The sequence below is a fragment of the Triturus cristatus genome, chromosome 9, assembly GCF_964204655.1.
Source record: "Triturus cristatus chromosome 9, aTriCri1.1, whole genome shotgun sequence".
In the NCBI taxonomy this organism is placed as follows: Eukaryota; Metazoa; Chordata; class Amphibia; order Caudata; family Salamandridae; genus Triturus; species Triturus cristatus.
Window position 1 is genome coordinate 70505225 of NC_140592.1, and position 288358 is coordinate 70793582.

The window sequence follows — 288358 nt, forward strand, 5'->3', positions numbered from 1 at the left end:
TTATTAATTCCATTCAGACAATATAATTTGAATATAAAGCAGCCAAAATGCTTCATAACCAGTTGGGCGAACAACACTAACCCAGGGAGTAATGCAATTCCTTATCAGTATTATGACCTGCGTCAGTCGCCCTAAGTCTGCATATCCACTTTGCCTCCTTTTGTCTGACCAAAAGTTCCCTATTGCCCCCTCTGTTGTTAATAGGGACATGGTCTATTCCATGAAACCAGAATGTATCATTATTTACATGTGCAAGTCTGTAGTGTTCACTCAAGGGATATCTCCGGTTTTTGTTTACAATAGCCCTACGATGCTCCTGTATTCGGATTTTTAAGGGGCGGATTGTACTCCCTACGTAAATGATGTCACAATTACAGCCTATTACGTAAACAACATGAGTAGTATTGCAATTGATAAAATGCATTATATCATACTTAACACAGGTATTATAGCAGAAGTTAAGAGTTTTATTTTTCCCATGTGGACACATATTACACGTTCCACAGGTGAAAAAGCCTTTGGGTTTAATTGGCAACCACGTATCTCTTGGATTGGTAACATAGCTAGGACATAGGAAGTTCCGCAATGATCTACCTCTTCTGTACGTTATGGACGTCCATAACGTACAGAAGAGGTAGATCATTGCGGAACTGGCCGCATCATGAAAATAAATGTTGTCTTGGTCCCCTGTCCTGAAAAGGTTTTTGTAAAAGGACATAAGGGGGCTGGTTAGGGATATCTGGACCCCCTAGCCCTTGTAGGGAAGGGCCCCAGAATGCTCCCTGTGCCCAAAGTTTTTAAAAAACAGATTTGGAGTGGTCCTGAGGGAGGTCTGTGAAAGTCTTGAGGGACTGCAAAGGGAATCTCTCGTGACCGGGAAAATGAATTGTCAAAAATAAAAAAAATTGTGGGGTAGCTCTCCATGGGGGGGGGGAGTGTTGCACTTTTGGTTAAAATGTCTGTTAAAACATAACAATTAACTAAAAAAAAACACTACGATTTGCCACTTATAGTTTACTGAGCTAACTAAAAGTTGTGCTCCCACCATGCTCTGCTTATGACCTCACAGATTGCATCACTTATAACATGTTCAATAGCATCATTGGTGACATCACTATTGCCATCTCAAAGGACATCATTGATGACAACTGAGCATGGTGGGGGCACAAGTACTATTTAACTCAGTAAAATATAACTGGTGAATTTTCGTTTTTTTTGTTTAAAATGTTATGTATTAACTGACATTTTAACCTAACTATGCTATCATTTTAACATATAATATTCATTTATAATATTCTTGTTATTTATACATGTTTATGTATTTATTATTGATGTTTAGATTGCCAATATGTTTGATATTTTTGTTTAAGTTGTCTTTAATTTGTTATATTGTGCACTCAATATTGTTGGGTTTTATATTATTTTTGTTGTAGATATTATATATATTCAAATATTTTCTACGTTGATATTTTGTACTCATTGTTATTGCATTTTCTGTTCAATGTATCTAAAGTCGATATTAATGTTCTTAATATTCCTGTAACAAAATGTTGTATCCCTATAATTTGTGGCCAATATTCTGTAATAGATGTGTGATGGTTGTGCCACTGCCTGCCTAGTTATAACCCACTTCCGGAGCTGTGCAAATGCTGCCCCCAAAACCATGGACCTACCTTGTCTAGCTCTGCTGCTGACTCTCCCATCAGGGTCTCACGCGCAGGAGCCAGGCACTGTGACTGCAGTGTTGACTGGCAGTGGGACTGGGACATTGCTTTATGTTCTGCTCAGTTTTCATCATTTTTATTGGTTCGAGTTGCTCTCAAAAACACCATTTCACATTATTTCCTGAAAATTCCCAAGGTTCCTCCCTCACTGTGCCTTAAAAGGCGCCATTTTTTAATAAGAATACTGCAAATAAATTCTGAGAAAATATGTTACATTCTTTAAAATCTCACCGTATTGTGCTGTTTTAAAAAATATTGTGAGGGGGAACTGCACCCCTTTTGTGCATCCACCCTGGGATGGGGGTGTACTTTTAGGCTAAAAAGCTAGTGGCATGGATGTTACTTGGGGGCTCCGGGAACCATATTTGATTTATGTAATTCCAACTCCTTGACAATCCCATTGCCCTCAGGAGCAAGTAGGTGACTGGGTAGGACAAACAATCACCCCGTTCAGGTCATTTAGGGCTCGATTGCCAGTCTGCCAGTCCGAGGACCGCCAGACTGGTGGTGGCGCAGCCGTGACGGTCCAGCCACCACCACACCAGAGGTCCGACCACCCAATTACGACTTGGGTGGTCGGACTGCCCTGAGACCGCCGCTGCCGCCAGGGAACCGTCCTTCCCTAGAGGTGGCGTGGCGGTCCTGAGGCCGCAATATGCTTGGACGAACTGCCGTGGTCTTGCCAAGCAGATTATACGTTTCTTCTCCAGCAGGGTTTTCATGGCTGTTGCACTGCCATGAAACCCCTGGCAGAGAGGAAACAAAGGGGCCCAACAGATGTGCATCGCCGCGCCACCGCTACGACAAAAGTTGTAATTAGGCTCTTAGTATGTACTACCTCTTCCATTACTTTAGCATTTTAGTGAATTGGCATATGTCCTTCGTGGGCCTTTTGAAGAAAGCAACAGGGTTTTTCTCTTACAGCAAAAAGGGGGGAAATTTAGAGAAAGACAAACACCAAGATGCAGACCTCTTAGGTTTCCCAGGTCCATGCTAGAGTAGCTCATCCAGGCCTAATTTTTGTTATATGCGTTCTGGGACTAGATGTAGTCCTTATTTTATAACAGGCTCGACCAGACAACAATTCACAGAATGCAAAGAAAACCACCTAGACTGGGTGAGTTACTCATGAATGGAACAACTGGGTAATGTATTCATGGAAACTGAGGTGGTATTGGAGCCTCTGTATAACACCTAAGGTAGGGATACTCATATATATGCATAAATACAAACAAAATGACTCATGTTACCATCTGCTTTCATTTGGATTTTTTTAAATCACTTTATCACACTTCGCAAGTTTTGAGAAGTCATTTTAGGAGTGCTCATAGGGACTCTGAGATCTGTTTTTCATTTGTGGTGTATGAAACATGAGAAAACGAGCTTTCAAGAAATGCAGGCTAACTTTATTCTGTCGTCCATTTTCTGTGATGCCGCAGAGTAACACGTGGGTCTAGCCGCAGTTTATTCTGTGTCATAATAAAGTCTTGTAGACTTTCACTGGCTGAGAAATGATTTCCTGTGACTACTCCAGCAGAGTGTACCTTCTTAAGGACAAAGCCACTGTCCCAGTGCAAATAACATACTATGAATCATGATTCCTCAATCAGCAGTAATACAGCAAATCAAAGCTAGGGCAATGAGGAGAAGTAAGTAGTATGGCATAATAACCGGCAGTAACTGGTTACTGCCGGTTATTATGCCATACTACTTACTTCTCCTCATTGCCCTAGCTTTGATTTGCTGTATTACTGCTGATTGAGGAATCATGATTCACAGTTGATGCCATTTCTCTTATGGAAATCGCTTGTGCTTTCTTTGGTAATTGGAATAGAGAGCCCTGACGAAGTTTTCTCTGGCAAAGAATCGGGAACGAAACGCGTTGGCTGTGTGCCAGTTCTGAGAGATTTATTGAATAAAATAACTTTTAGTATGGAATAACTGACTTACGCTGCTTCATTGACTTCGGAACGAGTGCACCTTCCAATCTCTTCTTCGATTTTGGCTTTCACTTAACACCCTTGGACGGCGGGTGTGGAAAGAGTTTGCACCATCATATGAATTGGTAGTATATATGGACTGGAAGTGCTTGGCCTTGGTCTGCCGTTTGTTCTTTTCTCTTAGTACAAATAACATACTATGTAACATTTCTTGCACGGAGGGCAAATGTTGTGAACACTGGTGCTCCATGTATTAGAATAGTGAGAAAATCCTCAAATGTATTTCTTTACCAGCTGTTGCTTTTGCTGTATTTCTATTGGTTGTGAGGGTGTGAAATGTATGAAATAAATGTATGAAACTATTGTTTAAAGCCCTATAAAAGCGTGAGATTTCTTCTAGTTGGGAGCCCATCTTTCTCCTTTCTCCTGGATTTCTAGCAGAATTTTACTGAGTTCCTCTTTGTATGCCTTATGATTTGTTCGCTTATTGTACTAATTGATTTATGACTGCTCTTATGAATTTCAGTAATTGATATTCCTCGAGTGAAACCTTTTAACGTTAGTTCTTGTCTGTCGTTCTTAAACCATAAATGTTTTTATCTTAATACTTAGGGGCATATTTATGAAATCGTGACGCAGCGCAGCAAGTCATCGAGATGCGCTGGCCAGCATCACTGGCAAAGGGCATGAATGCACCGTATTTGTCCAATACTGCACATTCCTGTTCTTTCCCCTTGAGCTGGTGCTATTTTGGCAGCCTAGGGTCAACGCAGGCATGGTGCCTGGGTTGTAGGCAGGATTGTTTTTGTACAGGAAGGGACAAAATCAATCCTAAGAGGCGCTTTCCTCTTTCTATGGAAGAGCAAAAACAAGGAGAAATAAAGATATTGCCCCTCGTTACGCCTCACCTGGGGAGGCATATTTTTTTGGGCACATTCTCAGGTTTTCTACGTTTGGTGAATCTGGGAATGCATCAAAAACCATGGGGTCGATTCACAGAACTAACTTCAGACAAAATCCTAAACTTACTACTTTTGGTATTCACAGAAGTTAGGATTTTGTCTTAAGTTTGTCTTAAGACAAACTTAAGACAGATTTAAGACAAAATCCTAACTTAAGTCTGTCTTAAGTCTGTCTTAAGTTTGTCTTAAGTCTGTCTTAAGTTTGTCTTAAGTCTGTCTTAAGTTTGTCTTAAGTTTGTCTTAAGACAAATTTAAGACAAAATCCTAACTTCTGTGAATACCAAAAGTAGGAAGTTTAGGATTTTGTCTTAAATTAGTTCTGTGAATCGGGCCCCATGGGAGCATCGTGGGAACACCCACACAACGCACAGGGGTGCCCTACCTTGTGCAGAGTAAAGCATCGCAGCAATTTGAGCTCCGTTGCAATACCTCATATTTTTAAAGCCATTCAAAGCCACGCAAAGTGGCTTTGCGTGACTTCCAAAATATGACTTTAAGTTCACGTCGCTCTTGCACCACCTTGCTTGGTGCAAGAGCGATGGAAACCGGGTCCTAAATAAGGCCCACAATGTGTAAGGCTTAATTAACAAGAGAGACGGACTCAGGGGGAAGCACTAAAGTCCAACGCAGGCTACACCACTTCCGCTCCAAGCCACTGGTGCGCAGAAGAGGGCACATGGCATTTCAGTCCGGGTGCCCACAGGACTGCAGTGCAGATATAATAGAGATGCCAACTGGCCCTACTACATCATGTAGAGACCCCTTCGCCAGTCCTGGATTTTAGGCAACAGCACTCTGTATGCTGTGACATGTATGCCCACGGTTTTAACCGCATTAGAGAAACTACAAGCCCCAGAATCCAACGGTCTGGTGACTAAGATACAGGACTAGCTGAAGGCAAACCGCGTGGAGTGAAACCATTGTCAACTATGCTGATTTCTCAGGGTTTGGTAGGCGTGCACCAGCAGAGGAAGACCAGTTCTATTTACAAGAATGTCGAAAAATATCGACATTTTTAAATAAATATAAAAATTGCACCTACAAAGTGAGTGTGGGCTAATTTTACGCGCCCATTGAGGAGTACTGCCGCCGGAGTTGTTGCTGGAGAAACGAGGTTTAAAAAGTTGAGAAGTGTCATCCTTTGTTATATAATAATAGGGAGTTTGTAAGTATGCGTTGTCCCCTCTCGCTTGTTGCATTTCTTCCTCGGCCCGTACTGTCCTTGCTCGAAGGGCCGTATTTGCAGTGGAACAATGTCCCATTCCCCGAGAGCTGGCCAGGCTCCAGCAGCTGGCAGGACTCAGCAGCACAAAGGGCAGGAGCAGCCTCAAGCAGGGGGCTGAGGGGCTGGGCACCCCACATCCATGCGAGGGGTGCTGGCATGCGCGCCATCTCTTTCTCTCCCGGACCCCTGCGAGGAATATCCCCAGCCATGCCTATTCCCCCCTCAGAGCCCCTGATGCCTCTGTGACGGGAGGTCGGAAGCCCATTCTCTTGGTATCTCCCAGCACGCTCCTCCCGCCCACTGGCAGACTTGGTACAACCCTTTGTGGGCTGCTGTTACCCAGGAGCTCGCGCTCAGTGGTGCTTCAGCCCGTGCAGCCGCCGCCGCTGCTGCTGGAAGTTACCAAGGCGCAGAGAGGGGAGCCCAGCCTGGCAGGGACCCAGGGGGGATGAGCACCCTCTGCTTGCCCGCCGCCAGGACCCGGGCTCCCTAGATGGGTACGAGCCGCATGGAGAAGATGAGGAGGAACAAGGTGATGGTGCTGGCCACATGTCTCGGCTCCTTCATACTGGTGATCTTCTACTTCCAGAGCCATCTGAACCCAGGTAAGTTGCTGCCACGCATCTGTTCGCCCGGGGCATTCCAGTCAATGATACCGCAGGGCACTAGCTCCTGGCATGGGCATGGGAGAGCCGTACCGCCAGTACCTCTCCACGCCTTGGCACGGGCAAGGGGCAGCACATACTCCACCACCCCTACTTGGCATGGGTAAAGGGCTCGAGCACTGTGTGCACGTAGGCACAGACGAGGAACAGTCTAACGTATCTATATGCCTGGCACGTGCAAGGGGCAGCAGCAGTAGTGGGCACCCCTGCCACGTGTGAAGGGCAGCGGCACTTCTGAGCGTGCCTTGCATGGGTAAGAGACGGCACTCACTCTGGGTTTCCCAGCGGGCAGGAGTTAGTAAGGGCAGTGCTTTAAACGAGCAGCTACTGTCCGGTACTGAGTACCTGCACTTCTTTAATTAGGAAGGAAGAGTGGCGGCACTTCTCAGGAGCATACAGGTACTCTGAATAGTGAGTGCCCGCACTTCTACATTTCCATTTAAAGCACTAAGGGACACCAACACATATGGACGTCCATAGCCCAGGCACAAGGCAGCGGGTTTCTGGGCTCTCCTGCTGTGTAAGTGTCAGCAGCATGTCCGGGCACCGCGGCCGAGCGCGGGAACAAACTACTCCCAGGTATTTGGAGAAGGATGGACGGACAGCAGCACTTTGGTAGGCAAGCCTAGCACTGGTTTATAAACCAGCACCCCTGGCGTTGGTCATGAAAGGCAGCATCCATGGGTACCCTGGCAGGGGGCTACGGGGTGTCTGCGCATCACTTCTAGACAGCCTTGACACGTGTGAGGGATAGCAGCACCTCTGTGGACACCCCCTGGCATGGGCATGAGCAGCAGGCAGCACAGTGTGCTGTATTGTAACATTTGTATAGCGCCTACCACTCCTATGTGAGGTGCTCAAGCACTTACCCGCACTGATAGAAAGCTTCATCGTGTACGGTGTGTAGTTGGAGCGGTGGTGTTTTTGTTTTGAGCCTATGTGGGAAGTGTTTTCACGTTCTGCAGCTGGATAGCCCCGGCATTGGAAACGTGTAGCCATTTCTTAGGACATGGCTGGCATAAGGAGGGGCATCAGGGCAGCATTGCCTCTACTGGCACCCCTTGGGAGAGCAAGGGCAGAACACATCTGACCAGCCCTGACATTGGCAAGCTGGTGATTGTTTAAACATGACTGGCAGAGGGACGGGCACCCCTGGGTGAGGAAGGACAGTGGTGCCTCTGGAACCCTGGTACTGGTAAGAGGCACAGGCATCTCTGGACACCTCTGGCATGGGTAAGGGGCAGTAGCTTCGGAATGGGCAAGGGGCATCAGGCTGCCTGGCTTGCCAGGAGTGGGTACGGTGCAGCGGCACCTCTGGCACCAGAGGGAAGGGGGGGTTACGAAGGAAAGGCAGCCCTGGCCCGCTTAAGGGAGCGCCCTGCCGGACACTGTTATACAATGGGCCTTTTGGGGGGGGGCTCCATTGACAAGCCAGCCCACACTGCTCGATTCTGACTGTGTAAATAATATATATATAGATGCTCTGAAAATGAGTTTTCTGCATACATAATGTACATCATTGGGTTAAAGAAGTTTTCTACTTAATGCCCTAGCGCGAGTAGCAATGCCCCCACGCCCCGACTCCAGTGATCTTTCCCTCCACCGCCTTGGCTTTTAAGTTTACTATAATCAAAAAACAATCCACACTTTTCTTTGGATAAAACTCTTCGATTAATTTTTTGTAGTGAAACATGGAATTTGGACTGGTAGAAAAACTGAAACTGTGGCTCTCCGAAGATTTAAAGTGCTGTGTAAGGAATACAAATTCAGGGAATCCTCTCACCGTCCTTGTGGGTTGGGGGGAGTGCTACAGACACTGTTAGTCAGTAAAATGTCTCCATTGGCCCACCCCCATTGCATTCCAGCGAAGGGGCAAGCGATAAATGCGTTTCCATTGTTGACTTGCGCAGCAGAATAAATCACACGGCGGCCGCCGCCTCCCCACGCGGGGCCGTTTGTTTCTGTTTGGCTGAGTCCAGAGGTTAATGTCTCGGAGGCTGCCCGGTTTCTGGTCACTAAACTGTGTCCGCCTGACAGCGTCTCTCTTTACTTTTGTTTGAATGATTTAAAAAAGTTAGGTTTTGAAAAAATGCGTTTCAGGGGGTAAAGGAATGGCGTTGGTGCAGCTGTCTTGCGCCCTGCCCTGGAAGAGTCGACCTACGCGCTCTTGTAAAGGGCACCCAGCCGTTAAGCTATTTAGCGCAGAACCAACGTTTTTAATCTTCATGGTTCCTTTGCGTCACATGGTGTGATCTTAGGCAAATCACTTCACCTCACTCCGGTTCTTTACATTTCTAGTTATGAGTTGACAACGCAGCTGTCAGCTAGACATAGTGTTGCAAATTCTTTAGATTATATATAGAGAGTGGACTTTAGCTCCGGCCAGATGAGTATTTCTCTCCCACTTCATGCTATTGGAAGTTTGACGTTTCTTTCCCCTTTCTATGGAGTGCTTGCATTGCAGTGCATGAAAGCTGAATAGCTATTTCATATCTCAAAAGTACACTGAAGCATGGCACATAACATTCTTTATTTCAAAGATGCCGTGTATCCAGAAAGCAACCTCCTTTTTTTTGTTTTTTCGCTGCAGCAGGATTCTTTTACTAATATTTTAGTCTGTACTGAAAATGCAAGCCAGTCCTCTGGGCTTTTCCAATGTTTGTTGGCTTTTGCTGTGCACGAAGGAGCCACTTCAGGCCAGAACACTGGGCAAGATCCTGTAAGTGTCACTGGGGTCATCGTGTGAAGAGAACAATAGTTCACTTTACCCAGTTCTACCTCACCAATAACAAGGATCCCAGAGGTTTCATTGTCTGCTTCAAGGGTGTACTCTTAGACCTATTGTGACGTCATTTTCAAGATGAGTCCTTTATGATTTACTAAAGAAAACAACACAAGTTGCACCACTTCGAGTATCCAATATAGTATGAATTAGTCCAAATCCATCAGGTTTCTTTTCAAAGCAATCTTCTTTATTTCAATTTGTCATGTACACATTAAAACATCAAAAACAGCCAAAGCAGCCGACGCGTTTCGTCCACCTCGGGACTTCTTCAGGGCTGCAACAAATTTAATAAAAATACATGAAATAAATACCACACATAGGAGTTAAGCACAGAACAAATAGAACAATACAATACACAGCCATCAAAAGGCCCAAATTTAAAACAAGGGGGTTCACATTTCCATCAATGATAAAAATGGACATTCATTTATCGATGTCAACCAACATAGATTCATTGGATCTATGGAATCTTACAAATGTGCTATTCATCTAATGACAACATATAGTCGACCTCACAATGTCACAGTGATTTATTTACAAAAACAGATAATTTTATTCACATGTGGTGATTTAATTAAAAAGGACCTTTAACAATGAACATAAGAGGATATAACAGTTTCTTTATATAATTAGTGTGTCATCATTTAAGTATTTAGTTATTTTGGGGTAACCTCACTACGCTTCATGAAGAGTGAATCGGGGGCCTGTCTTATTGCTAAATTTTAACTAATAGTTAGCCCTCATCATGTCAAGATGTAAACAAATATCTGCATGTTTTTCTGGGGTGCAGGGAAAGGAAGCAACAGAATTAAACAGCGAGAAGGGTAATATAATTGATACCCACCAAAACGAATTGCTGTGTTAATCTTAGTATTTTAAATGTGTTTCTCTGGGTCAATAATCATGTCACCGGAAGCATCATTAGGTGTCACTAAGAGAAAGCCAGAAACCGGGTCAAAGATAAAAACAAACTACTGAGTACAAGAACAACATTTCTCCAAATTAGTCAGGGAAAAAATGCGTACTCACTTTAAAATGGTGTGTGTCTTAATCTCAATTGTGTAAGTAGAATCAATTGTTCTCTAAGTAGCTAGGTCTGTTCTTGTCCTTCAGCATAGGTACTCTTTAAAATTCTATCCAACGATGTAAGTAGCAGTGTCGCTATTTTGTGATGCCTCTGGCCTTTTGGCCTCTGGCATCACAAAATAGCGACACTGCTACTTACATCGTTGGATAGAATTTTAAAGAGTACCTATGCTGAAGGACAAGAACAGACCTAGCTACTTAGAGAACAATTGATTCTACTTACACAATTGAGATTAAGACACACACCATTTTAAAGTGAGTACGCATTTTTTCCCTGACTAATTTGGAGAAATGTTGTTCTTGTACTCAGTAGTTTGTTTTTATCTTTGACCCGGTTTCTGGCTTTCTCTTAGTGACACCTAATGATGCTTCCGGTGACATGATTATTGACCCAGAGAAACACATTTAAAATACTAAGATTAACACAGCAATTCGTTTTGGTGGGTATCAATTATATTACCCTTCTCGCTGTTTAATTCTGTTGCTTCCTTTCCCTGCACCCCTGAAAAAATGCAGATATTTGTTTACATCTTGACATGATGAGGGCTAACTATTAGTTAAAATTTAGCAATAAGACAGGCCCCCGATTCACTCTTCATGAAGCGTAGTGAGGTTACCCCAAAATAACTAAATACTTAAATGATGACACACTAATTATATAAAGAAACTGTCATTTCCTCTTATGTTCATTGTTAACCCCTTCAGTGCCCGCCCCTTTCCCCGCCCAGTGCCGGCCGTTGCATTAGCGGGCGGGGTCTATGACGAGCTGGACTCGTCATGGGCACAGCGCCACCGCGGCCCATGACGAGTCCAGCTCGTCATGGGCACTGAAGGGGTTAAAGGTCCTTTTTAATTAAATCACCACATGTGAATAAAATTATCTGTTTTTGTAAATAAATCACTGTGACATTGTGAGGTCGACTATATGTTGTCATTAGATGAATAGCACATTTGTAAGATTCCATAGATCCAATGAATCTTTGTTGGTTGACATCGATAAATGAATGTCCATTTTTATCATTGATGGAAATGTGAACCCCCTTGTTTTAAATTTGGGCCTTTTGATGGCTGTGTATTGTATTGTTCTATTTGTTCTGTGCTTAACTCCTATGTGTGGTATTTATTTCATGTATTTTTATTAAATTTGTTGCAGCCCTGAAGAAGTCCCGAGGTGGACGAAACGCGTCGGCTGCTTTGGCTGTTTTTGATGTTTTAATGTGTACATGACAAATTGAAATAAAGAAGATTGCTTTGAAAAGAAACCTGATGGATTTGGACTAATTCATACTATATTGGATACTCGGAGTGGTGCAACTTGTGTTGTTTTCTTTACCTTCATTCCAGAATTTGGAATAGCACAGTTTTAGCGGGTGCTTTTCGAGTTTGCACACTCACGGTGAATAAGAATATCACCACTGGATAGGATGGGATAATCCAAAATTCGGTGCTGTCCCAGAGGGATACCGCTAGCTTTGTTTTCTTTTCCTTTATGATTTACTATTAATATATCAATTTGACCTTTTGTGTTCCAATGTGGAAAGATTTCCCTAGACTTGCATCTCCAAGTGGATTTCAAACTTTTCACATCAGTGGATTCTTGACATAAGGGCAGTATGTAAAGCAGTGCTTCTGTTGCACTCTTCTTACATGCCTTTGTGAACTGTCGCTAAACCATCTAAAATTGCAGAGATCCTGAAATATTGATATACATTAACTACAAACAACAAGCATTGGAAAAGCCAATAGGTATCACCTATGCGAGCTACTAGATTTGTTAATGTTTTAGCTATGTTGCAAAGTATGGGGTTGTTGTGCAGCATGGATGAAAATGTGAAAAAAAAGCTCTATGAAGTGGCCAGCGCCGGTCGTGTCATACTGCATTTTCTTAATTGCTGGTGGGATGGTGAGGCAGGAGGCTTGTCGGAGGGATTGAAGAGGTGCAACACAAAGCTTGTTGATGTATCCCACAAGTTATAAAAATTAAAGTGCTAAGATGTGGCCTGTGCAGGCTGCATCATAGCGCTTAAAAAAAAATCAGCCTTGCTGCTCAGCAGCTGCGCTGAGACCTATTTGCTTTGCCAATGCTTGTTTTTCTCTGGCGGGATAGGAGGCTGGGAGGGTGGAAGCAACAATACAGGAGGGGGTGGGATTGGGAAGCAGCAACACAGGATGAGGTGAGAGGGTAGGAGGGCCAAGCTGCAATGCTGGAAGGGGCAGGAGGGTAGGAGGGTGGAATGGACAAGCAACAACATGGGATGGGGTGTGAGGGGCAAGCAATAACACAGGATGGGGCATGAGGGGACAAGCAACAATGCAGGATGGGACAAGGGTGTTTTACGGTGCGGGCAACAATGCTGAACTGAGCAGGAGGGAGCAAGCAACAATGCAGGACGGGGTAGGAGGGTGCAAGCAACAGGACATATCGGGGTGAAAGGGGACAAGCAAGAACACGGAGAGGGGTGGGAGGAGCAAAACAACCCAGAGAGGGATGGGACGGGACAAGCAAGAACACGGAGAGAGGTGGGAGGAGCACAACAACACACAGAGGGATGGGAGGGGACAAGCAAGAACACGGAGAGGGGTGGGAGGAGCAAAACAACACAGAGTGGGATGGAAGGGGACAAGCAAGAACACGGAGAGGGGTGGGAGGGGCAAAACAACACAGAGAGGGACGGGAAGGGACAAGCAACAACACAGAGCTGGGTGAGAGGGGGCAAGCAACAACACAAAGTGGAATGGGAGGGGACAAGCAAGAACACGGAGAGGTGTGGGAGGGGTAAAACAACACCGAGAGGGACGGGAGGGGACAAGCAAGAACACGGAGAGGGGTGGGAGGGACAAAACAACACAGAGGGACGGGAAGGGACAAGCAACAACACAGAGCTGGGTGAGAGGGGGCAAGCAACAACACAAAGTGGAATGGGAGGGGACAAGCAAGAACACGGAGAGGTGTGGGAGGGGTAAAACAACACCGAGAGGGACGGGAGGGGACAAGCAAGAACACGGAGAGGGGTGGGAGGGACAAAACAACACAGAGGGACGGGAAGGGACAAGCAACAACACAGAGCTGGGTGAGAGTGGGCAAGCAACAACGCAAAGTGGGATGGAAGGGGACAAGCAAGAACACAGAGAGGTGTGGAAGGGGTAAAACAACACAGAGGGATGGGAGGGGACAAGCAAGAACACGGAGAGGGGTGGAAGGGGCAAAACAACACAGAGAGGGACGGGAGGGGACAAGCAAGAACACGGAGAGGGGTGGGAGGAGCAAAACAACCCAGAGAGGGATGGGAGGGGACAAGCAAGAACACGGAGAGGGGTGGGAGGGGCAAAACAACACAGAGAGGAACAGGAAGGGACAAGCAACAACACAGAGCTGGGTGAGAGTGGGTAAGCAACAACACAAAGTGGGATGGGAGGGGCAAGCAACAACAAGGAGAGGCACAAGAGGGTTGGGGCAAGAAATAACACTGAGATGAATGAGAGCATAGAAGTGGCAAAGCAACAGCACAGAGAACAGTGGGCGGGGGAAGCAACAACAAAGAGAGTTAAAGCAACAACATGGACAGGGACAGGTGGATGTAGGCGCAAACAACAGAGAGAGAGAGAGAGAGAGAAGGGGTTAGAAGCACATGAGGGAAACAGCCTGCAAAAGCCCTTTTACGCTCTCCTCTGCAGTGCTTTGAGGCTGCTAAATGTGGCATGCTGGCCAACACATAAACATTAAATAAACAACTTACAGTTGCCCACGAATAGGTCATTCGGTTTACAGAGAGATAAAGGTGATTAGAGTTTGACATTGGAGTCGCCGATAATAATACCTTGTCCTTGTCTTTCATCTGCTGCTTCAAACCGCACGTCTAAGGAAGGGAGACCTGAGCCGGTGATGCTTGCGGGCAGCCTTCGCTCAGTGAGCCATTGGAGAGCCTTCGCTCAGTGAGCCATTGGAGAGCCTTCGCTCAGTGAGCCATTGGAGAGCCTTCGCTCAGTGAGCCATTGGAGAGCCTTCGCTCAGTGAGCCATTGGAGAGCCTTCGCTCAGTGAGCCATTGGAGAGCCTTTGCTCAGTGAGCAATTGGAAAGCCTTCGCTCAGTGAGACATTGGAGAGCCTTCGCTCACTGAGCCACCGGAGAGCCTTCGCTCACTGAGCCATCGGAGAGCCTTCGCTCACTGAGCCACCGGAGAGCCATCGCTCACTGAGCCACCGGAGAGCCATCGCTCACTGAGCCACCGGAGAGCCATCGCTCACTGAGCCACCGGAGAGCCATCGCTCACTGAGCCATCGGAGAGCCATCGCTCACTGAGCCATTGGAAAGCCTTCGCTCAGTGAGCCGTTGCAGAGCCTTCGGTCAGTGAGCCATTGGAGAGCCTTCGCTCTGTGAGACATTGGAGAGCCTTCGCTCACTGAGCTACCGGAGAGCCTTCACTCACTGAACCACCGGAGAGCCATCGCTCATTAAGTCACCGGAGAGCCATCGCTCACTGAGCCACCGGAGAGCCATCGCTCACTGAGCCACCGGAGAGCCATCGCTCACTGAGCCACCGGAGAGCCATCGCTCACTGAGCCATCGGAGAGCCATCGCTCACTGAGCCATCAGAGAGCCATCGCTCACTGAGCCATCGGAGAGCCATCGCTCACTGAGCCATCGGAGAGCCTTCGCTCACTGAGCCATCAGAGAGCCTTCGCTCACTGAGCCATCGGAGAGCCTACGCTCACTGACCCATCGGCGAGCCTTCGCTCACTGAGGCATCGGAGAGCCATCGCTCACTGAGCCATCGGAGAGCCTTCGCTCACTGAGCCATCTCATCGGATCGCCCGAGTATACAGATCCTGATTAACAAAGAAAATGTTCTGACACAGGACTGACTTACACCTGTAAGCAGGAGTAACTTGCGTCTGACTCAGTAAGACTGTGTTTGAGAAATCTCATACACGTCTGATATATTATACACCCACTCGGGACTGAGTTAAAGCTTGCAGCTGGAGCGGAAGCTGTGGGAATGAGTACCCATCACCCGAGATCTCAGAGGCGAGCAGGAAGAAGGGCAAACTGGAGAAAATACGTTTTTTAAATGAGAGAAGATCGCATTTTTACACTGCATTTAAAAATCTCGACTTTTCTTAATCTTAATCAGGCACATTGCAGACATTGCTACAAAAAAGCAAGTTCGTGCTACGAAAACAGTCATATGTGCTTTTTATAGTACATTCCTTACATATAGGATTGTCTTCAGGCAGTCGTATGTTGCACGTGTTTTGAAACGGAACGTTAGTGATAGCCCAGCCGTCATTACTTTAAGAAGAGACGTGGTGTAACTTAAAGGAGTTGTAAGTAATGCATGTTTTCAAACCCCCCCCTTAAGTGTTGAACAATAATGCCAGCTCCAGCCTCCAGGGTACATCAGCGCGGCGAGGGGTCTCCTTGGGGATCCCGCAGACCCTCTGCTGGGATCAGAAATATCCCACGTAGCCTTTACAGTGACATGAATTGAACGCGCTCTGCCCCCCCCCCCCCCCCCCACCCCCCGCCTGCTCTCTGCTCGGACTTGCAGCAGCGCTCGAGCGGAATGCCTCGCATTCCTTCTGACACTCACTCGCCTGGGACCTTCAGCAGTTTATTTTCTCCTCAGCAGCAGCTTACTGGCAGTGGACGTGGCCTCTTAGGTAGTTTTAGGATTTATGACTCCTTGCCTATAAGCTTTTTGTATGAATAACCGAAATCAAGCATCTCAGCAGCAACATGAGCGTGACCCCTAGCAGCATCCGTAGCAGGCACTAGAACCAGGGGGCAGATGGTCCATGCCAGGGAGTTTACCACAGGATGCATCTAGTATGGACCTTGGAACTAGGCATGTGCAAAATAGCAACAACACGAAATAGTTGCACACTGTTGCAAAAATGTACGTTCAATTTGGGGAAACTAAGTGGCATCTCTCACGAAAAATGGACGTGAAGGCACACCCTCAACCTCCCACCTCTGGCTCTCTGTCCACAGATGAGCGCTTTTCAAACTCCCCACGCACACATACAAAGCCTTACACAACATTGGACCATGCACGCCACCAACCGCATAAACTTCCACAAACCCAGCAGGCAGGTCTGCTCAGCCGCACTCCTACTCGCAGACACCCTCTGTCTGCATATGCAGTACCAGATCTGGGAGTCTTGCCAGTGGTGTAACGAAACTTCAGGGGGACCCCCTGCAAAGCACATGGAGGGGGCCCCCCTCCCCCGGCGGCGCGGCCCACCATCTACCACTTTGCCCTACCACCCAGCAATCTGGCATATTTTGATTTCAAACCTCCAACATTTAAATGAAATGCCTCTATATTGTCTTTCTCTAAGTTCTAATGAGAAAGTGGGAAACACTCTTAACATACAAGCTATGCCATTTGTAACCATACTGTCAAAAGCAGATTATTTAACTGAGGCAGCAGTCAGAACAATGCCAAGGAGCGGTCTTATTGTCTCAGGAACTGCAGCAATCAGAACAATGCCAAGGAAGGATCCTATTGTCTCAGGAACTGCCTATGGTTGAAGAACAAAGAACAACTATGAAGGGTCTGAAATAGAATTGACAATACCTTGAAACTTTGAAAGATCAACCCAAACCTGCAATTCCATAAAAACTCGACTGACAATATACATGAGAAGCACACAAGCTATAACTCAGTATCCTGCGAAAGTCAAGAGAAATAGACTGGTGAATTATCTGCATGCCACACACTAGCGACTGTCAAGGGTTGTGCATGATAATAACGTGAACTGAGGAAGCAATGTCAATCATAATTTCTTTGCAGTAAGCACTGCAAAACAGGCAGGCAAACAAGGCTGAGGAAGAAAACTGTTTGGATGCTTCAGAACATTGATGCAGATGTTTGTCTGTTTTAATTCATCATTTCTGTAGTGTAAACAATGCTAAACACAAGATTTAAGGTACACATATTATAGACAAGTGCAAGCAACACCATAAATAACACTGCATGTAGAATAAAAACAAACCATATCACCAAGTACCTAATGACAGTCCATACAAACTGTAGTTGGTAAAGCAAAAGAAAAAGTGCAAATACTCTCAAACTGCAAAATAAAGCAATCACCAGTCCAGCAATATACAAAAATCAAGCATGTTTTGTAAAACAATACAACTTTCTTCTTGCATCAATGTGAAAATACTTTCAAAGTGCATGGTAAAAACAAGTCCAGCAGCTTCCCTCACAAGGACTGACCTGAACCACCAGACTGGGCCTTACTTCATAACAAACAGCGGCCTCAGACCTCAGTGTGTCAACACTGGCGGTATTTACAATTTACTAAGAGTATAAACAGGCCTACTAAATTACAGATTCACCATTGCCTCCAAATGGCTCTATCGTCACGTGTGACACCGCCAGCCAGGCCTGGATTTTAAGCCAACAGCGCCTTGCATTCTGGGAGTTGTGCTGTGACCATCTAAGTAAGGGGTTAAACATTCCAGCATGCAAAGTGTTGTTGGATAAAAGCTACGAATGGACACGACATGGTGCCAATGCCACTTCGCAGCTATGTTTTATACAAGCACAAGAGGATGTTTCATTTCCTCAACACAAGCTGCAGAAGTCTGGCGTCAAATAGCAAACACGTTGTGCGGAGAACCCAGAAACGTGCTGTGTTTAGCCCCCCTGTATGGACCGGAGGTGTCATTCTCTAAGAGACCCAGTGGTAAAAGCCCACAGTTGTCTCTAATGCATGTTAGTGCCAGGCAGTGGTCGAAGTGGGGGAAAAAAGTAGGGGAACTGTGGGAGGAGAATCAGAGGGCGGGAATAACCAATGGATTGGGTCAGTGGGCGGAGTGAGAGGTGTGGCAGAAAGAGCAAAATATCCCAATGTTTAGTATTCGTTTCCCATTCCACTAACCGGTTACAGCTTATTACATTATTTAATTTAACCAATAGATACACATGTTTATTTAAGGTTAAATATGTGTTATTGACATTAAAATACATTCACAAAGTGGGATACGTTTCCAATCACAGAATGTCCCAAATATCCTTAGAAGTGGAATCGCAAGCCATTTGTCTCCCAGCCATGGAGTTTCTGTCATCAGCACATCTCCCTTTTTCCACAAGAGCAGTTCAAACATGAATGGCAAAATATCCTAGTTTGCAAATGTTTTCCACATAACTATGGCTTTGCCATATTTGCCACATAATACATCATCTGCTGCATAATCTGACGATTTTAACTCATACATTGTTTACAGCTCAAACACATCAAAAGTTACTAAAAAATGTGACTTGTGCTGCTGTGAAGTGGAGGGCCCTTTGCAAAGGTTGACTGGTCACCTTTCTCATTGCTGCAGTTGTATGTTCCACTAGTACTAAAATGGAAAAATCTTTGCAGAGACTGTTAGCATGTGCAAAAATTTCAAAATAATAAAGTAACAGAAAATTGACAGCACCACTAATACCAGTGCAGGGTGTCAGAGCACTTTACATCACACATATTACACAGAGACAATCATTCATATGTGTGTAAATCACTGTGTAGGAAATGTTACATAAAACAAAGGACTACAAGGTGTAGGAGTCACATGACAACCATACTAGTCGCATCATAGTTTAATAGTGATTGTTCTGCAGAAACACAAACTCAGAATTAAAAACATAATACCATGGTTGGGGGTTCTCTTTAATAATCAGAATTGATTTCTACTCAAATGAACCCTTTTTTGCAACATTAGGATAATCGAGGACTGGGGAAAAAAACATAACGCTCTAACTTATACCTTGGAGTTTGCATGCAGCTCTTACATGACAGTTAATAGCTCACTGTTCTAGGTTAGCATTTTAACTTATTAACTGCAAGTAACAATAGGGTCTCTCTGACAAAAGCAGTAACCCACTGACCTATTCACATTATGTGCACTTTGTGATCTGCATGGCACATGTTCTTAGCAGCATGCACATTACACCTCTGCCATTCCTTTTCATGAGTCAAACCTTCCACTAGACAAAACACCATCTCTCTCTACTAAGCACATTAATCACTGGAGTTATCAAAACATTTTAATTGTTGCCCAAAAATGTTGGAGGTCAGGAAGGAGGCAGCAAGTACTTTAAAAACCATATTATACTTACAAACACGATGCCCCCACCTGAAGTTAGCGCCCGGTGCGGTCGCACTGACTTAGAGCCACCCTGCTCAAGGGTCCTGTGACCTCAGTGACAGAGTCACCGCCACTCTATGGTGTGCTGCTTCATAGGTCTCTCCCCAAGACCGGAGGTGAACTTCATGGATAGTGGTGGACAGGCCTTCAAGGTTAATCCACACTTGCCACCGCTATGGTCCACCTGCTGGTGCTAAGACACCAGGGCTTTTAAGATCTTGCGGCGCTTTCTAAGGTGTAGCACAGGAATGTGCTCCCTCAGGAGAGTGGTCTGGGGGCCTGGTCATTAAGGCTGAACCTGGTTCACCAGTTCCACTTCAGCAGCTCTGACCATAGCGCCACATCCTCTCCCCCACTGAACACCATACTGCCCCACTTAGAGAAACTTGCACTGCACTGACCCGCTATAAACACCTGGATGTGACTCCATTCTAATTACGCACTAGACAAGAGCAATATGCTGCCTAAAAAAAATTAACAACATCCTAGAAAAAGCAAACACTCATAGGGAATGCAAGATTAAGTAAAGCATGTTAAATGTAAGCAGCAACAACATGGTTACCTTTTTCCTTTTACACTCATTATTCTGAAATTAGTGAGTGCTTTTGCATGAAAAGGTAAGGCCATGACTACAGGGCCCGGAAGGGACCCGTTTCAGTGCCCATTGCTTATATCCTTTCAAAACATACGCAGTATGGTTTAACCCCTTCCCCGCTCATGACGGAACCGTTCCGTCATGAGCCACGGTTGCCGTGTGCTCATGACGGAACGGTTCCGTCATGACACGCCCGTTGGCGGCCGCTCCGCCTACGCGGCGCTGTTTCCCCGCCTGTGCGGGGGGACAACGCAAATGGGCGGAGTCATGACGGAACCATTCCGTCATGAGCACAGCTCAACTGTGGCTCATGACGGAGCAGCTCCGTCATGAGCACAGGCCCACCGCGCTGCCCCCCTGCCCCCCCCAGCACTGCAGCGGAATGTCCGCAGCAGCGAAGGGGTTAAAAAGACCACGGGGCATTTCAGCAACAACCGGCGATTAATTATCGCTAAGCGCACTTAGCGCTAGGATAATTATCGTCGGCTAGCGTGGATTTTTATCGCTTAGATAGCGTGCTATTAGCAACGCTTATCTCAAAAGCAATAAAAATCCTAGCGCTAACTGCCTAACGTGAGATTATCGCTGGAAACCCAGCGATAATCTCACGAAATGTGGCGTTAGCTTGTTGATCGGGACTCACAAACTTATCCATGATATCCTCCTTCCATAGGATATCATGGCTAAGTCAGTCCTGAAGCAGGCGTAAGGAAAGTAGCGATAACAGGGGTTATCGCTACTTTTCCTGCCGCTATGCTTCATAGCGTGGGGCGTGATGATAGGAGAAATGTCGCTTAGCGACATTTCTCCTGTCATGTCAGGTCAGGAACGCCCACTTTGCATCTCATTAGAGATGCAAAGCTGGGCGTTAAGATTTCGTGCGCTAAAGCAAGTTTTCACGCGTTAGCGTGACCTTGCTAATTAGGCGATAAAATTATCGCCGCTTTTCGGCCGAAAACGGCCGCAAAAGCGGCGATAATTTTCTATCGCCTCGTTGCTGATATGCCCCCCAATTCGTAAACACACAGTGGCTGTACACATTTTGTTTTCCAATTCACCCATCAAGCAGGTATTTCAGTACCTCCAGGCAAGGTGCACTTTCCCATACAGGGAAAACTATGTTGTTCAAAGAGAGAGGCGAAAACAAAAGTAGCGCTTCACTGGGAAACACTGTAAAGTGGCGCTAATGTGTTTAGGTGTGAATAAATCAATCTGGCCACCTTGAAACCACTCTCTCTTGCTTTAATTAGTTATTTTTCACATTTGGAATGTTTTATTTCTCTCCACCCGAGGCTGCACTTGTGTCAGAAAAAGACAACGTTTTCAGCAAAAAAAATAATCTTTTTTTGTATCCATTTCACAGTGGGCAAATAAACGAAAGGAGAAAAGAGAGGGTTATACCCGTTTCTTGAAGCCTCGGTTTTCACTAACTGAGGAGCGAGACAGAATGAGAGGGAAGACTCGAAGGCTTAGAGGCCGTCACCGTGGTGTGCGCGCACAGTTTAATTTATTGGGACTTGGGGAGGCCGTGCGCGCAGAAGCACCATTTGCGAAGACTCAAGAGGCTTGCTTGCAGGCACGCCGTCTCCCTCCGCTGAGAGTTAGGGGGCCCCTGGAGCATGGGGGCCCCCCCGCACCGCGGGGGCTGTGGGGGCCTGTGTTACGCCCCTGAGTCTTGCATTCTCCTACCTCGCTCCTGAAGCCTGGAGCACCGTGGCCCTGCACCTCAGAGCCTCCCCCTCAGGTCTTGAATCCCACAGGAAGCTGAGGACCTGGCTCTTCACCTAACCCCGGCCCTGGCTCGGCCCAAACAGCTCCTGAGTCAGCACCAGGACACTCTCCCTGCACATCAGAGCATCCTTCTCAGTTCTTGAATCCCACAGGAAGCTGAGGACCTGGCTCTTCACCTAACCCCGGCCCTGGCTCGGCCAAAACACCTCCTGCTTCCCGCAGGATATACCCCCGGGTAAGTTGTGTGCTATACAGATACATATAACATAATAGAGCGTACCACACCATCAATACTAAAAGGAGAAAATGTGTCCCACAAGACATTTTCTGCTCCCGCAAGATATGTTCTCCTAAAATCAGTGTCCAGTGGGAAATAATTTGCAAAATTGTGCATCTCTGAATGGTCGAACAATTTGCAACATGCAAAGGTCCCAACTTTTGTAAATTTCTTAATCAAAATAAAGTGTTTTGTATGGGCCAACACAGAAACACACAGGAAAACGGCAAACCGAGACACTAGTTTTAACACACTTAACAGACTCGGTTCTGGACGGAAGAGGAATTGTACTTAAGTGTAAATCGTATATTCCAAGTTTTTTTTTTTTTTACATTTCAGGTCATATGACGTGCACAGGATAGGCAGCAACAAATATTTATTTCTAATCACTGCTTGTCCGCTGTAAGTGCTACACCTTTAGAATATAATTTATCAGTGCACTGTAATGACCAAATTGTACAATGTGCCCATTAACTTGTAAAAAAAATTCTCTGTGCTCTTTTAACATACAAAGTCATCATATGTCAAGAATGACAGTCTGCGGAATACAAAACTGCTAGAACCTCACACTGCTCTGATACAACATATAGGCTCTCGTTACGAGTGGCCCTGTCTTGGATGCAATGTATGCATGCGGTATTTGTATTGCACACTATAGCCAAAAGGCAGCAGAGCGCTGTTCAAGGTCAAAGGCAATCGCACAGTCAATGAGTGACAGGAGTGATAGCTGGATTCTGCAAGAAGAGGTGTGCGAGCGACTGGAGCGGTAACTGGGTTCTGCAAGCAGAATTGCACTGGTGATTTGAGCGGTAGCTGGGTTATGAGAGCAGAAGTGTACGAGTGATGAGAGCGGTAGCTGGGTTCTGCAAGCGAAGTGTACCAGTGATAGGAGCAGTAGCTGGGTTCTGCAAGCGAAGTGTACCAGTGATAGGAGCAGTAGCTGGGTTCTGCAAGCAGAAGTGTACCAGTGATAGGAGCAGTAGCTGGGTTCTGCAAGCAGAAGTGTATGAGTGACTGGAGCGGTAGCTGGGTTCTGCAAGCAGAAGTGTACGAGTGACTGGAGCGGTAGCTGGGTTCTGCAAGCAGAAGTGTACGAGTGACTGGAGCGGTAGATGGGTTCTGCGAGCAGAAGTGTACGAGTGATAGGGGCGGTAGCTGGGTTCTTCAAGCAGAAGTGTACGAGTGACTGGAGCGGTAGCTGGGTTCTGCGAGCAGAAGTGTATGAGTGATAGGGGCAGTAGCTGGGTTCTGCAAGCAGAAGTGTACGAGTGACTGGAGCAGTAGCTGGGTTCTGCGAGCAGAAGTGTACGAGTGATAGTGGCGGCAGCTTGGTTCTGCAAGCAGAAGTGTAAGAGTGACTGGAGCGGTAGCTGGGTTCTGCGAGCAGAAGTGTAGGAGTGACTGGACTTGTAGCTGGGTTCTGCGAGCAGAGGTGTATGAGTGACCGGAGCGGTAGCTGGGTTCTGCGAGCAGAAGTGTACGAGTGACTGGAGAGGTAGCTGGGTTCTGCGAGCAGAAGTGTACGAGTGATAGGGGTGGGAGCTGGGTTTTGCAAGCAGAAGTGTACGAGTGACTGGAGCTGTAGCTGGGTTCTGCGAGCAGAGGTGTACGAGTGACAGGAGCGGTAGCTGGGTTCTGCAAGCCGAAGTGTACAAGTGACAGGAGTGGTAGCTGGATTCTTTGACCATAAGTGTACGAGTGACAGGAGCGGTAGCTGGGTCTGCGAGTAAGAGTGTACGGTTACCACATTGTGATACTACAATAATTATCACACCACATTAAATCCAACACTAAAGTGTTCATAAGATATCAGGTGCGATACTAGTTTCCTATTCAGAGTTTTGCCTACAAAAATTGGATATAACAAGCAGTTTTTTGTGCTTACTGTATCAAAATCCTCTGGCCCCAATATTAACAGGACGTTTTTTTGAGTTTAAGAGCTTTATTAAATAATGTAATGACATAGGTACAATATATGTCCATGCAACTGCAACAAAAGTCAGTATATTAGCAACTGAATTTCACCAGTAAGTTTCGACAGGTTTGACTTTGTTGACATGTACATTGGGGAAAATTACTAGATTACTAGATTTGTGGAGAACTGAGACTTCTAGTGTGTGCAGTAGTTACACATACACATAACGGAACTTGACATGTCACACATAATGAGTGCCTTTGTTGAATATCACCTTGTTCACAGCATCACTTGTTGCACCACACACGAGCATCCTACAGACAACATAGCATAAATCCAGCTTTAGAAACACCTTTTGATATTAAAAAAGCACGGCGCTCACGCATCTCCATCTGCTGGGAAATGCGCATGTCTAAGTAATTTGCAAAGTCTTCTAGCCTAAAGCCTTAGATGTTAATATATCACCTGAACTCAGTTCCCATAGGACACCGTCACAAGCTGATTCGGATGCTGGTCTGCAATGGTAATTCTGTAAATGGCGCCTAAAATCACCTGGTTGCCAAAAGGGCTATGATGCCATAGTAAAGGCAGAATGTGCGCTATAGAAATACCAGTAACTCAAAGTTCACACAGAGACGGGGTCGGGCTGGCCTATAGGCAGGGCCACTGGAATTATGCGGCAAGGGAGAGTCAAATTATGCGGCAGGATTGAGTAAATTATGCAGCAAGAAAAGCCCAATGATGCATTATGTGGCACATTTTCTGATAGTATTGCTTGATTATATTGTCATTTTTAAGCTGTCTGGGCATTATGTGTACCTCATCAGTACCAGTTTAACACCCAAAGATAGCAATAAGCTACAGAAAGGTGGCCAGTCAACCTTTGCTAAGGGCCGATTAAAAATAAATAAAGAAGTAGTTGCAAAACAATGCCCGACATTGTCCGCCCCGTATGTTTTTACTAACTTTTGGAGCACATGAGCTAAAACAAAATTCGTTTTTTGCTAAAATCTACAGATTATCCATCAGATGATGGATTATGTGGCAAATGCAGCAAATCTATAATAATGCAAAATTTGTTGCGGCAACACAATCGCATAATTCCATGAGTCCTGCCAATTGGGCAATCAGGCAGGGCCTGATGGGCTGGTCTGACATATCCGTGTGTGGGCTGTTTTCTTTTTTAGCATTTTTTTCCGATTGTATGGCCATTTAGGCTATTTTTTTTTACTGTTGATTTTCCTGATATTACAACTTTTTCAAAACTATATGCTATGCTAAAGTGGGCCATCTTTACTTCGGTGCCCCAGCCTATTTTTTGTGCCAGTGAGACCCTGTGCGATGAGGATGATTTTTGTATGGGATGAACAAGGGGAGGTTGGGTTCAAAATTGCAACTGACAACACCCACGCTGGCAGTCACCGGCCAAAGATGGTTTGATGATTGGCAGGAAAAAAAAAACTATGTACCGAACTACAGAGACTTCTGTAACTTGGCATAAGGGCCTTCTGTCAACGAAAGCCTCATGAGTTCTAGCTCTATCACATGTAACTGGACTTTCCCGGTCTGTATTCTATGTATACATTGTTTATACCAAACTACATCGTAAATTCGTGTTGCCATGCTTGCACCTTGGCCTCACAAATCCCAGAGGACACACACTCTAGTGTAAGAGTTCAGCAGGCCCTGTAATGTCCCTCGAGCAGACCAGAGAGGGTTCTTGCTCCTTTGCATACAAGACAAAGGTCCAATGTTTCATATGAAATGCACTAATTGTTCACCAGGCGAGCTACTTCTAGGCGCTAGTCCCTGCACTCACCACTAAACAGATTACAGTGCTCCGAAAGCCCTCTAAACCCTGTACTATGCTCTTTAAATTACAAATAAATCATTGAAATTAGTGGAAAGCGGTGATAACATAGCAAACGCCTTTTTGAATGGTTATGGCTTTGAGTGCGGTGTGGTGTGTTATGCAATGAGGTCATGCGACTCTTTTTTTATATCTTTACCTGTTTACTTTCCATTTGACGCACTCAAAGGATGTGGTTTAGCAGACTAATGTGGTGGAGGAAGTTGGCTGGCCAGAAAGGCTGTGCTTGCACAATGAAAAGGTAAACATTAATGTGCTCAAGTGACTTACCGCCCCGTCACCTTCACAAGTCACAGTCAGCGCTTTTTTCACCCCCAGATGTACAGGCACCACCGGTTGACACCATTCACATGCAGGACCCAAAGTTCACCCCTGGTTTACAGACCCTGCACTTGGCCCACCAGTTCACAACGCTTATCACCATGGCCAGGTGCAGCAGGTATTAACACCTGATGCTCACTAATGCCGACATTTTCTGTAGCACACACCACAAACTAACTTATGTGTAATGCTCTGTTTTATTCAGATCACCAAAACGAAAAGCTGAGTCACCCCCACTAAGGCTCGAACCTGTGGCCTAATCTCTGCAGGAGACTCCCAGTGCAATGAGTTATCTTTCACTGTGTTCCTTCCGTGGCCCCTGCTATCGCTAGCGTCATGTGTGCGTTTTTAATACTTTCTTCCTTCTGGCGTAGTTTTGCCTGTGTTTTAATAGGTTTTGGTTGCACTTATGCCCAGACTGTCCAGTTTTAAGCCTCTCTTTTCCTCCAGCCCACCTCCTTTTTCCCTATTACTGACATGATGATGGATTCCTTGTTTGTTTTTGGCGTTTTTTAGGTCTCGGCTCTCGACAGCACGCATGTGTGGTCTCAAATCGAGACATGCTGTATCTACTTTGTGGGCCTACATCCCGCCCATAGGCTTCCTATTTGCTGGCATCATTGTCGCTCTATTTTGTGTTCTCCCCATTTGTCAAGGGCATGCATACGTCATGCCTCTTCCGGGGTTTAGCCCTCCCCTAGTGCACCGCACAACTACTGTTAAACATACGGGGCGGACAATGTCGGGCATTGTTTTGCAACTACTTCTTTGTTTATTTTTAATCGGTGACCTGTCCCACCACACATTAGGACTGCTGGTGCTTTCATTAGCTTGGAGTTCCTCCGCAGCCAGACTTCTCTCTGTTTTACCTTCACCGGGTTGCACTGGTTTGCTTGTGATTGTTCTCCTTGCTAATGATACTTTGCTTCTCTTACTTCTGTGTGATTGCCTTTTGGTTTACTCCTGCCGAGTGCTGATGGGCAGACTAATCCCACTAAACCCACGTGTCTTCTGCAGTTTTGGAATGCTTTTTTTGCTGGTTCATGTGATGCACAAATTTCAGTTTGTTGTCGTAACATCCGCACAGAGTATGAGCCACTTTCGGTAGATTTCAAATATGGACACTTTACCAACCCTTCCAACTGTGGAAGGCGATACGTTTCAAAGGGTTTTTATTCTGTAAGAATGGGTCTGCATGGTATTTGGGTGGGGTGGGGCAGGGAAGGCATCACGGTCTAGTTTATTGTAGTGGTGTGATGGGGGCTTGTGCCTGCGCATGAGAGTTGCTGCTTGCGCGCTCTTGTTTCGGCTGAATGTCGTGTCCTCCCCGAGTCACTGGCACTTTCTGGTCTCAGTGTGTTGGTTTCATGCCTTTCGTGTTTATTGTTGTTAAATGCGAGGCTCTCTCTGGGTGCTCTTCACAAGGGACTGAATAGTGACGTGCAATCTCAAATACCACTAGGGTTTACTTGAAGCCCCATCATGTTCTTTCTTAAAATAAGGCTTGAATGCCCGTCCCTGGAGATCGCACTCCCTGTCGGATCAGATCATAATTTTGGTTAGAGAACTGTAAGATTTGCCAATAAACGCATCTATAAAACATTGCCATTTGTATTAAACTTCATACGAGGTGAGCGTTGATAGTGTTCCGCTACTTTTTATAAAGACTTCCCAGGCAGAGCGCTGAAGATTCCCACAGGGATGCGTGATTCGCTCACCACGTCCATATTTGTGCTTTACATTCTGGAACTTAGTTTTTAGCGATATTGAAAAAACAAGACTCAGAGCACAAAAAAAAAAAAAAACGGACCGCATGAGACCCTCAAGCGTGGACCTGGGGCACTTGAGCAGGTCGTGTCTAACCCTCCGACCTTACTTGATAGGAAGTGTAGATACCCTGTACATTGCAGCTACTTCCAACAACGCCCTCCATCAGCACCCACTACCTCCATTGGCCACAGAGCCACTCCTTGTTATATTCTAACCAGTACCATCCCGTTTGTGATTATGACAGGCTAAAGCTATTCACTAATCACCCTTGCAAGTTTGTTTGACTTTACTGACTTGATAACATGTTGTTGGATTTAAAGGTTTTATGTTTATAAAGTAAAGATGTGTACGCACATACGCTTTCTTACTGCTGCACGAAAACTACTGGTCCATTGTCGAAGGTATCATCCACTATATAATATTTTTCTTTATGCCTTATAAGTTCACCACTCACAATGCAAACCTCATTTCTGAATCCTTTTTAGAACACTCTTCTTTGAGGGGAGAGTTCAACAAAAGGGCCCTCCTCTCAGTCTCCGTATTGGTTTAGCCGAACATGTTGGTTCATTATGGTATTTTCTTTCGAGGACAGCTCACAGCAACACAAACAAAGTCGCCCAACTATTCCCAAACACTTCCAAAGAGCCAGACGTATTGGCCTTCTCACTTCATGTTTAGGAAAGGTGAGGACATGGATGGATGCGAACCCAAAGCAGCCCTGGCAATTTTGACGGACCAACCTCCCTGCTGCTTTTGTTACTAAGGGCCGATATAGCAGCACCGATGCATAATCAGCCCCCATTACCATAAATGACCCCCACCTGAGAAAAAACCCTGCCAGCGCCCCGGGTGAATGCCAGATGCACGCTATGGCAAGTCCTGCCATGGGTGAGGCCATCGGCTTGGCCAATGCTTGTTTAAGTGGCAGGGAATCCTGAAGTTGTATGAATTGCACCTGAAAGTCTAATGGCAGCTGCCTTGTAGCACCGGCATCCATCCAGATTTGGGCAATTGCCTAAAACTCAGAGTTGCATCTTTTTGTCAGTTCTTTGCTTCCCATGATAATTGTCATAATGTACACTGTCTACTTGACCTTTGTTGAATGTATTTTACATTATTCTAGTTAATGTCACATAGATTATTAGGACTGGCGATCAAAGGTAGTTTAGTTACTACAATGACATGTTACAACATAATAGTTGCCAACATGATTGACCCAGTTTGTGTTGCCTGCTTTAAAATAGAAAACTCACTCATTTAAACACATGGAAAATACCCTCACCAATGCATGCCGGAGAGGACTCCGACCTCGAATCTGGGGAACTGGGTTCGAGTCTCGGCAATGACACTGAGCATCCTGTGATTCTGGGCAAATCACTTAATCGCCCCGTGCCTATGGAAAAAATGAATGCGAACTCATGTAATGCAACTGGTGCTATGTAAAGCGCTCCGATACCCGATGCGGGTCAAGTTCGTGCTATATCAAACTCTGTAAAAATAATAATATGACAGTAGTACAGCTCTGTTGGTTTTTGTGCCTACTGCAGCAATCTTTTTACAACCTGCACACCTTTTTTTAACTTTCCCAAAGGGTGGACTTTACTTTTCACCTCGAAACGTGAAAGACCGCGGTAGTGTAGGCTGTAGTAAAACAAGTTAGTTAGTAATCAATATTTGTCACTCATCCTTCTACAATAAAATACCCCTTTACTACTTCAAGGGCCAAATACCAGTGCAGTGTGTGGTGGATGTACATTCATGGAGTGTGGATCACACACATTTCTGCCAGTTGTATCAGTGTCTGCATGAAAGGTTGGGAAGCTCTCACACCCCGTTCGGATCTGTTTGACTGCTGTTGTCCTTGTAAGTGGGCTCCAGATGGGCACCTGCCAAGAGCCGAACAAATGGAAGCTTGCGACTCACACATCAATATTGGCTGAAGACCCTCACTAGGATAATTTATTTAGCATGGATGACTTTTACCTCTAGGCGCCTGCCTCCTCTGCAGAACCTCCCCAGAAAGAAAAACCTAGAACTACTAACTGTACATTTAAGCAAACCCCCAATGCTTACATCACAACATGAGATAATGCCTATGTTTTGGGTAGTATGCCGTCCTCCGCTGATCCAAATTACTGACTTCTCAATCAATCAGGAATTATAAGGCTCGGCAAATCACCCTTGGGGATCTCACTTCTGCGAGTCACAAGTTCATGCAGTCTTTCATGCAGTAAATCCAGTAAGCAGACCCCTGCAAGGCATCATGGGGAAACCTCCTAGGCACACAAACCAGAGACACATCACCAGGACCAAAGGAAAGGGAGAGCCTGTGAAATTTCCTCACCATGTCCGTGATCTGGTCCCTGTTTCCCAGGTACCACGTTATCTGCAGTGTTCCCAGTGACTTGAAGAAGGGCGATTTGGGATTGTGGCATGCTAAGACTGGATTCTGAGTATTGGCCTTGAGGCTAATGTCCATATGTATCGCAGGGGGCGAAGGGAGTTAGACTTCTTCGGAGATGGAGGACTTGTTTAGTGACTTGATAGCAGTGTTGAATGTCATGAGTCAAGAGTGGCCCACCTTGGAGTGTCGGCTTGTGGAGAGAGGGTCATGGAGACGGCTGCTTCACTTGGAGTCGAGATATTGAGTTTCAGGAAGTTTCTATTGTCTTCAGCGTTTTTTAAAGGATGTCCAGTTTTCCAAGACATGTTATTGATCATGTTTTTTGGTGATGTGTAGGAAGAAGCATCTCATTGGTGGAAGGCCAGAGGTAGAGGAACGCCTTAGCTGACCCCCTCAGCTGACTCCATGGGTGGTCTTTTGAGGTTCAGAAAGGAAGGCTACCAGTCGAAGTTGTTATGAACAGGAAGATCCAATACCGGAGTGATCATAATGCGATTAAACCAGTATTGAATAAATTGGATTGTTACCATTGATTTATTTTGACGCTTTTTGGATATGAAAAATGAAAACTTCTTAGGTTCTTCTAAGCCCAATACTGTACAATGCTTCTGTTACTTATTTAAACAGTGTTAGTGGTCATTGGCTGAACATGTCTTGTAGCTGGATCAAACCTCTGGCTCGGCTCAGCTTTTACATTTGTCTTTCCCACCATCTCTAGAGACAGGCTGGTATCTCAGCTACCACAATTTTCTTGCGTTGATACCGCACACAGGAAGTCCTGCCTTGGAACAACATGGCTACAGTAAGCTCAGCCATTCTGCTTTTCATAGTTAATGTAATCACTTGGACCCAAAAGAGTCATGGTGGGGTCCAAAGAAACAGATGGCTCCAGCCCAAAAACATTTCATAAGAGTTCACGCTTATAAAATGAACCCAGAAGGAACTGAGAGAGAAAGAAAGACAATTGGTTGGGATCTTCTACCGGACAAGTAGATGTCCTACAATGTATTTAGATATTTAGATAGTGACTTTTCCAATCCTCCATTTTCATGAGAGTTCAAAATATGCACAGTGAGTGGCGAGAGACATGTTTCAGCGAGGTCAATGTCAATATCCAGGTTTTTTTTTTTTGCAGAGTTTTATATAGCACGAACTAGACCTGAATCCAATCGGGTATCAGAGCGCTTTACATAGCACCAGTTACGTTACATGAGGACACATATTCATTTTTGTTAGGCACGGGGAGATTAAGTGATTTGGCCAGAATCACAGGATGTTTGGCGTCATTACTGAGACCCGAACCCAGTTCCCCGGGCCGAGGTCGAGCGCCCTAGCCGTTAGGCCAACTCCTCTCCCCAATTCTATAAAATTCACAGTACTGGCCATTATCTGGTTTCTTAGCAATTTTGGCTGAACTGGGACATGGAAACATGAGGTAAATTTTAATGAGTCCCTCTCTTTGGACAAGTTTGGAAGCAAGGACTAGAGCTTGTGCCTCCCGGTCCTTATCTGTTGATTGAGCAACTGTTTGTCTATAACTCTATTTCCTGGAGTGTACAGAGATGATTAAAATTGTTGTGGATACTGTTCAGTGGCGTAACAACTTATGGGGGCCCCCCCTGCAAAGTACATGTCAGCTCCCCCCCACTCTCCGGACCCAGTCAGAAGCTCTCAGGCCATAAGCCTGGCACCCATGCACAGTGCTAGAGGGGGCCCCCAGGAGCTCAGAACCCCCTCAGGGGCTGTTATGCCACTGATACTTGTTATATTATAGTGGGAATTCTGCCGTATATATTCTTTAAGAGTTAACACTTCCTAGGACTGTGTAACAGTGGACCCTTAAATCCTATATTGCCTGGCTGAAGAAATTGTTCAAATACCCTGAATTGTAGCCCAAGTAATTTGAGCAATTCTATCTGAAGGGGAGGAAGACAGATAATTATTGACAGGAAACAGGGCAAGGCAGGATCCCTCTCTGCCTTGGCCAACACCTACCTGAGTGCAGTGCCCTTCTTTTTCACATTTTGCCACATTCCCCCACTTTTCCTCCCAAGTCAGCTGCACGATATTGCTCTTGTGAATTTGTTTGTTGGCCAACTTCTTCCTCCATCATTTTCCTGACCCCCATCTACCAGTCCTGTCTTCATCAGATGAAGAGACCTTGCACTTTATGCATTTATTTTGAACAGGGACAGCACCTTATTGTGATTATCACCACATCATGTGAAGCTTAAGAAAGGGACTGCCGGAATTTAAACTTACATTTTAAATCAGGAGTCATTTTTTTCCCAGACGAAATTTTCCCAATTTTTCTTTACTTGCGTATTATAACAATATTTTAACAATGGCTGAGAAATCATTGCTGTTTTCCCAAAATATTAAAACCGTAACCCTGATATATATGGATGAATGTTGGTAAAACGATATGAAATTATTATGCACAGCAACGTACAATGCACTGCGCGGACAGCAGTGCCATTCAAAGATGGCCACCATGTTGTGTCATTTGAAGACGAGTATTGACACCTTTCTTTTTACTCTCAATTTAGCAAACCGTTGAAGGTGTTCTTCTGAAGTAGGATGGAGGCATTTTTAAAGATCCCACAACAATCCCACTTCACTTATCAGAGCAGAAAGACCCCATTAAATCAGTAAGCAACATCTCCCAGGCTTTAGCAAACGGTTCATCATCTGGTATACTTGGGGCCACTGGAATTGTGCGGCAGGAGAGGGCCAAATGATGTGGCTGGGTTGAGTAAATTATGAAACAAGAAAAGGCATATTATGCGTCAATATGCAGCTCATTTTGTATTAGTATTACTTCATTTTTTCATCATTTCTAAACTTGGTCACACTTTTTGGGCCTTATATGCATTACATTAGAACCAATTTAACACTCAAATATATAAATAAGCAGCAGAAAGGTGACCTGTCCAACTTTGCAAAGGTTCTTTCACTGCTCTGAAACATGTGTCGTCGCATTTTTAGTAACTTTTAAACCGTTTGAGCTAGAAAGAACTTTTATTTTTGTTAAAATCTGCAGATTTTGCGTGATGGATTATGGGACAAAAATTAGCAAATCTATAACTAGGCGAAAATCGCAACAGATGCACAGACGCATAATTCCAGGACCTGGATATACTAAAGCTAACTTTTGGGTACGAGACACTAGAGGAGTGTCTCTAACATGTTCAGAGACTGTCTTCAATGACAAGATTGACATTTTTGACCCAGATATATTCGTCACGTGACAGTTTATTTCTGACCACTTATCAAGAGTTCACCTTTGCCTAGACAGGGGTCAAAGCAGAAGTGAGTAGAGAGTTTTGTGAGGACAAATCTCTGATAGGTTAGTTACCAGTCATTAGCCAATCCGCATTAGGCATTCTGGTATTGCACGGTGTCGGTGAGCTGCTCTACAATTGGTGGCGTGGCTGTACTCTGTAGCCAATCGACTGAGAATATTGCCGTGTGCAATTAAATCATAATTCGTAATACGTAAAGGCTACTCCAGGCACGTCACGCTGTGTCACACGGCCGCTTTATCAGAGGTTAGCATCGGGTTCGAGTAATGACTGAAGACGTGACCAGCCTTTCTCTTTTGCTGGGTTGTTTTTGTGTTTTTTAATGAGGTGCAAAGTGGCGACGATGCGGATTTGACACTTCGTTAACTTTGTTTTGTGTCCGCTTCATCCGGTTGCTGCAGCCAGGCTTTTTGCCCGGAATGACATCTCGGATTAGTTTTTGCGTGGGTGCCAACGACAGGCAGGAGTTGGCAACAATTAAAAGTTATCTACTGTTCCTACTTGGCGTAAACTGTTATTATTTGCGCTGAGCTTTGCAAACAGATATCCGTAAATGTTGCCAGCAAAAGGATTGACTATGCCTGTTACTAGAGAACTTTGTACAACTAAGACTGCAAGTCCTACGCAAAGCCGGTAGTTTTCCTTAGTGCTGTGATATGTATAGAGACAAGTCACAGCTACAGAGTACATCTGTGATCGGCAAAATTACTCCCACAATATTTTAAGATGTATCCTTTGTTTGGGATATCTAAGGTCCCAAAGGTGCAGACTGAGATGTAAGAAACTTGTAGATTTTTAATTTTTGGTCCGTACGGGAAAATATGGATTTTCAAATTTTTCACCACTTTTTCCACATTGATTCTTTTTTGCATTTGGAGAACTCCGTGGTCCGATACCACCAGATTATATGGGATTGATTGACGCACACTCACACGGAGTGCAAGAAACACAGCAGTGCATGTTAGATGCATCTGTGCCACACTTGCTCCCAGCCACAGATGACTCTGCATTGCGTACACTGCACAGCATTGACATATCCGCCAATGGGCAACCATATCTACTCTACTCTGAAACCAGTGGCACATGCCGCACGCCCAATACGTGAATGAGATTTTGTCGTATTGTAACCCGATTCCATGTGGAAAGGCACCAGTGAAGCAGTCCATAGTGCTTCAAGGCCACAGTAATGTCAGATGTGCGCTCTACGTGCAACCACCTGACAAGGTGCAAATTGCGTATAATTGCTGAAAATCCGCTAGCCTGTTTGCAATTAAATTAATGTAAGCCAATGGGCGTGTCCTCTATTCTAGCAGTGCACAGCACAGTGTGTGTTGGGGAGGCCAGAACTATTTCATACAGGAAGTCCTAACTTAAGTCTTGGTGGCACCACTCACAGTAGCAATGGCTGAGCGGTCACGGTGTCCACAGGTGGAAAAGCTGCAGCACTGGTGGCATGTTTCTTGCCAATAGTGAATCAATCTTATGTCCATCCTACAGGACCCTGGAACCAGCATAGATGGAGGTTGATTACCAAGGCTTTTTTCTCGTCATCACATTGATGCATCACACTAGCATTGTAAGTTTCACACTAGAATTGTATATAGAAGCGCTCATTGACTTCCGCTAGGAGAGGCAGCGTGAGCTTTGAATGGTGAGGAGCCCTGCGGTCCTACACAGTCCAAGCTGTACATGGTAACATGGAAGGTGCTGGTGGGATCGCCCAGGATAACACAATCACTTTCAGACTAGGCAGAGCCAGGATGCACCCTTGACCTGGTAACAGCATCTGGTGAACAGTCAAAGGCTGACAAGTCCAACATGATGAAGATAGCAGGCTGGCACTTGCCCGGTTCTACAAGGAGGCATTCTAGAGCACCTTGAAAGTCCAATGCAGTGAAAGTTTTGGACCAGTCAACCTTTCTTTAAATCTCCCGATGGATCTTAATTGGACGCCTTGGAGATGTTCCAGTGGAAGGCACCCCTATCATCGAAACCTGCTTTCTATGATTCGTAGTAGTGCCAATGTGCTCCAACAGTAGTGTTCAACAACAGTTTAAAATCAGATTTCACCCATCCAGAAAAATAAATGTTCAAATCTAAATGCACCTTTAAATCTCAGAGGGACCAGAGCTCCTGTGGGGTATTGTCCAATTAAGAGCAAGAAAAAATTGCTAAGGGTTCATAATGTACAGCATCTGCCAAAAAAGTTATACTGTCCCGGGAGATAGATAAAGGGTCATTTCGTCATACAATGTAATGGTAAAATGAGTGCCCTCTTATATGGTGTTTACAATATACTGAATTCTAGCCAACCACTGTTGGTACCATTAACCAACTCAAAGATACGCTTCAGCCTCAGAAGGATGAAAATCTGGGTCAACCCACAGGGATTCAAAGCGTCTCACAGGTATCAGAGGAACACATATTTACAGATCAACTGTACCGTTCTGCGACTGAGTTTAGTGTTTTTGCAGCCTTCGGTGGAGATGTGTGGAAATCTATGAGTGGGTGTAGAGGCATGCCAAGCTTCTGCAGGGAAAGCTGTAGTGATTATGTGGTTTAGTGGTAATAAAAGGCTTTTGGATGAAAAAGCAGACACATCATACTCTGGTAAACCACCCTGCTCCACCCCACCCAACAGATACTATAAAGTCCCCGTCTGACCTGCCCGGACCAGTTTATGCTGCTTTCTTTGACTCAACTTTCCTTTATGAAGTGTGCACAGTTGTTAGATTTCTGTCTGAAGAAATAATGATCCGACTTGTTGGAGACAGGACCTTTTCAAGTTGTCTTAGTCTATTGCTCAGACGTTTTGACAGAAAACAATATTTTTCTAGTCTTATTGTGGACAGGTCTTGCCTCGAGGGTAGGGCTCGGGCCCCTTTGTAAGTACACATCTCTGCGCATGGACTCCCATTTCTTCCCAGAACAAGCATGTTCTTTTTGCACACATCAGAAAAATGTACCAGTCTTGTCGGACAAAAAGTCGCTTGTGGTGCCATATTTCACTAGCCTTGTGTCTGTGGCACTGTTAAGGGCAAGAGTCCATATCATCCCAGCACAAGACATTTCTTAAAATAAGTTACTTTGAGATGCACCACCCACAGAGGATAAGAGGAGATGTAAGGGTGTCTCCAACATGCTGTGCCTCTTAGGAGATTGGCTTCGAGTGGGCACCATACCTTCCAGGGGCAGAGCCCCGGCAACTCATAAACCTGCTCATCTATGCACCAGTCCCCCATGCACCATTCACCTTCTAGGAGGGAGAACCCAGTTACCCAGGGGGTAGCTCTAGGAAGTCTAGACCTTTGGATGGCAGTGTACTCCATGGTAAAGCTGAGTTTGTTTAGCTCCACTGTGCTACTGTGCAAAGCTATTATTCGCTCAGTCTACCCTTTCTTTCCAAACTACAGTAATAAACTGTTTGTATATTTGGGGTCTACATGTCTGCCCAATACGGTGCATTGTCAAAAACGCGCCTGGTTCTCCATTTGCAGGTGGCACGCTTTTTCCACCCTCATACCCCAGAGGTCCTGATCCTTGGGTAAGAAGCACTCGCCTCACACACACAACATCATGGTAGGGAAGCCACTGCCCTGGAAGTACTGAGGGCCTCCATCTCTGTTCCTCCGTGCTACCCGACTCAACCTCCGAGAGGAAGGAGGTTGGCCTGCCCTGTCACTTGCCTGCTTTCCAGTAAAGCATCCAAAAACACTGCCAAGGACAGAAAAGTATGGATCTTGAGGGCATCCTTCTGCGGGGTGGCGTGCAGAGCAGAGGTGCTGAAGGTAGGTTAGTGGAGGGATATGTATGAGTGAGTATTGAATAGATAAGAGCTTGTAGAAGACTCATAGAGCTAGACATTGAAGGGCATGAGATGCATAGTAAGTACTATAGAGTAGTGTACTTAAAGAGAAGTAGATGTGAGAGGAAGGCCTGCAGAGAATGCTTTGCAAACTCCAGGGCCTAGGTGGTCCTTTCAATTGAAATTAGTAAGGCAAGGGAGGTAAAGTGTAAGAGTTTGTTTGTAGCACAGAGAGTTTTGATCCAGTTAGGAATTAGTTGTAGGTAAGGACCACCAGGCCCACTTAGTGTTCCCATTTTCCTGCTGCTCTTTCACCATAAACCCTACTCTTACGGTCTTCGGCCCTTTATTTGCTCCTACTGTAGGTCTGCTTCTTGTGTCTGTTGCCAGTTCTTTCTGTAACGGGTTCCATCCCCACCACCTCTCCTGGAGGAAACTTGTAGGAGACTCTAAATTATTCACCAACATTTGTCAGCCCATCCCATGCAGCAAACATTCCCTATACTGCGCGAGTGACCACATACCAGGGCGGTGTTCATACATCGGGGGAACACACCTTTCAAACCACTTTGGAAGGGCAAGGGAATCTTTCACCCATTTATAGCGCTCAGAAGCCCTCCACTCCTGTTTAGCCCTGTGGTGACTGCTTGCTATTGTTGTCTGTTAAAGTATTCTTCTGTGTCCATATCCTTTAAGTTTCAAAACCCAGAGCATACACTGCTGCTGACGGTGGAGCTTGGGTAACTAGGCTGGTTGCAAATATGCTGTGAGACATTGGCATTGCTATGTGTGGTAAGTGGCAGGCCCAGAGCTGCAGAAACCTTGGTCGTTTGGTATTCAGGAGTGTGGATGAAACTGAAACCCAGGGCTGTGAGCTTTTCTTTAAGATTGTAAAGTTGTTTGTGGCAGGGAGGAACACCTTGCTTTTTAGTTCTTGCCTATTAGTGCATGAATGTGTTTTCTGACTTCTATTGTGGGCTTACGAAGTACATTAAAGGACTTGGAGCCCACCCATTGCTTACCATTGGTTGGCTAACCTGTCACTCTTATTTGCCTGCTTCTTATTCATGTTCCAGCTTGTTAATGTTGTGTTTGTCCTACCCATTGAGTATTGCCTTTTCACCACCACTTTTGATTGGCTGGCTACTTTGCTTCCACTGCTTGCTTTTCAAGGACTACTTTTTCTTTTAGGTGAAGCACTCCATGAGAGTGCATGTGTTTTCCAGCTGTCTCCTTCTTGTAAATCTCTCACCTGTGTTGCCTGCTGTTGTCCATGTTCTTCTCCCTCTCTGTTGCGCTCACCCTCGTGTACTTCCCCCTTCCTCTCTCACCTATGTGGTCCCCCACCTGCTCAACAGTGCTCTCTCACCCGTTGCTTCCCCTCCCCACTCTTTCTGTCTATTTTGCTTCCCACACCCATGCCCTCCTCTCTCACCCTTGTCTTCTCCTCCCAAACTGATACTCGCCCGTTATCTGATCGCCCATGTGCTTCTCCTCACCCCTCCGCGTCGCTCTCTCCCAATGCTTCTTCTCCCCCACCCATGAATCCCTTGGTGCGTCCCCCACCCACTTAAAAACAAAAAACATTTGCTCATCATTTTTTTTTTTAGTTACCAATCCAACTCGGATCAGTAAATAAACAGAAAAAAGGCACTTTGTAGGCACGCATGCGTGGTGCCAAGCCTACAAAATGAGGTGGGTGGATATGTCAAAGTAATTTTTGTTTGCTTTAGCCATGCTGCACAGCATCGGGGATCAGCATCCCTAGTCAGCTGTGAAGCCATAACGAAAAAGAGGGCTGCAGAAACAAGAAAGCAGCAACTTCCTGAAGCATTTGTAAAGCAAATGGGTTTCACCTTTGGAACCTATTGGCTCTGCTAATTTTTTTTGGTTGTGTTGTACAGCGTTAGGACACTGTTCAGGAATGTCAAAAGAAAATATTTTTAAAGGGCACGATGGCAGTCAAATCATTCCATTGATAAGGAAGTATGTCTGAATACATGCGCACAAGAGTAAATGAGGGAGATGTCTGGAAAACACATGCACTCTCATGGAGGCACCATCTGCTTTGGTGGCATATAATAAAGAAAGGTACCTTTATAATAGTGGAGAACGAAAAAGAGTATCACAGGGGTCAGTAGAGGGTGACTGTTCTCTTTAAATTAACTCTTTCCCAGGCTTGTTCGGCAAACGTCAGCGGGGAGCAGTAATTCTCCAGTGCAGTGGCTTGGTGACGACTGGACCAGGATATACACTTCCCAATGAGCAAAGCGCGTTACAAGGAATCAAAATGGCGCCATTTGTTGCCAGTTACTTGCAAGAACTCGGGTCTCTGCCCGTGGACATGTTTCCCTCAAATTGTCATGTCCTGTTCTTGTAAACTAATGCCACTTCCGTGAAATGGGAAGCTTTCGAGAGAGTCCACACTCAGTATCACGAAAGAGACAGAGGCTGCCGCTGCCTCAAAAGCCAAACGTCTAAAGTCTCTGCAAGAATTTCGGTTTTCAAGAGGGTCCAGCGCCAGGATACCCGTGGGGTGATAGAGCGCTTTATAAATGCTGTTTACATTACATTACATAACCGGGAAACCTCAATGTCCTCCAAACCCTAAATATGAGGTGTCTTTGTGTTGAAGGTTGCATGGATGGATGCCCATGTGGAACACTTCATCTCTAAGACTGGATTCTTGGAAGCTGGACCTCCAGGGACACATTTATTCCACGGCCTGTCTTTTTTTACAGTAAGGGGTAAACACGTTAATATATAATTTGTAATACATCCTATAAAAGAATCATGCAATGCAGCGAGTAATGTTGAACAGGGCGATCATTTACCATGAGTCTAATTTCTTAAAGAATTTGGCTCGGATATGTGTTACCTAAAATCTTTAATTGTTTGAATAGTACCAAGCTCTTTTCATGGGTCTCTATTATGAACTTTTAACATAGTTTAACTTGTCTTGAAATTTCTCTACAGAAAAATAAAAGTATTGTAAGTTGTGGGGTGAGTTATTTTCTAAATGTAACACAACCACTTTTTATTCTTTACCATCCGTGTGTCTGTTGCTAACCAGGAGATCTACGCACTCACCTACCGTGACTTACCTGCTTGGCGGCAATTCAACCAACAGCAAAGCCTTTGATTGGTGCAAAGCAGCTTGGCCAAGTGCCACCGAGTCTTCGCAACAGTGTGGGTTGGGCTCAACCTAGAGGTGAGGTCTGGCCCCTAGCGGCGCCATTCAAATGTAGCACCCTAAAAAGACCTGGAGGAATGCCATTCATGGCGGCACGTTAAGCCATTTAGTAGTGAGCGGCAAGTGTCAAATCAAAGATGGCGCATTCCGAGCTGAGGCGTGGTTCATATATTCATTCAAGAAAGGAGCACATTCAGAAGAAGGTAATCCTTTCTTACTAAAGAAAGATGCTCTCACCCAACTAAAAAGCAGTGCCCTAGCAGTGATGGGTCCCTGTTCACTTCCAGTTGTTGTGTGTCACAGACCCCACTTGCTTAGAACTTGTGCTGCCAGATTATCAACATTCATATTTTAATTTGTAAAAAAATAAGTGCCAGGGCCCTGACCAGGAAGCCACTGCACCTTGCCCCACCCATTGCCCCATCATCGCTGCCAATGATGTACCAAAACAACTACTAACCACCTCTCTCGCCTGCATGTGCGACATTTCAGATTATTCCAGGTCCCGAAAGCTTAAGGAATGGCTGGGGAGGCAGGTGTTAGTGATTTTTTAAATGTATATTGTATTAATAAACAACCAATGTTCTGCTCTAAATTAGATGAGCAGTGCCACATGTGGCAGACTGTCATAAGGGCGGTGTTGACAATTAAGTGCCGGTGTCGAGTGCTGGTTCAGAGCACCAGAAACCACTGGCTCAAATTAAGCACTGCCAACATAGTGCCACCTTTTGTGAAGGGGCAAGCCAAGCGAGTTGCAGAACATTTATTCCCTTCAAATGTACACCAATTTCCTGTCTCAGCCAGGTAGCAGCTCTTAAAGCAGAAACAAACCACATGGAGAGAATGGTTCATTCTGAATGGTAAGCTGCCCGTTTCGATGGAGCATGACACACAAGCAACTTAAAGATAATAGTCTCTCTGTGGCAAATATGATGAATTTATAATAAATGTGAACCCCTTCATGGGCTTCGGTCTCAGTCTTATTTGCTTGCTCCTGTTTTGTCAGTGCGTGCTGGCTTCAGTTTGCCTTCACTTTCAATTTGTGTGTTTTTCCCGGACCAGGGGGCATGGACCAAGTACAGCGTTCTTTTTTTTCAGCGTCTCCTTTTGCTGCATCTGCTTTCTGTCTCACCCTATTTTTTCTTCTACTTGCAGCATTCCGTAAGTGTGCACTTGTTTCTAAGATTCTTAATTATGGTTTGCCCCATGTTGTTGTTTCACTGCACGTACCTGGGTTTATGTTTTTAATGTTTAACTTTTCATCTTCTCCCTGTCTATGGTGCAGCATAACAACATCAGCAGGCCACAAATTGTTAGCGTCACATTTAACAATGATTTCAAAATAAATTGAACGCTGCACTATCACTAATAAGTAATCACTCATTTAGTTTGTAAAAAGGGATATTCTGGTGCATGTTTCAGGGTTTCTAGGATGCCTTGGGTCTTATTGAAAGTTTTCTATACAAAATACTGGGTGTGTTTTTATTGGTTTATGTTTGCTCGATTATGGGTTGAATAGAATGTTTGAGAGTGAAAATAACATCAGATTGTAAAGCGCTCTTTTGCTTGTTTGGCTGCTACAGTTGCCCTCTCTCCAGTAGATTGATGTGTACATTGTAATAACGATTATCATACCATAGCATACCATACCATAAAATGACAGGTCATAGTATACTGCACTATACAACGACAGGCCCACACTATAGCATACCATACCATAGCATGCTATGCGATAAAATTAAAGGCTGTGCCACACCATACCTTAAAATGACAGGCCATCCCATACCATACAGTGGTAGACCATGTCATACTATAACATTCAATGACAAGCTATAACATATCATATCATACCATACTTCAGCATATAATGTGAGGCCATACCATACCATGACAGACCTTACTATACTATACTATACAATTTCAGGCATTACCGTACCATGCTGTACCATACCATACTATACAATGACAGGCCATACCATGCCATAATCATATAATACCAAACCATGCAATACTATTGAATGACAGGCCATACCATACCATAGAATAACAGGTCATACCATACCATACCAACATTATCATACAGTCATTATACTATTATATTATATGTAATATATTCTATGTAACAGATTATAAAATAATGATTTTTTTGTACAAACTTGCAGAACATGGCTAAAAGAAATTGGCAAAGTCAGTAGCTTTCAAATAAATGAGACCCATTGGTTTTCCTAAAGCTTGATTTTTTCATTTTCATAGGATTGAGTTTCTGCCTCTGGACAGAATGCAGCACGCCTGATTTTTTTTCAGCTGCTGATAATTAGGGTGGCTGCTGTGCAGCATGACTAAAAGTTTGTTTTTTTTAAACACTAGGCCGTGGCCAACGCTGACAGTGTCCTAGAGATTTAATTTTTAAAAGATTTTCAGCCACTATTGTACAACTTGGCTAAAAAAAAGTTTGACAAAGTCAATAGATCTCTCATATGTGAGACCTATTGGCTTTGCCAGTGCTTGTTTCTCACTGTGTCCAAGCAATACAAATACAAAGGAATAAAAAACAATGACTAAATAAAAACGACTAGACCAGGTAACCTTAATTTTTTTTAAAGCACTGTCCAGAAGTTCCACCATTCCATTCCCTTCTAAGGTGATAGAAAATTCACATAATACAAAGTCTACCCGCTTAATTTTTTTAAATAATTAAAAACTGCTGAAGAGCTTAAGAGTTGGCAGAATTTCGAATAAAGGATTTGCAGACAAATTAGGATGCAATTTAAAACAGTGACACAAAAAGACTAATGCTGTCTTTGATGGCGTCACGAACAAGGGCGCAGGTTTTATCAGCCCCAGGGCAATAGCATTAGTACTAACCCTTTTAAGTGACACAAATGGACTCTGGGTGGGGTAAACTACAGATAGAAGATGAAACAAAAATATAGCATTGTCTTTAGGTATATACCAAAGAATCTGGACATTGTATGTAAGTACTTAAAAGCAAGTCACTGGCACACACTGATGTCGATATCAAATAAACACGGAATATGAGCAGTCAGTCATCTTCTAAGTTTAAAAAGTAGATCGTGTGGACGGTAGTGGACATTACCACAAACACAGGTGTACACTGACTCATTTCTTTCCGTGCACGTAGGGGTCAGCACACAGCTCTTTCAATGGACTTCCAGCCAGTGATGTATGTACAGAGCAGACCTGCTGAACTCCCAAAACATATGTTCTTATTAAAGACATCAAGGTTGATAAAACAGAGCCTCAAGCATCCTTCTAATCAAGGACCATGTAGGGTGGAATTGGGGCAAGCAACAACTAGGAGGGAGAAGGCAAGCAGCAATGCAGCAAAATATAAAAATGGATCTGACCTGGTGCAAGGTAATCCTGTGTTCATGTCGAGCGCTCCAATGTCCTTAGCCCGATTTTACGCTTTATAAAAAAAAATGTGGCGGGGGGAGAGACAGATGTAGGAAGAGCGGGATGGGAGGAGATGGGCTGCAAACACATTTGCACTCTTATGGAGTGCTTGTACAGAAGGAAAAAAAAGTAGCCCCACAATCAAAGCATGAAAAGGGGAAGGACACTCACTTGGAACAGAAGCAGTATTTGGGCCATGCTCCATAGGAGAGACAAACACACAAATATGAAGTGAATCTATCACACGCTGACCAAAAGAAAAGCAAACTCATGTGAGTGAGGATGAAGCCAAACAGTGGTAAGCATGGGTGGGCTCTTACCGCATGTAGTTTAACAAAATGTCTTAGAAGTGCATACACCGTCTCAGGCGGGACCTTAAAAAAAATGCATCAAAATACAAAGGACAACAAATGAAAAAGAAGGACTCAACATGGAAATGGTTCAACAATACAGCAGGGGAAGTACATACAAGAAAGGCCAAAAATCTATAGGACCACAACCAAGATGTTATACTTCCACAATTTGGTTAGCTACATATTTTACATGCAATCCGAATTGTGCTGTTTTGTCACTTGTAGTAATCCTAGCTACTAGCCATCTCTGTGAGGTCTGCGGTTTTGTTTTGTCTGGGTTGTTCCTGTTCTATTTAACTATCAAGTTGTTTTCAAATCCACACCTGGCGGTCCTGACCTTGGTATGGATAAGATGAATTATCAATGTCAGATATAGGTGAGCCCCCCAAAGGCTGCTTGCAGTGCGTTTCCACTTATGCACTCAAAGGACCCTGAGGTCGAAGGTGGCGCCCAACTAACTGTGTCCATTCAACCGAGGAGTTCATTTCATAGAGACTTGACCCTTTGTGGCCTTTCTAGGGTCATCTGAAAAGACTTGGAGGCCACAAGGCAAATAGAATCATCCCCTTTCAAGTCCGTGGCCCACTGAGATTATCTGGTCACTCTTTGTTTCTTTGTTTGGAATGTCTATCAGCTTAGTGTCTCACAGCGCTCCGAAGCAGCCATTAGGTGGATTGTTAGCGCTACATAAACACTAGACCAAATAGTGTTTACTGATTAATTTAACACTCTGTAATCTAGTTTCACATCTAATAACATTGAGTTGAAGGATAACTTATTTTCTATGGATCTATACCTTGTCAGTGGTTGAACTGAGGTAAAACAAAATAATTGAAGACACTCTTCTGAGTACCCGCGCGCGTTATAAATCACTGCTAACATAACATAACATAATGTATTGTTCTAAATTAAACTTAAAATAACATAAACAAAGATTTCTAAACCAATAACTTATTTCCTTAGAGTTTGTCAAGAGTCACGTTTTAGGATCGATCACACATTGTAAATTTACATGACTTGTTGACCTTGGAATCATGACAAGCGGAGTGGGCCCCGCCGGGTTGTGAATATTATCGACAAGGGTCTTGACGTCCTGCCAGTGCTGTGGGAAAGGCATCTTTCGACTAAACATTTTGCAAGTCTGGTCATGTTTAAGAGAAGAGGCCCAACTGCTCGCTCTGGCATCTGAACCGGATAAGCTAAAGTCTAGGAAAGCAGGACTTGTTACATTTGCATTAAATTAACGTGCCTTTGATGTGTATTTTAAATGCATTAGTGAGGAACAGAAAGGGGCTCGCTGCCAATAAAATGTCTCCATTCACATTGTGAGATTTGCAGAGGGATTTCTGGGCTGAAATGGTAAAAGGGTGAAAAGGTGAAGGTTTACATTTATGAATTTGCAGCCATTTGAAATGTTACTTTTCTTTTTACCTTGAGTGTTCTTTACTACCTGTGACCCTAGCGTCACTGCTCACCTTCCATTGGCCCAATTCGTGGCCTGAACTTTGAACATTATGACGTATAATAGAGAGAAGTTTCCACGTTTTGTAAAAATAGGGCATTACTGGCGTTACTTATCCCTCGGGACGTCTGTGATATTCTGTTTCTGTGTTTGAGCACATAATTGTACAGGACCTGCAGGGGATTAGTGCGGAAATAACTATAGCTGATAAATATCGAAAGAGGATTACATTGAGTGACAAGATCAGTGATCATAGTATCAGCCGGTTCCACCACTTCAAAATGGCGTCTTGAGGTGCCATGTTATGGCTCATGTCTAGTTTAAGAGGATGTAACACCTTGATGGGGGAGGTGAAGGCGGAGGCACGTCTGGCAACGTGATGGGCCGCTTCTCACGTGGCAAATGGCTGAAGAACGCCCTGCAAGTATATACAATGTATAGGGAGACCAGAATTTTAAAGCCAAAAACCGGCACATTACCCAAAAATAGAAGAAGGACTACAATTTTGCTTTAACGGATCGCACAGAATGACAGGGCTCCTCAGCAGAGAATTACAGACGAGAATGTAGGAACATAAATACAATGCAATTTTTAAAGCCAGTAGCATGCCTGGTAATTAAATTGTTTTCTTATACCAGCTGCAAACTATCCCTGCTTTGGAAAAACATAAAAAGGCAGTTCCCGCCGGTTTAGTCGGCCCTCTCTAAAAACTGGGACATGAGCTAAATTTCCCGAAATATGCCGGGACAGCAAGTGAAAAACTGTGACCGTCCTGGCAAATCCAGGACGCCTGGCTACCCTAACAATGTAGTGTGGCTCAGGGACAGCTTAAGGTTTTCGGGGGTCCTGGGACAAATTTAATTTGGGGGCCCCAGTTCAGAACAGCTTTGAATTTAGCTCTTTGATGCCCTCTTTAGCCAGGTCGCTGACAGTGCTCCGCAGGGCTTTTAGTGGGATGAAAAAACTGGGGGTCTCTCAAAGGGGCGTGGCCAGTGTAATTAAGGGCGTGGCTTAAAACACATGAGTTAAAAATCTGTCCTTAGCATAGTGTGCGGCTCGACTTGTATTTTGCTGTTTGTCATTGCATCCAGATATATGATACAAGTAACATCATACCTACAAGAAGTCAGGGCTATCGGCTTTGTCAATGGTTGTTAGTTGCATAAGATAAATAAGCACCAACTATGGCTTGTATTAATATTGAAAAAGCTTCCACTTAAAGCCCTGGTGATACCACGACAATGTTGCTGCTCCTGAGTTTCAAAAAGAGAAGGGAAATCCAGAGAGAAAATGACTCTCTTTAAAGGATTTCCCTTCCCCTACAAGGCTCACCTGGCATCACGTCATGCTGTAACTTCTCCACTAGTGATAAGTGAGCAGTGAGAGCACAAGCACATCAATGTGCCTGCTGTCACTGCAGTCCGGAAAAAAACGGACAACTGTGCCAGGGCACAAAACAGAGCCCGATAGAGACCCGTTTCGAGGCCCGCTTTAAAAAACTGCTGGTGCTCAGCACCGGTGAGACCTGGCCCCCTTAAAGCCCTGCTGCTCAGGCACACTTTTCTAAATTCTAAATGTGTTTACGTCTAATATTGAAAGATAGTAACGTGTTTTCAATATTATATCACAGCAGCGGCTCACTAAAAGCATTGCAAATAATCTTTGTGACCACCCCCATTGCTCATGTGTGCAGTCCAGTTTTCATCTAAAAGAAACTTTATAATGTATGTTGCATTGTGTTGAAAAACATGAACATTTCTCTGCAAAATATCTGTAATAGACTCTGATACATCACCTACATAAAAAATAAATTAAAGGAAAACGCTATTTAAAACAATCTGTCTAAGACTTTTTCAAGGTCATCAGAGCAAGACACTCTGCTGAACAAAGCAGGCTCTATTGAACCCTGTAGGAACCTGGGGTCTCCAGGCCCTATGGGGCGGTAACGTGGCGCGAGCCGGTCGGGCAACCAGAGGGCTATGTGTTAAGCAACCATACACCACACGCTTCTCATGGACTAGAGTCACACACAATAAGGGACGCCACACCGTTTAAATTATGCAAATACTTCAAGTTTATCCAAGTATAGCTGGTCAGTTGCAGTTCAGGAAATAACAAGGTAATACATGAATCATAATACCATCGTTCAGTACATGCGACACTATTGGGGATATCTGTGCAGTGTCTAACCTCATTCATGTACCCACGCCCGCTGGTTAAATGCGGGAGATTCTAGCGCTGTGCGCGCTTATGTAAAGTCTTTCCCTGAACAGACCGTCTAACACAGCGTTATACTTGTAAGGGGGAACATTGGGTTCATCAACATGGCGCCTGTCGAACTGAGCGCTCCTCGTGACCACTGGCCCCTAGTACTGTGAAGCAAGGCATACAAAACACAGCGCTACGCGCAATCAGTTGCATGTGGAAATGTTTGCGTAGAACAATTATCACAACGCGTTACTCGTAATCAGTTGCATATCATTACCTTCGAGCAGAGCATATAACACAATGCGCTACTCGCATTCCTGGGCATGTAACTACGGTCGAGCAGAGCATATAACACAGTGCGCTACTCGCGTTCCTGGGCATGTAATTACTTTCGAGCAGAGCATATAACACAGTGCGCTACTCGCGTTCCGGGGCATGTAATTACGGTCGAGCAGAGCATATAACACAGTGCGCTACTCGCGTTCCTGGGCATGTAATTACTTTCGAGCAGAGCATATAACACAGTGCGCTACTCGCATTCCTTGGCAGGTAATTACTTTCGAGCAGAGCATATAACACAGTGCGCTACTCGCATTCCTTGGCATGTAATTTACTTTCGAGCAGAGCATATAACACAATGCGCTACTCGCATTCCTTGGCAGGTAATTACTTTCGAGCAGAGCATATAACAGTGCGCTACTCGCATTCCTTGGCATGTAATTTACTTTCGAGCAGAGCACATAACACAGTGGGTTACTCGCAGTCCCGGTCTCTCCGGCTGGGGAAGCAGGGTCGGTGGCGTGAAGCGCCACACGAGGGTAATGTCCGTCAGTTCTTTGGGCGGCTTCCACCGGGGAGGGTGACCGGACTTGGAGAGCGGGTCACTATGCTCCGGTGCAGTTCACAGAGCACCGCGCTCAGTATTACAAAAGGGGGGACCCGGACAGGATCCCTCGGCGGGGTCTCTCCGTCACGCAGGCAGGGGAGGGGACTCCCACGGAGGGGACAACCCGGGCCAAGTGCGGTGTGGTTTCCAGACCAGCAGGGGGCGCACCAGGGGGGATCTCGGCCTCCGGGCTTACCTCCGTCTCGGCGTCAGCAGGCGTCCGTCCTCACGACGTTGGGGGAACTCGGCCCCGACCTTGCTCACCTCCTCACACGGCTGCGACGGCAGCGACGGGGCCCCGGACTTCGCCTGGGCCTCGCGACACAGCAGGGCACTCCTCCAGGCCTCCAGGCCGCGGCGGTGAGCGCGCTGGCTTCGTCGTCGCAGGGGGGGCTCAAATTAAGGATGGGGGTAAAGTGCTCAGCGGAGCACGCTGCCGGGGGTCCCAGACCAGGGCAGGACGCGCCGGGGTCACAGCGCTAGTACCTGGTCGATCCCCGGTGACTTGGCAATCGGCTTAGTATTTCGTTCAAGAGGGTAGCTTGGACACGCAGTCTCAGCTCTGGCATTCAAGGCTTACAGCTCGCTCTTGTCATGCAGTCTCAGTTCTTAAAGTTAGGTTTCAGTTCTCAGTTCACAGATGAAGTCTTTTGGCGCAGATGTATCTGGCGCCCTTAAGGGGTTCTGTTACAGGGGTAGGGATGGAGAGGGCGACTAGGTCCTTCCTAGTCAGGTGGGCAGAGAGTCTCTGGGTCCTCCTACTACTGGGCAAGATCAGTGGGATTCACAGGGCACCTCACTCACTTAAGAGGCAGTACCTAAATCCTGTCACTCTCAGAGGCATAAGTCCCTGGCTAGGCCCTACCGCCTACACTCCTGGTGGATTCTTCCAGCTCTGCTTCACCCCAATGGCCAACTCCCCACAAAAGTTTCCCTCCCACTCTTAAGTAGCCCTAGGTCAGGTGACCTCTAGCCAAGGCGGCAAAAGTAAAACCCCACCTCCGTTCTAGAAGGTTCCAGCTTCTTCCAGGAGCTTCCCCACTCTACCTATGGGACAAAAAGGCGGGCTGGTGTCGCAACATTGTTGTGGGTCCCAGCCAGCTCCTGGCAGCTAGGGTGCTACTATGAAAAACGACCACCCTGCAGTAGCAGGGGTCTGAGGCAGCCATCTTGGGAGAAGTAAGCACCTGCACCTTAACACTACAAAAACGAAAAAAAATCAGGGAAAAAGGGCCAAGTCCAACAAACCCCCTCTCTCCCGTGAAAGGCTGGAGCCCTGGGCCAGTGCCTACTTTGCCCATGCCGTAAAACGTCTCTGGAGTGACATCAGCGTTCGTGTTAGGAAAGTCCTCCTGTTGGGTTTTGTGAGGCTAACCAGAAGGATGAGCATTTCATTGGTTACTTCCACTCTGCTGCTTTGTAAACACAACCTTCTTATTGGACGCTGAGTCGCGAACATAGTTGCTTAGAATCTGAGGATGCCCAATGGCCACCACACACTACCATACCCATTTATGTTCACAAATCTACTAAGAAGAGCAATATTTACAAGTGTATGCACATTATATATTAAACAAACATTAATTTAAACTCATAAATGCATTTGCTAATCTGTTACAAAGCACTCGGACAGTGCATCATAACGTTAGAGTCAATCAGCTGTCGGGGGCGGGCATTCAGCATTGCAAGGTGGCGACATCATGGAAAATTGGTGAAAAATTGGTCCGTGGCCCATTCCCTGTATTTAAAAGATTTCCTCCTGTCAGGGGCAGGAGTTATCCCTCCCTATCCAAATTTGGTGGTGGTGTGGGCTAGAGGTTTCTCCATACGTAGTTGTTCTCCATACTATGCCGGGGTTTTTACCCACTGTGTTGAGGACATCATACTTACCTCTGTTGGGAAGCCCATCACCAGATCAGGTGTGGTCTTTCACTCAGTTAACCTCTCCGGACATGGTGGCGGTGCAGACATCTTACATTGAGCAGCTGCTCTACACCTTTTCTGGTAGAGTTTAGTCCAATTCTTGGCATAGTCTCCACCAGAGCCATGCCCACCTCCTGAAGTACTTCAAATCAAGAGGGGTGATCAAGGAAGTCAACATTTTTGGTAGATTATTTGTTATCGCTCGTCTTTTATTCAGCTTCTGAATACATTTTCTTACTCTTCTGGCCTTTTTAGCTGTTTTTGATTCGATAGATTGACTCCTTCCTCTGGTACTTCATAACTTCTGATTGCTGTTTTGTTGAAGGACCACTAGGTCTCCTCTTGCTGCTTCACAGGGCCTTTGTTTATCTTTTCTTCATTCTGCCTGTTTTTGGCTCACTTACTCCACCTGACTCACGCTGCTATGTTCAGCGATTAAAGTGCATTAAAAAAGTACAGGAACTGTGATGTTTCATACAATGGGAGCGGGGTGAGTGAACGTGGGGGTGTGGTCAGAGGCTTGGCTAAAAAAATGAATATTCTGTAACTTTTTTCAGTCTTTCACTCTCAGGTAACTACATATAAAATAATGCATGGCTTAAATGACAATTAAAAGCAAGTTATGTTAATTGTAGGAAGTGCACTCTCTGACATTATGAAATCTTAGTTAATGCGCTGCACCAGAGAGCCACAGAATTGAATCCTGGTGGTGCAGTGGGGAATAGTGACTTTATGGATGTTCAGTGCTACAAGGTCCCAGTCTCTGACAGAAAGCACTGTGAACATGGAAGTCATTATTTTAATTTAAACTTTCATTACTTACAGTAAAGGATGCACTGCTACAAAATGTGCAAACAGGTTTAAGATTTAAAAAAAATGCTTTCAAAATATATTTTTTAGTAATACCAGATTGTACATTGTCCATTTAAAAAAAAATAACTTTCGTGTAAAAGCACACCCTTCGAAGCTCAGATGGTAACTTCTTTTCGGCCTTGGTAGTTAGTTCTTCGGTCACTGCTGTTACTCTCTTCAGTCTGATATCCAAGGTCGTTATCTGTTTTGTTCATGCTTTTGTCTTTGGTCGCTTCCTCCGTCTTGTTCGTGCAGTTCTGAGCGTTGGCTGCTTTTTTAGATCATTTTCTCCATCGGTTTTATGCTTTTTTCTTGATTAAGTCTCACTTTCTGGCAATTGCAGATTTCTTTGGTCGCCTCTTCTGTCTTGCTCGTGTTACTTTGATAGTTCTCCTCCTCTGTCTTGTTCGTGCTACTATGGTAGGTCCTGTCTTGACAATGTTGCATTGTAATGTTAGAAAATGGGACATGTTGACATCATTGCGGTTGCGTAGGACACTTTCTGTCTTGTGGATGTTGCTTTATTATGTCCGGTGCTTAATTTGAGTCGGGGCTTTCCGGTGCTCAGCACCGGCACATAATTGGTGTCTGGTGCTTGGCACCGGCACCTAATTGTCAACACCATACTAATTTAGAGATGAGTAGAACAACGGTAATTTGGGACTATAATATACATTAAAATTGCTAATACCTGCCTCCCCACCCATTCCTTTAGCTTTTGGGGACCTAGAATAATCTGAACTGTCGCATTTACATGTGAGCGAGATGGTCAGTAGTTGTTTTGGAAGCGATAACAAGGGCGATGGGTGGTGCAAGCCGCAGTGGCCTCCTGGTCAGAGCCCTGGCACTTAATATTTCACAAATTAAGCACTGATTATGTCACTTCCTTTGATTCCTTCATGTACCTTTGTTAGTTCACGTCCTCTGAGTGGTTAATGCTGCTTTGTCAGTTCTTGGGCATGCTGTTTTGGGGTCATTTCTAGTGGTGGCATCATGGCATTTCAACCCTTTCAATCATGGGCCTTTCCCGTGATGGAGAGGGCTCGGTGATGCTAGTGAAGCTAAAAGCAGGTTCTCGGCATTCATATTACACCTTATTCCCCACCCATGCTCCCTTGTTAATGACCTTTGGCTTCTATGTGTTGCCCCATAAGGTTACTTTCCATGCCTTGTTCACCCACCTATGTTAGATCAATGTTTTTCCCTTTCTTCTTTTCACTACTCTAAATAGTCTTTTAGATAGTGCCTACACAGTTCACTTACCACCTCACAGCACTGGATGGATCATCTTCCCCTAACAAATCTCTTTATTTCTTACTTCTTAATGATTTCTACTTCGTTTTGGGGGGTTTTCCCACCTTATTTCCTTCCGAATTGCTGAATGTCTCACGCTTTATTTTCTGAGTGTTGGGTTACTTCAACCCACCCTCTTTTTCTGCTGATTGTTTTGGAGTTCTCTCTGCCCTTTGTTTCTTGTTTGATTGTGAAGATTTACTCTTATTGTGCTTTTTTAAATTTAAAGTATTTATCTGGAAACTATATAGAAAGAATTATAAAAATATATTTTTGGTCCCACCCTATTACAATTCGGTACAGGGAACAACTTGATAGAGGCCTCTTTGTGTATCATAAAAAAAGTGATAAGGATGGGTGCTGCAGGGGCGAGTTTCAGCCTCTGGTTTTACAAACACATGCTTTTCTGCTATAAAAGATTGACTGACACGTGGTGTACAATTTCCCAAATTGTCAGGTGGTATGGGCTTCCTAGACTTAAGGCACATGCCCTGTTATTTGGCCCAAAGACCACACCTGAGATATACCCTTTTAAAACTGGTGCTCCATTTTTAAGCCTGCCGTTAGCCAAGATCTTCTAATTTTACTAAAATTATATGTATAACTAACTTACCTATAGGATCTTTTAGCCAGCCTTCTTCTCCCATTGGTGTGTTGTTGTCATTCACATTTTTCTTTGCCTGCTCCACCATTCAGTATGGTGCAGTGGGTCTCCCGACGTCAGCCATTGGCTGATCTTGCTCTGAGCGATGACGTTCTGCCAATTCACAAGAACATATACACACATAGGAATTCCCTTGAGTGTGAGGGACTACCATGCAACGGATTGCATTTTACTTCTGGTTGGAACTCTGCAGTAAGAGACATTCTAAAATTGATTAATTATGTAGAATATTAGTGTGCTAAATTGTTTAAACTATGCACAGTTCACAATTGCAGGCCTGGCATTAGCCAAGTACTTTTGCTTTTATGTGTCTAATATACTTCTGTACATGGGTTTTTAACCAGCCCTCTTCATTCATTGGTCAGTTAATAAGTCCTTTGTTTACCTTTTTCTGCCCACTACAGCATGAAACAGCAGACAGCCTTCTTCAGCCATTAGCTAACTTCATTGTGGCCGATGGCATTCTGACCTTTCACTGTGAGCTCACCCACAAAGAAAGTAGTTTTCTTCAGTGCCAGGAAACACTAGTGTGTTTTTTTTTTTTTAGATATAACAATACTATTACTTTTAGGCACTTAAGGTTTTATTTATATTGGTGAGAGTCCAATAGCTCCCCCAACAACAAAGTTTTACCAAAAACATGAGAAAACAAGAAGTATTGATAAAGCTGAAAGAGACACAGCCAGCACCAGACCTTTTGGTTTTGTCAGTGCTTGTTTATCACCAATGGAGGAACTTAAAAAAATGTGAACTGTACCCAGTTTAGCACTTGATCAGGATACCCATTACCTCCCCGTCCCTCTTCCTGGTGCATCCTAACGAAGTGAGCAGTCCATCTGCGCCACAGAATACAATATTATTTAGCCCAACGTGCTAAAATTCCTCCAAGATGGCCCCTCATTCACCATCTTGCAGAAAAGCAGGAAGTCGGTATGACCACTTCCTGATGTTTCTAAGCTTAAAACAAGAAAAGACCAATCATCATACAGGTGGGAGGGAGGGCTCAAGACTGTGAAAGGAAGGCCTAGACTCAGAGTAATGAAGTTTACCTGGAAGTCACAATATCATTCTACGCAACTACCCGATTTAAAAAAGTGTCCCAGCGTAGATTTCCAGCGCTAAGTTATTTTTTGAGGGACAAACAACTGAGTCAGCGCTGCTCCTCCAGATGTGTGCCTGCAGGGAGCAGTTAACCAGGTGAATCGTGTAAAGCCCGCCAGGAGCTATCCTTTTTCATCGAGAGCCGTGTTTTGTTGCGTCTGCACGTGACTTGCACAAACAGCTTCTTCTGATAAGGTGTCTGTCTGGCACGCGCTGTGTAAACTCAGCCAGGCACGCGCGTGCGCAGAGCTCCACCGCCCACTGCCTTCCCCGACCACATCTGCTGGACCACCTCTGACCCTGGCAGCCCCCACAAGACCTGTGAAATCTGAGGGGGCTGCGCGGCTCGCAGGGCCGAGATTTATTCTCTAGCGTTCAAAGAGACTGAACGAACCGGGGCTAAGGCTTTAAACAGCCACCCTGAGCGGGGCCGGCCCTTTCCCTGATGCAGTATAAAAGAAACATTACCCGCCCAAATCTAGACACTACGCGACTCCTTCGCTAGCTCTCCTTTTCAGGGGACTTCCCCCAGAATGAAGGCACAAGTTACAATGTTGCCTCACTTGTTCCAATGTAACTGTTTGAATTGTTTTTGCGCTCAAATAGCTACAGAATAATATTTTTTTCTTACAATAAATTGTTCGGAAGCACACGGATACAACCAGCGTTTTAATTTTTTTTTAAGCTGAGTCAATTTTGAGTTTCTTGCCCTCTTCTGCCGCTCTAAGTCGCAGATGTTCTGTAGACGAAGTTACAGCTTTCTCCAAAGTCGTCCAGCGGCATTTCCTATTTTAACTGCAATCCTGGAATATTTTGGACACTTGAACATTCCACAAATATTGTAAATGGGATTGAAAGGTTGTAAAATTAGGAACAGTGTCAATGTGGAGTGCTGAATGGAATTACACCTCTAAAGATTCTTTACAAAAAGTTTCACTTGGGTTTAGAAGGAAAAAGCCGAACAGAGTCATGGAGTTTCAGCATGTATTCAAAGCTGAACAGGCCCCGGCTGCACCAAACCAACCTAGGAACCTCTGTAGAAGAGCCAATCAAATGCCAGAACAATGGACCAATCTGTAGCCAGAGGAAAGGAGGGAAAAATTGAAGTGAAGGAAGCGGGGAACCTGCGGAGAACATAGAGCCTGAGGTGTTGAAACATAATTAACCCCTCCGCGCAAGTCACTAAAATACCACCTGGAATCCCCCAAGCTCTCCCAGGGAGCGGTATGACTCTTCAGAACTCCTTTGGGTGGTGTTACATCAAACAACCATGCCAGGGGAGACTGCCTTTTCCCAGTTGTGATACTCCTAGGGAGCTGGTCCTCCATGTTTCGGGATTGTCTCTGGGACATTAGCGCAAGGAAGAGACCATGGCAAATTAGTTCCAGGAGGAACGTATCACTGCCATCTTTTCAAGACACCGAATGCAAATATATGAAAGATGACGTGAACATATACTGGTATTAAAGGGACCGAATGAGCTCCCTTTGGAAAATGTTTTACACAAAGCTCTTTATAAAAATGGTCAAATATCAAAAGTTGGTTCCTCAGATGTCAGCCCACAGGTTAAGGTTTTAGGATGCCTCCTCACGTCTCCATGTTAGGTCCACGGCAAAATGTAAGGTTCCAACTTAGCCTTGGGATTTCTCTCAGGGGAGATGATTCTAAAGACTTGTCAGGAGAAATGTCCATTAGTAAGTGGTGCAGTGTTTTTTTTCCTTGTAGTCCAGGCCCCCTCTGTTTCCAGGACTTTCTGGACTCTTCAGTCAAAGGAGAGTAGTTCCACGGCAGTAAAAAAGGCATGACCAGTTCCTCTCTCTCCTGTCAGATCAGCAAAAACCTAGCATAGTCGCTTGTAAATAAAAAAAGCTTAAAAATGGACTTAGAACCCGCCGATTTCTTACCTTTGGTTGACTCCGACTTCACTCTTGTTTCCTTGCTTCTCATTGGGCAGTGGTTGGCTCCGATGTCGCTCTGGTTTCCGTGCTTCTCATTGGGCAGCACCTCCTTCTTCCACTTTCCCTTCAGTTCTTCCAGCCTTCTGTGGAGCTTGGGCCTAGTATGAGCTATAGAACAATTTCTAAACCCGGGACTCAAAACAAAGCTGGAGAAAACTAACTCTGTCAGGCAGACAAGACTCTTTCAGTGACACGAGCAGCAGCGTCTTCTCTTGTGTCCCAGGCATCTCTATAGTCAAGCAAGGAATTTTAAATGGTGAGCCAGTTAAGGATTGGTGATGACTTCTAGATGACCAGAACCTAATTTCCCAGGCTTTCCCCGTTCATATAATCCAGCAGCATGAGCCGGTTCCTGTTCTCTGGATGTAGTTTCAGGTAAAATATACCCTGTGACCGCTTTCACCACAGAAATCCCAAATGGCTGATGTCTCCTTTCCTTGGTTTGGGCTTTACAAATTTCCAAGCCCCACTCTGGGCTTCTCAAGTTACTTTCACTAAGAATTAGAGGGTATATCCAGTCCACCCCCAGGTCCCCCCTGCTGCAGCACTCATGTGCCTTTTTGCTCCCAAACTCTGGTGCTGGACCCACAACTCAGAAGAGAACTTGCGCTACAGGGGTGATTTCTCCATTAGTGCGCTGGGGCTCCACCCCGTGCTGACTCCGATCCCCAAAGTAAACATTTACAATTTGTCACCATACTGATTAAATATCTACTTTAAACTCCTTACTGTCAGTGCTTAGACTCTCTCGGTCCAAGAGCATGTCAGGCAGCCAGGCACCGTATGACAAACAACTAAAAATCGTGTGCACGTATGGCGCTCTAAGCCTGACACCATTATGCAGGGCTTATCTCTTCACAGCCCTTAGTGCAATGCAACTGGGGCTGGAAGGCCCTCATATTCTTCCTTCTGGATATAATGCGGCCTCTGGGCATTTCCAAGCACAGCCCTTTCTGTGTGTCACGTCAATCTTATGCAAATCCAACCCTGTCTGAGTTATCACAGGGTAGACCCGTAATTGTGCTGGCTGTGTCGTTGCTGCCTGGTCCTATAACTTTGCCAGGCCTGCCTTGATTGTGTGGCCCGGCTCCCGTAGTTCTGTCTATAGTTCAAGGATGGAGAATGCAGAAGGTGGAGACACTTATCCAGACAGAAGTGCACGCGAATCGGCAAGGAAGCTCGCTCTGCACCACAGATCCTGGTTTATTTTCAAGTTTGCAGAAAGACGCATTACCAGACACATAAGTGATTAAATCTTTTGCTTTGAGCCAATCCCAGCCTTATCCATACAGTTGGATTGAGAGTTGAAATGCCAATACTTTTCTCATTTATGGTATCCAGCGCACACCGCACGTATTGTGAAAAAAAGGAAGGACTTTTCTTTTTGCTCGATAAGAAAAAATGTGGAAAAGAGCAGGCCTCTCCCCATCACTTCAGTATTGTGTTGTAATTGAGTTACTTGGTCTGATTGCTGGTCTCTTTCCTGTCTCTTGCTCTTGTTTTCACCATAATGTCTCCCTTTGGGTACCCTGTCGCCCCAACTCTTTCCCATGTTTTTTTTTTCCTCGTGCACAGCTTTTCTTCCTTTTAACACTTTTTGCCATCACCATAGACTATTGTCTTTTCTCTCCCTCCCAGCCTTCCTGTCCTCAAAGCACTCGTGCAACTTTCTAACTTCTTTCACCCAGCCTTCCCCTCCTATGCCGATGGCATTCTGCTCTCTCTCGTTTTTATATATACTATTTTCTTTACTGTATATTTTCACTCCAATTTTCATATTCCCATCCTCTCTTCCCTGCAATGGTGGTATCTTCCATGTCATCAAATTTCCACCCTCCATTTTTAGCCACTTTTCTCCTCTCCTTCATTTGTGGCCCTCTTGCCTGTCTCGACCATCCTATCATCAATATGTTATATTCTGATCCCTGGTCTATATATCTCTCATGTCCTATGTTCCACCTCTATATCCGCCATGTGTCACTCTCCAGTGTTTCATATTGTTTTATCCTTACACTATTGTCTGGACTTTCCTCTCTGTGGTTCTCGTACACTTAAGAACGTCCTACTCTACTTTTTTCCATTCTCTTCTCTGCCCTTTTCCTCTATCACTCTCCGACCTCTCAACTATGTCTGTCCCACTGTTCCCTCTCCACTGTGCCCTATCTCACTGTCAAGTGACCACACCAACGGGGAGCCTAAGACTTGCTTGTCTTAACCAGAATTTGGGTTGTTTTGTGTTGAAAATATACTGGAAAATGCAGTTTGCGCATTATATATATATATATATATATATATATATATATATATATATATATATATATATATATTATCTACTGGCGGTCGCCAGTAGATAGTTATAGTTAGGACCGTGTTTCCATAGGAAATCTCAAAATTCTATTTTGAATAACTTTGGCGCCGGTTGACGAATCCTCGCGAAATTTTCAAAGCTAATGGGGCGCTCCGTTCAACTCCTACCCTGAAAGTCTCTGGGTGATTCGTCAAGCGGGGGCCGAGAAAAAGGGGGGGTCCCAAAACGCGTTTTCCCCATGCATTTTTCCATAGGACCTTTAGACACAGCTACAGCCCGAACAGCTGAACAGAATTACGTGAAATTTGGCAGAGAGGTAGCCATAAGGTCAAGGAAGTGCCTTTTGCAGGTCTGGTGTAAATCTGTTCAGTATTTCCTGAGAAAATAGCATTTAAAAGCATATCAATATCTATACGCGTGCAGGGTGCGCGCACCGTGCGCGCACCGTGCGAGAACCCTAACGTGCGCGAGCGTAATTCTGATTGGTGGTTACATGTTAGTCAACGTTCTAATCGGTCGAAATCAGGAAGTGTCGGCCGCCATTTTGTTTGTTTTCAGTGCGAGAGTGAAAAAGGAAGGTGGCGAACGTGAAAAGGGGGCAGGGTAGAGAGTTCCTGACCCCCTAGCCTTTGTCAGGGGGTCCCTGAAGGACCCCGAAGGCAGACATTTTTAATAAAAAATAATAATAATGCATAAATAAATTAGCATTTAAAAAAACGTACAAATTCACTGAAAAAATCATAAGTTTCACACACGTTATAGTTAGGAATTAGAATTTAAAAAACCTTACAAATTCACTTAAAAAACCATAGGTTTCACACATGTTATAGTTAGCGACCGCAATCCTCTGCTGATGACGTAAGATATTACATCACTGATGACATATGTGTCTTTCTGAAAAAAAAATATTTGTAATATATGTATAGCTAAAGATTAATGGAAGAAGACATGGGTAAATAAGTGTCTAAATACAGTGATGTAATATCTGACGTCATCAGCAGAGGATTGCGGTCGCGTGAGTTATAGTTGCCTGCACTAACTATAACGGGGGAATTTCAATGGTTTTTCACGAGTGAAATGTCCACCTAACTATAACATGTGTGAAACCTATGGTTTTTTAAGTGAAAATATATTTTATATATATATATATATATATATATATATATATATATAATTTAAAAAAAAGATAACATTTCTCTAATAGCTTAGGAAGGGGGAGAGGGTATGGTGGGCATGCCTGTTCACGACACAGTCATTTTCTACTTGCAATGTGGAGTATGGGTGTGTGCCCCGCCACTTTTAGAGTTCACCAGCTGCCACTGGTGCGCTATGAGAGCTTTCTGCTTTTCAGAAGTTGATGTGACCGAGAATCACTCGGGCTCCATTTCTCTCCCATTGTGGGCTTTTGTCCGAGCACCTACAGGCTGTCCCAACCAACATATGGACATTTGTTGTGAATGATGGAAGACTAGCTTTGCATGTGAATTAAGTGAATTTCCATTTGTTCACTATTGTAACTGAGGTTTGGTAGATAGCTTTAATATTTCAAAACCAGTTTAAGCACTATGTGTACTAAATCTATGACCACTCCAATGGGCTGTTCTTGCACGATTACACGCACCCTTCAAAAGTGGCATAAATAGGACTTTCCTTTCCAATGTTACTGAATAATATTTTTACTCCTGGTTATATTTGAAACAGTAGCTGAAACCTTGCTGCAAAAATATGCCTTTTTAAAAGCCCTTGTTACATTTTAGGTGCCACCGAAAAAAGATATTGCATCACATTAAGGCCTCATCCTTGCACTTTGTACAGATGCACAAAACCCTTGCCCACAGAGTTTATTTTACAACCAGTCGCCCTTTTAAATAAAGCTACTTTGTTGCCTCAGGCGCTGCACTGACGGAAAACACCAGATGACCCGAGCAAAAATGAGGAACACCGTAAAAAGAAAGACTTCCTCTGAATTAGTGTAGTGGAGTTCAATCCCCTTTTAATAGTTTCGTTTTTGTTTAAATTAAAACCTTCTGCGTTTGAGAGATGCAAGTCTCACACTGTGATACTTGACTACCATTATCCATGTTGTCTCATCAGTCTTTCTAAAGGCACACCAGGGCTTTGGACCCCACAATCAGCCAGCCCATATAGGGAGGTGTGTTATCTTACTTTAGATGGGCATGCAAACTTTAAAACTGAAAAAGAATCAATTTATCATATTTATTTAATTCCAGTGCATCCAGGGAATGTATGCTGCACTTGCTTATTGTTTTATTTGATATCAAGAAATGTAAAATGTGTAGTACCACAGTTTTGCACCCGCCTATGTTCTATTATCCCTTATATTGAGACTCCTTAATTCTTTACATTTGGGCTTCTCTTAAGTTTTAATTTTAGGCTGAACTAATTTCTTAAATATCCATGGCAAAATAAATCAGTAAAGAAATAAAACCTTCAAGTATAGTGGGGATTAAAATTGTATGAAGGCTATTTCCTTTTTTTGCCTTTGCTCATGTTAAGACATACCCTTCAGACAGACCTTCTGAACAATTTCTTGTGCTCCAAAGTGACGTTGACACGTTTCGGCACATACCTTGAGGCTTTCATACATTCCTCAACAAGCAGATTTAGAATTGCTTTATCCACAAGATTTGGCTGTTGTCAAATTCACTTTGCATGAGCTGATTTGACAAAACATAATCCTGACTGTGACTCACTTAAGCATAGGTGAATTCACCTCTTCATTTTAACCCCTTACGTTATATGTTAAAGAGTCATGAGGTTGAAGGCATCTCTGGTTCTCGAGAGAATCCAGTCAGAAAAGTATTGCAGTTAAAAAGTGCAGTTTGAACAGGATATGACACCTGACACTATGGAATAAAGTGGTAATTTGACCACAGAGCATCAATTGATCTCCATGGACCCCTTTCCTTTTTAAGAAATTGCCAGTAGCTGATAGCGGACGCAAGATACCTTTATGTTTTTCACCATTGAAATGATCTGTAATTTCCGTACCCCCGGTCAGTTCTGTAGTGCCGAAGGGTGCTTCAGGGAGCCATTAATATGAGGGCAACACTGTCTGATCTGCATCTCTGGTCTTGAACCTCCAGAAAAGCAACAATGCAGTACTGTATGAAATTTCATTGATTCCACGAACTACAAGTCAGACTCCCCGAGGCTCCTGCGCAAAGTTTACAACCTGACGGACAGATTTACCAGCAGCCGGTTATTTTACCCAATGCCCTGATGGGGAACGACTCCTTTCTCTTCCATAAAAGGGCACTGAGTCAGCCACCAATGCACAGCTACTTCCATGGATTTTAAAAATGCAATCCACTGACCCCCTTTAAATTTGGGGAAATCAGTCCATGCGTAGGGTGTAAGTGCTACATTGGTGACTTGTGGAGTCCATGAAAAAATCCCTGGCTGTTTGTATCACACACATTATAAACCAGGTTGTCTCTACCTCCTTAGCACATAGGACCCAAGTTGATGAAACTTCTTTCATCAACCTCAGAAGGATGCAAGACTGTGTGGGCCTTCCTTGCCAGGATTTTAACATGAGATGCCATTGGGCAGTTGTTTTTCAAAATTATCGATCTTATCAACAGTACAAGTATTTTATAGCGCTGAATATTTTGATTACTTTTAGATTTAACCTAAGAACTAGGAAGGGAATAATCAAGTAGATGCAGTAGAAAAACCCATTTTTAAGACTTGAGAGGTAAAAAACGGGGAATGAAACCCTAATTTCCGAAGCTATGAAAACAGATTACAACTTCTGTGAGATGCGATTTATCTAATTGGTTGCAACAAAAATAATGAATTACGAGTAATTAATACAGTTGTACTGTATTCTAGTTGCTTGAGCACATCCTTTGATATAGCAACACACCAACATGTTTTGCAGCTTCAACCAAACAGTTTTCCAGGGCCAACAAGACCACTACAATTAGTGTGGCTGGCCATTGGCATAGGGCCCGCTACGAGTAACTGTACAATATCTGTTTTGTTCAAGCTACTGAGGAGTTTATCACAGATGCTGGAGGCTAAGTGAGGTATCACAGGTTTCAGACTGTGTTCCATATCATGGTATGGGCATTTGCTTAGTACACATTGGGCGATTGGTATTGCCTGGTAGTGCTTTGGGCAGCCTGCCCATTCTTCACATAGTTCCACGGCTTCCATTGGAGACCGGAGTCGGATTCAGCTAGTGATGATGTGTTCCAGGTATTGTGTTCTGCTCATCTTCTCAGTTAAGTGGTTGTCTTATTCCATGAGCTCAGTGTAGATTATTTTGGCACTTAAGGGTCTATGCAGGAAGACTTTGCTAATTTCTTATCTTTGTTCTAGGAAGAGAGACGCACCATTGTTTGGTAGGTGGAGAATGTATGTGTGCTGTGTCTTAGGGCAAGTGCTTTTGGATGTGATGGTAACTGGTGGTAGCTGACTTGACCTTAGGAGTGCAGTTGTCTGTTTTATGTTGGTGTGTGACATGTTGTAGCGGGGACTGGTTGTGGATGAGGATAGCAAAAAGATAAAATGTATTCAACATTTGGGATACAGCTCAATTATGCCTTTCAATCCAACTTACAATATTCCATAATATCATTAAAATAAACAATTACCCTGTAAAATTATCTCTTGTGCAACAATTCATTCCTGGCAATCTCACCGTGGTCCCTCATACGGAAATCGTACTCTTGCTAGTTATCGCTGAAAGGATAGCTTTTTGTTATCCCATTTAAAAGCAATTAGATGTTCTTCCTCAATTGCAAAATTTTCTGTCTAGATTTTAAATTATGCACACTGTACAGTACCTTTATGAAAGTGCTAATGTATTTATGGACCCTATATGGAACTTTATTGGCTGCTTCACAACACATTCGTAAAGCTTCATTACAAGTGCATACATTTAATTTCATATACGGGCTCCTCAGCGACCTTACTCTCTGCATGTAGCATGCGACAAATGTATTAAAGTCTACGGGCCTGATTTAGAGTTTGGTGGACGGGTACTCCATCACAGAAGTGACAGATATCCTGTCCGCCTTATAGAAGTGCGTAATATCCAATGACACTTGTAATAAGGTGGACAAATACATTATATCCTATGTCACATGTAATAAGTCGGACAAATACATTATATTCTATGGCACTTGTAATGAGGCGGACAGGATAAATAAACGTCATGCATTGCTTATAACATATCCGCCAAACTCTAAACAGGACCTGATTGTCCAAGTTGCACCAACAACACACACACCATAGTAGAAATCTCTGAAAATGTACATTTTCACCAGCTAGTTTGTATATCCAGTTGATGTAGCCATAATTTCAATAAAGAGGTGGGCACAAGAGACTGAGCACTGAAGTTGACAGAGCACTGGTCTGGTGTTTTAACGTTTGTCCAACTTTTAACTTTGTCAGGGCACACGTCTTCTTTGAAGCATGACTAAGTTAATTTATTTCCATAATAAAGCCCAAACGGCACAATTTGACTATACTTGCGTCCATCCCAATGATAGATCATAACGATCTAGGTAACTGTATAGGCCTATATTCTCCACTCTGAAGACCTCTCAGAATCCTGCCAGATAAGCTACAGAAAGAAAAGTCCCTGTATGAGCATGGTGGAAGGCACCCTTATGGTATATCTGTGTTGTATTAAATGTATGCAAGGCGGTCGGTCAGTCCAATGTAATCTGTTGGAAGTTTGTGTTTGTGTTGCCACCTGAGCCAAAGTAATTACTGCTTACTGGAAATTGATTTTATTTATTTATTTAGTTTTATATAGGCCGAACATGACCGTTGAGGGTATCAGAGCGCCTTACAAGTGGTCAAGAAAGGAGAAACCGGTAGAGCAAAACAACAACATCATAACATCAATACAACATCATTGGTTCATTCTCTAGTCCCCTACTTAGCACAAATCCAATCAGAGGGCCAAAAAGTGATGTGTGTGTTTACTCAAATACTCCACAATTAGAGTACTCCAGTAATTCAGATGACGACGCCGCCTTTAAAAAGGCAGGGGCACGATACTTCCAACAACAGTATGTGCATGCCAAGTGAGTGGAATAACAACTGTCAAACTTTCTAAACTTTGAGACCTGGGCATAACCGATGCAACTTTCTAAAGACCCTTTCTCCGTCCTCCCAGGGAACTGATGTTACTGGTTGTGTATGTTATATGGTATGGTGTGCGGCCGCACGCGCTCCCAATCTCCATGCAGGCTTGTTTCACACACCGCGTCTGATTAAACAGGCACTACAGGCTGCATTATAGAAGCGGCGCTCTATCCTGGTCTGCGCTGTGGCTCGCCTTTAAGAAGATGTGCTGGGCACAGACTGGGGCAGTGTGCCCTATTGCAATAAATACACTGCCCCTAGCTCAGCAGCATAACGTGCCTGCATTAGTGAATGGTGACTCAGCAGTTTGAAGCAGTTGCTCCATCTTTCACAGTGTAGGCAGCATCCCGTCTGCACTTTTAATGGGAACATAGATCCTTCTGCAGGCTGGTGCAGTGAGTGACTGTGGGGGGGGTGGGGGGGGTTAAAAAGGGACTCTCCTTTAAGCTCTCCAGAGGTCACCGTTGGTGGCGGGTGCTGACTGTACACACTTTTTTGTAGTGCACACTCAGTGTTCCTCTATACAGCCTCTTTGTTTATGCACCCACTTCCATAACGGGACACAGGCAAAGAATCTAGGTAGTTCCCTCATTTGCATGGTGCCACGCCCATTTGCAAACGAAGGAATGCCCCCTTAAGATAGCACGAACGCTATATGTGCACTGGCACAATCTGCATTATAGAAAGGGCCACACAAGCAGCTGCAGTTCCTTCTGTAATGCTAACGTGCCTTGGGGGTGCAGAAGGTGGGCGCACACACCTTTAGTGCCCATGGGCACTTCATGTAATACGGACGCAGGAGTGCAGTAGGTATATAGTAAGGGTCTTCAGTGGCCAACTGAAGGCACAGTTAGTGACCCCCTGCTTTGTTTACATAGCTCAGCACTGCTCAGGGCCAGCTCTAGGGCAGTGCGACCGGTGCCACAGCACCGGGCGCTGGCTTTGAGAGGTGCCCTGTTTTCAAGTATATTTTGATTTTAGAAGCACCTGCTGCTGCATTCTTTGCCTAAGCAATTTTCTGTGCAACAAAACTACGTTGATTAATGTTCTTCCTGGAGAGAGATCCCAGTTTTGTCTAATGGCAGTTTTGAGTCAGAATAAGGTAGCGCGGATGGTTAATGTGCCTGCTGCAAAGCACCTGTGCCATGAAGATCACAGGGTGCATATAATGTAGCTAGTTCAGTGGGTTACTGCTTTTGTCAGAGATCCTTTTATCACTTGCAGTTTATTGGTTAAAATCCTAATACAGAACAGTGAGCTAAAAAGGGCCATCAAAGAGTTGCATGGGATGGGTTAGAGAGTTATGATTTTTTCCCCAGTCTCTCATTATCCGAATGTTCTAAAAAGAGGGAGGGGAGGTGGGCGTGCGTGCGTGCGTGCATGCGTGCGCGTGCACGCGTGCGTGCGTACGTGCGTGCGTGTCAGTGTCAGACAGAGAGGAATTGAGAGTGTGTGCGTGCCTCTGATAACTCATCAACCTTCTTATAACTTCCATTGCCTATAAAGTAAATTCAGTTTTAGAGTACAACCATGGCAAGAGTTCTGAGCCATGATGGAGGAGTGCGTGAGATGCAGTTGGATGCTTTCGTGGGAACATCAGGCATCAGCACGCATTTTCTTTTTAAACCAAGGAGCCTTTTGGCCATTTTGAGAAAGGTTTTTGATATCACAGAATCAGATTACCATGTAATGCTCATGGCCGGACCCCGACTGCGCTGAATCAGGCCATGACGTAATAGCGAGGAAGCCCATTTAAATGTTTGACCCTGATCTGGAGACAGGCTACCTCAGTGGAAGGCTGATTCAAGACTTGTAAATGATTTCCATATGTGTCTTGGAGACTGAGCTTTTATGTGAAATGGCTCAGAGGCCTCCTGGGCCCTGCATACTTTCCACACACTAGATTTTCTTTTCTTTTTTACAAACACAGGAGGTCTGTGTGCACAATTGTTTACACAGTGTGGGAGAGTGATATCACCTATTCAGAAATTAACCATTTTTGTGTCTGCTGTAAGTGTTGAAAGCAAGCACGGAAGCCATATAGTTTAGATGCAAAGAAGGGGGTGTCCACCCGTTCCAGAGTATGGAAATCCCCTTTCTTATGTGCACCCCTTTTCACTTTTTGTAGATTATGGAATGTTTGGGTGAGTAGCTATGCTCATTTTTGACATAATTGAGCACTTGACTTAAAAGTATCAAACGGTAGAGTCCATAAGTAGGTTGAAGGGCAATCCCAAACCTTCAATAATACTTTTAAACCCAAAAGAGATGTTTCAGTACTCAATTCCTTATAAGCTTTTGTAGCCTCACCAGGGTGTTGGAGAGATCTGACCCTTCTAGAGGTTTTGCTATCTGCTGTCCTATTAGCTAAAGGGGCAATATTGGCCGTTATGGACCACAAGAATAGCATTCCTATTGGCTGAGAGGATGTGATGGGTATTTTGGGCACAGTCCAGATGCAGACAGGCACAGAAGGGATTTCCTTTGGTGCGCCATCGGCACTTCTCCTGGATGCATCCACGCTGGAGCTGCCATTAAATAGCTCCTGTGATGAGGGAGGAATGCAAGGTATCATGGGAGGGAAAACAGTGAAATCACTTCCTGTGCAGATGGATGATGGAAAATCCAGTTATGTCCCTCCCTGTGCAGATGGGCAATGAGAAAGGAAGTTGTCTTGCTTGGCTCCTTCTTTTAAAGACCACTCTCTCGTTTTAAGACATGGGCAAAATTGGCAATTGCCCAGGGCCCCCATCATCTTTTTGGGCTCTTGCGCAAGACATATTTCAGTTGGGTTTCTCTGACCCTGTTAAAATCTAGCATTCAATATAGTATTGTGTGGGCTTGAATTAGCAGGAAATGGATAATAACATTCAACTTTGTTCCGTACAAGTGCCTTCAAAATATGTCTTGCCCGGGATCCCCCACCCCCCTGAATTCTTTGGACAACATTGATCACTTTCCAAAGTCTCATGTTTTATGATAAAACCTAATGGGATGCAAATCAGAGTACTTTCTTAGTGGCAACACACACTCGGATGAAAATATCCAGGGAGTTAATGGAGATGCATCTTTGGTTTCCACTGGAATATAGGCTAACGTCTCATCTGTCAGCTGCATAAGAAGGCTGGTTCCTGAGTATATAGAACACACTTTAACAATACATCCAACACACCTGACCTGCTCTGGCATAGATGGGACTGATGGGATGGGGAAGAGGTCCTTGGCTGCAACAAAGTGATGGCTATCACGTCTGGTTTTAGTCTTAGATTGGTACCATTAAAACAATGTCATTGGGTATCTTCAGGGCCACTGTAAATATGCGATTGTGTGTCAGCGGCGATTTTTGCATGATTATAGATTTGCTGCATTTTCCACATAATCCATCATCTGCCACATAACCTGCAGATTTTAACAAAAAAAAATTCTAGCTGAAATGGTTAAAAAATTACTATAAATGCAGCAGTGCACGTTGCCACGCAGAGGAAGGCCCTTTGGAAAGGTTGCCTAGTTAAATTTTGTTGCTTATTGCTATATTTATGTGTTAAACTGGTACTAAAAAGTGCAACCAAAGCCTGGACAGCATTAACAAGTTAGAAAATGACAAAATAATTAACTAATACTATCACTAAATGTGGTTCATTTTGCCATATAATTTGCCTTTTCTTGCCACATAATTTGCTAACCCTGTCACATTATTTGCCCCCCGCACATAATTCCAGTGGCCCTGTGAAAACTGTACCAAGATACAAATGCTGACATTTGGTAGGACCCATGATTCCCTGTGTCTGAGGGGCTGCATGATAGGTTCTAGAGAAATTTAACACAGTAAAGATGTGAGGAGGGCCTCGAAAGTGGTCCATCTAGACGATGTTGTTAGGTATGTGGAGCCACGTGACTCCTTCCAAATATGAAAAAGTACTCTTTGATATCGGCCTAATGGTGGCAGGGAGGGATGTGACCTGGAGAAGGGGAGGAGAGGGCAGGCTACACCAGAGAAGATAAGTTGATAAGAGAATATGACTAATGTTTGATGGCTGAAAGGGCTGTGTTGAACAGTCCATGCTGTACTCACATATTTGAGAAGACCTTGGGGCAATGGTAGCCATCGCATGGTCCACCGTGAATGCCAGGTGTGGCCCTGAGGATATGTTGAAGGTTTGTGGCTCCTCCTGTAGAGTGTCCAGGTTTCTGCCCACAACTGTTAAGTTGATAATAATAATTGATAGTTCCATGTAGATAATACAATTATATTGTGTATGTGTAAGCATGGGCAAGCTCACATTACCTGGATTGTGTGTGTATCTGATCGTGTCTGTTAACGTGCTGGATGGCTTGTATGTTTTTTTTTTTAAAGTGTTGAGTAATCGATTTTACCAATAGGGTTGTTTTTATTTATCCTTTAACCTAAAGCTCAGTAAAACTAATTAAATTCTAGATTTTCTTTGGCTCCTGATTCTGCATCCCTGCTTCAGATCGGCCTGTGGTTGGTCCACTGGGAATTACACGCCACATCCTTCGCTCACCTGAAGATGTTGCTGCTATCGTGAGGTATTCTCTCACGTGCATGCTTTGGCCACTCTTTTAAAGGGATGCCTGCATAGCACTGTCTGTACCCTAACACCGTCAACTTATGTTCACAGGCTTGGGCAGTGAATATAAGTTGAGGGTTTGGGGTTCCCTTTTTGCTGGCCATCACTACCTTGCATTCTTGGTCTTATCTTCTAAATAGCTTGGCAGCTCCTGTACTCACTCTTCCTATTTCCATTGCACCGAAATCCCTTCTATAGTTTCTCCAGATCTAGCGCTTGCAGAAAATAGCGCTGAGCCATATTCCTGCCAAATAACAATTTAAAGGTATGGGCAAAGTAGACAAGTGCCCAGGGACCCCACCTTCCAAGGAGCCCCATGAGAGAGTGGCTGAGACAGTCACAAGCCCAGCCATAATAGATGTGCATACAACAGATGTTTGTGTCATTTGAAGCTGGGCATGCTGGCTTCCAGAACCCTAGAGCGCCTGCTCAACCTCCTTGAACCGTGTGCTCTCAGGCAGAGTTGGTGACACCTGAATTACAAGCAAATCTTTGTCTCCTGTCTCTGGGCAAGGCGGGGGAAGAGAATAAACACTGTTGCTTCTGAATGTCAGATGTGAAGAGTGATTTGTTTGTGACTACAATTTTGCAGCAATTACAAGTCCAATTTCAAACAAGTCACCCTCTTCCCTACAGTGTGAGTATGTGTGCCAGTAAGGCAGGCTCGAGACCCATTGACGAGGCCCGAGGTAGGACCCAGAGGGCCCTTACGGCCAGTGTGTGTGTTCATGCAAGAATGCAAGAGCCGTTCCTATGCATTTGTATCCGTGAAACGGTGCTCTTTGCCACAGATATTTGCAAATAAATAAATATGTATTTTGCTCGAAGTTGGAGCGTGCAGTTTTACCTGTGCCCTCTTCCCTGGCACGAGGACCTGGAAAACGGTCTTGGATCAAAGATATCTGAGAAGCAGCAGACAGAGTGTGGCAGGGTGTTTGGGGGGCTTCCAAGTCAAGTCCCTGGCAGGCGAGTATACCAGGGCCTTGGCATAAGGGGGTGCTCTGCAGTTTGTCAAGGCAGAGTCTGGACTGGCAGCAGAGAGGGCTGCAAGCTGGCAACACAGGGATCGATCAAAGTGGAATGCATGGTCCACACGCTGGCAAGGGATGCCACTTCTATACTTAGTGAGAGAACCGAGCATGGACTATGTGCGCTTCTGTTTTGAACTTCACGATTTGAGGCACTTGAAACTCTGCTTACTCGATGAAACGCCACTTTCAGCCTCATCTGTATTCTAAGGAAGGCGGAAGCCCCCGAGCAGATGTTTCCCCTTGGGCTATTTTTGTGATACTCTCATTACTTCGCTGTGAATGAATATCCACGTGCAAGGTTCGGTGTTTGTTAGTAAACAAATCACTGTTTTCTTCAATGGGCGCCATCTTGTTCTATCAATGAACTGACTCGGTTGTGAAACAGTTTGCTCTATTTGCTGGTTATGGAGCATTGATTCGTTGCTGTTCCGTATTAGTTTGTTAATTCTCGTCCATATGGTACTCATTACAACAGGATTATCTTAATTGGTTGAGTCACTCAATGCATACGGATAACAATTATTTTACAGTATTGACACTTTTAACGGTTAAAGTGGGGCACTTGACACATGTTTCGCTCAGGGCCGTCGGGATCACAAGGGCTTTTTCAGGGCTTTCATTACGTGTATTTTCTTGCACAAGTAAAAGGTCCTAATGGTCGGTATCACAGCAATGCTTGCCTTAATCCCTCTTGGCAGCTCCTTCACCTGTGAAAGTAGCTTTTGTCTAGTGTCCCATTGCGTATGTGTGCCTGGCCAGGTGCATTCCAGGCAGACTGCAAGACATGGGTCAAGCGGGCTGTCACGCTGGAGTCCTTGCAGCCTGGAAAGGAAGCTTCTTATCAAGGGACTGACCAGTCAAATAGGAAAAGCAGGGGTTTTGCTGTCGGCACGATGAATGTAGCGAAGTGCTAGGGTGGCAAGTCAGTATCCTGGCAAAGCTAGGCTTCGGCAGGCCAGGAGCGTAGGATCATAACCGGCTGGAAGGACAAGGATCTAGAGCATTTACAGGTGAGTGTCCCAGCGGACTGGTAGCGCAGGTTCAAGGTATCGCGGACGATGACTCCCTGAAACATTCTCGAATTGAAGGATAAAGGCAAGGATCCGTGATGAAGAGCGTACCTGAGTATTACAGGTGAGGGCGGAGTTCTGATGCCAGGGATCGGACGCAGGCGGCAGTGAACAGGACTGTACATGCAGGCAAGCTCTGCACACACAGAGCATCACCAAGCTGTAGGCTCTCCAACCTGGGGCTGAGCAGTCTGTTCAGGGTTTTTGTTTATCTCTGGGCTTAAACCACTTGTGGTGTTGATAATGTAGTTAATGCACAATAATGGTCCTACAAGTCCTTTTGAGTTGCTCTGGTGCTGCTTCCCAAGTGTCCACATCACCACAAACCCCCCTGACAATCAACACGCGGACTGATTAGCAATGAATGGACATGGAGCGAGAAACGCCTGTGTTCTCTCTGCCTGGACCTCACCACTCCTTGGGTGCTGAAGGGGAAGATGAAGCCACGTTGCAGCCTGTTCTTTGACGGTCAGTGTGGGAGAGTTCTACAAAGAGCAACATGCCTTGAACTGCCCCGTTCGTGACATTGACTCTGGTGCCCGTTAGCTGCACCTCCATCCGTTGTGTTGTTGAATTTTCATGGACTAGGAATAGCAGGTGATGCACACGACCTGATTGGTGGGTTTGCCTGGTGGCAGCTTTGCCTCCTACCTGTTCGGTGAAGTGGAGATCACACAACTAAACCCCTTGATGCACAACTGGCTCTCCCGCGTTGTTCTCAGCCAGGCGGCGGCTGCAGCTTGGGAAGCACCTGCCAGGAGCAGTTTGCATTTTTTCCTGCAGTGAAAAGGATCCCCACAGCCTTTAGTGCTGAGAGTAGGGAATCCAAACGTGCTTTTGGGATGGTGAGGGGGGGCGTCGTACATTTCCATTGCCACCTGCCACGTTGGACTTACTTGAGATCTATCAAGAGGTATAAAAGATGCTTTTCATCTCACAATGTGCCATAAAATCCTGGAGCCACGTAGGCAATGCTCTTCCCTTACTCCTTCCCATCTAGACTGACAGGGACCTGGGGTCCTGTCCTGGAGGGTCTCCTTCTACAGTGTGTAACACCGTGCACAGCACACCTACACCTAGGACATGTGTAGAGGTCGGCAGTGATTTTGAATCACAGAATCCTTGAACTTTTACCTCCTTTTCATGTGCCATCATCTGTAAATTTGGGAACTGGATTGTGGCTTTGAACAGAAACGTTTTAAGGCCTGCCCAACATGGGCGGTGGCCAGGGCCCCGCCCTTTCAGAGGCCCCTGATGGAGCCAGCTCTGTTCTGCAGAGAGGCTTGCCCTGATGACCTTCAATCATTTTTAAACAGGTTGCTTCAAATACTGTTTTGCCTTAATTTACTTTTTACGTGGGTGATGTGTGAGAGTTTATCACAGACAGTTTGCACAGAAATGTTGTGTTTATGTTGCATGCAGCATCCATTACAAAAAGTTTCTTTTAGACTAAAACAGGACCTCACAAATTCATATGTCACAGAGATTATTTGCAGACATATTAGTGAGCTCCTGCAGTGTTACAATATTGAAAACACAACCCCTAAATATTAGATGTCAAGACGTTTAGAATTTGGACCCGTGCGCCTGTCCACTGTCGGTGACCTGGGCAAGGAGGGCATGAAAGAGCTGAAACGGGATCACAAATTCAAGGCTGTTCCGAACAGGGGCCCCAAAAATACATTTGGCCCAGGTCCCCCAGAATCCTTTCCCTGGCTTTGAAGCGCTGTAAGTGCTGTTCTTGTTATCCTTTGCCCTGTTGGCTCCTCCCGTCTTCCCTTTATACCTCACTCCCATTTGTCTCTTTGGATGCCAGATCTGACGCAAACTTGGTTTTCCCTGTTTTAATACCTGTACCCCATATCATGTACACAACTCCTGCACTGCCTGCGGACACGGCTGGACTGGGAACTGAAACCGGCCCTGGCAATCAGCTCGAAAGGCCCCGAAGGGTGCGAGTGGATAGCACTAATCCTGCTGCCGTGATTGTTACAGGCGGCTGATATTTCAGCACCGCTGCAAAACTGGCCCCCAGGGGTCCAAAACCGGCCCCCACCCTTCCAGCCCATCGGGGAAACACCCAGGTCCCCCTACGGCCAGTGCGGCCCTGCCTGTGGAAAGTACATTTTTATGGATGAATATTTCAACCACACTTAGCATAAAACACACAAAATGAGCAAAGTGTGTCTTGCACGTTTCTTTAGCTCTTGCGGTATCCAAGACCTCTTGATTTTACTAAACTTGTATTTACAGTTTACTTATAGGCCAGCCTTCTTCATCCATTGGTGTGTTATTGTTTCTCACATTTCTTTTCTTCGCAGTACACCATTCACCATGTGCCAGTGGCTCAGCCCACTTCAGCCATTTGCTAACCTCACTGTGCGTGACGGCATTCTGCTTTTTCAGATGGAGCACATCAACACACAAAAAGTAGTTCCTTTCAGTGCCAGGGGCTACTATGACAACAGCTGTTTCTGGTGGCTCAGTGGGCTAATGTATCCACTACAGAAATCTGTGTTTGACTTCACAGCTTCAAGTTCAGATCCTAGCAGGTCCACTCTGCCTTTCATCCTTCTGATGCGTACAACTGAGTTGGGTAACAGCAAACACCTGTAATTCAGCTCCATGATTCCCCAAGGAGGGAACATGCACTTTACAAATACATGAAGTATGTGCCTTTTGAGCTCAAAAAATATTTTTGCTTTACCATTTTTTTATATTGACAAAAGACTGGCAGCTCCCCCAACAATAAAGATTTGCAAATACTATTATGAAACAAAACAAGCACTGAGAAAGGCCAAAAATTGCAGCCCAAACTAGACCTATTGGCTTTGTCAATGCTTGTTTCTTTTATGATGTGTCTATTGAGGCTGTCCATTGAAATACAGCATGGGCCTGCCTATGGCAGCTTACTTCCCCCAGTTATGGTGGGGATGTCAAATACAGCTCCAGAAGGCTTATGAAGTAATCGGGCTGGTTGTGGAGCTTTTCATACTGGGGAAATGTAGCTACTGCCCTGGAAAGCATAGAAAGATGTATACGCAGTCCAGATATGGAACACATGATAGCCAGTTCAATATTGCACTAACAGTTGAAAATCCTGTGTTTTGCTTTACCTCCGCAGGGAAGTTACCCAAAAGCAGGACACTGCAAAAATGGAGGATGGGTCGTAGGTTGACACTTATCAGTGACATTTTATTTTGGTGTTGAACTATGAATGCCAGTAGACCCGATTCAGGTGGGCCAGCTTTAGGGCAGTGCGACCGCACCGGATGTTGACATGGCGTTGGCACTGACCACAGGGGGGCGCTGTGTATAACAATAACTTGTGATTTAAAATCACCTGCTCTGGAGTTCCCTGTGTGCGGCCATGAGTACGGAGGCCCTTTGTGAATCAGGTCCTAGAATTCTATTGACCCTTTATATAGTAATGTCTTCCTTCCACAAACCCAATGCTTTATTATTCTACTAATGGACATTAATGGGTTCTAGTGATCTGTGATGTGAAACCTAAACCTCTTATTGGAGCTCATGAGGAGTAAAAGGATACAGGCTCAATAACCATCAGGGCCTCAGAGCAGCTTGTCTGTATTTACTCTTTTGCTCTTCTGCTGATACCGACTGTTAACAAGTGACAATACTAGAGCTATCGATGCACTCACTATCACTCTTTCATCCATGCACTCACTATCACTCTTTCATCCATGCACTCACTATCACTCTTTCATCCACGCACGCACTATCACTCTTTCATCAACGCACGCACTATCACTCTTTCATCCATACACTCACTATCACTCTTCATCCATGCACTCACTATCACTCTTTCATCCATGCACTCACAATCACTCTTTCTTCCATGCACTCACTATCACTCTTTCATCCATGCACTCACTATCACTCTTTCATCCATGCACACACTATCACTCTTTCATCCACACATGCACTATCACTCTTTCATCCATACACTCACTATCACTCTTTCATCCATGCACTCACTATCACTCTTTCATCCATGCACTCACTATCACTCTTTCATCCATGCACGCACTATCACTCTTTCATCCATGCACGCACTATCACTCTTTCATTTATGCACTCACTATCACTCTTTCATCCATGCACGCACTATCACTCTTTCATCCATGCATGCACTATCACTCTTTCATCCATGCACGCACTATCACTCTTTCATTTATGCACTCACTATCACTCTTTCATCCATGCACTCACTATCACTCTTTCATCCATGCACTCACTATCACTCTTTCATCCATGCACACACTATCACTCTTTCATCCATGCACTCATTCATCCACGCACTCACTATCACTCTTTCATCCATGCACGCACTATCACTCTTTCATCCACACACGCACTATCACTCTTTCATCCATGCACACACTATCACTCTTTCATCCATGCACTCACTATCACTCTTTCATCCATGCACTCACTATCACTCTTTCATCCATGCACTCACTATCACTCTTTCATCCATGCACTCTCTCTTCCATCCACCACATGCACTATCACTCTTTCATGCACACACTCACTATCACTCTTTCATCCACACACTCACTATCACTCTTTGATCCATGCACGCACTATACCTCTTTCATCCATGCACGCACTATCACTCTTTCATCCATGCACTCACTATCACTCTTTCATCCATACACTCACTATCACTCTTTCATCCACACACACACACTATCACTCTTTCATCCACGCACTCACTATCACTCTTTCATCCACGCACTCACTATCACTCTTTCATCCACGCACTCACTATCACTCTTTCATCCATGCACTCACTATCACTCTTTCATCCATGCACGCACTATCACTCTTTCATCCATGCATGCACTATCACTCTTTCATCCATGCACACACTATCACTCTTTCATCCATGCACTCACTATCATTCTTTCATCCATGCACTCACTATCACTCTTTCATCCATGCACGCACTATCACTATTTCATTCATGCACTCTCTCTTCCATCCACCACATGCCCCTTCTCTTCCGCACCCCATCCACCCTGTGTCTCTTCTCCCACATTGAACCCCACGATGACCTTGCAGACTTGTGCCCTCATTTATCAATAGTGACAAACTATTTTTAGAGACAAAAAAGGCTCTATATTTTAGGGCTGGAAAAAGCAGTTGAGTTTATTTTTTATTTTTTAGTAAAGCAGTGTCTGGTCACTTATCGTGGGGAGAAAGCCTTGCTATTTTTTGGTTGTGAAGAGCTTCGCTGTTTTGTGGTAGAATAGGACCTAGCAGTAGGAAAGGCCAGACTACATCTTGACTATCAGGGCCGCGTTCATTTTTTTATCAAATGGCTTCACTACTTATTGGTACTGGAACGGCTCAGTACTTTGTAATGGAGAATGGCCCCAGTACATGGGGTAAAGAGAGGACTAGCTATTTTCGGGAACAGGAGTGCCTCACTATTTGTTGGTACTATGCACTTTGTTGTGTAGATTTTCCTTGGCACATTTTAGCCTAGAAAGGAATTGCTCCTTTTTGATACAGAAAGGCCTCCATACATTTTGGTACAGGAAGGCCTCACTATCTTTTTGGTAATGCAGGCCTTGCCTTTTTTTTTTTTTTGTTAAGACACACCTTTCTGTACTTTGTTGTACACGTGTTTGGTAATTTTCTGGTGGTTCTGTGCCTTCAAAAATGAACAACACATAGTGAGGAATTATTCGGCCTCTGTAGAATATTCCAGTGCGGTGGTCTTAACCTGTGGGCCATGGGGAGTTGCCACACCTACTCAGGCGGTCCGCATCTGCTTGTAGTATATCATAATAACAGCAGATTAATAAACTCTATGAAAAAGCAAAATTGCAAATTATAAAATGCTCTAACTATGAATGCACTTGAAAGTGGAGGCTAAAAAAGTAAGTTGGTGTCATTATTATCAATATTGAGATTTGCGGGAGCAGCACAAGTGCAACAAACAGATTCTAGTGGAGACAATTGGTGGCCTCAATTGACGCACTGATATGAACCAATAAAAAGAGAGCATGCATTAGAGCAAAAAAGCAGAGTTAGCAGTTAAAGTCTAGCATATCACTTCATCTTTAAGAAATGAAAGTCGATTTTGAAAAACTCATACCTTTCCATTAAAATTAAAAAATTTGCTTTTTGCTTTTTTTTTGTGAACTGAACAAAATATTGCACAATTTGTTTACTGGTTTGGTGTATGCTTGTTTCAGTCTTTTTCTGTGCTGTTTGAGGATTAAGTGGTTGAAATTGTTTCGGTCGGTTTCCAGCTTGTGACAGTGATCCACTGGGGGTCCACAGAAGTCAAAGGGTTAAGAACTGCTGTCCCAGCGCTCCCCTCCCCGCCTTCCCACCATTGTTTGCCTGGTTGTGGGAGGGGTTTATGGCCCTATTTACAAGAGGGAATGATGGATCAGTTTCCATATGGCTTTGCAGTGCTGTCTTCCCCTGCATTCCGCCTTTGTTTGCCTGGTTGTGGGAGGGGTTTATGGCCCTATCTGCAAGAGGGAATGATGGATCAGTTTCCATATGGCTTTGCAGTGCTGTCTTCCCCTGCATTCCGCCATTGTTTGCCTGGTTGTGGGAGGGGTTTATGGCCCTATCTGCAAGAGGGAATGATGGATCAGTTTCCATATGGCTTTGCAGTGCTGTCTTCCCCTGCATTCCGCCTTTGTTTACCTGGTTGTGGCAGGGGTTTGTGCCCCTTTTTATAGGACTTTCCAGGGTCGTCCCTGGCTTCACATCTTATGTTTACTTCATAAGGGGAATTAATTAGATGGGAACAGGAAGCGCTTGCCAAACTCCCACGCACATTCCACCTCCACCCCAGCGTTAGCTGCTCTCCTTGAATGATAAAGGCTGAGTATTTGAGAGGTCTGTCTCTGAGGCTCGGGTGAGCAAGCAGCCCCCCCCCCCCCCCCCACGCCTGATGCAGTCTGCTCCTTTACATATTGGACCCAGATGTGCAGCTGCCCGGCATCTGTTTTGCTTCCTAGGACCCACTGTAATATGTGGACTCTGCTTTGAGGAGGTCAGCATGTCTCTTGGTGAACTGCCCAAGCTTTGAGCATCTCATCACAGTGTGCAGAGCATCTATCACGGTGTGTTGCTGTGTAGCACTTGTGCAAAGAGTGTTCTAACTCGCCCACCTTCCTATGTGTAGAATATAAGCTCCCTGATTTAACTAAAGAGGGCTCCTGTCTGTCTTAGTGTTATTTTCAGTGGTGCTGGAACTATTAAAGTTAAGTCCAGGGCCGGACTGGCCGTAGCGGGCACCGGGCAATCCCCCCGGTGCGCCGCAAGGGTGGGGGCCGTTTTTGTTACAGGGCCGTTTTTGCAGCATAGCTGCAAAATCGGCCCTGTAACAAAATCGGCTGAAAACCGGCCTTGGCAAAGAGCTCGGTGGCACCCCCAAACCCCCGCGAGGGGGAGAGGGGGGCAGCCGAGCACCTTGCCAGGGCCGGTTTCGGTTCCCAGTCCGGCCCTGGTTAAGGCCCTGAAGTGCTAGGGATTGTGTAAAATCCAAGCGTCACACAAACAACAAGTGTAGCAAATGTATTCAGCAAAAGAGTGGTATGAGTGTATTTTGCAGCTGGTGGTGCATTTTGGCGTAAACTGGTGCAATTACCTAACTAAAGCATGGGATGGTATTGAACTGCGATTTACCAGCTTCACACTTTCCATTCAAATGGCCACTAAATGTTCCACAGATGTACAGTTTTACTGATAAAACAATAAAGTGCACATAGGACATTAAGTTTTAGCAAATATTTATCATTTGTGCATCATCAAGTAAAGTGTCTAGATTTATTTTAATCGTATTAAAATCTTTGTTTCCATCACACTTCAGAATTAAAGTGTTTCTTTTGTACCTTCCTTACTGCATATATATTCTGAAATATTTGATCAATTAATTTACAGGCCTTTACATTTTGTTATGTATTAGAAAAAAATTACACCATACAGACATTCCTTTTGCACTCCCTGTATGTACCCCAGCAAGAAAGTCAACATTTTCACCTTAGAAAGTCCTCTCACTTTACAACCAGATAAAATAAGCTCCAGTCTCCATGCTAATAGAACAAGCAGCAATTTGTCAGAAAGCCTAGCCTGACGTTTGACCTCTGCCTTTGAAGCACCCCAATGTGACAAGATAATGCACATTCACCTTCTGAATTCCAGCATGGTTATTTTGGGGGTGTACATTTACTTCAAGCGCCTATGGTTATTTCTTTGTGTTCTTCTTGGGTCTCGCCTAGCGCAGCGCCGATGCGCTGGGAGAGGGCCTCTTGTAATCACTCCAGACATTCAGAAAGCTCGTGCGTCTGGTTGTGAAATCCTATTGGCCTTTGCGTGTGACTTTGAAAAAATGAAAGCACGCAAATAGCCAAAAACGGCTGCATATCCCGCCTTTTCTTTTAACGTTAACTCTCCTGGCCTAGGGGTCTCGGGAGCGAGCAGCGGCACGCATTGTGTCAGCTGCATAACTCCATTATCGTGATCTTGGCTCATGTTCCTAAGTAAACAAAGCACAGTCGCTTTTGCGGCCATGCTTGTTTCAACTTTGTTTTTCTCCCTCTTTCATGTTTACAGCTACTGCCAGTTCAAAAGGGGCCTTTAAAAAAAGAAATAAAAAAAATAACACGTTTAATGTTAGGGCCGAATAACTTTCGTTCTACACCACACGCAGGCTTGTTTTTTCTACTTGGGCTCTTAGAGTAAGTATTGCGGGACCTCGGCTCGGCTCCTCCCATATCCTATAAATTATCAGACTCACATACCTCTACCACACCCAGTACCTAAAACGTCACGCAGCAAAATCGCGTAATCCCAGTTGCCTAGCCAATAGCCAATAAAAAAGGCTAATACATAATCCCCTATTAATTTCGCCCGATAGCTCCAAAGGTAAGACAGCTACCTAACTTTCTCAATGTTCCATCATCTTTGTTTGCAGCTAACAACAAGGTTATGAAAGACGAGGTCCAATCTAAATTAAGCCCTTGATTGTAACAGAACTGCAGAAGTCTTGTTTTAGGATCATAGAGAATAGATCGCTTCTGGGGGTTTTTCCGGAATGAGAGAATGCCTTTCGCTGTTCTTCATTGGTTTGGAAGGGACTTTCAGTTTGTGCGAGCGGAGCCCATATTGGTTTTTGAGATAGGTCAGTTTTGAATTTCGCATGTTCAATAACTAAGGAGTCCTTGCTGCATGAGAATTTGGAGCCAATGGGCATTTTTATCAAATCGGTTACATACCTCGACTTACCCATGTGTAAAGGTTTGAATGTTAGACCAGCGCTTTTCATGAGCATGTATAGCTGGTATGGACCTCTAGTCTATTGCCTTCTCTTCCTGACCAAAATGTCTCTGTTTACTGTAAGAGGTGCCATAAATCCATCCGGACACAATGTTTCTCTGACAGCACTTTAGTCAGGAGTTTTAGCCCCTCCCCTCTGTCTTCAGTACCCCTTCTTTTAACTCTGGTTCGCTTCTACTTTTCTCAGGTCCATGTTATATTTACGATTAGGTGAGGTTCTTAGGCCCTTGTAGTTGGATGAGGTATTTCTGTAATGGCTAACTTCATTTCAGTTCCTGCTGTGATTACTCTAGTAAGCTGTCGGTTCCCAGTGACTCGTAAATTACTTTCTGCAAAAGCTGCCAAGTTCAATGCTTTTAAAAACAATTACTTTGTTTAAGTAAATGTAAAACCTAGCACATCCAAATTTCCTTTATTTGATAATCCTTGGAATGGCCCCAGAACATTATGCTTTTTATGTGTCATCTTGTTTCTTTTCCAGCCGGCACTGACTGTTCAAAGCTATTCCTTTTCCACTCCCTCACTTAAACCGTACAATGTCTTAGAAAAGGGGGAGATGCAGTGGATTTACCTCCTCCATCAAGCACACATGGACAAACACCCACTCACTCCCTCGCCCACCCTCCGCCGCTCATGCATGAGTTGTTGAGCACACTTTGTATGGCAGCATAGTGTCACTTTTGTCTGCATCGTTTAATCAACATGAACGGAGATTCTCAAACAGTTTTGTGTTCCTCTTATAGGAAACAGTAGTTTATTAGGTCTCGGCTGCGAAGGCTGCGCTTGCGCAGTCTCGCTCCGAGATTTAATGAGTTTGAGTGACTTTGAGAAGAGGGGCTTGCACCCGCCCCTCTTCTCTCCTGTTCTCCATTGGCTGGCCTCTTAAATGCTGGCCAGCCACTGGAGAAGAGGTCAGTCACTCCGTTGAAGCCCCGTCTTTTTCGGATCGGGGGGCGTGTTTTTTGCGAGAAGTCTCAGGGAGGAGACAACAGCAAAACACGCCCCCAAATCCGAAAATGAGGCTGCCTTTCTCCGAGGCATTTTTGCTGTGCCTCGGAGAAAGGCGGTGGTGTCTTCCGGTGCCCTCGGCTTGTAGGCATCAGCTGGGTCAGTTTGTGGTTATACTCTGTCATTTCTGATGACGATGACTCTCTCTGCTCAGGTGGTGGGGTGTTATATAGAAGCATATAAATATCTGTAGTGCGCACCGCCCGCTCATTTGCAGCTGGGAGAGTGGCACTATTTCTGCATATCTTACCTAATGTTATGTAGGCAGGTGTTGAAACACCGCCGGGAGAAATACCTTTCGTGCACCCGGAAGGGTTTCAAAAGAGTAACTATTAGCAAATATCTGTAGCTTTTCTTTACACACTGATGCTTTTATGTCTCCAATAGAGAATGCTTCGCGTATTATCGTTTACTGTGTCCGTGCATTGATGACGTACTCGGAGATCGTCGATATTATAGTAGGGAAATCATATTGCTAATGCATGAACACGTTTATTGTAAAAGTTTAAATGTTAAAAGCCCGTAAATGGATTTTGGGAGCGCTCGCTTGTGCTGAGCCGCATCACGTGCCTGGCGCCGACCTCAGTCCTGCTAAAGGGCGCTGCGGACATCAGAAAGTATTGTATCGCATTGCGTTTCAATATGGCCTCTGCAGTCGTTGAAACCCCTTACTATCTTCTAGAAGTAATTGAACAAGATGGGAGATGCAGGCTTGTGCTACATTTTTTTTTCAAGTCACTGTAAATGTATTTAGTTTCTGAACTAATTGGGAAACGTGCAAAAAGTAAAGGTAAAAGTGAAACAACACGAGGTGCGGAACTGCTGCACGGGTAAATAGAGCAGCCATCTTGAAACGGTAGTATATCTCCATGTATTAGAAGTCCAAATCACCAGTAGTAGGACACGCAATTCGTGCACGGGCGTACAGGAAACACACGAGGCAGATTATATGGAATTTCCTACCTCCGCATCTCATCTCAGAATTGCTAGTCACTTTTTCCTAGGACAGAAGTGAAACTTCACTGCACTTACCGTGTGAAACAGGTAAAGCGTTGAACGCACAATTTGTTGATTGCAGCAGCAAACGGTCTTAAATCGTCATATAGGGTAGCGATTCTCACCCTACTGACTGTATCTGCTTATCTGCATTCTTGCTTGCCATGCGCACTGCCTAGCCGTAGCCGATGGAAGGGGGGAGGGGGGCTATTACGTAGCTTAAAAGTTCTTGGAGTTTTCTGGGTTGGCTCTCACTCTGTTTGCAGTGGATACAAGGCAGCCTGCATGATCAGCATGTCTTTAGAGTGTGTGCAATTATGAGACTGATTCAGAAAAGTAAAATTACCCGTTTTGTGTACTATTTGTTTTTGCTATTCACAAGCTCATCCCTATTTTTAGGTCGAGCCTGAGCCAGCGCGCAAGCGTTGCTCTGAGGATTTGTTGTAGGTACTGCAAGGAAGAGAAGCCCTGCCCACATTTGTCATTGGCTTGTGTTTTTGTCCTTCGAAACTGCTGTCGTCTGATTCCGTAATAGGATTGTTAGTCTCTCCTTAGTATGGCCATGTGGCCATGTCGTCATTTGTATCCCCCCCATAGCTGGCCCCTTTACTTGGTTGTTACACGGTATGTCTCCTTTTTTAGGTCGAGCCTAGCGGCAGCGCACATGCTGTAGTCGAGTATGCTGTGGAAGCTTTGCCTTCTCTCTGCCCATATTTTTAATTGGCTGGTGTCATTGTGCTTGGTAAATGCTAGCTTCCGATTGATAATGAAGCTACAAGCTCCAGAACAGGGCCGGCTTTAGGGCGGTGCGACCGGTGCCACCGCACCGGGTGCTGGTTTCCTGGGGGCGCCGTGTTTGAAAGTTTATTATGCTTTTGAGCACCTGCTGCAACGTTTCTTTCCCCCGGCAATTACCAGGCCCCACATAAATGTGGTAAACCTGAAGATTGCTGATGTTGATACATTTGAGGGATTCTGCATGTGTTCTTTCTGCGTGCTCGTTGCTGCTCCTGTTGTAAATATTTTGTCTGCAAACTACAACCTGACGCGACGCACAGCGTTCGCAGCTATAAATGTAAAGTCTTGCATTTGGTTGTTTCACAAATTTGCTTCCAGAGCCTACTCTTTTAGAATCGTCAACTCTCACTTATCTGCAGGTACTTTTTTGTTTAAGAAAACCCATTCCAAGACAGCAGACAATGTATCATCATGATTGTGCACACATGGACTGATGTATGTCATTACCATGCATGCCTTTAGTACACATTGCCTCTACAACAAAAATGATAAGTTTATATCAGGCAACTCAAAAAACCAATATATATATCAGTTGCTCGCTTTTGCTTCGTTGCTTCTTTTCGCCAACAAACGAGTGGACCCAAATATGTGCAATTTTGATTTATTTACCGCTCAAAACAGCCACGCCATTACGCGTTTCGGCAGCTGCCTGCCTTGATCACATGACATATAGACACACACACACAACAAAACCTTTTCTCTTGCACAGAAAAAAGCCATTGAGACCTATTCCATGGAGTTCACGTGCTTTATTAAAACAGATACCGTTCATAAGTTGCCTGCAAATATTCTCTGTCCCAACGCGTTTCAACTCGGTTCTTGAGCCTCGTTCACGGGGAAATAATCACTTGCTTTTTTGAAATGACCATGATTTAACAGCAGGAAGCTCTGTGTCTGCTACATTGATGCCGCCTTATTTGAGTATAGGCCCCTTTCACGGAGCAACTTTGGGAGGTGATTTTTTTGTCAAAAGAGGCCCTACTCACTCTTATTATGCTTTGGAAAAAGAGGGGATTTCCCAATAATATTACCAAAGAACACGAGGCAAGGATGTGAGCTGCAATACCCTTCAAACTCACGGATTCCAAATGAAGTAAGATACGATATGGACTATCATGTGGTGCATGCCTGCAAATCTGGTGAATTGTGGTTTTATTCAATGACTTTGCGCACTGAATTGGCTTTTAAAAATGACACTGCAGTGTGTGCAATAAGTCAAAATGCTGCATGAAAACACCAAGTGCCGATTTGTATTCACTGTGCATGCTAAAAGTAAATGACCTGCAGGCTCCATGAATTGTGTAATCAAGGGGTCTATAAAAAACACATGGTCATTTCAAACAAGCATTTACAATGCTATGGTCTCGGCATTGTTAAAGTTAGAGCTATTGGCATTGCTCATGACAATGCCGTTTCTTTAAATGTTTTGAAAACAAAAACATAAATAAAAATAATGTCATGAGCAATGCCAATAGCTCTAACTTTACCAATGCCGAGACCATTGCATTGTAAATGCTTGTTAAAGTACTGGTTGAATTGTTACACACCTAAGGAGCTATACAAAATTCAAACCTCCTCATCGGGGTATTCCGTTTAACATTAATTTCCCACCAGGATGCGTTTGTTTGCATCGAGAAACTATATAACATCATAGCATATATTCCTGAATCAGAACGTATGACCCCGTGTAGTAATTGTATACCCCATCAATACCGGCGGCACAACACCCACTATAATGTACTGCATGGCTAAACATTTATAAGGTCCCAAAGGCGAGACCTATTGGCTATGCCAATGCTTGTTTAAATATTTCTAAAAAACATTTTCTTACTTGAATGTTTTGTCTTCATCATTGTATTTCTACTCCTCTAAGAATAATGACAGTTAGGTTAATTGATGTATGGGGTGTTACGTTTGTTTTATTCACTGTATGTGGGAACATCATTTTGCTTTTATAATAACTATATCCATTGTACAATTTAATGCAGATGAGTAAATGTTCAATTTGCAGATGCTTCACTATGGCAACACAGAACCTTTGTTTCTGGAAAACAATTGTTTTAACATTTCTATAAGTCACAAACCAGCGTGTCTTTTATGAAATACAAATGAACAAAAAATATTCAAGAGGAACAATTCAAAAATATTAACCTGAGTATAATCATGTTAAAGCATGATGTTGTCTTTGTACAGGTACAAAGGCTTTTGCCGCTTTGAAGAGGAACTCCTGGTAAGGATAACAATGGAACACCCAATATTGCAGAATTCGGCATTATTCGACATTGGATCCTTTGTGGGTGAAAGGGAGTAGAGGAAGCCGAGAATACCAGAAAAATGAAAGGCGCTGGGATGGGAGGTGATGATAGAGGAGAGGAGTTGGCCTAATGGGCAGTCGACCTCGAATCTGAGGAACGCGGTTTGAGTCTCGGAAACGATGCTGAACATCCTGTGATTCTGGGCAAATCACTTAATCTACCCGTGCCTAACAAAAAAAAATGAATGTGTCCTCATGTAATGCAACTGGTGCTATGTAAAGCGCTCTGATACCCGATTCGGGCCAAGTTCGCGCTATATAAAACTCTCTTAAAAAAATAAAAAAATAAATGAAATGAGGAGAGGAAGAGAGAGAATAAGGGGCAAAATTCAGTAAACAAAAAAAGATTGACAAATCTAAAATACGGCTGATAGTGGAGCTACACAAACGATTAAATGATTTGCTGTTCTGACGGCAACATTCAGTTACTTTCTGAAGTTCAGCCATGGTCTGCACGTGTTTCGTAATGTTCATGTATGTCCAGCGTGCAGTATCACACATGGGGCCTCTAGGCGCTTGGAAGTGGACAATCAGTCCTTGGGAGAGAATGGTCTTCTTCACTTCCTTCAAGGTCTGCCCTTTTCCTCCAGGTACACAGAGCAGGTGTCAAAGAAAAGAACATCACGTGGGCTCAAACGCAAGCAAAAATTTCTTTGGCCTTGTATCATTGAGGACCATTGTACACACATGTATTGACCAACTTAGACACACTCAAAGTCATGTGTGCCATGCAAGCAAGTATTTATTAGAATTGCTGAATGTAAGGAGGGGCTGTGACTCCCAAGGGACAAATCCTCAAGTGTGCATGGATAGCAATAAACAGCAAAGGTGCTGAGCCCCAACCAGAGGCTGAAAGCCTAGATCCAAGCTGTGAGATAAAGTCACAACCTCTAAGCTTTTGCATGTGGCCTCAGTTGTTTACTGTAAAGTGGGGTAAAATGCAATCTGTAAAGAAGTGAGTAGAGTTTGCCCAAGTCATTTCACTCTGCACTGTGTGTGTGAAGCATGAATGTGTGTTAATTAACATTTTTGCTTCAAGTAATGTGTTATTTAGACACATTTATTGTCACATGTATCTATGTTTAGGGCCCCCGGTTTAATGGTATTTTTTTTTTTATTTCTGTCTGTATTTATCCATTTTTCTTTTTTGGCCATCTTATTTATTTTGCGTTTTTGAGAATAACTGGAGTTGTAAAATGGTATATTTCCAAATCTATTTAACTGATGAACAAGCATTCATACATTGATGGCCGTCACATTTTAGTAAATTAAGCAGCCAAATATAACAAAGCATTACATCCGCAAGTGAATATTACCATCATATATATATATATATATATATATATATATATATATATATATATATATATTAACAAATGCTTGTATTTAAGGTAATCTCACCCCGTTTCTTAACTCCCCGTGCTGCCTATCCACTCATCTGTTGCCCTGCAATTCATGAAAGAAAGAATGGAGAGTCACAAAAAAAAAAACACTTTTCAGCATTTTTCCGCTTTAAAAAATAAATACAGAAAGGAAATAAATTGTTTTCGGTCTGTATTTATCTGTAAAAATCTGAAAATAATGAAAACTGAGAGCCTTATTTATATCCTATATTTTTGCTGTCCTTTTAGTTCCAGTACATGGAAACCAAAGCAGGTCTCTTAGTGCCTGCGAAACAGGCACCCAACAAGCTACGGCGTCTTTGTTTCGCTGTGTGTTGTGCAGCCTGTGTGCAGAGGCGTCTTTGTGTTGGCCTTGGGCCACAAATGGGGGCTAGCATGTGGCATTTGCCTGCCTACAGTCTAGTTTAATGTACATTTTCTGAGCTTAATGGTCTCATTACTTGAACTCTCCCTTTACGCGTCTCATTGCAATGTATAATTTATGTTTTGATGTGGCCATGGGCTATGTTCAGTCAAACATGTACTTTAGTCCATGGGTCTATTTCCGTACCATTGCTCTTTCTTGGAAAACACAGCCTTGTGCAACCACCACAAGCCTCCTTCGTCTCCCCGCCAGCTGCACCCTTCTCGTTTGTTGGGGAAAGGCCTGATGCCTCAAAAAGGCCATACTGGGCAACCATCCATGGCCCTGGGTTATCTGCAGCTACTTTGGCTCTTTGAGAGGTAAGGGGTAAAAAATCATTTTTCTGACACCAGTGTAGCCACATCCAGTTCAATGGGGTTATGGGCCAGGTCCTTAGCATGTGGCGCTATAGGCAGGTGGCAAGAAACAGAAGACCTGGGCTTGACTGGCGCACATGGTAGACGGGAGATTTGCCTGTGGGCTACTGCAGCATGGCACAATTTTGCTGCTGCAGGGCATTTCGGCTCTCTGTGCTTCATCTATCAATCAAGATTTGTATAGCTCGGCTCACCACCCAAGAGAGTATCCAGGCGCTGTGCTGCAGAGGCTCAGCTGAACAGCCAGGTTTGAGTCCTTTCCTGAATTCCAGCAGCGAGGGTGAGGTCCAGAGGTGAAGAGGGAGTTTGTTCCAGGCCCTGGCCGCCAGGTAGGAGAAGGTGCTCAGGAACACGCAGACGTCAAAAGTGTTTGTCACCATTAATACAGAATTTTTCGCCTGGGACTGCCCACTGCCACATTCCAGTGCAATGCATCCCAGCAGATGGGTAGACTTCCCTTGTGTGCCAGTTTGGTGCACTATGGTATAACAGAATATTTCAGGGGTACTTTAGTTACTAGCCTGTTATGGTATGTTAAGTAGGTACTTATAGAGCGCGCAGCTACACAGAAAGAGTGCCCTTGCGCTAAAAGACCTCAGGGCAGAGCTGCCACTGTTACTGAAAGCGAGAGAGCCTGGCAGTGAATAGAAGCAGATATATGGGGCCAATTCACAAAAGCATTTGCAAGCACATGAAGTGGTCCTAGAGACGCTCTACTACACATAGTCATGAATGCCTATGATGGTCTTTGAGCCGATCATTAAGTAAAGTTTCGGTTCTGGCGGCTTCCTTTTTAATGATCACTCTTTCGACACAGAAGTAAAACATTTTTATGCTCACCTTTAGTCCAAGCTATGAATGCATGAAGCAGCAATACAGGAGTGCCTCACTTCCTCATAAGTGCCTTCATCTTCCTCTGGTGCCTAGAACTGTGCTTTAGTCCATGCTTAATTTGAGCCAGTGGTTACCGGTGCTCGGCACAAGCACTTAATTGTCAGTACCAGTACTTATGACAGTCTGCCACATGGTGGCGTTGTTTGTCAAATTTACAAAAGAGAACAACAATAGCTGTTTATTAATTTAACGTAAATTAAAAATGACTAACACTTGGCTCCCAAGCCATTCTTCTAGCTTTGGGGGCCTGGAATAGTCTGAAGTGCCACACTTGTAGGAATGTGACGATTAGAAGTTGTGTCGGTACTGTCATTGGCGGCGTTGGTGGTGCAAGCTGCACCGGCTTCTTGATGAGGGCCCTGGCATTTATTGTTTCACAAATTAAGTACTGGCTGAAGTTACATGCTCAGAACTCATAACCAGATGCTTAAGGTGACTTACAAACACATCATGAGAGCTCGACTCTGGTTCCTTTCTCCAGAAGGCAGACACAACATCAGCCTTAAAAGACCCCAGTCTGAAAACGACTAGGAGGGGAAGGGTCATGGAAAAATGCCTCCCTGCCAGCACATCTTTACACATGTGGTGAGCAGCCTTAAAACAATCGCACATTACGTCATGTCGCAGCCATGTCTGATTGCCCAGAAAACATTAAACATTCTTTGGTGGTTTCCCGGAGTGTGCAATGGCCGGTGCGGTGCATCACATGAGGCCAATGTTTATTTGTCAGACCTCTTGGGTGCCTGATGCTTTGCTGAGTAATTAAGGCTCAGGGCTGTAAATGAATATCAGTATTTAAGCCGCGCTCCTTAAAAAGGCCTTCCTGTGAATGATGTCACTGTAGGTTTCAGAACCCAAGCAGGCACCATCAAACAAAGGAACATTCTGGAATGTGTGTTGCTGGCAACTGTTAGCAGTAGTGCAGGGTAGATGCAGTGCTTAATTTGTAAAAAAAAAAAAAAAAAAGCAGTGCCGGGGTTCTCGTCAGGAGGCCACTGCCGCTTGCACCACACATTACCCGTGCCATGCTGCCAATGATAGTAACAACACAAATATCACCATCACACTTACAAGTGTGACATCCAAAGCTATAAGAATGGCTGGGGCAGCAGGTGGTAGTCCACTTTAATGTATATTGAATTAATAATTGGACACAGGAGAAGGCCTAACGGCTAGGGTGGTCAACCTCAATTCTGGGGAACCGGGTTCGAGTCTCGGCAAGGATGCGCAACATCCTGTGATTCTGGGCAAATCAATTAATCTCCCCGTGCCTAACAAAAATGAATGTGTCCTCATGTACCGCAACTGGTGCTCGTGTAAAGTGCTCTGTTACCCGATACCTTAAGGTCAAGTTTGCGCTATATAAAACTCTGAAGAAAAAAAAAAACATTTAAAAATATAACCGTTGTTGTGATCTCTAAATTAGCCAGACAGCGCCACCTTTTAGCAGAGTGTCACAAGCGCTAGTGTTGACAATTAAGTGCCGGTGCCAAGCACCGTAAACTACCGGCTGAAATTAAGCACTGGCTGGGTGAAGAGATCAGATTTTCACCCCCGAAGGCCTCAGTAGTGTTGCCTGAAGAAGGTGCCTGTGCTCTCAAGAAGTGTCTTACCACGTTATGCGTTTATGTTTTTATATAGTGCGCATATTGAAAAACACTTTATCCGCTGCTTCAAGCAGTAGTTGCAGTTGACAGGAGCAATAGGAAGGGCACAATACAATACATTCGAAATGAGGAAAGATGGAGTTACAAGGGATGTATGACGTTACAACGCATACATTTACATCGCGGTGCATTACATTGCGGTTTTTACAACGCTAGTTGTTACAACGACTTGCGTTGGAGGGCGCTGGATTTAGGAGTAGTATAATTTACTATTCCAACTCCAGTCTACGTACAGTAGGGAAGGTGTTGGATAGTAAATTATACTATTCCTTGTCCTAGAGCGCCATCTAGCGCAAGTCGTTGTAACGACTTGCGTTGTAAAAACCGCGATGTAATGGCATCGCGATGTAATCCCCGAGTTGTAAACGATGTTTCCCGTTACAAGCTGCCATGATGTAGGAACCAAATACAATTTGATTACAGCGAAAGGTCTGGGTGGAGAGTGAGCACAGATGGACAGTGCATGCACAACCAAGGTAGATGTTCTGTTATTTAATAATTATAAAAGTTATTGCGCGCAGTTACCTGATAAGGACATTCTGGAGCTAAGGGTGGGGGGGGGGGACTGACCCTGCAGATGCTGAATCTGGAAGAGAAGATGTGAAGTTTTAAGGCCTTGCAGAAAGGAAGTTGATGTCCTGCAGGGTGGAAGGGAGGCTGTCACATGCACTAGCTGATGGAAAAGGAACGACCACCAGAGCTGGATTTTAGGGATTAGAAGTCATTGAGAAGCTGATCTAAGTGGATGGGGATTGATGTACTGAAGAAAGCAAAGTTGAAGAAAACTAAGGGGTGGAAGCCTCGGTGAACCAAGCAGAGAACTTTGAACTGAATTGTGCTAGGGATTGGAAGACGGTGTAAGGAGGCATAGTAATGAGAGAGGCGAGAACAAGGGGGAGGCAGAGAGATGACTCCGACAGTCGCTCTTTGAATCCTTGACACGCCTGAGATTAAAGAAGTAGCAAGGCCCAAGTAGAGGGAATTGTAGTAATCAAACAGAGACGGATTAACAGCCCACACCACAGTACCTCAAGCTGACGACAGAAGGGATAGCATGGTTTTTAGAAGCAGACATTTGTGATGAGAAGAGGATGAGTAGACACTGTCAGTCTGAGAGGGTGAAGAAAGAGTAGGATCAAAATGGAAACCCAGGTTTCTCATCGAAGCAGGAGCCAAATGAGGAGGGCACACGTCCAGGGACCAGATTGTGGGATATTTGCCAAAGACCAGAATACCTATTTTGTCGGCTTATACCGAAGCTTCATGGGTGTATCGAATCACAGAGCCACGGATCAGGCAAAGGGTAAAAGAAACCCGAAGGGCTGGTTTCGAAGAGTATTTAATAAGTAGCTAGAGGTGTCAGCTCTCTGCGAAAGGCCTGCAAAGGGGATCATGATTGGAGCTCATGGGGAATGTTCTTCAAAGGTGTTGGTGTAGACATAGCCCGGTCATCGAATGATATTTGTCAAGAAACATACACTGGTTGTGAGCGATGTGGAGGTCCATGCAATGTTATGTTATGTTGCTGGGAATTACTTGGCCTCTGGCACCATGTGTGGTTGTGATGGATCCTGGTGAGTTTCTTCTCTGGGGTATCTCAGTCCCAAAACATATTTGTGCAGGTGGGTGACTTGCGGAGAACTGTTGTCCTCACTGAGGAGTTCCATAAGAGATGATTGGTCTCACAACTTTTCAACCTAACATTCGTGTATGTGGAGTGTGTAGTGGGTGGTCTCTGTGTGATGTTTCACAGTGGGGGCTCTGGTGTTGAGACTTTGTGCCGTACCCATGTCAGCTGTGGCGGTATTGTTGTACAGAAGCTATGGATCTTGTAAAGACGATGGGCCTGAATTTGATCTTGGCGGACGAGGTTACTCTGTCACAACGGTGACGGATATCCCGTCCATCGAATTATAACCAAAGGATATAATGGGATTTATATTTTGGCGGGCGGGATATCTGTCACCTCCTGCTGAGATCTAAATCAGGTCCTGTGTACTACATTAGTCCACTGTCTCTCCAGGGAATAGAGAAAAAGAGACCCTTGTAAATGCACACAACACCCTAGCTAAAGAGTAGCCCCTCCAATGTTTCTTTCTTGGTTAAGCCTCAAGTTCCTTTCTAAGGAGGCACAGGTCGTTCCCCCACCTCCCTGAGGAGGAGACGCCTCTTTGACCTAAGAGTATAGAGGCTCTGGTCTAAGGCAGGTGGTATTTTCAGGTTTCTTGGGAGGGCTGTGACTGATCTGTAAGTGTCTGATTGCATTAAAAGGGTCTGAAATACAATGCAATGTGCCCACCTAAGAACAACATAGTTTTTTCATCATAATTTCCAATCTTGGATTCACAGAATCACCATAGGTAGAAACTGCAATGCAGGGGTGTAGTGCAGACCCGTGCATCCCCTGCAACGCTGCGTTGCCCCTCACCCTTCAGGGGCCCCCAATCAGTCTAAAGCCTATGGATATTATGGGGATGTGAGTATTTCAGTGCCCTTCTGCAGGGAGACCCCATCATTTTGCTATACACCACTGCTTCCATTCGGAAACAAAAATGTATAAATGCAAAAATTGTCCCACAATGTGGATTTTCCACATTTGCAACTTTAATCGCAGGTATACGTTTGCGGGTGTCCCTGCGTGTGTCCACCTTTAAGAGTTAGTACACACGGCTTGTAAGGTCGTTGGTGTTCAGCAACAATTCGCAGGATGCTTCATAGAAAAGCACAGAAACCTGCTCCTGTCAAGGGCGGAAGTAAGTCAGTTTCCAGTGTGGAAATGGAAAGGGAACACCCCATACTTTTATTGAGCTGCAGGAGGGAAGGCTTTTCCATCAGGAGAGATAATCTGGATTAACAAAAAAGTGCGATGTGCAAAGGCAAAACCTTTGTCTTTTTTTCCAAAATCTCAAAGCTGTCTTCAGAAGTGGGCAATGGGTGGGGCTTCGGGTGTGGGCCAAACCAAGTGATCTCTGCCGGGGGTGGTGCCCTGCAAAATAATGTTGGTCTGAAGTCCCCATCAGTCTAATGATCCATGTACTACTCTGTGTACTCGCCTATTTGTATACATCTCTCTCTCTTCTTGTAACCACTTCACCGCTGCATGGCGCGTGCTCATCCATTCTTGCAGAGGGTTCCTAGGGTCCCTAGGGCCCGGGTCATCAAATGTAAAACGGTATACATCAATGCACATTAGCATTGAATCCCTTGCAGAAGAGGAGGCTGAAAGGAAGCAGCCAGTGGGCACTAGCAGTGTCTTCTGCCCCCTACTGCTGGTGGCTTACGCCGCGCTACACGCACAACAGGGGTGTTTGAACCCCATGCTCTGTGGGGCCTTACTGCTGAATGTGATGCGAGTCACCCGAGACTCAAATATCTCCCAGGTATTCACTGGCCTCAAACAGGTGGGGGGGGGGGGGCTCTACGCAGCAGGTGCTATGGGGGTCTGCGCGACGCCTCTGAACGACCACCCCACTTTCTTCCCACAAAGGTTGCCCCGACACCCGTGAGACTGGTGTAAGGTATTTGTTCATTAGCGCCACTGCTGTTTGCCTTGAGTGGGCTCCAACTTTAGGAACACAGCTTCTTGGCGCATTTAAATGCCAAGCGCGCGTTGGACAATGCAGGGCGCTTAGCTGCGCCATTAGGTTTGTTTGTGCCCGGCATCGGCCGTCTTGGAGCCGCGTTGTCGTACGGGGCTCCGTTGCCCTATTAAAGCCGGCGTGGCATGTACCTGTTCCCACTCTCCGTGCGAACTCTGTCTCTGTTCGCCTCTTCTGTGCCCGATCAGGACGGGGTGGTGGGTTCCCACGTGTTTCCATCGCAATATTTGAAAACCACCCAGGTGGAAACATTTTAGATCAAAAGAGGGAACCGTTTTGACCCTGGATAAAGATCGGAGAGAATGATTTTTTAGGAGGAACCCATTTGAAAAAGTTTAAAAAGCTCAACGTTTTTTGGCAAAGAAATTGCGAAGCTCCCATTTAAATGATGAGAAATGGCAGATACATTGCTTCAGATGGGCAGGTTCTGTCCGGTACTCAGTTTCCGCACTTCTTTAATTTTAAAGAGAGAGTACCTGCACTTCTCAGCAGTCTGCAATTCATTTAATGGGAGAGTACCGGCACTTCACAGCAGTCTGGAATTCATTTAATGGGGGAGTACCTGCACTTCTCCGCAGTCTGGAATTCATGTAATGGGAGAGTAACTCGTCTCAGCAGTTTGGCATTCATTTCATGGGAGAGTGCCTGCACTTCTCAGCAGTCTGGAATTCATTTAATGGGGGAGTACCCGCACTTCTCCGCAGTCTGGAATTCATGTAATGGGAGAGTAACTCGTCTCAGCAGTTTGGCATTCATTTCATGGGAGAGTGCCTGCACTTCTCAGCAGTCTGGAATTCATTTCATGGGATAGTGCCTGTACTTCTCAGCAGTCTGCAATTCATTTAATGGGAGTGTGCTTGCACTTCACAGCAGTCTGCAATTCATTTAATGGGAGAGTGCCTGCACTTCTAAGCAGTCTGCTATTCATTTAATGGGCGAGCACCGGCATTTCTCAGCAGTCTGCTATTCATTTAATGGGAGAGTAACTGCACTTCTCAGCAGTCTGCAATTCATTTAATGGGAGAGTACCGGCACTTCTCAGCAGTCTGCTATTCATTTAATGGGCGAGCACCGGCACTTCTCTGCAGTCTTTTATTCATTTAATGGGCGAGCACCGGCACTTCTCAGCAGTCTGCAATTCATTTAATGGGAGAGTACCGGCACTTCACAGGAGTAAACAGGCACTCTACAGAGTGAGTACCTGCGTTTCTATATTTCCATTTAAATCGCTGCGAGGTGTGCACCATTGGCCAGGCGGTGGTGTGTGGGGGGTGGTGAGCGAGACAGACAAGTCTGCCACATTTCTCAGCTTCTTTCTTCAACACTCCCGTGAAGTCTCCCACATTTCCAGCAACATAGATATTTTTGCCGTCACACTGTCACCTCGCGATTTATTTCCAATGTTATTGCCATGCAAATTTAAATGTGTCTCACCAGTTCCGCTCCTTTCTTCATCCTAAAAGTGATTCGGTTTAAAATGATCTGACCTGCATTTGTACCAGCTATAGTGACTTTAATTTCACTAGTGAGCATTCGATTGAACTAGTGTAATTTGAACAGAGCAGCAACAAAGTGTGCTTCTTCTTAATGTGATATTTTTTTCCATCCACCACATTAGTCGTCAGTGGGCCTCTGTACCTGGTACTCTTGGGGGGGGGGGGGGAGGGGGACCTCCATACAATATCTCCGCCCTCCGATGACGCTGGTGTTTCCTGGCTTTTGGTCAGTAGAGGCCGGTATGCTAGGAAGAGCGGGTGAGGGGCAGGAGAGGGGGGAGCGGGCACTAGGGGTCACAGGGCATAAATAAAACTTCCCTGCAGCTGCCCACATTGCGCTCTTCTGCTCCTCTTTACCTTCGGGCAGGCACAGGCTCCCAGAATCCCCTGCGATCAATCCTGCTCTCGCACGTGAGGGCAGCTTCCGATTGGCCTGAGCGCCCTCCATTTGCGCTCCAGGACAGACTGAGTCTGTGCCTGCCCTGTCCAACCCAGCAGCGTTGCTGTTTGCCAAGAGCATTCACTGGCCATGATGGTTTGGCCGGCCTGAGACGGCTGGCCAAACCAGTGCTTAATTTGAGCCGGTGGTTTCCGGTGATCAGGACCAGCACTAACTTGTCTTCACCGGCTCTAGTGACAGTCCACCACAGGGTGCTGTCTGTTTAACTCTTTCCGTGCTCATGACGGAACCACGCCGTCATGAGCCACGGTTGCCGTGTGCTCATGACGGAGTGGTTCCGTCATGCTGCGGCCGTTGGCGGCCGCGCCGCCCACGCAGCGCTAATTCCCCGCCTGTGCGGGCGATTAGCACCGTGGACGGAGTCATGACGGAACCACTCCGTTATGAGCACAGCCCAACCGTGGCTCATGACGGAGTGGCTCCGTCATGAGCACCGCACCACCGCGCTGCCCCCCCGCACCCCCCAGCGCTGCGGCGGAATTTCCGCCGCAGCGAAGGGGTTAATTTTGAGATAAGCGCAACAATTGTGTTAAGTCAAACCTCATCGAAAATGAATAATACCAGCCTTTCACACCATCATTATAGCTTTGTGTTGCCTGAAATAGTCAGAATCGTCACAGTTGTAGGAGTGTGACGGGTAGGTGTTATGTTGGTACTGTCATTGGCCGTGCAAGCAGGGGCAATACGTGGTGCATGTTGCAGTGGCCTCCCGAGAAGGGCCCGACACTTAATTTTTTTACAAACTAAGCACTGGGCCAAACCTTCTTGTGCACTGAAGGGAGTGCATAACCACCAGATTCGGCATGAAAGGAAAAATAAAAGGAGCGTTGTTTCCTCTTTCCTTTCCTGACGTTTTTGGGGGAGTGACGCTTTTGGTACTCTGAAAAGCAGGTGCTGAGACGGGTCCCTTTCCGAGACTCCATTTTTGCACTCACCCTCAAGTGTGGAAAAAAAAAATCTTAACTATTTACAAAATTGAAGCATTTTCAATATTATATACAATAAAGTCATTGTTTTTATGTATCTTATGCAACGAAAAACCATTGCCAAAGCTTATTTTAGGTGTAATGTCAGTTGCTGTATAGTAACTGGATGTAATAACACAAACAGGCAGCAAAATAACAGTTAAAGCCCATGTTAGATGTGAAGGACATCTAACCTGAGCTTCAATTGGAATTCCATAGAGCATATTATCAAGCCCATTATCGCCGTTTTAGCGGCAGTTTTCTGCCGCTAAAGCGGCGATAATTTTATCGCCTGTCTTGATGATATGCCCCACAGTTTTTATATCTGTGAGGCAATGGCGAGGAGAAATGTACTTTTACATTTCTCACATGACTTGAAGCCACTTAAAAGCTATGGCTAGGAGCGTAACATTAGCCCCTGCACCCCCTGCAGTGCAGGTGGGCCCCTGAGCTCCAGGGTGCTCACCTCTGGCCCTGTGCATGGGTGGCGGGCCCCTGGCCTGAGAGTTCCTGATTGGTTGGTGGGGGGGGTCCTCCGTGTACTTTGCAGGGTGGTCCCTCAAGTTTTGTTACGCCACTGACTACAGCCACAACCACCCGGCATCAATGGGGGTTAGACACACATCAATTCAGGCGGTGAGTGAATCTCGCAACATGTCACAATTTTTGTTGCGTGCAAAGACATCCTACCCCCTTCTTTCTACCAGAATCACAAGAAGCAAAGTCTGAGAAAGAAGCCGGTGAGGACTGATGTGCAGCACTGGCGGTCATCCACCACTCCTGTTGGCTCCTCCTGTGCAGTCTGTTGGAGCTGTGCTCTCTTCATTGATATACAGGCCAGGCCATGCTGCTCTGGCTCCCGGTCCCTGGCTGTGGCCAAGCTTGCATTGGTTCCTTCGAGGTTCCCTCGCTTCACAGCCAGGGCTTGAGAGCTGGTCTTCCTCTCTTCCTATTCCACTACAAGAGCTGCACAGCCAGAGAGCTGCAGAGCTGCTCTGAACTGACTCAGAACTTGGACTGGAATGAACTTACAGCCTTCCACCGAATCAGAGAGACTCCATATTTTAAGGCCTCCACCACCACACGCCTCACCAGGTTTGAAAGCAAAAAATCCACTATAAGGGTAGCGAGAAACTCATCCACACAATCCGACATCAGGTACATCCTGGAAAGCTATGGAAGGCTCCTGTCTTGCCAGGTCCCCTCCATTCCCTAAGCAGAGCACGGCTGAAAGAGTCATGTGAAGAGAGCTAGGGAACTTGTCACTGGCTGAACCTGCCATCAGAGGTCAGAGGAGAGCCCGGTCCTCAGACTCCAAGGGCTGGATTACACATAGTGCCCTGGTACAGGAACGGGCTTGTACGGGCAACGGGCTTGGGTGCCTGCATTAAGCTTCTCGGGGCATTTGGTATTACAGAGGGGCTGCTGACACTTACACAGCTCCCTGTATAGTGCATATTAAGCCTGCACATATGATCGCTAGTGTGATCCTATGGGATGTTCCCTCATTTGCATTGGGGCATTGCCCCATGCAGACGAGGAAATACTTTTCCTCTGCGACTGTGCCGTATTATAGACCTCGGCGTAGAGGCAAAAATGCATCCAGGAGGCCACTGGCTTCGTATTTTGCAAAGAGCTCAATGCCATGGTTAGTTCCATGGCGCACCTTTAACAGTGCACTGGACACAGACCTGGTCGGTGCGCACTATTTCAGAAAATGAGCTGCCCCACTGGGCAGATGTGAACTCGAGCCTGCCCTGGGGCATTGGGTTGAAGCTTTAAAACAAGAAGTGACTTCCACTTTAACTTTATTTGCAGAACAACAAGTAAGTGGTTAGAGGACTCCGATGGGAGTGATTTGATTGTTACACGAGGCCAATCAGGAGCTCGCAGGTGAAAGGGACTAAAGACAGAAACAGATAAGACTCTGATGGTATATAAGGAGCCCACATTGTGCTTTGAAGGCTGCTGGTGGGAGCAGAGCAGCACATTCCTGAGAATACAGGATGCAGCAGCACTGGGTTAGTTCTGTTTTAACCACATCTGGAGAAGATCCCTGGTCAGGTTAATTTAGAAAAACATTGTACCAAAGGTTTGAGCAATCCTAGGTCCATGAGCAAGGATGACATACTTTTATCAGGCAAGGTGATAGTAACCTGGTCACAGGGTCGCTCAGCGAGCACCGCAGGAAGCAAGTTAACCATTAGCATGGAAGAGAGGTCACAAGTATACTGTTCAATGCTGAGATCTATGTGTACTGTGCTGGCCCCTGCTGAGATCTATGTGCACTCTGCTGGTCACTGCTGAGATCTATGTGCACTCTGCTGGTCACTGCTGAGACCTGTGTGCACTCTGCTGTTCACTGCTGAGATCTATGTGCACTCTGCTGGTCACTGCTGAGACCTGTGTGCACTCTGCTGGTCACTGCTGAGATCTATGTGCACTCTACTGGTCACTGCTGAGATCTATGTGCACTCTGCTGGTCACTGCTGAGATCTATGTGCACTCTGCTTGTCACTTCTGAGAAATATGTGCACTCTGCTGGTCACTGTTGAGATCTATGTGCACTCTGGTGGCCACTGCTGAAATCTGTGTGCACTCTGGTGGCCACTGCTGATATCTGTGTGCAGTCTGGTGGCCACTGCTGACACCTGTGTGCACTCTGCTGGTCACTGCTGAGACCTGTGTGCACTCTGCTGATCACTGCTGAGATCTATGTGCACTCTGCTGGTCACTGCTGAGATCTCTGTGCACTCTGCTGGTCACTGCTGAGATCTATGTGCACTCTGCTGGTCACTGCTGAGATCTATGTGCACTCTGCTGGCCACTGCTGAGATCTATGTGCACTCTGCTGGTCACTGCTGAGATCTATGTGCACTCTGCTGGTCACTGCTGAGATCTATGTGCACTCTGCTAGTCACTGCTGAGAACTATGTGCACTCTGCTGGCCACTGCTGAGATCTATGTGCACTCTGCTGGTCACTGCTGAGATCAATGTGCACTCTGCTGGTCTGTGGTGGCGGAGGGAGTGCCGTTAGGGCTTCCTTACCCTTTCATTCTTTCAATGTTGATAAATGGAGTACCATTGAGACTAGTATTAACAACAAAATAGAACAGAAAAATTGTAGCTAATGCAATATTAAAAATCAAAACATCTCAATTGGCATTTTTCAGGGGCTACTGTCCTCCTCACCACAAGAACCCCAATTCTGACACCATCAAAACATCAATCCTTTTGGCACAGCAGTAAGAGCATTTAACACTTTAAAGTGACCTTAAAACATCAAATGCCACCGGGATCCACATCGCGATGCTCTGGCCCCACCTCAAATGTTGTGCTCTGATTTTCTTTTACTTTATCCTCCCACATACTTCTCCATCCCAGTCTCTATAAATATTATCCCACATGCTCTTCCAAGTACCAGCATAATGTCTGCACAATGAGATCACACCCTACGCACCCGAGTACCAGCACCGTGCGCCTGGAATAGAAGCCACGCTGCCCACTGTACCTGTAGTTACCTCTCAAACACTTGTTCAGGTACCAGCATTATGGCTCCTTCCTCAGCTCACATATGTCCTGTTTCAGTGTCAATGTGGTATTGCAGCACACACTCGCATGCCCATTTCAAATCCAGGAAGATGGCTCCGCTATTATTTACTTGCCAGTTCCAGCATCGTTCCTCTGGCACACAGCCACGTGTCCGGTGACAGTTTCATGGCTTCACACACTGTATCCACCCTTTAGACTAAGCTTTTACATGGGGTCAGGGAAGAGCCACTTACCACTACCATGCTTGATACTGGATTGAACTGGGACTTCACTGCGAGCATCTACCTAGAGCAGTCCTTTTAAAGTTGTTTAAAACCACACCCCTTGCAGGTACTCCCTCCATTAAACCATCAGGCACTTCACTTTCTGTCCAATCTGCATCCACAGTCCAGTTGCACAGCCTTTTTTCATTTCAATGGGTCAATCAATCAATCAGTACATTTATAGAGCGCGCTACTCACCCGTGCGGGTCTCAAGGCGCTGGAGGGAGGGGGGGGAGGGGTGCTGCTACTGCTCGAATAGCCAGGTCTTGAGGTGACCTATGTTCTTTTGTGTCTGCCTCTTATGGGCATTGCTCACTCCCATGCAGTAGCATCAAAAGGAGAATAAAAAGTAAGTGATTTCTATAAGCATAACGCAACAGTCAGACTGGTCCTCGACATCCCCCACAGCAGACACATAACTCAACACCTCCGACAGCCCCACTGGCTCCCAGTCAACAAGATGTTCACCTTCAAGCTCCTCACCCACACCTACAAAGCTCTCCATAACGCAGGACCAACATTTGTAAACCATTGCCTCTAATTCAACGTACCTGCCAGAAAACTCTGCTCCGCCCAACTTGCCTTGGCCACCGTCCCACGGATTCAGAAGACCAGAATAGGAGGAAGATCCTTCCCCTACCTCACCGCCAAGACCTGGAACACCCTACCCCTCCACCTCAGGCAATCCACGTTGCAGACCCAATTTAAGAAGGATCTCAATACCTGGCTCTTCGACTGAACCTCCATGCCCAGATGGATAAGCAGCCCTCCCTGCACTTTACAAACTCCTGATTGATTGATCGATTGATTTAGCCTACAGTTGATACAAAGGTTAATATCAGAAGAGATTCAGCTAAGATTATGAGAGAGGAGGTGATGAAACTTATGCCTGATATTTTGGAAGTCATTCCATATTCTCATGAAAGTAAAAATCCCTCCTTGATGGAAAAAATAGATTTGAGTTACGCACACAATTCAATACATGTACGTCTGCAGTTAGAGGAAGTGTCAGCAGAATCCTTTTAGGCTATGTTTTTCATATCTAATAACAGAACGGAAAGCAAGGCAGCCAAAGGGAATTTTAAGAACCCCTATCTAAGCCGAGCGTTAGATGGAGTTAAGGAGAAGCTAAAGGCAAATTAAATAGAACATCAACCTGGTACCAATATGTCTCAGGCTTCCAAATGGAATGTATACTTTTTTATTTTAATCACCGTACGCATTTCGAAAAAGAGATTTTTTTGAAGTAGTGAACATCATATCCACAAAATGTTCAGTGCCTAGCTAAATGGAGCCGAGTAGAACTGTTGGATAGACAGCGCTTGATTTGAGCTTGCGGTTTCCGGTGCTGGGCCCCAGCATTCATTTTTGGGGACCATCACTTATTTCTGATCATCAGACTTTGAACTAGAGCAAGAGAGAAAAACAAAAAATAGTCGCTAGGAGTAGATAGTGAATGATAGAAAAACAGCAACAAAGGGAGAAAGTAGAGGTAAAAAGAACCTCCAATAGTGAAATAAAGAAACAGATGGAGCATAGATTGAGGGATAGAAGAGGCATGATGGGGAGTCAAGACTAGGTACTTGTCAGTGATGGTGGGGGCTCCTAAGAAATAATTTGTGTCCCTGCACTTATTTTGTTTTTATTTATTTATTTATTCATGTATTTATTTATCTTTATGAAAAGAAGCAGTTTGGGAGGTACACAATCTTTATTTTTAGGTCGAGCCTGAGCAGCAAATGTGCTGCTCTGAGAGGCATGCTGTATTTGAGTATGGACTTGAAGCTCCGCCCACTTCTCCCCATATTTTTAATTGGCGTGTGTCATTGTCCTTTGTAAATGCTGGCTTCTGATTTATTAATAGGCTTGTTAGTCCCTCCTTAGTACCACATTGTTTTCATTTGTAACCTCCCATGAGGACTGGCTCTTTTACTTCTGTTGTTACATGGTATGTCTTATTTAGTGTGCAAGTGCAAGCACTTTTTTCTTTAATGAGTTTCTCCTACTGCAGGCACAGCATGCTTTCCTGCAACATTCAGCAAGCCGTGCGCGCTTTCACTTTCCAAGCAGCCCGGGTTAATGACAGCTGATTCTTTGAAATGAAATAGGTCTTGCATTTACACGAGTTTGAGCTATTGGCATTGTCAATGACAATGCCTTTTCTTTGTTTATTATCAAAACAGATAAATAAAAGGCATTGTAATTTAGAATGCCAATATCGTACATTTTGCAAATGCATAACTATTGCATTACAAATGCTTGTTTTTTTCTCGGTCTGGTTTACGATGGGTTTAGTGAAAGATAACATTTCCGGAGATTATTTTTTAATTTCCTGAGGTATCTTCCTGAAAAGCAGACTTTGCGCTGCTGCCATTCTAGACAGTTGTTTTGCTGTGCATCTATCTCTCAGAGATTTAAACAAATTTAGTCGTGTGCCCCATGTAAATAATCTGAAAGGCAACCACGTCATAAGGTGTTGCTACAGGGCGTTTTCCTAAGCAGTCTGTGCAGCACGTGCAGTGACGTGCCAGTAGCTCACGAGCTTGAAGTCTGTGTACAGTAATGGAAAGCACATGTCACACAGATGTGAGCGTCATAACCAGCAGCAGGAGTGACCGACTTCCTATGCAGTTGTGTGCAAAGGGAATTTAGGAATGAGTTTTGCAATCTCTGACCCCATGCCTACATTTCTTCCATTAAAACTAGCAGTTTTATAATGGCTCGGCCGTATTCTGGCAGATACCGTGAATAACAAAACCTTAGCTTTGAAGAAACTTGCAGCGTACATTCAAGAATGACCAAAAAACAGGCAGCCATCTTTGGTTTCATGAATAACAAGCAGCAAGGAACCTTCCGCCACTGCAACATGGAGTAGCCACAGCAGTATCTGTGTGCCGTGGACTAGCCACAGCAGCATCTGTGTGCTGTAGACTAGTCACCACAGCATCTGTGTGCTGTGGAGTAGCTCCATCAGCATCTGTGTGCTGTGGAGTAGCTCCTTCAGCATCTGTGTTCTGTGGACTAGCCACTGCAGCATCTGTGCGCCGTGGAGTAGCTCCTGCAGCATCTGTGTTCTGTCGACTAGCCACTGCAGCATCTGTGTGCCGTGGAGTAGCTCCTGCAGCATCTGTGTTCTATGGACTAGCCACCGCAGCAGTTGTGTGTCGTGGCCGCAGAATCTGTGTTCTGTGGACTATCCACTGCGGTATCTGTGTGCCTTGGAGTAGTCACAATAGCATCTTTGTGACATGGAGTAACCACCGCAGCATCTGTGTGCCCTGGAGCAGTCACCGCAGCCTCTGTGTGCCTTGGAGTAGCTCCTACACCATCTGTGTGCCGTAGAGTAGCCACAATAGCCATGGAGATGCCATCACAGCATCAGTGTACTGTGGAGTATCCCCGCACCATCCGTGTGCCATGGACTACCTATCCCATTATCTGTGTGCCGTGAAGTTGACACAACATCATCTGTATGCCATGGAGTAACCAAGACAGCATCTGTGTTCCGTGCAGTAGCCCCAGCAGCATCTGTGTGCCTTGGAGTAGGCCCTGCAGCATCTGTGTGCCGTGGACTAGCCACCACAGCATATGTGTGCCATGGAGGAGCCCCGCAGCGTCTGTGTGCCATGAAGTAGCCCCATATTTTCTGTGGGCCGTGGAGTAACCCCTGCAGAAACTGTGTGGTGGAGAGTAGCCCCCGCACCATCTATGTGCAATGGACTATCCATCACAGCATCTGTGTGCCGTGGAGTAACCACTGCAGCATCTGTGTGCCGTGGAGTAACCACTGCATCATCTGTGCCATGGAGTAACCACGGCAGCATCTGTGTGCCATGGAGTAACCACTGCAGCATCTGTGTGCTGTGGAGTAACTGCTGCTGCATCTGTGTGCCGTGGAGTACCCATCACTGCCTCTGTGTGCCGTGGAGTAACCACTGCAGCATCTGTGCTATGGAGTAACCACTGCAGCATCTGTGTGCCGTGGGGTAACCACTGCAGTATCTGTGTGCCGTGGAGTAACCACTGCCGCATCTGTGTGCTGTGGAGTAACCACCGCCGCATCTTTGTGTCCTGGAGTAACCACCGCCGCATCTGTGTGCCCTGGAGTAACCACCGCTGCATCTGTGTGCCGTGGAGTAACCATCGCAACATGTGTTTGCCGTGGAGTAGCCCCTGAAGCATCTGTGTGCCATGGAGTAGCCACAACAGCATCTGTGTGCCGAATACCCCACAGCATCTGTGTGCCGAATACCCCACAGCATCTCTGTGCCATGGAGTAGCCACTGCAGCAACTTTGCCACTCGATGCCATTCCACTCTACTCTACTCCACTCCTCAACACTTTGCTCCCCTCTACACCGTTCCACTACTTGACACTCTACTCCAATCTATCCCACCCCTCCTTAGTCCATGACAATATACTCCATGCCACTCCACTCTGAGCCAATCCACTCCATTCTGAGACCCTCTGCTCCACCCTATGCCACTCTACTCTACAACACACCACTCTACTCCACTCTGCACCACTAGACGCTAATCCACTGTATGTCACACCACTCTGACACTCAACTTCACTTACATCACTCCACTCTTTGCCACTCTACTCCACATCACTCCACTCTATACCACTCTGTGCCCCACCACTCTACGACATTTTACTCCACTCTATGCAACTCAACTCTGCCACTCTACACCATGTCACTCCACTCTACAACACCCTACATTATTCCACAACACTTTACTCCACTCGATACCACTCCACTTGATGCCACTCTTCTCCACATCACTCCGCTCTATTCCACTCTACCCCTCTTCACTCTGACACTTTACTCTTCTTTACGTCACTCTGAACCACTTCATTATATGATACTCTACTCCACTCATCTCTAAGCCACTCTATGCCACTCCACTCTATGCCACTCCACTCTACGCCACTCCACTCTATGCCACTCTATGCTACTCCAATCTACACCACTCTATGCCACTCCATTCTATGCCACTCTATACCACTTCACTCTATGCCACTCTGTGCCACTCTACGCTACTCCACTCTACGCCACTTTACTCTACGCCACTCTATGCCTCCCCAGTCTGCACTACTCCATTCCACTTGGCGACTATTGGCTCGACGACACTCTACTCCACTCAATGCCACTTCACTCTATGCCACTTCACTCTATGAAACTGTACTCCTCTCTACAGAACTTTATGCTACTCCTCTCCACGTCCTTCTATGCCACTCTAAGCCACTCCACTATGCTCTACTCTACACCACTTCTCTCTACTACCCTCTATGGCACTCCATGCCACTCCACTCTTTGACACTCTACTTCACTCTATGCCACTTCACTCTACAACGCTCCATGCAACTCAAGTTCACTTTACATCACTGCACTCTACATCATTCCACTCTACGACACTCCATTCTATGACACTACTACATTCTATGTTACTCCGCTCTACGACACTCTACTCCACTCTAGACACTCCACTCTGCGGCACGCCACTCTTCTACCCTCTACGACACTTTACTCTACTCGACTCTACTCTACACCACTTTACGACACTTGAAGCCACTCCATTCCTCTCTACGCCTCTCCATTCTAAGCTGCTCCACTCTACAACACTACTGCACTCTACGTCACTCCACTCTGACATTCCTCTCCAATCTATGCCACTCTACGTCACTCTACTCCACGCCACTCCATGAGACTCCTCTCCACGCATGGCAAAAAAAACAGTGGCAAAACTTTACCATGCACTAGACTTTTTGACTTTGCCAATGCTTGTTAGAAAACACTGAAGTGGTTGAGGAAAACGCCGAACGAGTGCAAGTTCACGGGAAGGGTGGCGTAAGCAAGATTGCTCAATGCGTCAAATGCTTGCTACCACCCTCTGTATGTGACCTGCACTTCCTGAGTTCAGATCCTCACAGGACTCGCTCAACCTTTCATCCTTCCGCGATTGATACGTTGAGTACCATTATGTTGCGTGATACAAACCCGAATAGAGTGCGTGCATTCATGAAAAAGAAGCTATCATATTATTTTATTACTATTATTATTACTGAAACTGCTCAAGTGAAGTTGTAGACCTGTAGAGGTCGTGTGGGTGAAGCGTGGGTAGCTTCGATTTGTAGTCACGTCCTTGAAGGCGTGTTTGCACGCATCCAGCCCAGCCGAGTGTCTATTTTATTGTTTCCCTCGGGGAATGCAGCAGGCGGGTGAATATTTATCGCTGTGTTTTTTTTTTTCTAAATCCTTCTAGTTGAACTTTGAAAACAGGGGCCGCGGGCATGAATCCGCTCATGTCGGAGACGTTTTTTGGCAGAAGGAATGAGGCCACCAGGCTGCGGGATAGAGTGGTGTCTCCAGGCCTGGCCTTCAGGCAGTGTGTGGAGACACTGCCCAGCCAGGCCCTTGAGAATACTGTCTCCAGCCCTGGGGGTGGAGCAGCTCGAACTACATTTCTGCTAGGAGACTAATGGGAAATGAAGATAGTGAGGGAAGCTACATAGACATTTCATGGCAGGAGACTTCTGCCTCCGCTTCCTGCAGCCTGGGATGTTGCAAGGAGTAGTGAGTGTGCCAGAGAAATGTTGCAAATAATTTCCATTACAAGCTTCAAGGTTTCCTAAGCTGATGTTTGCTGACAGCTTTACTAAGATGCCCGGCAACGCAGCGCTGCGCTGCTTGTTAGGGCGACAGCAGAACAGCGCCATATACACTGACATGTGGCACTGTTCTCCTCTCTTTATGCGCTGACGCACTTTTGGCATCTATGTGCCAATGCAGCCACCCTTTTGCAAGGTTGTGTGCGTTCTCTAAAGCATAGATTTTGCACTGGAAGGGGTCCCTTCTATAAAACAAAAACATGGTTTATAGTGTTTCCTACTTTGTATGTGTGCTGTACAATGCAGCACACATGCAATTTTGGGAAAACTATGAGAAATGAAAGCATTTCTCCTCCTTATACCTGCCTCATGAGGTGTAGGATTTTGGACACATCTTTGAAGCTAGAGATTTCCATCAAAGCCCACGAGTGGTTGCATTAGATCACCCATTCACCACCCATTAAACACTCCTTGAAGCAAAATAAGACCAGACAGTGCATTGCACAACTTTGCGTTATTTTATGGTACTATCCCACACAAAGACAGTAAATCCCAATGTAACACTTTGCATTGGATTTGTGTAACACAAACTCGAAGCAAAACATGAGTAAATCTGGGCCTTCCTGTACTTCTTGCCCATGGTTTGTCACTGTACATCCCTTTAAACAAGCAAGGTAATGAATGAGAACACTTCAAAGTAAATGTCAAGTGCAGTAGCCACCTTTCTCCCTGTCATCAGTGTCACTGTTCTAGTCCTGACTGTCCACTATCAATCATTGCTATCAGGCGTGTTAGTTGAATGATTTCAACGGAAGTTAACAGACTACAACACCCAGAATTCATTACATTGTCCCATGAGAGCCGGGAACTGGCAAGAGTGTCCATGATGAAATGAAGTGAGGCGGTTAACCTAGGGATTACCAGGCAGTATCTCTGGTAAGTACTGCTGTTCCTCTATTACTATTGAACCTCAACTGGATAGCCAAGTTTAATCTGCGACTCTCTCTTGGTAGCAAGGGCGAGTCTCCACTAGGGCGAGTCTCCTCTAGGACGAGGTAGGGGTTATACACTCGGAAACAATGCAACACAGCAATTATCAATCAAAATCATCACTGTCCAGGGAGTAAAATCACTTTTAATAAACCTAGGTCAGTACCAGTCGGTTAAAAGAACTCTTAAATCTCTATGGCTGAGATATATCCATATGTATACAACCGTATGTCTTTAGGTGCTTTACCAATGTCATATTATGGAGCTCCTTACTTGTCGACTCGTACAATTTCAGGAGTCTCAAATATTTTCTATATTGTTTCCATTGCTCAACAATGCTCTATTCGGTAGCTCAATCATGTCCCCCTGGACGAGTGAACTGACACTTATCGGGTTCTTGTCCAATATTTAGGCATATTGGTTGCTGCACAATCTTAAAAGCACTAGATTGAAGTGTTTTATCTTGCATCTATTTTACCAGCCTTTAGGGACATCAGCACAGCATATAATTGACTAGACCACAGCTATATTTGCAGCTCCGGCCTAGTTGCCCAAAACCTGGCAAAGGGCCTAAAGGCCTCCACCACCAATGGGCCATTCCCACATGACACAAGTTGGATTGGAACCTGATTCAGCCTGTGCCCCGCTTGCCTTCAGGAATCAACGGCTTGATATGTGACTGACTGTGCCCCAAAGCTGACAGCCTTCCTGACAGTGGATTATTTCCCCGGTTTTCAACACAACATGTACATGCTATTACCCATCTCACTGCCAAGGCAGACACAAAGGCTCACACTAGGGTGAAAGAAAGGAAAGTTGAGGTTCTCTCGCCTGCAAAGATAGAAAATGAGAAATGTTCTGCACCTGAACAGCAGTGGCACGTCCTTAAGGGCAGAGGGGCATCTCCCCATACCTTTTAGACATAAAGAGTGTCTATCGGGCTTAGCAAAGGTCAGCCTGACAGGCACTCTTCATTTTCAGGCCGGGCAGCCTGTAGCTAGACATGCACTCAATGTGGAGGCTCTTGGCTGCCTGAGCTGAACTTTGCTGGGCTGAGGATGTCAGAACTCCTGTGGGCGTGACCTCCTCAGCTCATCCAAGGTCCTCGAGGCTTCCGCCCTCATAATGAGGGACAGTGTCAGTGATAGCCTCGTACCTTGGTGCTTCAGCTTTAATCCCTGAAGTGGCCATGACCGAGTGTCTATCAGTGACACCTCGTCGGAGTGGGTTCAGCATTCTCACTGACCCCATCCCACTTTGTTACGAGGCCGGGTCTGCTGTCTCCCCTCATTGGCTGACCTAAGGTCAGCCAATGACGGAAGGCGACAGTCCCAACCCCCCTGATACTTCCAAGGGTTCCCTCCCAGTGAGCTGTAGCAGGTAAGTGTAGTGTTTTAATTGATTGTTTTGTTCATATGTGTATGTTTGAATGTATGTGTATTTGTGAGTATTGTGACTGAGTGTGTGTGTGCATGTCTGTTTGTGAATGTATGGGTGTAAATGAGTTTGCATGTGTGTGTGTGTGCCCCCCGCCACTCTCTAAGCTGTACTTACCTGCCACCTCTGCACCTGAATACCTCCAAAGCTGAAAAAGTAGCTAAGCAGACCACTTTAGAAAAGCCTTAATGCCTGAGATGTGGTTCCTAGAGTTCCCCTCACAGAACTAAAATCAGAATGTGCTTGTGTCTCCCTACGATCTCCCACATTGATCCAATCTCAATGTGTCCCCACCATCCACAACCCGCATATAGAACACTTAAACCAGGGATCCCACATAGAGAACTCTCAAACCAGGGATCCCACATAGAGAACTCTCAAACCAGGGATTGACTGTCACTCAATTTATTTTGTCCCGCTGCGACAACTTGGCTGGGTAGCTCTGCTCACAGAGCAGGGCAGGGGGAAGAGTGGTGGGCACACTAAAGTTTGCAAGCCGCTTTGGCTGGCCCCAGTCATGCGCACTTAGTATGTCCCCGCCCAGGCTGCATTACAGCCTGGGTGGGGAACATGCCTGGGCCCCCAGTCCCCATCTGAGCACTGATCCATGGCGCTCAGACCAATCTGGACGCTTCATTGCAGTGTTATGATTGTCTCAGGGGAGTCTGGATGTGCTTCCTGTTTGGTGACTTCGGCCAGGCACGGAGAAGAGCCGACGTGGGAGAGACGCGGCAGGAGGTAAGTGTATTTTTTAAAAAAATAATCTTTTTTAGACCCCCATTACTCCCCCCACCCCCCCAGATCTGTTCCGGCCCCCACTGTCCAATGGTTCTAGCTCTGTCCCGGCACACCCCCAGAAAAGGCCATAAGAATAAATGGCCAATCCAGCTCTGCGTGTCACCTGACATCACGGGGGCTGTTATCAACCTTTCCATGGTCCCAGGTAGGGTAATCAAGAAAAGCTGTATGCCAGCCCAGCCCCACAGCTCAAGCGATAGTCACTCGGGTGGCAACTTTTTGGAGCCTGGGAGTTCTGCTGTAATTAAAGGGCAACTCCACCCTCACACTATATTCTTAGCCACAAAAGGGGAAGAAGTGCCTCATCCATCATCCCTCATCCTGCAAGTACGTCATCCTGCAATTGCTTTGAAGGGTTCCCTGCACAGATTAAAAGGTTTATAGATAAAAACCATGTGTAGATCTTTTTTTTTTCCAAATCCATGCTTTAAAAACTGTATAGTCAATCCCAGCCCCACCCTGCATTGCCACATCCACAGTGGCAGGTGTTCGATTGGAAGGACCAAAGCAGGGGTTGGGTAGACCCCAGCCCTCCCCCACTTTCTTAAGAGGTCTAAACTATCACACTGTAAAGAAGCTACCCTGTTAGTGTTCCATGTCTTGGGTGTGTTATACAAACTTTAATCAACGTTTGGTGAAAATAAAGCCCCTTTTAAATGGTGCTATTTACTTTAATAGAAATACCCGTGAAAACCAATATTAGAAATCATTGTTTCAAATGTAATAATAATTAAAAAAAATTAAAACAGTTTATAAAATCAGGCTACGAAGGGCGTAGAATTTCTTTATAGTTTATGGGCAAATCGGTTAAAAGAGAAGTGAAAGCCAGCACAACATGTACATTTGTAAACTTTTTTTCCACATATTTTCATATTTGAAACAAGAGATTCGGAAAAAAATAAATGCAAAAAGGTGAAGCAACCTAGGCAAAAAGTTTTTTTTCATAATTAATGGCGATAAACTTATTTCAACCATAATCACCTACAGGAAGTACTCTAAACTCTGCTTCGTGAACTTCTTTGTTTCCACCATTGTAAATCTTTTTGGAGACAACTCCCAGACTGCATTCTCGAGTTAGACATAACCTGTAGTTTAGCTGTGTGCAGCCGAAGGAAAATTATAGAAATACATCTTTTTAGAAACCTCTATTTTTAAATGGTAATGTTTGAATGGTTTTGCCAAGTTCGGTATTGTATCCTATACATTGCAATTTTCTTCTTTGATGGGAATATTTAAAGGGAAGAATAGGGTATCCTAAATGTAGGGCTGTCGTGTGGTTGTAGCCGACTGCAGTCTGCCGAGGGTGGAACATGGTGGTATACTGTAATTGGAGCACTGGCTTTAGCTTTCAAGGCACTCCTAGGAGTCTTTTGGAGAATTTGAGGCGATTTAGTCCAACCTTCAATTTTCTGGTTGAATCTAAATGGCGGCTGCTGCTCTCTCTTGATGCTGGAAAGGATGACGGGTCCTAGGACCGTGTAGTGAAAGATCCACTGTCGGCATTCTCCAGATTAGCCCTGGAGGAAAGGTTTGGTCACTCTACCTCTACCTCAGTACAATCCAGGAAACAAAAGTTTATTTTCCGGATCACATTATTATTGTCTTGTGTACGATACTACCACCAGGGGATAAAGGATTGCCTTAGAAGATTGGAAAAGATTGGATCTTAGGCACAGAAGTCACAATTCATTTCACATATCATTCCATCCTCATTGTCTGGACTTCGGGACCAGTATGGGGTCGTGTCCGCCAGCTGAAACTGTGTGTAGTGATGATGATAATGCAATTCATGATTCTTAGTCTTGTAACGGGAGATCCTACCTCCAGTACAGAAATCTTAGCAGTCCCAGAACCACCTATTCCCAGCAGTGAGGAAGAAGTGTTGTTCCAGTGGAGACTTCTTTTGGGACACCTGATTGGCAGCTTTTCACCCCATCATTCTGTTGGCTCAAGCCTGGAGCGTGAGCAGAGTGGGCACCTGTGGGACTGCCGCCGCTGTCTTCTCTCATTGACCTCCCCTGCATGTTGTGCTGGCAGCCAGTGGGCTTCTGTAGGTCTATCACCCCCTCTTATTAGGTGCATTAGGCCTCACTGTGGCTGCATATCTGCTGTCCCACCGAGCAAGTACCTGGCCACACAGATTGTGCTGGACATGTGGTCAAAATGTTTCAGTAGGATGTGCCTGAGTCACTCCCTGCTCAAGAATGATGCTCTCAAACATCAAGCTACTGCTCATTTCCTTGTCGAGGCCTCTTCCTCTTATGCTTAGTCTGTCCTACCACCTGTTTGGGTAAGCATCAGTCTGCCACCTGCTTGGGTAAGAGTGAGGATCTCTGGTTCCTACCAGCTAGGACTTGAGAACTGACTCTACAGATCACCCCATCATAGGTCGCCTTGCACAGAGGCACCATTTTACTCATCCTTATCCTTACCCCAGCGGCGGCCGTTATGGCTAGTCGGTAGCAGGGCAGGCGACTCGAGGGTTGTGCGGGAGTGTGGGGGGTTAAGGGTGCGAGTGATAGCGCATAATGAAAAAAATAATTAACTTACCTTCCCGTCGGGACCCGCGTCTCCACTCCTGCTCTTCTCTGGAAGCATAGCCAGGCCGCACTGACCAATCACAATGCTGCAATGCCGGTTGTGATTGGCAGGCACCCAGGCTCCCCTGACCAATCACAACGCTGCAATGCAGCGTTGTGATTGGTAGTGAGCTTCCTGGTTGGACGCTCAACCAGGGAATGGGAGCCTGGGCTTGTAATGCAGCCTGCATGGAGAAGGGGTAAGTGTGCATGACTGGTTTGGACGACCCGAAAGGGTCAACCAAACAGTCATTGAGCACTTGAGTGGGCAAATCACTTCACCCCTGCCCTGCTCCTTGAGCAGAGCAGCCAAGGAAACAAAACATGATAATACCTGAAAGTTATTATCATGTTATGTTTCCTCTTCTCGCATTGCTTGAAAGCAGTGGGGCGACGCCCTTCCGCCTTAGCTGAGGAGCCGCCACTGCCTTTCCCTCAAAGACACCATTTATACAGTCACCATGTATCTTGGTGCATCGACACTGCTGTTCCAAGCACATTGCTGACTATAATACATGCTAATCTGCTACATTACTGCCTCTCCCCTTCCGTTGCTGCTGTTTCTTGCTCTCTGGTGCACTTCAGCAGATACTGTGTTTCAATATTGACTTGAGAAAGATACTCAGAAGATGCCATTCTGTAAAGGCAATGCACTCACCCGGTGCCACTGTTTGGCTAAACAAATGCTGATACCTTTTTGCTCTTATGTAACTTTAACAAGTAGTCCTGCAGTGCTTGCCCTTGCTTTCACACTTTGGTGTAGCTACAGGTAATTCTCAGTTGTCTTGTAGTGTATTGTAATTCAATTTATATTGCGTGTGCTACCCCTGACGATGCACTGAAATGCTTTAGGGCAGGTAGCACGCTGCTCCGGAACCCAAGGTTTGTGGTTTATCCAGTGCTTATTGCTCTTTCTGAATTGTTATCTTCTTATGGTGGGGGTACATATGTTCACTTTGGAATACAGCTGTGTGAAAAAGACACAGTAGAGTGAATCCACCAAAGAGATCACTTTGTCTCGTATGGAATGATTCTGGCTGCATCACATATCACTGTACCCAGTAGTGCTCACATCCCAGAAAGGGATATGAGGGAAGGTGGCGAGGTATTGCTGATATGAAATTTATACTGCGACAATGAGGAACAACACAACAACACGCGTATGGGTACGTTGGGCAGAAATAGAAGCCATTCCCTCTGCAGAAGTCTAGAGTAAACGAAACCTATGGGCAAAAACTTGGTACTAGCATGAACATGAGTGTTTTTTTAAAGAAATCTTCTCACGTGTGTTTTAATCATGGATTTGTCTGCAAGGGTCCAATTTACAAAGAGCTCACTCATTGTCATAGGTGTTGTCAACTGAAAACACATTTTGAAACATTTTACCCTCCATTCTTGCAAAAATAATGACTATAGGTATGCTCTCTAGTGTTCTTAAGATACACAGCTCTGCTACCAAGACTTGTTCATTTTCCTACGCACATAAATAAAATCATCTTCTAAGACTCATTTTCTATAAATACGCCAATAACTTGTTGATCGTCTCTTGATAATTGGATTTTTATCCCTCTGTTGCCTCGTCTTTCTAACAAACATACCCTGTGGTAGACTAGATCAAATCCCTGCAGAACTATAGATCAGTTCCCTGCCCTAGAAGAGATCAGTTCCCTGCCCTAGAAGAGATCAGTTCCCTGCCCTAGAATAGACCAGTTCCCTGCCCTAGAATAGATCAGTTCCCTGCCCTAGAATAGATCAGTTCCCTGCCCTAGAATAGATCAGTTCCCTGCCCTAGAAGAGATCAGTTCCCTGCCCTAGAATAGATCAGTTCCCTGCCCTAGAATAGATCAGTTCCCTGCCCTAGAATAGATCAGTTCCCTGCCCTAGAAGAGATCAGTTCCCTGCCCTAGAATAGATCAGTTCCCTGCCCTAGAATAGATCAGTTCCCTGCCCTAGAATAGATCAGTTCCCTGCCCTAGAAGAGATCAGTTCCCTGCCCTAGAAGAGATCAGTTCCCTGCCCTAGAATAGATCAGTTCCCTGCAGTGCTAACCTCAATCCCTACCGTCCATAAGGTAATTCCCCATGATCACCTTCCAACCAGTCAGTCGCCGCAGCCCTTTCTGAAAAAGCTTTCGACACAGAATCAAGGCACCGGCATAAGCTGGGGTGTGCACACTCTTACTGAGCTGCACCCCCATCAGTTTTAAAGATTTCAGGGGAAACCTTAAAATTATGTCTAGATGTAGACGTAGTGTGACTACAGACATGACAGTGTTGAACATATTTGAGAAATCCATGTTGGGTTATGAACCAGAATGACTCTGCCTTGCTTGGGTGTGGCTCATGTGACATAGTTTACCTACTCTGAAAGTAGGAAATCTCATAAATCTCAAACCTTTCCAGGATTGTGACCATGTTGGACAGTGTGACAACCATCTTGTTACTTGGTCAGTAGAAAGCGCAGGCACATTTTCTTACTGTTATGTTTAGGCATGTTCTGGTGCGCTACTGGCACTAGGGACAGTGTGTTGCATTGGTGTTTCAAGAAGCGAGTGGGCATAGATAGGGGAGTGATAAAACTTTCTCTTATACCCTTTGGCCGCACTACCGCCCTGTAAAATGACTACCCCATTTCATTTCTCTATGTGCAAGGCTTGGTTCATTTTGGTGTATGAATGGTGTAGTGATTTCCCATTTGCAAACCAAACTTCATCTACATGGAATGGAGCTTTTATTACACGTGGCTAGTTCAAACGAGCATTGGCAAACCCAATAGGTCTTGCCTTGGTACCTTTTTTTGTTGTTGCAGTTAAATATAGTGCAACTTCGACCTGAAGGTATTGGAGGGCTCTGTATGAGCACAAGTTACATTACACAAGGCCACATTATGTTTTTTAAGCATAGGGGGATTAAGCGATGTGCCCAGATTCACAGGATGTTGAGTTGATGCATATACTCAAACATGTTTCCCCAGTTCCAAAGTTGATAGCTCTGGCCGTAGCACCACATCCTCACCTATGGGCTTTGCATTGCCTTTTAATGATGCTGTTCAGCATCCTCGATGTTATGCAGCATAAGTAAAATGGAAAAAAGGCACTAGTAGGTAGTCACCACAGCCACCGTATTTTGTTGGCGTGCACAACATGCATGCATGTGCCTCCCAAATGCCACAGGTACTTTTTTCTCTTTTAATGTACTAAACCAAGCTGCGCCAGTAAATAAAAAGAAGAAAAAAAACCTTCAACAGTGTGGGTTATTTTTTTTAAGTGAGTGGGGGAAGCAAAAACAGAGTTTGGGAGTAGGGTTAAGAAGCGCATGCTCCATACAGCAACGTAGAACAGGTGGGTAAGAAACACACAGACAAGAACACAACACAGGGAGAGAAGCTCATGTGGGTGAGTGAAACCCAAAGGGGAGAAGCACATGGGCGACCAAGAGCAACATGGAGTGCGGGAGAGAGAAATATACAAGGGAGACAGCTGGAAAACACATGCACTCTCTTCAAGTGCTTAACCTAAATAAAAAGTTAGTGCCTGAAAAGTAAGTAGTGGAAGGATTATGGTGATGAGGCCATGCTCCCAGGAGAGTTAAACACAAGAAAAGAAAGGCAAGCCCACATAAGCAAGCAAATGAGCGTGAAAGTAAAGCCAGCAAATAGTAGGAAATGTGTGGGCTGTAAGTCCACTGCAAACTGACAATAAGTCTTTTGGCAAATGGATAGCTGGAGCTGTTGGGTAGGCGAGACCTAATAAAAGTAAACTGCTCAGATAACACTCACACAAGCGACCGTTCCATGCATGCTCTTTGAGGGTCATGTAAAAAGACCATTAAAACCATATCAGTAAGTGAAACTTACATAAGATGTTGATTTTTCAACCAATAAGTCAAAAGAGGAATCAATATGAGGTAAACGTAGCTGTTCGCCATGCCTAATCTTTCAACATCAGCTCTATGCGAAGCTCCCAGACAGGTTACAGTGCTAGCCACTTCTCAGCTACAAGAAAATGTTAGGCATAAACAGTGCCAAGACTTAACTGAGCACCACCTAGCAGTCATGTTGTGTTAAAGTAGTTGGAAAAATGCAAGCAAAGAAATCCTGTATCATCGTGTCTAAAATAAGTTTTATGGGAAATACTTGGATCCTTATTCACAAGTCGAAAGACTGCCCACGATGCTGGCATGGCGCAGCAAGATGGGCTGGTGTGCAAAACTGGAAGAACCAATTTATGTTGCAAGAGGATGCCCTCAACAGTAGAAAATATGGGGCAAATGGTTGACTCATGGGTTGGAATGACATGTCTGATGCTGGATACTGTGTACTATATATCAATGCTGTACCTGAGTGTTTGTACTGTATTGTTTAATGTTTTCTTCTCAAAACTCAGTAAAGTTTTGATTATTTAAAAAAAAAAAGTAAAATCAGTAAAATAATCAGAGGTGGAGTCACGCATTGAATAAGCCAATCATATGTCCTTGTACCTTAGAGCACATTTAAGCAAATATGGTACAATAGATTAGTTGAAGTCGCATTCAAGTGTTTCCCCCATCTCTGCATGTCAAGTTTCCCCATGCAATTTCCATAGGGATTTTGGGAACCCGCTACAGGCAAAACGGCTGAATGGAATTACACCAAATTTGATAGGAAGTTAGATTTAGGTCCAGAAAACGTGTTTTTTATGATTTGGTGTAAATCTGTTTAATAGTTTTGGGGAAATTAAAGTTCAAAAAGGTTTGTATATCTGGACGGTTGGGTTCGAGAGAGTCTCACAATAGTTCCACAGTCATGCTAAATCAAAAATAGAGCTTTCTGATTGGTTATGAGGGCTTTTGTCCTGGCAGCTGTCTCGCTCTTGTGAGAGGCTCCTGCGTGATTCATGGGAGCTTGCGCTCTGATTGGATGACTGTTGGTCAACCAGAAATAAAATGGCTGTCATTAGTGAATTTTGGGAAAAATTCTGATTTGAAAATTATCAGAAAAAGCTATATAAGGGGCAGGGTAAAGGCACCCTGACACCCTAGTATTTGAGAGTAGTTCTATGAGGCATTAGTAGTGTGATGAAGCAAGCTGTTAATTCTTTATTTATTTTTTATGTTGTGATCTCACATGAGTTCGCGGGGAACTATTGCGAGACTCTCACTGGATTGTGGGAAAATTGGAGAGGCCAGTCTCTCACCACACCCAACTATGCACTCCCGTTGCCTGGGGAAGAGGTGCCAGAGTGGAGGCCAGTCCATCCCCACACCTTTCTACGCATACCCGTCGTTCTGGGGAAAGGTTTCAGCAGAGAGGCCAGTCCCACTCCACACTGTCCTACGCACAGCTGTCAATCTGGGAGAGGTTTCAGTGGAGAGGCAAGTCCCCCAACACACCCTACTATGCACAACCATCACCCTGGGGAGAGGTCTCCTCAGAGAGGGCAGTCCCTCCCCACACCCTACTACGCTTGCCTGTCGCACTGGAGAGAGGTCTCAGCAGAGAGTCAAATCCCTCCACCCACACTACTATGCACACTGGTCACACGGCAGAGAGGTCTCAGCAGGGAGGACAGTCCCTTCCCACAGCCTACTACACACAGGTCACCCTGGGGAGAGGTCTCATCAGAGAGGCCAGAGCGCAGTGGGGGGGTTGGGTGCCTGCGATCAGTTGTATGCCCGCAAGGGGTTGGATGCAGGACCTGGCCACAGGCCTCTGTCCAACCCCATGCCGCATACAGCCAAAGGCTGTGCATGGCAGGTGGTTGCCTGTCCGCAGGGCGATGGAGATTGAGCCTGGCGTTGCCTTTAACTATAGCAAGAAAATATTACCTTACATTTTTAAAAACCCTGAAAAACACAAAGGTTAAAGTGACGTTATAGTTAGAAATTGTAGAAATTGTAATTATATCTTACTTTACATTAGACAATCCTTAGAAATTCACTGAAAAAGCCAAAGGTTAAAGGGACGGTATAGTTAGGTGAAAATGGCAGTTAAAGCATACCATTTTAAAGCTTATTTGTATTTCCTCTCTCCACTGATACGTTTAAGAGCGTGTTGTACTATCAATGGTTGGCAATTTATGGTAATTGACGTACTCCAGGGCTGGCTGGAGTTCATATAAGCGTGTTGTGCAATCATTAGGGCTGTAGTAGTTTTAAGTGTTTTTTGTGAAAGGCGATGATCTTATTCTTTTTGTGGGTGTGTTTTATATTAACATGTCTGTTTGAAACCCCTCCTTAAATGTCCATAAATCACACCCACTTTTAAGTGATTATTTACCATTTTCCCACCACTCTCTCTGGTCCCTCCCACATTTACTGCTAAGCATCATGCTTCCGTGTGTGGACAGAAAATATAGGAGAGACGTAGATCTCTGGACAGAGGTTTGTGAATTGCGATAGTAAGGAAGTCCTCCAAAATGTAGCTTTTTAATTGTCCCTAAGTGTTTTCTGTCATGGTGGAACTAAGTTCTATATTGTGGCAAAAATCGTGAGCCAATGGAAAGCAGATAAAAACAGTGAGACTGTGAAGTACCTAATGAGACAAGATAAATAACTGCAAAACATATCACGGCCTCCTTTCTCCACCCATGCCACCACCCTCAGGCCACAAGGTTGATATAAATGTGCATTGCTGGTTTAGATAATACAATTTTTACCTCTGCACTCTTCAAGTTTAAAGCACACTACCATTGAATAGTGTTAACAAACTGTATAGGTATCTGTATAGCAATTCACAGGCAAATAATCCAATAAGTCGATATGAGCAAAAAGGGAATGTTTTTTAATGTGCTAATGTTGTTACATTACTAGTTGTGATGATATTTTGCAACACAATATGATCAACAGTTACAGGTAATGTAATTTTTTAGGTTGTAATTATCCAAAGGTCCTGTTCATGTAGCCTTTGCGTTGTCTTGGATGGAAACAGCTGACACGTGTTTCGTCACATTAGTAACTTCTTCAAGGAACTATATGTTATTCCTACTTAACATATTCATCGTAGGTTTGTACAATAGAGGATTTGTCAAGTGGAGAGCCAGGGCATTGACGGTTTTAAATAAAGCGTCGAAGGCTATGATAAGCCTCCCAGAATCTGGCGCCGAGCGCCGTGTCCGGATCGAGGTTTCTTTCCGAAGTTGTAAAGGACTTGGAGCAAAGTAGTTAATAGATTTCAAGCAGTGCTTGTTGGTGATCCCAGCCTTCCATTTGCCGTCCTCAAAACCAGCTGTTTGTGGAAGAAGTAACAAAGTTCCTGCTTGGGAACTCTAAAATACTCATCCCACCCAATGCAACTCGATTGAAAGTTGAAGTTGAACCAGCATTTCAGTGTCAATGGATCATTGTTTCAACTTGGACAGGTTGAGGACTATGCTAGTTACCAAGCAGATGAGGCTTATAGTTGCCCAAGTTCAAGGGCAGCTCGGTCTGGACTGCTCTCATTGGAGGAGGGTCAAGACTGATTTGCATATGGCTGGGTCCTGACTGAGGTAGCATGCTGTGCAAAATAACGACTGATTGGGCTGCGGCCCGAGTAATTACCGGTAGCTGAGAATAATTCAACCATTCCATCCATCACTTTTTTGTGTACTTTACTAGTTCAAGGGTAGGCAGACCTGTGTGTGCCTCTAATTACAAACATCACATGAATAGCTGTTAAACATGCCTCCAGGTTCCAGTATTTCTTATAGTCGGGGCATCTGTGACTGTATTCATTTGAAGAAAGGAAATGGTCACATGCTCCCAGAAGTAATTCAATATACATGTTGTGCCAACCAGGTATTAACAGAGGGGTAACTCAGAGATGTGGATGTAGCAGTCCTTCCCTAGGTTTCACTAATGCTTCAGAGTCACATCAATCTGTTTTGGGGGTTCGATTTGCGTTCAGATTTGCAGAGACTTTCCTTTGCCAGTAAATCTGCAATGTTTGTGACTCCATAGACAGCTGCACGAATATCAAACCCGAATGTAGGGGCGATCCAGGCTTGTGGACCTAGCCCTGTTCTTCATTTTTAGGTCTCGCCTGACCCAGCGCATGCGCTGTTCTGGCGAGACTTATTGAGAGGGCTCCAAAAAGTGCTACCAGGCCAGCCTAGAGCTACAGTGCTGCAGCGCTTTACCGCAATTACTTTCACTTTCGCGGCCGCACGGCCGCTTTGATGTTTCATCGTGATCCCGATCCGCGATCACTTTAACTTTCGCTTTGCATAGCCAATAGGTCTCGCTTTTGGGACTTTATAAGTATTTAGTTATGCAACTGTTGCATGGCTAAACACTTATAAGGTCCCAAAGGCAAGACCTATTGGCTATGCCAATGCTTGTTGCATTTGCGTTAGTTCAATTCGTTAGCCCATTACTAAAATCTGGCAGTGCATCCCTCTGAATTCAAAGTGATGCAGGCCAAATCACCGTCCATCACTGGAACCGAATCCGAAGTACTTGGGGGCAGATTTACAAGCCCCTTGCGCCACTTTTGCGTCACTTTTAACATGGGAAAAGTGACGCAAAAGTGGCGCAAGCGGCTTGTAAATCTGCCCCTTTATTTTTGAAAGTAAAAAGGGCAGTGGCCCAGAGCCTTTTCTGGTGATCCTACTTGCAGCACCGCCGAATGCTGGGGTTGCTGAATACCAAGGCTGCATAGTCTTGATTCTACCCCATACTTCTTTCTTCCAACATTCTGCACTCTATGCCTTTTTATCTCACTCTTGCAGGTTCTTGTTTTATCTCTTCATCCTCATTTTTGTAACTTTCTCTTTCTTTAGGGAGAAACTGATGATGAAGACTATATTCCTGTGCACAAAGATGAGCACAAGAGCCACCACCTACAAGAACCAGCACAAATTAAGCACGGCTTATGTTAGCTAGGCCTAGGGTGGTATTTTAAAGCATTTAGAGCAGAGATAATTACCATGAATAGGAGAATTTACCTATTGTTTGACCATAAACAGAAACCATGCACACTAATAGACCTCGATCACGTGCTCCAGAAAGCAAATGAGGTCAGCATGAAGCAGAGAGGGCTTCCTAGGTGAAGGCTCTGCCCATCAGACCTCCACAGGCTCCCAATGTCCAACATTACAGCCCACTTGACTCCGCCACTCATTTGGAGGATGTTGGCTTGGTGTTTCTTTTTTTAAAGATTGCTTGAAGGGCACAAAGTATTGCATTTCTAATACCTTGCATATAAACAGCCACATGCTTACTGGCAGCTCGAAAGAAAACACAGCACAATATCTTCCTAGCAGAGTTTGCAATCTCGAGCACTCAGTGAAGCAAGATATCCTGGGAACAGGATGAGGTGAGGCACCGCACTTGCTGGGAATCAGACACTTGTGCACCATATGATTCCCTGTGGTCACTGACCACACTTCCTTTTTTAGTTTTTTCATCTGAAAGGTATGTTTAGTCCTCAGAAAAGACAGAAGCTGAGCAAACAGAAGTCATATTTAGCTAACATAGGTCAACAAGACGGTCATTTCCGTCTGGCGAGATGTTTGTGCTGATTACGCTAGTCTGCGGCTTGAAGTAGGAGTGTTATCTGCAGATACCTTGCAAAAATGCCCTTAACTGAGATCTTCACGGAAAACAAAGTCATCCTGTTTCCGGACCCCATGTCCTAACTTGAGTAAAAATCAACATTTGAAGATTATTACAGCTCCCATAAAAATCCATCCTGTGCTGTCTGGAATCCGTAGCATCAATGTGGTGCATTATTACAAAAGCCTGGATGTGCTATACATTACAGGTAATACAAGTGCACATGTGAGTGAATAGAGTCCATTTTATCATAATAATGAATTGTTGAGACAAAGTGTCTGGATTCAAACCTGTCGCCCTTGGGTTACACACGGCCGTCTGTACCAGGCGCATGTATGGACAGTACTCTTCTATCACGCTAGAGAACCACAGTGTGTACACCGCGGCTCTTCTGTTTCATGAGGGAAAATAGACCACCTTCCTTTCTAAGTTTGTAGGTTCTCTCTAATTGGAGACTCCCTCGTTTTACCAAGAAACCCCACAGTTTCTAGTTTATGGTCAGGCAATAGGTAAATTGTCCTATAGATGGCAATTCCCACTGGTCTATAATCCCTTCCTAAACCAGATTGACACAAAGGAAGTTTGGAGAAAATCCAGTAGCCCAGGGCTAGCATTATCGGTGCTTAACTTGTGCTGGTGGTTGTAGGTTGTGGCTCTGGTACTTAACTTTAGGAACTGGAACCTATTCATCATCAGACTTGGAGCCAGAGCAAGAAAGAGAGAGTTAGGAAAAGGAGAAAGAGATATTGAAGGGTCCTTCGGCCTTTGTTGACGTGCAAGCAGTATCGTTGATATTTCGAAGCTAAGACTCGCACAATCTCGAATTGATTCCTGTTGCTCAGAACAACTCTCTATTCTGCTTTTATTCCCCAAACTCTGTTATGCTTTGTTGTTACTTTATATGCTATGCTTTTTTTTATGCCACGTTTTTACTATTTGTGCTATCCATACCTTGCTCATTATGTAAAGCGCTCTGATACCCTACCTTGGGTCTGGTTCGCGCTATAGAAAACTCTAAAAAAAAATAAGCACCTGCCACCAGACTCACTCTTATCCAACACAGCGCAATCTTGCAACGCAAGTCGTTTCATAACAAGTGAAGTCCGTCTTATGACATTCTGGTTGTCCTGAATGCTTTCTTAATATTTTGTGGTCCTTAATGTAGAGGTGGTAGACGTTGATGCGTTTGAGTAGAGAATTTACCCGAATTCAAATGACGCCCATTAACAACATGGTATCCCATATGCCTGAGTAGGATCTGCACGTTATTTACTTCCTAACAAGCATTTCAAACTATACACTGCATGGCCGGCTTTGACTCTGTGGCACCACGGCCCTACCGTGGGACCCGGGTGACCCTCGGTTTGCTTTTATTTTACTGTCTCCTGCCACGGGTCTACATCTGTTTTTAGGGAGTCACTGTGGATGCTATGTATCCGTGGTACCCCAAGTAAACAGCTTAAACAGCACATTCTACAAACTTAGTATCCTAAAAGTAACCTTCCCTTTAGCTGCCCCTGCCTCAAAGGATGACCTTTGTGCTAGCATTGACTTTTGGGGCCAATTATTGCAACAGAGTCTACTTGGGTCCACCTGCCATGATGAAGGACTATTTCCAAAGAGCTCAAACTCACAGGACTGGCTCATCCTTGGCTGAAGTCCAGTCGAAGGTCTTAGACCTCGTGCTTTACGTCCTTCACACCGAAGCCTGTGTCTTTCGCTGCCAGTGTCCTTAGCTACATGAGATGCACTTGAAGGTTTAGTATTTGACATGATTGCCAGAACTGCACACAGCGTGTCCAAAGGGAGCCAGAACTGCACGTATTATAGAGAATTATATATAGCGTCAATTTGATGACACTATATATAGTTTATATACCATGGAGGTGAGGTGTACACTCCAAGCTGCTTCCTTTTGACAATAAGTACCACGCACTGCAAACAAGAGCATCATTATTGCTCTTGGTCCCTTCTCATTAAAAAACACTTCATGTCACACAAAATGATGTGTAAGGCCTGCGTGCCACAGTGGCATGTGGGGAATGGTGCAAGGCGGGAGTCAAAAGCCGAGTGGGCTGTGGGCATCTGTATGTCTCAATGTGACAGATTCAGATGGGAATAATAATCCTGGGACCCCCCGCCCCCCCCATCCCCAGCCTCTGTTCCGAGCCTAAAGGGTTATCTCTTCCACCCTTCAGAATGTCTCTCTTTAATCACTCATCAGGTCGATAAATATTCTAAAATAAGCACACTGTCTAGAAACCACTGAACTATATATGCATTAACACCGGCCATTTATTGTGGGCATAAGGACTTGGCAATATTGTTTAAAGGGCATTGGTCTAAATAAACATATTTGAATAGATTGATTGATTAACTTGACAATAGAAGCTATTATCACCCCCTATCACCTATCACAATGTTAAGCACGTCATCGACCTCAGGATATTGGCCATTTGTACCATGCACACAATGGGCACATTCAAAACAATAGGAGTTATTATACCCCCTCTCTGTATTATTCATGTGATGGTAGGAAGCACCTTGTGCTCAGTCAAAGATCTGCAGGGGAATTATGACCTGCATAAATCCGTTTTTTAGGTATTTGCATCCAAGAGGCGCCCTCCTTCCCCATATCAGAGACATAAAGGACGGGAACGATTTTAATCCAGTAGAGAGAAAATTGCTCATGGGAGATGTGAAGAAGACAAGAACTCCTCGCTATATAATACTCCAGATACTTCTCCAAAACTGAGAGAAGGATGTGGGGGTCCTGGAAGACGAGGACTGGTAGGAAGCCAGGATGGCCACGTGAGATATTGCGATGACACACCAGTTCCACATAATCCACCTCCCATACCTAATCAGTATATATATCATCCATTATAGAACACCGAGCGCCCACCTGTCTACGACCTGGAGAGTGACGGGCAGGTCTCATCCATACGATATGGAAGTTCCCTCGAATTCAGCAGTTTTGGAATACAGTGAGTTCACTGTGATTTAGGAAAAGCGACAAGGTGGAAGATTGGTTATGGCCCCAAACTTGCATGACCACACATAAGGAGTGAAACTGATACCAAAACATATATAATGTGGTTGATTCATCTTGGCATAGTGTCAGTGAAAAGAGATATTGATAAACATTAGCGAGATGGTGATCCACTGATTTTGGAAGAATGGACTGCTGCACGACCCTTGAGATCCCGGTATAGAAAGCACAAGGATGCCCGCATAGGCATGTCTAGATAATGGGTATTGGATAGAATAGCGGGTACCACTGGCCCCACTCTCATTGTGGATGACTCTGAAGCAAACATGAAGCTGCACTGTGATGAACTGTTGTCATCTTTGGTATAATCTTTCATCAATGGTCACTCTGATTGCTTTCAAGGAAAGTGCTCATTGGTATTATAACATGTCAATCCAAAAACTCAAATAAAAATTGTTTATATATTATCACTCATTTTGTCAGCCTCATGAATATACTAGTTTGATCTGATCCTCCTGGCTTCTTGTCTTATTACTAACCGGTTGATCACCGCTGTTGGCACTCAACCCGTTGAGTTATTTTACCTGAGAACATCACAGATGCTGTGTTTTTTCTCTCTATCATACATGCTCTACTAGACCAGGTGGAGTTCATTAAAATCTGCATTTCAGACAACGCCTCGTTGTATTCGTGTGACAGCCTGCTCCATTCATGATGCCTTCTCTAGTGTAAGTGTGGGTGACACATTTCAGCCAACGGCGAAATTTGTGGAATTCACGTGTATCCCTTTCTTTCCACCCCAGTGGACTGTGGTGCTCTCCACTTGAAGTTTGCAACAACTCTGATAGGGTGCTGACCATTGCAGGCATTCCGATTGGCTGTAGCACCCATTAGACTGGGTTACCCCCTGAAACCGGAATGAGAGGTTCTGTCCCCTGTGTATTCTGACATTTTGCAGGAGGGTGAAAATTCCCACCATGGTTGAATGGAGTGGTCCATGCCTGGGCCAGGGTGATGTTGAGAAGCATAGGGGCAGATTGCATAAGCCAGCATAACTGAGTTCTGTTCTTCTGCTGAACAGGCGCAGCAGCCCACATGCACTCATCTGTTCTGCAGAGTACTGCAAGTCGGCCTTCAGCCCTGCACTGGTCATATTTGGAACTGGCTAAAGCAGGATTTTTAAAGAACTTAGCATTAAAATGAACCAGTCCTTCTCTTTATATCTAATAAGATGTTGGCTACACTTGACTCACTTTGGTACATTTCCATTGGTATTCAACGACGGGGAAGGGTAGTGGAACATTGCAACACTGCTGTGGACCCTTCACACATGTGCATTGCGCATACACCCCAGAGGCACAGCAGTCGGGGGTTGGTGGCTTCACTTTCCTTCCATCTTCATCTTTGTTGTTTAGTTGGGATTCTGCCAGCCTCGCTCTATGAAGGATGTTTTTGCCACTGTCATGCTTTTATAGAAGCCCATTATAAATATTCCAGCTCATTACATTTCATTGGGTGCAGTCAACATTGTATATGTCATTGTGACTGTTTTTGTTATAGCCCTCGGCTGACGTTTGAGAGCTGGTTTTTAATAGGCTGAGCTGGGTTTCAGGGAACAGCAGTGGCTCGGTTGCGAGGAGAGGGCCCGGATGGAGTTAGATGTTTGTTTGGAATAAAGTCATTACATTTATCAAATGCACAATGCAGGAAATGCCACAGCTGGGGCTAATCATGCCAGAACCCCGTGGAGCTCATGAACGTGCAGAATGCGAGACTTGGCTTGGAAGATGCAGTATAATAGTCTAAAATGGATTTGAAACTTAGGCCCTTAAGCTTATTTTTATTTTGCTCCTCTTGCCTCCTGTAAGGGGATCTTTCAAATGAAAGACCTTTTAGGAAGATTTTGTGTCAGATCACCTGCCACCTAAAGCAGAACTCTAAGTGGTCGCACTCTGATGGCCTCAGAGATTTGTGTTTTTTGAATGCCTTTAGTGGATCTTTCAACAAGTATGACTCAACCAGCCCACCAATGAGGTGAGCTGAAGCCTCTTCACCAGCCCACCAATAAGGTGAGCTGAAGCATCTCCACCAGCCCACCAATGAGGTGAGCTGAAGCCTCTTCACCAGCCCACCAATGAGGTGAGCTGAAGCCTCTCCACCAACCCACCATTGAGGTGAGCTGAAGTGTCTCCACCAGCCCACCAATTAGTTGAGCTTGAGCGTCTCCACCAACCCACCATTGAGGTGAGCTGAAGCATCTCCACCAGCCCACCAATGAGGTGAGCTGAAGCCTCTTCACCAGCCCACCAATGAGGTGAGCTGAAGCCTCTCCACCAACCCAACGAAGTGAGCTGAAGCCTCTCCACCAGCCCACCAATGAGGTGAGATGAAGTGTCTCCACCAGCCCACCAATTAGTTGAACTGAAGCGTCTCCACCAGCCCAACAATGAGGTGAGCTGAGGGATCTCCACCAGCCCACCAATTAGTTGAGCTGAAGCGTCTCCACCAGCCCACCAATGAGGTGAGCTGAGGGATCTCCACCAGCCCACCAATTAGGTCAGCTGAAGCCTCTCAACCAACCCACCATTGAGGTGAGCTGAAGCCTCTCCACCAACCCACCAATGAAATGAGTTGAAGCCTTTCTACCAGCTCAACCATGAATTCAAGTTGGATAACCAGGTAAGAAAGTGGTGGTCAAAAACGGAAACAGACAATCCAGGCATTGCACGTCCAAGTAGGATACAAACAGCCAAGCTGTAAAATATAAACGATTATCCCTGGTCTACAATTCGCCAGCCAAGCGTCCTGGTATCCTTGCCCTCAGTTGCTGATACCTTTTGTTAAACACACTTGAACTTGTTCTCTTTCGCAATAGCCTTGTTTGGAGTTGGTCTTGGCACCCTCTGGGACCCTGCCAGGTGGTGATCCTGTCTGAATTGGCATTCAAACTTTCCTTCTGCTGCTGTGAGGTGTTCTCTGTCCCCTCAGTTGCAAAGCTATGAGAGCGCTTTCTGGGGTCTCGAGTTCTAACTCACTGTGAAAAAGTTTTAAGTGGCCACTCTTTTTTAGAGGCGCAAGGGCATTTTCCGTGGTCCCTCTGTTATTAACTGCTGTATAAGCTTCCTCTAGGCTAGAAAGAAGGACTAGACACTTGAGAGGGAAGGGCCTTGTGGCTACAATACCAAACCTGAACTTTACACACTGCAAACTGACCTTGTACTCACCACTAATGAATGGTACAAAGACAGATCTATCTTCTTGCGCAGAAAAAGCATGAGCCAAGCACCCTAAGGGTGCTTTTCTTCTCTGTGGCCCAAGTCACATTAACTAACTCTGCCAGCACCCAAACACCTTTAGTCAACAGCCTGCGTTCCTTGGAGCAGATCAGATGTTGAGGGTCTTCCGGTGCCTAGCACCATAGTGGTAGCCCATGAGTGCTGATTGTACCCTGGTATGTATCTTGAAAAATGACAAGTTACAGACCTGTCTACTCGCATGACGCCACCGTGTGTCACACAATATCGACTCCTTTCACACAGTCACCCGTGTGGAGCCGATATGAAATTGTGACAAAAATATGAGTTTGGAACACCTGCAGAGGGTGTTTTCAAGCCTGGTTCATAGTTTTTTTTGGGTGGGGGTTACAGTGGGTCACAAACAGTGACTTACACAAAGCACCGCCCCTCTCAAGGGCCACCCCCACTCTGAAGCACTTTAATGGCTTCAGGCGCAATGGCTAAAAGTCTTGCCCCCTCCCCAGGCTCCGCCCCCTCGTGGTCCCTTCTTCTCACTCAATAAGATTTTGTTGAGGGTTGACGGGTCTGCAAAGTAGTTGTGAATTTTTCTTCACAGATGGGAACGAGTTTGTTGTTTCCTTTTTGTTGTGGGAAAAGGGGAAGTTTATCTAGTGGCTAAAATCTGAGGTCCGCCCCCTCTCTTCACAAGAAAAGCACGAGTTGAGTTTATTTTTTAAAGAACCGGTGACGTGGTTAAAGATGTCTTGTGCAGCATTAGTACTACTGGAGATTACATCATCTGTGAACGATAGCTATTTATGTTCCAACAAGATCTCTCTTCATAGTTTATTTTAGGTCATGACCACCCTTCGTGAGCCACGTCCCTGCATCGAACACCTTTCGTTATGAGAGATAGGATGTTGCCTTCCAGAAGTGTGTGAATTACAAGGAGTTGTTACTAATGCATCTCGACTCCAAATGTTCTCAGTGGCCTTTGGAAGAAGAGACCTTTCTTAGTTTCTTCCTTAGCTGGGTTTGGTCAGGAGACCTACAGTATGCAATACATAGACCTGCAGTGGGCTTTGTGTAATCCCATTGCTTATTATTGGTTGACTTTATTGTCACTCGTGTGCTAACCTCCTAATTGATGGTTTGTCCTTCCTCCCTTATGTGTTTGTCCCTATCTTTGAGCACAGCTTCTTTACCATCCTTTTAATTTGTATCCTTTCACTGCTTACATTCATTGTACATATATATACACACACATTTACAAGACTACGGTTACCTTAGCAATAGCAGGACCTCCACCCTGCGCCCACACCATCCTCCCCACCCTGTTTCTCTGCTGGGCGCAAGCAGTGGCCTCCTGCTGTGCTGCCTGGCAGAAACTAAACTATTTCAAACTTTAGAGGAGTCTGTGACAGGAGAGTATACCTTTCAATTCTGCTTTGCAAGAATACCTGACTTTTGTCCCAACAGCTAGGGCATGTATTTAAAATTAACAAAAGCGTTGGGACACTCGGACAGTCCTCTGAAAACCGGGACTGTCTGGGGATATCTGGGAAGTCAGGTCCCTATCACCACAACACCCCCACTCCTCCATTTTCCCAATCCTTCCCTGTCCCCTTTGTTTTAAACTCCAAATCAACTGTAGCACACCAAGTTTTTTTTTAATTTACCACTCCAAGTTGGGCCTCCACCATCAGAAACAAGCATTGGCATAGCCAATAGGTCTCGCCTTTGGGACCTTATAAGTGTTTAGCCATGTAACAGTTGCATAACTAAATACTTATAAGGCTATGCCAAGCGGCCGTGTGGCCGCGAAAGTGATCGCAATCGCGATCAAACATCAAAGCGGCCGCGAAAGTAAGCTCGGTCAAGCTTCCGTGCTGAAATCCGTGCCAGCTCTGATAAACGTGTGCTGCTTGTACGTCAGAGCTCTTTGGCGGCCAAGGCATGTCCTGCTAAACATAACTCCAGGTCACCAGCATCAAGCCCACAAATAGGCTATTTGGCGCCCTGTTGGAGGTCTGTGCTGGATGGTGGAGCAGCGACCTTCACCTTCCACCGCCTGATGCCCAGAGCTTTCCCGAGCCAAGGCCTCACCTACTGGGGGCCTCGGGGCGTGACGCCCCTGACAACAGCAGCGGGTGACAGTCTTTGTCCTAAAATATTACTTGACAGGTGGCGACTCTGAGAGGTTAGCAGTGTGTAGCAACACCAAGGCGCCTGGGTAGCAGTTCACGGTTAAGCGTTTCTCACCGCTAGATTTCACTCCAGAAGAGTGGTGAGGATGGTGCATTGTTTCCTAGAGAGTTTTCTTCTCTCAGTGTCTTTGGCAGTCTCGTATTTCCCCTTTCACCGGGATCACATTCGCGCATAAAATATTCCCTTCAGAAACCGAAACACATTTTTGCTCCTAGGCCATATTTGTTTTAGACTGACGAGGGCACGGGACCTTACCCAAACAATAAAGTTTTGCAAGAATGATAAAAGAACATACGCATTGTGACAGTCAGTAGTCTGAAGCCACTGCTTGTTTCTGTGTGACTCTAGTTTAGCAGTGGAGTGTAGAGGAGCTTTGGGGAGTGAAACGTGCTGTAGACAGGCCAGGTAGGGAGATGCCACGGTCTGATTGACTGGCAAGCTTTCATGTGCCACCACTGCCATCTTGTGGCTTGTTTTAGGGATGCAGTGGGGAGTTTTTAGGAATCTCAAGTTGGTGCTCAACGTTTCTGGCCATGGCTACGCTTGCCTGCTATAGAGATTACATTATTTATTTTGCTTTGTTAAAAAGGTTAGTTTTTCTCTGCTTTTTTCTAGTCGGAAATGTGTTCACAGCGTGACTGCGTAATCACGGGGCTGAAGTGCTAGTGAATGGGGTGATCTCCCGGATGTAAATTAAAAACAAGCATTGGCCGCGCGCGAGCGGCCGGAGACGCAATATGTGGTGGGGGAGGGGAAGAAGCGGGAGTTGTGTGTGCGCGTGCGTCATCGTGATCGCGATCGCTCTGAAAGTGATCGCGATGACGCACGAGTTTTCAAAGTGCTGCTGGCGGCCGGCTGCGCGCGTGCACGATCGCGTGAACGCAAGCGTTAGGCCAGCCAGCAGCACTTTGAAAATCCCACATACAAAATGTCTCTCCGAGCCAGCGCATGCGCTGGGCTCAGCGAGACCTAAAAAGGGCATTTAATTTTTTTTTTTTAACGGCTGGTGTATCATGCAGCATGCCTACTATGACCATTTCTCAGACACAAGAAATAGAAGCCTCAAACAAAATGTCGAAGATGCATTGTAATTTTAAAAACAAATATATTTCACTTGATTTTAAATAATTTTGCTGACTCCGAGTTGAGCAAGAGTAAGATTCAAGACAGTTTGTACCATTTGCACCGTCATAAACTGTGGGGCAGATATACTAACATTTGACGCAGTGAAATGCTGCAAGGCAACTCGCTGTGCCGCGTCAAATGAAGAGGGCAGGAAGGTGCCATGTCTACTGAGATATGGCTCATTCCTTCTCTCTCTCTCTGTGCTGGCGCAGGAATGGCTGCCAAGTGCCAACGCAGGCATCCTTGTACCATAGTGTGAAGTTGCCTGAGTTACAGACAGGATTGTTTTTTGGGAGCCCTTTCTGAACCACAAAATCCTTAGAGGCTTTTTCTTTTTCTATGTGTGCTGCAGAATGGGGGAAAAAACGAGGAGAAATAAAGTTATTTCTCCCCATTGCACCTCCCTTGGTGAAGGCATTCCATTTTGATGCACTCCCAGGTTTACTAGTATTAGTAAATCTGGGAATGAGCCAACATCCATGAGTGAGTGCGTGGGAACGCCCATACTCCACCCATAGTATGCCTTCCGAGGGCAGAGTAACGCAAGGCAGTGACTAGCGCTTCCTTGCGTCACTCCAAATTTACTATGCCATGTACGGCCACAAAAGGTGGCTCTGTGCGACGTAGTAATTCACATTTAAGGGCTGGCATTACCCTTGCGTCACCTTGCGTGAGTGACGCAAGGGTAACGCAAACTCGTGATAAATCTGGCCTCAGTTGTGCTGGTTTCCTGCCTCGAACACCCACTCTAGCCCAAAGAGATTCAAAAGGAAGTCCCATCGAGGAAGGACTTGTCCCTGAATTTGCAACAATATCACCTTCCCAGGAAGAACCTGAATTCCTTGTGGTTAGGCAATACTTTGCACACTAGCTTGATGTGCTAGGACTTCCCCACCCTCCTCGTCAAGAGACGAGGCTCCATCGTCAACATCCCTAAACATATCACCCCACGGCTGCCACCTCTGACAAATGTATCCCCCCAACATACGCTAGGGCATAGGGAGTATAGTCTCACAGTCAGAACCACTTGAAGACACAGCAGAACATATCCAGATGTAAAATAAACACCACCAACTACTGGTATAATATATCCTTATCACAGGAACGCGTGTGCACATTGCAAGGATGCACGTTACGCGGTATGAACGCCATACATATTTAATTCTGCACATGCCTCAACCAGATTTGAAGACCAGTTTTAGCAAATAGCCCACCATGAATGTGCCTGAAGATACATTTTGAATCTGTGCTATCTCTGATTTCGCAAGTTCTGTCCTTTAGAATCCGGACCCACAATTTGGGAATGGGAGAGACATGTTCAAGAGTCAGGAAAGACACCATCGTGGTAAATCCAGTACTATTCCACCTGCGGTCCTTTCCAGCTACTGGCGCTGGTCCTTTATACCCTCTGTTATGTTATGTTTAGGGCTCCTGGTTTTATGTATTTATTTTTTTGATATTTCAGTCTGTATTTATTTTTTGCAATTTTTTTTCCTGAGGTTGATCCATTTTTATTTTGTGTTTTCTTTATAAATGAAGCTACAATGGGTATTTTTCCACATTAATTTGACTGAGAAACGTACACTGGCATTTGAATGTCAAAAAGGTTTCAGCAGTATACCGTGCAATAGCGTTATCGGAAAATACTTGCATTGTAGAATAGCATAATTAACTGTAGATCTGCACTTAATTTGGAAATCTATGGTCTTTTTTAATCTCCCCTACCTCTCAATCTGTGCTCCTACTGTCCTGTCACACTCATGATTGACTGTAGAAAAAAATCATCCAAAGAAGACCTAGTTTCTGTATTTAAGAATAAATACAGACCGGAAACTAAATAGTTTTCTGTCTGTATTTAGCTGTAAAAATCTGTAAAAGCAAACAACTGGGTGCCCTAGTTATGTTATATTGATTTGTATAGTGCACTAATCACCCAAGAGGGTATCCAGGCGCTTGTCTGCCCGTCTGAGTAGTCAACCAATGTTTTTTGAGCAGTTGATATCACGTGGATCCGGATGCATGACGTAAGAGTCGTGCAAAATGGGGAAAAGATCAGTCTGCTCCTGTTCCTCTCCGTGCCAGTTAGAAAAAACTCAAATAAAACCTGTGATTGAGTCAGCATTTCACAAGACCAATATCCAGCTTCCTGTTGGCACTGTTCACAACTGCATCACATTCCTCCTCTGACAGTCCCTGCATTACTGTTGCTAGCTGTTGTTTATAAGTTGCTTCTGTCTGCCAATTTGGAGCTCAGAGGAGATAACTTGATGTCAGGTCTTGGTCATCCAACTTGGGCAATTTATTCCCAGAACGGAAACAGGAGATGAACCAGAGTGCAATTCTGAGACAACAAGCACTTGATAATATGAATGTCTTGTTCATATTTGGCTTCTGTTGGGCGCGTGTAGCTCGGGGAAGGGTTAAGCATTAACAGAAGACCACGTTCCGAATTGTACTGTTGCCCGGATAAAGTTAGGCTAGAGAGACTTTCATGCACAGCCTAAAATAAAGTTATGACTATCAGACATAAGGCATTTAACAAAGAAAGGAATGGTGGGTTTCCTAACAAAATGTGAAAACTATTATGCTAATATGTGGTTAACACAGGAATGAAGGTTAAGAGAAATCACTTTAAAAAGGGTACAATATCATGTGAACAGGGATATAGTCAATGTAATGCTACAACTAAGTATCTACTTGTTTTGCCCAAAGTAGTGGTGGACATGAGAGGTAAGCGGAGACCAGGACGTTTAAGCAGTGGCGGCTCCTCTGCTGGGGCAGAGTAGCGCCGCCCCACTGCTCTTTGAGCAGTGGAGGAAGGAAAAATTAAATAATGATAACACTAAGATAGTATCATTTTATTTCCCCGTTCTAAGGCAGGTTTACGGGGCGGGCTTGGCTGTCATCACAGCCAGCAGGGGAGGAGCGATTGGAGCTGCTAAGTGCGCATGACGGTTTGGCCGGCAGTCTTTGGCCCGCCAAACCATCATGCGCACATTGCATGTTCTCCACCGGCTGTATTGTACAGCCTGGATGGAGAACATGCACATTCTCCCACTCTCTGTCGGAGCTCCGAACCAAGGCACTCAGACCAATCACAATGCTGCTGTCATGGTGACGGCAGCATCGTGATTGGCCTGTGTGTATTTCCTGCTTCAAGCAGGAACAGAAGAGGATGGCGATGAGCCGGGAACGGCACTAATTTAAGTGACTTTTTTAATGTATTTTTATATATCCCTCTCCCCCGCCTCACCCAGACTACTCAGTGGCAGCTGCTACTGAGTTTAAGTATCAGAAAGAGAGGCACATTCCTTCAGATGTTTAGAACTAGATTTATAAGAAGATAATTAATTCCTGCTTTAAATTGACTTACCAGCCTGCTGTGTTTAAGCCGATTTTGTAAAATATCCCTTCTCTTATCGATTGTTTCGCTTACCCAGTCTGTATTGCTTCTAGTACAAACAAGGGTTTTCCAGTTGAAAGCTTTGCCATTCCTGAAAGTCCAGAATGCAGGTGTTCGTGGCACTAAGTTCCCTAATTCTGCCTCACCGTTGCGTCTTCTGGACTTAAAGCCTCGCAAGTCCCTGCTCTAAATCTTTGCTTAGAGACACTTATTTCTAAGAGCCTCCTAAGGGTTTGTTCTTTTCCGCTTTGGGCACATGCAGGTAGAAAAGGCTTTCATAGTGTTGGATGGGGGGCTGCTGTTTTTATCCCGAACAAATGACATTGCATATTTTAATTTCACAATGGAGTTTAATACTGTGCTTTGGGATTAAGTAAGTAATGGATTTCTGTTGGAGAGTCCCACATCATCTCTGCCTATTACTTGGTTGAGGGCCTGTTCAAGTGTTTCCTTCTGGTCCTCTTCGGAGCTATGCTGCTGACCTAGCTGGCATTTATTTCTAAAAGAAGAGGCCATGTCTACCAAGAAGGTACAGGAGAGCATGCAATTCAGCCATCATCCATAGAGCCTACTGCATTGAGGTGCACTCTCCATCGGCTATCATGCTTTACGTAGATGGTCGATTTGAACTATGTCCTGAAGACTAGAACATGGCAATGGGGCTCAATATGGAGAAGAACTATCCTGAATATTGTCAATTGAAATAAAAATACAATTGCCACCTTGGCAACCTGAGATTGTGGAGATAGATTGCTTTAAATGCAGCTGCCTACATTTTGCACTACCATCACTGCTGTAGGAAGATTGTCCATGACCTCGAGCTAGAAACCTTAATTTCTGCAAGCCGAGTTGTGTAATGTTATAAACTCCTCAATCTAGATAGGATTTAGTTTTAGGAAGATTATTGATATCCACCAGAGAACAAGAGAGAAATGATCTGTTAGAGATTAGTTTCAATGTCTCCCTCTGTGGACAAGTGTGAGAAGACACACCGAAACCAGTCGTGTTTCATCGGCATACATGTAAAAGTGAACCCCTGTCCCATGGAGTAGCTTGGTGAAGGGCTGCACTTACATGTTAAAGAAAAAGTGACCGTAATCAATTCTTCCTGGACAACACAGCTGAGACAGTGGTGGTCTAGAGCTGAAAGGATTGAGGTTACAGCTTGTTTTCTGTCCTCATATAGACCAAGGAGGCCAAAACAATGAGTAGTGGTAATAGAAGGAATATAGTTACTGTATGAATAAAACAAACCTTCACAATAAAAACACAAAATTAGTTTTATTCGAGTCAGATAAAATACATACATAAAACAAATGTTAAATCGGAAACTTTTCAACCATCGATAAATTTTCCCTTGTCTCATAAAGTACATAAAACATTTTACAAGGGGCAGCTCTTGTGCTTGGTTCATGGATTCCTCCAGAGAGACATTTCCGCAATCAAGTAGAGATGACCCTTACAATGGACACAAATGTATTTCCATAGTTGTTCTGTAGAAGAATAACCAGGTGTATATCTTTCGTTCTTTAAAGATTATTTCAACTTGTGGTTTTGGTCAAGATAAGCGTCCACTGGCATCCAAATCAATTTCATCCACCTCACATTTAGTTGGACTAACCATCCAAATGTATGTACATGATATGCTTTGAAATTTAGAGAGTTTATTCTTGCCACTGAAGTTGGCTCCCCTAGTGGTTTACGCTCCTGGAGGGGTGTATGTCGCTCTCTGTTTAGAGAAAGTCTTATGTTCAAATGAAGTCTGGACCATCAGTAGTTTATGTAGAGAGCAGAGTTCATTTTTATTGGTGTTCACTTTGCCCCATACAGGCCAGTTAAGAGAAACTAGTCATCCAGATCCGATTGATAATTCGGTATCTGATGGTTACAGAATGTTTAGCACATTCTAGAGGGTGGTTGTGACCTGCACCTTCAGATATTTGGGTTTTTGCTGCGTCAATGTTGTGTGGAACATAACAGCTTCATTGGTACAACTTACAATCGCACCAGTTGATTCTGTACCAGGCTTTTGTGTGCAAGCCACATTTCCATATAATGAGTGTGATATACATTACAGGAATTATAGATAAAATGTACTTTATAAGGATAAATTACCAAAGCCATAACATTATATACCAGAGATACATATAGCACTTACATTATAATTAAGGCTCCCAGTTTCCCGTTTTTACTGATTTTGACAGATAAATACAGATAAAAAATCGTCTATTTTCCTGTCTGTAATTAGTTTTAAATATGGAAAATAGGTTTTATTTTGGACTGTTCTCACTTCTGTCAGTCGTGAGTGCTAGGCCAATAGCTTTTCAGATTGACAGGCAGCGGAGTAAAAAAAAATGTGAAAAGATTTCCTAAAGAAGCTTATATAGCTGAAGCAGTACAGTGGATTAAGCTGTTGTACAGTCCAAATGGTTTCAACTGACTGTACTATACTGTAACTGGCTAAAACCCATTGGACAGTCAAACAAGAGTAAACGTTTGTCGGTTAAATAAATGTGGCTTCATTTTTTTTTAACAGTCACACAATAGAAATATGGGTAAATACAGATAAAATGAGCAAACAATAATTATGATTTAACACGTTCAGAAATGTCACAAAAATAGTATTGAAAAGACTGCAACATTACTTACTGTCCATTGATGTACTTGTATGCTTGTTATTGGTCACACTTCTTGCATTAACAACTTCTATTCCCATCTGTAAATTTTGTTTTTTAGTGAAAAAAAATAAAAAAAATATTTTAAAAAAAACATTTTGGTATTCACAGAAGGCACTTACTCATTTTGGTATTCACAGAAGGCACTTACTCATTTCGGTATTCACAGAAGTTAGGAGTCTTAACTTTAGGACTCCTAAATTCCTTCTGTGAATACCGAAAGTCTTAAAGTGAGGATTTTTCTCAGTTTAGGAGTAGTAAAGTTAGGACTCTTAACTTCTGTGAATACCGAAATGAGTAAGTGCCTTCTGTGAATACCAAAATAAGTAAGTGCCTTCTGTGAATACCAAAATGGTAGTAAGTTTAGGATTTTGTCTTAAGTTAGTTCTGTGAATCGGGTCCTTAAACTTCGCCCCCAAACAATAAACAATACTTTTTCAAAGAAAAAAAAAAAGTCACAAAAATAAATACCATAAAACCGGGAGCCGAAATTATAATGCAATAAAGCTTTATGAATTATTTGTTGAGCTCTCTACTGTACATTTCAGGAAAGTTACAATTTGGCACAGAAAAACCCTTGACTTAATTATTTTGTTTAACAAAGTTCAGCTGTTACTGAGAAAAACACTGGGACAGACAAGTCAATTGTTTCTGGCACTTGAGAAAAAAAGCTCTGTTAGTTGATTTCTGGCTGAATAAAAAACACAGTGAATGGATATTTCTGCAAGGATTACATACAGTAATGTATCCTTGAAGTGTAGGCAGTCTGCAATGGAATGCTTTACTGTTTAGGGCAGGAAGTATTGCCCTGAGGCTTGACTTGCATAAGATTAAGTGGAGAAGGAGAGGGCAGGGGAAGAGGAGTACATTCTTGGTGCAGAATTTAACTCTTTCGTCCATGAGCTCAGGGCACTAGCTACCAGAGCAGTTTAATTAATAATAATGATGTAATTGGTGCAATATCTGTGGCATTGTGCTTGATGTCATGGGCAATCCAAGAGGGATGTGCTACTAGCCATAACTGGTGATGAATGTCAGGAATTGTTAGGGTTTGGTCCATAAACTTAGACTCTATTAAACTAAAGGTTCTAATGGGAATATTAATGTTTTCATAATTATTGTGTGCCCAGTTTATCTGCAAAAAAATGTGCACAATCTCTACTGTCAAATTAAGAGCTTGATTTAGATCCCATTATATCCTATGGGATTTATATTTTGGCGAATGGGATATCTGTCACCGTTGTGAGTGAGTAACCCATCCGTCAAGATGTAATCAAGCCGTAAGTCTGCTATTGACGCAGTTGCTCTGCTTATCGGGCATGCAGCCATGTAAGCCACATATGTGTTCATCTAGATTGAACGTCACCTTATTAAATTATAATACACCTTACTATTATGGACTTTGAATCCATCTGCCCTGTGGTTACCAGAAATGTAATTCTATGACAAATATTTCAGAAATGGTATAAACTATGATGGGTAATAATGTCTTCTTTTGTTCTCTCCCATCAGCCGCAGAAGACAGATTTCTGGGTAACAGCTGGCATGGAAAATCCAGGCGAAGCCCCCTGCAGGCCCTCTACGACAGCGACCAGGTGGGTGCACCAGAACATGGCTGAGTCATTTGGCGGCAGGAAATCTTCTGTTTCTGATGTGGTCACATGAGCAGCTCGCCTCTAGGAACATCTGAAAATAAATAGATGCAGGCCTTAAGATGACTGCTGGTCTCCACCTGAACATGTGTTCTTGTTTCAGATGGGGGCATGCAGCTGTGATATGGGGGATTTACCGGCCCAGGAAAGTTCAACTATCGGCTAGGTTCAGTGCTGATTGCTAAATTTGTAACAGAATGACTGCCTGGGCCCAAAGCTTTGCTCAGATGCCCTGTGCCAATGCTATCGAAGGTCGGGGTGCTGAATACAAAGGATGCTGGTCTTGATTACACCTCATGCCTCTTTACTCCACCACCAGACATGCCTTGCCACTCCCTTTGTCGTTGTTTTCCCACTTTCTTTTCATCCTTTTTTCCACCTTATGTGTTTCTCTCTCTCTCTCTCTTTCTTTCTCTTTCTCTTTCCCTTTCTCTCTTTTTCTTTCCCTTTCTCTTTCTCTCTTTCTTTTTCTCTTTCTCTTTTTCACACTGGATCAAAGCATGAAAAGGAAAAAGTGCTGGTGGGCTCCACATGCAACTACTGCCTCTTTATTCCAACAACCTACACTTTGATTCTTTTTATTTCACTGTTATGGGTTCTTTTTTCCTCTCTGCTTTCTTCCTTCACCGCTGTTTTGCTATTTTTCTCTTTGTCTTCCTCCTTCCTTCTCCCTTGTCTGTCTTTCTGTGTCTTACTCTGGGTCAGGTCTCTGATGAGAAATAAGTGCTGGTCTTCGAAAATGAGTGGCAGCGCCCGCCACGTGTACACATCGGCACAAATGAATTACTACAGGTTTCCTACTGTCTAAACCAGAGGATTTTGGGGGCCCTGGCCAAGACATATTTTGGGGGCCCCAGTAAAGAACAAATTTGAAAATCTATTACCCATTCTCTAATAATTCAGGGTTGCATGATTCCAAACAATACTAAATTATATGTGCACTGCACCAGGGCTAGCCTCTCAGAGGGATGTGTATGAAGACCAGAGCTAGCCGCTGAGAGGGATGTGTATGAAGACCAGGGCTAGCCTCTCAGAGGGATTTGTATGAAGACCAGAGCTAGCCTCTGAGAGGGATATGTATGAAGACCAGGGCTAGCCTCTCGGAGGGATGTGTATGAAGACCAGAGCTAGCCGCTGAGAGGGATGTGTATGAAGACCAGAGCTAGCCGCTGAGAGGGATATGTATGAAGACCAGGGCTAGCCTCTCAGAGGGATGTGTATGAAGACCAGAGCTAGCCACTGAGAGGGATGTGTATGAAGACCAGGGCTAGCCTCTCAGAGGGATGTGTATGAAGACCAGAGCTAGCCTCTCAGAGGGATGTGTATGAAGACCAGAGCTAGCCTCTCCGAGGGATGTGTATGAAGACCAGATCTAGCCGCTGAGAGGGATGAGTATGAAGACCAGGGCTAGCCCCTGAGAGGGATGTGTATGAAGACCAGGGCTAGCCTTTCAGAGGGATGTGTATGAAGACCAGAGCTAGCCGCTGAGAGGAATGTGTATGAAGACCAGAGCTAGCCTCTCAGAGGGATGTGTATGAAGACCAGGGCTATCCTCTCAGAGGGATGTGTATGAAGACCAGGCCTAGCCTCTCAGAGGAATGTGTATGAAGACCAGGGCTAGCCTCTCAGAGGGATGTATGAAGACCAGAGCTAGCCGCTGAGAGGGATGTGTATGAAGACCAGAGCTAGCGGCTGAGAGGGATGTGTATGAAGACCAGAGCTAGCCGCTGAGAGGTATGTGCACTGCATCAGCCTGCAGGGAAGGAGAGGGCAGTCAACAGCATCACCTGAATAGAGCGAGCTCACTAAGGGATGGTGAAGCATAAAGGTATACACTAATGCTTCTAAATTTCAAATAATCTCATATGATAACTTCTTAAAAAAATACAAGCAGGTGTCTGCATGAGAAGAAGCGAAACACCTTTCAAGAGCCTACAGATTTGAACAGCTCTCCATCAGACACTGGAATTTCCTGTGGGCCATGTCAGTCTGAGCAAGAAAGCATGGCTGACCGCTTGGCCACAAACCCCCCACCCGGGGGCCGACCGAGCAGTTTGCCAGGGCAGATTTTGGTTCCCAGTCCGGCCCTGCTGACAGCTTAAACAACTATTTCCAACTTCTGAAATCACTAATTTATGGCTTCTGAACCACTACTCGGTGCCAGAGGTGGAACTATTAAGGGTGCAGAGGGTGCAACACCCATGCCCGGGGGCCTGAGGGACCCATTGAACGCTGGCTATTGCTTTGTTTTACTCGCCACAGAGTAGCCAGGGGACCCATTTTCCTTGCTTGGGCTGTAATCCATGGTACTTTTGCTTTGCCACCGCTGAATCCTTATTTTATGCTGCTGGTTGCAAGCGATGGGCACTGACGTTCATTTTTGGGATCCCGTGCTCACTGTGTCACTGGAATCAAGCTTTACCTGGCAGATGAACCCACAATAAGGGCACACCCGGTCCCAGGATGCTTGTTTTCCGTTCAGGGAGGACCTGGCCCGGCAGTTCGGGCTGGACTGTTCCCATTGGAGAGGGTCAAGGCTGATTTGCATATGGCGGGTGCAAACTGTGGAGGTATGGTGGGTGGAAATCGATGGATTGACCTGCAGCCCGACCTATCACCAGCGGCTGAGATTAATTGAAGTTTTCCATCTATCACTTTGTGTTTTGATGCTCATTTGTGGGGACCAAGACTTATTTTTAATCAGCAGACTTTGGCTTAGAACTAATGAGAGGTAGAAATGGGAGAAATAAGGAAGAGAAAGATATTTTACCAATGGGAGAGAAAGCAGGGATGAAAAAGGCGCAAGCCAGCGTGATAAAGAGTCAACAAATGTATGGAGGTGGAATAGACCGGAATAAAATAATGTGGAATTAAGACCAGGGTGGTCTGCACAACCTTGGCATTCAGCAGCAACAGCAGCAGGCTCTCAAGAAAAACTTTGGGTCCTTGCACTTTTTTGTTAACAAATTATGCACTGACACCAGTGCTTGAAATGGGAAAATAGAAGTGCAAGTATTCTCTAGCAGAGTACCTGCTTGTTTCTGAGAAGTGCCGGTACTCTCCAATTAAAAGTACGCCATTTCTCTTAAGAAGTGCCGGTACTCTCCCCCTCAAAAGGACTTCGTCTTACTGCCTGTCCTATCTTATCCAGCTGTGGTGATTTCAGCCAAGCATCGAACAGAAACTAAACAGATGGGCTAATCGCTGTAATTCGTACAGCGCCCAGAAGTAGTGGCTTCGTGGCGCTGTACAAAATAAACAACGAGGCCTGAGCCGCATTACTCCAGAGTGGCTGCTTTCTTGTGCCCTGTGTTTATATTTGGTCTGCTCCATTCTGGGCTCTGCGGTGAGGGTTCACATCACTACCCCCTCTCCCCGTGCTGATGGATCACTCCAGCAGCGGCCCTTTGATGGGCCGACTCCTCTAATTAGCAGGGCCGCGGCAGGTGGAAGGGATTACCGGGCGGTGTCTGCTGCTTGCGGCCTCTGAATGCCTGCCCTGGGGCTTTCACTCGTGCTCTTACCCGCCAGCAGCGAGGTCAAACGGAAACCACTCTCGAAAAGGCACTGACTGCGCCATGAAATGGGTCATGGTCAGAGGTCCTCCCCAATCTTTTCAGCTCCCCTCTCCAGGCCATGATGTATTCACTGTGTGAACCATGTTTCTCTGCAACCAAACACAGGGCATGATTCACAAAGGTGGGGGGAGTCTTCGCACTCGGAGAGGAGGCCCCGCAGCCGTGGGGGAGTCTTCGCACTCGGAGAGGAGGCCCCGCAGCCGTGGGGGAGTCTCTGCACTCGGAGAGGAGGCCCCGCAGGAGCGGGGGGAGTCTTCGCACTCGGAGAGGAGGCTCCGCAGCCGCGGGGGAGTCTTCGCACTCGGAGAGGAGGCTCCGCAGCCGCGGGGGAGTCTTCGCACTCCGAGAGGAGGCCCCGCAGCCGTGGGGGAGTCTCTGCACTCAGAAAGGTGGCCCCACAGCCTTGGGGGAGTCTCTGCACTCTTAGCAGGGGCCTCACTGTCGTGAGGGGAGTCTTCGCACTCAGGGCAGGGGCCTCACAGTCGTGGGGGAGTCTTCGCACTCAGGGCAGGAGCCTCACAGTCGTGGGGGAGTCTTTGCACTCAGAGAGGAGGCCCCGCAGCCTTTGGGTAGTCTTCGCACTCGGAGAGGAGGCCCCGCAGCCATGGGGGAGTGTCTGCACTCAGAGAGGAGGCCCCGCAGCCGTGGGGGAGTCTCTGCACTCGGGGCATGGGCCTCACAGTAGTGGGGTTGTCTCCGCACTCTGGCCAGGGGCCTCACAGTCTGAGGGAGTCTCCGCACTCGGTGCGGAGGCCCCACAGTTATGGGGGAGCCTCTGCGGGATTCTCCGCACTCGGGCAGAGGCCTCACAGTTGTGGGGGAGTCTCTGCAGGAGAATTCACACTTGGGTGAAGGCCTCACAGTCATGGGGGGAGTCTCCACACTCGGGCGGGGCCTCACAGTCATGGGGGAGTCTCCGCAGCAGAATTCACACTTGGGCGAAGGCCTCACAGTTGTGGGGGAGTCTCTGCAGGAGAATCCACACTCTGGGTGGAGGCCCCACAGTCATGGGGGAGTCTCTGCAGGAATCTCTGCACTTGGGGGAGGGGGGCCTCATAGTCATGCGGGAGTCTCTGCACTCAGGGCGGGTGCCTCGCAGTTGCGTGTGTCTCCCCGCACACGGGGTGGAGGCCTTGTAGTCGTGGGGGAGTCTCTGCACTCGGGCGGGGGCCTCGTAGTCATGGGGGAGTCTCTGCACTCGTTCGGAGGCCCCACAGTTTTGGGGAAGTCTCTGCAGGAGAATTCACACTTGGGCGAAGGCCTCACAGTGGAGGGGGAGTCTCCGCACTCGGGGCGGAGGCCTCGTAGTCATGGGGGAGTCTCCACACTCCGGCAGAATCTCCGGAATGATAATTCTAATTGCGAAGATTTCGTTCCTGGTGCAGAGACTCCTGACTGCGTGGCGTCCGCCCGAGTGCGGAGGCCCTTTGTGAACCAGGCGCTATGTGGTTTAGTTCATAGATTCACAGTGATGTGTACAGTGTTTCAGGCAGAGAACACTTACTCCAAGATCCTCTCAGTTCACAGGTAAGTGAGTGAGGGAGTGACAGATACCTGGCTCAACCACTCAGTGTGCCTGTATAGCATACGACCCCCGAATCCAGCGCAGCCTATGTACTGCCCTGATGACTTACCGGTACTATTCATTACTCTTAGCCCTACTTGTTATTGTCACAGTTATTATCATATGACGTGAGTGTGCCTCGAGGCAGGAAGAACCCTTTGATGTCTGTTGGAACGCGAGCCCCGCGAGCCCCTGCTGGGCAGTATACCCAGGCTCTCATTCCAGCCTTCTCCATGTTCCATCCAAACCGCCCAGAGGCCTAGAAGCTCATTGAAGTGAGGACAGGTCATAATGACTGTCGAGTAGAAGAGGTGTGGCGCCACGGCCAAGGCGACTGACTCCGGAATCTGGGGATCGCGGTTCGATCCCCAGCGCCGGCGGCAGATTAGCCCAGCACCATGTGACTCTGGGCAATAGCTTGCTTATTCTTCCCGACGGTCCCCAGCGCCTAGAGACCCTTACGGGTCATTGTTCGCGCTTTACAAATGTGGATTATTATTAGACCCAGAAGTAATGAAGAATACAGTTAATCGGGACAATTTCCCTTATCCCAGTCCCTACTGTTTGCAGAATACGGAAGCAAGTTTACTGCCTTTGGCACAAACAGAGCACTCAGGAAGCCACCAATACCACAACCCTAAGTAATTGTATCCTGTCAAGGTTAAGCAGAGCACATCTCATCCAAAGGAGAACCCCTCAGACCCAATGTAATGGTGAATGAGGGTATAGGGGGAAGCCCAGATGGCAGCACAACATACCTCAGCTAAGGGGACAACCTGAACCTGTGCCAGGAAGTGACCATATCCCTGATAGATGATAGGCCTCAAGATGAGGAGGCTTTCCCAGGGAATAAACCCGAGCAATAGTGGACCAAACCCAGAGGCTGATAGGCAGGGAAGAAGCTTTGTGACCCAACCCAACAATACAAGGGTAAATTTATGTATTTATTTTATAATGCGCACGATTTACCCTCCCAGGCATTTTGGAGCTAATCACCACTGAGCAATACAGGTCGCTATGAACAGTAATTAAATGGAGAACATCTAAGTTTTTAAAGATTTCCTAAATGCCAGGTGATATGGGTTGATAAACAAATGAAGAGGCAAATAATTCCATATACTAATAAGTGGATCACCCACCCCCGTACGTTTGCAAATTTTAGGCAGGGCAAGGCACAGTTGGAAGCGATGGTATTTGTCGTTCAGGCTGGTAAAAGGTAAGGTCTTAAGGACAGAAGCTGGGCTAGTCCCCTATATGGATTCATGACAAATGCATGCACTTTAAATAGCACTTTCTTTGGCCGTAGGAAGCCACTGAAGATGATTAGACTGTTTTGTGATGGGGGCCGAATGTGGGCATATATAATATTTATCCTTAAACAAAGTCAGTACAAATAATGCATGAGACAAGGCACAAAATAATGGCTTTTGACAAGAAAACATATCTCAACATCCAGCCCTTTGCCCCAAAACCTGTGCCTTGTCATGCCAATGTGCAGCCTCTGTATCGCCAACCCTCTTGTTTGGGGTAAAAGTGCCGGCCCTACTTGAATTTTCCATTGAAATGTATTGGACTGAAGGGATCATTTGGAGGGTCATAGCTGGGAAATAAAACTCTTTAACCCCTTCCCTGCTCATGACGGAACCGTTCCGTCATGAGCCACGGTTGTCGTGTGCTCATGACGGAACGGTTCCGTCATGACAATCCTGCCGGCGGCCGCTCCGCCTGCGCGGCGCTGTTTCCCCGCCTGTGCGGGGCGACAACGCAAATGGGCGGAGTCATGACGGAACCGTTCCGTCATGAGCACAGCTCAACTGTGGCTCATGACGGAGCGGCTCCGTCATGAGCACAGGCCCGCCGCGCTGCCCCCCTGCCCCCCCCAGCGCTGCAGCGGAATGTCCGCAGCAGCGAAGGGGTTAAATTAAAAATGCATATACAATGCTGGCCCGACCCTCCGTTTTACATAAAAAATGTGCTGTTTTACAGCGGTGACTCCAAGTTATCCTTTTAGTAAAATGCATTGTAAAATACTATTTATCTACTTTGGGTTTGGTTGTACATCCACATTCAAAGTACAAATGTAATTAAAACTCTGTCCAGAGAGTTGGTATGAATAGGTTTATGTCTTCCACTCCTTTCCCCAGTTTCAAAGACCGCAGTATAAGGATGCAGAAAATCATTAACGCCAACATGTGTTTGTTTCGTTCTTTGATGGACTTCTGAAGGTCAAACGTAACAATAGCAGAGATACGCAAGTCTACTGGGGCCATGGGTTTCGATTTTTGATGAAAGCAAGGAGGTGCCCCAAGAAAGTAGATTCAGTCCATAATAATTCTTCAAGAAAGTTCTTTATTCAAAAGATCATGCTCATTCAAAGAACAACCAGCCAACGTGTTTCGATCCCAAAATAAAATTGTGGATCTTCGTCAGGGCTCCATAATATAAAGTTCTAGTGCGCTGTAAAGATACATCTTAAAGCTGATTGTCGCCTTATCACAGAGGTAATTTTCAGGTTTTACAGCTTGACACCTTGCAAAGTGTCTGATTGCTCCTTCCGGGGTTCTGGATAGTATCCAAATCTACACTTCCTTCTCTTCCATCAGTCCTTAGTCACAAATAAGGATGAATCACACTGGTAACTGTGTGTGCGACTATATTTGTGCTGTAGAGCTCGGTTTGCAGGTATCGGGTTTGAATCCCTCCAAGACGGCTCCATGAATTCATATGGAATTTGATGAGAGATCCTGATGTGACCCGTCGGCCACTCTTTCGAGCCCTGGTAAGATAGCTCAGTGAGTGCAGCATCCTCTAAAGAGACCTTCATTTGATGTGCAGTGTTGTTCTGTGTGCATTTTGCTCCCACTTCCTTTGAAAACGCTGTGCCTTTTCAGAGGGATTGAGGAAGTGTATCACTTTCATAGTCCCTTTGCCTCCTTGCTATTCCTCGCTAACTTTGATTGAGGTAGAATGTGTCATGGAAGGGGCCTGACAGCCTTCAGCTGTGCTCCCAAACCATAACCTCTCACACCCAGGCCCAACCAGGATACTTCTCTTCCCAAATTTGGGCTTGGTTAAGATGTTGGTGAACGAGTTACTCCCAGTGCTTAGTTTGTAAAATAATAAGTGCCAGGGCCCTGGCCAGGAGACCACTGCAGCTTGCACCAGCCATCGCCCCCTCATCGCTGCTAAAACGACTACTAACCATCTCTCTCGCTTGCAAGTGCGGCAGTTCAGATTATTCCAGGTCCCCAAAAGCTAAAGGAAAGGCTGGGGAGGCAGGTATTAGTAATTGTTAATGTATATTGTATTCATAAACAACCGTTGTTCTGCTCATTTCTAAATTAGATGTGCAGCGCCACCATGTGGCAGACTGTCGTGTTGACAATTAAGTGAGGTGCCAGCACTGGAAACCACCGGCTCAAATTAAGCACTGGTTACTATGTCACAATGGTGTCGGATACCCCGTCTGCCAAAATATGAATCCCTTTATTTCCTATCGGTTTTATATTTCAGCAGACGGGATATCGTCATCGTTGTGACGGAGTAACCCATCTGCCAAAATCTATATCAGGCAGTACCATTGTTCTAGTACATATTATGGACATTTGTTTTCTTATCTTGTTAATTTGAGATTGTTTTGTCTCTTCTCCCACCTCCTTTTCAGTAAGTACGGTGCAACCCTACCTGATGTGCACATTTAGCCTTCCAGTGTTAGGCGGACTGATATGATATTGTGTACAGCACTTGTGACAGGAGGGCCAAGTCAATAAACAAATTCAAATATAAATGCAATTAAAATTACACTGTGGACAGAGAAGAGACTCCGTCACGTGCTGTCTGGACGAAACCCGCCCCTGGGCGAGAAATGGACCCGAGGTTAACAGGGCCTGAAGCCTCCAAGGCCCCACTCCAGAGAGCCGACAGAGCTCCAGACAGGGGAGAGCCAGGTGCAGTCTGGGATCCACTGACGGCCACCCCAGCTTCAGATGGCACCTCCAGACGTGGGCACTGAGTCACATGTGGCATTCCACCCCAGCAACGAATCCCTCCCGCTAGCACCCTTGTACCCTCAGCTTGCATGTCTGGGGGGGGCTACCGTGTATAGCACATTAGCAACCTAGATAGATGATAACAGGACAAACCAACAGGGAGGGAGGGAGAAAGGGAGAGGGATGGGTTGGGTGGATGTATGGATGTATGGATGGATAGATGGGTGGGTGGGTTGGGTGGATGGATATGGGTTTGGGGGGATGCGTTCTGGGTGGGTATGAGATGGATGGATGAGTGGATGGATGGATATGGGTTTAGTTGGATGGGTGGATGGATTTGGGTGGATGGATGGATGGATATGGGTTTGGGTGGATGGATATGGGTTTGGGCGTGTGGGTGGATGGATGGGTGAGGGGATGGATGCATGTATATGGGTTTGGATGGGTGGGTGGATGGGTTGATTGGTGGGATATGCAAGTGGATTGACAACTCAAAACATACATGAAAAAATGCAAGAAAGAGAGGGGAAAAAACCCAAAGAAAGATAATAAAAGAAAGCGAAAAATATTAGATGAAGGACGGTAGGTTAAAAAGTAGTAAAAAACAGGGAGACGACGTGTCACAACGGGTCTTCATGGCTGTAGTGGTAAGGATACGTCATCTAGAGAGGGGTGAAGATGTCTTCTGCGGTCTGTGTCCCAGAGCCCAGCGGGCGGCTCTTTAGAGATGTGCGTTGAATAGATCCTCTCCGCAGCCTCCCACCCTCTCGCATTACCCTCACCCGGTCGTGTTCCAGGCGTGTAACCGTAGCCTCTAATTGTCAGGGTGAGGCACATATCTGGAAACTCTACCCGAGCCGAGACAGGCAGTGTCTGTGATGCTGCGAGGTCGGGGACAGACCGGAGGGGTCTCGCGTTACCGGAAGCAGGCCGGCCGTGAGGCAACCGATTGAAGTCTGCGAAGGGGGGCAGGAGTAGAGGGGGTCTCATGTTGGTATCTGTTGTGGAAAGGTCTCAGCACAGCTGCTAAATTCATCATCCCTAGCAAACCCAGCGTGTGAAAGAAGCTCATTTGAACAGATTGTATTTTTATTTTTTTGCAGTTTTATATAGCGCGAACTTGGCCCAAGGGCATTAGAGCGCTTTACTCAAGTACCAGATTATATTACACACGGTTCTTTTTATTTTTGACATTGTTTTAATGCATGCGGAGATTAAGTGGTTTGCTCACGATCACAGAATGTTGAGCAGTCGCCGGGACTCGAGTCTGGTTTCTCACTTCCCAGGGGACAGCTCTGGAGGTCGGGTCAGACACCTCGACATATGAGGGCTCCTGCCTGTAGGGGCATGTGCCAAACTTTTGACGTATCCATGCTAGTTCCCATCCTGCCGTCCGTTTCTAGCTCAAAAGGTTCAAAAGTTACTATAATGCAGCAACAAGTTTTGCCACGCAATGGAAGGCTCTTTGCAAAAGTTGACTGGTCACCTTTCTGTAGCTTATTCTTGTGTTTGGTGTTAAACTGGTATTAATGTGTTGCAACTACTTTCCAAACATTATTAACACGTTTAGAAATGACAAAGTAATGAAGTAATACTGTCCCAAAATGTGCTGAATAATGGTGCAAAATGTGCCTTTTCTTGCTGCATAATTTGGCCCTCCCCTGCCGCATAATTCCAATTGCCGTGTATATGTAAGCGTATGTGTGAGTGAAAGTAAAGGTCAAATGGCATTTCCGCTACTCCATACATTTTGCTGAATTAACGTTCATGCCAAAGAAGTTTAACTAGGAATCCTTTTCAGCAACGCAGCCCATATAATAAAGGTGTAGGAGGCAGAAGCACTACATCTTTAAAAAAAAAAGCATTTGCAATGCAATAGGTCTCACATTTATGTGAGTTTCGTAAATGTGACACCTATTGCATTACAAAGGCTAGTTTGTAAAAATGGCCCATGCGGCGATTTAACTTTAACATCGGCCGCGCCCATTTCTTTAGACGAGCCATATCTAAAGAAAGGGGCGTGGCCGCCATTAAAATTAAAGCGCCGCATGGGGCGGTTTTAGAAAACAAAGCCTTTGTTTGTCAAGTTGCCAAACAAATCCTTTTTTTTTTTTGTAAACACACCCCATGCCACACTTTCACTTTAATGGCGGCCACGCTCCTTTCCTTAGACTTGGCTCATTTAAGGAAAGGGGTGATGCTTCCATAAATGCATGGGCACTAGTAAACAAAACAAAAAAAGAATAATAAGGAAGCGTGGCAGCTATACTTAAAGCGGACCGTGCTGCTTAAATAAAGAAATGCAGCTACTATAGTTAAAGCGGACCGCCATTAGTAAATAAAATAAAAGCGGGCGTCATGCTGCGATCTAGTGGCTGGAATAGGGGTAAATCATTAAACAATGTAGTGCTCACAGACAAGATAAAGCAGACCGTGTAACAAGACAAGTAAAAGGTCCAGTCGTTATGGGAGGTAACAAATGCAGACAAGGAGGGACTATCAAGCCTAATAACGACTCGCAAGCAAGCTTTTCCGAAGGACAATGACACAAGCCAATTAAAAATATGGGCGGAGAGTGGGCGGAGCTTCAAAACCATCCTCCAATACTGCATGCCTCGCAGCAGCGCATGCGCTGCCCAGGCTCAACCTAAAAAGCAAATAGGTATTGTATTGCAAGGTGAAGTAAAACGTGTGAAAAATAAACCGGAAATTGGATATCTGACATGGAATACCTTAAGTGATTTTTACAGTCATTGTTGAAAAATGGATCAGTGCTATTCGTAAAGTTAAGGACATGAATGCCGAGCCCTATAGGGACCCGTTTCAAGATCCTTATCAAAGTCGGTTTTTAGTTGCTGCCAGGTCTGGAACCCCACAGGACCCGCCCTTCTTAGAGCCCTACCTGAAAAGGAAAGTGAGCAAAGAAGACCTACATTTTTGCAAATAGCTGAAAACCCAGCTCCCTTCTCCTTCGGCCCCTTTTCCTCTTTAGACAGTTTTTGCTCACTCTTTGAAACCGTACCCTCTGTAAACTTTGTGATTAACTATCATGACTCACACTTTGAAAAACAAGATAAGACTTTACAGAAAGTAGGAATTCAAGTACCAGCTTCCGGCAGATCCAGAATCTCAAACATGAATGCGCTGCAGACATGCTTTTTCTCAGTGACGACAAACCTAATCTCCCAGTTTGAGGAAGGAAGTGTTATCACTGTGTGCTGAGTTTCCCCCCCAGCTATTTCATCATGGCTGGGAAGGTTCTGTTTAGATCACACTTGGACTGATTTGTTTCGCAGGGCTGGCGGGATTGCTCGATGAGCTGAACACTCGCCGCTGACAAATGCAGTGTTCTGGACCTTTCACCAGGCCTTTGCCAAGGTGCCACTGTGGACTTTCATCTGGGATTGTCCCTCCCAAGATGCCTTACTTTTACACTTGGATAGTGCCCGGAATAACCTATTGGTCTCAAAGAAAACCAGGGTGTTATTTGTTCCTAAACACTACAAGTGGTGAACCTAGGGGAGGTACAAGGATTTGTTAAGTTCAAGGGTCCGGCAGATTGATATCCAGCGCACCCTTAAGTACCCTTGTGAATGCACACTGACCAGGTGGTGCACCTGGGAAAGGTACAAGAGTTTATTCACCTGCAGGGACTGTAGACGGATATTCGGTGCACCCTTAGGTGTCTGTGAATGCACACTGACCAGGTGGTGCACCTAGGAAAGGTACAGGGGTTTATTCACTGGCAGGTACTGTAGACGGATATTCGGTGCACCCTTAGGTGTCTGTAAATGCACACTGATCAGGCGGTGCACCTGGGAGAGGTACAAGAGTTTATTCACCTGCAGGGACTGTAGACGGATATTCGGTGCACCCTTAGGTGTCTGTGAATGCACACTGATCAGGCGGTGCACCTGGAAAAGGTACAAGAGTTTATTCACCTGCAGGGACTGTAGACTGATATTCGGTGCACCCCTAGGCGTCTATGAATGCACACTGATCAGGTGGTTCACCTGGGAAAGGTACAAGAGTTTATTCACTTGCAGGGACTGTAGAGGGATATTCGGTGCACCCTTAGGTGTCTGTGAATGCACACTGACCAGGTGGTGCACCTGGGAAAGGTACAAGAGTTTATTCACCTGCAGGGACTGTAGACGGATATCCGGTGCACCCCTAGGTATCTTTGTGAATGCACACCGATCAGGCGGTGCACCTGGGAAAGGTACAAGGGTTTATTCACCTGCAGGGACTGTAGACTGATATTCGCTGCACCCCTAGGTATCTTTGTGAATGCACACCGATCAGGCAGTGCACCTGGGAAAGGTACAAGGGTTTATTCACCTGCAGGGACTGTAGACTGATATTCACTGCACCCCTAGGTATCTTTGTGAATGCACACTGATCAGGCGGTGCACCTGGGAAAGGTACAAGGGTTTATTCACCTGCAGGGACTGTAGATGGATATTCGGTGCACCCTTAGGTGTCTGTGAATGCACACTGACCAGGTGGTGCACCTGGGAAAGGTACAAGAGTTTATTCACCTGCAGGGACTGTAGACGGATATCCGGTGCACCCCTAGGTATCTTTGTGAATGCACACCGATCAGGCGGTGCACCTGGGAAAGGTACAAGGGTATATTCACCTGCAGGGACTGTAGACTGATATTCGCTGCACCCCTAGGTATCTTTGTGAATGCACACTGATCAGGCGGTGCACCTGGGAAAGGTACACAAGTTTATTCACTGGCAGGGACTGTAGACTGATATTCGGTGCACCCCTAGGCGTCTATGAATGCACACTGATCAGGTGGTGCACCTGGGAAAGGTACAAGGGCTTATTCAACTGCAGGGACTGTAGACTGATATTCGCTGCACCCCTAGGTATCTTTGTGAATGCACACTGATCAGGTGGTGCACCTGGGAAAGGTACAAGGGTTTATTCACCTGCAAGGACTGTAGACGGATATCCGGTGCACCCCTAGGCGTCTGTGAATGCACACTGATCAGGGGGTGCACCTGGGAAAGGTACAAGAGTTTATTCACCCGCAGGGACTGTAGACTGATATTCGATGCACCCCTAGGTATCTTTGTGAATGCACACTGACCAGGCGGTGCACCTGGGAAAGGTGCAAGGGTTTATTCACCTGCAGGAACTGTAGACGGATATTCGGTGCACCCTTAGGCGTCTGTGAATGCACACTGATCAGGCGTTGCACCTGGGAAAGGTACAAGAGTTTATTCACTTGCAGGGACTGTAGATTGATATTTGATGCACCCCTGGGTATCTTTGTGAATGCACACTGACCAGGTGCTGCACCTGGGAAAGGTACAAGGGTATATTCACCTGCAGGGACTGTAGACTGATATTCAATGCACCCCTAGGTATCTTTGTGAATGCACACTGACCAGGTAGTGCACCTGGGAAAGGTACAAGAGTTTATTCACCTGCAGGGACTGTAAACGGATATTCGGTGCACCTCTAGGTATCTTTGTGAATGCACACTGACCAGGTGGTGCACCTGGGAAAGGTACATGGGTTTATTCACCTGCAGGGACTGTAAACGGATATTCGGTGCACCTCTAGCTATCTTTGTGAATGCACACTGATCAGGCGGTGCACCTGGGAAAGGTACAAGAGTTTATTCACCTGCAGGGACGGTAGACTGATATTCGGTGCACCCCTAGGCGTCTATGAATACACACTGATCAGGTGGTGCACCTGGGAAAGGTACAAGAGTTTATTCAACTGCAGGGACTGTAGGCGGATATTCGCTGCACCCCTAGGCGTCTATGAATGCACACTGATCAGGTGGTGCACCTGAGAAAGGTACAAGAGTTTATTCCCTTGCAGGGACTGTAGACTGATATTCGGTGCACCCTTAGGTGTCTGTGAATGCACAGTGACCAGGTGGTGCACCTGGGAAAGGTACAAGGGTTTATTCACCTGCAGGGACTGTAGACTGATATTCGGTGCACCTCTAGGTATCTTTGTGAATGCACACTGGCCAGGTGGTGCAACTGGGAAAGGTACAAGAGTGTATTCACCTGCAGGGACTGTAGACGGATATTCGGTGCACCCTTAGGTGTCTGTGAATGCACACTGACCAGGTGGTGCACCTGGGAAAGGTACAAGAGTGTATTCACCTGCAGGGTCTGTAGACTGATATTCGATGCACCCTTAGGTGTCTGTGAATGCACACTGATCAGGCGGTGCACCTGGGAAAGGTACAAGAGTTTATTCACCTGCAGGGTCTGTAGACTGATATTCGATGCACCCTTAGGTGTCTGTGAATGCACACTGATCAGGTGGTGCACCTGGGAAAGGTACAAGGGTTTATTCACCTGCAGGGGACTGTAGACGGATATTCGGTGCACCCTTAGGTGTCTCTGAAGGCACACTGACCAGGTGGTGCAACTGGGAAAGGTACAAGAGTGTATTCACCTGCAGGGAGTGTAGACTGATATTCGGTGCACCCTTTGGTGTTTGTGAAGGCACACTGACCAGGTGGTGCACCTGGGAAAGGTACAAGATTGTATTCACCTGCAGGGACTGTAGACTGATATTCGGTGCACCTTTAGGTGTCTGTGAATGCACACTGATCAGGCGGTGCACCTGGGAAAGGTACAAGAGTTTTTTCACCTGCAGGGACTGTAGACGGATATTCGGTGCACCCTTAGGTGTCTGTGAAGGCACACTGACCAGGCGGTGCACCTGGGAAAGGTACAAGAGTTTATTCACCTGCAGGGACTGTAGACTGATATTCGGTGCACCCTTTGGTGTTTGTGAAGGCACACTGACCAGGTGGTGCACCTGGGAAAGGTACAAGAGTGTATTCACCTGCAGGACTGTAGACTGATATTCGGTGCACCTTTAGGTGTCTGTGAATGCACACTGATCAGGTGGTGCACCTGGGAAAGGTACAAGAGTTTATTCACCTGCAGGGACTGTAGACTGATGTTTGGTGCACCCTTAGGTGTCTGTGAATGCACACTGATCAGGTGGTGCACCTAGGAAAGGTACAAGAGTGTATTCACCTGCAGGGACGGTAGACTGATATTCCGTGCACCCCTAGGCGTCTATGAATGCACACTGATCAGGTGGTTCACCTGGGAAAGGTACAAGAGTTTATTCACTTGCAGGGACTGTAGACTGATATTCGGTGCACCCTTTGGTGTTTGTGAAGGCACACTGACCAGGTGGTGCACCTGGGAAAGGTACAAGAGTGTATTCACCTGCAGGGACGGTAGACTGATATTCCGTGCACCCCTAGGCGTCTATGAATGCACACTGATCAGGTGGTTCACCTGGGAAAGGTACAAGAGTTTATTCACTTGCAGGGACTGTAGAGGGATATTCGGTGCACCCTTAGGATGTCAGTGAATGCACACTGATCAGGCGGTGCACCTGGGAAAGGTACAAGGGTTTATTCACCTGCAGGGACTGTAGACGGATATTCGGTGCACCCTTAGGTGTCTGTGAATGCACACTGATCAGGCGGTGCACCTGGGAAAGGTACAAGAGTTTATTCACCTGCAGGGACTGTAGACTGATATTCGAAGCACCCCTAGGTATCTTTGTGAATGCACACTGACCAGGTTGTGCACCTGGGAAAGGTACAAGAGTTTATTCACCTGCAGGGACTGTAGACGGATATCCGGTGCACCCTTAGGTGTCTGTGAAGGCACACTGACCAGGTGGTGCACCTGGGAAAGGTACAAGAGTTTATTCACCTGCAGGGACTGTAGACGGATATCCGGTGCACCCCTAGGTATCTTTGTGAATGTGCACTGATCGAAGTCGGGCTAAGATCTTAGGCGCTCATGCAGACTTCCATGGGTTCCTAAGGTAGGAGCCCTTCCTAGGCCCCCACCCCTGTAGTATTACTAGGTTTCACAAGGTTTCCCTGAGGTGCTGACAGTGCCTTGTGCATGGATTTGCCTGAGGTGTATTGTGCCTGTGCACTGAGATGTATGCAAGGATGTATCCGAGGTTCTCACTAACCGTATCTGATCAGGGCGCAAGACCTAAACAACAGTGTAAGTCTAGTTTTGGAAATGCACAATGACGTCACATGGAGTGACTTCAGAGTTGTGACATCACTTCCAGTGACATTACTTCCTATTATTGTTTCTTGGCAGTTTTATAGCACACATGCAGTATTCAGTACGGCATTGCAGAGCATTTGGTAATGTGGCTTTATCAATCCCCTCACTGAGAATGTGCATAACCCACAGTCCAAACTGAGATACAGAAATACCTGGGGAGCTCCTTCCTCCCTCAATCACTCCATCCCTGGTGACGATGGATATGACACTTAGAGGAGGGGCTTCCATGTGTCATGGCGACGCCTGGGCACAGGCTTTAAATATTTACTTATTTTAAGATGAAAGACAATGTTCTCTGCTTTCCTCACTGAGGTACGGACATCTCATGAGTATAGAGAACACGGGTCCAAAACTACCAGTGCAAGTGACGTCACAGTCAGTAACTGGCCCTTTTTATCGAACACTATCTACCACCGACTTGCAGCCTGCTTGGACCAGAAACGATAAGTTATTATCCATCTGATTGCACTCGTTTTGTAGATCTCCAATGAATGGAAACCTGAGATACCTTTCAGGATTTCCCCAATCAAATATGGCTTCGTGTGAGAGCTCAGATGAGTGCGTTCACTGGACTGCTGACCGCAGTAGAGCTAACTGAGGATGCGGTCCATAAACCCTAGTGGAGGACATCAGCTGATGCTAAGAGACCAGTGTCCAGGGGATGGAGGATGAGGCGAGGGTCCTGATACATCAATATCTTGAGAGCAATATTGGTCTTGCAGCCAGCCAATAATGTTGGTTATTGCCCTCCCCATCTTCATGTTCTCTCCTGTACAGTAGGAGTCTAAATAAAGCCCAGTAACTAGCATTATTGACCAGCGGCACAGTCAATATTACCACTTAAATGTACTTAGTTGCATTTGACTTTGTAAGAGCGGTATTCACGCGACTAGGTCTGTTAGCTCTAGAGTGACAATGGAGCCAGATAAGGCCTCAGGTAAAAAAAAGTGACCGCCTGAAAATGACATCATGTGACGTGAGGAATGCAGAGGAGCTATCGCGCAATCCTGGCGCATTGGACCAGTAGTGCCTAGAGATGTGAAATTCAGACCTTGTGCCTACACCACTCCTACGGAATGTGGAGGCGCAGAAGAGTGGACGCTCGCTTTATAACCTTACACTAGCGCGCTGGCAAGGAACACTAATCACCTTCATGAAGGCTACTCCAGGACTTGCAGCACTGCAGTGTTCTGCAGCACTGCCATGTGCAGTGCAGTCGGATGCAAAGCCATAGAAATGATGAGCCACCTCTAATGACGCCCTGCTGCTAGTCTAGTTAATAATTTTAAAAAGAGCGCCATGTACTGGTGTGGGGGTGCAGGGACCGCCGGATCCACTCCCTGGCTTTTGACAAAATGCTGTTATTGTTCAAGATTTTAATGTTCGGTTCCAAATGTATTCCTCTCCACTGCAGTTATCTGTCAATCTTTCAAAATCTGTCCCATGGGTGTCAAGAAGGTTGATCTATATCTAAATGCAAGGTGTCTGTTTTAAAATACAAATGATGTTTCACAAGCAACTGTAGAGCCCCACGCCTGTTCACTGCATGACGCCTGTTCACTGCATGACGCCTGTTCACTGCATGACGCCTGGCAACAACTCAAGTAGCAGAGAGGGTCATACGTAATAAACGAAACCTTTTTTGACACCTATTTGACATTCAGAGGGGTAAACACACATGTATAAGGAGGTAAAAAGTAGACTAGTCCATTGTCAGCGGATGCTTCGTTCTCAGAAAGTGACGTTATGCAGTATTTGCATCCATCGACTGAGCTGCATGATTTGTGCTCTGAGCCAGATGGAGGGTGTGCAGAGCGCTGCAGCCCCCCCACCTCTCTCAGCAGCACGGAACTCATCACAAGCTCTTGGCGGGAGGGTTTGAGGGATCCTCATTGCACCCCTTAAGTGGAAATTGAGCCAACCTGACTGCTGACACGTCCCTAATGTCTTTTCCTGGCAGACACTGCATTGTTGATGTTTGTAGGGCAGGAACGTGTTAACAGAATAGCAGAATGGGTCACTGTCCGCCTGGGGTCCTAAACTGTGGAATTTCAACCTCAACGTGTTGTCTTTACTAGCACAGATTGGCAGATGGCCTGGGGCTTACATTTCACAGTGTAAGTGATAGGCCCCGGAAGTACAAAAGGGCTCACCTACCTGTCCTCAGAGCATAAAAAGAGGCAGCATGCACCTTCCCTGCAGCAGAGCATCTAGTGACTCTAGGCAGCAAATTCTTTGCAAACACATCTTGCTCTGCGTCCATGACACATGTTCATTGCAGACAACTCTTGCTCTGAGTCCAGGCTACATGTTCATTGCAGACACCTCTTGCTCTGCGTCCATGAGACATGTTCATTGCAGACACCTCTTGCTCTGCGTCCATGAGACATGTTCATTGCAGACACCTCTTGCTCTGAGTCCAGGCTACATGCTTATTGCAGACACCTCTTGCTCTGAGTCCAGGCTACATGCTCATTGCAGACACCTCTTGCTCTGAGTCCAGGCTACATGCTCATTGCAGACACCTCTTGCTCTGCGTCCAGGCTACATGTTCATTGCAGACACCTCTTGCTCTGAGTCCAGGCTACATGTTCATTGCAGACACCTCTTGCTCTGAGTCCAGGCTACATGCTCATTGCAGACATCTCTGGGTCCAGACAACAAGCCTTGCTTGAGACCAGAACCACAGACAAGCGATAGCTGTGATGAACCAGACCTCCAGTCCAGAGGCAGTAACATTCATAAAGTGCAGGTCACCTCCTCCTTGGACACACTCATAATCAGGGCCCCTGTATCTATGTAAAAACAAGACCACGCTGACGAAGAAGAAGAAGAGTCGGATGAGAGGCGGATGCGTCATCCCTGGTCCTCAGAAATGGAGATCACTAGCTTGATATACAGCCAGAGCCCTCCCTCCTCCCCACAACCTGAATCCACATCTAACTAACAATGACATGTAATGGATATGCAGGCCTGTCACTGAACGCTTTTACCACCCGCGCTTCTCTGATACCAGTACGGCTTAGTCGCCATTAGTAGCTCCACATCACAATGACGTGGACAGGGGTTTGTGCAGGGGCCACAAAACACCGACTCCCTCCATCAATCCGAACCTAAGGCCTATATGTACAAAACTTCAATTTTTAATTTCCAAAATGCCGAATCCTAAGAAATCCCTATTTAGCAAATGCAAGATGGAATGTACCAGAATTGTGATTCCCGATTAGCGATTCCTACAGGGTCGCAATCGCTATTTGGAAATCGCAAATTTTGAAATGCAAAAACAATCGTACCTATGAGCCTAGGGCTCCCCTTACCTCTAAAAAGATATAAAGTGGGCCACGTGTAAAGTGCTCTAATGCCTTCGGGGCGAGTGTGTGTATATGGCACTGCAAAAAGTGCATTTTGGGTGCCTTTTTCCATTTTGCACACGGTTACCATCAAATTGGATTCGATGTTAATAGCATTTCCCAAATGCCCTTTTCGCATTCCCGAAATGCTTTGTACAAGTGCTTAGGAAATCGCAAATAGGAAATCCCTATTTGCGATGTTCTATTTTGGTAATCGCAAAATGCGATTTCTATGGGGTACTAATCGCAATTTGCAACCATGATTCTGATTTTGTTCATATGAAAAGTCTATTTAGCATTTCTTAACGGCCCAAGATAGGAATTTGGTCCGTTAGGAAATGCTAAATGCCTTCGTACATATGGGTTAAGAAATGCTAAATGGCTTCGTACATATGGGTTAAGAAATGCTAAATGGCTTTGTACATATGGGCCTTAGGGCTAGATGTAGCAAAGGGTTTTACCCATTCTGTGTCTATGGGAAAATGTGTTCATACATATGGCCCTTCGTGTGCACATGAACTCTCAGCTCTGCATTGGAGCTGAGAGGGAAGGTACTTTTAATCCATGCATCATTACTTTTTCCGGGTGTAAATGATGCAAACAATATTTGTGAATCGGTTCCACAGTGCATAAGAGAGGTGATGCCTGAGGCAGTACAGGTCTGGCTTTTTTACTGGCCAAAACTGTGCAATTTGTCTCGTTAAATACAGAAGCAGAACAACTGATGTGTGTTACAGTGCTGTGGTAAATGCAATAAAAACATCTGCTCCTGTTGTTAAACAAAAGAGGCTTTTGGCAAAAAATCCTGCTCCTAAGAAACTCCACCAGGAATGCATGATATTATCAATTAAGAAAACATAACTGTGCATTTTAAAATCCCGTTCTGCTTAAGTAAAACCAATAAAACCTGTGGTTCGCCTGCCACAGGAAGTGCAGTGTTGTACGTCCTGGTACGGCGATCCGTGCCTCTGATTGGTGGCAGGTGATGTCATTTTTTGGAACGAGGCTATTTAAAATATGCTGACTTGGTCTGTTGTTTCCATTTTGTAAAATGAACTTTTCCTCCCGTTTGAGTTACTTAAATGAAGGCACTTCTTAATGTCTTCATCAGCTGCCTATTTTGGTTTTCATGGGGAGTATTGTTAAGATTCCCCTTTTTAACAACACGTTTCCAAAGTTTTCCTCCTAACATTTTACAAATTGCAGTGCATTTCTTGGGAAAATAAGATGGCAGCTTATTATTCAAAAGTCCTCATATAAGGCAGGGATGCAATATTTATTTCACATGCCTTGTGAGGCCCAACCCAGCTAATGATCCACAAAAAGTAGTCGGAAATTTACTCTTGTCGGATTAAGCCTACATTTCTGACTACTAAGAAATTCACAAAGAGGTTTGGGACTTCTCACTGGAATTGTTGTAGCTTCCTAGCAGTTGTTCTAAGAATCGTTGTGGGTTTTTTGTCACTCTCATGTATACCACACATTACAAAATGTATTAACCATACATTTTAGGATCCTAAATGTCCTGCACGAGAGGTATCTACAATTTGATTTTTTTAAATTTTCCTCCATGGAAATATTCTTTTCCACATGGATACATCCCTTCCTTTACACCACCACCAATCTGTCCCTGTGCATAGATCTACTGACATTCAAAATTAAACTTGGTGTAATTGTTCCTGTTTGTGTGCATCAGCAAATCTGTTTCGGAGTTTAAATTCACGTTTTGTAAATAGCAACCATGTGTTTAATCTGTTATATAAAGGTGTGTGCTATCTTATTTTCAACTTCGTAGCCTAAATACATTTGTAAATTGGTCCCGAAGAGTTTTGAATATTTTTTATTTAATAAATGTTTTCCTATTTTCTAAGTCAAGCGCTTTGTTAAATTGTAGGAGCCACAACAGGTCTGCAGGTTCAGTAGCCCCCACTTAAAATAATAGTGCTCAATTGTGGGATATGGAAGGAGACCTTCTTTGGTGTGCAAGGTTGCCTTTTATTTCACTTAGATTAATTTATTAAACATGTATTGTAATCTGCAATTTAGACCTGTATTCTCCACAAGATTTAATCTCTTGTGGCACTAGAATAGCAAGTGTTGTCATGACCTAAAAAAATGGTTCTTTTTATGATTTGATTTTGAATTTGTATAGCGCTCGAATGCCCGGAGGCGTCTTGGCGCTGGTGCAGACTGGCGCGGTGCTGCACAGAAAGATAGTTGATACTAATTAACGGCGTGTGAACAGCCAAGTTTTGACTTGTTTCCGAAAACTCCGGAAGTATGAACAATTCTTAACAGGCAGGGGTAAGGCGTTCCAGAGCGTAGCTTCCTTCAGTAAAAAAAACTCCTACCCCCCAAGCCGTTGGCTTTGTTGCACGGGTGGAAAGTAACGTTGCGTCAGAAAATCTGAGCTTTCTGCCTGGGGAGTACCAGGCCCACTTTGCGCGAAAATAGATTGGTCCAGAGTTATGCAATGCTTTAAATGTTATGCATAATGTCTTAACCTCTAGACGTGTTGCGATGGGTAGCCAGTGCAGATTGACCAGTGCTTGGACTGCTGACTTATGTTTAGGAATTCCGTCAAGAAGTCGCGCTGCCGCATTTTGTAGTGTTTGTAGTTTTTGTAATGACTTTTTCCGGATACCGATAAAGAGAGCATTTCCGTAGCCCAGCTTGGTCAGGACAAGGGAGGTAACAACTGTTTTTTTGGAGTTCATGCGGGATGAAAGGATTGATTTTCTTTATTAGTTTTATTGTATAAAATACAGAAGAAGATAGTGCTTTTACTTGATGGTCAAAGTGGCGCTTATCATCAAAGATAACTCCCAGGTTCCTTCCTTTCTGAACAGGCGTCGGTAAGTGTGCCATGTTCTGGGACCCTTGGTATGATGGAAGGAGTTGGCCCTACTGGCCTTCAAACCAGAGACTTGCATTTTAAACACATCTCTGCAGCAGGCACTCAACTCTAGCAGGAACTTAGTGCCTGGATACCCTTGCCGGGGATTAGCCTCGCTCTACAAATCTGAGTTGAGTGAACTCTGTGAGTTATCAGGAACAGAGCCGCCACATGTCAACTCTCATCCTTACTACACACCAATGCTGTGCCTCTCATGAACCAATCTAAATCAAGTTCACAATCCGTGCTGGAGCCAAAGCCTTGGTAAAGGTACAGAACACCTATCCACAAGGATACCATCACAAGGATACCATCACAAGGATACCATCACTAGGATACCATCACTAGGATACCATCATTGGCGATACCTGGCAGGAGGGAGCAGGTTGGTCCAGATCTGTCTAGCATATACACATCATTTGGTGATCTCCACAAAGAGAGAGTGCTTGTAAAGATGCACGTCGGTTAACGATGAAAAGTTGGACATTCTCTAGCGAGATGAAGGGCTTGGCTGGTCTTGACCAAATTGATAATGATAAACATCCGTTCTTAACATCAAGAAACCGCTTTGCTGTGAATGAACGTTTTACCAAGTAGACCTCTGCTTGTCATGTAGCAGCTGTGCTACACCCAGACAGCTATCTTTGGGGGATTAAAACCTTCGAACGGGGCTCAAAAATAGAGTCTTTGGGGTAGCTGAATATGGGCTCTGACTGGTGGAAGCTGAGTGGTAACTATAGGAGCACCATCCTTGGATGCAAGGGAAAAGCCACACTCTTTGGTTTGAAAATAGTACGAGGACGATAAGCATCATATCCCCTGGTGTAGTATTATCTCAGATCGAGGGACCTTTGGGATCCAGATCACGGGATATAAGTGAGACGAGGATGTCCTGGATAAGAAGTAACCACACATACTTCCCCCTGAGCTCTTACTCCAGTGTGACGTTTTTTATATTGGTGACTTCTAAAGGACCCAGTACCGAGAAATACTGATAACCTCAGACTTAAAGGAGACTATGTCATCAGACTGTTTCTTAGACTGCTTGGCCGAAGTTGATCAAGAACAGATTATGGCCTATGCTTTGCCTTGTGTTCCTGCTGGCCTTTTCCTTGTTGCATTTGAGGGGTGAAGAAGAGCATCGACTTCAGGGGTATTACTCAGGTTGCACCCGAGTAAGCCTCAAGATCTATCGGCTTCGGCACCTTCAGATGACTGGTACTTGGGGGATGGGAGGCCCCGGATGAGGTTGTAGTTGAGAAGGGGCTATGACTCATCCTCAAAACAGCCTTTGTTGGGAAGTGGACACTAGTGAGGCAACTAGCTATAGACAATTCTCCTACAAGGTGACCCGGTAACTTTGTTTTCCTTTCCACACTAGTGTAGCTCCTTAACACTGCAGACTTTACAATAAGCCTGAATAAGTCACCCAGCACTGCCTTTTTTTTTTCATTGACCAGTATCACTTTATTTCATTATGCAATACACCATGAAAACTGTAGGTTTCTACAGAAATCCCTACAACTTACATGCCATTCTGACAGACAGTGAAAAATGTAATATTTTTTAAAAAGGAGGACAGATACATAAAGTGCTTCATAAAAGAAATGGAAAAGGGCAGTCCAGGCGCAAGGTCAGTTCACAAACACAGAAACAAGACTAACATTGAGAGTCAGCAAGAAACAACAGCATCAACCAAGTATAAGGGTGGACCTGCCACCGGGAGGATTTCTTCTGCTTGGCACTGCTGCTGGCACTGCAGGGGCAGAGTCTGTAGGAGCTGGTTCAGAAGGCACTTCATTGTCAGAGGGGATAACGTTATCTGCCTCAACGTTTTCATACTCTTCGGACTCGCCCGTTTGTTCAGCCGAGTCACCACACTCTCCACCAGGCAGCGGTCTTCTTTGCGGTACTGATGGCTCTGCTTCGCTCTCTCGCCCTGGCTTAGGAGCTTGGAGGTCATCGGGAGGGCCGAATATGTTTGATGCCATCCTGTGCTTTCGTACTGGTTGGTCCGGCTGCTCACCGAAGCCAAGAGAGAAGTTAGAGGCCCCGCCAGGTGGCCGCAAAACCCTCGAACTGCTCCTGCCGCTGGGGTCCACACCGGAGAAGGTGGTGGTGGTTGTCATGGCGTTGGTGCAGGCAAAGAAATAGGCAAAGAATTACACGATACAAGCCGATACTGAGCAGAGGCACTACCGCCAGCACTGCCTTATTGTTCTTGCTATATGCATGAGGTGGAAAGCCCTTGAATTATAGGTGACCGCACTCATTCCCAGATCCTACGGATTTACAGAATGTCTTTGACATTGCAAGGTGACCGCAGGATTTCCTGGAGGACTGCCTCAAACGTGTCTACATCCATTGGGGGTGCGTCCTTCCAGAGCCGCCAATCATCTTGAAGCTATAGAGGCAGAAGCTAACTCAATGCCAAAGTCCAAGCAGCAGACGCAGGCTGTGTGAGGGCCAGCCGTGGAAAGTTAACCTAAGAAGATCTTGGTTGGACCAGCATGTCATAAATGTGAGTGCAGGATATACAAAGAAATGCAGAAGGTGGTGACACCAATGAGAATAGAACAAAGGGAGAGTGGCAGAGGTTACAGCATGGTTAAAAATAAGGCACTGACGAGTGAGGACTGAAGCGGCCATCTTGAGTGTTGACAGGTCAAGGGCACATTTGAAACGCACTTCATAGACTTTGGGCTCACAGACGTACTTGCTGTTCTTGGCCGGCTATGGTGGGGGGCTGCATTACAGTGCGTTTTATTGTCCTCCTAATGTCTCTAGTGACACTATATAGAAATGCCAAATAGCCCCATTTCGTGTATCACACCTTCACGTGGCCCTGGCCTTCCAACCACCAGTTGGTTGCACCCTGTAATTATCTGTCCATTTTCGGTTTCTAAGAAGAACTTCAGAGAGCTTGGCAAGGGTCCAGCGGAGCAAAACGTTTGACACCTTGATTACCAATGGACGGTACCAACAAATGTCCATAGATGAAACAGAAGAAAAGAATTGACATGCGGCATTTTGAGAGTCATAAGCATGGACAAGAAGCAGTGGTCCACACCTGGGAGCACAGTCTTATTGGAAAGAGGAGAACTACAGCAAGTGCTCCCAAAAGAGTATGCACTTAAAGGGTCAATTAAAGAGCAGTGTATGCATGAGAAAGTACATAGGAGGACAAAAGGCAGGTTCCCAGGGCACGGTGTCCAGGGAGAAGTGGGATGGGGAAATGTGATAGGAAAGCAAAAGGGACATCCAAAGGGAAAGGGAGGAGAAGAAGGGTGAGATGCTGGGAAAGAATGGGATGGGTTTATCCAAAAAGAGGGAACGGAAGACAGGGAATTGTAGGCATGGAACAAATAGGCGTTGTCATAGGTCAGTTTACTGGAGACTTAATGGGGATAGTGTTTGCTGCTGAGACATTTGAGAAGTAAATGATGCTTGGTCTTTGCATGGACAGGGCTCTGTCTGAGTGCACGTTAAAGCATCTTACTGTTTTTAACCTACAACTTAAAGGCAACTATTGCTTTACGCAATGCCCAGGGGCCCAACACAGGCCCCTGCAGCCTGTGGTGCAAGAGGACCCAACCCTTCAGAAATTATCCAGACGAAAGTGTACTGGCAAACCTTTCATGAAATGGCTCTAATGAAGCACCTCTTTCTTAGAGGAAGAAGATTAAAGTTGAACCAGTTCACCAACATCTAAGATTGTTTTTGTACTTGTGAATGTGCATGTTTATTACACAATGCACAATGGGTACCTACGGTGACATGCTATTTGATGTTTTAGGAACTAATGAGTTTGCAACCTGTATCTTTTCCTATTATAAGTAATGGCTCAAAAATCTCAGCATTGAAAGTGATGGTGACTGAATAGCCAGGACTAGCTTAAGGGGTTATAGGTGCTATTGGAACCCTTGGCAGTTGCAAAAGTTAACAATTGTTCACTTTCTAAGGGCCTCATTACGTGTACAGTGGCCATTAGACTGCCGACCCATGGTGGTAGTCCAACTGCTGTAACCTAGGCAGTCCGACCACATGATTACAAGTTTGGCGGTCAGACCGCCATCAGTCCGACACAACACTGCAAGAATTTCAGATTCCAACGGTGCGGTGGAGCCGAAGGTGGCGCCGGTGCAACATCGGCACCGCTGTAGTTTTTTCTACTTCCCTTATCACCATCCAAAAGCATGGCAGAAAGGGAGGCAAGGGCCCCCAAACAAGACCCCAGGTGATTTAGCCCAGGGGAGTTGTGCATGGGGGCACATGTTGTGCCCACTTTTCCATGCACCTTCGTGAGCGCAATGTGTGCCATGCATCACATGATGCATGACACACATTGCACAGGTGTGCAGATGGTGTTACACCTCGGCGGCATCTGCTGCAGCTTTACTTAATGGCCGAGCCATGCCGGCGTGGTGGGATGGCTGACCTCAGACTGCTGGCTCGCCAGTCCAGTTGTAATGTGGCAATCTAAAGACCGCCGGCATTGCGGTTTTCACTAGACCGCCAATGTCATAATCAGGCCCTAAATGTTTAGTGTGCAAACAGGAGAGGCTATTAACATGACTCCCTATGCAAACCCGAGGTGCCTCTGCATGCCAGTTCACTGTTCACTTACAGAGCCAGGGCTATAGAGAGATAGCTCAGTGTCACATCCTCCTACAACAACTACCAACCTCAGTTCTTCCATTCACTTGGAGGATGTGAAATTGAAAACTTGTGTTCGAGGCATGTGGTTTGTAGATGCACATGCTTTGCAAGCTCCTGCCATCTACTTGTTTTCTCACCATCTTTACATATTTCTTTCAGAAACTGAAATAGCATTTAAAGTGAATGCAAAGTTCGATGCATCTGGGCCTTTGCATGAAAATCTTGAAACTCTTGACTTTTGCAATGTTTTTAATAATCCTCATTTTCACCATTTTTTATGAGCCTGAACTTTGGTGTGCTTTTCTCTTGCAGTATTACAATAAACTCACAAAACATGTTTTTGCAAGAAAATATTCTGCATTTACAGTCTTTGTGAAAAAGCCCACCCTGCAAAGGGAAGGGCAATGGTTGCACATCCAGAGTCCACAGGTACCAGTGTCAGCCGTTCAGAGTGCAGGATGATAACAGCTCTAAGGACAGGAAGGGCTACCCTGGGGCATAGGCGAAAGGGGAGCTGGAGACTCCACAAACTGTCTGACGAGCAAGAACTCCACAAAAAGTGATTGCTTGCTTTTGCTTTTGCTTTGCTTGCTCACCCCCACCCGCATGCATCCCATCATGTGCCTTCACGTGACTAGGACCGGTCTGTATACTTTGAAACTCCAAGCAGGCAGGGACATCTTAAAGATTTTGGGGGCCCTGGGCAAAACTTACGTTGGGGGGCCCTGTTCGGAACAGCTTTGAATTTATGATCCAGTTTCAGCTTTTTCATACCCTCTATGGCAGGTCGCCGACAGTGCACATGAACACTCGTCCAAATTCTAAATGTGCTCACATCTAATATTCATGAATAGTGATGATGTGTGTTTTCAGTATTGTAACACAGCGGCAGGTCACTAATATTGCTGCACATGATCTCAGTGACTCCCTTCGATTTCTCATATGCAAGGTCCTGATTTTATCTAAAATAACTTTTTTTATGGATGTTGCATGAAACAAACAGAACATTTTTCGGCATAAGCTCTGTAATAGAGAGGCTCTCACACATCACCCACATTAAAGGAAAACGGTATTTAAAACAAATAGTTTAAAAAGTATTCAAGGTCATCAGGGCAAGACTCTCTGCAGAACAGAGGTGGCTCTATAAAGGGGTCCCCCTGAAAGGGTTGGAGCCCTGGGCTTCAGCCCACTTTGCCCATGCCTTAAAATGTCTCTGCAAGCAGGACTGTCTGTTATATATTGTGAACATTTATTATTAGTTCTGTGCATAGAGCTATCTAAGACGTTTTGGGGCAGAAGGTGTACTGGTGTGTTTCTGACTTTAGCTGTGACACAGAATATGATCAGTTAAAGTTCAGCTCACCAGATGTTTGCTTATAAGAGAGATAAAGTCATGGTAATCGATATCTTTAGTGGAAGTAAATATTGGCACTGCCAGCGTGTCTGGCTTGCACTGTAATGGATGCCTCTAACAAGCACACGCATGTGCAAGGTGGCACCAGTGTTCCATGCATGCGAAATAAAAATTGCTGTGGGAACTGCTTGTGCAGTGTGCAGCTATCTGTGGCATGTTGTGCCCCTTTACTGATGACAACACTCGCAACAGGCAGCAAAAGCTGTCTGTAGTCAGATACTATGAATGCGCACCAGCGTTGTGTAAAAGGACAAGAGATCAGAAATGTATCACTAATCACAAAAACCTTGCATTGGGAGACAAAAAACAAAGGGGCATATTTACAAGAAAGTGACACATCTGTAGAGATGCGTCACTTTCCCTGCGCCACCCTAAGAAACCCTAGCGCAACCATGGATGCGCCGTATTTACAATATGGCGCACCATGGCGCAAGGATTGACAGATGCGTCAAATTCTGGCTCATCTGTTGGGGCAAAAGTCATGCATTGCTGGAGTTGTGTCGCAAGCACGACACTACTTCAGAAATGCATTTTGAGGCCAATTTCAACTACACTGCGTCACTCCTTACGCCTGCTTCAAGCAGGTGTAAGGTTTTGACGCAGTGCCGTCCTCGAAGTGACGCAGTGAAATCTTGTAGATTACACTGCGTCACTTTTACGAGGCTTCCCTGCGTGGGAACGCCCACCCTACATACTTTATACCTGACACTGGGCTTTACAATGGGACGCATCTCCCTAGATGCGTCACGTTGTAGTCGGCAGCAGTTTTTTAATGCCGCCGCTGCATCACAAAAGTGACGCAACGGGGGTGCAAAAGTGTTGCAAGGGGCTTGTAAATCTTCCCCAAAGCTGTGAGTAAAATCTGGGTGAAATTCAGCCAGGATCCAAGTGCAGGGGAATTAGATAACGGTGAAATTGCTGCAAAAATTCTGCATCCGTTACACGAACGACAGGACTGCGTAAACGTGCATGAGAGGTGTACGTCTTGCGTTGTCTTCTTGACCCACCGGCTGTATAAACAAAAGTGTTGCATGTGCGTTGTCTTGTGCTGTGATTCCTTGCATTGAACTCTGCAGCCAAAGCCAAGTGGCTCCTCTTTATCCACTGGCGCCTTCCACAACCACCAGTGGACCCCACCCCCCATGCTGATTGAGGGCCCGGACTGATAGTGCATCCTGCAGGTTCTGCTGCTGTTCTGTGAAAGTGTCCCTTGTGAAATGAGAACTTGAGTATGTCCGAAAACAACAGGAGCGCGTGGAGTTACCAGGACTATTATGAATCTGGTTATACGAGGAAAGCGTCAACAGCTGCTGATCATGTTTGTATACTGTAGGAAGCATGCATTGCTGCTGCACACAGGAATAATCCAGGCAAAATGGGATTTTGCTTCATGGAGCGCTCCCCATAAACCATAACAGGCAGTAACTTCAATCTCTGGTTTTACTGAGTGCGTGGAAGTCTTTCCCCTGGCTGCACAATTTCTACCTCTTCTGTTTATGTGAGAAAAGCCTGCACGGGTACTGTTACCTACGTGTTATCTGTTGTATTTGTTAGAGACGAATATGCGATGCAACGACCGCGTTGTTACAAAGCATACCATTACATCGCAAGTCGTTTCTACGACTTGCTGTAAGGGGCGCGCTGGATTTAGGAATAGTATAATTTACTATTCCAACTCCAGTGTGTGCAACAGCAGGGAAGGTGTTGGAATAGTAAATTATACTATTCCTTAGTTTACCGCGCCCCCTATAGCAAGTCGTAGAATTGACTTGCGTTGTAATGAATAGCGCTGTAACAAAGCGGTCGTTGTAACGACCGCGTTGTAATCGCATGCGTTCTACTGCATGCGGTGTAAACGCTGCTTCCTGTTAGAGACGTATCAAAAGCAGCTGCAGACCAGTGGTGCACCAAGAGTGACCAGGGCCCGAATGCAAGAATGAAAATTGAGCCCTTGTCCCGCGGTTTAAAAAAAGAAACAGCCACCGATTCTGGTGCAGTCGCAACCTCACACCCCTGGGACCCGGTGCCACCGCTCCTGCTGCACTACTGGTAGCTATGCTTCTGGCTTTGTCTTTCCTCCTAGCTCATCCATTACAGCGCCCCCTGCCTTTAAAGTTCGGACGGGAGCAAAGCCAGCTCCAAGGTGCACTTTTGCCAACTGGCTGGAAATGGTCCCTGCACTCGGCGCCATTTAACTATTGTTTTCACTGTCACAGGACGTGCGACGTCTCTTACAAATAACACACTGCAGCAAAGTAAGATTCAGTTTAGATCGTTCGTTTTTGTTAAGCTCCAAAATGCGGGTTCCAGGATGGGGCAGGATCCAGAGTGTGACATCTGTTCAGGGCAGGGACGTTCTAGGCAGCAGGCTAGGGTGGCACCAGCAAGGACAGCCAGGCAGCATCTACGAGAAGCAAGCTTGGCTGCATTGCAATATTAGAACCAATGAAACGTTCAATGCTACAATCCTTGCTGATTCCATATAGAACAGTGACCCTTCTCTTCAAAGTAACATTTCGACCTGACGTGGTTGCATAACACTGCCAGGGGGCGCTCTCCTCTCTACAAGCAAGTTTATTAGGACAGGCACCGACACATGCAGTGCCAGGAATGCCCGAGGCATTCCCGTCTCTCCTCCGAGGCTGGTGCCATCTCCTGAAGAGCCCATGCACACATCAGCTCAATGAACACCTTTGTGCGAGCGGGCACATTATGCAGCTCCTGCCCCTCTGAGGCGCCAGGCGAGGCCTCTGTGTTTGCAGAGAGTGCCGGTGCCAACGTCCACTTCCTAGGGCGCGGCACAGGAAAGTAGATATATTCTGAAAAGGATGCCCTACTGATGAGACACGAGGCAGACCCCTTGCCTCGAGGGCTTTAGATGGGTACACAGCTGGCTGCAATCCCAGTGCGCCCACCTGGTACACTAACAGTGCTAAATTTGTGTGTGTGTGTGTGTGTGTGTGTGTATATATATATATATATATATATATATATAAGTAACAGGGCCCTAGTCAGGAGCCCATTGCATCGGGCAGCGCTGCCAATTTAGACTATTCCAGACCCCCAAAGCTATAAGAATGACTTGGGAGACAGCTATTAGTCATTTTTAATATATATTATAAAAATAATGACCTGTTGTACTGCTCATCTCTAAATTTAACAGACAGCGCCACCATGTGGCAGCTGTCATTAGTGCCGGTGTTGACAATAAAGTGGCAGTGCCAAGCAACGGAAACCACTGGCTCAAATTAAGCACTGGGTATACATGGCGTTGCGTGTGCTTCTATGCAGCATTTTTCAGCTTGTGAGCATCCTACAAATCATACTAGAGCTTTCAAAACTCCTACTTTTGCATCAAAGACAAATTTAATGCTGTGTGTCAGCCGGAGGTCATGCTGTCAAGTTGTAGCCAGTTGGTTTTGTTGTTATGTTATGTCATGTGTGGATTGTGATTGTAATTCAGTATTGTAGTTACACTCATGTAGTGCTTTGTGCCACTGATGAGGCGCTAAAGTGCTTTTGCTTCTAGGTAGTGCAATACTCCATAATTTGTGCGAGGGTGTGAGCTTGTTTTGTAGGCTTTGCAGGAAGTGAGTTGGTATTGAGTGTAGTGACTATACATTTCTGCTCCTATTGGGTCACACATTGCTGCACTTGGGTGTGTTGTGTGGCAAAGAGAAGTGAGAGAGTTCCAAACGTTTGTGAGCTATTTTTGCGAATGGCTGGAAGTTGATGGACTGCAAGTGCGGCCCATGTGGGGTGTGTTTTGTGCATGAAGGGTAGTCGTTTCTCTGGCCTAAAGCCTGAAAATGTGAAAGGCTGGTGTTAAAAGCCTGCAGGGCTGGGACAGAGCCAGTGGCGTGGCATGTGCATGCATGCACTACTTGTCTGTCAGAGGCACTGAAGTGTCGCAGCATGTTCATGTCTACTTATGGGCCAGTCCAGTCCACGCTGGACTCTGGTGTGCATCTTCGATTAAATTCCCTGGTTTGCCCACCCACAGTTGGATCATGCAACCTACCCATTATCCTAAAATCTTTTCCAATGCTTGCTGCCCCTGGCAAGTTCTTGAATGGCCAGTCTCTCCTTTTCCTGGTTCCTGGGAAACCTTGTTACAAACTTCACATCACTTCCCTGGTTGCAGAGCTGTCCTGTCTCCCTGGGCGGGGTTTACTCATCAGCTTCTCTCTTTTACTCTCACTTCCTCTTTGACATATAATGGCACCAAAGTCCACACGAATGTCTCTGTTTATGTGTGTCCAAGTGGTTGTTTACCCCACCAACCCCCGTTAACTAAGTTTCTGTCTGCCCCCTTTAAAATTAGAACTATCCCAAACTTAGAATGAGCATTCCAAAGCAAGAACGTCATTCCAACATTAGAACGTGCATTAGAAAAGGAGAACTCCCTTGAAAACGGACAACTTACATTCCAAACTTAGAAACCGCGGTTCAGACGCGAAACCTCGCATACAGATGCCAGCTCTGATTCAGCAATGCGAGTTTAAGAGAATGAGTACTGCGCACTACAACGCCTTTGGAGCTTGTGAAGATCAATCATATGAGATCAGTCGGAAGGAGTACGTGCGCTCCTGCGGTTAGGCTTTCAATCTAATCTTCCAAACTTGCCCACATTGTGTGATCCTGGGCAAACCTTTCGACATATTGGCTTATAATGACATTTTGACAAATCATATGCTACCGCTTTGACAGTATCTCAGTTACCGGTTCGCTCAATATTTGGAGCGCTTATAAATGGGATACCCCTGTATTAAGTGCAATATGTGGTAAACTGGAAAGCAAACTGACTTTCTGCTCAGTCCTTCAAAGGACACTTTTTAAACATGATATTAGGATACGGGTGCATAGTTTAAAGTTTTTAGATGCCAAGCTTTATTTTAAACTTTTAATAGCCAGGTTTCTCATATTGCCATCTCTAAATTCATTCAGTGCAATACATTTCAATAGAAATTGTAGGCCCTATTCACAAATATAAATTTACACATGTAAACTGACACTTACATTTTGGAGTAACTTTACTACTTTCGGGTATTCACCATTTCAAAGTTTGAAGTTACTCCTAAGTGTAGACGTAAATGTCCCCACCCCCAAAAACGGGGTTTGGCGCAAATTTACAAGTGCAAATTTACTACTAGTACCTTTCCACACGTAGGTACAAGTCTCTATCTTCACGGCAAAGCCCTCACTATTGAAAAGCTTGGGAAAAAGTAAAAAAAGTTTTTTAAACTTTAAAATAATTTAGTAAACATATTGTAATGTTAAATGTCAATTTAAAATAATTGTATATATTTTTAAAACAGAGCAAATAAAATAAAGTTCAGCACTGTTATTAAAAAGTTAATTAATTTAAATATATTTAATATTGTTTTAGTTTAATTTATATTGAAAATTACTGGAAGTTATATATAGAACACATTTTATTTTTTTTTTCTTCAAAAAATGAAGTTACAATTATTTCTAATTTGCAAATGTTTATAAAAAATGTATAATAAAATATTATTTATTTTTAATTATAAATTCTTTTTTTATCAGTACATACAATGTATCTATAGTTTAAAAGTTATTTTATTTTACAATAATGTTCTACAGGTCCCTGCCTCCATCATTTTAAGTGGAATTGCTTTGCAGTTCCAGTGGATGGCCATGTGACCAGCAGTTTTGTGGATGAGAGTTTGTCCCTCCCTAAAACCTTCCTTAACCCTCCCTAGACTCCTCCTATTTTGTAGTAAGTATTCCCTATTTTTCTGACACTCCCCATCCTTCTCATATTTATTACAAGGACATAGGTGTACACATGTTCAGAGATCTCTGCAAAAGGGTCAGATAGATGGAGAGGTGTCTGTATGTTTTTTTTTTTTGCAGAGTTTTATATAGCGCGTACTTGACCCGAATCCAACCAGGTATCAGAGCGCTTTACATAGCACCAGTTACGTTACATGAGGACACACGTTCATTTTTAGGTCTCGCCTGAGACAGCGCTTTAGCGCTGCTCTGGCGAGACTTATAGTAAGCACTTTTGGAAGTGCAAACGAGTGCTTTCAGGCCGCCAACTACTGTGCATGTGTGCCGGGCACGCGCACCATTTGGCAGCCTGAAAGCACTCGTTGTCTTTCACTTTCGCCTGTCACACAGCCGCGCTTTGAAGTGTGATCGCGATTGCGATCACTTACATTTCGAGGGCGCTTTGATGTTTTCAGTGAGCCGCGCGGCCACTGAGGACATCAAAGCGCCCGTGAACACCATTTGCCACCCCCACCTCTTCAGCCAACTTACTCGCCATGTCTGCTCTGGATTCTTGTGCCTCTTTTTGTAACTCAGGAGCAGTAACATTGTCGTGGTGTCACTAGGGCTTCAAGTGGATGCTTTTTCAATATTATATACAAGCCACAGTTACTGCTAATTTATCTTATGCAACTAACAACGATTGACAAAGCCAATAGTCCTAACTTGTTGTAGGTATCATGTTACTTGTTGTGTGTAGCTGTAAACACGTAGCTACAGCCGCCCACCTAGTGCTTAATTTGTAACAAATAAGTGCTGGTGTTTTAATGAGGCAGAAGCTTTACACTTTATACTTTTTTTTTATTTTGCGTAACACAGAGGACATCAACTGAAATTTAATAGTGGCTTGGCTACAGCCACTTTCCCAGTGCTTAATTTGTAACAGAAGAGGTGCCGGGGCTCTGATTAGGTGGCAACTTTACACAGCATGTTGTTTTGTTTAGCCTGCCTAACACAGAGCACACAAACCGGAAAAATGGGAAGGGGATGTTCTTTAAAGGCCACTACTGCTAACTTACGAGTTTTGAAACCAGGTTTTAATGTCTGAATATGCTTAATAGCCTGTGATTGTGGACAAATTAGTTGATATTTCTATAGACACAAACATAAATATGACCTAAAGTGGAGCTACGTTATTATTTTATTTGTGTGTAGCTGCAAACACGTAGCTACAGCCACCCTCCTAGTGCTTAATTTGTAACAAAGGAAGTGCCGGTGTTTTGATGAGGCAGCAGCTTTACACTGTATATGTCTTTATTTAGTTTGCGTAACACAGAGCATATAAACTAAAATTCAATAGTGTCTTGGCTACAGCCACTTTCCTAGTGCTTAATTTGTAACCAAAGAGGTGCCGGGGCTTTTATCATGTTGAAGCTTTACAGAGCATGTTTGAATGGTTAGCCTGCCTAACACAGAGCACAGAAACCCTACAAATGGGGAGGACATGTTGTTTAAAGGCCAAAACTGCTACATGCCACACACTGATGCACGCCACACACTGCTGCACGCCACACACTGTTGCATGCCGCTGCACACCACACACTGCTGCACGCCACACACTGCTGCACGCGTAACACTGCTGCACGACACACACTGCTGCACGCCACACACTGCTGCACGCCACACACTGCTGCACGCCACACACTGCTGCACGCCACACACTGCTGCATGCCGCCACACACTGCTGCACGCCACACACTGCTGCACGCCACACACTGCTGCACGCCACACACTGCTGCACACCGCACACTGCTGCAACCGTGACACTGCTACATGCCACACACTGATGCACGCCACACACTGCTGCACGCCATACTTTTTTTTTATTGTGCGTAACACAGAGGACATAAACTGTAATTTAATAGTGGCTTGGCTACAGCCACTTTCCCAGTGCTTAATTTGTAACAGAGGAGGTGCCGGGGCTCTGATTAGGTGGCAACTTTACACAGCATGTTGTTTTGTTTAGCCTGCCTTACACAGAGCACACAAACCGGAAAAATGGGGAGGGGATGTTCTTTAAAGTCCACTACTGCTAACCTACGAGTTTTGAAACCAGGTTTTAATATCTGAATATGCTTAATAGCCTGTGATTGTGGACAAATTAGTTGATATTTCTATAGACACAAACATAAATATGACCTAAAGTGGAGCTACGTTATTATTTTTATTTGTGTGTAGCTGCAAACACGTAGCTACAGCCACCCTCCTAGTGCTTAATTTGTAACAAAGGAAGTGCCGGTGTTTTGATGAGGCAGCAGCTTTACACTGTATATGTCTTTATTTAGTTTGCGTAACACAGAGCATATAAACTAAAATTCAATAGTGTCTTGGCTACAGCCACTTTCCTAGTGCTTAATTTGTAACCAAAGAGGTGCCGGGGCTTTTATCATGTTGAAGCTTTACAGAGCAGGTTTGAATGGTTAGCCTGCCTAACACAGAGCACAGAAACCCTACAAATGGGGAGGACATGTTGTTTAAAGGCCAAAACTGCTACATGCCACACACTGATGCACGCCACACACTGCTGCATGCCGCTGCACACCACACACTGCTGCACGCCACACACTGATGCACGCGTAACACTGCTACACGCCACACACTGCTGCACGCCACACACTGCTGCACGCCACACACTGCTGCACGCCACACACTGCTGCACGCCACACACTGCTGCATGCCGCCACACACTGCTGCATGCCGCCACACACTGCTGCATGCCGCCACACACTGCTGCATGCCACCACACACTGCTGCACGCCACACACTGCTGCACGCCACACACTGCTGCACGCCACACACTGCTGCACGCCACACACTGCTGCATGCCACATACTGCTGCACGCCGCACACTGCTGCAACCGTGACACTGCTACATGCCACACACTGATGCACGCCACACACTGCTGCATGCCACACACTGCTGCACGCCACACACTGCTGCATGCCGCTGCACGCCACACACTGCTGCACGCCACATACTGCTGCACGCCACACACTGCTACACGCCACACACTGATGCACGCCACACACTTCTGCACACCACACACTGCTGCATGCCGCTGCACGCCACACACTGCTGCACGCCACACACTGCTGCACGCCGCACACTGCTGCATGCCGCACAATGCTGCACACCGCACACTGCTACACGAAACACTGCTGCAGGCCACACACTGCAGCACGCCACACACTGCTGCACGCCACACACTGCTGCATGCCGCTGCACGTCTCACACTGCTGCACGTCTCACACAGCTGCACGCCGCACACTGCTGCACGCCGCACACTGCTGCATGCCGCTGCACGTCTCACACTGCTGCACGTCTCACACTGCTGCACGTCTCACACTGCTGCACGTCTCACACTGCTGCACGCCGCACACTGCTGCACGCCGCACACTGCTGCACGCCGCACACTGCTGCACGCCACACACTGCAGCACGCCACACACTGCAGCACGCCACACACTGCTGCAAGCCACACACTGCTGCATGACGCTGCACGCCACACACTGCTGCCCGCCGCACACTGCTGCCCGCCGCACACTGCTGCACGCCGCACACTGCTGCACACTGCCCACATCTGCTGCACGCCGCACAATGCTGCACGCCGCACACTGCTGCACTCCCCACACTGCTTTTATGCGAGTTTATGCTACTGACATTGTAAATGACAATGCCTTTTGTTTGTTTTAAGACCAAAACATAAATAAAAGGAATTGTAATTTTACAATGCCAATAGCTCAAACTCTTATAATTGCGAGACCTATTGCATTGCAAATGCTTGTTTTTTTTTGTTAGGCACGGGGAGATTAAGTGATTTGCCCAGAATCACAGGATGTTTAGCGTTGTTACCGAGACTCGAACCCAGTTCCCTCAGGTTCGAGGTCGAGCGCCCTAACCGTTAGGCCAACTCCTCTCCGTGTACTTTCGTGAATAGCATTTTGTAGTAAATGTAGCAGCAAGAGGTGTGGCGCCGCGGCCAGGGCGACTGACTCCGGAATCTGGGGATCACGGTTCGATCCCTGGCGCCGGCGGCAGATTAGCCCAGCACCATGTGACTCTGGGCAATAGCTTGCTTAATCTTCGCCGACGGCCCCCAACGCGTAGAGACCCTTACGGGTGATTGTTCGCGCTTTACAAATGTGGATTATTATAATACTGTTTTATACTTCTAAACATACTACATAGAACAGTTTGTGACTAGGCTCCTTTGAGTTCATGGAACAACTCAAAGGTCAGAGTCCTCACTGCAATTTACAGACGGAGGGGTAGGAAGAGTGAGTGAGTACCGCACGGCCACAAAGGCGCAAAGTGGTTGAGGATGTGAAAGATGCTAGGGACCCGAGTAGGCGACGGCTCCGCGCTGCTATGGCACTCAGGAGGTTGTGTAAACTGTGTAGCACAGAATGTGTTGGAGAAACAGTGACCCAGGCACACAGTAGGTAAGAGGGCACAGATCTTGTGAGGGTATGCAGTGGGGGTGGGATGAGCGGAGCTCTCTCTCCTGAGCCAAACGCTTTTCCACCCACACACAGCACTCCTCGTCAGTGCTGTGGCTCAAACTCCAAGCTGAGACTTGCAGCCCGCACACAGCCTGCACTCCTAAACTACACAGTGCTTAATTTGTAAAACAAATAAGTGTCAGGGCCCTCTCGTCAGGAAGGCACTGCAATTTCCACCACCCATTGCCCCGGCCAGCGCTGCCACTGGCACTACCAACCATCACTCCTACAAGTCTGACAATTCAGTCTACTCCAACATTATAAGAATGGGTTGGTATTAGTGCTTTTTAATGTATATTGAATTTATTACCCCGCCCACCCCTCTTTGTTTCCTGTAAATTCTCTCGTCGTCAGCAGTGGCGTAGACAGACAATCTGCACAGGACGGCCTGCTAAAGGAGACACGCGTTCCAACCTGTGTGACGTGTCAGTGGAAAGCACTTACCAAGCCTCACTTCTGAATCATGACCCGGAAGAGGTCCGAGCCTGGCCTCTGCGCGACCAGATGCTCCATGCTTAGTCAAGCATCGGACGGATAGATTGTGACATACTTTCCTCGCTCTGTCTGGGAAGGAAGCAGCGTTACTGGACCAGATGTAAAACCCCTCCCATCCTATGGGCCCTAAATCTTGGATTGACGTCTGGAATGCCAAGAATGCACGAGGAGTCATCCCTTCCCAGGCAGGTAGCGCGGATTGGGACAGGCTGATGACGTCAGCCCTATTAATCACTGCAGAAGACATCAATGCATGCCGAGCGGGCTGGATGAAAGACCCCTGTGTGTAAAGCGACACCCTTGGGAACTCAGCGGAACGTCAGCCATTCCGGGTGTCGAGGCACTGCACACGCTCCTGCAGCTGACGTACCGACAGCAGGGGGATCCATTCGGAATACTTCAGAGGCGGATTTATGACGACTAAAAACAACACCGAAGTCAACAGACCCAAGGACGCGTCACATGTCACCTTTCTGGGGGAGAAGAAGGTTACGCAGGGGTCATACGCCGAATCTCTGTGCAGAAACACAGGCTGACCATTTTGCGCCTTAATGTATAGTATTGGAAGTGGTATAGCGCTTTCTAACCCCCTGTGAGTTTTAAAGCGCGTGTGGGTGGCTGACAGTGGTATTTATGTTGCGCTTCGTACCCCTAGCGAGGCTCTTCTGCACGCTTTGGAGAGCATTGTTGAACCGGAGTTGTTTGGCCGATATCGGACATGTTGGGTGAGATGCGTGAGGTTTTGATGATGAGAACATGCCACTATGCATAAGCTTGGGGTGTTGCAGAGAGTGTGAGAATAGTTCAGTCATGGACACAGGACAGGCACCTTCCAGCTTTAGTGCTGACGGTGTATTGATGTGCATCAGTGGTTCCTCTAGGGCCTGGGTACTCGCAAACATTGGCCCAGGGGCCACACAGTACAGTCTGTGGTGTAAGCGAGGGCCACACTGATGCCAGCAAGGTGGCGGTAGGGGGTCTGGGTGGGTCAGAGATTGTGTAAGAAGGTCTAAACAAATGTTAAATAAATGGGCAAGCATTTATTTGCAGGTTAATAAATGCTTGTCTGTTTATTTAACATTTTTTATTGAATATTAGTGCTCAGCAACTAAACACCAGCTCATCCTGCTGTTCACCAGGGGGACACATGTAAAGACCAAGAGGACCGCACTTTGAGTATCACTGCTCTAGGGTATAGGAGCCCACCCAAAAGGGCCAACCCCTTAGAGGCACTGTGGAACCACCCGGGAGATATTGTACAGAACCCACACAGGAGCACACAAGAGGTCCAACCCTCCTGCAGGCACAGATAATACAAGGCATGTATTATATGGGTCAGGCCAAGAGGGACAGGTGATCTCGCTAGAGGTGTTATTTAGTCTTCAAAGAGCCAATGAGAAGACTAATACTACTGCAGGCATTATTATACCCCCAGGGATTATTACATGAAGTCCACCCAGGAACAGAAGAGGGAACATTTTACTGAAGCCGCTGTTAAAACTAAATCATGTATTATATGGGTCAGGCCAAGAGGGACAGAATATCTTGCTGGAGGTGTTATTTAGCCACCAAGGAGCCAGTGAGAGGATGACTACTGCTGCAGGCATTATTAAACCCCCAGGGATTATTACATGGAGTCCACCCAGGAACAGAAGAGGACAGACTCTACTGAAGGCGCTGTTAATGCAAAAGCATGTATTATATGGGCCAGGCCAAGATGGACAGAACATCTTGCTGGGAGTGTTGGTAAGCGACCAAGGAGCCAATAAGAGACAAACTCTACTAAAGGCACCGTTAAGCCAACAGCGACAATTATATATACTCAACCTTGGAGGGAGACGGATCAACCCAGCTAGAGGCACCACCCCTGGTACGAACTACTACGCCACCCAGAGGTGAGTAATGCAGTTTACGTTAAACAAGTTGTGAATAGATTCAGCAAAAGTAAGGATTTGGTATGTGAAACTGTATCTTCCAGGAGCATAATGCCATCAAGCCATGTGAGCTTCAGTTTGCTTTGCCTATTAGTAAATTTAGAGGCCAGATTAATAGATATTCATTTCGTTTAGGCTGGGCGGGTGATGGAATGTGAAAGCGTAGACTAAAGAAACATAAACACAAAAACGACTATTGCCGAAAAATCCACCTTCAACGTCAATCACTTACCCCCAAATATAGGTGTTCACCTTCCCTCGCTCAGTACCTTAGGGTTTCAAATATTCCAGTCACCTTTCTCTACGGTGACTGCATATCCACTGGTTTGCATTCTAGATGTTAGACATGCATAGTGTTTGTGGATATAAAAAACGTGGACATGCGGCGCTTTGCTTTGTACATGCAAGATCTGAAATTGTTTTCTTTTTACACATATGTGTTCTGTGTACACATTTGTGATCCGGTATGCATTGGTTTGCAGTGGTGCAGAGTGGGTATTGCTGATTATAATGGTTTTGTTTTCTTTGTTCATTCCGCTTTGTACTTTGGTGTTCATATGATGATTTGCTTGCTCTGCAAAAGTTGGTTGAGCAGTGGTCTGCTTGGGTGACCTCCGGGAGGCAGGTACTCGGTGCTCACAGTTTGCTTCTAATAGGTGGAGATTGGATTGTTTTGCTGAGGTACAGTTTGAGGATGTGGACCCATTCCTTTTAATCATTGATTTCATTTCACAAAGGAAATCTAAGTTTGAAAGATGTGAAAGCATTTCCACCTGTGTTGTTCTAAGGATGTGTGTAGAAAGGAGAGAGTCTTCCAGAAGATAATGAGTACCTGCCAGACAGAGGACAGAAGTGACGCACTATGAGATCCCTACAAAGCTTACCAACCCTCTAGATTCATCCCTTGATGGAGACGAGAGTGGAGAAATATGAGAAGAGGAGATGCAACCTCACTAGACAAGAGCATGATCATCTCAGAGCCGCCAGCTTCAACAAGATAGATGGCTTTGGTGGAAAGGAAGCTAATGGGAAATCCTGTGAATGAAGTACTGATTGAATAACTTTAATCCACACTATGGAAAGGTGATGCCCATGGCCGTCTTGGAATCAGCCAAGTCTGTGAAATGGTCACATGAAAGATTAACAAGAAATCCTAGCAACCAGTAAAGTGGGTGCCATGGTTATGAACTAGCTGATGTCGCTTGGAGAGAGCTTGATCGTCACGCACCCCCCCCCCTCCCTACCTCCGGCCAGCTGTAGTTCTCTTCTGTTCCTCACTTCATCGCTCCTCTCTATACCTCTGTTGGCATTTTCCTTCATCCAACTCAGCTCTTCCCACAGCTGTAAACTTCTATCTGACACCTAGGTGTCTTCTATATTAATTAGAGTCAAGGCACTCACCTATTGTCAACATTAGGTTGAGAAGCCCCGCCAACAATATTTTGAGGAATTGTCCTTGTCAGGGAGTCTGAAAAGCGTCTGCAAGGATAGCTGCAGCTTTGGGGTGGTGTGTTTTTCCACTTCATGAATCAGTTTCTGTCCACAGTGCTTTGCCTGGTTTTATATTGTTTCTGTAGCTCTGTTTACCTCAGTATCCTAACCCACACAGAGTATCTTTAGTTAGAAGTTGCTATAAGAGTTAGTGTCTTATAGTCCTTGAATGACTAACTGGGAAAATAGAATTTTCTCTTCAGTTTACAATTCCTGGAATCAACCTTGAGGACAGCAGGACTATCTGTGTAGGTCTTGCATTAACACAATGATTTATTTCAACATCACATTTGGACACCATCCCCTACAAATCAGAGTTCAAAATTCCAGCTTCACTCTTCTTAGCCGCTCTGCACCTGCCCACCACCAGGATAGACTTGCACAGTTGCTTTGAGGAGACATCTGGTGTTCGACCAGGAGACCCTGATTCTTCAAGTTCCATCTATACACATTTAGAAAGTATTTCTCTTTGGGGCTCCGAAGGAAAGTATTTCCCTCACCCATCTTAAGAAGATGAGTTATGAAAAGTCTTTTGACACCTAGTTTGACAAACATACAGAAAATTGACATTACTTTGTGGTTTTAGATTTCTATGTCCCACCCTGAAATGAAATATCATTCTAAATTGATTCAAGTCTTAAATAAAGACCGCCGGCTGAGATACTCTGCACAGCAGCCGCAGTATGTCTTTCCACAGTTCTCTGCATCGGCCTGCCATATGGTTCATTTTAAACATTCCATGATGAACACCTCCGGGTTAGAGGTTCTTGAGATGTAACCTGCTCCTCTCTCCATAATCTCTTCACCCTCTTGCTTCTCTGATAGCAGTTCAAACCTGTCTATGGGTGGAACGAGGATACAACTGGACCATGCCCTCTCTACAGGCCTCTGCCAACCACTAGCTGCTCCTCAGATGCTAGTGATGGAAACTCAACTTCAATGTCGTCTTGTCCTGCTCATGAGCTGTTAGTTCCAGTAGGAACCTTCAGGCCACTAGATATTTGGCTAATTGATTTTAAAGGCAAATCGTGCCCAAAATGCCCTACGTCCTCATGGCCTCCCCAATTATTTCTAACAATGTCTCCATCTATTATTTAATTGTATTGTTGGGTTCTTGATCCATCCACATTACCTGGACGTCTATAGGTCACCTTATAGAGCCCAGTTAACGGTCTATAAAAACAGTTAGAATAAATAAAAGGTACAGCTCCACGTAGCACTCAAAGTGCACTCTAAGCATTCCCCAACAGGCGCACGTTCAGAATGTAGGATGCGAAACAGAGTAATGGGACTCAATGAGCACGTTCATGGTACAATACACAAACAGAATGGGGCCGGGAGATTGGGAGTGGTCTGTCACATAACCTCTATATAATTATCAAGAAATCAATAGATGTGACGTTCCAATGTATCAGACTAAAACAGGGGGGGGGTGAGGAATTAAACCGGTCCAGCACACATCCCTCAAACAATATATAACAAGAACAAAAGAGTCTGCTGTTCTGAGAACAAAGGTATATAAAAAAAATCCCTAAAAGTCACTTATTAGCAAAAAAAACATTTTAAAGGATTTTTTTGAAATACCTTTGTTCTCGGAACACCCTACTCTTTTGTTCTTGTTACGTTTCAGTGTAACCCTCTGGCCAATATTTGTGGCAGGGTTTTTTTTGTTAGAGAAACTTGTATTCAGTTTCCCTATTCATTTATCAGGTTCTAGTCAGGGCGTCCTCAGTTCAGGAATATGAACCCTCGCCCACCTGGGTGGCATGCTTCACCATCGTATTCAGATGGACGGGAGGCGCAGGTGGTGCAATGCCTAGTGGGCCCCTGACCCCATGAGAGGGAATACTAAACTCGACTAAGAATTTATTCCCACATCCAACTGTTTTATTCCATGGGGATTCATGCCAAGGTAAAAAAAGCACTAAGAGGTCCAATTGAGCATTAGTCGTTCGATGGTCCCTCTATTCTGGTCTACACGTTTCACACCAAACATTGCCCCACTGTGTTAAATGGCGCCTCTTCAGGACCCTATATACATTTACCCCACCATACAGAGATAAGCCCCTATGTTGATGTTTCTCTAAGTGTTGTAGCCCTTGATGCAACACATGAACGTGCCCAAAAATCTGAACACTAATGTGCATGGGACCTTAATTCAAGTCACTTAGGGCCCCTATAGGTATCGGGTGGAGCCTTAGCACCCCGTCCAGTCAAGGCACTGGTATTCTTGATATGCTGGTCTGGAAAACCTAATCGCCCTGCCTGGTCCCAAATTATGACCTGCTAAACAAATAGGGACACAGAATACAAGTTTCTCCAACAAAAAAACACCTGCCACAAATATTGGCAAGTGAGTTATATTGGAATGTCACATCTATTGAGTTCAAGTTCATGGCAACACAGCTGACAAATGGTTTGTTATGTTTTGTGGGCCTATTATCTTTCCTGCAGCAATCAGAACAGGCTAAAATGTTCCAGAGTTGTTACTTATTTCACTTCCTTGTATGACTCACTGGAATCTGTGTTACTTTTGTTATACTGTGTCAATGCAGCTACCTGATAAATCTGTTGTACTGTAGGCAATGCAACTCCATGCTTGGTATATCACAGATATTGCATGCCTGTGAGCTTGATTAAACAAATTAAACGTGGATATGTGTTAAAATGTTTTGATCCCTTCCTATAACCCCATTACTCAAATTCTGTCCTCTCCGTCGTGGTTCTTACTCATTAGGAGTGCAGTCACTTTTACAAAAATACTTCTCAATCTTCTTATTTAATCTGATATACTTAGGTGAAATGCTTCTGCATGTTCATTAAATGTACTTTTTGATTTTTAATGTTTTACACACTTGCAGCAAGATCTCGTTAGAAAGGAAGCTGTTCCTAAAGATAAGTGGGGCAGGGCACCTAGTTTCTTCCTTTCTATAACTTCAGTTAACCTGTAAATAAATGCTTGCCTGTTTATTTAAAAGCTCTCTGACACATGTAAAGGTCAGGAGGGCCACATGTGGCCCCAGGCCCTTCTCTGAGAATGTTTAACCACAAAAGAGCTGCTCCTAAAGTGATAACCACTATAAGGTTTGAGTTATATTGTGAGTGGGGACATCTCACAAAAAGTAACGGACTGGTCTCACACACCACCTGGTGTCGAGCTTCATCATTGACCGGTCCTCGCCTTCTAAAACCTTCTCTGAGAATCACTGACCTAGACCAAAGTGTGGCCAATGGGGAGCCACGCCCTCGCCCCTGCTGCTTGCAACCGAGGATGAAAGGAGCTGACCAATAGCCGCCCGCCTGGAGTGGTTTAGTGGAAGAGCACGTGAGTTCCGGTTCAGGAAGAAGTAATACAGGGATCCAAATTCCAAACATAATTTTGGAGAAGTGACAAGATAAGAAGAGGAAGTGTGTTTATTCCCCATTTGCTTCTTTTAAAGTCCTTCAGAATACTCTTAAATAGACTAGTAGAGACCAACGTTTCACAGTAAATAAATGCATATATGAAAAAATACTCCAGGCGGGTGTGAGTGGGTAGGGGGTGCTTTCATTCTATCATGTGAAGAGTGTGCAGAGAGGCCTCTTTTTTTTAATCCGGTGTAAATCAAGGTTCAAAGTGAACTGCAAGCAGCTAGTTCAAAGCCCAAGCGTTAATGTATTCTTGGCGAGTTCAAAGCCCATGTGACTCGAACATTAATTCCCAGCAGGAGGAAAGCCTGCCTGGAATGTAACCCTTCTTTACAACTCGATGGAATAAATCAAACCTGCATTCTTGGAGGATTCTGTCGACCAGGGCATCACGTGCAAAAGTGCGGGAGATACTAAAAACATTTGCATTTCCGGTTACCCAAATTCAGAATTTAGATTTGAGTACTGCGATGTTTATCTGGCTTTCCTGGCAGAATCCACTTCCTCCAGGAAGTGCAGGATTGGCCGATGGAGGCAGCCATTCCTGCATCTACCTGACCTCCCTCAGCACTGCACGGCTAGTAAGGAAGCACCCCGCCCTGGCACCGCCACCTATCCCTACAATGAGAACTAGGGCTTTGCAAAGTTTTTATGACACAAAGATTGAAGAAGTTCTTGGTTGTTGGACCTGCACGTATTTGGTGGAGATTCCTGCGTTCCCTCCATCACCGCCATACGCCATTGCATAGTTTTTACCAGCACTTACCATAACTTTGTGAACTCATGAGCAATTTGTCTGCAAGTGCATCTCTTGCGTATACTTTTATTGTGAGGGAAAGGTACACCAAATTACACTTGCATACAAAACGGTTTAAATTGGTGCAATACTACAATAAAAGCATTGCACAAGTCCAGACTATCACTCAAAAACCACATAGATCTTCGTTATCTTCACATATTTGAAGTAGTTACTATAGACCTATGTGACATTTGCAAGGAAAGTACTTTGCAACTACACCTACCCCTACTGAGGGTCCTACTGCCTCCCATATAAACCTCTCCCAACTTTACGTCTTTGCAATTCGGAGTAATGTATATTTAATTGGTGACAGATATATATATACTTGTACCTTCACCCCAGAAGCTTAACTACATAGTTATGAGACAAATAGGGAGGGTCGATTAAAACATATGTGTTGTATTTAATTTCAATTCCAATGTTTGCCCATCCTGCTTGGACACTGGCATGATGCCCATTGGCGCATGCTCAAATAAACTGCAACCAAAAAAAAAAAAATACAACGCATAAATGTGGCTACGATGTGAAATTCAGAATAACTGCAACGTGTATTCACGGTCTTTTTTTTTTTTGTTCAAGTTATTTTATTGAATTCACAAATGCCAATGAAAACAAAGCCGAATACAAGCTGCAAAAGTAGGAGGGTGATACAATTGTCAAGTGTGATGCCTATGGATCTAAAAATGGGGACAGGTTATCTCTGGCCATCCTTTCCTTTCCTTGACTCCCTTGTCTCCTCCTTTGGCCTTTCAACTCCAGGCTGTGCTGTATTTGTATAAATGAACACATTGCGCAACCCACACACTGGGGGAAGCGTCCCCTTTATGTACTTCTCTGGTCCCTGAATCGAAAAGTAATCCAATTGGTCAAAAGTTCCTTCAAGAAATTAAACACTTCATAAGTCAAACGCTCGTTCTTCAAATTGAATTCATTTGAATAGCAAAGTAATGTAGTTCAAAAGCTGTATACCGTTGAAACATTCCATATATTTCCAATTGTATTTACAAGAAAATTCTCGATTCCAAAACTTTAAATATCTCGAGGCATTTCGGGGTGGGCCTTTCTTCAGGGGAGTATAACCCTGTGAAGTGATGAAAATGACAGAAATGAAAATGAAAACTTCTATCAGAGGTCACAGGTTAAAGACTAGTTCCATAGGTGTATACACAGCATGCTGAGTCACTGCTCGATTTGTAAAAGAATAAGTGCCAGGGCTCTCGTCAGGAGGCCACGGCAGCTTGCACCACCCATTGCCGCAGCCATGCTGTCAATGATAGTAACAACACAACTACTAACCATCACACTTTTCCAAGTGTGACAATGTGGACTATTTCAGGCCCCCAAATATATAAGAATGGCTTGGGCGGCAGGTAATAGTAGTTTTTAATGTATATTGAATAAATAATTAACTGTTGTTATGGTCATCTCTAAATTAGTCAGACAGCGCCACCTTGTGGCAGACTGTCACAAGCGCCAGTGTTGACAATTAAGTGTCGGTGCTGAGCACCGGAAACCACCAGCTCAAATTAAGCACTGCTTAGAGTCCCTCCTCAGGTTACTAATATGTGTGTTTCTAGTGTGTTTGCGAGTGGATAAAATCATGCATATGTAAAAAAACAAATAAATACACTTTGGTTTGAACAGGAGGTGAACAAGAAATAAAAAGTAGTATAAGAAAAGTGATGCCATGTACAGTGCAATTTCATGTGCATGCGGTTGTAGGCAAATACAAGTATGCGTCATGACCAAAAGGTGCTCATTAACTTTAATCAAGGAAGCTGCCATCATGCGCGCCGCATGCATGTATACATGTGGTTGTTTATAAACCAAGATAATCTGATGCTAAAAACCCTTAATCCTTTCATTCACTCACCGCTTGAATGTTTAGGAACCTCTTCTGTCCCTTCTCCACCGGTGTCTGTGAATTTGTGCCAGTTCCTGCAGTTGGTGGGCCCGACAGATGTTTAAGCCTGGGACTTATTTTTAAACATCGGACTTTGGCCCAGAGCAAGAGAGAGAAAGGCAAACAAGTGAGAAGTAAGGAGGAAATCAAAGATATGTAAACAGTAACAAAGGAAGGCTATAAAATAACCCAAAAGTGTAGGTTGATGGAAGAAAGAGAGAGGCATGAGGTGGAATGAAGACTGGGCACCCTGGTGTTCATCCACCCCGGCATTCATCCACCCCAGCACTCAGCAGTCCTGTAGCGGGCTCCCAGGAAAGGCTTTGAGCCCTACATTTATTCTTTTATATAGTAAGCACTGAACCTAGGATCACACTGGACCTCACTCCTTCAGTGTGCCTGCCTCCATACTCTGCCAGATAAAGCTAGAGACAAATGTGTCAATTTGGTTTGCTGCCTTTGGTTATTGTTGGAAGCAATGTCATTTTTCAATTACATTTTCTTATTTCAAAAAAGCTTCTATGTGTCCTGTTTGTGGCACCCTATTTTGCCAACATGCATTTTTAGAATGTTTTTAGCTAAATGCATGAACTGAAACAGAACAGGTCTGCTTTCGGTTGTTTTCCATCCCTCGAGCCTCATGGAGGAGCTCATTCTCCTAATATTCCCTATATTTTGTGTTCTCTACGCCAGCATCTCCACCCTGCTCCTCAGAAGGCTCCAGACCATGCAGAACTCCGCAGCCAGACTCCTCTTGGACCTCCCCAAACGTACCTACATTGCTCCTCCACCTGAATTCCACTGGCTTCCCATCCAGAAGAGATGACGACTCAAGATACTTATACACACCTACAAAGCCCTCCATGACCTAGGACCTGCCTACATCAACCATCAACTGAAATGCCACTAACCCTCTAGACACCTGCGCTCCTCTCCTCTCGCCCTCGCACCCCCCGCATCTGTTGCAGCCATGGCCGCTTCTTCTCTTACATCGCAGCCAAGACCTGGAATTACCTTTCCCTCCAACTCCGTACAGTCCCCTCACTGGAAGACATCAGAAACAGACTTGGCTCTTCGATGGAGACCCAGTGCCCAGATACTCCTAGGGGTGACAGTGTTGCGCTTTACAAATGCCGTTTGATTGATTGATTGAGATGTTGTCATGGGATCCATTAAGAAGATGCCCACAACAGGTGTTCCTGTTTCCACATCCAGTTTATGTGGTACCCAGGCTTCCATGTCTTAGTTAGATTCTGTTGCTATATGTTGCTTATACGAAAGCCAAAGCTACAGCAACTGCCGCCTTCTCTGTAATATGACTTTTTTTGGGCACACAAGGGGGAGATGCTCTGGCACCAAGATGGATGCATTTAAAGAAAAGCATTGTATCCCAATGTTGGGACTGCATAAAAAAAAGAAAAATATCTTTATTGTTTTTTCATTGATACAATCTTCCAGTGAGTTTTGTACAGACATTCACATATCCTCCACGGAGCAGTTGGCTTGTATATCTTAGCCAATATTATTCACAGCGCGTCACATTTTGCATCAGCGATTTGTAATCTGTTCATTAAGTGTTGCTGATCTCCAATATGTTGCATGTATCCTTGATCTGTGTGAACTCAAGGGAGTTACCCAAAACCCTAGGTAAGGATATATTCTGACTCAGTTGTGTCAACTTTTTTTAACTAAACGTGTTGGTGGTTTATCTCTCAGCCCCCCCCCGCCCCCCCCACCTTCCCTGCATTTATATTAAACTAGTTTTTCCCAGTAAGTAAAGTGTTGCTGTGGGACAGTATCAGGGGACTCTGAGTGTCTTCCGTTGTGTGAGGTGGAATGTGTATGTGTACCGGTCAGGCGCGCAACACCCATTGGGCTCACCGGGCTTCAGCCCCCACCCCCGTCATGTGTGTCAGCCCGGCTGAGACAAATTAGGCTTTTGTTGTGTTTTCACCCCTTCTTACAGCCACTCTGCCTATGGCTGGAAGACTTAGTCCCCCCCCGAAATCATTTTCAGTTCCCCCCCCCGAAATTTGGCTCTAGTTGGCCGCCTGGTACCGGTGCATTATGTAGGACCTCTCTCTTCTGTGTTTCTCGTCTAGGTTCCTCCCTCATGTCGGGACTGCGTTTATGAGCAGGTTGATACTTGCCCCCAGGTCTGTTCCTTTTGCAATGAGCGGAGGCTGCAGGTGAGTAGGAAAATGACTAAAAGGACTTGCTACTCATTGCTAGAGCTCAAGCGGTGCAATAGCATGTATCATGCTAGCATGTGGGAGAGGTGTGACGCAGCGGCCAGAGCGGCTGACTCTGGACTGCGGGGCTCGCGGTTCGATCGCCGGCAGCAGCTCAGCATCATTTGACTCTGGCAATAGCCCACTTAATCTCCCCGATGGCCCCCAGCACCTGGATACACTTAGGGGTGATAAATTAGTGATTTACAAATATGGAATTAGCATTTATTCATCTGGATGGCAGCCAATTACGGACACAACGGTTAGTGCATGCTTACGCTTAGGCCAAATAAAACATCACAACAATACACTGTATGGTGATGGATAAGAAAAAACTGGTTCTAAATGTAACTAAAAAAAAAGCATAGGGCTTTTTAGGTCTGGCGTTAGCCAAGGCCTTTTGATTTCCTATTACATGTTCTTTCTACAGCATGTCATGGAACAATGAGTCGGCCCACTTCAGCCACAGGCTAACTCCACTGTGAGTGATGGCATTCTGCTCTTTCACAAGGACCACATTCCCACACACAAAGCATCTCCCCTCAGTGCAAAGGACTACTATGGCAATGCATGTTTTTTGAGACACAAAAATATTGTTGCTTTTACCAATGTTTTGGGTTTGTCTATACTGGCAACAGCGCGGCAGCCCCTCCAACAATAATGTTTTACAAAACCATGACAAAAGAAAACAAGTGTTGACAAAGCCAAAGGGCCTGCAGCCAGCGGCATATCAATTACCTTTGCCAACACTTGTTACTGATGTAACCCGTCAACGTCGGCGACAGAGAATGACACCAAAAGCTTAGATTAGAAACAGTCGCAGCCTGTGCAGCTATTAAATGCCAGGCTTGAGAATAAACATACAAGGGTCCCTGGAGCAATTTAGGATGAACCTTTAGCAGCACTGGCATGTTCCCGACCTGGCAACAGGCCACATACTGTGGGATACAATGACCCATGCTGGATGGGTGGACACGAAGACATGTTTCATCAGTGTGGGCTCCTGACCAGCCAGGTGAGGCAGGTTAATGCACAAGCTGATGAAGATCACTCTTGTTCGTGGGGAATCAGATGGCCTCATGCAGGGCCAAATGCTAAACCAGTCACCAGAGGGGACACAGGACTGATTTAGATCTAGATGATGACCAAAAACCCTCCAGTTTCTAGAGGAAATTCTAAATCCTGGGGAGAGTCCAGCAGTTTAATTCCTCTGTCACAGAAATAGTAGGTTGAAGGGAATGTAGGCAATAAATTCTCGTCCATATTTACAACTTCTCCCAGTAACTGGAGGGTTTTCAGTTCCCTTCATCAGGCCAGGTAAGTCCTTGTGCAGGACTGATTATCCATCAACAATAGGCGATGAATGACAGTCAGAGGTGTGCTATTCAATTACAGCCCCAATGAGGGCATGCAACAGCTGTGTTAAAAACATTTCCGCTTCCTTGGATATGATCAGCTACACAATGATGCAGATGTGTCCATTCTTTCCACTTTGACTCAATGCGCATCATGTCTCTGTTATTGGTTTGCCGCATAATTTCTCTCAAAGTGAGGATCGCATGAGCTGATTGTAGTAGTGGTAAGCAGTGCTTAATTTGTAAAAAAAAAAACATATATAAGTGCCAGGGCCCATCTTCAGGAGGCCGCTTCCGCTTCCACCGCTCATTGCCCCCGCCAGCGCTGCAAACTGCAGCAACAACACAGCTACTAACCATCACACCTACTAACCATCACACCTACTAACCATCACACCTACTAACCATCACACTCTTACAAGTGTAACAATTCTGAATATTCCAGGCCTCCAAAGCTATGCGAATGACTTTAGCTGCAGGTATTAGACATTTTTAAAGTATACTGAACTAATAAACAATTGTTGTTATGCTTTCCTGTAAGTGAGACAAGCACGGCCGACATGTGGCAGACTGTCATTAGTGCCGATGTTGATAATTAAGTGCCGGTGTCGAGCACCGAAAAACACTGGCTCAAATTATGCACTGGTGAAAAGGGTGCCACAGGTTTGTTCATGTATGGAATAATAAATAATAATAATAAATAAGAAAGAAACAATGTTGGTATGTGAAGGGGTGTGAGATATAATGGGAAATACTGGGTGTGCAGAGATGGGAGGAGTAATAGAGAGCTAATGTTAATGCATGCAGGGGAGTTAGAAATAATAAAAATGTGGCATCGGTGTACGCAGCGGTTTAGGGGAGTAAACAGGCAAGGGCAGGAGAAATAATAAAGAGGTACAAATAAAGAGGTAATGATGCATGCAGCAGGTGAAGGTATTAAAGCTGTAATTTTGGGTCATGTAGAGATGTGAGGAATAATAAAGAGGTAAAGTGAGTGCCTGGGAGGGGGGGGGTAAGGAATGATAAGGATATATTGTCTGTGTATGCAGTGGGGGAAATATAGTAAAGGTGTAATTTTGGGTCATGTAGAGATGTGAGGAATAATAGAGGTAAAGTGGGTGCCTGGGAGGGGGGTAAGGAATGATGAGGATATATTGTCTGTGTATGCAGTGGGGGAAATATAGTAAAGGTGTAATTTTGGGTCATGTAGAGATGTGAGGAATAATAAAGAGGTAAAGTGGGTGCCTGGGAGGGGGGGGGGTAAGGAATGATGAGGATATATTGTCTGTGTATGCAGTGGGGGAAATATAGTAAAGGTGTAATTTTGGGTCATGTAGAGATGTGAGGAATAATAAAGAGGTAAAGTGGGTGCCTGGGAGGGGGGGGGGGGGGTAAGGAATGATAAGGATATATTGTCTGTGTATGCAGTGGGGGAAATATAGTAAAGATGTAATTTTGGAATGGAAGGAATACTGAAGAGTTAATGTCAGTGCTTGCAGTGGTCCGGGGAATAATACATGGTCACGCCATCACCCTTCACACATATGACTTAAAAACTTGCTGTGTTACTTTTTCATTTGAAAGGCATGGTATGCTTGCAGAGATGAAGAATAAAAGTAGATTCTGCAGTGAAAAAGTGAACACACCAAAAAGCAGTCAGACATTTACTGATATGAAATGAGAATCAGTGTAATGAAAGCCAGATTGAAAAAACGCTATCGGTCAGAACGCGTAGAAACGTACAGAGTGGATCTGGCTTCTATTAAAATACCTAAAGTGTGCAAAAAAATGTTGGTGGAAACATCTCTTTCCTGCTCACCACTTATCATTTGGAAAAGCACAGAAAAAGGAAAAGTCTTTTTTCGCTTTCGTTGTTTAAACTACAGCGTTAATTCTGCTCCTAGGTCTGCCCTTTTCCTTGGCTTCTAGCTCCTACGACATGCATTGCGTCATCAGACCTCAACTGTAATAACTTATTGCACTTGAGCAGCTATGTCATTTCTTTATTTAGATGTCACAAATTGCCTGATATGAGGGAATTCGAGGCTAGTGTGTTTTACTACGATTGCAGGCACCAATGTATTACATAAAGGTAATGGGGCGTGCCGTGGAGTGAGGCGTAATAAAAAGCAAGTGTTGGTACTTGCAGGAGGGGCAGGTATAATAATCAGGAAATGTCAGTGTGCACTGGAGTGTGAGGGATATTGAAGAGGTAGTGACTTGGATAACAGAGACAGTCCCTGTGTTCTGGGATGGGAGCAAGTAATGAGTCACTGGAAGGCACAGATAAGAGAGGAGCCTGAAGGCTGAAAGTGAGGGAGTGATGATGAAGAGGCAGAGGGGGCTGTGCTGTGGCAGAAGCTAAGGGATAGGAAACCGGTGAAGCTGGGGTGCAGGGACGATAAAAAGACAAGCGTGCAAGGGTGGGAGACTACATGCAGACATTCGGGATAGACGAGATTGAAAAAAGTAAAATTAGGGAACGTACGGTTGGGAGGATGAAGAAAAGTTTGTCAATACAGATGTGGGAGCGATAATCAGCAGACCAGGTCAGGTCATGCTGGTTGGGACAGGCAATGGTAGGGCAGAGTGTGGGTGTGGGGGGGCAGAGGGCAGGTAATGAGGTCAGGGCAGACAAGGATGGGAGGGATAAGAGACGAGGAAAATAAGTTGTGTGCTGTTTTGGGAAGCACTGAGTCTGGGATACTGGGCCTATATTTATAGGATTAAAGGACTTTGTTAAGGCTTTCAGGAGATTAAGGGATAGCAAAAGTCAGGCTTTGCATGGGTTTCATGGATAATACAGGCCAGGTTTACCTGTCCTGCCCCCCGCGACTTCATACCTGTGTGTGGAGGTATTATTGTTCTTTTCCAGGAGTTTCCCTTTCAATCCAAATGTATGATTGGTAATATTTGTAAAACTGGGTCAGCTTACTCATCACTGTTTGATGGCACAGGAGGGTTCCCTCATAAAACCATCTTATACAGTAAACAATAACAAAGTAAGAGGCGTGGCTACGCCAGTATATCCGCACATGAATGGTGGAAGTTGAAGTGTCCTTTTCACTCAGTTTGATACATTAGTTAATTCATTTAATTATACATTTTTTGAAGTAAAGTTATTTTGTGGTGATTTTTTGTTTGTTCTGCAGGTCGGTCACATTTAATTTAGAATATATTTCGAAATGTTTCTGTATTACTATTGAATGCTGATAATTAAATTATTCAAAAACATCACAAAAATCCAGAATTCCTGTAAAAGGTGCATTACACGAGGCAGTTCACAGATGCAATGTCCATCTGTTGAACAGAGAAGGGAAACTAACAAGGATATTGCGTATCTGACGTTTAGAGAACAGATGTGAATACAGATGTTGCAAAGAGAACAGTTTTTAGGTCGGGCGTTAGCCAATGGTTTTTAATAAAAATGTGCATACTCTAAATACTAATGTATAGGGGCTTTCCCTAAATACTTATGTATATGGGCTTTCAGTCAGCTCTTTTCATCTATAGGTCTCCTGTAGCATTATTCAAACGTTGCTAACTTGTCAAAGGAAAGGATTTTTTGTTTTCTTAATAACTTTGCATCTGTTTGACAAATGTGCTTGAAACATTCTATAAAAAGGACATACACTTTGGCTCCTTCATGTAAAGTTTCGTGTTGATCTGCCAAGTGGGGGCGAAGAAAAGGGGGTGGTGGAGGAACACAAGTGCGATTTTGTTTTCTAAATGTTAGTTCTTATGTCAACACATAACTGCATCTCAGTTTAACTTAATTTTTCTTTGTCAGCAAATTTCTGGGGTGTGTTTTTAACTTGTGTTAAGATACTCAATTATAACATCACTTGAGCCTTTGGTTATATATTCACATTTGACAATGCTTATTTCCCTTAAACCAGAGACCAGCAACTCCCTCAATACTGCCAGTGGACAGTAGGTGTATCTTCATAAAAAAATAATAAGCATTGGCAAAGACAAAAGGTCGGCAGCCAACACCAGACCTATTCACAGTGCAGTGAAGCCACTCTGACATTTGAAGTTGTGTGCTGCTGTGTTCATTTTTGTTTCAGCGTATGTTGGAAATCAATCCCGCTATATCGTGGTTTGTCTGATATATTCAGCATGTCTCCAGACTCTGCTTCGTTCCACCGTAGCAGCCAATTTGTTGCATCGCGCATCCGCCATCTGCAGTCAGAGGGACCCATCAGTTTTCGCCAGTGATTCATACTGTTGTCATCCAGGAAATCAAATCCATTCCTTATGAGAGTCCAATGTAATGAGATGAAAGGGTCTGCAGGATGTTATCAACAGCGTTCTATCCACAGGCCCCAGGTGGCATCTACAGTTAGGTCAGCCATATATCACTTTTGATTACTTGGAAAGATATCACACTTACTTTCCTTCAGTAATGTGATTACAGAGTCTGTGTTGGTTTTAACCACTCTCTGCATTCTGCTGGATTTAGGTAGCTGTTAATGCAGTCTTAGTATGTTACCGGTGCAGCTGCTAGAGTAGTTTGAGAGGGAGGGGTTTAACCATCTCACTGCCAGCTAAAGAACACCCGTAGCTGACTGTCTCCCCAAAAAGCATATAATTCAAGTTTTTCGGAAATGCTCCGTCAAGGCTTTGGAGATACCAGTCCTAGGCTTTGTTGGACCATGCTTGAGAACCTTATACGACTAGGGCGTTATAGTATTAGAATATTACAAACATACACAAAGCTGGAATTGCTTGGGAGGCTCACAGCATAGTTTGTTTTACTTGTCCACATTACATTCCAAAATTTACCAGGAACCCAGGTTACATCCTAGCTCCATAAACATTCTTGTACCCTTACCCTGAAGAAAGTCAGGCTCTACCTGCTCTACCTAGCTCTTCTGTGTTAAAAGCAAACTATGCCTCGAGTGTTTTAGTTGTGTCCAAATGACAAACATAAAGGTAACTAGAAGAATCATCTCAATGGACTTATGGTCACTTTGGAGTGTTGTGGTTTGCCTTAGAATATCTGTGAGCATTGTTTGAGGTTTGTAGGAATCCGACAGGATGTGGCATGTGAGCCCTATGCACACCATGGTCCATGTATATGAAACTATTTTGGGGTCGGCCCATTTGTGAACACAAAAAAGCCTTTTGGTATGTACGAATCCCAAATTGCGATTTGGTAACATGCTACCGAATCGCAATTTGAAATTGTGAATGCATACCCATTAGGTATTTGGAAGGGGTGTGTTTAGGGCGTCTTTTCGAAATGCTGAATCTTAATGGGATGTATTAATCAATATTTTACTGACACCTCGAAGTAGGTGGGATCTTAGCAGGGCGTAAGAGAGACAGTTTCTGTACATATATTGTGGTTCATTTCCGTATCCAGTTTTTTTTGCAATGGTACAGATTGCCTTTAATTTGATTCTCAAGCCACTTGATCTCATTGGAGATGTCATCAATGATGTCATAGTACAGGTCATGACTGATGTAGTATCTGAGGTCATAAGTAGTGCGTGGTATGGACGCAAGTTGTAGTTAGCCCAGTAAACTATAACTGGTGAATTTCAGTGGGTTTTTTTTGTTTTTAAACAGGAGTTGTTATATTATTACAAGGCCAAACCATACCATCACTTTAACCTTTGTCTTTTTAGTGAATTTCTAGGTTTTTTAATATATACTAAAATCTTAGTACCTTACCTAACTATAGCATCACTTGAACCTTTTTGTTTTTTCAGTACATTTCTGAGGTTTTAAAAAAAAATGTAAAGTAAGACATTATTAACAGACCTAAATATAACATCACTTTAACCTTTGTGTATTTTCAGTGAATTTCTGAGGGGGTTGTCTAACGTACAGTAAGATATGGTTACCTTACCTAGCTACAACGTAATTTTAACCTTAGGGTTTTTCAGTGAAATTCTGGGGTTTTTTGTTCATATTTTCCCAACTCCTTCACTGTGCATACCTGTTGACTGTGTGCAGTAAAGGGTTGAACCTTCAATCAATACCTCATGAGCAGGAAACCACCCACTCCTGCACACAATGTATGGTCGTGCGGGACATAGGGTTGCACAACTAACCCCAAGGGCCAGACACCTCCCTTTGAGCAGCCAACCCCTCACGGATCCTTAGCCCACATTTTCAATTCTTTTTCTCTTTTAAATATTTTTTAGGGTCCCCGCAGTACTCTCGTGGGACCACATGTGGGTCAGCACTGGATCCTGTGGGAATATATACATATATATGTATATATTCCCACAGGATCCAGTGCTGACCCACGTGTGGTTGGATATATATATATATATATATTCACTTAAAAAACCATAGGTTTCACACATGTTATAGTTAGCTGGACATTTCCCTCGTAAAAAAACAATGAAATTCCCCCGTTATAGTTAGTGCAGGCAACTATAACTCACGCGACCGCAATCCTCTGCTGATGACGTCAGATATTACATCACTGATTAAATATGTGTCTTTCTGAAAAATAAATATTTGTAATATATGTATAGCTAAAGATTAATGGAAGAAGACATGGGTAAATGCAAATGTATAATGAAAATAACAAGAATCCCTATTCGGTTATAGTGCTTGGTGATTTTAATGTTCATTGTTGTTTTAGCAACTGTTTTGTATGGGACAGTTTAGGTCCATCAAACCAAGGAAATACGCATTTCGAACATACACCACAGGGTATGTATCTAGATGAGCTCCTTGCTGGCAATGCCTTGGTTCACCCCGTTAATCATCCAAATGATATCCCAACCTATAAAGGAAGCAGCTTGGGCTCCACCATTGATTACATTTTTGTCAGCACAACCCTAGCAGATAATGTAAGTTGATACAAGGTAAATTGGTCTATTTACAGTGACCATAATCCTGTCCAGATAATCCTGACTGACGATTTTAGGAAAAGAGAATCTGACAATCCCACTGTCAGAACTCTGGACATAAGGCCAACTGACCAAACACGTCGCCTGAAATGGTGTCAAGTGGTACCAAAGGACTTTAATGAGAATCTGTTGGGAACGGTTGGGGATGAAATGCATATGTGCTTGCAAGATGGGATTTTTGGTGAAGCGGTCCTGACAGCTTATGGTAAAATTTGTTCTCAGGTAAACAGTGATCTTAAAAAGGCATGTAAGGCCAAACCTACGAACGGGGAGAAATGGTTTGATCACAGCTGCTCATCAGCCCAACGGAAGCTAATGAGAGCTCTGAAAGCTGTTCCACCAGACAGAGCAGAAATCGCTGTATTCAGGAAAGCCTATAAAAAGGCACAGAATAAGCGTAAAAATGAAATTAGGGAAGAGGCATGGAATGAACTTTTATCCATCGATGTTATCAAAAATAGTGCCAAATTTTGGACTATCGTAAACAAGCCTTTTTTTAATGGTAAAAGTAATAATGAGCTTGACTGCGGTATCCAAGAAGAAAAGTGGTTTAGCCATTTCAAACAGGTGTATGATGGAGATGGCCCTAGGGTGATGTCTTCACTTAACTCAGAGAATTATACCCTGTCCTTCACAGAACTAGAGGTCACAAATGCCATCATGCAAATGACAAGTAATAAGGCGCCGGGACCTGATGGAGTCCCGGCAGACCTTTTTAAATCAGATATAAAAACTTGGTCCAAAATCCTATTTAACGTCTTCGTAAATGCTTGTCAACTGGGCCTACCGTCGACTTGGGCGAAATCTGTCATCATACCTATTTTTAAAAAGGGTGATAGAGGTGACCCGAGCTGTTACCGTCCAATCTCCTTAATAGATTCATCCGTGAAAGTACTGGGGAGGGTTGTCCTTGCCCAACTGACTGGTTGGCTAGAGGAAACAGGAACACTCTCTAAGGTCCAGTACGGATTTAGAAAAGGGATGGGCACCATAGATCAATGTTTAAACTTACAACTATTAATTGGCAAATACACGGTGGCCAAGAAGGGAACCTTATTGGTAGCCTTTATGGATCTGTCATCGGCCTTTGACCGTGTAAATAGGTCAAAACTATGGTCCCTGCTCCTATCCCATGGAGTAGACAAAGACATCGTCTACTTCTTAGCTGATCTACATAGAGAGTTATCGGCTACAGTTCGGTATGATCAAATGGGAAATTGTACAAAAGACATACCCATATCAAATGGTGTTAGACAAGGGTGCATTTTGGCACCTCTGCTTTTTACACTTTACATAAATGAATTAGACAATGCCCTAATCGCCTCATGTAACGATATCCCTTGTGCAGGGAAATGTTTAATCCCTGCACTTTTATATGCCGATGACGCCGCCCTAGTCGCAAGAACGGGAGTGGGCCTTCAGTTACTGCTTGATTCATTTGCAGGTTTTATGAAGGCTCTGGATTTAACTGTCAATTTTGCTAAATCGCATGTTATGGTCATTGGTCCAAAATCTGCTAAGTCTAAAACCTTTAAATGTGGGGGTCACCAATTATCCAGGGTATCTTCATTTCCTTATTTGGGTGTTCTTTTTGACGACCAAGGTTCCTGGGTAACCCAAATAATAGCAAAAAAGATTGTTATATCTAGAGCAACTGTGGGTGTTCTGGGCTTTGCCAGAAAGCTAGGCGCCAGACCAATGAGGGCCCTTATTCAAGTTTATAAAGCTAAGTGTCTCTCCTTGGCATTGTATGGAGCTGAGATTTGGGGCATCAAAAATGTCAAAAGCATTCATATTGTCGAGGATAGGTTCTTAAAAAACCTCCTTTCAGTCCCGATCTCAACTGCTAACTATAATGTCCATCAGGAACTCGGAATCGGTTTTTTAGAAGATAGCATTGCCCTGGCCCCATTATTGAAATGGATTAGCATTTGGCTTAACCCGGATCTACAGCTGAATCGTACAATTATGAAAGATTGTACATTGCTAGATTATGGGTCGCGTATACCCTGGCTGAAATATATTCAGAACCTGGCTAAAAAGCTAGGTAGACCTGAATTATATCAGTACCCAGATGCCCTAGTAAAAGGTGACATAAAATGGTGCAAAGAAACATTTATGCACATATCTACCATGGATAGGGAAGGGAACGAGTTGGTTAAGGGCACCGTTAGGGCTCACCAGCTTTGTAAAACAACACCATCCATGGAACCATATTTAGGATTTGTCACAAATGCAAATCACCGTTTCCTTCTGACTAGATTCAGACTAAACCAATTACATCTCCTGTTTGGAGATAGGAAGGGTTGGAAAAGGGCTGTGGACCTTGGCCCTTGTTCCTGTGACAATTTTTCCCCACAGGATATGACACAATTTTTCTTCTTCTGTGAGCACTTTATTGACATAAGGAAACGCTTTTTACTCCCTATATTAAGAAACAAAGGCTTTGTTCAAGTGAGACCTGCTCTTCTTTACCTTCAGATGTTAAATAATGTTTGGGAAACTTTTAATATTGCGAACTTTTTAACCGTTGTAATTCGCTCTTTGAGGAAATGAACTGTATCCTCTTTAATGTTTTAAATTGGACACGTTGTTTTACGTTATTAATTTGTGTTAATGTGTTTTTTAGCTGTAGTGATCATTTAAAATGAAATCTGTATTTTTAAGCTTATTTATTGTAGTATGCTTTTATGGTTTGCACTTAAACCGATTAAAGACTTTTGACTGACTGGGTAAATAGGTGTCTAAATACAGTGATGTAATATCTGACGTCATCAGCAGAGGATTGCGGTCGCGTGAGTTATAGTTGCCTGCACTAACTATAACGGGGGAATTTCATTGTTTTTTTACGAGGGAAATGTCAAGCTAACTATAACATGTGTGAAACCTATGTTTTTTTAAGTGAATATATATATATATATATATATATATATATATATATATATATATATATATATATATTCACTGAAAAAACCATAGGTTTCACACATGTTATAGTTAGCGGAAATTTTACTGATAAAAAACCAGTGAAATTGCCCCGTTATAGTTAGTGCTGGCAACTATAACTCACGCGACCGCAATCCTCTGCTGATGCTAATACTGTATTTAGACACTTATTTGCCCATGTCTTCTTCCATACATTTTTAGCTATACATATATTACAAATATTTTTTTTTCATAAAGACACATATGTCATCAGCAGAAGATTGCGGTCGCGTGAGTTATAGTTGCCAGCACTAACTATAACGGGGCAATTTCACTGGTTTTTTATCAGTAAAATTTCCGCTAACTATAACATGTGTGAAACCTATGGTTTTTTCAGTGAATTTGCAAGGTTTTTTAAATGCTAATTCCTAACTATAACGTGTGTGAAACCTATGGTTTTTTCAGTGAATTTGTACGGTTTTTTAAATGCTAAGTTACTTTACGCCATTCGAGGCGTGCGCGCCCACTTAACGCAGTTCGTTCCGTGCACGGTTTTTATCAACTTTAATAAGCCCTGTGCATTTGGTGGCCTTCGGCCACCAAAAGCACAGGGGGTGGGGTCAACGTGGATAGTGTTTTTTTTATTTCGATTTTATAATTTCATGTTGCCAAAATTTAGTTTTTTTTACCTATTAATAAGCCCTGTACATTTGGTGGCCTACGGCCACCAAAAGCACAGGGGGTGGGGTAAGTGTGGATAGTGTTTTTTTTTTTTTTTTTTTTACCGTACGCTTACGGTAAGCGTACGGTAAGCGTACTCGGCGAAATTGCCGAAAAAAAAATAAAACCGTTTTTGCTCTTGGGGGATGTTTGGGGACTCCCTCAACATGACTATGTGGGAGGGAGTTGTCATAACAGCCCAGTAACATGTTTTTGGCCATCATGTTTGATAAACAACACTCAGTGCGAGAGACAAAACGGCGGACGCCGCTTCCTGGTTTCGGCCGATTCGAATGTTTACTAAGATCTAAGAGCCAATCAGAATCGCGCTCGCGCACGCCACCGTACGCTTACGGTAAGCGTACGGTAAGCGTACCGTAAGCGGGCTCAGATATATATATTGATTTAAAGGCTATTTTCTCAGAATCTACTGAACAGATTTACACCAAACCTACAAAAGGCACTTCCTTGACCTAGGGACTACCTCTCTGCCAAATTTCTAGTAATTCTGTTCAGCCGTTCGGGCTGTAGCTCGTTCTAAAGGTCCTATGGAAAAATGCATGGGAAAAACGCGTTTTGGGACCCCCCTTTTATCTCAGCCCCCGCTTGACGAATCCCCCCGAGACTTTCAGGGTAGGAGCGGAGCGGAGCGCCCCACCTATTTTGAGAAATTCGCGAGGATTCATCGACCGGCGCCAAAGTTATTCAAAATAGAATGTTGAGGATTTCCTATGGAAAAGGGGTCCTAACTATAACTACCTACTGGCGACCGCCAGTAGGTAATATATATATATATATACAGACAATTAAAGAACATATATGTAGCTTGCCTATGTGTACCTGCCTTCATGTCATGTTTCTAGTCGATATCTCTGACAACAGGCTTGAAGCAGAAGGGTTTGTTACATGTGGCTGGTTGCCATCTTTTGATATATGTTGCAGTGTGTTTGAAGCTGCTCACATTTAAGTCGAAAATGTCCTAGAAAACCTCCAAGGACTCAAAATGTTTTTGTACCCTGATGACTGAATGAGAGAATTATTTTTACAGCACTGCCTGGAAGATGTTTTTGTGCTCATGAGTGAGACAAACTAGTATTTAGGGGAATAAAATTAGTTTTTTTTATCACAAAGGCCTCTATGCCAATTTAATTGACCAAACTATACTGACTTACATTGAAGAAATAAAAAAGTTATTTGCACAAGTCACTTTTTGTAAGTGGTGATGCTTTTTCTTCTCTCTTGCAGCAACCCAACAGGGCGTTGTAATGTTTGGTGGAACTTGGGGGCATATGTGCAAGGCCCTATCGCCACAGGAAGGTCACATTTTGCCACGTTCCTTTGCGATAGGGGCTTCGCCTTATTTACAAGGCACCATTAAGCCACTTAACGTGGCCTAACGCAGCCTTGTAAATAAGGCCCCCATTCACGCTATGCTTAAGCGTGAAAGGGGAGGGCAATGGGTGTTGCTGTGGGCGGTCCACTTCAACTCCCATTGATTCTGACGCTGCCTCCTATTTACAAGGGAGGCGTAAATAGGAGGCAGCGCCAGAATTAATACCAGGGAAAACCTTGTCTTAACCCGGCACAACAACAAGAATATTTTAATTTCTCCTGGTTTTTGCTGTTTTCATGTGTGCCGTGTTGTGCAGCACAGATGAAAACAGCAAAAGGCCAATGATTTTTCATGTACAGGAAGGTCCCCCTTCCTGCAAATAAACAATAATTAAAAAAAATATGCAGTTTTGCAACTTCTGTGTGTGCTGCATTAGCACACATAGAAGTTACAAAACAGCATTTAAAGATTGTTTACGTGCAGAAAGGGGACATAAACAATATTCCCCTGCACGCAGACACCCTTGCACTATGGTGCAATGGTGCCTGAGTTAGCGCTAGGCTGCTAAGTGTAGCGCCAGCGTAGGGGGAAACGCAGGGCTGCACCATATTCTTGTCAATATGGGGCATCCCTGCATTTTCTGAAGTGGCAGAGAGAGGCGTTAAGCCAGGAAGGCTAACGCTGCTCTCTGCCACTTCCCTTGTACATATGCCCCTGGGTAGTAGTGGTCAGTGTTTAGCATCTGAGCAAACGATGAGAATATTAACCCAAAACACAGGAAGCTGTTAATGATCTTCCCAGGGCTAAATCAAGGTGGGCAGTCACAACTTCCATAATTTTCATGACTTACATGCATATAGACCAGTTCTAAATGGAAGTTTAATTTTCATATTCCTTGGTTATAGTGAGAACCTCAGTTTGTGTAGCAAGGACTGTCCATGAGTGCCTATGAAATATAGTCAGTGCCACTCAAAATGGCAATGTCAGTCTAATCAAACATCTTCTGGGAGCCCTCTCTTGTTGTAGGTTGGTGTAAGTTGAGTGTCCAATGTAGGTCCTTGACGTCTGGATTCATGCCAGATTTTCAGTAAAACCACTGTCTATCCAAATAAATTCCACTCAAATTCATTATAAGTAGATTTTTATCTTGAATGATAATTCTGAAAATCTCATATGGACCGGTCGCTCTGGACGACAGTGCTTTTTGTGGCTGTATTCTCCATTATCTCTGCTTCTCTTTGACATCACTCATATCAAAATGTTGTTCATCGTGATGGTGGTGTCTTCCCATCTCTTACCTCTCCTTTATAAGTTTACTAGGATATCATAATTATACATTTAGTATGCTGACTTAGTTTAATTGTGTCTCCACTTGTTCTTGCCCCCGATTCTTTTTAACCCTCTATATTCCTTCAGTATCAGCTCATATTGGCCTTCTATTAAATTGACGTTTGTTGGGCAATGTTTGTGATCATGCGAGTGTGGACTACTGGATCTCGAAAGCACTGTATTGCATGAACATGTTAAATTTGTTGAAGTGTTATACCTGTTTTAACTCACAGGTTTCATCCAGTCTATTGAAACTGCACCAACATGGTTATTGTATGCATGTTCATCCACCCACCATGTATTCCCTGTTCCCTCTTTACCTCTACTACCCTAGATGAAGTTGGCTCATTTGGACCCTCAGCAGTGGACATCTGCTGATGATGAATCCATACTAGGCCCTTAGCAAAACGCCAGGTGTAGAAAAAGTGACGTTGCTCACTCTTTGACGCCCACTGGATTAGACCCCTTTTTCCATCGCTGGCCAAGAAATAGGTTCATATATGCAGCTAAGAGACATGTGCCAGGGCAAAGGAGGGAACCAATAGAAAGTACATATGACACTTACTTTATGCTCTTGCGCTCCTTTAAGACCCCTAGGACGTGTGCTACCAGTGATGACAAATATGTTTGTATACCTAACTCCACATATATGTACCTTCATAGTATATATGTATATCTTCAAGGTGCGTTAAAGTGGAGTTAAAAATAGTAAATCTACACATCCTCTATATGCACATATCTTTTCATATTTTGCCTTTTGTCCATGATATCATATCGTGATATTCCTGTGCTCAATATTCCGTAGTACAATCACATAAAATATCACAAGTGAGAATTTCTTTTAAATGTATTTTTCTGGCAATAATGATTTATTATCTGTCTGTTTGTTCTTTTTTCTTTAGTTCGAACAATCGACCATTCAGGCAACTCACCAAAAGCGGCGAGACCTGCTGGACAGTGTCTGCAAGATGTATACACGTAAACGCCGTGTCCTGACACCGGACGACTTGAAGCACCTAGTTGTGGATGACAACCATGGGTTGCTTTATTGTTATGTACCCAAGGTGGCCTGCACGAACTGGAAGCGTGTCATGATGGTCCTTACCAATCCGGGGAAATACAGGGACCCTCTAAAAATCCCTGCCAATGAGGCTCACATCCCCTCAAACCTTCGGACACTTTCCGAATTCAGCACTCCAGAGATCAACTATCGCTTAAGGAACTACCTCAAGTTTATCTTTGTGCGTGAGCCATTTGAGCGCCTTGTCTCAGCCTACAGGAATAAATTTACCAGGAGCTATAACACTGCCTTCCATAAGCGATACGGAACCAAAATCATCCAGCGCCACAGGAGAGACCCAACCGATGAAGCCTTGGAGAACGGGGATGATGTCCGGTTTGAGGAGTTTCTCTATTACTTGGTGGACCCCCGAACACAGCATGAAGAGCCATTCAATGAGCACTGGGAGCGGGTCCATTCACTGTGCCACCCTTGCATCATTCACTATGATGTAATTGGCAAATATGAGACTCTGGCGCAAGACGCAAACTATGTTCTTCATCTTACAGGAACCCAGGACATTGTAAAGTTCCCTTCTTCTTCCATAACAACCAGGACTACAGATGACATGACAGCAGAATACTTCCAAAATGTCAGCCTCTTTTACCAAAGGAGAGTTTTTAATTTATACAAGATGGATTACTTGTTGTTCAACTATTCTAAGCCTTCCTACATACATATACGCTGAAATGGGTTTTAAGTAGAGGAGGGCAATCTTCGTTTGAACTGTGTTTCCATGCAACCCGCTGGCTGGTTAGAGTCTCTCTTCCATTTCCCACATCAATGAACGATGATACCACTGTGTGATGTCATCGTTAAAGCATAGCGCTGCAAAGTCAACAGTCAGTGGGGGTGCAAGCATTTGAGCAAATACTGAACGTGTTGAGAAGTTTGGAATAGTTGCTCAGCGACATCATGATGTTGAATAATGAAACTGTAGATTCCTCTGCATGACATGGGTGAAGACACTATTTAGTCCCTATTAGGGCATGTAGATCTCCTGTTGCAAGCCTAGGGGCCTCATTTACAATTATGCAGCGCGGCACCACAAGCCATTTAGCTGTTCACTGCGGCGTCATTTTCAAAGCACAGGGATGTGTCATTAACAACAATATGACATATCCCTGTGCTTTCCGCTGCACTGGCGCACAATTGGCTGCCATGCACCAGTGCAGGCACCCTTGAGTCATTTTGTAAGGGGGCCAGAACTGTGGGGATGATTGTTTTTGAGCAGGAAGGAACACCTTCCTGCACAAAAAACAATCATTAATGGCATTTTCCTCTTTCTATATGTCCTGCAGAATGCAGCACGCATAGAAAGAGAAAAAAACTAGGAGAAATAAAACTATTTCTGCTTGTTGCACCATTCCTACGCCTCCCTTGGGGAGACGTAGGATTCTTACGCATTCCCAGTGTTTTACAAAATGTTGTTAATGTGGGAATGCACCAAGTTCCATGGATGTACATATGCAACCAAAGCAGCATCTCACTATGCAGACATACAGATTGGTACAGGATGGGAATTGAAAATGTATCTGTATATATGATTTAATTTTTTCCTTTATTTGCACTTATATCTCTACTTTAGAAGCCTATCTCCTCTCTGGATGGATAAAGTATGCACAAAAAGGATCAAGATGTTAAAATCAAGGTCATTGGTTGAAATATCATCATCCTTGAATGTCTCGGCCCTGTATGTTATCTTTTCTCCACTCCTTCACCATGTTTCATTTTTCAACAAAGTAAGGTACGAAAGTGACATCACTTTTGCTTTCCCAGGAAAGCATTTTGATAGATAAATATAGCCCGGATATTGAAATCTCTAGCTATTCGTCTGCTAAAACAGCTAGAAGGCATAAGAAGCAACATAGCAGATCACGCGTGTGGCTTTCATCACATGCATTTCAGGGCTCAAATGTTTTTTGGGAAGTTATAGCTGCCCGATTAGGAAAGGTAAGTCTCTAGGGTTTTTTAGGACTCACATCTGGTAGCATCATCAAGACACGTTTTTAACAACACACCCACTGACGCAGTCCAGACGCAACTCCAGGAAATGGAGGTATGTCCTTGTCTTTCCAAGACACAGTTAAATGGACTTGACCTGCAGAGACAGAATGGAAACCAAAATCAGCCCCGACAGAAATGTTCAACTCGGCTCCACGATACTGGAGACCATGAGCAGAATAGGGTAATCGAGGCATCGTTGCGAGTCCTGCTCAGTGAGCTTCCTACTGATAAAGTGCCAGAGTGGCCGAATGACCAGACCTCTCTTGCAGTTCTGCTCTTCACAGGAACCTCCATCTTGTTAGTGTTTTACATGAGCAGCAGTGCTTGATTTGTAAAATATTAAGTCCCAGGCCTCTGACCGGGTGGCCACTGCAGTTTGCACCACCCTTCGCCCCTGTCATCGCTGCCAAAACAACTACTAACCCTCTCTTTTGCATGTAAATGCGACAGTTCAGATTATTCCAGGTCCCCAAAGATAAAGGAATGGCTGGAGAGGCAGGTATCAGCAATTTTTAATGTATAGTCCTAAACTACCGTTGTTCTGCTAAATTAGATGAGCAGCGCCACCATGTGGTGGACTGTTCTAAGTATGGTGTTGACAATTAGGTGCCGCTGCCGAGCACTGGAAACCAATTAAGTGCCGGTGCTGAGCACCGGATAGCATCGGCTCAAATTAAGCACTGAGCAGGTCTATTTCAGGCAGGAAACAATCTTTCTAAATAGCTGACCAATTCCAAACATGTCACCCAGTTTACTCTGGGTGAACCCGGATGCAGCTAGAAAGGTCATATTTCATAGCAGAGTTTGAGCTCAACAGGGGTAGGTCTACTCTGTAGGAAATGTGGCAGTCCTGGCTGTCAGTGATAGGAAGGATCTCACCACCTTTGCCTCAGGCTTCCTTGAAAATAAGAGGTAAAACCGTCTTAAGCTTGTTCAAGGCTTTTACCCAATTTTGTCTGTATTAGCAGTATTGTATTTTCCAAAGTTGTAAATGCAAATTCACCCAATAGACACAGTATGGGGGATCCTAGGTCCATGGAGTCCAGAAGTTCATCCTTGAAATAGCGGATTGTGGTGGCTTCTCATATGGTTCACAGCAGGATTGGAGAGAAGCCATGTTTAGCCAATGCAGTAAACCACGTCTACATGAATGGAGACTGTAAAAGTTATGAATGACCCAGGTCCCAAATGCTGCAATGCAAAGGTAAAATAATATGAGTTGGCTCAAAAACCAGCTGCAACTGGGCCCACCTTTCAGTCGAAGACTATTGATAGGTGGCTTGAAGTTTGTGGTTAAGCAACTGCTTTTTCTACAGAGGGCCGGCAGAAAGTGCCTAATTATTTTTTAGGGCTGACTTGACAGCTTAACTGTCTGCTCTACCCGCTGTTACCAATTCTTGAACATATACAAACAAAATTCTTTAGCTCCACCCAGAGAAACAACTCTCTCGTCTTATGCCTTTTACTGGTGTATTATTCCACCTCCTGTGGAGTGCCTATGTTGCAGTGCATCAGAGGCTATTTTATTTCACAAAAGTATACTGAGTAATTACACAAATTCTTTAACTCATAGATGTATTGCATACATAAAACACATATATTTCTTTCACTGCAGGCTGTTATTTTGTTTTGATCAGTGCTCACAATGCAAACTACACCTATTGGCTTTGCCAATGTTTGTTCCAGCTGGACACTGACAAAGTCTTTCCTGAATGAGGCATTGACTTTGATGCAATCAATCAGGATTTATAAAGTGCGGCTAATCACCCGATAGGGTATCCAGGCGCTTGCAATTTGTAGAGAGCAGTTATTTTCGGCTCTACCACACCCTGGACACAAAAACTCTTCCCACATGGGCAAAACTGCAAAGTCACTATCAGCAGAGCACAAGGAATGGAATAACCGCTTAACTGGCTTCTGAAAACAGATTTAGGGCCTTGTCGAGAGTACAAGGTGCTATACAAATGCCAACAGATGTATGGGGCATTTACCCCTTCAGGAATGCCAGTTATTACAAAAGGATAGTGGCCTCTTTTTTTCCTGGATAATTCCATTTTCTGAGAGAGAACCTCTGCCCTGGGTTTGTATGTGTTTTCTGTGGCTGGTGATGCGGCCAGTGGCTGGAGGCTGTGCAGCAAGGCACCTTTGTGTCTAATAATCTCCCCCAACTCGCAAATTAAAAGTGCCACTATGGTTCAGAGGTGAGTTGCAGATGAATTTTCAGTCCAGATTTGGATTTTTTGCAATTCAGAGGTGATAGTGCGACCCGTGGTTCGAGAAATGGTAATTAGAATTTGTAGAAGTTGGAGAATGCTTACCATAAAACGTAATTTAATTGTATCTTCTGCGTCAAATGTTTGACGACCATCTTGAGAGAACCAGTGGACTGGTGCATTATGCAAGAACGTGTGGCATTTTTTATATCTTGCTGTACAAAGTTATTAGCCGAATATGAACTCAGCTGTTCAGCAGTAGTCTTTGATATTGCTTCCTATATGTCAGCAGACCCATGCAGACGGTTGCTGTCAAAGACTTACCGTACTGAATTTTTACTCAGTAGGATGTAACATGGACAAAGTATCGGTGGTCGGATGATAAATTGGTTGTTTTGGTGTATTTCCCAACAGGCCAATATGAATATCACTAAAATGTAGCAACAAGCGGCACATGGACCATGGATGGAAGCGATGGGGGTTGGTACGACGCACTGTCGCAGACGTGCAGTCTCAAACTTTAGAGCAACCCAAAGGTACTGTGAGAAAGCGTCAACTGCCCCTGTGTGTCCTGTGTCAGTCATTCCTTCCATCTCTAGTGCTGTCTCTGTGCCGCCTATGGACATACACAGGTGCCTTGAAGCAGCCAAGAACGTATTTAGAGGCACAAAGACAACCATCTTCATTAAGGACACAAATGTATATATGCTGAGCCTCCCACCCGTCGGTAACTGTTTGTCAAATTTTTCCCTAAAACAAGCAACAAAAATGGAATATTGTAAATGCATTGGTACTTAATGGCTTGCACTGCCCGCAAGAAACTCCATAGAAATAATTTGTATCGCAGCCGCGATTAGTAGTGAATGTGTTGTCAGGGAAAGATATTCCAAGCAGTCCCCTTGCTCTCTACTTCTGCATCTTAGGGGTGTTATGCTAGCTGATGCTGGGCCTTCATGACTGAGTTGGCGTACGGTCATGTCCCTGGTTGGCAAAAAATGTTTCAGTACGCCAACTATCTGATTGTGTACAAAAATGTGTGTGGGAGTGCCTTATCTTTTTTGTAAATGGTGGATATGTTTTATTTAGAATCTCAAATAACCCAGGGTAATATTTATTTATTTATTGCTGACTTTCTTAAATTCTGTACCTTTCTCCAGCTTAGACAGCCTGTTTATGAACTGTAACTAAGTAAGTTTCTTTAGTTTGGCTGAAACTTTCCTCAAGAATCAATGCTGAACTGCTCCAAGATTGTTAGGAGGACTCCTGCCTTGCCACCGGAGACATCTTCACCTATCTCTGGAAGGACCGCACTAGCAAAGCATTGCATGGACTTGCCCCTCGTGGTCTGTTCTTCCATCACGAAAAACAAGAACTTGAGTTTTCTTCCATCTGTGCGGTTACTATGTAACCTTCAAGCCATCATCGGTATTTAGAAAACAAAATAAGGACAAAAGCAGAGAATGGAAGCCCTCAGCCTTGGGTACCACCAAATGCTTCATTGTGCCAGTGGAGACCATTGGCAGCTGCTCCACAGCTCTGCTCATACCTCACACTTGCAGCCACCATGACATTTCACGAGAGCAGGCGGATGGAAAGAGAGACTAGTGTTTAAAGGGTACTAGAATGTTTAACTGGGGAGAGAAGACTGAACCCAACATGCACCACGTGCACATCAACCCAAAGGATTCTTCCTCCCAATGACCCGTTCCAGAATGGAAACCATGCAGATGTTATTGTTGCCTCCATGTCTGTCCTCTAATGTAGGCATGTGGTTGTGGTAGCTGCAGCAGTGTTTCAGGCCACTCCGGTCTGAAAAGACAACTATCTCTTGTGCTTCACTACCCTTGTTGACGTGCGATGGACGCCTTGCTGTTTGGTGCCTGGGATAGGTTAAGGGAACCACCGTCATTTTGATTTCTTGCTGAACCAATAAAACTAGCTGGACAATTACAAGTTGGACACTTTCATTAATTATTATTTTTTGGTCCTTCACAACAGATCCATCTCAATATGTACACTCGAGCAATATGATTACCATGAATCTGGTGGACTGTTTTATTTGTGGACAATTGACTCACTAGTGCAATACAGCAAGTTTTTATAGAACACTTGTGCCTTCAGTCTGGTTTATTTCTCCACCAGGAATTTCCTTCTGCTCATACTGACCTTTGTGAATTAAGCAAGATGTGGTACCTACCCTGGTGGTATTACTTAACACAGGCCTGTCTAGCGTTCTATCCAGGTCAGATTCTCAGCATATCCACATACAGCCAATTTACATACAATGACACTAAATGTAAATCCAGTACTTGTATAGCACACGAATCACCCCCGAAGGGGTATCTCGGCGCTGGGGGCCGTTGGGAAGATTAAGCGAGCTATTGCCCAGAGTCGCATGGTGCTGGGCAGACCCCTGCCGCCGGAGCCAGGGATCGAACTGTGATCCCCAGCATCCAGCGTCAGTCGCCCTGGCCGCGGCGCCACACCTGGAAAAGATGAATATAGTCAGGGGTGATCATACAATTCTGGTGTGAATCCGGCTCTCCTGTACTCATGCTTGGCATCCGTGATTTAACATAAATCCGAAATGATTCCGGTCCTTTACTCCTGGTTTTAATTCAAACATTTCTTTTTGTATTTATGGCCACCCTGACAAGATTATTTACAAGCCCATTGTTGCGCCAGAGCATCACTGTTTTTGACACGCCGGCGTGGCATTGGACTTACCCTTATTTACAAGGCCAGGTAAAGCCACCCTGCATGACTTTCCATGGCCTTCTAAATATGGGCCCCTTTCACGCATTGCTCTGCAACAAAGGGGCGTTCCATGGGTGCTACTGTGGAATATCCATGGAACTTGACGCATTCCCAGATTCACAACATTTTGTGAAACTAAAAATGCATTCGAATCTTATGCCTTCCCAGGGGAGGCGTAGGAATGGTGCAGTGAGGAGAATGCTTTTATTTCTCCTTGTTTTTGCCTCTTTGTTTGCGTGCTGCATTTTGCAGTACGCATAACAAGAGGAAAAGGCCATTATTGGTTGTTTTTGTGCAGTGAGGTGTCCCTTCCTGGACAAAAACAATCCTCCCCGCAATGCAGGCACCCTTGCACCATGATGCAAGGGTGCCTGCTTTGGCGCATGGCAGCCAATTGTGCGACAGCGCAGGGGAAACCACAGGGATTCATTGTATTGTTTTTAAAATGGCACATCTCTGTGCTTTGAAAGTGACGCAGCACGGCGCAGCTAAATGGCTTGCGGCGCTGCGCTGTGTCATTTTCTTGTAGATGAGCCCCTAAAAGTGTAACACCTTCTCATGGTAGTTGGTAACCACATCAACAAGGGCACCCATTACAAGCCAACAACCTATCCAAAAGCACATGTAAGCCAACAACTAATGCATGAGCGATGTCACATTAGAAATAGATTTAGTGTATGCCCACCATTCACATGGACTCTTTGTGTAGAGGATGGGACAAACAAAGCAAACTACTGGATAGAGCAGCTCATATTTTTAATGATTTAATGTTCAAATGTTTAAGCAGTTTTTAGAAGTGCACGTGCTACCGTTTGTGAAGGTCAATACAACGGCAGGAGGTTCCAGAGGACCATATAGTCTGAAATGTGATTTTCAATCATCCTTGACCGATGAAAGGAGGGAACCACCAATAAAAAGAGACAGCAGAAGTATAGGGTCATCGCTTAGGTTGGTAAAGCAGTGCTTCAGAAGATTGGCCATCTCTAAAGGTTTCACCACAGTGTCAAGGCTGCAGGTAGTATGAGCTTTAGCACCTTTAGACCGTGATTATTTTAAGTGACTAGTGTTTTTGTGCCTGTACTGTTCTGATAAAAAAGGACCACTTCTGTAGAAAAGTATGTGGCCTGTACATAGCACCCTGAGTTGAGCTCTCTTGTGAAAGGGCAGCTAAAGCAATAGAGAGATGTCCAAATACTGGGACCCTTTCCATGCCCAGAATCAATGAAAGGATCCTCATATTTTTAGCTAGTAAGCTTGCTAGAGACTGTGTTAATAGTGAATTCTGGAGAAGGAGCCTGATAGGACGAGTGTGATGCGGCTGTTGTGGGTCAACAGCAGGAGAGAATATTGCTGTGGACGTGCTTTCTGAACCACAAGATGATCCTGCTGTTTGTTACTATCTTTTGTTACATATGTTTTCTATAAGACACCAGCTACGGTCAGTAAAACTACACTAAAGCAATTAAATAAAATAAATAATGGATAAAAAGATAACTAGACGTTCTTGTTGATACTTCCCACACATTACTTAGATAGAAATATCTCAGAATCTAGACACCTTTCATCAATTTTCACACTCACCAGTGAGGGGCGCCACTGCAGCACCTTAAGTGAATGGGTGGCGTCACTGAGGGAAACAATGCTGCTATTACTCTATGCAGTTTATGCTAATTAACCTTTATGCAAACTAAAGGACCAGAGTGCTAACAATTTTGGTTATTTTATTAAACTGCATTTACTCTAAAATATGTTGTCACCAAATTAATCCGGTTGTAACTAATATTCCCCAAATAAGAGGCAACTGTCTTTCTGTGACCCACATACCTCATGCTTGTGATGTTTGGCAGCTGAGCATCACTCGGATTCCTGTGATGGTTTCGACCTGGTGCATCCCAAAGTCCCCAGGGAAAAAAGGCCATCCTTCATGGTTGTATCCCTTGACCTACAGGAGAAGGGATTACATTGAGAGCCATATTGTGGAGCTGGTGGACGTCATCTTGAGATGCTCTCCAGTAAAGGTCTCTTCTCATAATAAACAAGCATTTGCAATGCAATAGGTCTCGCATTTAGGCGACTTTAAGCTATTGGCATTCTAAATGAATATGCCTTTTATTTATGTTTTAAAAACGAAAAGAAAAATGAAAGGCATTATCATTTACAATGTCAATAGCTCTAACTCGTGTAAATGCGAGACCTATTGCATTGCAAATGCTTGTTCTTTCAGTTTTGAGATGTCATTGTCTCTGATCGATTACATCATGGTACGGACTGGCCTGCATCTGATCCTAGGTGACCGTAGGTATGCCAAATGTACATGCTCACAGCTTGTACACACTTTTTGATTCACATCACACGTCGCTCCTTTCCATCCTAAAACATGCTCACTGCAGCTCAGTGCCACACCAGTCTAGTGGCAGTAATCCTGCTTCAGCAGTAAAAGCTCACACTTTAGATCAAACAATCATGCACCCCTTGTCACGTATGACGCACTCGGAAAGTGCTTAGAAACAGACCCCTAATGAAAGGGCCCGTGTCCTTGTCAGGATTGGTTCCAGCACCAGGCTCTATAACCAGTCCTCTCAGGGCCCAGTGAGGCATAAAGATTGGTCTAACCGTACCTTTCTCTTCCCAGCTCTGCTGAATACTCGACTCTTAGTTTTAAACAGACTGTACTGTACGTCCCACTGGACAAGATTATAAACGGCTCCACAAACTCTGGACAATTTAGCGCCAGACCAGCTAACTGCCGACACTGGTCTTCAAAGCACCAAAGGTCTGGCTGCAAATGATCTCTTCCGTACCTACACTGCACCGACCTACATACTGCTACATTTAAAGATATTGCTGGCACTTCTAAAAATGCTAGCATTTGTATGTTTTCTCCCAAGAAATAGCATGTGGTTCTACCCCTTTTATTACAGTAGATTGAGGGGCATATTTAGCAATGTGTTGCGTCGCCCTTGCGCCAAGCAAGGGGGTGAAATGGCGATGCAACCCTAGCGTAATATTTATTAAGCCACGCAAGCACACCATGCGTGGCCCTGCATGGCTTGATAAATCTGGAGTAATGCAGCGCAAAGCGCTGCGTTGTTACTGTGCCCCAGAGAGTCGTTCCATAAGTGGACTGAAGGATTTTAGCACATTCCCAGATTTCCCAACACTGGTAAACCTGGGAATGTGTCCAAATGCTACACATCCCCAGGGGAGGTGCAACAAGGAGAAATATCTTTATTTCTCCCTGTTGCTTCCTCATTCTAAGGGGCATATAATCAAGAACGGCGTTAAAATTTTCGCCGCTTTAGCCGCAGGAAACTGCCGCTAAAGCAGCGATAATGGGCTTCATAATATGCCCTTGAGAATTCCAATAGAAGCCCATGTTCTGGTGTGAACCCGGGCTTCTATTGGAATTCTCCAGGGCATATGATCAAGCCCATTATCGCTGCTTTAGCAGCAGTTTCCTGCCGCTAAAGCAGCGATAATTTTAATGCCGCTCTTGATAATATGCCCCTAAGTGTGCTGCATTCTGCAGTACACATAGAAAGAGGAAAATGCCACTGAGCAGTGGCGTCACTAGGGTTGGTGTCGCCCGGTGCGGGTAACTCATGGTGTCACCCCCTCACGACTTACCGCATGGACCTCCTCCACTCCGAGTCCGGCTTCCCCCTCATTTTAGTAGATGATGACCTTCAAGAGCACCAGGTTACCCACCCAGTCATATGTACCAATAGACATTCTTTCAGAGAGCACCAAAAATAGACACAAGTAGTGAATCAGAGAGAACAAAGTAAAAGTGAGACCAGCCCCCATATGGTGTGTAGCGAGCAAGCGCAGTGAGCAACCACTACTAGGGGGAGCTTGGGGGGTTGAACTTCTCCACCCCAAAACAATTTGGGAGACAGAAAGGCCAAAACAAAGCATTTTTCAACACATTGATCATTACATATTAGATTGTATTAACTTTTAAAGCATAATAAATGATTACCTTACAGAGCACCAGGATATCCAGTCATAAATCACAGACATTCCTACAGAGAACACTAAAAAATGAAATGTCGAGCATGAAACATGAATTTAAATATAACCAATTTATTCTTCTACCACCCAAATCTGTGTAGACAGTGAGCGCCCAGCCGTGCCTCAGCAGACAGAGACCCCTATGCCTGTTAACAACAGTGTGATAATGACTCATTAATCAGGTTGTACAGTGGGCTACCTGCTAGTCAACAGTTTATTGGAATTTATAATATCATAGGCATGGTACTTTATACTGGTGTGGTGTTCCCACTATCCGGTAACATGATATATTAGTGGTCGAAGAGGGGGAAAAAAAGTAGGGGAACTGTGGGTGGAGAATCAGAATGCGCAAACATCCCTATTTTTTGTATTTGGTTTGACTGCCCAGTTTAATCAACCAATGGATACACATGATTATTTAAGATTATAATGAGTTATTGACAGTAAAATGTATTCACAAAGTGGGATATACTTCTAACCACAGAATGTCCCCAAATACGATAAAAAACACAAGCCATTTGTCTCCGAGCCATGGAGTTTCTGTCATCAGCACTTCTCCCTTTTCCACAACAGCAGTTCAAACATGAATGGCTAAAAATCCTAGTTTACAAATGTTTTCTAAATAATAATGGCTCTGCCATATTTGCCTCATAATGCAAGATCTGCAGCATGATCTGACCATTTAAACGAATAAATTGTTTGTAGCTCAAACGTATCAAAAGTTAATAAAAAATGTGACTTGTGTTGCTGCTGAGTAGATGACAGTTAATAGCTCACTGTTCTATGTTAGGATTTTAACTTATAAACTGCAAGTAACAAAAGGATCTCTATGACAAAAGCAGCAGCCCACTGGCCTATTTACATTATGTGCACTTTGTGATCTGCATGGTACATGTTCTTTGCAGCAGATACATCCATGAGTCAAATTTTCCATTAGACAAAATTCCGATCTCTCTCTACGTAGAACATTAATCACCAGAGTCATCATGACATTTTTATTGTTACCGAAAATTACTGGAGGCCAGGAAGGAGGCAGCAAGTACTTTTAAAACCATAATATACTTGCAAAAATGATGCCTCCACCTAAAGTCAGCACCTGGTGCGGTCACAGTGGTAGCACCACCCTAGAGCTGGCCCTTCTCAAGGGTCCTGTGATCTCAGTGACAGGGTCACTGTTGTTCTAGGGTGTGCTGCTTCATAGGCCTGCCCTCAAGACTGGAGGTGAACTTTAGTATGAATAGTGGTGGACAAGCCTTGAAAGTTTACCAACACCTGTCATGCTACGGTCCCCCTGCTGGTGCTACGACACCGGGGCTTCTAATATAAGGTCTAGCATGAGATAGTGCTCTCTTAGTAGAGTGGTCTGATGGACTGGTCATGAAGGCTGAACCTGGTTCCCCAGTTCCAAATTCAGCAGCTCTGGCCATAGTGCCACATCCTCTCCCCCACACTGAACACCATTCTGCCCCACTGAGAAAAACTCAGACTGCCTTCAACTACAACCCAATTGTTGCCAGCTATAAACACCTGGATGCGGCTCAATTGAAATTACACACTGGGCAAGAGCAATATGTGGCCTACAAAAAAAAGTGACAACATCCTGGAAAAAGCAAACAATCAAAGGGGATGCAAAATTTCACAAACCATGTGAAATGTAAGCAGGAACAACATGGTTACCTTAACGCTTTTACACTCACTGTTCAGAAATCAGTGCTTTTGTCTGAAAAGTTAAGGACATGACTACAGGGCCCTGAATGGACCTATTTCAATGGCCATTGCTTATATCCTTACAAAACGTAAGCAGTATGGTAAAAAAAGACAACATCCCTAGATGCAGAGCAGCAGTACAAATTTTGTTTTTCAATCCTCACATTGCAGTACCTCCAGGATTGGTGCACTAGTTCCAAGCCCAGGGAAAACAAAGCCAAGACAACAAAAATAGCGCTTCACTGGCAAACTCTGTAAAAGTGGCGCTAATGTGTTTGGGTGTGAATACAATAAATCTGGCCAGTTTGCTACCACCCTGTCATACATTATTTAGTTATTCATTTTTCATATTTTTAAACTTTTATTCACGATGCTGCCCTTTGGAATTAAATGTCAGAAAAATACGACATTGATTTCCAGCAAAAGTGATTTTCTTTTTTGGATCCATTTCACAGGGGTGCAAATAAAAGAAAGGAGAGGAAAGAGAGTGAGAACCCCGTCTTGCAGGCAGCCACTGTTTTCAGTAAGAGTCCGACTCAGAGAAGAACTGCCGCTCTAGCAGGCGAGGCCTGAAGTTATTTACAAGAACAGATACACACAGTATAACATCCTTCGAGGTACAGACACAAGCGGAGATCCGCATAACCGCGGCTTGACCACCACCCACCGCCACCTGACCCACATGGCTTAATCAATTGGTGCCGCCGGTCTGCAGTGCCGGAGAAACACACTCATCTGCTGAGTTGGCAATGGTGGCAGACAGGGGGGGGCTACGTCGGTCGGTGGCTAGCCTTAAGCCTGGCTCCTTAGAATAAAATTAAATTATGGCGGCCCGCGGGTGGTCAATCCGGCTGAGACCTCCTCCTCGACCCTCGTGATGCCGAGTCACGCACACTTAGGGCCCAATGCGCATGCGGGATTCCCGGCCCGGATTCAAAATTACATCGCTGCACCCCTCTAGTGACGATGCCACTGCCGAGGCGCGCAGACGCGGTGGAGGAGGAGACACTGCGCACAGGCACCTCCTCCTCCTGAAAGAAGGTTAGGTTGGTTTGCGCGGTTGCGTTGCTCTGCACTACTGCACACACACCGGCCCTTTGGTGTCACCCCATGTGAGGGTCCGCACCCCCCGCGCCCCCCTAGTGATGCCGCTGAGGATTGTTTTTATGTAGGAAGGGGCCCCTTCCTGCGCAAAAACAATCCTGCCTACAATGCAGGCACCCTTGCACCATGGCGCAAGGATGCCTGCGTTGGCGCTCAGCAGCCAAATGGGATCCAACACAAGGAAAATACACAAGTGCGCCGATTAATTATTATTATTATTATTATTATTACTTTATTTCGGCCAATTTGGCCATAAAAGTCACATACATACATTAAAAAAATCAAACTGTATACATAGCAGCAGTTTAAGAAAATAGTGCATAGAGAATGAATACCTTTTACAATTCATTTCATTTCAATTTTTAAAAATATATAAAAATATTAAAAATGTAAGAGTTTTGTAAACATATACACATTCCCAACTCAAAGTACCTGCCCTTGTTTCTTACGAGTTATGTAGGCAGAGTATAGAAATTTACTTATGCTAAATACAATGTACTGGGTTGAGTTACTTTTCATGATCCTAAAGGCTATAGCACAGGACCTGGTTCCCAAAAGGTTACACATTGGTTTTAGCCATTTCTTTCTAGCATTCATGTAGGCGCTACAAACAAAAAACATATGAGCCTCATTCTCAGAACAGACATTGGAACACATAGGGCAACACCCCTTTTTAACATTCACTTCTCCCAATCTTTTTTGTGCCCATCTTTCGGTGTTGTAATTAAGCATAAGTATCCCATATCTGAACTTTAAAGAGTTTTTGCAATGGGAGGCTCTATCTCGTCCAGGAATGGTTCAAAACGGAACTCATCCTTGAATGACAAAAAGAACTGGACTGCGGAGCCTACACTAATTCCATCCACTAAATTTCTATTCATGTGGGTCCAAAAAGCTCGCTTAACTATTAATTTAGAAGAGGTGGGCAATTTGTCGGGAGCCTCCCACATAAAATATAAGCCCAGAAGTGTGAACCATTTTTTAACATGCACTAGCCATTGGATGGAATTAAAAGAATCAAGAGTCATCAGTTCTTGTAGACCATTTCTATATTCTATCAATTCCGGGGTAGACCAGAGCCTAACCCAGAATATTAATGGTCTTAAGATAGCTAGATGGTCTGTTCTTTTAAAGTTCAGGTCCAGTTGAAGAGGTAGAAGAGGTGTACTATTAGGGACCCTTACAGAAGCACGCATGAATTTGTTGTCCAGATTTTGAAAGCTATTCTTGGCCCATGCGCCCCATATCTCTGCTCCATATAGCACAGCAGATTGTATTTTAAATTTAAAAAGTTCTAAAACAGGGGTTACACTTTTACTCGTGCTAGTATTCATTTTACATAAGATTGGTTTAGCATTTTGGGCATACGTTATCTTGCGTTTCTCGATTTGGGCTTTCCAACTTAGTTTGGAATCGAGCACAACACCCAGATAGGAGAAATTTTCCACAATGTCTAGTTTTTGGCTATTCAGGGTTAAAGACCCTCTATCTGGCATACTGGGATTTAATGACATGCATTTTGTTTTGTCTGCATTGATTTCCAGGCCCTTTATCTGACAATAGCGACTGAAGGAATTAAGGAGTGCCTGGAGGCCCTTTTTTGTTTGAGATATAAGTAATGTATCATCTGCGAAAAGCAACGCAGGCACCCTTTCACCATTGAGCTGCGGCGAATCGTTAACACAGACATTCAAATAAGCAGGGGCATCATTAATAAACAGCGAAAACAAGGTAGGAGCCAGGACACATCCCTGGCGAACCCCACGTTCAATGGGAATATTGCGTGTCAACTCGCCATTAGGGCCCCACCTGATGTTTGCAAAGTTATCAGCGTGAAGCTCAACTATTTGGGCTAGGAGACATCCCGGTAGACCCATTTCTCTTAAAGTTTTCCAAAGTAGACTGCGTGGGACAAGATCGAATGCAGCCCTCAGGTCAACGAAGGCAACATACAGGTGACCTTTTTTAATGTGCACATACTTCCAAATCAAACAACAAAATCGAAAAATTTGGTCAGTAGTGCTGGTCCTACTCCTAAAACCAGCTTGAAATTTAGAAATTATGTTCGAGTCTTCCAGCCAGTCGTTGATCCTGAATAGCAAGTGTTTAGCATATAATTTTTGGAGCGTGTCCATCAGACTAATGGGTCTGTAGTTAGAGGGTATCAATCTATCCCCCTTTTTAAATATTAACACAACCTCCGCTGCACGCCAACTATCAGGAAAGTTGCAGTTTGATGATAAAGCATTAAAAAGGCGGTTCACATATGGAGCCCATACGTCAACTTCATGTTTGTAAAGATCCCCCGGTATTTTATCAGGACCAGGGGCTTTGGTGTTTTTAAGTTCGTTGATCGCCCTTACTGTCTCATCCAGTGTAAAATTGAGGGGTTCAATAATGGGAGATTCAATAAGGGGGGGGCACCATAAACTCCCTTTACTGTCACCATCATATTGTTTGTAAAGATTTGTAAAGTGAGTTACCCAGGTCATCTCATCCAGGAATACATCTTTCACAACTCTCCCAGCATGCCCCCCATTAGCCACCAGCCTCCAAAAGCCAACATTATCATTAATTTTTGCTGCAGCTAACATTTCAGCCCAAATTGATTCTTCCCATAGTCTTTTAGATGTTTTAAGTATGCGTTTGTATTCAACCCTTGCAAGATTAACTTCTTCCTTTGCTTTGTTTTTAATGGCAAGCAATAAGTTTCTTTTAGCAATCCTACACGAGTGGTCATACCATAACTTTCCGTGATTAGCCACTCTTATAATTTGTTGTTTTTTTCTCGGCATATCTGATAAATACGTTTTTAGTTCTGAAAAGAAGATTTTGTGGAGATCAACAAAATGATCAAGATGTTCAGGTAAGAAGGCATGGTCAACTGTGTGTGCAAACGTTTGCTCAAAAAGAGAGTATACCAACGCTAAGGCCTTACCATCCGCCAGAACACGTGGCCATCTTACTGCACGTCTGTTGTTGTTTATATGAACGTCCTCACACGTGCTTACAGTTGATGTTGTGATAGTATCACTTACCAAATTCATATTGATGTAAAGTTCCAAAGGATAGTGATCGCTTTCCCCCCTGCTTACTACTTTCAGATCGATCAAAAAATGCCAGAGGCTAAGAGAAACAAGTACAAAATCTAAATTGCTTTTAGCTTTAGAGAAGGTTGGTTGTTTTTGCAAGTCCGATGGGAGACGGCCATTTCCTGCTCTAAGGCCGTGGTCTGCAGTGAGTCTTAATATTTGGCTGGCCAATGTGGAGTATTTAACAGATGTTGAGGTACCAAGCTGGGGGATATTATACGCTTGGTCCTCATCTTCGAACACGTCAGAAATGCCCGGAACAGGTTCGTAATTACAATTTAAGTCTCCTCCCAAGATAACTGGGATGTCTCCAATTACGTTTTTCAAGAGGAGATCCAGGGCTTCAAGTGTTGGTGAGACCTTGGAGTGGCCAATCGGTCTGTTATAAACATTAATGATGTAGCATTCGTTTCCACAGGGTGGAGTAACCCTTAGGGCCAGGATATCGGGAGAGCCAGTGTCAACAAGATCAACCTGCATGGCCAAGGTGATTTTTAACCAAATTAATAGGCCCCCCGATGGTCTTCCTCGATCGGACTGTACTGCCTCAATACCATAAGTTTTGAATCCTACCCGATGTGGAACTTCTGTCGCCCAAGTCTCTTGTAGCAGACAAATATCACAAATGTCAATATAGTCTGCCCAGTCAGGGTCTTTTAAATTCTTACAAACACCTGCGATGTTCCAAGATAGAATAAGTAGACGAGGTGATAGACTCTGAGTATCATGGGAGGGATTGACTACACACTGTTTAGATAAAATGCCTAGCTGAGGATTTAGCATGTCTTTCTCTGCATCCCTGACTCTTTCTTTCACTACGGTATTATGTCCCCCAGCCGGACCATCCTTAGCTTTACTATAGCATACATTTCCAGCTTTATAAGATAATTCCACTTTCTGGGGATTTGAGATGGTCCTATGCATCCTAACCTTAATGGTCTGATCTTCGTTATGCAAATGTAGGACATTTTTTAGTTTGGTGTTACCTTTGTCCATGCTACAGAAGGTGTCATATAAATTAGAGATACAGTCAGGCATAGTGGCAAGTCAATCGACAGCGTCAAGGCAACTGAATCTGTTAAAGGTGGTAATGCCAGACCACATATTATAATCACCCTGTCTAGCCAAATTGGGAGCACTGCCATAATAATGGTTGACATGGTTCCACTTGGGGACATGGTGAATGGGTCTAGGTGAAGGGTAAAAAAATGATAGGGGTCTAGCTTCGATGGGAGGATTCACACCATACGATTTCCAATTGCATATTAGTTCAGCACTTCGGGGATCTTCGAAGGATATGACAATACAGTCACCCGTGGTTGATTTGGCCGTTGGCCCTACCCATGGTACCCTCCTAACCATAAGGATCTTGCTTTTCATCTGGTTAGGAATGGGTTTATATTTGTCTAGCCAAAAAATCACTTTATTTTTTAAAGAATGGAAATTTTCTTCATATTGGCTAACCAATTCTGGTACCCCTGTGAGGACGACTACAAATGGACTAGCGTCTGGGGGCAGATCTATATACCCTCCTCTAAAGTTACTGTACATATGGCTAGACTGGTGGTTTGGCTTATGAGTGGTATTTATAGAAGATTTATCTGGCAGGGATTGATTGCTTACAGAAGTAATATGGGAAGATGCAGGCGGATTAGATCGAGATTTAATTGGGACTAGTACGCTCTGATTGGTGGAATGGGTAGAGGGAACAATTGGTAATTGAGAAGTCTTACTATGTACCTGCTTTTTCTGTAAAAATTTACTGGTAGCATTTACAGCAGTGGAAGTTGAGGGAGTTGGATTGGGTTTATCTTTAGTACTACTAGTTGGTTGTTTGACATTAGTATTCCCTACTATCCCCTCCTTTTTTTGCTGTACAATCGATGAATATGTGTTTGATGTTAAGACCGGGGCGGGAACTGGAGTTTGTTGGATGGCTCTAGGCACATCAGTACAGTTAAGGCTTAAACTTGACAAAGTGATAACACTTTTCTCAACTTCAAGTAGTTGGTTCTCAATGTCAGTAAGCCTGACTTCTAGTGGTTTGAGTAGTCTCTTTAGTGTCTCCCACACTATTTTTAAAAATTCTTCTCTTCCACCATCTTGATCTGCCATATCAGACGAGACTCTTTGCCCCTCACTAGCTGAATGATCAGACATGCTGATAGAGATTTGTTCGTCTATGATAGCATTAGTATTTTCTACAATTGCTGGGGCTACATCATGTACAATGTCAGTTGTTGCAATAGGCAAACTTGATGTTCCCCCCGTGATATTATGGCTAAGGGCTACTTTTGCTTTTTTCCTAGCGAAAGCAGTTAGGTGTTTGCGTTTTCTTTTGTGCTTTGTTGCAGCCTTGGCAGATGACTTGCCTTTATTAGACTCTATCTTAGCTTGTAGTTGACAGGCCTCCTCATTTGCGATATCCTCGGCACTCTCCTTTGGAAAATTCAGCCGTGATAGGCTTCCAGTTTCGGCTCTAACAGAAGGCCCAGGAGGTTCCTGATAAATAAGAGGAGTTGTTTCATCTGATGTTGAGTGAACCTCAGCCGAGATTATAATTGGTTTTGTGCCAATAATGCGTTCAGGCGTTTTGGAGGTTGCAATGCTACCTAGAGAAGATTTTTTTCCAAGTGCAAATTCAGATGAGAGCCTCCTAGCACTCTCAAGTTCTATTGAGACTTTGTGCTGAAGTTTAGTTATTTCATTGTCAATTGAGAGATTAGTCCTGGTGATAAAATCATCTAGGGTGCCTGTAGCCCTTTTGGAGAACTTAGTAGCCTTACTCCTTGTTTCACGCGAGAACATTGTGTGAGATGGATTTTACGATTATATGTAAGTAGTGTAAAAAAGCCAGCTAATATAACACAGGAATTAAAAGCCAAGAGGAATGGCCCGGTCCGGTCTTACACGGTCTCTGTCTTTGCCCGTCTTCGCCCGGGCTGCGTCCCGCGCTGCGGGAGTAGGATGTTGTTATGAAGCCTCAGGAGGGCGGGGGGCGGGCCAGCAGGGAGAGCGGACCGGAAGCTCTCCGTCGGTCTAGCAGGGGCTTCTGGTAGTTGAAGTCCCCGCACACTCGCAGCCCCGCTGCAGCCACACGCCTGATGCCGCTCCTCCTCCCCAATGCCTCAGTGCTCCTCACAAGCGCCAGGTGTGTTCCCCTCCTCAACACAGGCGAAGGGGCACCCGCGAAGCGGGTGCGCCGAGAGGTGGAAGTGCGCCGAGTTGAAGACGGGTAAGCTGCTGTAACGTACTGGCTGTGATTTTAATCCTCCGTTTGGCATTAAATAAATTATAAAAGTGTCCCACAGTTATTGGTGAAATGAGTTCTTTTGGGGGGTTGTGCGCTTCGTAGCGCTTCAAATCCGCTTTGTAGGGCTTTTCTAGCCCGTCGTGCCGTTTCCCACGCTTCTCGCGTGAGGTACGCGTCTACCGGCCTCGAACCATACGGGCCGTTCCCACGTTGATCCGCGTCGAACCAGCTTTGCCTGCCAAGTCTCCCGCTTCCCGCGTGAGCACCGGCGAGGTTTCTTCAGTTTAGTACGGTCCGTACCTGGGAGAGGACGCGCCGTACACGGGTACAATCCAGGCAGAGGCAGAGGCAGAGGCAGGTATGACTCGAACACTGGCAGTACGAGCCAAATCCACAGCCAAAGGTTCACAAAGCACTTACGATGTCAGTACGGTCCGTGTACCAGCCAGTACGGGCCAAACAGGCGTGCCTGCTCGCTACAGATCACGTGTGTGAAAATGTTTATTGAAAATAGTAAATGAAGTAGGGCCCAAACTGTTTCGTTGTCTTTAGTCGCACCAATCTAGACTTGGAGAGGGAGGGATATGTAACTTCTATGCGGGAGGCCCAAATTCACCAGCCACTGCGAGGGGTAGTAGCCCTCAGGCTCTTTATCCCCTTTGTCAGGGGTATTCCTGGCCCCTCACTCTCACTGTCTTCCCCCGGGCCCTCTCCGCCTCTGTTCACCTCACCGTGTCCATCCCATTCTGTCTCCGTGTTGCTGATTCCACCCCTGGCAGTCGGAGTGTAGGCGAGGCCGATTAATGTTAAATGCAGTGCACTCATGCCCTTTCACGGTGGCTCGCTGTGCTGAGTGAACGTTTAATAAATATGCCCCTGATTGTCCAAAAACACAATCTGCCCCTTTGCATGGATAGAAAGCGAGTCTGCCCAAGGATGGAATTGAATTTTTCTTCCTGCTTTGAAAAATGGTTCGCGCTGGCAGGAGCTCTAGGAGAAGGAACAGCACTCGGTTTGCCCTTGTGGACTGCCAGTCTCTGTCTATGCCTAATGCAAGTGTCACATTCCCCTCTGGTGCCAACTATCTGTCGTTTGCCAGCGGTAACAAACTGTTATTGTTATGTCTTCTCAGAAACAAACAAAAGATGCCACTGTATGTAACGCTTGCATTTTGTATTTACTTTGCAAAATGCAAGGCCAAATAAGTTGGCAGTGGATGAGTAAGAGTCAATCCGCACTTCGAAACGTTGTGATGAAAGGGCGTGCATTGGATCTGAAGGTTCAATGACTCCAAATGTTGTGTGTGATGGAGGGCGACTTACTGCACCACCTTGTGCCACAGCTAAGTGTATTTATTTGTTGGGGTATTTATAAAGTAGGAACCTAGCCCCGGTGCGCGCTGTGCTTACCAACAACATATATAGCCAATATGTGAGGATGCAGAGACATGCAGGACATTTGCGACATAAACTGATGGCAGCAAGGCCCACATTTACTAACAGTTTATGCAGCGCAGCAAGGGAAGTTGCTGCGCTGTGTTGTGTGAATGGAAGAGAGGTGAAATGCGCCATGTTTACAATCCTCGTTACTTCCTCCATGCATGTGTGCTGCATTCTACAACACACATACAAAGAAGAAATAGACTCAAAGGATAGTTTTTGTGCAGGAAGGTGCCCGTCCCCACACACAAATTATCCTGCCCATAAAGAAGGCACCCTTGCACCATGGCGCAAGTCTGCCAGCATAGGGAGAGAGCTGAACAGCGCCATATCTTTGTAAATATGTTACACCAGCCTCAGGGAGGCACAGAATTTTGGTGCAACCCTAAGTTTACAATTTCTTCTAAATATGGGTTTATGTCAAAATCCACGGGTGGGTATTCGGTAACGCCCACGTACCATCCATGGAACGCCTCCCTGACACACAGTAACTCAAGGCAGCTTATGTGCTGCATTGAATTACTTTGTGTTTACTACGCTACGAAAGGCCATGCACATCGACTTTGTGTGGCTTGGAAAATCTCAAAGTGGGTTTTCTGTTGGGGCTGAGACGCAACCCTAACGCAAAATCTAAGAAATTCTGGGCCTCGGAATTAGAATTATGAAATCACTGAAGTGGAGAGAACAGAGGGGACAAAGCTGATGATGGCAGGAATATTGTGAAGAGGTGGGTTTCGAACTTTTCCTGAACTGCAGTTTCTGAAATGGATTACAAAAGAAGCAAGTCTCAGGTGCAAGAGTGGGGTCTTTCAAAGCTTGGTCCATGTGCAGAGATAGTCCATTGACATGCGTGCTTTTAGTAAGACTGGCAAAGAGGTGGTGCTGGTAGGGTGTTGTACCCTGAGCACACGGAGGACCTCATTTATTGGGATTTGACACAGAGCAGCTGTTGCAAATGGCCCTTTTTGCAGGGTTATCCCTAAACTTTTTGCTTTTTCCTCCTATTTTTTCCTGACTTGTGTGTTGGTTTTAGGACTCTGGGCACTTCACCACTGCTGATCAGTGCTAAAGTGCATATGCTCTGTGTTTTGATTGGTGTTTCCATGATTGACTATTTGATTTATGTGTCAGTCCCTAGTAAAGTGCGCTGCGAGTGCCAGGGCCTATAAATCAAATGCTGTTGGTGGGCTGCAGCACTGGATTGTGCCACCCACGCAAACAGCCTGAAAGTGTGTCTAAGGCCTGCTATTGCAGAGACTGTGTGCAGCCTGGGGCTGCCATGTCAACTTGGCAAGTGCACACACTTGCAAGTCCCTAAACCTTCCCTTTTCCACATGTTAGTCACCCCTAAGGTAGGCCCAAGGCACCCCTGTGGGCAGGGTGCATTGCATGTGAAAGGTAGGACATGCCCTGGTGTGTGTGGCATGTGCTGATAGGGAATTACAGCCTACTTTGTTTTTCACTATTGCAAGGCTACCTGTTCTCCATAGGCCATAATGGGCGGTTTGATTATTAAATCCTATAATCCTAACTGACCCAGGGAACATGGTAGAAATTCGAGTTTAGTATGCCTGAAATCAGAATGATAAAATACATCTTTTAGTGAAGTTGGTTTTAACATTCTGTGTTTGAAAATACCACTTTTAGAAAGTAGGTATTTTCTTGTCTAACCATCCAAAGCCTGCCTCTGCTAGGTTGTGTATTTCCTGTCTGGGGTTTGAGTGACAGGGCTGGGGAATTCCAGGAGACAGGGTGAGTCCGCCCAGTGGTGAATAGAGAGATCTGCATCTAAATGGGAGGGAGGAGTTGCACCTAGGACCTGAATAGGACTGTGCCTGCCCCCCACAGTGCTGGCTCCACCCCCTGTGGTGCGTCTGATGTCTCTGCCCTGCACTGTGAAAGGAGAGAAAGAATCATATCAACAGAGTGCTCCAGGGCTGTGCCTTTCCTCCACAATGCTGGCTCCACCTCCTGTGGGGCGTCTGATGTCTCTGCACTCTGAAAGGAAAGAAGGAGTCATGTAAACAAAGTGCTCCAGGACTGACTAGAACTGGTTTGGACTAGTTATAGGCCCCTCTGCCCTCAGAGGACAAAGGATTTTGGGGTATAAGTAGTGGGACCCTGATCCCAAGAATTTAGATTACTTCTGAACTAAGGAACCTGCCAGAAGGAAAAACCGGGAAAGCTGGAGGAGGAGTACTGCCCCTATGCTGCGTGTTGTGGGGTTGGCCTGCAGTGGTTGCTTCTGGCTTGGGTAGGGAAAGGACTGGACTGTGCTTTCATCATCCTGCTGTTAGAATTTTCTCCAAGGGCTTGAAGTAGAGCTTGCCTCCTGTTGGAAGTCTCAGGGATAGAAAAGACTTCATAGATCTCGCTGGAATCAAGGAACCTGCCAAGACGAAGAGCTGGAAGAACTGCCAGGGGGAGTACTGCCCCTTTGCTGTGTTGTTGCTTTGTTGAGTTGGCCTGCAGCTGCTGCTTCTGCCTTGGACAGTTAAAGGACTGGACTGAACTTTCTCTACTTGTGCTGAGTATCTCCAAGGGCCTGAACCGAGCTGGCCTCCTGTTAAGAAGTCTCAGGGACTGCAAAGACTTCACCAACCTCTGGGTACCGCTCCTGGAACCGCTGTTTCAGTTGCCACAGAGAAGAGGGAACCGCGACCGACTCTGTCAACCGACTCCGTCGCTGGCGTTGTGTCCTGAAGGCACCGTAAGCTGCACCGACTCGCCCTGCACCGTAAGCCTTGGTCTCACCGACTCCGTCACAGATCCACTGCCTGCACCGCATCGAGAGACACCGCGACCTGCATCGCCTCACTTCACTTCGCTGGCCTGGGCTCACCGACACGATCGCTGCTGGCTCGACACCCGTGAACGACTCATCACGCACAGCTGTCCGACTCGGCCAGTGTCACTTCCCGCCAACCGGCTCTGTCGCTCGCATTGCAACTTGCCAGCACCGTATCGAGCACCGCCTCGCCCTGCACCACCCGCCTTGGTCTCACCGACGCCGTCTGGACGATCGTCACCGAGCCGCTTCTCACACTGCATCGAGAGGCACCGCACGGTCCACCGCTGCCACTTTGCACCGCGACGGACGCCAAGACCGACTCGCACCGCCGTGTGGGTCACACTAAGAAAGGCACTGTGAATGAATCTGTCCCGCTGTTGCTGGCCCGTACCGACGTGGTCAACTGGAACTGCGAGACTCTGTTGTTTTCAGCATCGCGGTAGGCTCGGACCAAGCTACCGACTCGTACGAACTGTGTTTTTCAATGTATTTTACAACTTAAAGACATTTTGAGAAGTAACTATTTATGAAGTACTGTATTGTAGAAATTTATCGTATTTCGTCTTGTTTATATAAAATAATTGGATATTTTTCTAAAACTGGTGAGGTGTCCATTTGTAGTGCTTACATTGTATTACTGTTGGTTTTGTGCAAATGCTTTACACACTGCCTCTAAGATAAGCCTGACTGCTCGTGCCAAGCTACCAAGGGGGTGAGCAGGGGTTATTTTAGGAGTGTAACTCCCTCGTCCTGACTAGCGTAGTGGTTTCTGCCTGGCTTGGGTGCAAACCTTAGCTAACCAGAAATCCCATTTCTAACAGCAGCTCAACAAGTCACCCTGCTGCCCATATCAAAGGAAAAGGGCAAGAATGCACCACTTTTTTTGAAATACAGTGCATTCCTGTCCTTTCCATGGTGCAATGGTGCCTGCGTTGTCGGCAGGGTTGTTTTTGTGCAGGAAGGGGCACCTTCCAGCATAAAAACAATCCTGGGAGGCTTTTTCCTCTTTCTATGTGTGCTGCAAAATGCAGCACACATGGAAAGAGAAACACATGAGGAGAAATAACGGTTCAAGGCATATGAGCTGCAGATCAGACACTAGTGCATAGATCGCCATCTGGTGGTGGGCCCGGATGATTACACTTTGTTGTTGTCCTGGAAGAGTCTTTGTATGGTAGATGACTCCTCCTCTGGAGCATAGTGCGCATGGGCATCGACTCCATCTTCAGATTGTTTTTTTTAACGTTATTCCTCCTAGTTGAGCTTCCCCTGGAGCGGTGTAAGGTTTTGGCACTTCCCTAGGTTTACATGGCTTTGTAAATCTGGAGAAGCGTCAAAATCCCTGGGTGTTACATGGGAACACCCACTTCAGCACCCATGGAACGCCTCCATATTTCATAGCAAGGCAACGCAACAATTTGCGTGGGCTCGCTCCATATCTATGAGGCCATTCAAAGCCACGCAAAGTGGCCTTGCGTGACCTCATAAATATGATTTTGTAGTTTGCACTGCCAGATCGTCATAAAAAGTGACCCTACGGCAGTGCAAGGGGCTCATAAATATGCCCCAGAGTTTCAGAGGCAAGCTACCTAGATTTGCTCAAGAAGAGTCACTATTCTTTGACACAAGGAAGTGGTGCGCCCAAGTTGCTGCACAGCCTTGAATCAATGGGGGAGAGGGACAATTAACCATATCTACTCGGATGTTCTCTCCCCCAGCACTGGCACACTTTAGGCAGCCATGCACCAAAGCACAAACCCTTCAGTGTGTTCTCTGAGGCATAGGTTTTATACTAGAAGGAGCCTCTACTAAATCTCCCCCTAATACTTTTTAAACCCGGAGCAAAGCGTTAGTAAATTCGGCACTTAATGAAAAACTAAACCCGCCTTGAAGTGGATTCAAGCAGAAAGAGGGAGCCAATCCACCTGGTGCATAGGAAGCAAAGTGTGCTCGGAATTTCATTAGTTGGTGATAAATCAAGGGACTTTGTGAATAAATACTTATATTGGTGCTCACAAGGACTCTGGGAGGCCATGGTGTTTGTCTATTGTTCTTTACATTGTCCTTGAGGGACAGGCTGGGGTCAATGTTGAAGTTGTGTGATTTAGCACAAGATTAAAGATAGAGGGTGGGAAGAGACGCCTTAATTCATATGGTTGACCCACTAGTGTCTAAGGTGCCTGCTAAGTTGTGTTTCACATACACTGAGGACCTACAGGGTTGCGCTCCGTTCGGGCAGGATCTACATTTAGAGATGGCAACTCTTATTCAATTTTCTATATTACATATTTATGTTGTGGTAATTAGTTCTTTCTTATATTATTTCTTGATAGTCCAGCCAACAATTGGCACTGATTGAAACCAGAATTTTTATGCTTTGTTGACAAATTGTGAATACATTGTTGATAAAACAATGGACAAGTCTGAGAGCCACTGAATTTATGTGATAATTTGGCTGCAGCATTTACTGCATAACTATGGAATTACAACAGTTCCCACATGTTAAGGCACATGATTTGCAGATTTCACACAAATCCTGCTGAATATGCTGCATTATTATTATTTATTTTACAGCATTATTTAGATAACTTTGCTACATTATTTGGTCCTCCATGTTGCATAATCCTTGCTCATATTAAACAGGGAACCGTGAATATTTTCCATATTTCAAGATTCCTTGTATTTCGTGCGATAAAAGGTAATATATATGTAAAGGGCGAAATCCCAAGGATATAGGAGGTTGGTAGAAAAAGTGATGGTGTGGCCATGTATTTAAAACAAATACAATACCCTCTGCCACACATTAAAAGGATATTACAAGTCACCTTGGATTTTCATAACCTTATAAAGGAACTCGGCCTTCCGCCTCATTCCTCTATATGAACAAGGACCTCTTTGGGGCTTTGGTCTATCCTCATAGTGTACTGCATGGGTTTCTTTATTCATTTTTTGTCCCCAACCCAATGCAGGCAGCTGACATGCACTGCAAAGAGCCTTCAACCTTGCCCTGCCCCCAACACTCTGTGGGTGGTCAGCCCCCACTGCACAGAAGGATTTGCCCATTGAGCTACTCTTTGCCTTGCTTTATTTATTTGTTTATTTTGGATTTACAGATCCTGGTTTGGATCCACAAATCCATGGCAAGCATCAAGCCCAGGTACCAAGTACACCAGCCATGTTTATGTGACACATTCTGCACTGTTTGAGGTTTGTGGTTCTGAATCCATGTTCACAAATCCTTGCTAAGCAATAAATAGATTGGTGAAGCTTGCCCTGGGTTTGCAATATGCAGGCGTGTATCTTGACCTGGATTTGCAGTGCCTTTTATGGGAACTATGGGGCTCATTAGGATGTAAACCGGGACCGTCCGCAATATATGCAGCGGTCCCGCATACCAATTTAGGATGCGACCGCCACCATGGCAGTCACATTTTGCAATTTAACATTGCGGCGGGTGCTGCTGACTGCAGCACCCACCGCAATGTCAAAAATGCATGTTTTATATTTCACTGCACTACGTGACCGGCACCACACGGTGCCTGCCACTTGGTGCATTGAAATATCGGGGGATACTATGGGTAACTCTCAGTGCCCAGCTATCTCCCGCCAACACAAGGTGGCTGTCTTTCCGTGGTAAGATGACCGCTGCGTAAAGACAGGCGGAAAGGGATATCATAATCCCTACAGAGGTGCCTGCAGGGCACCGCCGCATCTTTTGATTCCGCAAGGTGGGCGGAAAAGGACCGTCTTGCGGAACCGTGGCGTACGGTCTTTGCATCCGCCACGCTTCCCTGAGGATTCCCCCCGCCATCATAATATGGCGGGGGGAAAATTGCTGTAAGATGGCGGACGGCCCGCCACCGTACGGCTGGCAGTGGCGGTCCCTCCGCCATCGTAATGAGCCCCTATGTATTCTGACACTTAAAGCAACAGCCAGGACCTGCAGTATGTGTCTCTGTATTGCAGACTCTGGCCTCTATTTTAGGTGTTCTGAGAATTCCGAAAAAGATACATGAATCCTGCAACCCATTCCATTTTTCTATATATTTACTCCCTGAGGTGAGCTTTGAGGACACCCACTATAGTCTGGGAGTCTGGGTGTGCCTACCCTGCTCCTTTAAATGCCAATTTAATTTTTTCATTCCAGACACGAGGACTGTGCCCCGCATCTTCAAATGGCCCCCATAGAAAATCATGGATCCAAAAGGGACAACAGGAGAAAAGGCTTCTTTATCATATTGGATTCCTTTTTTTATAATTTCTAGATTTGTGAAGAAATCACAAATTCCAAACGGCACAGACCTACAAAGGTGTTAAACCTTTAAAGCCCTATCAGCAAATGTTTTAAATGCTTATACCTCAACAACTACTGAACAGATTTACACCAACAAAAGCTCAATTTCTGAGTAAAGTTCTATGTTCTATTTTCACCCCCATAAAATTTTTTTCACTGTGTGGATCAGCATGAAAATTGGTATGCTGGTCTGTAGCGGACACCACCAAGCATTTGCCTAATTTGGTGCAACTTGGTTCCACAAGCTTAAAAGTTACAGGCAAATAAAGTATTTTTTATGGAAAGTGCGACTGAACCAAAACTACACAGTGTGACTACGTAGTGTGTGTGTGTGTGTGTGTGTGTGTGTATATATTAACACTTTTCCTTCCAGTGAATTATGAAGGTAGGGCACTCAATGCTTTTCCACAAAGGATTTATTGCACGGGTGAGCTCTCCACAACAACGGTCTCTCAGGACGCGTTTCGGCTTACTCCTTCTTCAACATAATAAAAGCCATTTTAGAAACTGTATTTATATCCCTATACATGTTCCTGGGCATGACTAAATCATAAAAAGGGAAGAGTTACATATATAATGCCCAAGTGGGCTAGAGTTACACAAAGCAAAGAATCCATTTTCCCCAGTAGGTTCAAGAACACAAAAGAAAGTTTTCAAAATGTAAATAAGACATTTTACATTCAAACATTCAAAATTGGTTTGATAATATTCTCACTGCAATTAAAAAAAAATTACTTATTGGGTTGGATACATTTAAGTATTACTGTACCCATGCTATTTTTTTAAGACCAAATTTGGTGCAACTCGGTTCCACAAACTTAAAAGTTACAGGCAACTAAAAAAAATCTTTTTAATGGTAAGTGTGACTGAACTAAAACTACACAGTGTGACTACCTAGGGTGTGTGTGTGAGAATCCGATGTATATACTCCAAGGTCCATAGTGAAATATGGGTTTCATTAACATAATGAAAACACTGAAGTCAATCCCAAGAACTTTCCATTGCCAATTGTCTGGACAACTAGGATTATGCAGCTACAGAGGACCAAATATACATCCGAGTTATTTAAATTATGCAGCATGAAAAGGGAAATTATGGAGCGTTAGGAGGCACATTCTTTGGCAACAGATCAATTTCTCTGGCAACAGATCAATTTGATCTAAAAACATATGGCGAAATGTATAAAGGCTTTTTGCAGATGTTAAATCTCAAATTCTGTGGAATACAGGAATTTCGACCCCAAAAACACTTTTATACCTGCACTAACCCCATTTTGCTATTCAGAAAAGGCTGTGCGCGTTAAGTGTGGGCCTCTGGAAGTGGTTCAGGGACAAGGTCTGGCCAACCCCACCAATTGAGTTGGTTACAGGGCCTTGCCATTGGTCCTGCTTTGCAGCCAACCTCTGCTTGGGGGAACAGCCATTACAACGCGGTTTTTACCACGCAGTGCAGTTACATCGCATGCGTTACAACGCATGCGATGTTACAACGCTATGCCTTTACAACGCAAGTCTGTACATCTACTTGCGCTAGATGGCGTGCTAACATTACAAATAGTGTAGTTTACTATCCCAACACCTTCCCTACTGTTAAGTGGACTGGAGTTGGAATAGTAAATTACACTTTTTTAATGTTAGCACGCCATTACATCGACTTGCGTTGGAATGGCATAGCGTTGTAACATCGCATGCGTTGTAACTCATGCGATGTAACTGCACGCGTGGTAAAAACCCGCGTTGTAATGTCATACATCCTCTGCTTGAAATGGCTAAAGGCGATGTGGTGCTGTAGGGGTTAGATGCCCACAAAAGGACAGTGCTTAGCCGGTTCCTACTGAGCACAGCCAAAGTCCATGCACAGTAAACGTTAGTCTTAAACATAAGTTTACATTAAAAAAAAAGATTTTCATGGGGAATAAGATTAAAAAAAAAAGAAAATTACTAAAAGACAAAGGTTAAAGTGAATTTAGGGTTATCTTTGCTTAAAACACCACAACTTATGTTTAAAAAAACCTATGAAATTCACTGATTAAAGGCACAGTGAGATATCATCAGTGATGTTATCAATAATGTCATTTAACATATACTATAGTATATGAGGTCAGAAGCAGTGTATGACCGGCATTACTTCGGTAATTTTTAGGTTTTGTAACCATAACTGCTCTGAAATTACGTTTTTTAGTGAGTTTCAGAGGCTTTATTTAATTTGGTATCATGTTATAAATTAATCTAAATATAACTTCACTTTAATGCTTGTTTTTATCAGGGAATATTTTCACTGAAAACCCACAGTTAAAGATTAAGGGCCGTATTGTGAGCTTGACAGATGGGTTACTGCGTCACAAACGTGACAAATATCCCATCGGTTGTATTACTAGTGCCATAGACTATAAGACCCATGTTATATCTTTTGGACACAGAATCTGTCATGTTTGTGATAGAAAATCCTGTCTGCCAATCTTTATATAAGGCCCAACGTTATGGTTGTATCTCAAACATGAGGAACCACTCAAATCCACCAGGTTTGGTCCACAATGTACAAAATGCAAGCCATAACTCACACCCGTCCCTGCACTCAAGCTGGTGTGGGTGGCCAACCCCCTCTGCGCGCAGCCAAAGAGGTGGCTGATGGCATTCCAGTCACTGCACCCAATCGGCAGCCTGCCTAGCAGTGCCTATGGGTTAACCCGCAGAGCCTGGCCTTTTATCGAGCCTTCTGTTTTTATTTAAACATGTTTTGGAGTCACAGGTCCTAATTTGTTAATGCAACGCTAGCAAGCTTCATGTGGTGGAGCCCGGGCGCCATTTTAGGTGTCAAGGTACTGCAAATCCCGGAAAGGATCCGTGGACCTTGCGACTTATTTTAAAATCTGCTTCAGTTAAACCGTGCGGGGACCTTTTGAAGGTCCCCCGAACAATGACCTATGGGTCAAGGTGTGCCCACTTAAAAAATGTAAGCTACATTACATTTGTGTTGAAACAGGCAAGGAATAATGTTGTGATTTTTATTATTACCTACAACAATTTCAAAAACGTCGTATTCTTAATGTGATTTTTTTGCCCCCCAACTATACTGTAGTCCTTGTTAAGCAGGGTGCCCTCATTGTGTCCCTCCTCTACAAATGTTTATATTGGGGAGTGCCTCTATCTTTCCACCGCCCGTCCTCCTCTCCTTTGAGCCCTACTACACACACCAGATTTTTTCTTATTTCATGGCAGGTGGCCCAACCCAGGGACAACTTAAGGATTTTGGGGCCCCTGGGCCAAACACACTTTGAGGGTCCCTGTTTGGAACAGCTTTGATCCAGTTTCAGCTCTTTCATGCCCTCTTTGGACAGGTCACTGACAGTGCACAGACACACTGGTCCAAATTATAAATGCGTTCACATCTCTTATTCAGTGAAAGTGACGTGTATTATCAATATTGTAACACAGCAGCATTTCACTAATATTTCTGCAAATAATCTCTGTGACATCCTCCCATTTCTCATATGTAAGGTCCTGTTTTGATCTAAAAGAAGCTTATTTTATGGATTTTGCATGAAACATAAACAAAATGTGCTGCAAAATGCCTGTGATACTCTCACACATCACCCACATTAAAAAAATAAATAAAGGAAAACGGTATTTAAAACAATCTGTTTGAAAATTATTCAAGGTCATCAGGATAAGAATCTCTGCAGAACAGAGGTGGCTCTGTCAGTGGGCCCCCTGAAAAGCTGGGGCCCTAAGCGCAGCCCATTGTGCCCAAGCCTTAAGATGCCTCTGACCCCACCTTCTCACCCACCCCGACTCCCCTTCTCTTTTAAAGGTGGTTTCTGATCTACCATTGCTCATTGCTGCTTTCCTGTCGACAGTGAACACTGCTACCAACTTCCCAAGTAATACTTGGGAGATGTCCAAACAGGCTTGTATTTGCTAGTTGTGAGTTCGGATGTGGGACTGGTACTGCCACCACAAGCGTCGACACTGATAAGGAATATTGGCTGTTACATGGGCCTTTGGATTCTTTTATATTTTGAAGTGAAAAGTGAAGGTTATTACGAAGGACCTGGGTTTTACTCTTCAGACGAATCGATCTACTTGGAAGCCTGTGGTATGCTGAACGTGTTTACGATTTTTGAACCCAGGCTCTTAATGAATATGTTGCAATTTTGGAACCATTTGATTGTCGCACACTGATTGAGTGGACCAAGACAAAGACACTTCTGCCCTGACGAAGTTCCTTATGGAACGAAATGCGTTGGTTGATGTCCAAATTTAAAATTGAAAATTCAATAAAGAATATATTTTGGAATACACTCTGAATTTTCTGACTTCATCCTGGTGCACCGTCCTTCTTCTTTTAAATCTATCGATCTGGTTTCCAGTGGAGTAAAAGTGCGGCGTACTCCGGATGTGTTTGCACAGACATTTTATGAATTTGTTTATTTAAGAAACTGAAGTGCTGAGCCTTTGGTCAGCCGCATTTTGTTTTTCCAATTTTGTATTTTCTAGCATCTGATGGACGTAAGCTGCCATTACAGTCTGAACAAGCATTTGCAATGCAATGGATCTCGCATTTACGCGACTTTGAGCTATTGGCATTGTAAATAACAATGCATTTTATTTATGCTTTGGTTTTTAAAACAAATAAAAAGCATTGTCATTTACAATGCCAATAGCTTAAACTCGCATAAATGCGAGACCTATTGCATTACAAATGCTTGTTTCCTATTTATTTACATGCTGAAAACAGCCGCCCGCCTTTTCCTTTCGTTTTCATTACTTTTGTTACAATCGCGTCAACTGCACAGGTGCCACGATTGCATCAAAAGTAAAGAAAACGAAAGGAAATGGCGGACGGCCGCTTTCAGCATGTAAAGAAAGAGGAATCAAGGGTCTTTTGAAACGTGTGCGGCAGGGGAGCGGAAACATAAAAATAAATGAGGAATTTTTGAAAGGTGCGTGGCAGGGACGACACAAAGAACTGCTATGTTCACGGTACGGGTCCAATTGAGTGAAAAAGAAAGTGCGGCAAACACAGGAAATCAGAATGTAAGGGGACCCAAAGTGAAAAACACACCTAAAGGCTGGTCAAAGAGCAACGTCTTGCCAATAAAAACAAAGGAATTAAGAAAGGCACAAGTAGGAACAAATGGAAAGTGGTGGGCGTGGCCTAACCAACCTGACTAAATACTACATGCCTCGCAGGGCAGCGCATGCGCGCTGCTAAGCTCGACCTAAAAAGGCTTATTTTGCCTTCATGTTGGCTTTGGCCTCCTTCTAGCCTTTTCAGCTGCTTCCGTTCATCAAGTCTGAGTACGTTAATTTCTGAATATTAACCCCTTCGTGCCTATTTTTATTAGTACCTTGTGAAAACTATCCACTGCTAGCATCTATCTATTAAGATGGTTGACCTCATGCCTCTAGGTTCTCAATAAAGGGAATGTCATGACTTCTGAGCTGTACATAGATTTATGCTTTTTTAATTCGATTTTTATGTTGCAACACCTTTTCTATTCTTTGAGTTTACAATTTCTTTAAAAGTCTACATTTTTTCCATGACTTTTTTTTTTTGCAATCTGTGTCTCCCATGTACTGAAATGGAAATCATAAGAGAAATGTTTCTCTTGTATCCATCCACTCAGATCACTCGGATACAAAAGGGATAGCAAGAGGAAAGACTCCCTTGTTGATTCCATTAGTTTTTGAAATGTTGTATTTAGAAGATATCCATGGATTGGATGCACAAATCTTCTGCAATTAACAGCTAACATATACAAAGTGTTATCCATTTAAAACCTTTAAAGTCATTCAAAACACCTTTTATGAATGCTTATACATCAAAAACTACTGGAGGGATTTGCATCAAACAAAGAAAAGCATGTTTTCGGGCAAAAGTTCGATATAAATCTCCTTAGCATCTTACACCTAGAAAGACAGGTCTTACATTTAAGCTTTTCTGAGACACAGTAGCTAACTCTCCATCTATTTTTTCCTACAAGCCTGTTTAAGAGCCCTTAGGTCATCCGAGACCCATGGGGCAGATTGATGATGTTGTTTAATCTTGGTTCTTTTCGCGGGTGCCAAGATGGTGTTGGCTGAGTCAAGCCAGTTCATATACTGCATAACTGCAGTCTCAACCTCTTCATATGGCCCAGGTGCAGTATGTTCTAGTAGTTGAGAGAAAGCTGGTGCTTTGATTGTGTGCCAGGCTCATGACAAAGTCCAAGAGGAGCTGGCGGGTGGTCTCTGTGCTATTTGTTTCAGTATGATGTCAAAGAAAACAGCCCTATGGGCAGACCAGACAACGGGAAGTGTTCAAATGTTCCCCAAGGAAGAGTGCCACAGAAGCAGCAGGGGAGCTATCAGGAACAGTCAATATCACATGCACACTCAGCAGCAGGGATGCACCAGGGTCTACTTTCTTCATGGTAATATTTAAATGTAAAAAATGTAAACATCTGCTGAATGACGTGGGCTGACCCAAAACCTGATGGACACAGCAAATAATCCAGTGGCTAAAGAATGGTGACCCAAAGTCTCTTTGTCCATGTTCTTTTTGCAGCTTTTTTGTATCATTGATGTGAACTCTAGTGGCAGTGAAAGCCGTCAAGCTAGACCTACATAATATTTTCTGTTACTGTGATATGAGCACTGGCAACAGCTAAAGATGTCTTGACCGACCTAAAAACAGCAAAAGGCAAGGGGGGCATTTTTTAACACCTCTACCTTGCCCTTTAGTGGGGACAGTAGGGGCAGTAAGCCATTTCTATTTCAAAGGATAGGGTTGAAGTTTTTTAACTATCCCTATTTTGCTTAAGGGTAGGAATAGTGTGTGCCCCCAACACACTACAGTGCCCAAGGGTGGGAGCAGACTGTTTGGTGAACTGACACTGTCTTGTCCTAAAATGGGGGTAGTGTGTGCCTACATTCCCCCTTCATCCCCCAAAGGCTTACTGCCCTGGATCAAGAGTAGGAGGAGTGCATTTTGCAATGATCCTATCTTACCTAAGGGCATTGTCAGTATGTAACCCTTACCTACCTTGCTCAAGGGTGTAGAGAAGAAATTAATTGTAACGGCCTGGGGTGAGACAGAAGACAAATCTGCCATCAGTGAGTTCACAATTGTGAAAGCGTTCAGGACTGAGCTCCAGATCACAATTGTGCACACAGTGCTCATTGGTGGTTGAAGTATGGGGATATCTATGAGCTGCTCACAGCTTTTCCACAACTCAGTTTGTGAAGTACCACTATAATGATTTGAGAGCTTCTGGGAAGATCCCATGAGTGTGGGAGGTATTGACAATGGTGAGCAGGGCTGAGAGAGCATCCCTAAAGAGAGCTTTGATGAAGAACAAGTGTAAGACATCAACTTTATAAGAAATAGCTTTAAGGGAGTTAAATATGTCATCAAGATCTGCAAAAGAGTGTGCTTTGAACAAGGACCATTGCTGGATTCTACAGGTAGGTGTGGGCATAAAAGAGGAAGCAGTCTTGGTGTTGTCTATGTGCCGTTGGATCTTCTGTATTTTTTCACTGATGGAGAGGTTGGTGGCATTGTAGTTTTTTGTGTACTGAGGAATAGGCGGGTCTTGTGCTGGGTTGATGCAGTGCTTGCCTGTCTTGAAAAGTGTTCTGCTTCTATTGGTGGCTTAAATTATGGTATTGGAATAGTACTTTGCTTTAGATGTGTGTTGCTAGGATGGAAATTAGCATCACGAGGTACTCATAAGTGCTGTTTTTCTTCCATTTGTTTTCCTATCTACCCATGGATGGTTTATTGTCAGCAAGACCTTTTGAGTACCAGGGTGGTGAAGTCTTTGGTTTGCACTTGTGTGTTTTACTTGGGGCTTGCATATTTACATAGTTTTACAAACAAGTGTTAAAGATGTTTATCTGGGAGTTGGCATTGTTCGTGAAGTTAGTGGGCTGAGAAATGAGGTTAAACAATTAGGTTGTCCATGGAGAAGTCTTTGAAGGATCTGAAGGTTTAATCTTCTGCTTTAGGTTGACCTTGGGTTGCTGGTAGGACATTCATCAGGAAGACAGGATGATGAAGTGGTCAATCCAGTCCATGGATTTCAGTGGTTTCCTTGAATTGTTGGTGATGTTGAGAAGACAAGGTCAAGGGCATGGCCTTTCAAGTGTGTTGGTTGTGGGATATGCTGCACTATGCTGAGTGAGTTGATGAAGTTGGGGAGGATGTCTTTCGTTTTTGTTTTTCTGAGCTTGTGTTGTCTGGGTGAGTGAAGAGGGTGATGTGAACATGTTGGCTAGAGGAGTTAGAGAGAAGATCTGGGAATTCATCAATGAAGTCCTTGTTCTGCCCAGGCCACCTCTAGATGAGATGGAATGGAGCAGTCTGAGCCACAGAGAGTGAAAAAAGGGGTGTCAGCAGCTCCATGGAGTTGGGTGTTACTTGCTTGCCTAGTGTGCAGGACTGAGAGGACTTCATATGATTGTGGTCCCCACGATGCATGCTCTAGCTTGTGGGAAGAAGGTCACCTAAGATGTATGAGGTTGTGGGGTGAGCCATATTTCTGTGATGAAGAAGCTGTGAAGCTTGTGATAGGTGATTGGGTCTGCAATGTCTGGTACGTGGAGCACTGCAGAACGAGTGTGAATGAGCATGCGTTCAAATTTGTATTCTGTAGTTTGAGGGTGAGTGATAGTTTGTGGGATGTGTACATTGTTGTTTCTGAAGAGTTGATCGAAATCTGGAGAAGGGATGATGGTAAATGAAGTCCTCCTGTTTGCCTTCTTTTTTTAAAGATGATTTTGGAGGTAAACAAGTGTTGTAAATTTCTGTGCAGATGGACGATGGGGAATGCAGTTACATCACTTCCTGCGCAGATGGGTGATGGGCAACATAGTAATGTCACTTTTCCTCAGCACACACTTGGTGTATGACTCAAAAGATTCCAGAAAGGAGATGAGGTAGATGATTTTTTTTTTTAAGTTCCATGAAGATTCAACAAAAGGAGCCCTATTAGCAAAACTAAAATGCTCTTCATATAGAAACTTTGACCTAACTATAACTGCACAGTGGTGACCATCACTATGATATCTATATAATTATACATGTGTGTGCATATTTATAATATACACGTGTATATATATATATATATATAAAATACACACGTGTGTGTGTGTGTATGTATATAAACATATATATATAATGCACACGTGTGTATATATATATATATATATACACACACACACACACACACACACACATTCACTGTAAAAAATAAAGGTTAAAGGGACATTACAGTTAGATGAAAATGTCAGTTGAAATGTAGCATTTTATTTTAAACTAACAAAACACACCACAGAAATTCTCCATTTATATTTATCTCAAGTAACTGTAAACCATGCCATAAAGAAACTATAACTCGCACCCCTGCCATGCACACTGTTGTCATCCATGATGTCATTTCATATGTTGCAGTGATGTTATCATTGATGTCATCGAACATGTCATGAGTGATGTAATATGTGAGGCATTTAGCAGGGCATGGTGAGGGTACAAGTTATATTTCCTTTAGGGTAACTGTGGCCAGCTCGCGCCCTTCCCTCTCACAGCTCGCACCCAAACCCCCACCACATCGCCTTTGGCTGTGCACGGCATGGGATTGGCCACAGGGCCTTCACCCAAATCCCTGCTGCCACGTACAGCTGACTATGTCATGCAACAATATAAAGGGTGTCATTTTAAGTAAGGCAGACATATCAACGTAAATAAAGTGAACCTGTTGGCTTGGTAAAAAAAAGCCACCAATATCTTTCATCAATTGTATATTTCATAAATTCATGCAGCAATGTTTATTAATAGCGATTGTGTCATTTTGTTTTTAATAAAGCGTTTTTAATAAAACACATTCCACTAGTGTTTGAATCTTTTTTCAAGCTTCAAAGTGGAGTCATAAAACAAGACCTGGCTCTTCAACTAACACCCGGCAGTCGAGGTAGAAACCTGCTCCAACGCCTGAATACTCTAAGGGTGATAAGTTGTTCTTTGCAAATCATAATAACTCAATGTAACATAGCAACTTTAAGGGGGCTGTGCGCTACAGCTGAAGAGCATATAGCTTCAGCACGGAGTGCTTTAAAAAACAAAGGGTAGGTTCTCCTGGAATCATGGATTTGATGACCCTGGAGACTTGCTGTGTTTTTGTTTAATGTTGTTGGGGGGCTGCTGCACTCCCTCCAGCTCCCAACAACATATACAAAATATTTTGTGCACTGCCCTTCCCCCCCCCCCCCCCCCGGGCCCCGGGATAAAAAAAAGAAAAGCCAGTTTTTTTTTTGATTGGTGCTGCGGACCTGCTGAAGATATTTCCGGTGGAGCAAGTCTTAAAGGAAGAGCTACAGGACTGCAGAGAAAACATTTGGATGTACCGTTTAAAATCATTACATTCATATGGACTGACATTACTGACAATACCAACTGGTTACTGCATATGTAATGAGATCTCACGACTGCATCGAGTCCACATTCCATATGGGATCTTCACTCATGATGCTTTTTGAAAATTCAGCAGTGTCAGCTGTGTAGCCACTGATCAAACAATCTTGTATTACCTGAGGGAGGCGGAAGCGGAAACGTCGAAGAGTGAATATATTTGTGCTCTTTGAGAGTGTTGCAGCAAACCCCATGCTGTTTGCAGCCGAAGGCAGCATGCAACAGGGGCTGGGCTGTCCTCGGTGTTAGATATGTTAATAAGATATTAATTTAAGATTTTACTTTACGTTAAAAAAAACCCTTAGAAATTCATTGAAAAAAACAAAGGATAAATGGGACTTTATAGTTTGGTATGGTAATAGGATCTTTCTTATTTTACATAAAAAAAAAAAATCACTAATAAACAAAGGTTAAAGTGACATTGTAGTTAGGTAATAATATCTAACTTAATGTTTAAAAAAACTAGAAAATCTGTGAAAAATCCAAAGGTTAAACTGGCATTATACTTAGGCCTTGTAATAATATGAAAATGTTGTTTAACACAAAAAAACACTAAAATTCACATCTTAGTTTACTTGACTAACTCTAACTTGTGCACCAGCCATGTGCTGCTCTTGACCTCACATATTAAATTATTCATAGTTAGAGACTCTTCTTGGTTCCGCGCTGGGACACTTCTTGGAGTAGCTATTGCATGTTATAAAAGCACTTAACAATCAAAATAACAATTCATAACATGTTCGATGATATCACTGATGACTTCTCAAATGTGGATCTTTCCCATTTCCTCAGGAGTATAAGAGCCAAAGTTCATACCAAAAGTAATTTCTAACATTTTCGGTCACATGATACTCAACGTTCAAAAAGTTCAAAACTTATTTCCCAAGCATTACTTCACTTTCAGATTATTTCTCTTTATTCCCAAACTGATTTCTAGCAAGTTCTCAATGAAAAACGAATGTTATCCAACTGATTCACAAATCCAAGAAGCAAGGTCCTACCTGGAGCAACAATGGATCTGACACAGCGTAAGACTTTATGGAAAAGTTAGTTTTGCTTTCTGAAGCCATCGCATAGTGCATTGTCCAGAGAGACAAAGTCTTTCACCAAAGGATGCCAACTTCTGTTTCTATCGCTAGTGTTTCCTTCTTTGAACAGCGCAAGCGAATTTGAAGAACTGCACCCACCGTTCACAAACTTTGAAAGTTTAGCCCTAAATACTGTGACCCCAAGATTTTTCACTTTACCCAATATTTTAGGAGGGTATTCCCATTCCTTGGGCCATATTGAGGCAGGCTGTTGGCTATTCCATTGTCCACAACTGATCTCGGATTTTGTGGAGTTGAGCTTAAGAAGGATGGTTAAAATCGATTCACCAATGAGGAGGCACTGGTCAAGTCTAGGTATAATTATATCCATAGGGTTTTCAGTTTTAGGATGAAAAGTGTATCACCTGAGCAATTACAGCAGTTGAGACTGAATGATCCGATCAGATCCACAAAAGTGAGCTAGTTAGAGTTGAAACAGGATGCGGGGAGACAATAGAATGTTGTGTTACATCGCAGTGCAGAAAGTAGTGAGAAGAGCTGAAGGAAGGCTTGATTACCGGGCTGTGTCAGTCTTTGAGAAAGGAAAAGATTCATTTTATGGTATCTCCTTACATGCTGATGATGTATGGTGTTGAACGCGGCAGAAAGGTGGAAGAGCGGTAGTTCAGTAAATGTGAACATAACCCAGATTGTGGGCCAGAAAGTAGATTATTCTCTTTGATGAAGGAGCAGAGCTGAGAAAAGACTATTTCTATTCACTTGTATAAGTAGTAGAGATTATTCTATAGTTCGCTGAGCAAGGTCGAGGCCCGTCCATTTTAACACAGCTGGTCACCCATTACTCCCCCATCAGATAACTTCGATCCTCAAATGTTAACCTTGCCACCACCCCAACTATTAAAAGAGCTAGAACAGGTGGTTGGGCATTTAATTTTAATGCAGCAAAGCTCTGGAATTTCCTCCCTCTGGCCATTCGGCCGACAGAGATTGACTTACATTTTCAGAAAGCGATTAAAACCTGTCTTTTTAAATAATTCAGTACTCAGGTGCTCCTTCTGCTTTGGTGGTGCCGCCTCTGATCCAACGCTAGAATCCCCGTGGGTCCCCATGCACTTTACAAATTGCACAAATAGAAATAGAACTAGTTTAATAGATCCAGGCTCTTTTTCTTGGTGAGTAGTCGAGTGAAGGTGGTCCCTCGATCTGTATTTTGATAATACCTCACAATATTCATTGCAATTGGTCCAGCACATGTAGTAGGAAGAATGCTTCTGGAGATTTGCACCAGCCCGAGTCTGTTGGGGATCCAGCTGGGTTACTTGCTTTAATCAAGTCATTAAATTCTGTGACGGATATCGATTTGAAAGAGGTGAACAACTTGATCATTCGCTCCCCCTGGTTGGCCGGGCTCGCCTTTTGTAATTTGAGATTTTGCTATTTTGTTCTTGAGATGGTCTTAAGGTTTTTAAATTTTGCAGAAAAGCTTGTTGGAGATGGCATCGCAGAAGGCTTGTGATTCTGGTGTGACAGAAGTGCTGCATTCTCGGTTATGGAATTCTGTAAGGATCCTGTGCAATTCTTTTGATGGTCATTAAGCTGTGGACACGTGTGCAGGATAGTATAGCTTCTTTACCGCTCTAATTGCCCTTCTGTATGTCGTCTTGTTACCAAGTAGTAGCATTTTATCATTATGCATGGCTCATTATCGTGCACACCAGATTCTATTTCTGGTTATTCACTGCTATGATATACAACAATAGGATACGAAAGCTATTTCTCACTGTGGCTACATCATAAATGAATTCCAAGCTGCTCTGGCAGGGCTATCTGAGAGCCTGTCGCAGTAGCAGTGGCTCCCTGCTCCAATAGAAAGCAGAGAGCAGGGTTTCAGGAGTGAAGGGAATCAGTAAGATAAGGCATAGAGGGTATAGGTGTGGGTGGCAGGCAACCCAACATTTTAGCAGCCGCGGCCGCCTTCAGGTAAGAGCGGTGGGGCAGGCTGGGGGATTTCGAGAGACGACCACGAAGGAAAACTAATTATTTATTTAATTTTCCCTTGTGGTCATCTCTCGAAATCCCCCGCCAGCCAGCCCCACGCTCTTACCTGCAGCGGCTGCGGCTGCATTTCAGAGCGGATGGGCCCTGTGATGTATGGCTGCCCCGTTACTCCTCTGCCCATGAGTAGTAGTTGAAAGCAGAGGCAGATGATTTTGGTGGAAATAAAAAACATGGAATTATAGATGGTTAAAAGTGAATAACGAGGATATTTATCACCTTGGGGTTTTGGGTGACATCATAGACACTCAAACTTTGCTCTCGTCTATTTGATGGCACTCGCACCCCCTCAGCAAAAATCTTCCCTTTTGTTCACTGTTACGCATCCATAATTCTATATGTGACATGATCCATGCATTGTAGTACACTTCGACGCTCCAGTTCAAAGTCTTATCTTTTCAGTGGCCGGTGGTGCCCGGTTTTGGGTTTGCTTCCTCTGGTGCACTCCACCTTCTGGTTTGCGCTTTGTCCCAGAATAGCATCATCATACAGCTCTCAGGTCTTGAGGAAGATATGTGCTGAAAACAGGCACAAAATCTATTTGTGCACCTAGCTTCCTATTTTTGTGCACACATACACAATGCAAAACACACGCAAAAATCAGTCCAAATGTTATTTGTGCCAGGTGTGCTTTTGCGCATGTAATTGCTACACCCAGTTCAGAATGTTATGTTATGAGCGCTCTGTTACCATTTGCACAGTCTCCCAGCTTATTACTGTTTGTGTTAGCTCTATAAGGATTACCTATTAAACAGGGTGTTGGGTTTACAAAAATATCCTGCTAGGTGTCATGAGCCAAACTAAACCATCAATGACCATTTACAGGATGTTTCCTAGGTGACATCACCAGGGGCGTAGCTTGGGCAGTAAAATTGGGGGAGGAGGAGGGGGAAGAGGCTGAGCTTCAGATTTTCCCCTCAATCACGCTGGCATATAATGTTAAAATACATTATAGGGCAAGCAGGGTGCACAAGAGGGGCTTAAGGGGCAGTGGAAAGGGAGAGGAATGTGGATTGGTAGGGGTACTAAGACAGAAAACACAGGGCCTCATTTATGAGGTTTTACCCTAGGGCAAAGGTGAAGGCCTCCCTGCTGCGCTGCCCTACGGTAAAAGAAAAGTGCAGGAATGCGCCGTATCTATGAGATACGGCGCATTCCTGTCCTTTTCCCCTGCACCGGCCCACAATGGGCTGCCGTGTGCCAAAGCAGGCGCCGTTGCAGCACGGTGCAAGGATGCCTGCGTTGAGGGGATGATTGCTTTTGTGCAGGAAGGGAAACCTTCCTGCACAAAAACAATCACAAGAGGCTTTTTCTTTTTTCTATGTGTGCTGCATAATGCAGCACACATAGAAAAAGGAAAAACTAGGAGAAATAAAGATATTTCTCCTTGTTGTACTCCCCTTACGCCTCCAGGTTTTTGGCGCTGCCTCAGATTTAAGACTTCCCGTAGACCTGGGGCAGTGATAAAAATGCCATGGATGTTGCTGGGATCGCTCCCAGCAAACCCATTGCACGCCCCATAACACAGAAAACTGCGTTAAACGGGACAATATTTACGAGGCAGCATTAAGCCAAACAAATGGCTTAGTGTTGTCTCGTAAAAATGGAGCAGGCTCCTGCGCCACGGAATGTCCCAAAAAGTGATGTTCTGATGGCGCATGGGGCCTCACAAATGAGGCCTACAATATTTACTAAAATAACACAAGTGCGTTTTTTTCTGTGTGTATGTAAATATTTCTTGTGAAATCCGACTGAAAGCACCTGTTCCCAACTATTTAATCAGAAAATACACTTATTAGAGGGTGCGTAGATTGCGCTCACGTCGACGGACGTGAGAGCGCATATATAATAAACGGGCGGGCGAACAGAGCTCAGTTCGCGCCCAACCATAATAGCGAAGTGTGTGTGTGTGATTATTGCGTGTCGCGCGCGCGAGGCCCAGGCAGGTGCAGGCAGGCAACACATGCCCCCACCCACTAACACGGGGAAGCATCACAACAGAGGGTGTAACACCCCCACTGCCCCGAAGCTACCCCATTGGACATAACCTTTACAGTTCCTTAAGATATAAAAGTCTCCTTCGAGAAAAGCAACGCAAGTTACTCCACATTTCACCTCTGGTAAAGTGAGAGTTCTGTCTTTAAAATGTGCATAGCACCATCTAGTGGACACATAGTTGTCTTTGAAGCCCAAGCGCCACTCAGTCAAGTTTGATAGAGAGATAAAGACCATTGATTGATTGTATGCTAAACATCCTTGACCGACTGGCGAAATGCAACGTCTGCAGTGGCAGTTAATAGATGGTAAATGTGGTGAGGCAGAACGCAACAAACACCTTTCTGCATTATGAGAATCTTTATTTTATTGCGTGGAAAACAAGGTCTTGTAAAGTTTGGATACCCATATATACTTTTTAGTTGCTCCATTGTCTACAGACATTCGCAACATTTAGGGCAACAGCCAAGTAAGACGTTTTTCAGCACCGGTCTGAAAACAGCGGCAGCTGAGCAGCCTCGGGTCTCTGAAGTTGTAAAAAATACAACTGGCACCACTGAAGGTTAACTAAACACCACGAGGACACAGCTGCATCATACCTGCCAACTCACACCACCGTGTGACACACGGTATCGGCTACCTTCACATGGTCTCCCAGTGAGGAGCCGATATTGCAGGGTGCCAGGAAAAACCAGCTGAAAACCACTGTAAATAGTCGTTTTCTAGCCCGTTTCCGAGGCTTTGAACTCATGACGTCCATTAAGGGATGAAAAACACCCCAGGGCTTCAGCACATCAGCAAGCTTTTTTATTTTGGGAGGAGGGGGCTTGCGGATAGGATTTCAAAAGTGCCTCGTGGGTACTTCTCGGCATGATGCCCGCCCCTTTCAAGGACCCCTCCCTCCCCACACAATGAGATTGTTCTTCAAGTCGGCATATATGTGTAATCAATCAAACTTTCTATCTTTACAGATGGCTGATTCCATTCTCCATTTTGTCAACAGGAAGAGGGTGGGCAATCTGTAAGCAGATCTATTCAACCCAGCATGAGGGGGAAATGCTCGATCACACCCATATTGTTGGGGATAGCCATCCATTTGCTGTGCCCTGATCATGTGGCCATCTTGAAAGAGTTGCAGGTCCTATGCACTGAGATGGACAAGGCAGCCCACCCTGCACATCTCACAGGTCTGCCATTTGAGCTGGGCCTGCATTCACCGGAGTGAGCTGTTGGCAGTGTTTTGCAGCTCTGTTGCATGTGCCATGTCTTTGTATTACTTGCTCCTGCTCCTAATACTCCACCAGCAGGGGACCCAGTTCCTGCCCAGGTACGTGTGGTGGCCTATGCCAGCGAGAAGGTGCCCCTCTGCTACCTGAGGCACAAGGAGTGTGCATCTGACCAGGCCACTCGGCTGAGTCTCTCCTTCGTGTTAACTATTCAAGCACATACAGGTGGCAGCCATTTAGGCTTTGCCAACAGTGGCAATGATCTCAGGCTATGAAGTTTGCATTTACCATGGTAAATCTGGGTGCCCAATTGGTAATTGCTTCACTTCTCCCTCTTATAACAAACATGTTACGTTTCACAATGTCAGACCACAACAAAAATGACCTCATATTTTTTAACCGTGGTGGTGGGCATCTCGCGCTGTCTCAGAGAAGACTGCCTTTGGTCGGGATGGAACTCTGCTGGACTGGCCACAACTCTCTCCACGGACTCCGTGTGCAATTACCGTTAGTGCCGCAAGTCCTGGACAATCCAGACGCTGCTGCCTTGCTGAGAGCAGCGCCACGTTGGAGCGGAAAGGTGAACCAGCGCTGCGTGCAGGGAGTTGTAGCTGCCCACTCACATACCCTCAATACGCACAGATGGGGATAGGCTTCTTGTGCGCATGTTGGGCTGGCAGCAGAAAGGCAGTCGGCCAACCTGACATGCGCACTTTAAAGTGCAAGTGTGTGTCGGCCTATATTGTATTTAGCCCCACCCACTCATCACTAGTCAACCCGGCTTGTTGCCAGTAAAAAATAAAAGCAGAGCGCCTGCAGTTGGAAAAAAATATTTAAACTGTAAATTTGTATTTAAATTAAATTTGGAAGCCTGGGGCTTAAATATAGGGGGGCAAGTCCTGACGCTCTTTTAAAGGAGCCGCTGCTGAACATCTGGGGCCCGTATTATGTAGCGCTCAGGCTTTTTTTTTTTTTTGCATCTGAGGCATCTAAAGTTGCACATATAACTCAGAAATTGCCTGACATAATGCATGAACTTTATACAGCACAAGGTTGAAACAAAGAGAGTAATTTACTACCTACGTTTTTTTACTTGTTCTGTTTGCATTATATGCATTAATTCAGAGAAATTTTGAGATATATTTATTAACTGTGGAAGTCTCGACCAAGGTTTATTAAGGATTTGCACCATCGCAAACTGTAGCAAAGTAACCCATGGCATTTACTTACAGCGTAAAGGGTATTTTCCGCTGTAAAGGAGCATTTACCTCAGTGTAAACAGTGTTTAGTGCTGGTTTACTTCTCTGTGCTTTAAAGGGTACTAGGCTGTGATTTGGGTCAAAAACTAAAAAACTAATACCTCCTTGAAGCTGGCACTAACAAGGAGACAAGTTTTTATTTCTTAAATAAAGCATGCATTGCTTGAGTGCTGTGGTGCACTGCACACATAAATGGCCTCGTTTATGGGGTTTTGGCGTAGGGCAGCACAGCAAGTCACGTTGCTGCACTGCCCTACATCAATGTGAAAGGGCAGTAATGCACCAAATGTATCCAATACGGTGCATTGCTGTCCTTTCCTCCTGTGCTGGTGCCGTTACAGCAGCCTTGTGCCAATGCAGGCACCCTTGCACTATGGTGCAAGGGTGCCTGTGTTGTCGACAAGATTGTTTTTGAACAGGAAGGGGCACCTTCCTGCAAAAAAACAATCCTGATAGGCGTTTTCCTCTTTCTCTATGTTCTGCAGAATGGAAATGGAATGCATATGGTAAGAGGAATAAATGAGGAGCAATAAAGGTATTTCTCCTCATTATGCCTCACCTCGGGAGGCATAAGGCTTTGGCACAACCCCAGTTTTACATTATCTTGTAAATCTCGGGAAGCGCCAAAATCCATGGGTGTTGTGTGGGAAGACCCTCCGCAACTCCTATGGAACAGCTCCCGAGAGCAGAGTAAGGCAACGCAGCAATTTGCATTCGGATGCCTTACCCCATATCTATGAGGACATGCAAAGCCACGCCACGCAAAGTAGCTTTGCATGGCCTCATAGATATGATTTCAAGGCTTGCCCCACCGGAGCATCACAAAAAGTGGCGCTACGGCAGCACAAGGGGGTCATAAATATGCCCCCAAGAGCGTAGGATCCTTCTATGTTTGGCTAGACATGGGGATTTGAACTGGCAGAGCATGCTTAAAGTACAAGGTCAGTGCTAAACAGGGGACAATGACCTCTGCTAGGCTGTAAGTGAAGTAATGAATACAGAAAAATCGAGCAAAGGGCCTTTCGTTACTAGTGACAACCAGAAACTTCACAACTTTCTGCCCATATATTAACTAATGGCCATATTGCCCCATTTAGATAGGATGGTCAAATTCTGTGTGTAAACAAAAGAAGGAATATTGAGATGTCATCTGGACTGCCATAATCCCTTTTTAAAAACTGGGAGTTTGCCTTGTGAACTGCTTACTCAACAAGAATTGGCAAAAACCAATAGCTCGCGCCTTTTAATATGTGATTGATGGTGTTATTTTTATGCAGTGGAATGTGTTTCAATGTGAGTGCGTTGTGAGCATTTTTATCCAGATGGCACATGACAGTGTTTTGGAATGAACTTTGTGTAAAGGGAATAAAAGTAGTGCACATGATCAATACATTAGATTATATGAATTTTATTAATTTGTGTCAACCATCTAGAGAGATTAATAGATTTGCTCAGAATTGGTAGATTACGATTTGACACCGAATTTGAACACAGGTGTATATCAGCAAAGTCGGTAGCTGTGGGCATTAGGCTACATCTATTGCACCTAAGTGCATGTGAAAATAGGGCACCAGAAAGCCCTTTTGGCGGAATAAATGAGATTGATGACCGGTTTTAAGATGATACAGAATAACTGCAGCACTTCCCAAAATTGATGTACTGTAAAATGCCACATACTTTGTGTTTGAACAGGCACAGATATGTCCAAAATGATTGTGTTGCTTAGTGGCGGGTTGGCCTGAAGCATGTGGCTGGACTGCCTGTGTGGAAAGACTATGGGAGGCTGGTTTCAGACTAGTGTATGCTTTAAACATGCGCATAGGGCCCCATTTACAGGCCCGTTGTGCCGCCAGTGCATTACTTTTTTGACGCAATGCAATTGCCTTGTACGCAAAGTCACCCTACGTGACTTTCAAGGTCTTGTAAATATGGGCCTCATTCACGCATTACTCTGCGTGAAAGGGGGTGTTTCTGTGGGTGTTCCCAAGCAACATCCATTGAACCTGACACATTCCCAGATTTGCAACGTTTTGTAAAGCTGGGAATGCATCAGAAGCCTACGCCTCCCTAGGGGAGGTATAGGAGTGGCGCAACGAGGAGAAATACCTTTATTTTTCCTCATTTTTCCGCTTTCAATGCACGCACAGAAAGAGGAAAATGCCATCCATAGTAGTTTTTGGGCAGGAAGGTGTGCCTTCCTGCACAAAAACGATCATCCCCGCAACGCAGGCACCCTTGCAACATGATGCAAGGGTGTCTGCGTTGGCCCACGGCTGCTGTTTGTGCGTCGGTGCAGGGGAGGAGGACAGGAATGCGCTGTATCTTGTAGATATGGAACAATCTTGCTCTGTTATTTTGACGCGTGGCAGCGCAGCAGGAAATCTTGCTGCCCTGCTGTTAAAATATAGTAAATTAGGCCCATACATTGTATGAAGAGAGACGAAGTGCAGCTGCCAAACACGTGCAGTCACAGACTGCGCTATCAATCCTTGGCTGCAGTGTTGCAATCAATAATGTTCTCTATTTATTGTGTTATTAGAATGCGCCATGCACCCAGTGGCCACTTGACTGGACCCTCATTACAAAAGAAATGATATTTTGTCCTCAGTAGTCGTCTTGTCAGCTGGATGCTGCATTAAAGCGCTTTGGATGGATTACATTGTAACAGAGGCAGAGTACATCTGAAAACACTTAAGGAGGAACAGAGAGGGAACCGTGCCACTGCAGGAGCAGTTTTATCCAGATGGTGCATGACAGCGTTTTGGAATGAACTTTGAATAAAGGGATAAAAGTTGTGCCAGAGGTCCAGGGAGATTAATAGATTTTCTAAGAATCGCAGGATGATGACGCGGCCCTGGACTTGAACCCGGTGGTATACCAGCAAAGTCTGTAACTGTTGGACTGCATCTCTTGCACCTAAGTGCACATGAATAAAGGGAGACAGGAAGCACTTTCTCTTGAGGTTGATGATCAAAGGTTTTTAGATGAAACGGAATAAATGCAGCAATGACTAAAATTGAGTCATTTTAAAAAGGCAACAAACGCAACCTACAAACACATGCAGTCACATGGACTACTTTAATAACCAGTAACATTTATTTTTTTCCATTAAAAATAAGCGCTGAATTGTAAAAGAAACTAAGCAACCCAAAGGTAAGTCATGAACTGCTTCAAGAGTGCGTAGCACGTATAATGCCAAATAATGCCGTCAGAAACAAAAGCGCTGAATTCCAAAATAGATTAAGATACCCAAAGGTGTCGGTAAATGGAAGCACCAAACAAAAACAAAGTTTTGTAGAACGAAGTTAAAGGTAAAAACAAAAGAAACCAAAAATGCTGGTCAGAAAAATGTGTAAAAAGACAATATATTACTCTGAATCCCAGCACGAGCAGCAGATGGACACAAATTAAAGGAAATCCATTAGTACTTGGTTCATGCTCCGGATAAATAAAAGGAAGTGAAGTGAGGCATATGGTGACCAATTAGGAGGTAGCTAAAAAGATTGACAATCAAGTCTGCAATTGGGAAGTAATGAGCAGCCGCCAAGACCTTTACTATATACAACACCCTGCCAGAAATAGTGCATCCGCGCTGTTCGGCAAGACCTAAAAACCTACTCCTGGCTTGAATTGAATGGATGGACCTTATTTTCTCTAGCTTGATATGTTGAGTTCAGACAACAAGATGTAGCTATCTCTCTCTCTTTCGTCAACGCACATATATGTGGAGTTACGAATACTAATTCTATACTCACCAATATATTCTTACTTTCAAAATAGTTTGGTTTTTGGCAACAATATTTGTAGAACGGAACTTCTGTCCATTTGAAGGTTTTTAGGACGTAAGATGCCTTTATATCTTTTGAGTTTACTGTGTGCACTGCCCTAGAGTACAGCCTGTCAATCAAACTATTTTACCAAAGGTGAAGAAAGTATATTTTCCTTTACAGAAAAACTGTTTTGCCTTTGTACACACCACCATCCCATGTCCTAATTTTTTTTTTTTTTTGAAACTCTGTTTATTAAAATGATAACAAGTCTGTCATACTTACAAATAATTACTTCATATGGCACAAAGGTACACAAGGGCTCGGAGGCTAACACAATTTTCCCCGACTCTCTCGGGAGCCATGCAATGGTATCTATATCATACAGTGTTCTTCGGGTGTGGGGACTTTCGGTGGCTCACATAGTCCTCCCCGGTAATTATTCCATTTAGTCCACAATGCAATCCATTTTTGAGGGCATCCCCGAGCAACATAGACCGTTTTCTCCCTCAACATACACCAGTCCATGTCCTCCTTCCACTTCTTTAGTGTGGGTGGCACGGTGGCCCCCCATGCCTGTGCAATGTTACGTTTAGCAATCATCTGCCCTAAGGTGACCCACAGTCTCCCCCTCACACCCAGATCAGTGGGCTCCCAGACGTTCAATAGGCATCTCTTGGCCTCAGGCCGCAATGGAACCTCCCAAACCCCACTCATGCAATTCAAGACTTTCCCCCAGTAGGATTGAATTTGCGGGCATTCCCACAGGATGTGCATGAATCCGCCTTCCATCCCACACCGTCTCCTACAGTGCCCCTCAGCGCTCCTGCCCATCTTCAGCAAATGTGTCTCTGAGAGGTATGCCATGTGGAGGATTTTTAGTTTCACTAGGCAGAGTTTGGCGGATATGGCCACTTCCTTTGGCAATGAGACTGCCACCTGCCAGTCCTCATCATCCATTTCGAGGCCATCTCGCACCCATTTCTCCCGTAGCGCAGTGAGTGGATCAGGGGCGTTGTTAATGAGCTTCTTGTATGTGAGCGATATGGACTTATCAGGTAGGTGTCCGTCAAGCAGCCGGTCCTCGAGCCGGGACGACTGAGGCAATGTCGTACCAGCGGGAATATTAGCCTGCAGTGAGTGCTTAATCTGGGCATAGCGGAAACGCTCCGAGTCAGCCATTTCGTATGTCTGCTGCAATGTCGAAAAGGGAACTACCCCCGCCCCCCCCAGAGGTCCCTGATGTGTGAGATACCTATTAGATCCCACTTGTCGAAACCTTTTGTGCGCCCCAATGTTCCCAGCTGCTCAGCATCCCACAGCGGGGTGGCCATGGTGAGCTTGTTGGGCCATCCCAAGGCTTTGGTGACCATGTGCCACAGCTGCACTGCGTGTTTCGTAGGCCCGGTAAGCATATATCTGGCCGGTTTGGAGTAAAGTGCTCTTGTGAAGTCACCACCGGGCAGCAACCACCTATCCATACTGTACGCCGGGTCATCCCCATCCCCGTATTGGCATTGATTGATAGCGGCCAGCTGTGCCGCCCAGTAGTACTTTTTAATGTCGGGGAGGGCGATGCCTCCGTCATACCAGCCGAGCGTGAGCTTGCCGAGTGCTATCCGCGGCCTGCCGTCCCATAACAGTTCCCGCTGCAGGGACTCGACTTCGTTAAAGAAGGCCCTCGGTACCACATCTGGATAATTGTGTAGAGCATATAGGAATCGGGGCAGGGCCATCATCTTAAATAGTGCCGCCCTCCCGAGCAGGGACAGGGGGAGCTCCCTCCAGACCTCAACATCCCGGCGCAGCCGCCGCAGGGGAGGGACCAGGTTCTCCTCGTATCTAAGTCTGGGATTGGTAGTAATATAGATGCCTAGGTATCGGAATCCCTCAGCCGCCACCTGTATCTCGCAGCCTCTAGGGAGGGGGGGGGCCGCCCCGTGAAGCACATAGATTGTAGACTTGCTCCAGTTGATACGATAACCAGAGTTGCGGCCCAAACTGGCAAAGATGTCTAACACTACCCTCAGCGAGCGCGCAGGGGAAGAGAGGTAGAGAAGAATATCATCCGCGTAGAGCGAAATTCGATCCTCCCAACCCTCGGTCCAGCGAAGTCCGCGGACAGAGACATCACTCCGGATCCACGCCGCCAGCGGCTTGAGGGAGATGGCGAACAATAGCGGCGAAAGGGGGCATCCCTGTCTGGTCCCCCGTCCCAGGGCAAACACCCGCGACCGTTTATTATTGACCGCTACTTGTGCCAGTGGGTCGGCATACAGCAGGCGGATCCACCCCACGAAATTGGGTCCAAATCCCAGCTTCTGAAGTACCGCAAATAGGTATGCCCACTCCAACGTGTCAAATGCCATGGTGGCGTCCAACGAGACCACCACTGCATCTTCCTGGATTCCAGGGCAACGCCCCAGAACCCCATGCAGGCGCCGCAGGTTAAGAGCTGTATTCCGATGTGGTATAAATCCCGATTGGTCCGGGTGCACCAACTTCGCGATGACCGGCCGGAGTCTATTCGCTAGCAGTTTCGCCAGTATTTTGGGCTCTGCATTCAGAAGAGATATCGGTCTATAAGAGGCACAGTCGTCCCTAGGCTTCCCAGGCTTTGGAATAGTGACCAGCGTCGCAATGCGCTGATCCCTCGGCAGCTTCCCGAGCTTCTTACTATCCTCGAACATAGCTTTCAAATGTGGGGCTATGGTATCTGGCTTGAGTTTGTACAGTTCGATAGGAAGACCGTTGGGCCCCATCGCTTTGCCTACCTTGAGATCCCCCATCGCCTTAGTCAGTTCTTCCGCAGTGAGATCTCCCTCTAACACCTCACGGTCTTGCGCCGAGAGAGTGGGCAATTTAATGTCTGCTAAAAACCCAGCTGAGTCATTTTCCGTGAGCTCAGAGTCTCCACTGTACACCCTCTCAAAATGTCTTGCAAATTCCCCGGCAATATCGTGGGGCTCAGAGAGGAGAACACCCGATGGACTCTTAACCTCAGAGACTACACGCCGCGCCTTCTCTTTTTTGTCGAGCCAAGCTATGAGCTTACCCGCCTTGTCTCCATGATCGTAGATGCGCCCATCCCGCTCGCGCGCCAGAGCCCGCGCCTCGTCTGTAGCTATGGATTTGTATTCTGCCGCCTTTAGCTGAAGTTGATGGGTGAGATCGTCATCCAGGCCACTCCCTGAACTTTCCTCCAGTCTAGTGATATCGCACTCGATCTCCCTCAGCTGCGCTTCTTTATCCGCCCGTCTACCTGCAATCACCGAGAGGGCCTGGCCCCTGAGCACGGTCTTGAAAGCCTAACACAGAGTAGCGGGGGAGTCTACAGTGCCTTCGTTATCAAGAAAATATTGTTCTATCACTCTGCCCAGTGCTGCCCTAGTTTCCGGCCCCCTCAGATACCAAGGGTTGATACGCGGTACGCCCTCCACACGGTGGTCCCCAATCGTGAGGTGGGCCCACAACGGTGAGTGGTCAGAGATACCCCTAGGCAGGTGTTTAATGGCCGCGGTTCGCATGTCGGCCTGCACGGGAGACAGAATATAGTCGATCCGCGAGAGCGTGCGATGAGCACCAGACAGGAATGTGTATTCTGTACTATTGGGGTGTTGCCTTCTCCAAAGGTCCACAAAGCCGAAGGCGTCAAGGAAGGCGGGGAGCCACTGCTGTCCCGGTGCTATGTCCCGGGGAGGGTGTCTATCTAGCGCCCCCGAAAGGACGGCGTTGAAATCTCCTCCAATTACCAGGCGTCCCTCCGGCAACCCCAGCAGAAAGGTGCCCAGGTCCCTATATGATTGGACTTGCAGGCCAGGCGGAATATACACCGCCAGGAGTACTAGTACGCGCCCCTCCCATTTCCCCGCCACGAAACGCCCAAGCGGGTCCGCCCAGTTTTGCTGGGCCTCGAAGGGGAAGCTATGGCGCAACAAGACTCCTACTCCCCTAGAGCCGGTAGTGAACCCCGCATGGGCAACCAGCCGGTAGCCCCAACGGTTAAGCGCTTTACATGCGTTCCCCATTAAATGGGTTTCTTGCAGTAGTGCCACATCCGGGGAGTGTCGCCTGAGGTGTTGTAGCACAATACTTCTTTTTATTTTGTCCCCCAACCCGTTTACATTCCAGCTGAGAAGTTTAAGACTTTTATCCCAATGCATGGTTGTCGTGAAAGTAGCCTGCATCGTACCATTTGTGCACCCTGCCCGCTCTGTGGTGTATGATCACTGCGGATTCGCATGACAGATAAACAATCCCCCCTCCTCCCATTCCCCCCCCCGCCCCCAACCCAACATACCTCAACATCAAACTGAAGAACTCCAACCACCAGCCCCCCCTCCCTGCTACCCTGCCACGTAGGTTCCAAACTACCCACATCCCCAATCAGCAGAGCGCCTATCGCCCCAATAGGTGAACAACTATTCTCGGGGGTAGCGGTCAATGACAGACTCCAGCCGCCCGCAGCCGTAACCCCGGTGACATGGTAGCATAAGTGGCAATCATGGGGAGCAGAGCGGCCCCTCCGCCCCCAGGTGTGTCTGGTTGCGATAAAACATGAAGCACCCCCAAAAGCGCAGCACCAAATGTACGTAACCCACACACTGTCCAGCAGGATAGTCCCCGCCGCCCCCCAGGTCCGCGTCCCCAGGGTATACATTACAGTTTTTCACCAGCTGTCCTTGGCGGGCCTGGCATCGCCGGCTACATTCGTCCTACCATCATGTCGCCGTGCCCGGGCTGTTGGACCTTGATCTCCACGCGCACCCCGGCCCTTGCTCCTGGTCCAGAGGCTCTCCCGTGGATGCTCCCTCGTGAGGCCCTGAGTCCCTGCGCTTTGCCGTGACTCCATGCCCCTTCCTTTGATCCGAGCGCCCCTCCAACCAGTCCCGAACCTCCTGGGGCTCGGTGAAGAAGAGCGACTTCCCATCTACAAGGATTTTGAGCTTCGCGGGGAAGAACATCATATATTTAAGCCCTTGCTGCCGTAAAGATGCTTTCACCCCTTCAAAGGAGCGTCTCTCCTGCTGTACCTTCAGCGTGAAGTCCGGAAAGAACCGGATGATGGCGTTGTCCAATTTAACGTCCCCCCGGGTCCTGGCTGCCTGCAAGATGGCATCCCGGTCTCTGTAGTTTAGGATCTTCGCGATAATGGTTCTGGGAGGCGCTCCCGGCCGGGGCTTGGGAACTGGCGCTCTGTGGGCCCTTTCCACCGTTAATAGCGACGATAGTCTGGCAGGCTTGAGGTGGTTCAGGATGAGGTCTTCCAGGAAGAGGTCAACGCTCGGGGACCCCCACCACTCTTATGTTACTGCGCCGGGCCCTCCCTTCTTGGTCCTCGAGCTTCACCGCCATCTGACGGTGTTGATGAGTTAGGGCGTTTATTCTTTCTTCCAGACGTTTAGTGGTGGTCTGCGGGTCCGTGACATGTATCTCGGTCTCCTTGACTCGGTCTGTGGTTTTGGTCATGTCGGCCCTCATGAGGTTCATTTCTATCGACATTTTGTCCATTTTAGTTTCTAGGGTGGTCCCCAGCCCTTTTATGGCCGCCATAATGGATTGCAGGGAGGGCTCCGGCTCCCCCCGCAGCTCCTCCTGCGCACTGTCGGGCTGCGTCGCCGGCTTAGGAAGGGCGTATTTGTCAAGTTTGTTCGATTGCACCGCGGTGCTGTTTTTAGGCCTCATCGCTGTGGCTCGTCCGCCCGCTGGTAGGCCTCCAGTGGCCAGCCCCTGTTGTCCCTCGGTGCAGGCTCGACACGCTGGGGGTTAAGGCACTCGTCGTCCGGCCTGCGCCAGGCACCCCCCTGTCCGCGTGGGTTCTGTCCCTCAGCCACTTCCCGGGACACTGGTAATGTTGCGCCACTAGCGGGAGTCCTCCCACCGCACTCCGTGCCTGCGGACTCCTCTGCTGTCGTGGGATCGCAGCCCGTCTAGGGCGTCACGGTGACATGGAAGGCCGCCCCCGGGGTGTGCTATTCGTTCCAGCGCTATTGTCCGCACAGGTTGCGATAGCCCTAGTATGTGAGCCACTGTCCCGGTGGCGGTGCCCCCAAGCCTGTCCCACGTCGCGCCTTGAGTAGGCCCCTGTCGCCGTATTTCCGGCCTGAGCACCGTCCCCGGTCACCAGAGATCGCCGATCCGAGGCTAGCACGCACCTCCCCAGAATGCCATATATCTCGCTCCCCTCCGTGGCCGCGCTGCTTGTCAGGGCACCGCTCACCACACCAAGCCGATCCGCCTGAGATGCGCCGGATGCCTACTCGCGTTCGTTGAGGCCTAGTATCACCTCTCTCTCCCCGGGGCCGTTACTTGCTCCGCCTCCTCCTCAGCCAGCCGTCCGGTAGGGTTCCCGGGTCTCCGGCCGAAGGATGTCTCGCGCTTGCCCTGGCAGAGGCAGGGAACGTCCAGGGGAGCCCCACAGCCGACGCGCTCCTCACGGCCTCTCGCGCTCCGCCACCGGGTTCTCACGTGACTCTCCTGCCCGCACTCCCGGCCGCCGGACGCCGCCGCTCAGTCGCAGCGCCGATGCTACTCCTTCCCGGCCGTCCCGGCCCCGTCCGAGGATCTTGTGGGCCAGAAGTAGGATGTATGGGGTCTGTGTCCCCTCCGACACCTGGGGCGCCGCTCCAACTCAGGATGTGGACGGATTTATGGGGTTTGGAAGCCCCGGCTGCGCCTATCGCTGTCGGCGCCAAGCCACGCCCCCGTGTCCTAATTTTTTTTTTTTTTGTTTAAATATCTTTATTGGTATTTTCTGATTTTATCATCTCTTATATCACAGTTTCGTACAGGATATCCAAAAATTAGTTACATACATGTATGGTACAAATAAAGAATAACATTACACATTCCAACAGCGTGATATTATTGCTAGGGTATTATTCTTACTTACAGACATATGTACCATAGATGAATATTTGCTCTTGGATCCCATGTCCTAAGAGTTGTTGAAATTCCTGTTATCTAACTTGGATCTCTGCAAGTAAACCACACTTTCCCACCATTGTTTTGTTCCCCCATTCAGCGCACTGTCTCCGCAGGCGGAAAGCATGACTGCATCTCTCCTTCCTGTCATGCCATACTCATGTATGTACACATGCGCTTGGAGATGTCTGAATCAGCCAGTGGTCAAGTTACAGATACACAGGTAGTCTTCAAGAGACCCACCAAAGGGGCTTGCAAGATGGTGACAGCTCTCACCACTGGCTCTATTCTGAATGTCAGGACCTGACGCAAGAATGACGTTTCATGAGCATGGGTGAGCATCTGCATGAAGTGTGCGTTCTGTAGACTTAGCAGGGTTTTAAAAAAAACCTGTGGCAAACAGTGGAATTATCTCTTGCAATCATCGTCAGTGGAAGACGTAGAATACATTCAAGCCAGTTATGAGGCCCATCAAAGGCTCAGGGATCTGTCTATAGTTTGAAGAGAGTGGGGGAATTTTTCAGGTTTGGAGGTACCAAACCTATCTTCTGTTGCACCATCTGTTTCTGGAAGAAACGCGTGTCAATTTTCAAAAGATGTGATCGCCTTAGAACTTCTTTGCCCTTGGTGAGAGATCTGGGCAGGCCAGTTTTCACACAGTGAAGATGCCTGGATAAAATACTCTGGGCCTCCTTTATGAAAAGTGACGCATCGCTGCGTGAAAACAGCGATGCGCCACTTTTCATTGCGCCCTCCTTGCGACATGCTGGATGCGTCATATGTACAGTATGACGCATCATGTTGCAAGGAGTTACAGATACGTCAGTATTTCTGACGTATCTGTAGGCGCACAAATGACGCATTGCTGGAGTGTGTCACAAAAGTGACGCAACTCCATCAATGGGTCATTTCACATGGGCAAGTCCCATTTTAAATGTGCATGCGTCAGTCTTACGCCTGCTGTGAAGCAGGCGTAAGATATTGACGCATTGCATCCTAGAAGTGACGCAGTGAAATCTCATAGATTTCACTGCATCACTTTTACGAGGCTTACTTGCGTCAAAACGCCCACCCTGCATACATTATACCTGGCGCAGGGGTTTACAAAGTGACGCATCTACCTAGATGCGTCCCTTTGTAAATATGACGCAACATGGCACATTTTTTACCCTGCTAGTGCGTCACAAAAAGTGACACAAGGGCTTATAAATAAGCCCCTCTGCCTTCCTCTTCTATGGGCACTGCCAAGATCACCCCTTTCTATTAAAAGTCCAATCTCGTCCCAGGGGCACCTGAACACTGGCATTCAGGTTTCTTGGTAATGGTGTAACCACAGTTCCTTAGTCCTACTGTTTACCCTTGCCCTCTAGTGTCCAGTAGTCAAATCCTGACTAGTCCTTTGGGAGTATTACATGACTCTGTATCCTCACGGCCACCCCTCTTCACAGCATATTTGTACGTTGAGGATGGGGGATGCAGGCTCTTCTCCTGGCTCTGAGTCAAGCATCCCATCTTAAGTAGACTTACTAAAAATAATTGTGTTTTTTTCAGAGCCTCAAAGCCTGCCTCCCTCCCACCGAAATAATACTTTTTGTCATAAAGAACTTTTGGATAGCATCTGTTTCCCATGACGAGCCTCAGTGGATTTAGCCCATCACTGGCACAGAGAACAATCCATAAACCCAAGCATCTGATAAATAACACAGCATGTTAGTCCTGGGCAAAGTGTCAAAACAGTCATAGTCTCGGTGGAAGGAAATTAACAATATCTGAAATGTAGTCAATAATGGCTAAGCAGCTTCAACGGCACAAGTCCATGGACATTCATTGGTCAAGAAGGAAGTTTTTATGGATGGATAACTTCTGGTTGGTCCATGTGCAGTGCTGATGTGACCGGGATACTCGCCTGTTCGAGGCTCACCTCCTAAGCAGATTCAAGGGATTGTTGACATTCTCTTGCCCTGAAAACAGCAGCAGCAGCTAAACAGCCTCGGGTCACTGAAGGTGTAAAAAATACACCTGGCACCACTGAAGGTTATCTAAACACCCCGAGGACACAGCTGCATCATACCTGCCAACTCACACGATACCAGATACCACCGTGTGACACACGGTATCGGCTCCCTTCACACGGTCTCCCAGTGAGGAGCCGATATTACAGATTGCCAGGGAAAGCAAGCTGAAAACTACTGTAAATAGTCGTTTTCTAGCCCGTTTCCGAGGCTTTGAACAGCTGACGTCCATTAATGGATGAAAAAACACCCCGGGACTTCAGCACCAGCCTCAGCAAGCTTTTTTATTTTGGGAGGAGGGGGCTTGCGGATAGGAATTCAAAAGTGCCTCGTGGGTACTTCTCGGCATGATGCCCGCCCCTTTCAAGGTCCCGTCCCTCCTCACACAATGAGATTGTTCTTCAAGTCGGCATATATGTGTAATCAATTAAACTTTCTACCTTTACAGATGGCTGATTCCATTCTCCATTTTGTCAACAGGAAGAGGGTGGGCAATCAGTAAGCAGATCTATTAAACCCAGCATGAGGGGGAATGCTCGATCACACCCATATTGTTGGGGATAGCCATCCATTTGCTGTGCCCTGATCATGTGGCCATCTTGAAGAGTTGCAGGTCCTATGCACTGAGACGGACAAGGCAGCCCACCCTGCACATCTCACAGGTCTGCATTTGAGCTGGGCCTGCATTCACCGGAGTGTGCCCAGACCTACTGTGAACTGTGAGCTGTTGGCAGTGTTTTGCAGCTCTGTTGCATGTGCCATGTCTTTGTATTACTTGCTCCTGCTCCTAATACTCCACCAGCAGGTTACCCAGTTCCTGCCCAGGTACGTGTGTTGGCTTATGCCAGCGAGAAGGTGCCCCTCTGCTACCTGAGGCACAAGGAGTGTGCATCTGACCATGCCCACTCGACTGAGTCTCTCCTGTTAACTATTCATTCACATACAGTTGGCAGCCATTTAGGCTTTGCAAACAGTGGCAATGATCTCAGGCTATGAAGTTTGCATTTACCATGGTAAATCTGGGTGCCCAATTGGTAATTGCTTCACTTCTCCCTCTTATAACAAACATGTTACGTTTCACAAAGTCAGACCACAACAAAAATTACCTCATATTTTTTAACCGTGGTGGTGGGCGTCTCGCGCTGTCTCAGAGAAGACTGCCTTTGGTCGGGATGGGACTCTGCTGGACTGGCCACAACTCTCTCCATGGACTCCGTGTGCAATTACCGTTAGTGCCGCAAGTCCTGGACAATCCAGACGCTGCTCCCTTGCTGAGAGCAGCGCCACGTTGGATCGGAAAGGTGAACCAGCGCTGCGTGCAGGAAGTTGTGGCTACCCACTCACAGACCCTCAATACGCACAGATGGGGTTAGGCTTCTAGTGCGCATGTTGGGCTGGCAGCAGAAAGGCAGTCGGCCAACCTGACATGCGCACTTTAAAGTGCAAGTGTGTGTCGGCCTATATTGTATTTAGCCCCACCCAATCATCACTAATCAACCCGGCTCGTTGCCAGTAAAAAATAAAAGAACAGCGCCTGCAGTCGGAAAAAAATATTTAAACTGTAAATTTGTATTTACATTACATTTGGAGGCATGGGGCTTAAATATAGGGGGGCAAGTCCTGACGCTCTTTTAAAGAAGCCGCTGCTGAACATCTGGGGCCGGTATTAAGTAGCGCTTAGGCATTTTTTTTTTGCGTCTGAGGCATCTAAAGTTGCACATATAACTCAGAAATTGCATGAACTTTATACAGCACAAGGTTGAAACAAAGAGAGTCGTTTACTACCTACGTTTTTTTACTTGTTCTGTTTGCATTATATGCATTAATTCAGAGAAACTTTGAGATATATTTATTAACTGTGGAAGTCTCGACCAAGATTTATTAAGGATTTGCACCATCGCAAACTGTAGCAAAGTAACCCATGGCATTAACTTACACCGGTATTTTCCGCTGTAAAGGAGCATTTACCTGTGTAAACAGTGTTTAGTGCTGTTTTACTTCTCTGTGCTTTAAAGGGTACTAGGCTGTGCTTTGGGTCAAAAACTAAAAAACTAATGCCTCCTTGAAGCTGGCACTAACAAGGAGACAAGTTTTTATTTCTTAAATAAAGCATGCATTACTTGAGTGCTGTGGTGCACTGCACACATAAATGGCCTCGTTTATGGGGTTTTGGCGTAGGGCAGCACAGCAAGTCACCTTGCTGCACTGCCCTACATCAATGTGAAAGGGCAGTAATGCACCAGATGTATCCAATATGGTGCATTCCTGTGCTTTCCCCCTGTGCTGGAGCCGTTACAGCAGCCTTGTGTTAATGCAGGCACCCTTGCACTATGGTGCAAGGGTGCCTGTTTTGTCGACAAGATTGTTTTTGAACAGTAAGGGGCAACTTCCTGCACAAAAGCTATCCTGATAGGCATTTTCATCTTTCTATATGTTCTGTAGAATGGAAATGGAATGCATATGGAAAGAGGAATAAAGGAGGAGCAATAAAGTTATTTCTCCTTATTATGCCTCACCTCGGGAGGCATAAGGCTTTGGCACATCCCCAGTTTTACATTATCTTGTAAATCTCGGGAAGCGCCAAAATCCATGGGTGTTGTGTGGGAAGACCCTCCGCAACTCCTATGGAACGCCTCCCGAGAGCAGAGTAAGGCAACGCAGCGATTTGCACTCCGTTGCCTTACTCCTTATCTATGAGGCCATTCAAAGCCACGCAAAGTGGCTTTGCATGGCCTCACAGATATGATTTCAAGGCTTGCCCCACCGGAGCATCACAAAAAGTGGCGCTACGGCGGCACAAGGGGGTCATAAATATGCCCCCAAGAGCGTGGGATCCTTCTATGTTTGGCTAGACATGGGGATTTGAACTGGCAGAGCATGCTTAAAGTACAAGGTCAATGCTAAACAGGGGACAATGACCTCTGCTAGGCTGTAAGTGAAGTAATGAATACAGAACAATTGAGCAAAGGGCCTTTCGTTACTAGTGACAACTAGAAACTTCAGAACTTTCTGCCCATATATTAACTAATGGCCATATTGCCCCATTTAGAAAGGATGGTCAAATTCTGTGTGTAAACAAAAGAAGGAATATTGAGACGTCATCTGGACTGCCATAATCCCTTTTTAAAAACTGGGAGTTTGCCTTGTGAACCGTTTACTCAACAAGCATTTGCAAAACCAACAGGTCGCGCCTTTAATATGTGATTGATGGCGTTATTTTTATGCAGTGGAATGTGTTTCAATGTGAGTGCGTTGTGAGCATTTTTATCCAGATGGCACATGACAGTGTTTTGGAATGAACTTTGTGTAAAGGGGATACAAGTAGTGCACATGATCAATACATTAGATTATATGAATTGTATTAATTTTTGTCAATCATCTAGGGAGATTAATAGATTTGCTCAGAATTGGTAAATGACAATTTGACACCGAACTTGAACACAGTTGTATATCAGCAAAGTCGGTAGCTGTGGGCATTAGGCTACATCTATTGCACCTAAGTGCATGTGAAAATAGGGCACCAGAAAGCCCTTCTGGCGGAATAAATGAGATTAATGACAGGTTTTAAGATGATACAGAATAACTGCTGCACTTCCCAAAATTGATGCACTGTAAAATGCCACATACTTTGTGTTTGAACAGGCACAGATATGTCCAAAATGATTGTGTTGCTTAGTGGCGGGTTGGCCTGAAGCATGTGGTGGACTGCCTGTGTGGAAAGACTATGGGAGTCTGGTTTCAGACTAGTGTATGCTTTAAACATGCACATAGGGCCCCATTTACAAGCCCGTTGTGCTGCCAGTGCATTACTTTTTTGACGCAACGCAATTGCCTTGTACGTAAAGTCACTCTACGTGACTTTCAAGGTCTTGTAAATATGGGCTTCTTTCACGCATTACTCTGCGTGAAAGGGGGTGTTGCATGGGTGTTGCTGTGGGTGTTCCCACGCAACATTCATTGAACCTGACACATTCCCAGATTTACAACGTTTTGTAAAGCTGGGAATGCAGCAGAATCCTACGCCTCCCTAGGGGAGGTGTAGGAGTGGCGCAACGAGGAGAAATACCTTTATTTTTCCTAGTCTTTTCCTCTTTCCGCTTTCAATGCGTGCAGCACGCACAGAAAGAGGAAAATGCCATCAATAGTAGTTTTTGGGTAGGAAGGTGTCCCTTCCTGCGCAAAAACGATCATCCCCGCAACGCAGGCAGCCTTGCAACATGATGCAAGGGTGTCTGCGTTGGCCCACAGCTGCTGTTTGTGCGCCGGTGCAGGGGAGGAGGACAGGAATGCGCTGTATCTTGTAGATATGGAACATTCCTGCCCTGTTCTTTTGCTGCCCTGCTGTTAAAATATAGTAAATAAGGCCCATACATTGTATGAGGAGAGACGAAGTGCAGCTACCAAACACGTGCAGTCACAGACTGCGCTATCAATCCTTGGCTGCAGTGTTGCAATCAATAATGTTCTCTATTTATTGTCTTATTAGAGTGCGCCATGCACCCAGTGGCCACTTGACTGGACCCTCATTACAAAAGGAATGATATTTCGTACTCAGTAGTAGTCTTGTCAGCTGGATGCTGCTTTAAAGCGCTTTGGATGGATTACATTGTAACAGAGGCAGAGTACATCTGAAAACACTTAAGGAGGAACAGAGAGGGAACCGTGCCACTGCAGGAGCAGTTTTATCCAGATGGTGCATGACAGCGTTTTGGAATGAACTTTGAATAAAGGGATAAAAGTTGTGCCAGAGGTCCAGGGAGATTCATAGATTTTCTAAGAATCGCAGGATGATGACGCGGCCCTGGACTTGAACCCGGTGGTATATCAGCAAAGTCTGTAGCTGTTGGACTGCATCTCTTGCACCTAAGTGCACATGAATAAAGGGAGTCAGGAAGCACTTTCTCTTGAGGTTGATGATCAAAGGTTTTAAGATGAAACGGAATAAATGCAGCAATGACTAAAATTGAGTCATTTTAAAAAGGCAACAAACGCAACCTACAAACACTTGCTGTCACATAGACTACTTTAACAGTCAGTAACATTTATTTTTTTCCATTAAAAATAAGCGCTGAATTGTAAAAGAAACTAAGCAACCCAAAGGTAAGTCATGAACTGCTTCAAGAGTGCGTAGCACATATAATGCCAAATAATGCCGGTCAGAAACAAAATAGATTAAGATACCCAAAGGTGTTGGTAAATGGAAGTACCAAACAAAAACAATGTTTTGTAGAACGAAGTTAAAGGTAAAAAATAAGAAACCAAAACTGCTGGTCAGAAAAATGTGTAAAAAGACAATATATTACCCCGAATCACACACGAGCAGCAGATGGACACAAATTAAAGGAAATCCATTAGTACTTGGTTCATGCTCTGGATAAATAAAAGGAAGTGAAGTGAGGCATATGGTGACCAATTAGGAGGTAACTAAAAAGATTGACAATCAAGTCAGCAATTGGGAAGTAATGGGCAGCCGCCAAGACCTTTACTATATACAACACCCTGCCAGAAATAGTGCATCCGCGCTGTTCGGCAAGACCTAAAAACCTACTCCTGGCTTGAATTGAATGGATGGACCTTATTTTCTCTAGCTTGATATGTTGAGTTCAGACAACAAGATGTAGCTATCTCTCTCTCTTTCGTCAACGCACATATATGTGGAGTTACGAATACTAATTCTATACTCACCAATATATTCTTACTTTCAAAATAGTTTGGTTTTTGGCAACAATATTTGTAGAACGGAACTTCTGTCCATTTGAAGGTTTTTAGGACGTGAGATGCCTTTATATCTTTTGAGTTTACTGTGTGCACTGCCCTAGAGTACAGCCTGTCAATCAAACTATTTTACCAAAGGTGAAGAAAGTATATTTTTCTTTACAGAAAAACTGTTTTGCCTTTGTACACACCACCATCCCATGTCCTAATTTTTTTTTTTTTGAAACTCTGTTTATTAAAATGATAACAAGTCTGTCATACTTACAAATAATTACTTCATACGGCACAAAGGTACACAAGGGCTCGGAGGCTAACACAATTTTCCCCGACTCTCTCGGGAGCCATGCAATGGTATCTATATCATACAGTGTTCTTCGGGTGTGGGGACTTTCGGTGGCTCACATAGTCCTCCCCGGTAATCATTCCATTTAGTCCACAATGCAATCCATTTTTGAGGGCATCCCCGAGCAACATAGACCGTTTTCTCCCTCAACATACACCAGTCCATGTCCTCCTTCCACTTCTTTAGTGTGGGTGGCACGGTGGCCCCCCATGCCTGTGCAATGTTACGTTTAGCAATCATCTGCCCTAAGGTGACCCACAGTCTCCCCCTCACACCCAGATCAGTGGGCTCCCAGACGTTCAATAGGCATCTCTTGGCCTCAGGCTGCAATGGAACCTCCCAAACCCCACTCATGCAATTCAAGACTTTCCCCCAGTAGGATTGAATTTGCGGGCATTCCCACAGGATGTGTATGAATCCGCCTTCCATCCCACACCGTCTCCTACAGTGCCCATCAGCGCTCCTGCCCATCTTCAGCAAATGTGTCTCTGAGAGGTATGCCCTGTGGAGGATTTTTAGTTGGACTAGGCAGAGTTTGGCGGATATGGCCACTTCCTTTGGCAATGAGACTGCCACCTGCCAGTCCTCATCATCCATTTCGAGGCCATCTCGCACCCATTTCTCCCGTAGCGCAGTGAGTGGATCAGGGGCGTTGTTAATGAGCTTCTTGTATGTGAGCGATATGGACTTATCAGGTAGGTGTCCGTCAAGCAGCCGGTCCTCGAGCGGGGACGACTGAGGCAATGTCGTACCAGCGGGAATATTAGCCTGCAGTGAGTGCTTAATCTGGGCATAGCGGAAACGCTCCGAGTCAACCATTTCGTATGTCTGCTGCAATGTCGAAAAGGGAACTACCCCCGCCCCCTCCAGAGGTCTCTGATGTGTGAGATACCTATTAGATCCCACTTGTCGAAACCTTTTGTGCGCCCCAATGTTCCCAGCTGCTCAGCATCCCACAGCGGGGTGGCCATGGTGAGCTTGTTGGCCCATCCCAAGGCTTTGGTGACCATGTGCCACAGCTGCACTGCGTGTTTCGTAGGCCCGGTAAGCATATATCTGGCCGGTTTGGAGTAAAGTGCTCTTGTGAAGTCACCACCGGGCAGCAACCACCTATCCATACTGTACGCCGGGTCATCCCCATCCCCGTATTGGCATTGATTGATAGCGGCCAGCTGTGCCGCCCAGTAGTACTTTTTATTGTCGGGGAGGGCGATGCCTCCGTCATACCAGCCGAGCGTGAGCTTGCCGAGTGCTATCCGCGGCCTGCCGTCCCATAACAGTTCCCGCTGCAGGGACTCGACTTCGTTAAAGAAGGCCCTCGGTACCACATCTGGATAATTCTGTAGAGCATATAGGAATCGGGGCAGGGCCATCATCTTAAATAGTGCCGCCCTCCCGAGCAGGGACAGGGGGAGCCCCCTCCAGACCTCAACATCCCGGCGCAGCCGCCGCAGGGGAGGGACCAGGTTCTCCTCGTATCTAAGTCTGGGATTGGTAGTAATATAGATGCCTAGGTATCGGAATCCCTCAGCCGCCACCTGTATCTCGCAGCCTCTAGGGGGGGGGGGGGGGGCCGCCCCGTGAAGCACATAGATTGTAGACTTGCTCCAGTTGATACGATAACCAGAGTTGCGGCCAAAACTGGCAAAGATGTCTAACACTACCCTCAGCGAGCGCGCAGGGGAAGAGAGGTAGAGAAGAATATCATCCGCGAAGAGCGAAATTCGACCCTCCCAACCCTCGGTCCAGCGAAGTCCGCGGACAGAAACATCACTCCGGATCCACGCCGCCAGCGGCTTGAGGGAGATGGCGAACAATAGCGGCGAAAGGGGGCATCCCTGTCTGGTCCCCCGTCCCAGGGCAAACACCCGCGACCGTTTATTATTGACCGCTACTTGTGCCAGTGGGTCGGCATACAGCAGGCGGATCCACCCCACGAAATTGGGTCCAAATCCCAGCTTCTGAAGTACCGCAAATAGGTATGCCCACTCCAACGTGTCAAATGCCATGGTGGCGTCCAACGAGACCACCACTGCATCTTCCTGGATTCCAGGGCAACGCCCCAGAACCCCATGCAGGCACCGCAGGTTAAGAGCTGTATTCCGATGTGGTATAAATCCCGATTGGTCGGGGTGCACCAACTTCGCGATGACCGGCCGGAGTCTATTCGCTAGCAGTTTCGCCAGTATTTTGGGCTCTGCATTCAGAAGAGATATCGGTCTATAGGAGGCACAGTCGTCCCTAGGCTTCCCAGGCTTTGGAATAGTGACCAGCGTCGCAATGCGCTGATCCCTCGGCAGCTTCCCGAGCTTCTTACTGTCCTCGAACATAGCTTTCAAATGTGGGGCTATGGTATCTGGCTTGAGTTTGTACAGTTCGATAGGAAGACCGTTGGGCCCCATCGCTTTGCCTACCTTGAGATCCCCCATCGCCTTAGTCAGTTCTTCCGCAGTGAGATCTCCCTCTAGCACCTCACGGTCTTGCGCCGAGAGAGTGGGCAATTTAATGTCTGCTAAAAACTCAGCTGAGTCATTTTCCGTGAGCTCAGAGTCTCCACTGTACACCCTCTCAAAATGTCTTGCAAATTCCCCGGCAATATCGTGGGGCTCAGAGAGGAGAACACCCGATGGACTCTTAACCTCAGAGACTACACGCTGCGCCTTCTCTTTTTTGTCGAGCCAAGCTATGAGCTTACCCGCCTTGTCTCCATGATCGTAGATGCGCCCATCCCGCTCGCGCGCCAGAGCCCGCGCCTCGTCTGTAGCTATGGATTTGTATTCTGCCGCCTTTAGCTGCAGGTGATGGGTGAGATCGTCATCCAGGCCACTCCCTGAACTTTCCTCCAGTCTAGTGATATCGCACTCGATCTCCCTCAGCTGCGCTTCTTTATCCGCCCGTCTACCTGCAATCACCGAGAGGGCCTGGCCCCTGAGCACGGTCTTGAAAGCCTCCCACAGAGTAGCGGGGGAGTCTACAGTGCCTTCGTTATCAAGAAAATATTGTTCTATCACTCTGCCCAGTGCTGCCCTAGTTTCCGGCCCCCTCAGATACCAAGGGTTGATACGCGGTACGCCCTCCACACGGTGGTCCCCAATCGTGAGGTGGGCCCACAACGGTGAGTGGTCAGAGATACCCCTAGGCAGGTGTTTAATGGCCGCGGTTCGCATGTCGGCCTGCACGGGAGACAGAATATAGTCGATCCGCGAGAGCGTGCGATGAGCACCAGACAGGAATGTGTATTCTGTACTATTGGGGTGTTGCCTTCTCCAAAGGTCCACAAAGCCGAAGGCGTCAAGGAAGGCGGGGAGCCACTGCTGTCCCGGTGCTATGTCCCGGGGAGGGTGTCTATCTAGCGCCCCCGAAAGGACGGCGTTGAAATCTCCTCCAATTACCAGGCGTCCCTCCGGCAACCCCAGCAGAAAGGTGCCCAGGTCCCTATATGATTGGACTTGCAGGCCAGGCGGAATATACACCGCCACGAGTACTAGTACGCGCCCCTCCCATTTCCCCGCGACCGCCACGAACCGCCCAAGCGGGTCCACCCAGTTTTGCTGGGCCTCGAAGGGGAAGCTATGGCGCAACAAGACTCCTACTCCCCTAGAGCCGGTAGTGAACCCCGCATGGGCAACCAGCCGGTAGCCCCAACGGTTAAGCGCTTTACATGCGTTCCCCATTAAATGGGTTTCTTGCAGTAGTGCCACATCCGGGGAGTGTCGCCTGAGGTGTTGTAGCACAATACTTCTTTTTATTTTGTCCCCCAACCCGTTTACATTCCAGCTGAGAAGTTTAAGACTTTTATCCCAATGCATGGTTGTCGTGAAAGTAGCCTGCATCGTACCATTTGTGCACCCTGCCCGCTCTGTGGTGTATGATCACTGCGGATTCGCATGACAGATAAACAATCCCCCCTCCTCCCATTCCCCCCCCCGCCCCCAACCCAACATACCTCAACATCAAACTGAAGAACTCCAACCACCAGCCCCCCCTCCCTGCTACCCTGCCACGTAGGTTCCAAACTACCCACATCCCCAATCTGCAGAGCGCCTATCGCCCCAACAGGTGAACAACTATTCTCGGGGGTAGCGGTCAATGACAGACTCCAGCCGCCCGCAGCCGTAACCCCGGTGACATGGTAGCATAAGTGCCAATCATGGGGAGCAGAGCGGCCCCTCCGCCCCCAGGTGTGTCTGGTTGCGATAAAACATGAAGCACCCCCAAAAGCGCAGCACCAAATGTACGTAACCCACACACAGTCCAGCAGGATAGTCCCCGCCGCCCCCCAGGTCCGCGTCCCCAGGGTATACATTACAGTTTTTCACCAGCTGTCCTTGGCGGGCCTGGCATCGCCGGCTACATTCGTTCTACCATCATGTCGCCGTGCCCGGGCTGTTGGACCTTGATCTCCATGCGCACCCCGGCCCTTGCTCCTGGTCCAGAGGCTCTCCCGTGGATACTCCCTCGTGAGGCCCTGAGTCCCTGCGCTTTGCCGTGACTCCATGCCCCTTCCTTTGATCCGAGCGCCCCTCCAACCAGTCCCGAACCTCCTGGGGCTCGGTGAAGAAGAGCGACTTCCCATCTACAAGGATTTTGAGCTTCGCGGGGAAGAACATCATATATTTAAGCCCTTGCTGCCGTAAAGATGCTTTCACCCCTTCAAAGGAGCGTCTCTCCTGCTGTACCTTCAGCGTGAAGTCCGGAAAGAACCGGATGATGGCGTTGTCCAATTTAACGTCCCCCCGGGTCCTGGCTGCCTGCAAGATTGCATCCCGGTCTCTGTAGTTTAGGATCTTCGCGATAATGGTTCTGGGAGGCGCTCCTGGCCGGGGCTTGGGAACTGGCGCTCTGTGGGCCCTTTCCACCGTTAATAGCGACGATAGTCTGGCAGGCTTGAGGTGGTTCAGGATGAGGTCTTCCAGGAAGAGGTCAACGCTCGGGCCCTCCCTTTATTTATTTATTTATTTATTTATTTGCAGGTTTATATAGCGCTGGAATCGACTCCAACTGGAGTATCTCTGCGCTTCTGGCATAAGAATCCTATATCAAGAGTGGAGCATGCGGAAGGCATTAGATTGCATTTGTGAACAGCAGGGTTTTTAGTTGTTTCCTAAACACCAAATGTTCAGAACAGGAACGAATAGCTACAGGAAGACAGTTCCACAATTTAGGTCCCAACACTGAGAGTGCCTTACTTCCGTGCCTGGCTTTCTTAGCACGCGGCACTACCAGTGAGTGCCCATTACTGGATCTGAGCGTTCTAGATGGAATGTATGGGATAAATTTCTTTTCCAAATAAAGTGGACCTTGTCTATTTAAGCTCTTGTGTATTAAACAGCAAGTTTTAAATTTTATCCTTTGACGGATAGGAAGCCAATGGAGTTCTTCTAACAGAGGCTTAGATGCTGTTCTTGGGGGGGCATTTAGAACAAGGCGAGCCGCGGTGTTTTGTATTACCTGAAGACTATTCAGTACTCCCTCATTTGCAGAGAGTAAGAGACCATTACAATAGTCAATCCGACTCATGACAAGGGCCTGCACCAGCGTTTTCCTGAATTGCTCAGGCAGCAATGGAAAAACTTTACGCAGCAAGCTAATAGTGTGGAAGCATACGCCAGTGACATAGTTCGTATGTTGTTTCAATGACAAATCCTGGTCAAGGCGAACCCCCAGGTTTTTAACAATCTGTTTGGGCTCAGGTGCTATGCCTAGACCAGGAGGCCACCAGTCAGGGGTCCAAAGTATTTTTGCTTCACCAAACAGCATGACCTCCGTTTTATTTACATTACACTGTAGGTAGTTGGAGGACATCCAACATGCCACAGCTTCCATGCCAGCAGAGAAAGACCTCCTCAATTCCGGGGTAAGAGTCTTAAAAGGGAAGAGGAGCTGCGTATCGTCCGCGTAAGACACGGGGATGAAGCCAAATTTACGCATCACTCTCGCTAGGGGTGCCACGTAGATGTTGAAAAGTGTTGGGCTTAAACAAGAGCCCTGTGGCACCCCTTTCGAGACTTTCATCTCTGCTGAGCGATACGTACCCATGGTGACAGTCTGGGTACGATCAGAGAGGAAGCTTCCCAACCATGCCAGAGCTTTGTTCTTCACCCCCACGTTCGACAACCGGTCAGTAAGAATGTTATGTGACACGGTGTCGAACGCTGCTGACAAGTCCAGTAAGACCAAGATCACTGAGTAACCCTTATCCTGGAACATGTGCAGGTCGTCCATAACAGAAAGTAATGTAGACTCTGTACTGTGTTTCGGCCTAAAACCAGATTGAGAGTGGTCAAGGCCGCCCACAGTTTCAATAAAGTTGGAAAGGAGTCTGTTGACATACTTTTCTGTAAGTTTCCCAAGAAAAGGTAACAGTGAAATTGGTCTCAGGTTGGATAGTTCAGACCAGGCAATGGTGGTATTTTTCCTGATGGGCCTGACAAGTGCACGTTTCCATTCTTTAGGGACAGACCCTGTACTCAGAGACAGATTAATAAGTTTGATGATAGTGGGACATAATGTGTCAAATAGAGAGGGTATTAATCTAGCTGGAATGGTATCGTCTGGACTACCACTTTTAATCTGTTTAACCAGTACAGATAGCTCCTCATCAGTAATGGGGGGAAAGGAGTCCAGAGTGTGAATGCCATGATCAAACTCTGTATTTTGAAAGGCAGAAGCTACGTCTGCAACCATAACAGCATTGGATGCCACAATTTTCTCGTAAATAACATCAATTTTCTTAGAGAAAAAAGAGGATATGTTGTTACAGAGCTGCTGAGATACAAGTTCGGTGCTTTCACACGCTACTGGTTTAACAAAAGAGTTAAGTACCTGGTAAAGAACCCTAGAAGAATTCCCAGCTGCCGTGATTTGAGAAGTTATATGTGTTTTCCTCGCACTCCGGATTGCTTTATGATAGCTAGATAGCGAAACCCAATAGAGCTTTCTATCGCTCTCCAAATGGGAGGATCTCCATCTTTTCTCCAGTTTTCTAGCTGCTTGTTTTAATATTTTCAGGTCATTGGAGAACCAAACTTCCTGTTTCTGAGTAGGCCGGGATTTGAAGCTCTTTATGGGGGCTATATTATCTATGGCTGCTGCAGACGCCGCTTCCAATTTACTCAAAACACTTTCCACATTGTCCAAACGAGTAATGGAGGGCTCAATAAAGTTGTTGGAAAAAGCTTCTTTATTAACTTTGTGCCACTGCCGACGGAGACAGGGAAGAGCAATTGGTCTGTGCAAAGTGTTAGTAGAGTAGGAAGAATAAAATTCGATAATATAGTGGTCAGTCCAACTTACTTGAATGGGCGGACCCCCACCACTCTTATGTTACTGCGCCGGGCCCTCCCTTCTTGGTCCTCGAGCTTCACCGCCATCTGACGGTGTTGATGAGTTAGGGCGTTTATTCTTTCTTCCAGACGTTTAGTGGTGGTCTGCAGGTCCGTGACATGTATCTCGGTCTCCTTGACTCGGTCTGTGGTTTTGGTCATGTCGGCCCTCATGAGGTTCATTTCTATCGACATTTTGTCCATTTTAGTTTCTAGGGTCGTCCCCAGCCCTTTTATGGCCGCCATAATGGATTGCAGGGAGGGCTCCGGCTCCCCCCGCAGCTCTTCCTGCGCACTGTCGGGCTGCGTCGCCGGCTTAGGAAGGGCGTATTTGTCAAGTTTGTTCGATTGCACCGCAGTGCTGTTTTTAGGCCTCATCGCTGTGGCTCGTCCGCCCGCTGGTAGGCCTCCAGTGGCCAGCCCCTGTTGTCCCTCGGTACAGGCTCGACACGCGGGGGGTTAAGGCACTCGTCGTCCGGCCTGCGCCAGGCACCCCCCTGTCCGCGTGGGTTCTGTCCCTCAGCCACTTCCCGGGACACTGGTAATGTTGCGCCACTAGCGGGAGTCCTCCCACCGCACTCCGTGCCTGCGGACTCCTCCGCTGTCGTGGGACCGCAGCCCATCTAGGGCGTCACGGTGACATGGAAGGCCGCCCCCGGGGTGTGCTATTCGTTCCAGCGCTATTGTCCGCACAGGTTGCGATAGCCCCAGTATGTGAGCCACTGTCCCGGTGGCGGTGCCCCCAAGCCTGTCCCACGTCGCGCCTTGAGTAGGCCCCTGTCGCCGTATTTCCGGCCTGAGCACCGTCCCCGGTCACCAGAGATCGCCGATCCGAGGCTAGCACGCACCTCCCCAGAATGCCATATATCTCGCTCCCCTCCGTGGCCGCGCTGCTTGTCAGGGCACCGCTCAATACACCAAGCCGATCCGCCTGAGATGCGCCGGATGCCTACTCGCGTTCGTTGAGGCCTAGTATCACCTCTCTCTCCCCGGGGCCGTTACTTGCTCCGTCTCCTCCTCAGCCAGCCGTCCGGTAGGGTTCCCGGGTCTCCGGCCGAAGGATGTCTCGCGCTTGCCCTGGCAGAGGCAGGGAACGTCCAGGGGAGCCCCACAGCCGCCGCGCTCCTCACGGCCTCTCGCGCTCCGCCGCCGGGTCCTCACGTGACTCTCCTGCCCGCACTCCCGGCCGCCGCCGCTCAGTCGCAGCGCCGATGCCACTCCTTCCCGGCCGTCCCGGCCCCGTCAGAGGATCTTGTGGGCCAGAAGTAGGATGTATGGGGTCTGTGTCCCCTCCGACACCTGGGGCGCCGCTCCAACTCAGGATGTGGACGGATTTATGTGGTTTGGAAGCCCCGGCTGCGGCGGAGCGAGCGCGTTAAGCGGCCATCGCTGTCGGCGCCAAGCCACGCCCCCGTGTCCTAATTTTTTTTTTTTTTTGTTTAAATATCTTTATTGGTATTTTCTGATTTTATCATCTCTTATATCACAGTTTCGTACAGGATATCCAAAAATTAGTTACATACATGTATGGTACAAATAAAGAATAACATTACACATTCCAACAGCGTGATATTATAGCTAGGGTATTATTCTTAGTTACAGACATATGTACGATAGATGAATATTTGCTCTTGGATCCCATGTCCTAATAGTTGTTGAAATTCCTGTTATCTAACTTGGATCTCTGCAAGTACACCACACTTTTCCACCATTGTTTTGTTCCCCCATTCAGCGCACTGTCTCCGCAGGCGGAAAGCATGACTGCATCTCTCCTTCCTGTCATGCCATACTCATGTATGTACTCATGCGCTTGGAGATGTCTGAATCAGCCAGTGGTCAAGTTACAGATACACAGGTAGCCTTCAAGAGACCCACCAAAGGGGCTTGCAAGATGGTGACAGCTCTCACCACTGACTCTATTCTGAATGTCAGGACCTGACGCAAGAATGTCGTTTCAATAGCATGGATGAGTATGTGCATGAAGTGTGCGTTCTGTAGACTTAGCAGGGTTTTAAAAAAAATCCTGTGACAAACAGTGGAATTATCTCTTGCAATCATCGTCAGTGGAAGACGTAGAATACATTCAAGCCAGTTATGAGGCCCATCAAAGGCTCAGGGATCTGTCTATAGTTTGAAGAGGGTGGGGAATTTTCCAGGTTTGGAGGTACCAAACCTATATTCTGTTGCACCAACTGTTTCTGGAAGAAACGCGTGTCAATTTTCAAAAGATGTGATCGCCTTAGAAGTTCTTTGCCCTTGATGAGAGGTCTGGGCAGGCCAGTTTTCACGCAGTGAAGATGCCCGGATAAAATACTCTGGGCCTCATTCATGAAAAGTGACTCATCGCTGCGTGAAAACAGCGATGCGCCACTTTTCATTGCGCCCTCCTTGCGACATGCTGGATGCGTCATATTTACAGTATGAGGCATCATGTCGCAAGGAGTTACAGATACGTCTGTATTTCTGACGTATCTGTAGGCGCATTGCTGGAATGTGTCACAAAAGTGACGCAACTCCATCAATGGGTCATTTCACATGGGCAAGTCCCATTTTAAATGTGCATGCGTCAGTCTTACGCCTGCTGTGAAGCAGGCGTAAGATATTGACGCCTTGCGTCCTAGAAGTGACGCAGTGAAATCTCATGGATTTCACTGCATCACTTTTACGAGGCGTACTTGCGTCAAAACGCCCACCCTGCATACATTATACCTGGCGCAGGGGTTTACAAAGTGACGCATCTACCTAGATGCATCACTTTGTAAATATGACGCAACATGGCACATTTTTTACCCTGCTGGTATGTCACACACAAAGTGACACAAGGGCTTATAAATAAGCCCCTCTGCCTTCCTCTCTATGGGCACTGCCAAGATCACCCCTTTCTATTAAAAGTCCAATCTCGTCCCAGGGGCACCTGAACACTGGCATTCAGGTTTCTTGGCAATGGCATAACCACAGTCCCTAAGTCCTACTGTTTACCCTTGCCCTCTAGTGTCCAGTAGTCTAATCCTGACTAGTCCTTTGGGAGTATTACATGACTCTGTATCATCATGGCCACCCCTCTTCACAGCATCTTTGTACGTTGAGGATGGGGGATGCAGGCTCTTCTCCTGGCTCTGAGTCAAGCATCCCATCTTAAGTAGACTTACTAAAAATAATTGTGTTTTTTTCAGAGCCTCAAAGCCTGCCTCCCTCCCACCGAAATAATACTTTTTGTCATAAAGAACTTTTGGATAGCATCTGTTTCCCATGACGAGCCTCAGTGGATTTAGCCCATCACTGGCACAGAGAACAATCCATAAACCCAAGCATCTGATAAATAACACAGCATGTTAGTCCTGGGCAAAGTGTCAAAACAGTCATAGTCTCGGTGGAAGGAAATTAACAATATCTGAAATGTAGTCAATAATGGCTAAGCAGCTTCAACGGCACAAGTCCATGGACATTCATTGGTCAAGAAGGAAGTTTTTATAGATGGATAACTTCTGGTTGGTCCATGTGCAGTGCTGATGTGACCGGGATACTCGCCTGTTCGAGGCTCACCTCCTAAACAGATTCAAGGGATTGTTGACATTCTCTTGCCCTGCTTACATAATTTCAATATGATGCCCATCTGGCAGGATAGAAATTGGAAAGTTTTCAATTAAAGGAATATTCTCATCAATTGAATTGAAATGCCACTTAGCAATTGGTGTACAATGAACTAAATTGTCTTGTGACAAAGAAGAGGGCCTTTGAGACGGAAACCTTTATCTAAACCTATCACCAACTGCTTGCCTAACGTTTTCGGAAGAGGATACTGATAAAGTAAAACATAGGTTCCTGGGCACCCCAAGGGGCATATCAGCAACACCCAGCGATAATTATCGCTCAGCGCTCTTAACGTGAGGATAATTATCGCCGGCTAGCGTGGATTTTTATCGCTGAGATAGCGTGCTATTAGCAACGCTTATCTCCTAGCGCTAACTGCCAAATGTGTGATTATCGCTGTAAACCCAGCGATAATCTCACGTAGTGTGGCGTTAGCTTTCTTATAGGGACTCACAAACTTAGCCATGATATCCACCTTCCATAGGATATCATGGCTAAATCAGTCCTGAAGCAGGCGTAAGGAAAGTAGCGATAACAGGGGTTATCGCTACTTTTCCTGCCGCTATGCTTCATAGCGTGGGGCTTGATGATAGGAGAAATGTCGCTAAAGCGACATTTCTCCTGTCATGTTAGGTCAGGAACGCCCACTTTGCATCTCATTAGGGATGCAAAGCTGGGCGTTAGGAATCCCCACGCTAAAGCAAGGTTTCACGCGTCAGCGTGGCCTTGCTAATTAGGCGATAAAATTATCGCCGCTTTTCGGCCGAAAACAGCCGCAAAAGCGGCGATAATTTTTTATTACCAGCTTGTAAATATGCAGCCAAATAAATTGGGATGGGAGCTAAATGCTTGCTTTATCGAGTCAAGTTATCGAAATCTGTGTGACTAGACTGGAAATTATGGGGCATATTATCAAGACGGGCGATAAAATTATCGCAGCTTTAGCGGCAGAAAACTGCTGCTAAAGCGGCGATAATGGGCTTGATAATATGCTCTATGGAATTCCAATTGAAGCCCATGTTAGACGTCCTTCACATCTAACATGGGCTTCAATTGGAATTCCATACAGCATATTATCAAGCCCATTATCGCCGCTTTAGTGGCAGTTTTCTGCCGCTAAAGCGGCGATAATTTTATCGTCTGTCTTGATAATATGCCCCAATATATTTTCAATCCCAGATCCCAGTTTTGGATTACATCACTTTGAGACCAAGGCAATATCAGGAGAAGGTGGTTGCTGTCTATGATAAATGGAAACATATAATAGAAGAGGCAAAAGAGACTCCCCGATGGGCCTTTACTGCAGTTGAATCCTGTGTGTTTGGTAGACGTGTTAAGTCAGAGGGGTTATTGAGTACTAGAGGCGAATCCCTCCTAATTATAGTTAAGATGGTAAAATATTTTCCTTAAGTGAATGAATGAATGAATGAAAAGTGATTTGTATAGCTCAGCTGCTGCTTCACAGTGCGTTGAGTAAGTAAAGACAAATCTAACATCTCACTAAACAGAACGGTCTATAGCTGAGCCTTGAACAGATTTCTGGTGGAGATGGTATGTGGGTAAGGAGGTGGTGCATTCCAGAGGCTGGGGGCCAGAAGGGAAAAAGATCTGTCTCCAGATCTGGCTTTCCGAATTTTAGGAATGCACTGTAAGTTATGGTTAGATGAGCTGATTGCCCCAAAAGGTAGACATGTATTTAACTTGTCTTGAATGTAACTCGGCCCTTCTGATATAACGCTGTCTGTGGAACCATGAGGGTTTTAAATTTGATTTTGGATTTAACCGGTAGACAATACAGTTGTTTAAGACCTTGCCTAATAGAGTTTCTTTGTGGGATGTTCAAGATGAGCCAGCTGTGGCATTCTGTACTCGCTGAAGCCGAGTCAGCAGATTCTGAGGAGCTCCCAAATAGAGTACATTAAAATAATTTAACTTGGAGATTACTAGCACATGTACAATCCCCTTTCGGGTGTCAAGAGGTAGATATTTCAGAAACTTCCTTTGCAATTTTAAAAGCGTGAAACAGGTAGCAGCGGTGGCCTGAACCTTGGGTTTGAAGGATAGAGCCGTATCCATCAGCACCCGCAGTTTCCTGACTACTGTGGATGGAGTGGGTCCCGGCCCCAACTCAGGAGGCCAAACTCTCATGGCATCAAGTGGGACAGTGGTACCAAACATCAGAATTTCTGATTTGTCAGAGTTGAGTCATAAGCAGCTGTTAGGCATCCAGTGAGCGATAGACATGAGGCAGCCTGGAAGTCACCAACCACAGTAACATTGAGCTGATAGAAAGCCAACATAAGTTGTGTATCATCAGTATAAGAGGCAATGTTCATACCCCAACTTTGTACTATTGTGGCTAATGGGGCTATAGAGATGTTAAAAAGTTCACCAGGGATTCCAACATTTTCCCAAGAGCAGGAAGGAGAGAGATGGGCCTATAGTTGCTCAAAATGAGCAGATTCGCATTGACTTTTTAAACAAGCATTTGCAATGCAATAGGTCTCGCATTTATAAGAGTTTGAGCTATTGGCATTGTAAAATTACAATGCCTTTTATTTATGCTTTGGTTTTAAAACAAATAAAAGGCATTGTCATTTACAATGTCAGTAGCATAAACTCGCATAAAAGCAGTGTGTGGAGTGCAGCAGTGTGCGGCGTGCAGCAGTGTGCGGCGTGCAGCAGTGTGCGGCGTGCAGCAGCATGTGGCGTGCAGCAGCGTGTGGCGTGCAGCAGCGAGTGGCGTGCAGCAGCGTGTGGCGTGCAGCGGCTTGCAGCGGTGTGCGGCATGCAGCAGTGTACGGCATACAGCAGTGTGCTGCGTGCAGCAGTGTCGTGCAGCATGCAGCAGTGAGTAATGCAGCAGTGTGTGGCGTGCAGCAGTGTGCGGCATTGTGTGGCGTGCAGCATTGTGTGGCGTGCAGCATTGTGCGGCGTGCAGCATTGTGCGGCGTGCAGCATTGTGCAGCGTGCAGCAGTGTGCGGTGTGCAGCAGTGTGCGGTGTGCAGCAGTGTGCGGTGTGCAGCAGTGTGTGGCGTGCAGCGGCATGCAGCAGTGTGTGGCGTGCAGCAGTGTGCGGCGTGCAGCAGTGTGTGGCATGCAGCAGTGTTTCGTGTAGCAGTGTGAGGCATGCAGCAGTGTGTGGCGTGCAGCAGTGTGCGGCATGCAGCAGTGTGCGGCATGCAGCACTGTGTGGCGTGCAGCAGTGTGTGGCGTGCAGCATTGTGTGGCGTGCAGCGGCATGCAGCAGTGTGCGGCGTGCAGCAGTGTGTGTCGTGCAGCAGTGTGCGGCGTGCAGCAGTGTGTGGCATGCAGCAGTGTTTCGTGTAGCAGTGTGCGGCATGCAGCAGTGTGCGGCGTGCAGCAGTGTGTAATGCAGCAGTGTGCGCAGCATTGTGCGGCGTGCGGTAGTGTGCGGCGTGCAGCAGTGTGCGGCGTGCAGCAGTGTGTGGAGTGCAGCAGTGTGTGGCATGCAGCAGTGTTTCATGTAGCATTGTGCGCCGTTCAGCAGTGTGTGGTGTGCAGCAGAGTGTGGCGTGCAGCAGTGT

General features: G+C 45.4%; 2 protein-coding genes across 2 annotated transcripts; one reads left to right on the forward strand and one right to left on the reverse strand.

Annotated features, from left to right (window-relative positions):
• Positions 1 to 6188: 6188 nt before the first annotated feature.
• On the forward strand, positions 6189 to 214756 carry LOC146797411 (carbohydrate sulfotransferase 11-like). The gene is made up of 3 exons (XM_085624420.1): positions 6189 to 6456; positions 140572 to 140654; positions 208271 to 214756. The coding sequence occupies exons 1-3, from the start codon at positions 6345 to 6347 to the stop codon at positions 209114 to 209116; spliced, it is 1041 nt and encodes a 346-aa protein (XP_085480546.1). The 5' UTR covers positions 6189 to 6344; the 3' UTR covers positions 209117 to 214756.
• LOC146797412 (jupiter microtubule associated homolog 1-like) lies at positions 165634 to 166386 on the reverse strand. The gene has a single exon (XM_085624421.1). It carries the CDS (start codon positions 166320 to 166322, stop codon positions 165885 to 165887), a length of 438 nt encoding a protein of 145 aa, XP_085480547.1. The 5' UTR covers positions 166323 to 166386; the 3' UTR covers positions 165634 to 165884.
• Positions 214757 to 288358: the final 73602 nt, after the last annotated feature.

Bases quoted from the DNA above. Each gene is read 5' to 3' on its own strand.
- LOC146797411 (XM_085624420.1), top strand. From the start codon at position 6,345: ATGGGTACGAGCCGCATGGAGAAGATGAGGAGGAACAAGGTGATGGTG. The intron at 6,457-140,571 runs GTAAGTTGCTGC...CTCTCCCATCAG, and splicing joins CCAGAGCCATCTGAACCCAG to CCGCAGAAGACAGATTTCTG. The intron at 140,655-208,270 runs GTGGGTGCACCA...TTTTTTCTTTAG, and splicing joins CCCTCTACGACAGCGACCAG to TTCGAACAATCGACCATTCA.
- LOC146797412 (XM_085624421.1), bottom strand. From the start codon at position 166,322: ATGACAACCACCACCACCTTCTCCGGTGTGGACCCCAGCGGCAGGAGC.